At 42.4% G+C, this 277218-nt stretch overlaps 1 protein-coding gene across 26 annotated transcripts; it reads right to left on the bottom strand.

Moving 5' to 3' along the window:
* Nucleotides 1–43634: 43634 nt before the first annotated feature.
* DTNA (dystrobrevin alpha) lies at nucleotides 43635–234291 on the bottom strand. Of its 26 annotated transcripts, none has more exons than XM_014936934.1 (25): nucleotides 234079–234289; nucleotides 222977–223050; nucleotides 147077–147144; nucleotides 142415–142495; nucleotides 116723–116936; nucleotides 108908–108993; nucleotides 107191–107345; nucleotides 102314–102419; nucleotides 100210–100376; nucleotides 97625–97749; nucleotides 94455–94463; nucleotides 92308–92388; nucleotides 90351–90440; nucleotides 84722–84799; nucleotides 83994–84086; nucleotides 76406–76493; nucleotides 73251–73348; nucleotides 71771–71884; nucleotides 68421–68517; nucleotides 66944–66961; nucleotides 61586–61745; nucleotides 58805–58894; nucleotides 58090–58258; nucleotides 57004–57136; nucleotides 43635–46863 (listed from the first exon to the last, which is right to left on the bottom strand). In XM_014936934.1, the coding sequence occupies exons 3-25, from the start codon at nucleotides 147141–147143 to the stop codon at nucleotides 46708–46710; spliced, it is 2475 nt and encodes an 824-aa protein (XP_014792420.1). In that variant the 5' UTR covers nucleotide 147144; nucleotides 222977–223050; nucleotides 234079–234289; the 3' UTR covers nucleotides 43635–46707. The 26 variants fall into 26 exon arrangements, with proteins under 26 accessions (XP_014792420.1, XP_014792430.1, XP_014792418.1 ...); XM_014936944.1 differs by lacking the exon at nucleotides 222977–223050 and adding an exon at nucleotides 53580–53626 and having other exon boundaries at nucleotides 234079–234288; XM_014936932.1 differs by lacking the exon at nucleotides 222977–223050 and having other exon boundaries at nucleotides 73251–73345; nucleotides 234079–234291.
* Between the last annotated feature and the right edge of the window lie 42927 nt (nucleotides 234292–277218).

Genomic DNA, 277218 nt, shown 5'->3' with positions numbered 1-277218 from the left:
AGCTTGGAGAAGAGAAGGCTGAGGGGAGACCTCATCTATGTTTACAAGTTCCTAAAGGGTGGGTTGAAGGATGATGGAGCCGGACTCTTTTCGGTGATTTCCAGCCCCGATGAGGGGCAACGGGCACAAGCTGGAGCATAGGAAGTTCCACTCAAATATGAGGAAGAACTTCTTTATGGTGAGGGTGCCAGAGCCCTGGAACAGGCTGCCCAGGGAGGTCGTGGAGTCCCCTTCTCTGGAGATCTTCAAGACCCGCCTAGATGCAGTCCTGAGTGATGTGCTCTGGGCAACCCTGCTTTAGCAGGGGAGTTGGACTAGATGGTCTCTAGAGGTCCCTTCCAACTCTGTCAAATCCGTGACTCTCTGGTGTACCATCAAGCTCCGCGCCCGCCTTCGCCCACCCCCGGGCTCCCGAGGGAGCGCAGGCGGCCCCGGTCCCAGCCCGGTCCCCCGGCGGCCGCGCATCCCCCGCGGCTTCCCCCGAGCCGCCGGTCCCCGGGTGCCCGCGGTCGGTGGGTCGGACAGATGGACAACGCTGGGGCTGGGGGACGGCTCCAGCATCGTTCTTCTTGCCCGGCTTCCTCCCTGCATCCCGGGTTCCTCCCTGGACCCGCCCGAGGGGCGCAGCGCAGGAAGGAGATGCTGATTCCCGCGGGCTCCCAGAAATCGCCCCCGGCACCAAAATCACTCCACCTGCTCCCGGGAACCGAGCCAGCCGAGGAAGCTGTCAGGGACCTATCTTTAGTTCCCTGCTCCGCAGATGGACTGTTAGTCAAGTCCTGCCCACGGGGAGTCTAGTGGTTTATGTTTTTATCTCTGTGTCACGTAGCCAAAAATGTTACATGGGGAGGTGATCTCTGTGTAGGATGTTTTTTTTTTTTTTTCTCCCTATTTTTATAACAGTAACTGTCAACCAGGGCTTGGAGAAAAAGAGAAATGATGCAGAGCCTTCTCTTCCTTTTAATGCAACCTGATATTTCCCCCTGGGCATTATGTTAGGGCGTGTTTAAATGAAGCCAAAATTAAAAATAGGAGGGTAGAAAAGCCCCAAAGCTATGAAATAAATAAGTTGATTTTCCTGTAACCCTGCAGTTTTAGAGATGGGAAAGCATTATCCATGTTAGAGGAAATAGTGCTGTTCCCTTCTGAGCAGCTCTGTGTGAAGGAGCAAATGCTGAGACCCTGCTTCTTCTCCAATGTTTATGGGACCTCTCCTTCTGCGTAGATTCTGGGATCCCATGTTCCTAGGAATGCATGGACCCCATAATGACCCAGCACAGCAGCTCTGCTGTCCCAAGTTGACTGATGGAAAAGGTGGCCTGGAAATGGTGATGAGGGAAATCCATGGAGTCTCCAACCCTTCTCATGGCTAGGAAGAGAGACCACCCCTTGCCTTGGGAGTGGGCTAGGGCTGAAGCTGAGATGCAGAGGGGATGACCACCACTGAGTGGTTTGGGGCCATCTGCTCAGAGGGGTGCAGAGTAGGGCTCATGGCAGCTGGATGATGGTAGAAGAGCGATGGCAGTGCCATGCTGCTGGCACTGCTCTGCACCCTCGATGAGATGGTGCTGAAACTGTGAAACCAGGCTTGTAGGTAAGTATGCTTGTGAGCCCTGCTGCTTTCCACAGACATCTCTTGGAGGGGGAAAATGTCCCAAATGTGAGCATTTTCAGGTAATGCAGAGTGGCCAACCCCTCAAAAACCTGCCACTCAAAGCCAAACAAATTTCCTGGCTTTTTTGGTAGCGTCCAAAAACTGCCGGATTTCTTCCTAATCCTGTCACTTTGCACTGTAGTGACAAGAAACCTATTTTTGTGCCCACAGAACAATTCGAGGATTTTACTGCATCTGCAGGCTGCATTTAACAGAGCCTGAAGATCAAAAGATATGCTATTTTTGTATGGCTGCCTCTGGAACTCTGCACAGCAGTGTTTGAGGTCCTGGTGGATGATTTTGTCATCAGTGTGTGCCTGAGCAGTGCAGGAACTGTTATCTTCATTGTGCAGAAGGGAGGCTGTAGAGCAGAGAGACAGAGTCAAGCTAAAAAACATTCCCTCATCTTTGAGCATGTCCAGTTCTAATGCCCACGAGGAGACCTGCTGGCTCAGGAGACCTATGGTCTGAGATGTAGCCAGACGTCACAGTTGGTTGGTCCCTCTCTCCTGCTTGAAGCTCCCAGCATCAGAGGCGAGAGGTGTATTTGGCCTCAGCTATGGCCAGGTGCTTCCATGTCTGGTCACCACTGTGGTTTACCTTGTGCCCTGTACACCTGTGATTTCCTAAACCAAAACAGCCCAATCTGGTGGGTATCGTCTCCCAGAGCCTTTGGATACTGAATGCCCAGACACGAAGACTTTTTAAATTAGGGAGACTCATGCTGAGGTCCATGGAAAGTCTGGGCTGAGGATTTATCAGTAATCGACAGTAGCATGGAGGCTGTCCTCTCTGTAGATATCCTGACGTGTTTTCTTCCCTCAGATGTTTCTGGCCAATACCAGCACCAGCGTAAGGACCATTGCTGCAGAAACAGCCACGTTTTGCTATCGTCCCTCTGCAGTGGATTTTGTTTCCCCCAGCAGAGAGGAGCTGGGCTCACACACCTTTCCTAGAGTCCCAGGTGCCTGGATCAGGCCAACAATATGTTTGTGGCCAGTTTGGTTTTGTGTAACTCATTTGCCACGTTCCACCAATGGTGCTGGGGGTAGCAGCTGGCGGCAGGGTGGACTGGCAAACCGGCTTTACCTACCAAAACCATTTTAAAAATGAACATTTGTCTCATCTCTAAAACTGGACGCTTACTGGTTATTTCTTAACAAAATTTACTACTGCAGCTCACATATGGATTCCTGTTTAGCAAATGACTCCAAGTTGACAAAGGAAAGGGCAAAGCATCACTCTTGGGTCCTAGCTTTCCCTCAAACACATTAAGAGAAGGACCTAAAGATACAGCTGGGACCCGGTCAGGGCTGCTCTGGTTCAGAAGAGGCTGTTCAATAATCTGCCCTGAAGAGCCTTGAGGAAGCACATTTGTCTTCTGCCACACTTCCCTTGCAGGGAGAAACGATGACTTTTAGTTTTTGGAGAGCTCTTTGCACTTGATCTTTACTTGCTGATGGAAGAGTTGCAGTTAGGTTACAGGACATAATCTCAATATAATTTATTACCAAAGGCTTTTTCCTGAACTCCTTTGACCCTGCAACCTCTTTGATGTTAATCCAGTGCAGGGTCATGACTGAGGAGGGAATATAGCCCTTTCACTTTCATTCTTCATAGCTGTAATTAATTATCTGCATCATCTTCATCAGTGAGTGCAGTTAAAGGAGGAACAAAAGGGACATCCATCTCTCTAATGCAGAACTGATTTAGATGCTCTTCTGTCAGCATTAGGATCTTACCCATTACACAAACCCATAGTAAAAGCAAAGTGAGTGGCAGAGTCTTCTGGCAAAGACGAACACTAAAGCATCCACAGAAACACATCCATCTGAATATAAAACTTAGCATTCCTGCTTGCAGATGCTTCTCTGTTCTTTCATTTACTACTTCATTACCTACAGGGAGGGATTCCTGGCTCACGATTTCTTTTTACAGTAGCCAAAAATGTGAGATATATTTCACATTAGAACAAATGGAAGGAGTTCAAATTAACAGACCCCATTATAATATATAGCAGCAGCTTTTTTTTTTTTTTTTACAAAACTTATAAAATCCACATTTACCTCAGAGTAAGTAACAGCACTTCCTAAATGTCACAATTAGACAGGTTAAACTGCTGTTTTGTAGAACCTGTTGGAAGAAAGTGTGGGGGTTTTTTTTCCCTTGTGCAAAAGTTCCATCTTAGTTGAAATAAAGCTTTTCAGGATTGTTTCTTTTCCTTTTTTCTTTTCTTGCTTCCCTGACCAACTGTCCTCCCAAACCACAGGTTTCCACAATAAAACCTTACAATTTGCTATCCAGAAACAGCTGAGGAAATCCTCAGAAAACCATCATCTCTTACTATTATTCATTATGCTTATTTATTTTGTACCTTTTAACCCAAGTATCCGCAATGGCCTCAGAGCCCTTCCCACCCAGGAGGGACCATCCAGTCAACAGGATGAGAGTATATCCAGCACCCAGAAAAGTTACTCTGGAACCCAATAATAAGGTAAATTATCAACTCCAGCTTAACACACAGTCCACCATCCTGCCACAAATGTGTAGCCTTACATGCTGCTGTGTCCCACAAGGCACAGTCCGTTGAAGACCATGGGGTCTCATTTTTGTGCACAGTGCCTCTGCTACTTCTCTCTTACAGTGGCTGTGGTGAGCAAAGCATGGGGATGGATGGAGGTTTGAGAAAGCTGTACTTTGCATTGTGTCGACACAGTAACCTGATAGATACGTTGTAGGGTATTTTTACAGAAAGTCTTTTCCCCTCCGAAGCCTTGAGAAAACAAACCCCACATTCATTAGTGGGCTATTAAATTGTTCAGTTGGATACACCAGCCTATTTTACATGCTGTGTATGGAACAGAAGTGATATAATATATGAGCTGTCATTCTTAATATTTTATAATGAAGAATCTAAATTGTCCGGGGGCTAAGCCTGAAAAGTCTTACTCAAGGGCATCACCTTCTATGTTCTGCTGTTAAAAGGCAGGCTAGGAGAGAGCAATTCCTGGCTCATACAAGATATGACCATTTGCTTCTGTTGTTGTCCTAATACATTATTTCTAGTTGGACCAAAGCAAGACTTTTTGGCACAGTACTCCCCTTGCTCATTTTACCCAACTTGCTTTCCTCAAGGAAGGGCAGCGTTAAGTGGTAATTGCCTCAGCCCAGTCCCAGCATTAAAAATTAGTTTCTTAGCTGTATTTGCATATTTGCCCACTTTACCAGCGTCCCTGGAGAGCAATCCCTCTTACCTAACCTCGCTGTGGCCCTGGTACACCCTATCACTGGAATGAATGAATGAGTTTTAAGAGTGCATTTAATTTAAGGGGTACTTCATGAGGTTAGACCCAAGTATGGCTTTTTAAAATGGTTCTCTCCAGGGGGGAGTATTTCTAACTCTGAAATAGTCATATAGTGATGAGAAATGTATTCATTTAAAGGAAATTGGAAACATTTGAAAAATATAGATGCTACGCCCAAGTTCTTTACCAGGGGTTATGCAATGGTACCTGTTAACCAAGGCCCTTTTCAGGAAAGCTCCAAAGTATGCACTTCATATCGGGTGCACATCTAAATGCCTTCCTGACTATGATGCTTTCTTGAACATAGGCCAAATCCCTAATTTCCAAAGGGATTCCCAAGCCCATCTTGGACAATCTCTTCTGATTCCCATTCAAATGGGAAATTTGAAAATTTCAGGATTTGGGCGTACTCTCTTTCATTAGATGATGGAAGAAGTTTTCATCAGTGAGACCCTGACTAATTAAGTTGGTTTTCTGCTGAAATTGTGATGTTAAATCTTTCAGGGTCTGTGAAGTGTGAAAGCTCTTTGCGAGTTTGGTGGCTGCTTCCCCGAGGCCAGGGGGATTTGGACAAGCTGGAAGAGAAGCAAACCCCTCAAGATTAATTTAATCTTTGTCATCAACAGCAGAGAAATATGAGCTAGCAGTCCAAACGAGCTGGCAACAGACTGTTGTTTTGAAGGTAGTTATAGGAGGTTGGTCTCCTTTTTGAGTGAAAGGAGACTGTAGCCCCACTGAAGATGGGGACAATCGCCAGCAACTGGGACCTGCCAGATGATGATCATGGGAAATACACTGAGAAAGTGAGGGGAGCAGTTGAGGCTGAAGATCTCCATTCCTTGGAAACTTCACCTAGGCAGAGGTGGGATCTTAGTGATGTCTGTGGGACAGAAGCAGATGGCTGAGCAGACACTGTCTGTGGCACCTAGCAGAGGAGACAGATAGTACCTAACTGAGTGTGAAGCTTGTCCCTGTGGCACCGTGGGAAGCGTCGGTTCCTGAATAGCCTTGGGGAAAGCAGCAAAGGTCTGACAAAACCGTTGCTAATGGCAGTGTGCCATTGAACGAGATCTCCTCACCCTCTACAGGTGGCCCCCAAATCATCTAAAATTCAGGAAATCTTCTGGCTTTGAAGGGCCAGACTTATCCTGATTACGACTGGAAGAAATTCTGCTCCCTGAGGGAATAATTAGGAAGCTGAGCTGAAACTCGTGTTGAGCACACTTTCCCTTTACAGTGGTTTTCCTTTGCAACTTGGAGGGTAATTCTTCTTTGAAATCACTGTGCACATCTCACTGTAACAGATGCTGGAGGGAGCCGTGTTGTTCTTCCCGTGACTGTCAGGAGCGGAAGCAGTGAAATGAGGGGTAAAGTGAGGAACCATCTAATCTGAAAAAAACCCATTTTTTTCTTCCTCTAAAGCTGAGGTCACTCCAGGTAATCGTAGCAGTAAGAAACTTTACCATACCCTAGTGCAAAGTAATGCATTTACCTAGTATCATGAGTTAAAACGGTTCAGTTCATGGCATCTGACATTGCTGTTTTCTAAATAAGGAAGTATGAGTAATTAGAAATCTCCTGTTTTAGTATTGCCATAGAAACAAGCCGTGTAAGAAGTAAATGAACTGTGTGTACAGAGCTGGATCAGGTCTTATTGAATCTATAGGACTAAAGCGAACAATAGTGAAAGAGTCCAGGGGACTGAATATCCCAGTCAGCAGGGCATTGAAAACCCCTAACATTGTTCCCCCTGCCACCATGTGTTTCTTTGTTCTCAATAAAATTAATTCTGTGCACTATCCATGCACGCGCGTTTGGCTTTGTCTAGTAATAGTGACTAACAGTAAGAGAACAAAAAAATGAACACATTTTCCTGTCAGGCTGCAGATTTTCTATGAGTGGTTCACAAATGATTTTTCTATATAAAAGGTGAGTTTTTATTAAATATTACGTTTGAAAACATATATTCAAACCGGTAGCTGTTCATCCATTACAGTGGGTAATAAGGAAACTAATGACAAGTGACTAAACCTCTTCCCAGAGGACTGAACAATTTGCATAAGCAATGCCTACCTCCACGAGCCACTTTCTCTCCCACAAAGACAGTAAATGTTTAAGTCAAATATCATATGTGAGGAACACTCACAAAAGAAAATACGGAAGAAATACCAGACTCCTGAGCAAATACAGTCGTTGTCGAACTTAAAAAGCTCCCTGGTAGTCATTTACATAAAAAATATAAATATTCATACCATCCTAATAGCACGAGAAAGTAGTGAAATAGAGGCCTATATCATGACTACTGATCGAAGTTACAGCTTCAGAGTTTGATTGAAAAAGAGCAGCTTCCCCTATCAGCCATGATAAGAAAATCTGTCCTGTATCCTCGTCCTGCCCCCTTTCTCTTGTCCCCTTGCCCCCTTTCTCTTCTGCTCACCACCACTTCACCGTGAGCCAGTGCTGTGGGTAGCACAGGGCTTCAGTAACTCTGGCAACAACTCACTTAAATTGTCATGGGCTGTGTTTTGCAATGCGCTGAATATTAGGCAAAGGGCACTCTCCTTGGCAGGGGTTTGGCTCTGTGTACAGCAGCAGGAGGTGCTGGTGAAGCTGAGGACCACATTACCTGTGTGCCAGGGAGGGGTTACGCTGGATGAGCTTTGGGCTGCTCCTGGGGACAGAAGGGCTTTAGCACCAGGCACACTGTTAAATGCATTTGTATTTGTAAACTCATTGCATCATCTGGTTTGGCTTCTTCCAAAATGAATCCATTCTGTGGCTTCTGCACTTGCTGCGCAGCGTGAGTCAAAGCCCAGCAGGGACAACCAGGTGAGTCCCTGGAAACAAACACTCTATGGGAACTAAAACCTTCACGTCAACACATCTTTTAGTGGCTGGGGCTGGAGTTCCCAACTTCTGTCAACAGCAAAAGATGAGCAGAGATTTTCAAATGAGCAGTGGCGAATCACTATGCTCCACACCTGCAGAGTTTCAACAAGAACTAAGTCCCCAGAAGTAAGAACTTAATTCCCAAAGTCTTACTTAAGCTAACTTCAAAAATAATCAGCTGTCTAACATCCTGAAATCAAAGGGGACACCTAAATAACTCCAGAATTTTGTTAGCAATTGTCACACATAAATATATTGGCCTGTATTCTTAAACAGCCTCCAATTTCTGAAAGCCACATTAGTCTAGTCTCTTAGAACGTCATTCTGGTTTTAATTATTTATTTGCAGGCAGAGAAATGTAACTCTTTCGTGGTATTGCGTGTTGGGCTGGAAGTTTGAAAATGAGCATTGCTGTAGTAAACACAGAATATACATCACAGACTCCAAACTAGGCAGGAACAAACAAACAAAAAAATTATCATAGCAAACATCTTTAAATTATTGGGTTGTGTTGCTTTTGACTTGTAATAAAAGGACATTTTCTGCATTGAAGAGGAGAGTTGCCTGGGAGCAAAGCCAGGAGTAGCAGTGGTAGGAGGGAGAAAGAAGAGAACTAAACAGATATTTTTGTTACAAATTGTCCAGAAAGTGGCTGCTTGTGATGGTTTCGTTAAACAAATAGTACTCACAATTCTTTGCACTGCAGAGGCCCTGATGCTAACAAGGCTCTGTGGAAAGATAGACAATAAGGATAGCTATTGCTTTTTGCTGCTCCATGTGCTCTGGGGGAAGTAAATATCTAAAAAACAAAATAAACCCCTCTCAACTACTCCTTCCCATCTAACGCTATTATGTTTTAAAAATTAGCTGTCCACAAAAGTAAGCTTCTTTCAGCTTCACGAGTTGCAGAGCAAATATTGTAAGGAAGATAAGATTTGTCAAGGCCGCAGTCCCTGCGTTTGGGCTGGAGCAGGCTATCTGTGCTTTGCACACACGCAGTCATGCTCCCTTTGCCCCCACAGCTCTCTACGTGTTTCAGACAGACAACAACCCAAGAGAGAAGTACAGGTCACGCATCTGTCTGTCATCCTCTGGCTGCTCCACGCACCTTGTGATTAGGAGGTGTCGCTGACACAGCAGCAAGACACGGAAGGCAAACATGGGCTGGTATTTCACTGGGGGGGTGAGGTCCTCCCCTCTGCAGCTCAGATGGCCCCATGTCCCAAGGACAGTCACTTGCCAGCCCTGCAGCAGTCTGGCTGCCTGTCTCTGCAGTCCAACAGGGATGTACAGGAGCAACTTGAGCTTGTAGCACATCACACTCTGCAACACTGGGCTCTGGGTCTCTCTTGGTGCATGCAATGCCATTCTCCACCCATCCCAAAAATACCCAGAAGATCTGGAAACCAGCTGAAAGGAAGTAGGCACCTGTGCCAAGATGAGGTAGTGAGGAAGAAGAAGGAAACACTGTGTGCAATTTCAGGGGGTTATGTCTTGCTTTCCGTGGAGAGCACCTCTGGCATGGTGACCTGAGGACTGACTGCTACAACTGGATTGTGAAGCTTAACTCATGCAGTGTGTGTGTCCCACATCACCCATGGGTTACAAAGCAGGCTGTGGATAACACCTGCATGCATTTGACCTGTGGACACCCAATCAAAGACTTCTGCAAGGCTCTCTTCTCTGTAATTTCAATGCACTCCCCTCTGTGGTGCTAAATTAGCCCTGACTTTGCCACCACCTGTACTGAATGAACACTCCTGTGCAGTGATAGGTCTCTATGTTGGTTTAAATCAGTCACACAATCATTTCTACCAAAACACTCAAAGCCCTTTTCAGTAACTGGAGCTATTCCATGATAAATTTCAGCTTTTGGCATGGGAGAACTTCAGCTGTACAGATACGCTGAAAAGTTATTAAAAACAGATAAAAGAATCTGTGTTTTTCCATTTGTCCTAGTTCTTACATTTGAATTGAAATGATCTACACCAAGATAGAACCAGAAATATTTCATTTAGAAGCTTGAAAATATTACCAAAGTTTGAGGCATTGAAAGAAAAAATCGAGGCTCAAGTCCTAGCTGGGCGATGAGGACAGGTTCGCCTAAAATTGACACATCAGACTGGAGCTTATAGTATTTTCATCATTTCCATAACAGTTGAAATTTCTAAAGCAGGTGTAATGATTCAGTAAGAAGTGCATCTTTTTGATTCATGGAAGTGAAGTTGCAAATGTGATTAAAATGCTTGTACAGCACCGTCTAAACTAGATTTTGTGTGTTCTCTATTGCTAAAGGGTCAGTAGTGCTGCTTCCACTATCAGTGTTGCTAACTCTTGCTATTTTATGGTGTTTCACATTATTATGCTATTTATCACTATGCCATAATATATATAAATCCATGGTGCATCTGGATCTGGTTTCTCTCCCCACTTCCTGCTAAAAGAATACAATAGCAGAGGAAGAGCTACACAGAAAGGCAACCAGGCAGACCAAAGATGTGGCACCACTGCTGTTCAAGGAGTGATGGATAGACTGCCGCTCTACAGCCAGGAGAAAGGGCAATGAGGGGATATGACAGAGGCCTCTATTAAGTCAAGTCCTGAGCAGCACTTAAAGGTCATTTAGGAGTGATTTTTTTTCTCTTTCCAAGCACAAAGGGATCTGGGGTAAAACATCCAGGTTCTAGATGGCAGGTTGAGAAGAAATGCAAGAACAAATGTATTCTTCGCAGAACAGGTATCTAAGTTGGGGATCTCATTGCCACAGGATGCTATGGACCTAAAGGGCTTAAAAGGATTAAAATTGATTGAATACATTAATGGAAGAAAAATTCTCGTGGGCTGTTGAACACCAAGATGCTGTCTCTGGTGCAGTCTGAGCTGCAGACTGAGCTGCAGTCACAGGAGGCTGGTAACTATATTAAGAAAATGTCACTCCATTACTGCCTATTTTTATATTCTTCCCAAAGTAGGTAATATTTGTTACTGCCAGAGGCAGGATCCTGGGCTAGCTGGACCTTGAATCTGGTCCAACGTATCTGTTCTTCTGATCTTATATTAACTTTCAGTAAGAGAAAAAAAAAGGGAGACATTTTAGTCCTCAGGGCTTTTAAACTTTGAAGCCTTCATGTCCAGTTCCCAGAGTGGAGTAAAAAGAACTTAAATCTTATGGAAATCAAATAAAAATAATGATATTTGAGTGATCTGGGATTACAAAATACATGGGCTACATTGCATGGTAAACCAGAACTTTGATACAGAATCATAGAATGGTTAGAGTTAAAGATCATTGAGTTCCAACCCCCCTGCCATGGGCAGGGACACCTCCCACTAGACCATATGCCAAAAAAGTCCAAAATAGAGCATAGATAATAAACATATTCGCAGCTGCTTTCTGTTGATCTTGACGTACAATAGATCACACCATTGTTTTGGTGTAATCTCTGATTTTCAGATAAGATTCTGGCAGCATTATAAAACAGTAGTTCTTTCTCCACACATATTTTTCTTCTAAAATACCAAGAATCAACTGAAGTTCCTTGGCAGTTTGAAAAAGTGTTCAGGAGCTCCCTCTGCTAAGTGTCACATTTGTGTTTTTATATTATCAAGTGTAATTTCACATGACTCAAATTAAAAAATTCTAATTAAAAGATTAGTAATGTGATTTGTTCCACTGCAGTTCTGAATCCAAGAGAGCATCACTGAATGAAGTTGTTAATTTGAGCCACAGTAGGGTACTGTATGTAGTTTTATTTTTCTCCTCCTCTTTCATTTGAAGCTCTGATTTATAAGTCATATTCACAGGGGCCAGAGGGGAGAGAGAAAAAAAAAAAGAGTTTATTGCTCAAAATTATCAGACTGTATAGGAAGCAGATTTAACCATCTCTTTGATTATCTCCCCTGGCCAGGATGAGATATGGTCTACAGTTCATGGCTCATTCCTCATAACCAGTGAGGCAGAAATGCAGTGTAATGAAAATTGATCTATACAACATACTCGATCAGTGAAATATGTGCAAAGAAATTACTTCTGAAGAAGGTGAAAATTAAGAGCATATACCAACACAAGCAGACAGATAGACAGATAGACAGACAGACAGTCAGTCAGACAGATTTTTATTCCTCCAGAAAAAGAGATGGGGTAAGCAATGGATGGATTCACCAAGCAAAGAGTTCATTGCTTCACCAGCCTCTAAATCTCGCTATAGAGATTCAACTATAGAAATAGAAAAGCAAAAATTAAAATTCCTAATTTATGATTGTGGTCTTTCACTAATTATCAGAAGATAGCATTTTGGAAAAATGAAGAGTGGCTTCACTGCTAAAAGAAGACCTTGCTGGAGCAAAATATGTCTTCAGTTCTTTGTTTTTCCTTCACCTTCTGTCTGTGTAAGCCAAGGCACATCACTGATGTCCTCTTTCTTCCATGTTTTCTAGTTATAAAATGTGGGTAGTAACCACCAGAATTCTGGGAGAACTAATTTAATACAGGGGGTGCCTTGATTTCCCTGGGCAACAGGTTTGTAACAGCATAAAAGTATGTTGGGGAAATAAATGCATTCCCTCTTATCTGAAACGTGGATCTCTTACGTGGTCACTTGTATGTTCTCAGCAAAGTAATAACAAATGATCTTCCCATCTGTGCAGGCTCACTCACATCGTACGGAAGAAAAATAACTTCTGTTGTTTAGATGAGCAATGAGAGAACATGGAGCAAATCAGGATAAGCAAACGCTCAAGGCTAAAGCCACACACTATTCAAGAGCACGCATAGACTGAAATGTGTTCATATAAAGCATTTCAGACTATTTCAAGAAGGGATATCATAAACAATTGGATCTAGTTGTAGAGAAATCATGGAGATGCAGAGGGGATGACCACCACTGAGTGGTTTGGGGCCATCTGCTCAGAGGGGTGCAGAGTAGGGCTCATGGCAGCTGGATGATGGTAGAAGAGCGATGGCAGTGCCATGCTGCTGGCACTGCTCTGCACCCTCGATGAGATGGTGCTGAAACTGTGAAACCAGGCTTGTAGGTAAGTATGCTTGTGAGCCCTGCTGCTTTCCACAGACATCTCTTGGAGGGGGAAAATGTCCCAAATGTGAGCATTTTCAGGTAATGCAGAGTGGCCAACCCCTCAAAAACCTGCCACTCAAAGCCAAACAAATTTCCTGGCTTTTTTGGTAGCGTCCAAAAACTGCCGGATTTCTTCCTAATCCTGTCACTTTGCACTGTAGTGACAAGAAACCTATTTTTGTGCCCACAGAACAATTCGAGGATTTTACTGCATCTGCAGGCTGCATTTAACAGAGCCTGAAGATCAAAAGATATGCTATTTTTGTATGGCTGCCTCTGGAACTCTGCACAGCAGTGTTTGAGGTCCTGGTGGATGATTTTGTCATCAGTGTGTGCCTGAGCAGTGCAGGAACTGTTATCTTCATTGTGCAGAAGGGAGGCTGTAGAGCAGAGAGACAGAGTCAAGCTAAAAAACATTCCCTCATCTTTGAGCATGTCCAGTTCTAATGCCCACGAGGAGACCTGCTGGCTCAGGAGACCTATGGTCTGAGATGTAGCCAGACGTCACAGTTGGTTGGTCCCTCTCTCCTGCTTGAAGCTCCCAGCATCAGAGGCGAGAGGTGTATTTGGCCTCAGCTATGGCCAGGTGCTTCCATGTCTGGTCACCACTGTGGTTTACCTTGTGCCCTGTACACCTGTGATTTCCTAAACCAAAACAGCCCAATCTGGTGGGTATCGTCTCCCAGAGCCTTTGGATACTGAATGCCCAGACACGAAGACTTTTTAAATTAGGGAGACTCATGCTGAGGTCCATGGAAAGTCTGGGCTGAGGATTTATCAGTAATCGACAGTAGCATGGAGGCTGTCCTCTCTGTAGATATCCTGACGTGTTTTCTTCCCTCAGATGTTTCTGGCCAATACCAGCACCAGCGTAAGGACCATTGCTGCAGAAACAGCCACGTTTTGCTATCGTCCCTCTGCAGTGGATTTTGTTTCCCCCAGCAGAGAGGAGCTGGGCTCACACACCTTTCCTAGAGTCCCAGGTGCCTGGATCAGGCCAACAATATGTTTGTGGCCAGTTTGGTTTTGTGTAACTCATTTGCCACGTTCCACCAATGGTGCTGGGGGTAGCAGCTGGCGGCAGGGTGGACTGGCAAACCGGCTTTACCTACCAAAACCATTTTAAAAATGAACATTTGTCTCATCTCTAAAACTGGACGCTTACTGGTTATTTCTTAACAAAATTTACTACTGCAGCTCACATATGGATTCCTGTTTAGCAAATGACTCCAAGTTGACAAAGGAAAGGGCAAAGCATCACTCTTGGGTCCTAGCTTTCCCTCAAACACATTAAGAGAAGGACCTAAAGATACAGCTGGGACCCGGTCAGGGCTGCTCTGGTTCAGAAGAGGCTGTTCAATAATCTGCCCTGAAGAGCCTTGAGGAAGCACATTTGTCTTCTGCCACACTTCCCTTGCAGGGAGAAACGATGACTTTTAGTTTTTGGAGAGCTCTTTGCACTTGATCTTTACTTGCTGATGGAAGAGTTGCAGTTAGGTTACAGGACATAATCTCAATATAATTTATTACCAAAGGCTTTTTCCTGAACTCCTTTGACCCTGCAACCTCTTTGATGTTAATCCAGTGCAGGGTCATGACTGAGGAGGGAATATAGCCCTTTCACTTTCATTCTTCATAGCTGTAATTAATTATCTGCATCATCTTCATCAGTGAGTGCAGTTAAAGGAGGAACAAAAGGGACATCCATCTCTCTAATGCAGAACTGATTTAGATGCTCTTCTGTCAGCATTAGGATCTTACCCATTACACAAACCCATAGTAAAAGCAAAGTGAGTGGCAGAGTCTTCTGGCAAAGACGAACACTAAAGCATCCACAGAAACACATCCATCTGAATATAAAACTTAGCATTCCTGCTTGCAGATGCTTCTCTGTTCTTTCATTTACTACTTCATTACCTACAGGGAGGGATTCCTGGCTCACGATTTCTTTTTACAGTAGCCAAAAATGTGAGATATATTTCACATTAGAACAAATGGAAGGAGTTCAAATTAACAGACCCCATTATAATATATAGCAGCAGCTTTTTTTTTTTTTTTTACAAAACTTATAAAATCCACATTCACCTCAGAGTAAGTAACAGCACTTCCTAAATGTCACAATTAGACAGGTTAAACTGCTGTTTTGTAGAACCTGTTGGAAGAAAGTGTGGGGGTTTTTTTTCCCTTGTGCAAAAGTTCCATCTTAGTTGAAATAAAGCTTTTCAGGATTGTTTCTTTTCCTTTTTTCTTTTCTTGCTTCCCTGACCAACTGTCCTCCCAAACCACAGGTTTCCACAATAAAACCTTACAATTTGCTATCCAGAAACAGCTGAGGAAATCCTCAGAAAACCATCATCTCTTACTATTATTCATTATGCTTATTTATTTTGTACCTTTTAACCCAAGTATCCGCAATGGCCTCAGAGCCCTTCCCACCCAGGAGGGACCATCCAGTCAACAGGATGAGAGTATATCCAGCACCCAGAAAAGTTACTCTGGAACCCAATAATAAGGTAAATTATCAACTCCAGCTTAACACACAGTCCACCATCCTGCCACAAATGTGTAGCCTTACATGCTGCTGTGTCCCACAAGGCACAGTCCGTTGAAGACCATGGGGTCTCATTTTTGTGCACAGTGCCTCTGCTACTTCTCTCTTACAGTGGCTGTGGTGAGCAAAGCATGGGGATGGATGGAGGTTTGAGAAAGCTGTACTTTGCATTGTGTCGACACAGTAACCTGATAGATACGTTGTAGGGTATTTTTACAGAAAGTCTTTTCCCCTCCGAAGCCTTGAGAAAACAAACCCCACATTCATTAGTGGGCTATTAAATTGTTCAGTTGGATACACCAGCCTATTTTACATGCTGTGTATGGAACAGAAGTGATATAATATATGAGCTGTCATTCTTAATATTTTATAATGAAGAATCTAAATTGTCCGGGGGCTAAGCCTGAAAAGTCTTACTCAAGGGCATCACCTTCTATGTTCTGCTGTTAAAAGGCAGGCTAGGAGAGAGCAATTCCTGGCTCATACAAGATATGACCATTTGCTTCTGTTGTTGTCCTAATACATTATTTCTAGTTGGACCAAAGCAAGACTTTTTGGCACAGTACTCCCCTTGCTCATTTTACCCAACTTGCTTTCCTCAAGGAAGGGCAGCGTTAAGTGGTAATTGCCTCAGCCCAGTCCCAGCATTAAAAATTAGTTTCTTAGCTGTATTTGCATATTTGCCCACTTTACCAGCGTCCCTGGAGAGCAATCCCTCTTACCTAACCTCGCTGTGGCCCTGGTACACCCTATCACTGGAATGAATGAATGAGTTTTAAGAGTGCATTTAATTTAAGGGGTACTTCATGAGGTTAGACCCAAGTATGGCTTTTTAAAATGGTTCTCTCCAGGGGGGAGTATTTCTAACTCTGAAATAGTCATATAGTGATGAGAAATGTATTCATTTAAAGGAAATTGGAAACATTTGAAAAATATAGATGCTACGCCCAAGTTCTTTACCAGGGGTTATGCAATGGTACCTGTTAACCAAGGCCCTTTTCAGGAAAGCTCCAAAGTATGCACTTCATATCGGGTGCACATCTAAATGCCTTCCTGACTATGATGCTTTCTTGAACATAGGCCAAATCCCTAATTTCCAAAGGGATTCCCAAGCCCATCTTGGACAATCTCTTCTGATTCCCATTCAAATGGGAAATTTGAAAATTTCAGGATTTGGGCGTACTCTCTTTCATTAGATGATGGAAGAAGTTTTCATCAGTGAGACCCTGACTAATTAAGTTGGTTTTCTGCTGAAATTGTGATGTTAAATCTTTCAGGGTCTGTGAAGTGTGAAAGCTCTTTGCGAGTTTGGTGGCTGCTTCCCCGAGGCCAGGGGGATTTGGACAAGCTGGAAGAGAAGCAAACCCCTCAAGATTAATTTAATCTTTGTCATCAACAGCAGAGAAATATGAGCTAGCAGTCCAAACGAGCTGGCAACAGACTGTTGTTTTGAAGGTAGTTATAGGAGGTTGGTCTCCTTTTTGAGTGAAAGGAGACTGTAGCCCCACTGAAGATGGGGACAATCGCCAGCAACTGGGACCTGCCAGATGATGATCATGGGAAATACACTGAGAAAGTGAGGGGAGCAGTTGAGGCTGAAGATCTCCATTCCTTGGAAACTTCACCTAGGCAGAGGTGGGATCTTAGTGATGTCTGTGGGACAGAAGCAGATGGCTGAGCAGACACTGTCTGTGGCACCTAGCAGAGGAGACAGATAGTACCTAACTGAGTGTGAAGCTTGTCCCTGTGGCACCGTGGGAAGCGTCGGTTCCTGAATAGCCTTGGGGAAAGCAGCAAAGGTCTGACAAAACCGTTGCTAATGGCAGTGTGCCATTGAACGAGATCTCCTCACCCTCTACAGGTGGCCCCCAAATCATCTAAAATTCAGGAAATCTTCTGGCTTTGAAGGGCCAGACTTATCCTGATTACGACTGGAAGAAATTCTGCTCCCTGAGGGAATAATTAGGAAGCTGAGCTGAAACTCGTGTTGAGCACACTTTCCCTTTACAGTGGTTTTCCTTTGCAACTTGGAGGGTAATTCTTCTTTGAAATCACTGTGCACATCTCACTGTAACAGATGCTGGAGGGAGCCGTGTTGTTCTTCCCGTGACTGTCAGGAGCGGAAGCAGTGAAATGAGGGGTAAAGTGAGGAACCATCTAATCTGAAAAAAACCCATTTTTTTCTTCCTCTAAAGCTGAGGTCACTCCAGGTAATCGTAGCAGTAAGAAACTTTACCATACCCTAGTGCAAAGTAATGCATTTACCTAGTATCATGAGTTAAAACGGTTCAGTTCATGGCATCTGACATTGCTGTTTTCTAAATAAGGAAGTATGAGTAATTAGAAATCTCCTGTTTTAGTATTGCCATAGAAACAAGCCGTGTAAGAAGTAAATGAACTGTGTGTACAGAGCTGGATCAGGTCTTATTGAATCTATAGGACTAAAGCGAACAATAGTGAAAGAGTCCAGGGGACTGAATATCCCAGTCAGCAGGGCATTGAAAACCCCTAACATTGTTCCCCCTGCCACCATGTGTTTCTTTGTTCTCAATAAAATTAATTCTGTGCACTATCCATGCACGCGCGTTTGGCTTTGTCTAGTAATAGTGACTAACAGTAAGAGAACAAAAAAAATGAACACATTTTCCTGTCAGGCTGCAGATTTTCTATGAGTGGTTCACAAATGATTTTTCTATATAAAAGGTGAGTTTTTATTAAATATTACGTTTGAAAACATATATTCAAACCGGTAGCTGTTCATCCATTACAGTGGGTAATAAGGAAACTAATGACAAGTGACTAAACCTCTTCCCAGAGGACTGAACAATTTGCATAAGCAATGCCTACCTCCACGAGCCACTTTCTCTCCCACAAAGACAGTAAATGTTTAAGTCAAATATCATATGTGAGGAACACTCACAAAAGAAAATACGGAAGAAATACCAGACTCCTGAGCAAATACAGTCGTTGTCGAACTTAAAAAGCTCCCTGGTAGTCATTTACATAAAAAATATAAATATTCATACCATCCTAATAGCACGAGAAAGTAGTGAAATAGAGGCCTATATCATGACTACTGATCGAAGTTACAGCTTCAGAGTTTGATTGAAAAAGAGCAGCTTCCCCTATCAGCCATGATAAGAAAATCTGTCCTGTATCCTCGTCCTGCCCCCTTTCTCTTGTCCCCTTGCCCCCTTTCTCTTCTGCTCACCACCACTTCACCGTGAGCCAGTGCTGTGGGTAGCACAGGGCTTCAGTAACTCTGGCAACAACTCACTTAAATTGTCATGGGCTGTGTTTTGCAATGAGCTGAATATTTTGGCAGCAGTTTAGCAAAGGGCACTCTCCTTGGCAGGGGTTTGGCTCTGTGTACAGCAGCAGGAGGTGCTGGTGAAGCTGAGGACCACATTACCTGTGTTCCGGGGAGGGGTTACGCTGGACGAGCTCTGGGCTGCTCCTGGGGACAGAAGGGCTTTAGCACCAGGCACACTGTTAAATGCATTTGTATTTGTAAACTCATTGCATCATCTGGTTTGGCTTCTTCCAAAATGAATCCATTCTGTGGCTTCTGCACTTGCTGCGCAGCGTGAGTCAAAGCCCAGCAGGGACAACCAGGTGAGTCCCTGGAAACAAACACTCTATGGGAACTAAAACCTTCACGTCAACACATCTTTTAGTGGCTGGGGCTGGAGTTCCCAACTTCTGTCAACAGCAAAAGATGAGCAGAGATTTTCAAATGAGCAGTGGCGAATCACTATGCTCCACACCTGCAGAGTTTCAACAAGAACTAAGTCCCCAGAAGTAAGAACTTAATTCCCAAAGTCTTACTTAAGCTAACTTCAAAAATAATCAGCTGTCTAACATCCTGAAATCAAAGGGGACACCTAAATAACTCCAGAATTTTGTTAGCAATTGTCACACATAAATATATTGGCCTGTATTCTTAAACAGCCTCCAATTTCTGAAAGCCACATTAGTCTAGTCTCTTAGAACGTCATTCTGGTTTTAATTATTTATTTGCAGGCAGAGAAATGTAACTCTTTCGTGGTATTGCGTGTTGGGCTGGAAGTTTGAAAATGAGCATTGCTGTAGTAAACACAGAATATACATCACAGACTCCAAACTAGGCAGGAACAAACAAACAAAAAAATTATCATAGCAAACATCTTTAAATTATTGGGTTGTGTTGCTTTTGACTTGTAATAAAAGGACATTTTCTGCATTGAAGAGGAGAGTTGCCTGGGAGCAAAGCCAGGAGTAGCAGTGGTAGGAGGGAGAAAGAAGAGAACTAAACAGATATTTTTGTTACAAATTGTCCAGAAAGTGGCTGCTTGTGATGGTTTCGTTAAACAAATAGTACTCACAATTCTTTGCACTGCAGAGGCCCTGATGCTAACAAGGCTCTGTGGAAAGATAGACAATAAGGATAGCTATTGCTTTTTGCTGCTCCATGTGCTCTGGGGGAAGTAAATATCTAAAAAACAAAATAAACCCCTCTCAACTACTCCTTCCCATCTAACGCTATTATGTTTTAAAAATTAGCTGTCCACAAAAGTAAGCTTCTTTCAGCTTCACGAGTTGCAGAGCAAATATTGTAAGGAAGATAAGATTTGTCAAGGCCGCAGTCCCTGCGTTTGGGCTGGAGCAGGCTATCTGTGCTTTGCACACACGCAGTCATGCTCCCTTTGCCCCCACAGCTCTCTACGTGTTTCAGACAGACAACAACCCAAGAGAGAAGTACAGGTCACGCATCTGTCTGTCATCCTCTGGCTGCTCCACGCACCTTGTGATTAGGAGGTGTCGCTGACACAGCAGCAAGACACGGAAGGCAAACATGGGCTGGTATTTCACTGGGGGGGTGAGGTCCTCCCCTCTGCAGCTCAGATGGCCCCATGTCCCAAGGACAGTCACTTGCCAGCCCTGCAGCAGTCTGGCTGCCTGTCTCTGCAGTCCAACAGGGATGTACAGGAGCAACTTGAGCTTGTAGCACATCACACTCTGCAACACTGGGCTCTGGGTCTCTCTTGGTGCATGCAATGCCATTCTCCACCCATCCCAAAAATACCCAGAAGATCTGGAAACCAGCTGAAAGGAAGTAGGCACCTGTGCCAAGATGAGGTGGTGAGGAAGAAGAAGGAAACACTGTGTGCAATTTCAGGGGGTTATGTCTTGCTTTCCGTGGAGAGCACCTCTGGCATGGTGACCTGAGGACTGACTGCTACAACTGGATTGTGAAGCTTAACTCATGCAGTGTGTGTGTCCCACATCACCCATGGGTTACAAAGCAGGCTGTGGATAACACCTGCATGCATTTGACCTGTGGACACCCAATCAAAGACTTCTGCAAGGCTCTCTTCTCTGTAATTTCAATGCACTCCCCTCTGTGGTGCTAAATTAGCCCTGACTTTGCCACCACCTGTACTGAATGAACACTCCTGTGCAGTGATAGGTCTCTATGTTGGTTTAAATCAGTCACACAATCATTTCTACCAAAACACTCAAAGCCCTTTTCAGTAACTGGAGCTATTCCATGATAAATTTCAGCTTTTGGCATGGGAGAACTTCAGCTGTACAGATACGCTGAAAAGTTATTAAAAACAGATAAAAGAATCTGTGTTTTTCCATTTGTCCTAGTTCTTACATTTGAATTGAAATGATCTACACCAAGATAGAACCAGAAATATTTCATTTAGAAGCTTGAAAATATTACCAAAGTTTGAGGCATTGAAAGAAAAAATCGAGGCTCAAGTCCTAGCTGGGCGATGAGGACAGGTTCGCCTAAAATTGACACATCAGACTGGAGCTTATAGTATTTTCATCATTTCCATAACAGTTGAAATTTCTAAAGCAGGTGTAATGATTCAGTAAGAAGTGCATCTTTTTGATTCATGGAAGTGAAGTTGCAAATGTGATTAAAATGCTTGTACAGCACCGTCTAAACTAGATTTTGTGTGTTCTCTATTGCTAAAGGGTCAGTAGTGCTGCTTCCACTATCAGTGTTGCTAACTCTTGCTATTTTATGGTGTTTCACATTATTATGCTATTTATCACTATGCCATAATATATATAAATCCATGGTGCATCTGGATCTGGTTTCTCTCCCCACTTCCTGCTAAAAGAATACAATAGCAGAGGAAGAGCTACACAGAAAGGCAACCAGGCAGACCAAAGATGTGGCACCACTGCTGTTCAAGGAGTGATGGATAGACTGCCGCTCTACAGCCAGGAGAAAGGGCAATGAGGGGATATGACAGAGGCCTCTATTAAGTCAAGTCCTGAGCAGCACTTAAAGGTCATTTAGGAGTGATTTTTTTTCTCTTTCCAAGCACAAAGGGATCTGGGGTAAAACATCCAGGTTCTAGATGGCAGGTTGAGAAGAAATGCAAGAACAAATGTATTCTTCGCAGAACAGGTATCTAAGTTGGGGATCTCATTGCCACAGGATGCTATGGACCTAAAGGGCTTAAAAGGATTAAAATTGATTGAATACATTAATGGAAGAAAAATTCTCGTGGGCTGTTGAACACCAAGATGCTGTCTCTGGTGCAGTCTGAGCTGCAGACTGAGCTGCAGTCACAGGAGGCTGGTAACTATATTAAGAAAATGTCACTCCATTACTGCCTATTTTTATATTCTTCCCAAAGTAGGTAATATTTGTTACTGCCAGAGGCAGGATCCTGGGCTAGCTGGACCTTGAATCTGGTCCAACGTATCTGTTCTTCTGATCTTATATTAACTTTCAGTAAGAGAAAAAAAAGGGAGACATTTTAGTCCTCAGGGCTTTTAAACTTTGAAGCCTTCATGTCCAGTTCCCAGAGTGGAGTAAAAAGAACTTAAATCTTATGGAAATCAAATAAAAATAATGATATTTGAGTGATCTGGGATTACAAAATACATGGGCTACATTGCATGGTAAACCAGAACTTTGATATAGAATCATAGAATGGTTAGAGTTAAAGATCATTGAGTTCCAACCCCCCTGCCATGGGCAGGGACACCTCCCACTAGACCATATGCCAAAAAAGTCCAAAATAGAGCATAGATAATAAACATATTCGCAGCTGCTTTCTGTTGATCTTGACGTACAATAGATCACACCATTGTTTTGGTGTAATCTCTGATTTTCAGATAAGATTCTGGCAGCATTATAAAACAGTAGTTCTTTCTCCACACATATTTTTCTTCTAAAATACCAAGAATCAACTGAAGTTCCTTGGCAGTTTGAAAAAGTGTTCAGGAGCTCCCTCTGCTAAGTGTCACATTTGTGTTTTTATATTATCAAGTGTAATTTCACATGACTCAAATTAAAAAATTCTAATTAAAAGATTAGTAATGTGATTTGTTCCACTGCAGTTCTGAATCCAAGAGAGCATCACTGAATGAAGTTGTTAATTTGAGCCACAGTAGGGTACTGTATGTAGTTTTATTTTTCTCCTCCTCTTTCATTTGAAGCTCTGATTTATAAGTCATATTCACAGGGGCCAGAGGGGAGAGAGAAAAAAAAAAAGAGTTTATTGCTCAAAATTATCAGACTGTATAGGAAGCAGATTTAACCATCTCTTTGATTATCTCCCCTGGCCAGGATGAGATATGGTCTACAGTTCATGGCTCATTCCTCATAACCAGTGAGGCAGAAATGCAGTGTAATGAAAATTGATCTATACAACATACTCGATCAGTGAAATATGTGCAAAGAAATTACTTCTGAAGAAGGTGAAAATTAAGACCATATACCAACACAAGCAGACAGATAGACAGATAGACAGACAGACAGTCAGTCAGACAGATTTTTATTCCTCCAGAAAAAGAGATGGGGTAAGCAATGGATGGATTCACCAAGCAAAGAGTTCATTGCTTCACCAGCCTCTAAATCTCGCTATAGAGATTCAACTATAGAAATAGAAAAGCAAAAATTAAAATTCCTAATTTATGATTGTGGTCTTTCACTAATTATCAGAAGATAGCATTTTGGAAAAATGAAGAGTGGCTTCACTGCTAAAAGAAGACCTTGCTGGAGCAAAATATGTCTTCAGTTCTTTGTTTTTCCTTCACCTTCTGTCTGTGTAAGCCAAGGCACATCACTGATGTCCTCTTTCTTCCATGTTTTCTAGTTATAAAATGTGGGTAGTAACCACCAGAATTCTGGGAGAACTAATTTAATACAGGGGGTGCCTTGATTTCCCTGGGCAACAGGTTTGTAACAGCATAAAAGTATGTTGGGGAAATAAATGCATTCCCTCTTATCTGAAACGTGGATCTCTTACGTGGTCACTTGTATGTTCTCAGCAAAGTAATAACAAATGATCTTCCCATCTGTGCAGGCTCACTCACATCGTACGGAAGAAAAATAACTTCTGTTGTTTAGATGAGCAATGAGAGAACATGGAGCAAATCAGGATAAGCAAACGCTCAAGGCTAAAGCCACACACTATTCAAGAGCACGCATAGACTGAAATGTGTTCATATAAAGCATTTCAGACTATTTCAAGAAGGGATATCATAAACAATTGGATCTAGTTGTAGAGAAATCATGGAGAGAAAATGAGTTAAATATTTAGAATAAGTTTTTCATTGCAAATAGCTCAAGTTATTCATATGCATTATTTTTCAAGGAAAATATTTGTTGTTCCCTTTGGGCTTGCTAAGCCAGCTCCGGGGATTTCCATTTTCTATGCTCCCCCCCTATTTCAGCACCTCCGTATGCTTACAGATGTTTGCTGCGATGGGTTTCTGTGACTGCATTTTTCCGACAGGCTTCTAATTGAAAGCAGCGTGATGAACCAACTGTAGGAAGCTCTATCTCCACAGACCCGCTGTCGTGCTGTCCCTGAGCCACAACTCTGCCCTACACAACCCGCAGCAAAGGCTGCCGAGAAGCAGCCGGTGGTGTCTCTGCTGTCACCTCCTCAGCAGCACGGGAGCTCACCTGTGCCCAGGGGCCATGGAGCATTGGCACCATGGCTGCTCCTCCCTGGCACTGCCCGTGGCACAGCCCCACCAGCCCCAGCGCTGGAGGCTGCTGAGCAGGAGAGAGACATTGAATTTCACTGAATTTCACTGAATTTTAGAGTTGGAAGGGACCATAGAGATCATCTAGTCCAACTCCCCTGCTGAAGCAGGATTGCCTAGAGCTAGAGCATGTTACTCAGGAGCATCCAGGCGGGTCTTGAAAATCTCCAAGGAAGATTGCCCCAGGAGAGGCAGCGATGGGGAAGGCAATACCAGCTTGACCTCTTTCTGTGACTTGCAGGTGTGTGGTTGCTCCTTTTGCTCCATTGTACTGAAGATCAGAAGGTTTCGTGTCCCCTGTTCCCAGAAGTGATGCCAAAAAGAGCAGAAAAGCAGGACACAGCAAAATGTCTCAACAAATCTTCCAGGATGGGATGGCGCCAGACAACGAGTAGGCAGGTACAGCTCCCGAAGGGACCTGCTCCAGCTTTGTGTCAGGGTGAATTTGGTCCAAATTCACCTTGGACTGATCCTTCCCTTTGTTTTCATGTTCCTGTCCAACGAAAATCAGTTGGGAGCCAAAGGACTAAAAGGCAGCCTTAGCCCCTTCATTTTCGTATTGCGTTTTTCCCCTCTCTTTCCAAAGAACAGGAGAGCCTGCCAACAACACACAGCCAGAGGGCTTGTCCATAGCTGTGCCTGGGCTGGGGTGGCCCTGTGTGTGGTATCACAGCCACTCTGCAGCTACAAGACCACCAGACACCCCGTGATTTGAGTTTGCTGCCAGTGAAATGGCAGTTCCTCCTGGTATGCAATTTGGTGGGAGAAGGTAAAGAGCTAAAAAAGCTGCAATGGAAGAAACTCACTGAAAAGCAGGTGTAGATTTGGGTACGTTTTCAGTCCCAGGATGCTGCAGGAGCATCCAAGGGCATATTTTTTAAGCCAAAGCACAGACTTGTGTTAATGCAACACCTGCCTGTACACAGCTAATGAAATCTGGTTGACACTTCTGTCAGCTCCCTGCTTTTGAGGTGACAGATGCTTGTTGTTTTCTGTTTCATGCGCCCATAGGTCTTGAGCTAACATTTGTGGAAGCCAGTGGAGGACCCTCCTCTGTCTTCAGTCATCCATGAACCAGGCAGGCCTGGAGAGCCACTGGGGCTGAGATTGCCTCACAGCATCTTGCCTTTGGAAACACATGGACATCTGGCAGGTTGTAATTGCTTCTTGTTGAAACAGTGATAGCTGAAAGTATGCCAGTGTATTAATATACTGTATTATTTAAGACGTGCGTGCTGGGCCAAGGTAAACACTCAGCAACTGAGTCACCTTGATCTGAACTTTTCTCTCTTGCTTTGAAATTTCACTGTACATTCTCATGATATCTGCTGCCGCTGCTGTGTTTATGCAGTTTTCTGTGTGCCTCAGATTAGCCTACAGTTCTGATTTTTTGCAGTCAGTGCAGCCTTGGTGATGAATGGGAGATTCCACGCCCAGCATTACTCATTCGCAGAAGAATGACTAGAAGAGCGCTCCGAGGCCAAAGGAAGCAATGCCAGGCCAATTTTCTCATTTGCTTTTATTCAAAGCATTTCCATTGATTCTCTTTCACTTACAGAACTATTGTTGTCTAGGAATTCTGCACGAACTAAAAAAAGCAGAACCATCCCCAGTTTCTGATGGACGGATGCTCTAGGGTAGATCCTGGCACATGCCTGTATTCAAAGTGCAATGGCATGCTCTCCTTTGCTACCAAAGGGGTGTGGAAGGCAACTGGGCACACTCTGGCTTTCTCGTCAAAATCCCTCAAATCCACATTGTGATTTAACCCCAATTTTCATTCAGTCTTGGATGAACTTGTGTACCTTGCAGGTATGCATGTGGGCATCTGCTGTATTACCCATCATTTTTGATTTGAGCACCTTTCCTGATAAGCCCTGCTGGACTTGTTCAGCTGTATTTTGGTTGCACAACCCAGACCCAATTCTAAAAGTGTTCAAACAGACATTGCAGTGGTAATGTGCAAAAATCATGTAGGTTTTACATTTGTTAGTTTGAACATCATGACACAAAGATTGGAGGACTGTTGGCAAAAGGACAGGGACCAAGAGATTAAAAGAGAAAAGGAGGAAAAGAAGGTTGACGGAGATGATTTTGATACTACATTGCATTAATTATACTTGAATTACATTGTAAAAAGAGAAAACAAAGTGAAATGCTCCAGTCCAGTGGCGCACCAGGTGGTGCACATCAAGGTTTGGTGACATACCCATAGCCATCCAGGAAACTTGTAGCAAATGTAGGAGTAACCCTTGTCTGTACCTTGACTCTCCAAATGCTTTTGACTTTCTTAATACATCTTCTCAATCCTCTGGGGATATGACTGTGAGTCAGGATCGGCCTTGCCAGGGCTGTAGAGTTGTCCTGGTTTCAGCTGGGACAGAGTTAATTTTCTTTCTAGTGGCTGCTGTGTTTTGGATTTCGTATGAGGATAATGCTGATAACACCTGCTGTTTGAGTTGTTGCTAAGTGATGTTTACATTAGTCAAGGACTTTTTCAGCTTCCCATAGAAGCTGAGAGGAAGCATAGACAGGACAAGCTGGCCAAAGGAATACTCCATGCCATAGATGTCATGCTCAGTATATAAATGGGGATTGACTGGGGGACAAGAATCGGCCATTGCTGCTCTGTATGGGCTGGGCAACCAATTGTCAACTTGTGCTTGTTGTACCACTTTATTTTGTGTATTCTTTTACAATTATTATTGTTGTTTTTATTTTCTTCCATTACTGTTCCATTAAACTGTCTTTTGAACTGTCTTTTAACTCAACCTGTGAGTTTCCTCACTCTCCCACAGTGTGGTCCGGGTTGCTGTCTGGGGTTAAACCGTGACAAGGGTCCATCAATATGACTGGGATTCTGAAAACTATTAAAAAGTAAAAATATCTTTGAGGATCTTGGATAAGTTAGTAGTGGAAGGGAGAGTAAGCAAAGAGGACTAGCTATGCTTGTACTTGTGTTAGGTGTTTGAGCCTGGATGTGCTTACAGATGTTTGACAAGGCAGAGCTAAATACTTATATAGCCTCCTATGTCCTGGGCCATCACTCCTGACCAGTTAGGTCCCAGGGTACCCTGTAACCAGCAGCAGGACCAGTAGAGCAGCCTGGGGCAAGCTAGCAAACACCTCATCTTGTACAACTCAATAACAAAACTCATTCAGCAGAGCTAAGATTTTTCCCAGGATTTTTTCTCTAGGTTTTTCTTGACTGCTTTGCTTTCCCGGGTGCACATTTCTTCTGCCCTCAGTCTGGTACACAACTGGGGTAGAAAAGTAAAGTTTTGCCTTCAAAGACTTTTCTCTCCTTACCTATTTCCATCACCAGTAGCTGTCTGTCATAAAGTAGAAGGAATACTCCTTTGTACTGTGTGACCTGGGTAGATTTTTCCTCATTGCTTATATTCTAATGTAGTATTTGAAAAAAATAAGCATTCCAAAACCAGCACACTGTTTTTTTAAAAAATACAGAAAAAGAAAATGACATTAACACAGTCTTTCATAAGAAGATATATACTTGTCTGTCAACTTCATGTGCCAAAAATTCCATCTTCTTTATCAAAAACTTTACACCTCCTACGAGCTCAGAATGTTACCAGACCTAGAAATGCGCAATGAAGCTGTCCTTCCCACCACAGACAACTTTGTTCTGTGCATCATATAGAGTAATTAGGACTGTGTACTAAAGACCAGTACAGTAATCTAAACAAAAAGTAATTTAAGCTGAAATGGGTAAAAACGAAAAGTTGAGGTTCACTGAGATAGTATTTTCTCTGAAAATCAGGACTACAGTGCCCTTGGACTGAGTATCTAGAATTAGTGAAAGTTTTGCACCCCTCCTTCTTTACCTGTGGGACAGAGCTAATGCTGCTGGTTTATTCACGTCTGTAGAGCACAGGGTGCAACACAAGTGCCAGGGATTAGTTCAAATATTACGGTTCTTAAAGAGTAACCTATGCATCTATGCATTCATTTTAGGACATGCTTAGCCTTTCCAGAGGCAGCCACTGGTGCTTTTACTAGGAATCTAAACTAGTAATGAAAGCAACAAAACCAACAACAAAACACCCAGAAAAGGGAAAACCCTTCTTAGTTTATGAATTAATAGTGTTTTGTTGTATCATTTGAATGTAAAGCAGGCAGCATCCAGGGAATGAATACGACCTCAAAACCAAAAGGAAGAAATAACTCCCAGGTCTTGCCAAACCCATTTCTCAAAAAAGGTGGGCTGGGGAGACCAGAAGCAGCTCTCTTTAAAAAAATCACTATTCCCAAGCTTGATTCTCACTCATTTGCTTTTTGTTTCTCCAGGAACAGATCTGCAAAGTTAATGGCTACGTGGCAGTGAGGAAAAGCTCTGCTCTGTTTCTTTCTCCTGTTTGTCGAAAGTCCCATTTACACACGGCTCAGACCAACACTGGGGGAGGGGGTGAATGGTTTTCTTTGCTAATTTTTCTCCCTAGGGTGGGTAATGATTTCTCAGAGCTAATACGTCCTGACAGATGCAGTCATTCTAGCGCTTGCACTCTGCATCTTTGTTGGCCAACTGGGGTCATGGTTTGGAAAGCTGATCTCTTAATCATTTTATCTGATGGATGTCGCCTACTATAAATTGACAGTTGTTTGAGGTACCGATATTGACCTCTTCTCTTCTCGCTGATGCGGGAGACAGACTTTCTGTGGGGCTCAGCCAGCCAGACACCAGGGTGTATGTGGCAGCGTGGCTGTTTGACAATTGCCTTATAGATATAAGACGCATTTGAGCTTTTTTGGTGCATTGGTAATTGGCAGACACCAAGGCTCTGCATGGAACAAGTCCCATGTAATTATTGTACATCACACCTTCTGCAGGACTTTGGACCTAATGAACTGCAAACCATAGGTAATGGTTTACCATTCAATAGGCTCAGCAGACATGGAATTGTGATAGATCAGAGCTAAAAAGCAGTAAAAAGCCAACACTTTCCCAGAATCCAAGTGTTCCCTTTAAGTGAAATTATTCCCTATAGTTACGAGCTACAGTAGTCTTTATATTTATGTATTAATGTTATTAAAAACAACATAGACCATGTACTAGGTGCAAGTCAAGAGCTAGAAAAAGTATCTGCTGGCTCTCACCCTATTCTATACCATGTTTAATTTGTGAATTGACTATTCAAAACTGAGTATATTTGCTGACCAAAAGCCAGCAAACAGAAGAAGGGGAATGACTGGAATGTAAAAGCACAATTTCCTTCATGTTAGAAACCGGCAGATGTTGAAACACTGTCTGTACTCTCCATGAACCATACCTTCCCTTTTGCACTCCTTGCCCATTCGGTTTTACTACAAGAGTCTTTTCCTGAAGTAAGTTTGTACAAGGTGAGATATTTGTGGCCTTAAACTGAGTTTGCCTGGTAGTCGTGGCCGTGTGCTGTCTCAGGGAGCTGTGCCAGTCCATCCCTCCTCCAAGAGGTGTAGGGCAGGCTCTTGCTGCAGTAGGGTGCACGGGGTGGTGGCTGAGTGTCTGGGTGAAGCCTCCAGAAGCGTTTTAGCCCCAGACCCTCAGCACAGCTCCCCCTGCAGTGTTCCCTCCATCTGGGAGGTCCTTGCTGCTGCTGGGGATATGGTGGAGCTCCTTGCTTTCTGGGATGCTGGCGTGGGACAGAGCCAGGAGTTATCAAATAGCTTTGAAGGCAGAAGAAGTGTCCTGGGGGAAGACGTACAACAGGCAGTGGTTGCCGCCTTGATTATCCCACTGTAGTGCAAGTAGCCATAAACAGAAGATCCACAGAGAAGGAGGACCCAAAAAGATGTGTGGATACACAGCAATGTGCCAGCTGTGGCCACAAAGGCCAATGGCATCCTGGGGTGCATCAGGAAGAGTGTGACCAGCAGGATGAGGGAGGTCATCCTCCACCTCTACTCTGCCCCGGTGAGGCCTCATCTGGAGTACTGTGTCCAGTTCTGGGCTCTCCAGTTCAAGAATGACAGGGAACTGCTGGAAAGGGTACAGCAGAGGGCCACAAAGATGATTAGGGGCCTGGAGCATCTCCCTTACGAGGAGAGGCTGAGGAACTTGGGTCTTTTTAGTCTGGAGAAGAGAATACTGAGGGAGGGTGTCAAGAGGATGGGGCCAGTCTTTTTTCAGCAGTGCCCAGGGATAGGACAAGAGGAAACGAGCACAAACTTGAACATAAGAAGTTCCACCTAAAAATGCGGAACTTCTCCACTTTGAGGGTGGCAGAGCACTGGAAGAGGCTGCCCAGAGAGGCGGTGGAGTCTCTGTCTCTGGAGACGTTCAAAACCCAGCTGGACGTGCTCTAGGTGGACCTGCTTTGGCGGGGGGTTGGACTAGATGATCTCCAGAGGTCCCTTCCAACCCCATATCATTCTGTGATTCTGTGATACAGTAGGATTTTTATAATTTACCAGCCTCAATGGCTCCACAGTGTAGATTTTTACCTGGCATTAGTGGACTTTTACATAAAAATTAAAGTAGTATTTAGTGCAGATAGGAAAGGATAAGGGTTTAGTTCTGAGCTTGTAACAGTGAGATTAATGGTGTAGCAGGATCTCATAAGCCAAACCTGGGCTGTTTGGTGCACTGTTTGCTCCCTTTAGAAGTATGAAAATAGTGGAAAGAAAGTCTGATAAGATGAGCCAGAAATACATCATTTACATTACTGAAGCAAATTAATACCGGGAGGTATTTCCCCCTTACAAATAGGCCTCAAGAGATTGATCTAATTAATCCACTTTTGATTGTACAAAACTGACCCTTCTGGCTCCAAGTCGGCACAGCAGAGAGATGACTGAGTGCAGAGGGTGAAATAAATGGAGCTGCGTCAAGAGAGCGGAGCTGGAGCACACACCAAGCCGAGGGCATCTCCTAGGACACGTAATGATGGGGTGCAGGTGGCAACAAGGCTCCCTTGTGAGCACTCAGGGGAACAAAGCCTTAAAATACTCCCAACGGCAGCTGATACAGCAAGGTGTGGCATGGTGCTCTCACTCGAAAAAAATCACTGTTCCAAGCACACAAGTGGCTAAGGCATTGCTACTGTAATCCTGGAAGAAATACGGAAATCCACGCTTTGAACAGTTAAATAGGCTGGCTGGAAAAATGACTAACCCTTAAAACAGTCAAAAGTGAGTGACTACCCCTTGCTGCAACGTCTTCGCCTGTTGTTCCTTGTTCTGGGGAAACAGGATCTGAGGTGGTGAGAAATTATTAGTAGGTGCAGGGCAGCCACATTACCCTTGCTAAAAAGACACTGGGAGCATGTCTCAAAAGATGGTAGAGAGGACAGAAGCATCAGGATTTGGGGCTGTTTGGCTAAATTCAGTTTGATGTGAGAGCTGAAGGCTTTTTTGCTCACCGTATCCACCGAGAGCCGCAGGTCTGCGGGGGCAAAGGGAGAGGGCTCACTGCAGGGCTGGTTTGTGCCTGGCTCCAAGTGCCTTATGGCATCTGAATCTCTGAATCTTTGTGGTAAGGAGTAAGGATGAACTTACTTTGTGTATTATGAAAGATTATCATGACACCACCAGGAAAGGGCCATGCAAAATCAGGCAGAAGTCTGGTTTCATGGTACGGTGATAACACTAATTTTGGTATCACTTGATGCTCCATGCATTAGCACCAATTACTAAGCAATTTAAATATTTTCCATCACTACTTCAAAGCATGATTAACTACTGAAACCAATTATTTGTAGTAGAGCTGTCACTATCTTTGTCTCATTCTTTGGCTAAGCCTTAGTGAGAGCAATATGATCTGTGGTTCCTGGAGCTCTTAATCAACTAATGAACAAGAAATGTCTTTAATACCACCTTGCCATCCCATTAAACAAGTTTTGCTCGTTGTTATTAATCGTTGTCATTAATTGTTGTTATTAAAAAGCTCCTTAACTCCTCCTGGAGGTATTTGAGCCACAGCCCTTAATTCATCAACACATTTTATGGTGATTTCTGCTAGGACACGGCGCAGGGGAAGGGAGGAGGAATACCTGTGGCAAAGGACTCAGTGAAGGTGCAATGGGATTTAGCTGTTGGGGCTATGAAGTGTCCTGGCCTCTGACAGTACAGGCAGAGCCAGGGGGCACATGGATAATTCGGGCATGTTCTCCTCAGCAGAGAAGAGCACAGACGTTGTTGACTGAACCTGTTTCTGGGAACTGAGCTGGGATTCAAAGGAGATTTACTGGGGTTTCTTTATGAGCTAAGCAAGGAGAAATGCGACCAGAGCAGAGGTATAAAAGCAATTTTGCCAAGTAAGTAAGAGGATGGCACAGCCGGCCAGGGAGTTGCACTGTGATCTTCAGCTGAGCTTTGAAATGCTTGACAGCAGCGCATTACCTCCTTCACAGAGCAGCCGTGGCAGAAATGAAACCATTTACTTATGCATAACTTAAAGTTTTACTTGCTTACTCACCGGTCGGTATGTTATTCCAAAACAGTGGATAAAGTAACTTTGAAAGTCCTGATGGATGCCCAAACAAAATAAGCAGGTCTAGCAAGTCTACTGCAACAGCGTCACCAGTGCTAGGACAGCTACTAACAGGCTAGAATAATGCTGACAGCATGTTACCTCCCCTCTGTTAACATCTTGTCTCCTGAAACCCCCCTCTCCAGCAGCAGTGTAATCATACTGAACAGTTTGGCATTTACTTGACCCCCACAGTCCCCCAGGAATTAGGAAATCTCTGCAACAGCATTACTCCAGGTCACGGTGCAGAGCACGTATATATCTCCACACTCTGCTTTCCAAGCAATCGAGAACCAAAAGGATGGATGTAAGTGCAGAGGAAGGAGGTACCTGCTCTACCTTCTCATGCAGCTTCTTCAGTGGAGCAGCCAGAGCTGCTAGAATTAATGTATCCTGACCGTTATATTCTGCAATTTGTGTTTCAGCTTCATTTCTGTCCTGCGGTAATTATAAATAGAAACCAACAGAAAAGAACACACTTGACAGTGACTCGATTTTGTTAATTAGAGTTTTCTCTGTAAAGCTGAAATAAATCTGGCACGCAGAAGGCACATGAGTGTCCCCCTGCTGTACCCCCCCAGGCACGTGCGCATGTGCACCCTCTCCCCCTTCCCTGCCTGGGTCTGATGGCAGTGGAGTTTTGGACTTATTGCACTTATCCAAATGCAGTTTTTTAAAAAGTGTAATATATAACGTGATCATAAAGCTCTCACCTTAGAACAAGTTAATGCTACTTTCTTCAACATTGTACGGGTGCTCCTGGGGATCTTTTTTTCCTTTTAGCAATGTCAATGTCTCTCTGAAATGGACAGACATTCTCTTGCAACTGTTTGTCATCTGAATCCATTTTTAATCTATAAAATAATGACAAAAAAGGGTTTTTTCATACTAAATCTGTGTACAAAATTGGACAGAGTTAGTGTATGTGACAGTCATATGGATTTTAATGGTGACCATTCATGTCAAATATTTTCAAGTGGTGTTGTGGCTCTTTGTAATCATTCCTTCTGGTGCATTTTAAAACATAAATTGCAATTTTTTGGAAAAGAACAAAACCATCTCCACATTTTTTTCCCTGTGACCTCGGAACAATGGTGAAGCCAGTTCTGTTCTCTGCTTTTGCAGGTGCTCCCCACCCGGGAACCTCGTCTCTCACAGGCACCAGTCAGTGCTGTGGTCTATACACTTGAACAGAGGTACCATAAACTGTTAATCCGTCACTGCATTAAAGCAAGTATTTGAGAAAATAAACAAATGCACAAAGGCCTTTTCCACATTTGCCCCTGTGCTCTTTTATGTCACTTTTGCGCTGGAAGGGACTGTAAGCTTGGCCAAATTTATGCTGTCAGCCCCAAGAATTTACAGGCTGCCTGGAAGCTCCTCTCCTCCTTCATTGCTTAGTCTTGAGGCTCCTCTGAAGTTGTAATTTCTCCAGACACATGAATTTTTGAGGCTAGACAGAAGGTAAGTGTCTCATGCAGAAAACAAAGACGCTCTTGAGGGAAAAAAACTTCAAAGCCATGGAAGCCAAGGCCTTCACTGCACCATAGAAAGAGCAAAGGGCACAGGAAGAAACAATTAATCTTTTCTCCTTCAGAGGTCACAGTTAATGTCTTGTGAGTCTCTCTGAACTTCAATGTTAAGTTAAACTGTGGGATGAAGAAGGCGGTAAGCTCTGCTCTGTGTGTGGGCGAAGTTGTGACTCAGGACCAGCTTTCCTAGAGCTGAGGTGGAGAATGTTCTCCTGGAGAGCTCATCAGGGTGTGCTTCAGGTAGATGTTTAGCCTCAAGCTGAAGACAGCACACAGACATGAGCACTCCAAGTCTCCTGGTTGCTGGGAGGAAGCAGGACTGGCCACACAGGACTGGGGTTGCTGTCTCCAGGGTGTGAGGAGGCAGCTCTGACCCTACCACATCCCACTGGTGAGACGAGCCAGGCCAAAATGCAGGTTGTGTGGATTGCCTGGGCCCTGAAGGAGGACACCAGGGATGGGCCTGTGCCTGGAGGCATTGGAAAAAACTTGTTAGGTCAGGAGAACGAAGGAGGAGAGGAAATGCAGAAATGGCAGCAAGATGATAGTTTTGGCCATAAATTGAAAATGTAAGCCAACAGTGGGGTTTAGGTATGACTTTATGGTTAAGGACAATGTTTTAAATATCCCTTATATCTTAATTCACTGTTTACCCACAAAAACTCAGGGAAATGCTTCAAAGCGATGTTTACTCTTTCCTGGACTCATGCAGTATTGCTCATTAGTTCCCCTTTTTCTACCGAAGACACGAAGGGACACAGAGGAAATCACAGGACCAGGACTTCGCACCAAGCCGTAGAGTAGCTGGGGCTGCAGGGTGGAAGGAGAAGACGGCTGAAAATCGTGCTGTGTGCCAGCGACTTGGCTCACAAAGCGCCGGGATTATTGTCTCTACATGCAGGGAAAAGGGCTGTTCAAAATCCCAAACCTTATGTCATGCCAAAAATCTGTGCTTGGTTGGTTTTTTTTTTTGTTGTTGTTTGTCATGAAAAATGTGACATGCCTCTTCCATTCCTACAATTATTTTCTAAGGGAAAGTCCTTATCTGCAATAAATAAACCCTGGCCTTTGGAGTTTATTTTACTGTGTTTATTTTTCTTGAATTCCTCTCATTTTACAACTTTGCTACTTAATTTCTGCTTTACTAGGTGAAAAAGCCAGGATACAGCTGTTAGTGGAAATGCTGCAGGCTTTTTTCAAAGACATATGTGCTGACGACTGCTGTAAAGAAATACATACAGTATTGTATGTTCATGTCTTTCTGCATTTTCTATAGTTATTTGAATGAGTTTTGCATTTGCTGTCTCTAACTTCCATGGCTGCAGGTTTGAGCTTTTAAAAAAACCTATTTTTTCCCTGTTTCACATCTGTTGGATGTTACTTTTTAGATTCTTTGGAAATGTAAGGAAATTTTGAAAATCTCTCCATATAAGAGCTTTATCTTTTAGATAATGGATCAGGACAATGTTCTTCTATGATTGATTGATTGTACATGTATTGATTCATTTTCCCAAGCCATATTATTTCACATGTAAACAAGTATAAATAATGTCAGTAGAGTATAAATAATGTAAATTTTAACTAAGATAGAAAATGTAACCCCTATTGACAGATACAATAACTAATGTAAAGAAGAATCACATCTCAAATAGTCCTTGCCCAGGTTTCCAAGACACTTATCTATCTTTCTATAGTTTGAAGGTACATCAGTCCTTTTAACTGTGAAAAATAGGCGTACAAATGAAGTCTCAATTATGACAGAGATTACTTCTTGCATGATTATGTTGTATCACCCCTATTTAGCACCAGATCTTCATGGACTGTAGGTTTTATGAGATTTCAGACCTTGCCTGACTTTGACTTCAGGCAGCAAATATAGGAGGAAAGGCATTGGAGGCAGCAAGGTATGGACTAGGACTGGCCGGGGTGGGTATTTTTAATTTTCACAGTGTGACTTCATTTATGAACACTGCCAACTTTCTGCTGAAAACAAGTCCATCCAGAACAACAATTTTGTAGCTTCACAGGAGAAAGAAATCACACTTTCAATCAATGCTGGATTTTTATGAATACTTAAGACTTTATACTTTTAGGACTGCATTGTATGAAAAAGACTTCATCTTCAAAAACTTGTCTACTTTAACAGAAGTACTTCATATACCTGCAATTTATTTATGCTAATGTAACTAGAAACAGATTGTGGTTATTATAATGTGGAATCCCTTTAAAAAAATTAGAAGAATCTGTTCTACAGCATCCCTCTTGCTAATAATTTCCAAATTAAATTTGCATAACAATCTTTCTTTTCAGACTGCTGGTCCAACAAATCAAGCTGCAACATTTCTGGTTAAGCTTTGTTCTGCAAGTATTCTGGAACAGTAATTTAGTTGTCAGTTTTGGGGCTGCGGGAGCATAATTAGTTTTATGCAGCTAAAGACACGTCCACATGCCTCTGTGGGAAATTAGATGAAGGGAAGTGTTGGGTTGGGCTAAACTTGTCAGAATTAAGCCCATAAATTCTGGAGCAAGCTTGAATGTCTCTGTTAGACATACAGTATAGTGAAAAATAGATTCTCCTGCTGTTGCAGCTATGGTATTGCTAAATGGTAATGAAATGCATTTATAGGCCTTAAGGAATAAACATATTCATTACTAATGTGCCCTTCAAGAAAAGTTCTTCCTGTAGTTCTAACTGTATCAGTGCTGCTTCAATCAGATGAGGCTATTGGGCACGCACATCTTGCTGATACTCCAAACAGCCACAGCCTATTCAGAGCTTAAAAGTAGATTGTCCTGAAGCCCCCCCAGTTATATCTACTGACACTTCATGTTAGCAGGTGGGCATCCCTGTCACCTCTTCTTTTTATACCTTCTTCACGTGTTTTTCCTCTTAGTCTGGAGCATCCCACCTCCAGAGGAGGAGAGACACCCGCTCATGTTTGTCGTGACGGGGCCCTGATTTCCACCACAGCAGCTGCACACCCCACATATACAAAACCAAGGCCAGAGGGTTTGGTGGCCAATGTGCAGTAAAATCAGGGCCCTCACACCAGTGGGATCTCACAGTTGCAAAGCGCCAGAAAAACGGAGCTGGTGCCTGAGCTGTGAGCCATGGCCAGGCAATTCCTGGGGTGTGGATGGGTAGGGGTAGAGGCAGCACTGCCAGCCTTGCCTTGGGGGGGTGGTGTGAGGACACATGCAAGCACAGCTCTCACCTTTGCTTAATTCTGGTGAGTTTAGCCCAACCCATGACACTGGGAGGCTGTTCATCCTCTTGTACAGTGACGGTGAGAAGCACCCTAGCCATGCAAACTGGATAGGGTAACCTTTTACCACCTCTGACTCACCCCGTGCAGTCTGGAGTGTCACTTCTTATTTAACGTAAGGAGAACAAACTCACTGGTATATGTGTGGATCCATCTGCCCCTGCCAGGCATTGCACAGAGCCAGGCACATAAAGCCGGCTGCAGCAGGTAAGGGAAGTGCCTCTGCAGGGTATTTGCATTTCTAGGCCATCGTTACACAATGAATGTCCAAATCAGCACAACACATTAAATATAACAATCCAAATTTGAATCCTCTTCTCTTCCGCATCCTTAAAAGAGCTTGTTTATTCCTTTAGCTCATAACTCCTAGAAACAAGCCCCTGAATTTTAAATGCAGATACCAAGGCAACAGATCATGACGCAGATACTCAACAAAACACAAACCTCGCCTTTCCCAGTTTTTTTTTAATGTGTTGGCTTAAGTTGTGTTGGCCAAGTTCTATATTCAGAGGTGAGACAATAAATACTATTACTGTACAGACAGCTTATAGAGAAAGACAGAGGAAGGACCTAATAGAAGGGTTCTTGCTCTTCAAATTATCACACAGCTTGGTGTGAAAGCTTACCCCAGAATTAGGCTGGCTCGTGCTTTCTGGCCAAGGCCACTAGCTTTTCTGTCTCATCTGTTAGGGGGCCGAAGACACGAGCATTATTCCCATCTTGAAAAAGGTTTCAGCTGCCAGGGAAAACACCCCATGGTTATTCATCACGTTTTATCAAAGGCTTGAACCAGATGCAGTCCTGCCATCAACTCCGGAGAGCTATTAGGGCAAATTTCTGCCTGCTGTACCTCAGCTGTACCTAATGGCCCAGGCATGGCAGGAGCGAGCCCGCTGCTTCCTCACAGCAGGAAAACCACCTGCCCCTCGGCAGCGTCAGCCCAGCAGAGGAGATGTGTCCCTCCCAGCAGCGCAACACGTATGGGGAATAACGACTGGCTTCCCGAGGAAAGCAGTGGCTGGCCACTGAATGGCTACTGAACCAGGGATCTGGTTTTTATTTGGTTTTCATCCTCAGGGTTTGCTCCCTTCAGGCTAAGAGTGATGGATCCCCAACCAAACATAAGATGCTTTAATTTTACTGCTTCCAGGGACCATCAGCCTCAGTGATCCCAGCTCGCAGCCAAGCCCACTTAATTTTTCTGTTGATTATCACTTTGCCAGAAAAACAACCAATGCTGGAGCCGTGCAGGCTTTGTACAACCTCTATAAAACCAGTTTTTAATTGGCGAACAGGTGTCTTTCTGCATACATTTCTCACAATTGCGACCTCAGGAGCCTGTTCTGCGTTCCGCCTTCTTGGATTTATACATGAACGCAATTAATTTGTAAGAGCTGAGATCCAAAACGTAGCAGAAAATGTGTTTCTGGTGAAGTGTCCTCCAATATGTGTGTGACTCAGAGGGAGTGATGAGAGGATTCCCTGGAAGCAGCCCTCCCTCAAGCACTAATTACCATCTGCAATAGCTCCAGCATCAGCCTTTCAGCCGAAACAAACAGGGCTGGAGCCCCTGGGTCTGCTGGGGGTACTGGGGGCTCTGGGCAAACAACCTGAGAGCAAGCGCGTGGTTATAGGGAGCCGAAGTAAAACCTGCCCTGGAGAGCACGAGTGCCATTGGCAAATACAAAAATACTACTTTGCTGCTTTGTAGAGAGTACAATAGGGTGGTTTTTCAGAGCTGAGGTCTGTTGTGGGGGGTTCTAAGTTCAGTTGCAGCTACATAATACGTAAGGTGATGAGAGCTGCTTCTTACAGAGCCTGAAAGCTCTGGCTTTTTCACGTGAAGGCAGACATCTGAAAATGTGTGTGGAGACAAAAGCGTAGATCAAGGCTTGTGAAGCACCTGATTCCTACTGACAGCAGCAGTGCTATCTGCACAACAGCTCTGGGGATTTAAGGCCTCTGTCAGCGGCCTTACAAAACAACAAAGCAAAATATTTTTAAAAACGGCGTGTAATTGGACTAGGCAGCGGTGAGGGGTGCAGGAGGAAAGGCAGGTCTGCGGGGTTGGGGGTGGTGTATAAATGTTTTCAGTGAAACATTTTTGGTGAATTTTGGATGTCCAAAAGAAACTTTTTGACCTGAGCGAGGGATCCCACCCTGGAGAAACTCTGGCCTGGGTCCCATGGCAGCTCCTCTGGGAAGTGGGACAGGAAGGGGGAGAGAGATGCTCACTGAAAGTGAGAAATGGACTTTCCAGGAGAGCAGCAGCCCCTGTCCCACCACAAAATCACAGAATATGGGGTTGGAAGGGACCTCTGGAGATCATCTACTCCAACCCCCCTGCCAAAGCACCTCCACCTAGAGCAGGCTGCACAGAAACGTGTCCAGGTGAGTTTTGAATGTCTCCAGAGACTCCACCGCCTCCCTGGGCAGCCTGTTCCAGGGCTCTGCCACCCTCAAAGTGAAGAAGTTCCTCCTCATGTTTAGATGGAACTTTTTATGTGCACATTTGTGCGTATTTCCTCTTATCCTGAGGAACAGGTGATGCCCAGCAGCTTTTGGGGAGGTTTCGGGCAAATCCTGTTTGCCCCCTGGTGTGAGAGTGGAACGCCAGCAAAATTTCAAGAAACAAGGTTTTGTGCAGGTGTGGAGCAGCCTCCTGTCCTGCTGTCACGCGGAGGGAGCAGGAGAGGGAGCAGGAGCAGGAACAGGGAGGTTTTTCACCCCAGGCTGGCCTTGGGGGAGGCTCCCAGAGATCTGGGGGATGCAAAGACCAAAGGCTGAGAAATGTAGGTCCGTGCACTCACATCCCCAGACTGGAAACCACTCTGACGCATATTTTTTTAGACAGGGACATACCAAGAGGGGCCAAAACTAAAGCCAGCAGTAATAGAAAACCACCCCAAACACGCACTTGCAGGGAGCCTCTTTTCTGGAGGGGCACATGGGCTGCACCCAACACTGGGCTGTAACACGCAGAGGAGAAATGTTAACGGGGAGGCCTTTACGGCTGAACAATTAGCATAACAAGCAGCAGGCCTCACACATCTGCCGTCTGGCCGCTGCCGAGCGTGATGTAAAAAACCTAAGCCACGAGGAAATTAATTTTCTAGTGGTAAATTATGCTGTATTAAATAGCAAACAACATTCTACAACTTCGCAAACCAATGACAGAATGCGTGCTGGCCTCCTCCATTTTCTTCCAAGACATGGAAAAGCAACTGCTCTTTCAATTGCCTGGGTTTTCAGTCTCTATTATCTCCAAGCTGCATTAACCATCTTACCTCAAAGTCTGCATGATGTGGTCACATGAAGCCCCTGCCCACGTCCTCCAGCCTTGTCCTGGGAGGTCGCTTCCTCAAAACAGCTTGTTCTAGAAAGCTCCAGGCTTGTGGGCCCTCAGAAAGGCTTATTCCAGCCTGGGACCTGTGCGTCATTGGCTTGTACCTCTCTCGGGGGAAGCGTCAGGCTGGTGAGAGGTGCAGCCTCTCATCTTCTCATCTTCTGCTGCCTTGCCTTTTGCAGCCAAAGGCTTGTTGGCGCTGCGCTGGCAGTGTGGGACAGCTGTCCTCATCCACAGACAACTCAATGGTGGCAATCACTCAGGAGAAAGCAAAGGGGAATCCTTAATCTGCGGATTATCTGGGGTATTAGACGGGATGATCCTGAAGCATATGAAATTCTTCGATGTGGAACAATAGAGGAGATTTCTCTCCCCACCCCACGTAACCTATTTCTGTGGTAGACTCAGTGTCATATTCCTGCAATTTTCTCTGAAATGGTTTCACCCAGAACTAGGGGCTGCTTGCGAGGGAATGTGCAGCTGCTGAGCAACAGGCCTCCCGAGCAAACTTTGGCAGAGCAGCCATGGACCCGTGTGCTGCTGAATGGAGCTCCCTGGTGCCTTCAGAAAATTCTGGATGCTTTCAGTCACCTAGTTCAGTGCTGATGCAGCCGAGGGGCCAACTTCCCAGACCTAAAGACCATTTATTTTATTATTTTATTTTTTAAAACTTCTTGACATTTTTATTTTTGTATTTTTATTTTGTTTCCTTTTGCAAACGTAGCTACTGTATTTCTTCCCGTATGAGCCTATTCTCCTTGTGGGGAGCAGAACGTAGCTTGACTAACCAAGGGACAAAGAGGAAAACAGCCTTTGCCTATAAATTAGTTTCCACTGTCTCCTTTGTTCCCCAAAGACCACAGGCTGATTGTAGGTTAGGAAGAAATACAGCAGTTTGGGATTAGGCACGGATAAAACAGAGTTATCCTCATGAGCTGTTGATATGTCATCATATATTACAATCCTGCGGATATGAATTTGGACTGGGCTTGCGGAGGCAAAGTTCAACAGATCTGGCAAATAATTTACAGTGTAAAACGATCGTCTTTATTGAGGAACGTCCCCACATTGACAGGGGAATTAGGGCAAACAAACCCTGGTGATTTATAGGTTACCACAGCAGTCAGCAGCCAAGGGGGAGGCAGCAGGCTGGGGTTTTATCTGCTTCCCGAGACACTGAGACATGTGGTCAGTAGATGGAGGATACTTCTGATGTGCTCCTACCGCTTTCCTTCCAACTGACCCCACCCTGGTGTAATTAATTGGCCGGTTAGCAATGTCGTTAGCAACATTGTGAACAGGTGGGGTCATTTCAGCTGTGCTGAGCTGCCAGGGACATGCTCTGTGGTGGCTGGCTACAGGGCATCTGCTGGAAAGGGCTGCCACCACGGGCCAGCAGGACACCCTGTGGAGGACCACCAGCACCACGGGCACAAAAGGCACAACCAGGCATTGTCTCCCGACTGTCTTTGCCAGGCTTGGAGGTATTTCAGCAGGGCACAAACTTGTTGCTTGAAGTAAGAGCCCTTGCTTTGCAAATCCGTGCTCTTTTAGGTTAGCAACCTGTTGTAATTACCAACACCTGATATGGAAAGACACCTTAAAGGTGTAATTGGAAAACCAAAGACTTCATGTCCTTCTGCAATAGAAGACAACATGTGACTATGTCTGAAAATGCACCTCTTCCATGGTCTTGCTCCTTCCAAGGACCGAGAGAGAAACACACCAGGTAAGAAAAATTACACTCTTAGAGACAGTTTGGGGTCCTGAGGACCAGAGTCCCCTCATAGGTCTGTACCAGGTGCCTCGTCAGGCCCCTGTTGTCTCTGCTTATGGTGATTTTCATTGCTGTTAAGTGGAAGCAGGTGGAGATGTTTGTCAGCAGAACTGCATTTTCAGGTTGTGAAGCTGCTAAAGATACAGAGGATTAAGAAAGGAAGAAACTGCTTGGGCTACCGAAAGCAGGTGCTGCTTGGTACCATGCTTAGAGTGGTGGAAGAAGTTCTCTCGCACAGGGTGGAGGAGTCTGTGGGTCAATCAAGGACTTCTTGCTGTTCTATGGGGACATATGTTCCTTCCCTACGGAAGAAACCCCACTGCTTCCAAAACCCAAAAATAAGCCACAAATATGATGCTCCACAAATTACTTTTAAAAATCTTTTTAATGAAGAAATAATTCCATTCCAAAATATAGACACACAATTAAATAGTTTAATCACTTCAAAATATAACATGTCCCCAGTAGGTTCCAACACACACACACAAAACAATACTTAACAGCAATACAAAAAAACCCATACAATAGCAGTTCTGTTACAATACCAATGAATACCGTGACATCTTTAGTGTCTCTGTATCTGTCTCAAGTGGTGTCAAGTACAGTAGTTTTAAAAATGTCTTACAGTTAGTAGCCTCAAGATGTAACTCTTCATACTTTTTTTCTTTTTTTTTTTTTTTTTTTTTTTCAAAGGTAAAAATGCCCTTTTGTCTTCAGGACACAGTGGAGTGCTTGTTGTTCACAGCTCCGTCTGCTGAATTGATTTTTCTTTTTTTTTTTTTTTTTTTTGGTTCAAAGGTAAAAATGCCCTTTTGTCTTCAGGACACAGTGGAGTGCTTGTTGTTCACAGCTCCGTCTGCTGAATTGAACCAACGTGATTAGAGCAACCCGAGGTTGCAATATTTACAAGGTCTATCTACAGTAATTGCCAAGAACCAATAAGGATGGGAGAAGATGACTGAAAGTAAAGGTGGACACACTTATGATAAATTATGATGCAACAATTTGGCTCATGCATATAAGAAAATACATATTATATCACAACAAAGGCCACACACCTTTTTATGCAGTTTAGTTAACATTACTACTTACAGACAACCCATTCTCCACCTTCGCTTTGGACATTCAAGGACCCTATACATCTTCACATCCCTGTCTCCTGATTCCAAACCACTGGTTTCCCTCCAGTGACAGTAAAACCACCCGGAGTTTTGACTGCTGTGGTGGGCCATTGGTAGTTAAGAAAAGGCCCATGCCAGGGACCTCTTCTGTAACTGTTTGCTTCAATGACCGCAAACCACAACCAAAATAATATTCAACAAGCAGACAAAGACCAGCTGGGCGAAAACGCAGCCAGCTCAACAGTTGGAAAATGCTTAAAATAGATATTTGGCAAGCCAAGTAAGAGGTGCTTCATCTCAGAGCTCCAGGGCATACGGGACCCAGCGCTCTGCTTGGGATCACCTTGTTGACACCAGCCCGAGAGAAAGGCGCTTGACCCATCAACTCTTTTCCTAACTCCTAGTCCGGAAGCCCTTGCAATGGATTTATTCTATTGCATCTATTTTAAGCATAGTAATAATGAGCACACAGACATTAAAATGATGGGAGGGATCTGTTACTCTGGGTACAGTTAAACACGACATGGGTTGAATTAGTCAGCCATTGCATGTAGCTGTGTTCTAGCTTGTTTTATCTCTGTTCAGGAAATGCTTGCCTGGAATCCTGAGCTGACAGCAACATCTACAGCTTCTCTGGAGTAGCTTTAAACATGGAGTGCTAGGCACTAGTGGAGGCTCACCCATTCCTGAGAGGAGGTTGGAGGAGGGGGCATCGGGGGATGCGGTGCCCGCCTTGCCAGGACAGCACATACCCCTGGAGCAGGGACCAGCGACTGCAAGAATGGAAAGCTTACATGAAGATATCTGGATGCCTTAGTGTACATTTGGATGCCTGAGACCGAGCCCAGGTAGGCAAGGAGATGCGGACGAGAGATCTGCATAATGCAATATGGAAGTGAAAAATGGCAGCAGCTCTTTCATACAGATACTCGTTCCCTAACACACAGTGCCCAGGGAAACAGCCACGAGCCTAGAGAGTGCATGCAAACAAGTGGACTTACTGGGTCGAGCTACATTGCAACCTCACGTAAACACGGCAGCGCACACCCACGTCACCATGAAAGCCAGGACAGACAAACCACGTCAACCTGCTGTAGATGGGAACCTCACCGCTTGCTGTAGGCAAACTGTGCTGGTGGGAAACATCTGCATGAAATGCTACCGTTTTGGGGGGCTGTTAAGCAGTGTCACTTAGGTCAGCCAGAGACTGGAAGCCGTAGTAGTGTATTAGGGCAGTAAAATGACATGAGCACGGAGGTGGTCCCAAGCCACTGCTGTATGGCCAACGTGTAGCATCGTGCCCTGTTACTGCCTGGCTTCTGGTCTGGCTGTTCCTGGCCTGGCTCCTGCTTCTCTGCAGGGCAGTGCTACGTGGTCATCTTTATTTCCAAGCAAGATGCCGTGGGGAGGACGTTCCAGCTAGTTTGTGTCAGTCCCCGCTCGGGAGTATCTGCAGGTTTGGAGTCACAGCAGAGCAAGGGCTTTTCAGCCAGCAATCTTGCTGCCTCATCCAAAATGGCCAGGTTAAGTCCTGAAATGCCTTTATATTTGAAAAATACTAAACCGGACAAAACTCCAATTCTGTAACTGTATGCCTGTCCTTCCAAAAAATACCCACCGCTTTTCTTGTGCTTTTCACTGATAGCTATTCCTCCATCCAGCTCCCAAAGAGTCTCACTACACATTTCCAAGAGTGCATGCAGAACATCTGGTGGCTGGCTAAGGCAATACACATTCGGAAATCAAAAGAAAAACAGTTGCAAGCGCACTTTAAGCCTGTACATTTAAAGCTGAAGGCCTCGAAAATAACATAATGGATGGGGGGGGAGGGGGGGACAAGGGGAGGAAGAGGAAGGGCAGAGAGATGGAAAAGAGCCGGTTTGTTGAACACATGCTTACTAAAGCTAAAACATCAATGAAACAATACCATGGAGGATTATACGTAACATCAGTCAGTTCAGGGATCTTATGGCACCTGTGGTTTATAAACAGCTTTAGCAACGAGTATTTCAAAACATAGTTCACAGTTTTAAGAAGATCTGTGCTGATTTAAAAACTAGATTCTATATCATTTGAATGTCACCTTTTGTATATGATATCTATTTGGAAAAAAAATATTTACACTAACTTCTATGGCTGATTTGTTAGATTATTTTGAAAGAAACATTCCTAAGTTACACATTAGACCTAAATTAGAGAAGTTTTTTATATTATATTATTATTAATTATATTATTATTATTTTAGTACATTTTGTATAAGTCTTAATTTAAAGACTTGCAAACAAATTGCAAATATAGTCAGGTACTTTGTTTTTTGGGCTACTAGATATATACACTCAGGAGTATAATCATTCAGTGTTAAATGCATAATTGTAGCTTTTTATTTCTTCCATGGAAAAAATGTACAGTGTATAGTAAACGGATCTACTAAAATCTCAAAGTATTCAGAAATCAAATTTCTATCTATAAACAGTATTGTCATTGTAAACTGAACAGGTTCAATATCATGTGCAAAGGGTTTACGTGAGTTATTAATACCGCCATCCTTTGTAACAGCAGTACGTATGTCAGTCTGTTTTCTTCACTGGTAATGAGCCATGTTACAGAAGATGTAGCTAATATAAGTTAGCTTTAAACAAAAGTCTTGTTGTCAAAAACACACATCTACAAACTACAACTCTTAGAACAAAAGTACTGTGCTACAGTCCTCAGAACTTAGTTATGTGATTTTTTTGTCAAGAGACGCTGCACCTCTTGGTTCCACTCTTCTGTGAAGTTTGCAGCCGAGTTTTCTTCATCGTCTGTCCGAAAGCAGCTCTCCTCATCATCAGTTCTTACGTAGCTTTCGTTGTCTGTCTGACTGCAGCTTGCCTGTTGAGAAATGTTTAGGGAAGGTTTTTAAAAGCAGTGCTGGTTTAAGATGCTGCACCCACACAGGCAGGGCGAGTAAAGCCTGTGCCTGCTGCTTTACTGAGAGAATAAAACAAAAGGAAGAGCCGGTCAGTTCCTGTGGTTATCTCTGAAAAAGTTAAAAAAGTGAAAAAGCCATTCTACCTGGGTGAGCCATGGGCATTGGAGCTGTAAACAGAAACTTCCAGGGCACGTGGGAAGCTGGAAACTCTTCTTACCCTGGGTGAGAAGGCTGTTTCCTGCTCTGCTGTGGGACCCCGGGGTGACTCAGTCTGCACTGACACAGATTTGCAGATGTCCCCACTTTCCCTTCCATTTTACCCTTTCAGGTTGCTCTATTAATAGATTATTGGTATTGAAACCATTGATTATTCCCCCTGAGCACAGTGTCCAGCCACTCAGTTAAAAGTCACTCACCATCAGGAGCCTCCCCTCACATGTAAATGTCTCACCCTCGGTTTACGTGCCTGGATATGTTTTCCTGTGTCTAAAAATAAATTTAGTAACTTAAAAGGATCCTTCTGGGCGCTGTTGCTCATGAATAGCCTAACCTGCTGGTGCACCAGTTTCTCCTTGGTGCTCCTCTGTATCCTGAAGCATCAGTATCTTAAATTCCTATATCACAAGGCATAGAAGTTTTAGATGACAATGGAAAATGCTTGATAGACAGCTGCTGCTCTTTCTCAGAACTACATCGGGATCTACAGTCTGGTAATATCCCAAACTTCTGCCTTTGGCATATTTATCACAAAAGCACTGTTTACACACTTGACCTTTTCAAAGTTAAGGAGCTCATCCTTTTCCTCTTGAACTAGGTTTCTTTTCTAGACAGAAAACCAACTCACATTGCATGAGATCTGACAATAATGGCATAAAAGACCAAGTCCCACTGACATGAATTCTTTTCTACTCATTTCAAGGCATAAAGCTGGTCTAACAAGATGAAATATGAAATGCAAATTACTTCAGTAAAAAAGAGTTAAATTAAAGCTGATGAATGAAGAAAGGTCAGGTAGTTTAGCTTGCTGCTTCTCCTTCCTGACACCATTTGATTGTATTAATTATTCAAACACAAATGCTTCCATCCGATTCCTTAATACCTAAGCCTGCCAAATGGTATGATGATCTTAATTTAGTATCTCCTTGTATCAGGCAGTTAGAGAAGACCTAGCATTAATATCTTGCTGATAAATGGGAAGGAAACCTGCACTGCAAGTCTAATGAGAGGTTCACGAAAAATTCTTGAGGTACATTTTAAATATTTTTAAAAAATCAGACATGTATCTGCACTGCTTGAGTCTGCAAACTAATTTGGAAATCTTAGCAAAGGAATGCTTTGCTCTTCACAAGTCAGTCAAAAAATGCAAATGAAAGGGATGGAAGAGGTCAGTTCTCAGCTGCCTAAGACTGATTTTTATTGAATCAATTTCAGGGTTATGTAAATATAGGTACATCTCATATTTCTTGATGGTATCATTATAAACCACAAGAGCAAGATAAGAGTGGCTTGTGAAACACTGGATGCATTAAGATGCATTGATAGCACTGCCAAGTATTTGGATTTGTTTCGAACATTCTGGATAATTACCTCTCCTTGGTGGAGTGCAGAGAGGTTATTCTAAATTCTCTTGAGGCTTCTCTCTGTTCCACAGCCAGCTCTGGGATAGAGAGATTTTCATACAAGATATAATGAGTACTGATGAACCTCGGAGCTCTAAATTAATGGCAGCATTTTGGAAATGCCAGAATTAATTCCAAGTTAAGAGTTATATCATTTGTCATGTTATGAAACTGTTTCTTGACCTTTTTTGTAATTTAATCCACAGGTTCTTTTCTGTGGCTTATCATTCAGCAATTTTCAAAAAACATCTCTATCACTTGTGTAATTTTAGAATTAAATTCACAGAGCTAAAGCTGCTTCTTCCCAGATAACTTGGTCACAGTTCCTTTACTGCTTTTTTACACCTACATGCTAAGAAGAAAAACGAATGCTTCAGAAGAAAATATGAAAAGGAAAACCAAAATATAGCTGAGGGAATGTAGCAGACATTTCTGAAAATTACTGTGCTGGCAGCCTGCTGTTATTATCAAATGGAATGGTCCACATAATGATGATTTTTATGTATTTGTTCAACAAAAAACCCCCAAACCACAAACAAACCAAAAAAGAGATGCCAAATCATTTGGTTGTGCTGGTAGAGTATGACTTCTGGATGCGGGAGTTCATCTAGTGCCTGTATCCTACTTCTTCACCACTGCATTGCTGACTTGAGAGGAAGAGGCAGAAGAAACTGGGCTTGCTGAGGATGGGCAGAGGTGGCAAGACGGGATCAGTTAGTAGCTATTTGAGGGGTAGTTACAAGGACAACAACGCCAAAATGTTCTTGGTAGGGCTGGAGGACACAAAAAGGACAAAAAGACAACCTGCGTTTTGGGAGGTTCAGGTTGGACATTAAGGGAAAAAAAAAACCATGAGGGCAGCACTGCACGAGAGGGGGATGCCCAGAGAGGTGGTGAAATCTCCATCTGTGGAGGTTTTCAAGTCTTTGCTAGACAGAGCCATGGCTGACATGGTCTTGTGTTGGATCTAGACCTGCATCAGGCAGGACCAGATGACCTCCTGGGGGCCCAATCAGCCAATGCACCTGCACCACTGTGATCTCCTGAGCTTTTGGCATGAAGCCCACACCACAAATGAACCAAGGTGCATCAGCTTTAAAAGCACCCAGTCAAATCTGACTAGGAGTTTGGGGTCCTACAGTCAAAGGGAGGCCTAGGCACAGCTGGGAAAGGTGACCTCTGGCAGTGGGCACAGCAGACCTGAAACCCACACATCCATTAACTGTGGGCTAGTAACCTGGCTATGGATCCTGTGTCCCACCTTTCCCAAACAGTAAATGGCCAGGTCCATGTTGCAAAGGGCTAAAAACGTCAGTGGCCGGTGGAATGCACATTAGCTCTAAAATCTTATTTCCTTCCCAGAAAAAACAAAAAGAAAAACAGAGATGCAGGGCAGTTGTGTCTTCACAGCTCTTAAAGGCTTTGTCTGTGACCTTCAGCTTAACCAACAGCCCTTCTCACAGCGGCACGCCGGGCAGGCAGGACTGATCACATCACCTCCCTTGGCCCATGGGTTTCATCACCTGGCATTTGGCAATATTCCTTATCTCTGCTGGTAAACATGACAGACTTTGGAGAAAAAGGAAAAAGCTGAGAAAAACATGAAAGAATTACTCAACAAGACTTTGGTCCCGGAAAAACAGCCAAGTTGGATAAATAATAATTTAACAATGCATTCATATAAGAAAGTCGAAGAGATTTGGGGTTTTTGTGTTTGAAAAATTTCCACCTGTTCCAATATAAACCATTCAGTCACTTTCGCAATGGAAAATGTCAGCCCTGGCCACCCAAAGTGCCAGACCCTGCAATTTGTGTGATAAGGTTTAGAGCAAGTGAAAGGGTTTGGAGTGGGAATGGAATTCAGTCTTCAACTTAAATTATTATATATTTTTGTCAACATGGAGAAAATGTGATCACAGTTAAAAAATAGAGAACAAAATCTGTAATAAGATTCCTCTCTGCACTCCCTCTTAATGGATGCTTCGGTCTGATTTTTATTAGGTTTTCACACCTCCTTTTCTGTTATAATAATGCATATAAATGAATTGGACATGACCAACTGCAATGTTGCTCTGCCACAGCACCAAGAAAGCATTGCTTTAGAAAACCTAGGAAACTCTACAACTTGTGAGAACATGACCACTGCACGAGTTGACAGCTCTTCATTGAAAATGACAACTTTTTAATCACTTTCAGAGATAGAGGCTTTCTGCTCCCATTGGCCATCCTTGGCAAAAAAGCAACTGCTGTCAGGGGGTAAAGACAAAATAAGATGCACGTTCATCTAATTTCAAGATCTGCCTAGAGCCTGCTGAAAACAAGCTCAAATTCACCCTGTTACTCTATTAAAAATAAAGCAACTGGTATTAAAGTACATTTAATATAAAAAGTAAACTGAAAAGATGATTAAATTATGTTTTATGTATTACTGGAACCACTTTGTCTCTTGGGAGTTTGTTATACTAGATGTTATTTCCAAATCAATTCTAGAGAATGGTACATAACCCTTTTTAAAATGCAAATGCAAATAGAATGCAAAAAGCCTTAATCAAATGAGATCAACACCACTTGTCCATGACCAAGGAATGAGGAAATGAACAAAACTCTGTGCCTGGCTATCAGTGGCAGTATCACTCATAAGAAGCTACAGTAAGTTTCTATAAGAAGTTTCTATTTTTTCCCACCTTTTTTAAAATAAGCACGACTACAATACAATATGGCCAACTAGGGAATGTAATACTGACTGTATTTGTATCATCATTGATTGAATAATACTATCCTCAAAGCAAAGGTCTTGATGCAACAGCTAAGCTTCAAGTAAGTACCCAATGTAAACAGCAAAAGCTCTTTAGACCTTGTGACCGGTATGAACAATTTTTGGATTTAATTTTCCAAGGCTATGAAATATTAGTACCAAATGAAACACACAAGATACTTTAATCTTCCATATTCACAAAAGAGTGAATCTTGAGAAGACTAAGACACACCTAACATGTACAGATGTATTTATTGCAATCTACCATAATACACAGTTTGCTTTTGGCGGATACAGGTAAAGTGCCAAGTTCACTGATCTTTGTTGCTAATTTCTAGAGGGCCAGGCTTTTACCACTGGTGGGGAGTGTTTCAGTCTTTGGTACTGGCTGAAGTGCTCCCCTGGGAGCTAAAGAGAGTTTCAGTATGGAATTAACCAGAGCGTAGTGCTTAAAAAATTTTCTTTTTGACAGGGTTTCAAAAGGTTTCAAAAGCTTCTAGGAGATGAGATAGTAGCTCAGTCTCAGGTCTCTGCTAATTTGAGACAGGATATATATTTTCAAGAACGCAAGGTTTCCCCACATCACTACATTATTGCTGCTTCCTAACAAATGCAGAAACTTTAAATGGGGTTGATCGAGCTTTATGATTCCAATTAATAGGATTTTTTATAGTGCAAATGGTTTGTTTAAATGCAGCTACCCTTTAAAGTCATAGTTACTTGTAACTGTAATTAAATTCAGTTATATATAACATTTCCACTACATACATAGTTATACTCACACACACTATTGTTGAAAGATCTATTTAGCTTTTCTGATCTATAACTGATGACTGCAACAAAACAGAAGAATAAAACGAGTTTTTCTGTTGAGGAAATTCTACAAAGCTCATGTTTTTAATAAGGCTACTGAGAAAATGAATGTAACCTGAGGGGCAATGTTAGGAGAATTTTTATGAGCAGTGATTTGGTGTTTATAGTACTCTGGGTACTGCTGTTTATTTGCTTTTCACATCCATTTATTCTCCTTTAGCTGGTGGAGACACTGAGACAGATGCTTGAGAAATACCTAACAGCTCTTAACACTGAAGACTGGCAGCTGCTTTCACAAGGGCCACACTTTGACATCCAAATTCAGCTGTTATCAGGGTCAAATTTTGCCATCAAAACTGCCAGGAGGTCTAGCATAAAGCATGGCATACAAAATCTGGCAAGGTGAATTCCTGCTAAAGTTGGCACAGGCCAGTTCACTGGTTTTGCTGATGTGAAGATGACCCTGCTCCCAACCTGAAGTGCCCATCTGATAATTGACTTTTGGTTGCCTTTAGTTCTGGCTTTGAGGAAGAGGCTCAGCTTGCAGACCAGAGTCAGACCTCTATTTTGATTTCTCCTCCCCTTCTGTTACCTCATGGTTCAGTGTCACAGCAGGATGGACAGCCCTGTCTCACTGCCACCTTCACAGCAGGGCACCCTGCTCTCCTAGGAAGTCAAAAATGCAGAGTCCACAGCTTCAGATGAGGCAAGAAGGAAATGCATGGTCTCCCATTTCCTGGGCAAAAGTTCAGAATAACAGGCTACTTCATAAAAATAGCTGTTGTCTGTGTTCCTGAATAAAAACACAATTGCTGAACTTGGCGTTAAACTCAGTGCTGCAACTGTGAGGTTGGCACGTGTAAGGAACATGACCTGAATATGGGCCAGCGGGAAATTTGTAGACCTTCTTGCCTTCTCTCTGAATTGCCAGACTCCAGCTGGTGGCCGAGTACCTTGCACTTTGGATTGGGGCATTTTAAACTTCCACAGCACACCTGAGGACACCTCTATGGTTAAGCAGCTGGTGGATTGCTTTCTTTAATGTTTGCCTAACTCCTCTTTCACACACTAGAGTAGATGTTCTGATCTCACCAGAAATTATTTCAGTGATCCTAGGAAGACCAAAGCATTGTAAGGAAGAGAACTCCTGAAATGCTATCTTATTCCTTATTTTCTGGATAAGGTTTCTCTGAACTAATATATTTGTCATCATCCCCAGGGACAAAAAGCCCATGTTCTCACTCTTATGGTCAGCAAAGGAAGACGATAAAAAGGGTGGTGGCTTAGCAGGAATCTTCAGGACTAGGCCCATATTTCAAACAGATTATTGGAAATTATTTAGAGGCATTCCTAGGCATCCTAACACATGTTAAAAGAAGATAGAAATGGCATCTTCACATACACTCAGGCAGCACAAGGTGCATTGCAACTGAAACACACATTGTGAGGATTCATTCCAAACATTCTTCTAAGCTATAATGATACTTACTTGAGAGGAGAGAGAGAAGGATATTGCACTCAACTTTGCAAACTGACCTGTAGATAACAAAGGATAGAAAACAAGAAGATGACAAATTAAGCCAGTGAGCAGCCAGGCAGTGTATTATTCTGAAGAAAGCCATGCACAAGCCTAGAAATAAAGGGAGAAATTATGGACCCTGAAAATAAACCCAACGAAAAGTGTCTTACACAACACATCCAGCAAAAGACTGTAACAAGAACACAACTGGTAGCAGATGTGGGAGGATAAGCACTGTTAGCATTTACACTTGTGCACTAAATGTGTTTTTTCCTGGTACAGATACTTGTTATTTACAACATGCTTCAAAAAACAGAGCGAAAGAAGTGTCTTTTGAGGTCCCCTGTCCTAGATTTCCTTGTGTATCTTGGGTTTTCTGCTCATACTTTAATACTAATTTAGAGTTTAGCTTGAAAATCTTTCTTGGAGACAAGGTGACACGAATAACAGGAGTGGGTTTTGACCAACCATCTTCCATGCTACACCACATCTACACGTTTTTTAAAATGTGCTACTTTTACACGAAGTGAGACATTTAATAACATAAAAATGGTTACCATATTGTTACTGAGGTTATCATACTGTAACCTTAGTAGGAGTTCCTCCTCGCAGATTTTTTCAGCTGACAACTGCATTAACGATATCTACAGCCACCAGCTTTTTTTGGCTATCCAGATGAATGCAGTGTACATGTGAGTACAAATAGTAAAACAGCCTGTAATAAATTCCAATGGTTGGATGCAACATGAGAATAGTTGACCTGGCCAGTGTTCAATAGGATACCCTAAACAGAAATTTCCCCATTTTCCTTTGTTTTGGTAAGTAGAAAGTTAGTTGTGTCTTCATCTTGTGTCTTTATCTCAGTGATACTAGTAGAAAAAGGAATAAAATAGCAAAATATCACAAATTAACTGCAAAGTACAGAGAATGAGCCAAAGCCAAAGTATACATCTCAGGATCAATACATGACACTATCCAACCATCTCCTAATCATCCTAGTGGTTCCTACTAAATTAATACATATTCTCACTTGCTTTAAACATGTTCCCTAATGGAAAGAGCATCACCCATACTGGGAAGGACGTTGCATGCTTTGGGTCTGTGGTTATCTACTAAAAATAGTTTCTACTTACAAGTCCCTACTGTCAAATCATTGCCATGGAAAGAGCATCACCCATACTGGGAAGGATGTTGCATGCTCTGGGTCTGTGGTTATCTATCTACTAAAAATAATTTCTACTTACAAGTCACTACTGTCAAATCATTGCTTGATAGGACCTGACAATCTCATGGACAGTAAAGTACATCATGAAATTTCTTTTGGAAAAATGGTATTAAACAGAACTTGCCTAGAATGAGGACTTTCTGTTCCCTTAGTGAATATATTTTTGAAAGAAAAAAGCCTTTCTCTTTTTCTGTTTGTTTTTTTTTCTTTTTTTTTTCCACCCAGTGGAAACAAATGATCTAGAACAATGAGGAACAAAGTTCACCTGGGAGTAGTGTTAACTGACCTAAATTCAGAAGGAGTTTTATTCTGACATCGATGGGGAGATTTCCTCCCCTTCTTCTGGGAATGTTGTCGGAAGACAGTAGAAAAGCTCTGTTTTGACTGAAGCAAGAGTAACACCCAGTTCCATTAAGCCACGTGTAATTTCTACACAATGAATACCCTTATTTTGCAGTGCCTGTGCATATTCAACTTTGTGCATGTAAAAAAAACCTTTGCAATGTGTGACTGTTGCCATATATTGCACTTCCATACTGTAATCAAAGGACAGTCACATTGGTCTATCGTTCTTTCTGGAGAAAACGGAATTTTTACCAGCAATAATAACATTTATTATTTGATGCTTGACAGCTGTCACCATTGAGGTACTCCTCAATGATTTTTAATCTAATTGAGTACTACAATTACTTTTCATTACATCAGCATTAGCTGCTCATCCTGTTCAGAAGTTAAAAGGCTGTCATTTTTGCCATTTCCTATCATTTTGGATAAAAAACTGTGATAAAAAAACCCCATGTCATCCGCTGTTGCCTTAGTAAATAGTCTGTAATAATTTTGCTCCTGTCATCATGTCCTTAAAGACCTTTGCAATGAAATGACTTTTGGCAGGCTACCATAGGTGTGTAGCAGAACTAGGTAAACAATTAAAAAAAAAAAAAAGTTGCTCACATCAACCTCAAAACTACCTGCAGTTTTGATATGAGTCAATAAAATTTTACAAGACTAACTTATCCTAGCAGCTTTACAGAAAAGAAGACCAAAAGAGCAGCCATTATTCATTAGATGATGAGCCTGTCGGTTCCAGATTCTGGTCTCCAAGGTGACTGGCAATGGACACTAAACTACCAGAAACATGTCTAGATCTTGTTAGCGCCCACCAATCAGCAGTCTAAAGAATTCCTGCTCAGAAGGTGCTTTTGAACCTCATTTCCACACATCTGATCTCTCAGTACCTGCTGAATCCCTTTTTTTTTAGCCCACTTATACTTTTGGTCGTGGTTACATTCTGTAGTGCCAAGTTCGAAATTTTAATTGATTACCATGCAGGAAAATAGTTATTTTTGCTTGCTTCAGCTCTGCTCCCAAATAACTGAACAGAGTATGCCCTCCTACTAACGTTACTACCAACATTATAAGTAATTAATTTTATATTAGGATGATTGAAGTCAAAATAACTTAAGAACTGGCAATAGTACGCTACACTAGGTAGAAGTGGAGACCATTACACAGACAGGATGGGATATCTGCAGAATTCCGGCTCCCTCCTGCCAAATTTTCTTTACTCAAATTCTTAAACAAATGCCCTTTGAAAAGTTCCTTAGGGGGTGTTTAATGACAAACCCCCAGGCTTCTCTGTACTAGATGCTTATTGAATACTTGGTCCTCTGGGATCCAATTCATTTTGGACCCTTTCCCTCCAGACTCTGACAATAACACACAGATTGCACTTGAGCTTCAGTTCACACTGGAGAAACCATTATGAATGTTTTTCGCTGCTGGAGAAAAAAAAATAATCCAAATATAGCCAGAACTCAGCTTGACACCACCAGCCAGCCTCTGTGGTACGGGGGAATGAGGTCTAAGTGACTTGGTAGACACCGGCAGAGAACAAGCTCAGAGGCAGTTCTGTCCCACCTGGTGCCCTGGTAAGCTTAAGGACTACTGTTGTGTGCCTCAGGCAGTGTGGTCTTCCTGGAGATGCACAAAGGCCAGATGCATGCTTGCTTGTGGAAGAGACCAGCAGCAGTTTTTGGAATGTGGCTGCTCTAGTAAGGGAGAATAGAACATGCCCCAGGGCCCAGGACAGGTTAAGAAGGGCACTGGGCAGCTGTGGCACATTATTGTTTCTCACTTATGGAGATGCATGGGTAGCTCCTGTCCTCCCACCTGGTATGCCTCATCCTGCAGCTTCTGCTTCAGGTACTCCTCCATTTTCAGTTCGTTCTCCAGCTGGCGGACAGAGTCATTCTCGTAATTTTCATCATCTGCTCTGACATAGGGGTCTCCATCTTCTGTAACCCTAAAGACAATTATTAATAAATAGCCTCCTGAGATGAATGACATTCAGAGTCAATAAGATTTCCCCTCATTGTAAGCTATGAGGAGAACCTGATTTTTTAGTCAGTGGAAAACACTTCTGCTATTTCCCCTTTCCAGTGATCTGGTATTGATGAAGTAGATCAAAGGGCATATTCTGCTGAAGGCATTTTGGGGGAATGGATATTTCCCCATGGAAACGAGTAGCAAAAGTTATCAATAACTTTATACACAGAGGTTGAACTAAAAATAACTGGAAAGATGCCCATTTTCTTTGACAGGAAGATTCACATTCTAAAATTAAATCAGTTTGTTGATCAATTGAGTTGGTCAATAAAAAGCACTCTTTCCATTTAACAGCTTCTCTTTTTCCAGTGGGCTCCAGCGGGCCCCTCAGTCTGGATAAGCAGGGAATGGGACTGCAGGGCATATTTGGGAGCATAGCTGTCCCACAGCCTCCACACTGCCCGAGTGTACCAGACTGGATGTGAGACAGCCCACTCCTGAGGGCACCCTGAGTTCTGGCCTTTACTGTATACACAGCTCACTACTATCTAACCATGAAGCTGTGCTCACTTGGATTTAGGCATTTTATTTTTTGGTAATCAAATAGTTGAGAGGGAGTGAAAATATTACATGATGCATATTGTTTTCATAGAATCACAAAATCATAGAATTGTCTAGGTTGGAAGGGAACTTTAAGATCATCTAGTCCAACCATCGACCTACCTCTGATAAAAAATAAAACAAAACCATCACTAAACCATGTCACTAAGCGCTATATCAACCTGTCTTTTGAACACCTCCAGGGATGGTGCCTCAACCACTTCCCTGGGCAGCCCATTCCAATGCTTAATAGCCCTTTCAGTGTAAAAATTTTTCCTTTTTCAACAGAAAAATACTGAGATTAGGAAGGCGAATCGAGCAGGTACCCACATGTCACTGCGGATGGAGCCGGTGGCAGCAGCGCTGTGGATGTACCCTGGCTTGCGGGCATGGATCTGCGCGAGGAAAGCCTTCTCAGATGTTGGGGATGGAACGAGGTCATCAAAATGAGTCCGTCCAAATTCAGAATCCACATTGCTTTCTGTCTCGCTGCCCACTTCTGGGAAGCAAAAGGTGACACACGGTTCCATTTAACTTTCACAAGAGTAAGTAGACTTGCCTACTTCTGTAAGCCTTTCTCTGCCTTTCCAGCTTAGAGTGCCACCTCCTCATAGTGAATAACAGTATATTATTCTACATATATCTGCAGAGCTAATTGTTTTCTTCTTGTGGTGGGACAGAAGAGCGAAGCTTTTACTTATCTGGGTTACTAGGTACAGTATTTTTATGAGAATACCACAGACTGCATTTTACAACAGGTCCTATAGGTTCTATAGTGAACGAAATTTCTAAAGAGTGAAATCCTGCTCCTCGTGGAATCACAAACAAACGTCTCAAAGTTTTCACTTTATCCAGCTGCACCTCTATGTCCATAGCTTTCAGAACTGCTGTATTCCTGAAGCTGTTATTTTTTCTGAAAGCATAAAAAGCTTTGAAGATACATTACACTGCTGTTTTGTTGGTTTGTATTTTCCTACCTCCCGTTTTTTCAAAAATATATGAAATGTCACCGTAGTGATTATCTACCCTCGTTAGCCCCACTCACCAGAATTTAGTTCTTTTACCAAAGAAGACATGGTGTTGGTGATTGAATCTGCTGCCACCAGCAAATCATTTCTTAAGTTTCGTCTTGCACCTGAAGCAAGAGACAGACAAAACACAGTGTTAATATTCTTCACAAGACATATGTTTTCCAGTTGAAAGCAGTTTTAACCCTGTTGAAAGCTGCCATTGTGATAATTCAGGGTATCAAAGTGCTTATGAGGGACACGTGCAGAAGAGTTCTCTGCAGAATGGCCTCATTTACTTATGCTGTATGCAAGAGCAGAAGCCTACTCTCATGCTTCATTTAATCACAATGCCAGATATGTGGAGATTATTCATCGCCATCAAGCCTGCATTTGTGTGGTGACACCAGCAGACCAGGCCTGGAAGATTAAATCCAGCGTGAACTCATTTAAAATGTCTGTAGGGGAGGAGGGAAGAAATGAAGTGTTTTCTCTAAGTTCCCACAGCTCTGTTTAATGACACCATTATTGTCAGGTATTTGCCAGATAATTATGGCAAATGTTGAAGAAACACACTTGACCTCATCAAGACTGATACGGATTTTTCCTCTCTGCTTCTGCTCAGCCTGTCCTGCAGCTCAAGGACTTTCTTGTATATTCCATAATTTACTTTATATCTCTCTCTCTTTATTTATTTATTTATTTATTTTTAATAAAGAAAGCACTATTGCCTCTCTAAACAGCCCTAGGCTGCTTTTAAACTCTTCCTAATAATGCATCTAGAAGTGCTTCCATGCTGAACCTGGCAGTATTCCCTTAACCATCAATCATGAAAGAACCTTGTGAGCTGCATGAAATACTCCTTCCCTGGGAGCAGGCTGTAGGTAACGCATGCTTAACTCCCCCAAATCCCAAACATAGCTCCTATTGTAGCTGAATAATCAATATATTTCACAGAATCTCTAATCTTGCAGACTGGATTATTGACAGGAATTGGGAGGATTCGACTGTTGTAGATTCTTTAAAACTGGCTGAGTGTAAAACAATACATTTAAAAAAATCCCCCGTATCCTAAAGAGTTGTTTTTTGGGTTTTTTTAAATATATCCATTAGCAAATGGTTACTGGAATGTTAATTACAGTAGTTAATCTCTCTTGTACACACACACACTCAGCCATTCCCCTTCTGAAGTGTTCTCATTGTTGTATCTTTGAACTATTGCAAACGCTATGAAAGAGAAAAAAAAAAGAGAAACCATGCTTTAACCATGGCGTGTCTGCATAATGCATTTATAGGCGTATCTCTGCTTGCGCAGCACAGAATGGACTCATAAAATCTTAGCCCACCCCCCCCCAAAAGTCGTATGTCAAGACATGGCAGAACAGTTGGCAAATATAGCAGTTTTTAAATGTGATTGCTTACCTTTTTATATTGCCTTTTATTTACTTAAGCATTTGCCTGTGGCAACCTTAGTATTATTTATTTTATTGTGGCTGCTATATTATTTCTCTTGCTCTTAGTTCTGGAAAAAACTGTCCTATAACAGTCCACATTTTTGCCTGTCTTGGAAAGAAGAAAAATATGTCTTGCCTGTTTCTTTTGCCACAGAAAATGAGACATCCAGCAATCTGTTACGTTGGGACTGGGTATTATGCCTTGGTAAAACATGTTCAATACACCAACTGACTAGCACTTCAGTAGAAAGTTCTTGATTGCATTATATATTCAACCTTGTCATAAGATGCACACAGACACAAATGCCACGAAAGTCAAGGGAAAGGGTGCATGAGAGGGCTGAACTAGGCTCCTGGGCACCAACAGGCTTCCACTGTAGCAGAGGAACTCCAGAGCTCCACTTACATTTGATTTGTACTAGGGAAACGGGAAAAAATGTATTCGAATAAAATAATTGCAGTGATGTAAATATTTTAGGAGAGCAGATAAGAAAAAGAAGGAATATTTCTTCATTTAGATCACATAGACTATTTACTTTCTTTAGTACTCAGCACAATCATTTAATCTGTGGCCTTAGAAATTCAAAACAGTTTAAAATTTATCGTAACTTGATGTAAGAGTGAAAAGAGGAGTGAAATACATGGTGCAGCCTATGACAGTTTTCTGGAAATGCAAAGGGAGGGTTCACCCAGACTTCTAGACTTGATTCCTATCTAGTCTAGCTTAACCTTTCTCACTGGCACAAAGCAAAAGGACAAGGAACAACAGTCTCGAGCTGCATCAAGGGATGTTCCCATCAGATAGAAGGACAAAAAATTTACACTGAAACACCAGAACAGAGGCTGTGGAAAATGCACGTCAGGACTCGTCCAGAACTCAACTGGTAAAGGTCTGATCTCACTTTGAATCCCTCTTTCTTTGAGCAGGAGGACATGGTGACTTACAGGAGCCCTTTCTACCTGAACTAATTCTGTGATTGTATCATCTGTTCCTAGCAAAGTCCTTCTTTAAAACCAAAGACACTGACAACGCCTTGCCGAGGTCAATAGCAATTCTTCTTCTGGTTAACAGAGCACTGATAACTAACTGGTCCGACCACCTTGCATCAAAATTCCCTCTTAGCACAAAATCCACTAATTGGCATCATTGTCCAGCTTCTGCTTATCTGCTTGCTTTGACAGCAAAGTCTGATGGCTGACAAAGTTGATTTTCAGCAGTAAAACAGTCGTTGCAGATTTTTTTTGGGAGGTTTGTTTCATTGCATGCAACTCAGAAGCTCAAGTTCATTTAGTCATTAACCACAAGAAGGAAGGATTCTTCAGAGAGTCTCCGAGGACCTCAGAGAAGCTACCAATGAGACTTACTTTGTGCAAAGGCTTCCTGCACGTCTCCTCCCACCCCGGTCAGAGAGTCCTGAGGTGCGTGGGTCGGGGTGGAGCAGGCAGAGGCAGACCTGATGGGCATCGGGATGGGTCGACTGATGGTGTGGCTGGGTGAGGAACGGGGGGAGCCTGCTCCTTGGGTCTGCAAAACAAGCACAAGGGGTTAAGCAGGTCTTCGCAAGAGCCGGCGCCTGCTGTCCTTGTCACCCATCCCTCAGCTTAAAGGCATTGTGCTGTCCGTAGATCAGCTGGGTAATGTTAATTTTGCTAAAAGAAATATACTGAAGCCAGTTGTTAGCGGACAGCAATGCTTCCGTGCAGAAAAACAACGAGTAGGAAAATATGAGTCAAGTCCTGACTTCCCTCAAGCATGGGAAAATGTCAGGCAGCTAAATTATATTAAAAAAATATCCAAGTTAATAAGCAGCAAAGCACAGACCTTCTCTCTGCCCTCCTCCAGCTCTCAATCACCCAGTTCTGGTGAGTGTTTGATAAAACATAACTCATCCAGGCCGTGAGAAGGGGAAAGAAGCTGGCACCGAGGTGGGCAAGGGACTGGAACAGCCCCTTTCACCAGAGCCCTGCGTGAGAGCTGGCCACAGCCCTGCCCTCCGTGCCCCCGCAGGAGCAATTCACAGCACACACAAACCTCTCAGCCACATAAAGTCTGACACTCGCAATAAATAATACAGCCCTATGCTTTTTATTCGGAGGTAGAGAACTATTTTAAGCCACCATTAAATCATGCACTAGTAAATCGTTGGCTCGCCAGGATGTACTCTGGCACTCCCCAAACACTGTGGGAATAGGGCAATATAAATTCCTGCTGTGGGTTCAGCTGCTGGAAGTGAAAACGTTTTAACACCAGTCATATAAAATGCCATGCTGTTAGCACCTCGCAGTTTTAGTGTCACCTAGCTGAAATTCAAGCAGACTTTACAAAGTAGTCATTTTTACAAATGCAGCTGGGTGAGTGACAAAGAGAGACGGCCCCCTGTTCATCCCCTGTTTCAAACCCCCCAGGAACATGTATCCGATGTAAGAAAAACAAATACTGGAGCTCACACCGACCAGCACACAGCTTTTGACTGAAAACCTGTGTTTGGTAGATGTCAAGGACTGAGTGCTGCTAACGGGGAACTACAATTCATGTGCCTGGTTATTTACAGTGAAAAGTAACCTGAGGGCTGGTGGCTCCCTCACCCTGGGTTTATTTTGAGAATTCAGAAGGATTTCTTAACTCTTCCCATGCCTTTTCTTCTGTAGTGGCTGCCACTGAGGCCTCATAAGGATTGGCAAATATGTTTTTTAGATAGATGATAGATAGATAGATAGACAGACAGACAGACGATAGCAGCCCATTGCTGGAGGAGTGCAGCATTGCCCTTGAGATTTTTATAAATTCCTGCCCCACACCATAAATAATGTATCAGAATACTAAGCCATTTGTTCTTTTCTTCTATCACCCCTTTCTAAGAGATATTATCACCAGAGAGACTTCAAGGGCAAATTAGGTTTATGAAGAATAAGCACATTACTGATGGGAGAACGGAGGATTTAATACTGATAATTTCTTTAATGATCAGTTTTAGAGCATTTACATGATGGATGAAAGGGAAATCGAATACATAAGGGCCAGATGCTCTCCTGTTTCTGGAATTATCTGTACCCATTCCAGCAGAAATGCAGATCTCTAGTCCTCCAGAGGCAGGGCACAGAGAGCAATCTGGAGATGCTCCAAGGTCACAGAATCGAGGAATCATAGAACAGTTAGAGTTGGAAGGGACCTTAAAGATCATGAGTTCCAACCCCCTGCCATGGGCAGGGACACCTCCCACCAGAGCAGGTCCTTGGAGGTCACACCCCCAGCACACCAGGCAGGGGATCAGGGAGCTACAGCTATCTCCTCTCACATCCCTACAGGGAATGTTCCATCCTCTGAGAAACAAATTTGTGAAAGAATTTCTGGTTCCCAGCTCCCTCTTTCGCTTGCCCTTTTTCCTCAGCTCCCCTTTGCCTTTGATCTTGGTTCTAAGGAGCACCAACAACAGTGGGAACTTTCAGAGAAAATGAGAAAAAATTGGACAAAATTTGCTTCCTATAGTCAAGTCCCATTTAAGGAATGAACTTCAGAATAGGCATTTTATTTACTAAAAATAACAGATGCCTGCCAGTACTTCTTTGCTGGAATTTTCCCACAAGGGCAATGCAAAAGCTGCTGCACACCAGTGCTTACCCTTGTGTCTGTTTGCAGCTATGACTGAGATCTCGTGTTTATGATAAACAGTGCTCTCTTATCTGGAGCTTTCAGTGTTGGAACAAACTGTTTGGGAAGCACAGAGAGATGAAACATTTGGAGTTCCCTGTACAGTAAAAAAACTCTTCTCTTTTTATACTATTTGGGCAGTATCAGACAGAACTGATGAACTGCAAGTTGAAATAGGAGGATCACAGAATCACAGAGTGATATGGGGTTGGAGGGGACCTGTGGAAATCATCTAGTCCAACCCCCCCTGCCAAAGCAGGTCCACCTAGAGCAGGTTGCACAGAAACGTGTCCAGGTGGGTTTTGAACATCTCCAGAGACAGAGACTCCACCACCTCTCTGGGCAGCCTCTTCCAGGGCTCTGCCACCCTCACAGGACATAAGTTCCTTCTCGTGTTTAGATGGAACTTCTTATACTCAAGTTTTTGCCCCTTTCCTCTTGTCCTGTCACTAGGCACCACTGACAAAAGTCTGGCCCCATCCTCTTGACACCTGCCCTTTAAGTATTTATGAGCATTGATCAGATACCCCCTGGAGGACACCAGGGAATCCTTGATTTCAGAGGGGTGAGCACTTTAATTACATTTTCCTCATCTAGATCCACCTCAGCCCAAGTTTGTGGGAATGGAATGCTATTAGGTTTGGACTCCTGCTTAGTGGTTAACAGGAGAAACGTGATTGTTTTCACAGGCTAGAGCTAATGGCGTGAAACCTGCTGTGATAATCAGTAATGACTTCTTGGTAATCTCAGCTGAGAAATTGAGCACTGAATTGCTCCCAAACCTCGGCAGCCCCACCAGCTGAGGACTAAGACATGCTGGAAGGGGAGCTACCGCAGCCACCACGAACACGTGAATGGCTTTAGCTTTTATGTTGTACTTGGTTGCAGCTACCAATGTTCTCATGCTTTTTAGGAAAACTTCATGGAATCACGGAATTGTCAGAGTTGGAAGGGACCTCTAGAGGTCATCTGGTCCAACTCCCCTGCTAAAGCAGGAACACCTAGAGCACATTACTCAGGACTGCATCAAGGCGGGTCTTGAAGATCTCCAGAGAAGGGGACTCCATGACCTCCCTGGGCAGCCTGTTCCAGGGCTCCGTCACCCTCACCATAAAGAAGTTTTTTCTCATATTTGAATGGAACTTCCTATGTTCCAGCTTGTGCCCGTTGCCCCTTGTCCTATTACTGGAAACCACTGAAAAGAATCCGGCTCCAACATCCTTCAACTCTCCGTTGAGATACTTATAAACATAAATAAGGTCTCCCCTCAGTCTTCGCTTGTCCAAGCCAAAGAGTCCCAGCTCCTTGAGGAGGGAGATGCTCCAATCCCTTAATCATCTTTGTTGCCCTTCGCTGGACTCTCTCCAGTAGTTCCCTGTCCCTCTTGAACTGGGGAGCCCAGAAGTGGATGCAATATTCCAGTTGTGGCCTCCCCAGTGCAGAGTAGAGGGGGAGAATGACCTCCCTGGACCTGCTGGCCACACTCTTTCCTAGGCAGCCCAGGATTCCATTGGCCCTCTTGGCAACAAGGGCACACTGCTGGCTCATGGAAAGTGTGCTATCTACCAGGACTCCCAGATCCTTTTCCTTAGCATCCCTAGTCAACCTGCTGCGGATTTTAAGTTAGCTCTTTTTAGACAGAAGAGTTCCCACTACCAAGTGACGTGCATGTTTAGGATAAAATGCTCGACAGGAAAACTGGCTTCACAGGAGCTTTAGCCCATTGCTCCCTCTGCCGGAGCTGAGCTGGGATGACAGATGGGGAAAGCCCTCACCCAGCCACACAGATGTGGAGAACTCATTATCCTTTCTCAACGAAGGGCAGCCGAGAAATAGAAAGTTCATAAGCATTAGATGAATTGCCAGGCTGCTCCTTCCAATTGAATTCCTCCAGAAATTAATTTAATCCTGTTTCTCTCAACAGATCGTGAAATGGCACGGCGTAATGGGGATCATTTAATGGGAATGGTGAGAGCAATTCCTTAGCATCATCACCTGGTATTCAGCGAGGCTGTTACTCTCGGGAGAAAAAAATCATATCTCATAACAGCTTGAAAATGTGCTTTCATTTATACTGTCCAGTGAACATCTTATATGAGAGGGAAACTCTTGTCACATTGGGAACAGCTCTATCGCGAATGGAAGATCTTTTAATACTGCAGAATCAAAAAAGACAGCCCTTACACGAAGGTGGTGTTTGGTCAGATTTATTTTTTTGTGTGCAACAGACTGATGCTCTACAAAAATTAGCCAAAATCTTAGTTATGTGAAGGTGAGCATTACCTACAAAATCTGCATGCTCTACCATAGACAGAACACATCAACACTTGCAACTCTACTTCTGCTGATGAAAGCAAGAGGAAGTGTATTTTGTTAAAATGAAGCATTTTTGTCAGACTCATAAATCAGACTGCTGTCTGAAAAGTGCTTTTTTTAGCGTAATATGTTTCCAAGATCGAGTTCAATACTAAAAAGCTCCAAAACAACGAAATAGTCTAAAATTTACCATTAGTAATATAAACACTTGCCCCTTTTGATCTAGGTTGCAGAAGCCATTTAGAAACTAGATTATTTTCCTGAAGACTCACGGGACTGTTAGCATCAGTGCCCACTTTAAAAGATGTGCACACAATGCCCTGACTTTTTTTGGATAAAGTGGGATTTCCAACTCAATGCCCTGGTTGAATTTTAACTCAGTTATGTTTTTCTTACAGTTCCAAAATTCTCATAACATTTTCAAAATGTTATCTATGATAGAAGTGTTCTTTAATTCGTATTGTAGGTTGGTTTCACCACATTTGAGTGGTGGTTTCCACATCTTACATGTTCTTATTTAGAGGAGTGAGAAAAAGTTCCAGACTCTTTGTAGCCATGATCCCTTTCTCGGGGGCTAAAGGTGTTTAATTGTGAAACTGCCCCAAGATACTTGAAAATAATGTGTGAAAGAATTGCAGAGTATTAATTTTGGTCAAAAGAACACACACGCATTTCAAGCAAAGGAAGTAAAATAAATCACAGGAACACAATCACGTTTAGGAGTTAGTGAGGCCTCCAGCAAGGAGGTAACTTACTACCTGTTTCAATTCTTCTTCCTAAAGAAAAAGAGGATCAGTGCATGAGATTGGCCAGGATGTAAGTGAAGAACAGGAAACAAAGAGTAACAGGGCTGAAGGTACAGTCGAGACAGCTGAAGGTGTGTCACCAGGTTATGGTCCCACCTCTGCACACTTTGAAACACCAGAACAGGGCAAAGCATGCAGAAAGCTACTATCATTTCCTACCCCAAATTTTCTTTGTCCAGGCCGTGCAATGACAGCAGGCAGCCCGGACTACTAGCTGTAGCTCTGCAGCATGTCATAGGTAGAAAGAAAAGTATCCTGCCTACTGCCAGCTCCCAGCAATCTGCTGGCTGCTGGGTGGGCTCTGATGCTCAGGTGCCACCAATTCCTGCATCGTGGCTGCAGAAGCCTGAGCTTGAGGAGATGCAAACGACACAACTCATCCTTTGATGCGAATACATGTTGCTCACTGGATTTCAGTGAAATTCCTTCTGCTTTTATCAGAGCCGTATTTGACACAAGTTGCACTGAATTTCCATGCTCTCATTTTACCTGGCATGGCCAACAACAGAACAGACTCTTATGCTACTCAGAGGACTTTCTTCCAAGCTGAATTTCTGGCATCATCTGTCCTGAGGCACATCAGGTAAAATAGGGCTGGATGCTGCAAATAAATACACCTTTTCCATCCTACCCTAGTCTGTCTTAAAAAGGCACATGCATTTTGACACCTTCATTTTTAACAGAGGTCCTTCATTTAGGTGTGTTTCATCTGTTTAACAAGGGCTTGTTTCTGTGTTTATGAAAATGACCAAGTGTTGGGTAAGCATCTCTAAGATCAGAGAGTTAGATGTGGTTGCCAAATGGCATGTCTGACTGAAATGGGCAAACTTAAAGGAACTCGTAAGGGCAATTCTGTACTGTCAGCTGGAGTAGGTAGCAGTGTACAGTGCCAAGTTGTTTTTCTCACAGTTATTAGTTAACTTGTTTTATGAGCCAGTTTGTTCCTTTTTTGTTTGTTTGTTTTTTGTGTCCTCAGCAGAGAAAACTCTAAAAAAACCTTAAACTGGACCACAAAATATTTTCTGTTTGGACATTGTCCAATGGCTGATCCACAGACTGATAGCCTGAAATCCAGAGATGTGGCCAAATCCTACCAAAGAGCAAAACAGGACTGTTTTGCATCATGCTGCAGTATTATTTAAAGGACTGTATTAATTCTTCAATAGTTCAGAGCCTGTCTCTGAGGCTCTGTCCACTTAGCAGTAGGTGATGATGGTGATGCAGTGTTACTACAGGAACAACATCACCTGAGCATCATTTGAAACCCCTGAATTGAAAGAGCAAGGCAAAAAATAGAAAGAGAAGGACACAAAACCAAATTTCATGGGTGGAAATAGTAAAGTTCTGCAGAATTCTGTGGTCATGTCTCCTTCCTCTCTGATCTTCACTCTGCTTGTTCTCCTTGGCAGTACCCAGTGAAGCTCCTTACCTTCAGCAGTTTCATGAGGCCTTCTAACTGAACCATAAGCTCCCTCCGGCTTTCCTGGAGAGCAGACATCCTCTGTTCCAGCTCATCCTTCCGTTGTCTGAGGAACAAGCAGACCCGATCAGAGCTTACCCCTCGCAGTGTCAGCAGCTTTTAACTGCATCGTTTCCCCAGCCCGACTACGAGGGATATGCCCACAGACCACAGGGAAGCAAACACAGGGCAGGAATTCAGCATAGCGCTTAGAAACCGGGCTACATGAAAGCCAGGGAGTTCCCTCACACAGACCCTTCTTCCAACGAACAAAGGAGGTTCAAACAAATTTGTGTTATATTCCCTTGTGGGAATGCTTGGCAGTTTTTGCCTTTGGATCTCTCTAGTCAATAACCTCAACTAGCTGTCAGGAGAAATTAAAACCATGCCCTGAAGGACAGGAAATTACAGCAGGGGTACTGAAGAGAGCGAGATATGAGAGAAGCTACGAGAGTGCAGAAATTCATCCAGAATGCTTTTGTTTCTATTTTTTTTCTGGAAGTAAGACTATCCCATAGCGGAGATATAACTGCTTGAAAATAGCCCTTTGGACTCGGGGTCCAGTGCTGGTTCTATAGCGGTGTGAATGGTGAGCCACTCCAAGTGTGACACCCAGTTTGTGCCCACTTAAATGGGAACAGCTTTGATTCTGCCCAGCTCCACTGCGCAGGACGGGGGTCCAGCACCTGCACATGTTCAACCACTAAAATTGTGTGAGAGATCCCCACATAAACACAAAATAAAGCTCTGACCTCCTGGAAGATATGATTGTTGAACGACACTACTGTTGAAAAATATATACATTTGGTATATTTTATGCACTACTGTATATCAAATAACATAAAACCACAATGTTGTTAGCCTTGTACTACCTACAAAATACGACAATTTAATCCTAAATGGAAAAGCACCGGAGTTAACATGACTAATTAAATTTCCTATATTTAGGGAAAGAGAAAACCCTGATTTTGAGCCTTCTCTGTAAGTCAGCAGTTACTGATACAAGCAACCCTGATTTCTACGGGATTGCTCACGTGTGCTATCTCTCACCTATATAATAGGATCATATAGTAACACTGTCAGGTTGTATTTACTCTTCTGGAGGATTAATCTATTTTCTGCTACAAATTGCCTGTGGTGGCTTTTCATTTCTAGGCATGTAACGGTTGGAAATGCTATGAACTGCACAAAGGCAACCAAGTTTAAGAAACCGCTAATAGAAATACGATACCCCATCCATGTAATTCCAAGTGGCAGGTCCTCGCACAAACCTCTGCTGGGTTTTTGATTCGCTCTACGGGGAGAGAGGATCTAAGCAGCGTGCGATGTACACACCGCTCCTCCGGCTTGTTTCTCCTGCTGCACTCCGAAGCAAGTTCTTGGAAGCAAGGGGTTTTTTAACCCATCTCCAAGACAGGGTTAGGTAAAGGAATGCTGTATTCAGAACCTCATTTCAGCCAGTCTGCAATGCTACAGCAGCTGGGATTACATCCTGGGACAGGTACCCACCATGTAATTCACAGATTTCAGCGTTTCTTAATATTAAAGAAACTAAATTGCCCTACTGCCCTGATTGCTTCAAGGGCAAAAGATCTGCGGGGTAAATCAGTGCTACTGTTCTGAGTCCTGCTGTTTTACACACGATAACAACAGCCTTGTGACATCCTAAGTGTCTAGGAGTTTGAGGTGGTGTTGAAATTCCACAGCAATTCGAAAGCCAATCTTTTGCCTTTCAAATGGTGAATATTTTAGAACGTATGCAAAGCAGTACAGACCCACAGATTAAAAGTTATTTTCTGACTCTGACACTGCATATTAAATCAGAAAAAATACCATAATTAAGGAACTCAGATGTCCCTGCCCTAGGGACATCCCATGTCAGGAAATTCAAATAAGGATATTACATGTTTAGTATGTATAGCAAAATTTAAAAGAAGGAAAAATTAAGTAGTCAGTCCACTAACACTGCACAATCATTTGATTATTTTTTTTAAAGGCAATAAATTTTATTTGTCAACTACATAAAAAGTTAATCTCATAAACCTGCTTAAAACAGACCTTAGGCTTGATGCACAGGAGCTACATTTCTGGTCTATTTTATGCAGCGTACACATTTTCACCACAGTCAGTTTTATATGCCTTACAGAATGTCACAAGCCTGTAGATACCTAGGAGTAATTACATACTAAAATCACCCCTAGAAATGAAGAAGCTAATTTGTCTTCAGATTGGAAAGCAAATGTTGTTATTTGTGAAACAAAAATATTTTAGTGTGGAAGACTTAATAATAAAACTATACAGTATTTGTAAAGAAAAAATTTAGCACGATTTCTATAGTAATTTCCTTTGGTTATGAACCAAACCACTAAAATATTACTTGTAATGGCCAAAAACTTATGAACCAAACCACTAAAATATTACTTGTGTGAGGAGCAGGTAAATGGTCAAAAATGTTCTTTAGTCTTCTCATGAGAGAACTGCTCTACGGGGGAAGGGATAAAATTCAATCTAGCATTGTTTCACTAGAAAGAAAGTGTTCACACTCTATTCTCTATTCACATGAAGCGTTTTGAATAGTTCTTATTGCATTCTCTGTCTGGCTCTCACAACGCGAACTTCAGGACTACAGATCTGGGCCAGTGGCAATTGTTCTTCTTCAATGTGATATACATGGCAATTAGTAAATCCTTGTAGAGTATCCTAATTAACATGCAGACGCATCCATATCAATGTTTTTAGCTTGGTGGGATAATTGGAGAAATGATCCTCTAAATCTTCAGCTGCTGCAGAGGACATTACTCCTCCTCCCAAGGAGGATCACTCTGCAGCCTGGTTTTGCACCATGAAGAGAACTGACCTCTCCTAAGAGTTCAGCAAATGGGGGAAATTTCCAAAAACTAACGTCTAATTCTGGCTGTATTTTCATGTAGCTCTGTATTTACTTTAGCATAAATGAGAAGTCTTTGTAGAAGCATTTGTTCTGACAGAACAACATTTTTCCCCACATAATTAATGGCATTTGGACAGGGCTGTGAAGACCTATTCCAAATGACCTAAGGGCCTAACTCTGCAAACACTAATGCACATGCTTAATTTAATGTAATGAGTAGTATGTGAGATTCCTCATGCATGCTGTTTAAAGCATAAGCTTAATTACTTTTAGGACTACAGCCTGCACTGAAAATGGAGGAAAAAATACACATTTTGCTATTTACTCAAAAAAGCCCCCAAAACTGTAAGCTGGGTCTCTTATTTCTTCTCTTATTGAGAATGACCTGTGTCTCTAGTCATTGCTGGAGGTTTTACTGCTGTGGACCTACCTCAGGAGCCGGAGCTCTGCAAGGAGAGTGGGATTTTGTTGTGCCTTCTCCGGTGTGGGCTGAGATGCTTGCTCGTGTTCAAGTCGCAGCCTCTGGATCTCCTGTAGGATTTCTCTTGGGGAAGAGAATAAGCAGAAGACTACAAGTCAGTAATTTACCACAAAACCAGCTCACTGGACATCTCTAGAGGAGATAAAGTGCGACTGTATGTAGCTCTTCATCAACGTGGATACGATGACCAGGCTCCAACCAACAAAAGAAGCCCTCAGCACTGGGAAGGTCTCTGGAGAATTTTTAAATAAACTTCTAGGATTTCACCATAAAGGGAAATACTTCTTCAAGACGCCCCAAAATCAGAGGTAGACGTGAAATAGCAATATGCTTAATTAAATTGCTCCCTTCTACTTATTCCCCAGGAATATTTCAAGCATCACACGAAATTCACAAAAACTAAAATAATATCTGGCTCCTTTTGAGTATCAGAGAAAATATTTTGCGCTTAAAAAAAACACTTTTAGTGTAAGTAGAGATCTGAGAGTGGTCAACAATACATGGAGAAGCCCTGTAGCAGGACTTGTTATGACTGGCTTGCCAGCCCTGGAGCGCTGTCAAAAGGCTAATAGAAAGCTTCGCGGCAGAAGGTGGAAACCTTTGTGGAATTTTTCTCTTCTTCACAATGTGGTGGATAGCAGACGGTCAGGAGGCAGCCTCGAACTACAGAAGACAAATGGGGACTGGAGCTGGTGGCTCGTTACACGGTGACAGAAGGCAGTGCAGAGTTTGGGAGAGGAAACCATCTGGTCTGGTCTGGCCGCTATTTTACCGTCCGGCAGTAAAAACAGAACTCTGCTGCCACATGTCTCATGGCATCAGGCAGCCCGATACCCAGGGCCAGATCCTCTGCTGCTAACAAACGGGCGTCACTCCTTTCTGGGGCCAGCTGGCCTATTTCTCCTGCACACCCTTTCTCAGTCCCAGCCACATCCATACCTAGTGCCGCATTTGATCAGCAGCCTGACTCGCTGCTAAACCTTCCTGCAGCCCTGCCCTGTGTTCTGGAGAGCTTTAATCATCTTTTTCACAAATAAAAGCAGGAGAGCATTACATTACCAGTGTGACGGATCCTTTTATCCTTTTGTGTTATAGTGCCACAGAGGATCCAGCTCAAGTTAATCTGGTTTTGAAACAGGATAGATTTTTTTTTTTTTTAAACTCTTCACAAACAGCAGCTGCAAACAGTGAAGTATCAATGATTATATCATGTGATTGAACAGTTCACTCGTTAAAACACAAGGTGGCTGTGGGTTTTAAAGCCCTTGTATTCTGCAGACCTTTTTGTGCCCTGTATGTTTTGTAAGGGGAGGTGTATACGCACGTATAAGCGCACTGCACAGAAGTAGGTGGTAAAAAATGTTAGGAAACAAAGAGACATGCACAACATATGGGACTGAACAAAACCAGGTACCCCGTGGACGCTTACCGGTTTTTATTTTCAAGCTCTGCGATCAGCTGCCTTTGTTGCTTGTTTGCATCAATGGTGAAGGAGATGTCTGATGCCCCTCTCTGCTGACCCTGCTGCTGTTGTGAAAAAAGAGAAGGCTGCACTGAGGGAGGAATAGCCAGCGCACACCCAGGCCTTCAACGCAGACCCCTTCTGTCAAATCTGCTGACAGAAAATGCAGTACCAGGCTCGCCTACGCTAAGAAAAGAGCATCCATGTTGCACTCATACCAGCATGGCTCCATTGCTAGTAAAAGCAGGGTAAGTGCTAGAGTAAATAAGCCTTGGTGTTTACCATCCTGTCATTCATTGCTTCCAAGGAGCTTCCTCTGCACCAGCCGCAAAAGGTGACGGGGCTGCTGCAGGCAGGGCCTGGAATATGGCTCTTAATTTCCATACTACACTGAAGCAAAAAACAGGGTTCCCCTACGAAAAGAAAAGGATGGGTTTCCAGTACAGTGATGCTTCCTTCTTTAAGTGTTGCTAGCAGGTCCAGAGAGGTGATTCTGCCACTTTGCTCAGGTGAGACCTCACCTGGAGTATTGTGTGCAGGTCTGGAGCCCTCAGTATAGGAAAGAGAAGGACCTGATGGAGCAGGTCCAGAGGCGGGCCACTAAAATGATCAGTGGGTTGGAGGACCTCTGCTACGAGGACAGGCTGAGGGAGCTGGGGTTGTTCAGCCTGGAGAAGAGGAGGCTCCGGACAGACCTGATAGCAGCCTTCCAGTACCTGAAGGGAGCCTACAGGAAGGCCGGGGAGAGCCTGTTTACAAAGGCCTGTAGTGACAGGATGAGGGGCAATGGCTTTAAGCTGGAGGGGAGCAGATTTAGATTGGAGATTAGGAGAGGGTTCTTCACTGTGAGGGTGGTGGAGCACTGGAACAGGTTGCCCAGGGAGGTGGTTGAGGCCCCTTCCCTGAAGATATTCAAGGTGAGGCTCGACGAGGCCCTGGGCAACCTGGTCTAGTTGGGGGTGTCCCTGCTGACTGCGGGGAGGTCGGACTAGATGACCTTTGGAGGTCCCTTCCGGCCTAGACAATTCTATGATTTTGAAGGTATGGTTTTACGAAAGTAAAACCAGTCTGAAAGCTGTAATCAGTTTCCAGCCTGCCTGTGTGGCCACGTTTCCTATACACTCATGATGTATCAGGAAAGCTCTTTCCCCAGTCCTTCAGGTACAGCAGAACCCTTTTTTCCTCAATAAAATTAAATGGTCATTAATCTATTTCCTACCAAACTAGGGCAGTGCTCACTGCAGCTTCACTGGACCACGCTCTTTTTTAACGTTCATCAGCAATAACAAATATTGGTTTGTTTGTTCATACTCCTCTATTTCAGTATTGCAGAAATGACAACGCAGAGCAAGACATTTAAAGTCTCACAGCTACCAAAGACATCCATTTATTTTGAACTCCAACCTGAAAAAATCAGACATTACAAAATACTCTGCTGAGTTACTGCTGTGATCTGTTTCCCACTGTAAGAGTCCTGGGAAATGTCGTCTCTGGAGCCCAATTTTATGTGATACCAGGCATCTCCTCCTCCAGGAGGTGGCACCTTGCAGGAATGGACCCTCTGAAAGGATGAAGATACATTTCAGTGCTAACCTTTGTTACCACTGTCTGTGGGGAAAGGACGGTACGTTACACCTGTAGCCATTTACCATTTTTTCTGCTACAGGTACATTTTCCATTATTAACACTCCAACCATAGGGAGTGGCAGAATAAAGCAGGAAAACTGATACACACTGGTGGATGTCACGACTGATACAGAAGGAACCAGGATCTTTGTCCTCAATGCTCGACGTTATTAATACATTTTGTTCCTTAAAAACCAGAATGACCATTAGCAAAGCTTTAAAAATTTCCACTATGTTCCTCATGTGGTGCCACTTTTGCTTGGCAGGATTTCTGTATACAAAACCTTCTCTTTTCCTTCTGTCCCTTGTGTTCAAAGAGCACAGATGGATGGCAATGACAAAGTCAGTATTTTCCTTCAAACCAGCTCTATTTAAGAGCTAGATATTGCTTCCTAATTTTTCCCTCATATCACAGACACATTATATACAACTGATTTCTACCAGTTTCTACCCAGAGACATAATGGAAAGTCTTGTTCCCATAAGGAATTACCGTCCTTCAGAAACAGGACCATCACCTACAGGTTGCCTTCAATTAGAAAAACTGTGTGTCATGCCTCTGGAAGGGATTGACTTGGGCTGGGCTGTGCAGACCAGGAGCACCCCTCTCACCCCCCGCAGCTGCAGGTAAAGTGAAATCTCCCATGACAGAGGGCTGCACAGGTTCATCCTCACTGCCTTTCACTTGGGATGAATGTGTCACAGCGTTTTCACAGGAAGAGCAGTGCCCGATTTTGCCCTTTCAATTGACCCCGCAGCGTAAGTCTCAGTGTGAAAATATGCTTCCTGGCCCTCCGGACCGGCTGTTTTTCACTTGACCATCATTTATGGTCCCTTGTTCTAGCAGATGTACTGAAATGGAAAAAAAGTAACTAGGCTGACCTTATTTGTGCCATTTAAGATTTTATGTACTTTGATCAGGTTCCTGCTTCATTCTCTCTTATTCCTGAATATAGTTAGTGGGGTTTTAGCTTGTCATCACCTTCTATATTGGGATACACAGAGCAGAATAATCATTGCTCTGAAATGAAAATGGGAGCCAGGGCTAATGCAGGGGGTCATTACAGTCATCCTGCTGAAGATCATTCTTTAAAATCCTCAGCATTCAGGGACCCCGTGGCTGTGATATTTGAACTAAAGTGTAAAATGGATTCACCACCCCATTTTTCCACTGCAGTAAATCATTAACCTTTAACCAAAGCTAGTCCAGACAATATTTTCTATTCTTTCCTGAGTTCAAGATGTCAGATTCCCTTTGCTGTAATTGTTTAAATACCATTGCATTAGTATATAGATTATATGCATTAGTATGTGGATTCTTCAGCTTAAATGGACTGCATAGAATTGTTATTACTAAAGCATAACAGTGCCTGATGAGAAGGATTGGCAAAAATAATCCATTAATCATTAAGACGGTCAGATGTAATTTCCCAGATCTTGCCAAGCCCCTGGAACATGACAGAAGGGAAGTACCTTCCTTTTAATTAAAACACTTACTGATGAAGAAGTTTCTGCTGCCAGCCTTGCTGCGTACCTGGCGATCAGCTTATGCTCTTCATCCAGGCGACTCGCACTGTCGAGGACACTGCGCAGGATTGGAGGGGAAGGAGGGGAGGCACGTTAATACACGGTAAAAAAGACAGTTGCACTGTCACACCGTCCACTCACACACCCTCATTACAGAATTTAGAAGCAAAACGTCGCCAAACTAATAACGGCAGATGTTAATTGCGCAAAGGGGAGAAGTGGAAGAGTAATTTCCCTGGAAGGATGAGCTCTTGGGGCCCAACAGCACCTTCCCTTGCAGTAGTCCGCAATCCCAAGGCCATGCAAGATGCAACTCACAAACTATTCTGCCTAAATAGGGGTGGGAGGTGGTCAGGGCCACCAGTCAGCATTTGTTTTTACTTCGTAGCTTTGTCGTATCTCCTAGAAGAGCGATGACTTTTTGGACAATGGATTAGTGGGAACCTCAGTGTTTGCTGAGGTCAATTTTACAAGCTTTGTCAGATTTGCAGCAGAAAACACCATTTAGGACAGTTTTGCAGGGCACTTACTAAGGCCTCACGGACCACAGTTTGGAATGACTGATCTAGGAATTTATAACCAGACTCTTTCATTCTTGGTTTCTTGACAGGTAGGACTCAGATTTCAGAGACTCACATAATGGTGCACCACTGATCCCAGACTTGGACTAACTTTAACCTGGAGCCAACTCCTGGTTGGAGATGCAGGAATCTACTAGCACCGACTACGAAGAGTGTCTGCTTTTGGTCTCCATAAAAATTAACCAGAAAGTGTAAGAACTTCCTGCAAATATGCTGAATTCCTTTAAAATATTGCAACTCATTACTTTTTCTCTAACAATATCAAAGGCAAGTATTTCTCTCAGGTTAATCCCTTGCCTGTGGTCCTTATTTTGAATGGAGGCTATTAGTTAGTCAGATGAGCAGGAAAAAGGTAACATAGTGAGAACCTTTGCTATTTCTAAACATCTAGAAGTTTGCAGAGAATGACTGAAACTAATGAACTGACCAAAAATGAAATATGAAGAGGACTTAGTTGGATAATCCTGTGATTTAGAAACCTGTATCACATTACTATTAAAATATACAAGAGAAAAAAATGCAGCCCCTAAGAAGAGGTGAGCAGAATGCTTTGCTGAGTGGAACACAAGACAGCCTGCAGCCTATCCCAGGAATAAGTCTGACCTCTTTTCTTATGCCTTAGCAACTCTCTGATGTTTTGGCTGAAGGGAGACATCCACATGCCTCCCCACCCATGGGCTCTTCAGGGCACTCAACTGGTTGCTGGCAAATGAGCTTCATGTTTTAAAAGAGTGCGCAAAACAAGGGGTATTTTGGGCATGGACATCTTATTCTGATTTTTGCCAGAAATTATATCTTGAACTTGAAAAGCCTTCCAGACAAAAATGACACTTGTGCAAACAGTTCTGCTTTGGAAGAACTGGCATCTTTAAAAGGAGAAGGAAATATTTCTCAAAAAATTCTCAGTGAGTTCCTATCCCCAGGTACATTGGGGAACAATAATGTGCATCTTTTGGTTGGCTTGATTAAGTCCACTGGGATTTAGTAGTTATGTTTGAAAGATGAGTAGTGGTTGATATTCACTGATCATTAAACTAAAGCTGGGAGTCCTGTGGATTTGTTATGGCTTGCTGAGGTAAGGGAAAAAGAGACAAACACCATCTTTCTCTCATTCTGACAACAACCTATGAGCCCACAAACCTGAAGTTTAGAAAAACAGTAAAGCTTTGACAAGTCAGACCCAGAGGGGTTCATTGTAAACTAAACTTATGCAGCTTAAGACTGCTGGTGGTAGTTGAACGCTGACTTTTTGGCTTTGGTTATGTTTGATTTATTTTGTTACATATAGAGCTTAATTCTACATATACTCAGATTCTTGTGGGATAACTGTTTTGTTTTCTGAGAAGACCCAAGCTAAAGGTATTTTTCTAAATTTATACAGTTCTCTTTCTTAGAGACTCATGCCTACTGTCCTGATACGTTATCCAGAGAAAGAAAGAGGTATGCAACCCTTACAGACACATAAAAACATGCGAACCAGGTAAGAAGGGTTACTTTCATGACAGTACAAACAATTTTTAATTTTTCCATAATGACTAAAACATCACATCCTAACAGATGGCTGTGAAAACAGCAAGCATTCAGCATCAAATCTCCTGTTTACAGCAACATGCAACCACATTACCCATTCTGGAAAAATAATGGATTATGGTTCCACTTGTTGCTATAACACAATCTGCAACATAGTTCTGAGATGCGAGTTAACCCCTGAGACAATGACTTTACTGAACAAACCAAGCCACTGCAGCATTTGATTCTTACTTGCTATCTAATGTCTTTCAGATATATTTATGTGTAGGTAGATGTCATAAAACACTTGTAGGAGTGTGTCAAATTTTGTCTATGAATGCCACAAATCACTGGCCCCAAAGCTTTGTAAATTAAATTTCAGTGTCTGAGATAAATTTAATTCTGGAAGGTACCTATTCTATGTGATCATTAAGCACAGAGGTATGCACAGCAGGATTAGCCTTGCTTGCCAAGACTTTTATACCTCAGAGTTTTGATTTGCCATAATTCACTTCTGTTTTACTTCAGCAACTTTATGGACAATGATGCAGTGAAATACACACAACCTTTAAAATATTATGAATGTGTGTGCAGAATTTGGGACCCGAGAGAATGATTCAGGCATCCCTTTGAAAGAAAATGAACATTTTGCATACAAACATGCTGCTGATGATCCTTCCTTTCTAAAAAAGGTCAACAGTATTTTTAATACTGCTTTGCCATTAGTGACCCTTTCTTTAAAGACTTTATCAGGAATTAATTGGTCTGGCAGAATCATTCTGATGTAGAGTGAATAGACAGTCTTATTGCCTGTACAATAGGACTTCTTTTTTAGGCTTTAGCTGATCTGTGTAATATTCCACAGTCTAAAGGACATCCATTAAAAAGAAAAATGATCTCAAAACTCCAGGTGAAGGATGAAAAATATGATAACCTGTGAACAGAGGAGTGACACCGAAGGATCTTTGCTATTTCTCATGCTTTAGATGTGTCAAGTCAGCCTGTTCTGCAGTAGGCACCCTGCAATAGGTGACGTGGATGTCCCCTGATGGTCCTAAAATTATGTCACCAGTGGTTAGAAAAGTCTCAGAAATGCCAGTCTCTCGTGACATTTTTGCAAGAGAGGTATCAGTGTGGTCTTCATTACATGCTCTTATTCTACAAATCTTCACTTAATAAATAATTTACTATAGAAAATACTGACAAATTAAAGGGTAGGTTTCTAAGCCTCAGGGCTATAAGAACAGTGTCCTAACAACAGCCCACCAAATGTATTCTGAGGATTGTTTATCTGTGACGCTTTCAAAATTGTCCTGGTTTTAAGGCACTTTATACTGAGACACATCATCTGAGCCCTTTGCTATTGTTACTTTGCCATTTAGGTTAGAATCACCAAGATTTTACCATCAAAACGTTAATACCACTCAGGTATATGGGTATAATCATAAACACTAACTCCATGCAAGGGAAGCAAATGTCTATACGTTTCCCCTGTGATCACTGGATCCTTAACGTTTTTCCTTTTTCAAGGGAAGATTTAACCAACTAGAGTTAGTCGCCCTCCACACCCTCTTAATAAACATTTTTTTAAAATAACATAGAATAGCATGGCACTTTCATTGTACAGAAATATGCCTCACCACAGTACTACACAGCATAACACAAAAAAAAATCAGAAAGTAACTTTCTATGGAAGAAAAATAACCTCCTACTAATAATATATTTTATCTTATTTTCTTCTGCACCTAAAAAGACTGAAATTGGTAGAATTAGTATTCAAAACTAGGTAATGTGTCTAACTTACATGAACAAAAAGGAAAACTATTTGCAGTCAAAAGTTCTTCTTTAGAATCAGACACTAAAGGTGAACTAAATGAAATATCGAGTATTGGTTTTACATATTGAAAGATGCTTTGCAATTAAACTAGTCAAAACAACTGGCTAAGGGATACTTTTTCTACCCATACAGTTAATATAAGTAATGAATTAAGTCTTTCTCTTGTTTCTGAATTTGCCCTGGAGTACTGGATTCTAAAAACCCTCAAGTAGCTTATTAGCCTGTGAGGGTTGGAAAGGAAAACCTGTACTTCTAGCTGTGGTATCAAATAACTGCAGATGAAAAATAAAGATAAGCAGTGAAAACTAATTAAATTAATTAAAAAAAAAGTCAAAGTAGAAATACTAGCTACACTTAAACCAGAAAAAAGGTGTACTGGGGTACATTTGACTCATCATTAGCTACTGTAAATTAGCCTGAGTCAATATGTAAAAAAAACCCACCTGGTTTTGTTTTGAAAAGTTACTGTACAGCTCTCAAGATAATTTTATGTATTACACTCACAAAGTATTTCTGTAGGTTCTTCTTGCAGATGAAGGTCCAGCTACAATGATTCCTCTTTTAATCTTTGGCTGCCAGCAGCACTAGAAAATATGTGATGGCACGTGCAGACGGTGTTTGCAGGCAGACACACCAGCTGAGCTGGCCGTCCTGCAGCCTCCCCTCATCAGGAGCCACCTGATTGTGGTTAACTACACCCTTTACGCAATTCACCAAATCTTGTTGAGCTGCAGGGTGAAGTAACTTGAACTCAGGTGCCATCCTAACACAGCTGTGTGGGTTTTGAGCAAATTGCATCCAGCCACTTTGGGGCAGAAGGAATTCACGTTTCCCCGAGGTGCCACCCCAGGCTATAGGAGAGGCAGCAGCTGAGCCTCCTGCAGAGGCCTCGCCTCCCGCTCATGGAAACTGGCTTCACACAGGATGCTTCAGGATGGCAACCTTCTGTTTCTTCTTCTTGTCTTTACCAAAATATAACCCTCCACTTTGCTACTACCAGTTTCATTGCCACAAAGCAGAAAATGGCAATGGAGCATGATCTGATGTATGACTAAGACCGCTGTCCCTCTCGCTTACATTTCTGTCAAAATCTAATCGGTATCTTATATAAAAAACTGAGATTGTTTCTCGTTGAGGATGCTGTGACTGCACTGATTTAGTATCAGTAATCAGACCTTATGTACTACACTTTGCATTGGTTATTTAAACAATTAAGGCCATTATCAGTCACTCTCCATTCATCCCTCAAAAACATTAAATGTGAAGGATGTTATGGCAGATAATTTCTATATGCATATTTGGATACAGACGTACTATGACTTGGCAAGGTTGGCTCAAAAGCTTGAAGGAACAGGTTGGAATGTACTGGATAAAACTTAGAGGATGAAGATGGTAAACACGAGGCTAGGCACTCACAAGGGGATCTAACTGGTGGTCCTCCTGAAGCTAAATAAATCACAGACACGGCATCCAAAATGCCATGCCTGGCAAACCAGCCTATACCAAAAATTACTCTCACTCATGTCCATTCTTTGCTCGCTTCTTGAACGACTGTATCCAGTAAGTCACTCGTGGTAGGCAGGGCCACATTCCTTCTACCTGCCAAATGAGACCAAGTGGTATTGTGCTCCTGTCCTCAATCATGGATGGGCAATGACTGGCCTACACACATGCCCCCACCAGCTTGTTTTCATAGCCAAGGTGTAAATATTACTCAATAAGCCAGGTTTCTGGAAGTGCTTCTCCAGGAATGAAACTAGCCTTCAAAACATTTTTGTTTTGCACAAATGGTTTTCATTTCACTCACTAAAATCTAGTTTGCCTTTGTTTTCCCCTCGGGCACGTTCCAGTGGGCTACAGGGTAGGGAAGCAGATCCAGAACAATAGACCGGCAAACTTTTTTCCCCACTGGGCATGGCAAATTACCCCCTTTTTCAACCAGAGCTACACACAGAAGTGGATTTTGTAAGACTGCTGAGAAGCGTTGTATGCACCATCCCACATGAAGTTCCTTGTTGCCTTCTACGTGTAAGAGGAAAGGGAAAGTTTCTCTTAACCTGGGAAATATTCTGAAACCCAAGGCTTCGTTATGAGCAAAAGAAACCTCATGAGCACAGCTTTGCTGGAAACACTGTACAGCTTTTTGTTCAGCGCCACATTTTCTGGGGCCACATACTACCCTGCCCACCACCCTGCTGGTACAGGGCTGCAGAGTCTAGAGTTTTGTTGCACTGGGAGAGGTGAGCCAGCATTTTTCCTCCCTGGGATGGCTTGCTGCAATGTGCTGGGACAGCAGGTGGGTTTAGTAGACAAAGCTCCCTACTCACTCCCTCAGAAATAATGAACTATGTTCAAGACAGCCCTTAAAAAAAATTATCATACTTGAGTCCAAATGAAAGATACGGGCAAATTTATATATAAGATTCAAACAGTGCAGAAATCAGGCAGATTTAAAAACAATGCCTGATGTATGTAGAAATTGAAATGAACTTCTCCCTCCACTAGGCTAATAAGCAAATTCCTATTATTATTATTATCACTGTTTATATGCTATCACAACTTCTTGAACTATGTTCAAGACAGCCCTTAAAAAAATTATCATACTTGAGTCCGAATGAAAGATACAGGCAAATTTATATATAAGATTCAAGCAGTGCAGAAATCGGGCAGATTTAAAAACAATGCCCGACGATACACCACCTCAATAATTATTACCTTGAAAAGAGAGACTTGTTGGTCATCGCTGATTTCTCTACTACCACCAAGTCCTGTACTGACTGGTATCCCACTGGTATCCCAAAGCATGGTATCCCAAATCAATCCGTATGGCCATTCCTCACTAAGCATTTTCCATTGCAATGCTTAATAATGGGCAATAAGCTTTGGCCATATGGCCACTAATTATTTGCCATACCTCGCTTACTTTGAAGGTAAGGTGAAGCTACAAATTACACACCGCCTCAATAATTATTACCTTGAAAAGATGGACTTGTTGGTCATCGCTGATTTCTCTACTACCACCAAGTCCTGTCTTGACCGGTATCCCAATGGTATCCCAAAGCATGGTATCCCAAATCAATCCATATGGCCATTCCTCACTAAGCAATTATTTGCCATATCTCACCTATTATTATTATTATCACTGTTTATATGCTATCACAACTTCTTACTTTGAAGGTAAGGTGAAGCTACAAATGATACACCACCTCAATAATTATTACCTTGAAAAGAGAGACTTGTTGGTCATCGCTGATTTCTCTACTACCACCAAGTCCTGTACTGACTGGTATCCCACTGGTATCCCAAAGCATGGTATCCCAAATCAATCCGTATGGCCATTCCTCACTAAGCATTTTCCATTGCAATGCTTAATAATGGGCAATAAGCTTTGGCCATATGGCCACTAATTATTTGCCATACCTCGCTACTTAGCAGCGCTAGAGAGAATAACAGCAATTGCCCCAATCCACCAACTTTGGGAGGACATGCCCCGTATCCATAACACATTCCCTTAAGGTTAGTGCTCGTAGAGAGCTCCTTCAAGCTTGTAGCCAGGAAGGGAGAGGAAAAGCATTTGGGCGACCAACGTTCCCTTTCCTGGGTTCCCCAAAGGTGCCAAACCTGCACTAACCGTGCGGGGTTGCTCTGCAGCATGTTGACATACAACCCGATGAGTACATGTTCATCGGCCAGCCTGTCTGCAACATCGAGGCTGTACTGCAACCTGAAATGGGGGCGGGGGGAGAGAAGGGGCAGTCCGGACAGACAGAGGGAAATAAACAGAGAAAGCAGGAGCAAGTGAGATTGTGAAATGGGAACTTAGGAAGGAATACTTAAGCCTTCTCAGGTAAAAAAAAAAAAAAAAAAAGGAAAAAAAAAAAGGTAGTCCAGAAATTATTGTGTTATTATTACAATTTTTATGTTAAGTATTTAATGGCTTAGAATGGTAGAATCCCACTCGATTACAGAGCCAGCCTCATAAATCAGCGAGATGCCAGATCAGGCCAAGGACTGGAGCTGTACAGTACCATTTATTTTAAAATACAGCAGATTGTGAGGTCAGCACTATTTGCCTTAATATACTACGTATTGCATATATATGTTAAATATACATATGTTACACATATGATTAACATACAGAAATCATAAATTGGACTTGTTTGGAAGTGTCTGATCAAGACCTCACACATCCAGTTGTAGACAAATATATTTAAACATGCCCAACTTAGCTCACTGGGTTAATTGGTTATCACAGTTTTCTCAGGAAAGATGTTTACAGAATACACTAAAAGCAGGAGGAAAAGGTTTTGGTTTAGCTGTGTTAGTGCAAGCTATGAACATACTCTCTCTTTAACTTACCCTTTGCCTTTCAAGAAAGCTGGAGCAGCCCTAGCCAGCAGTTTGCTCTGTTCTACTTCAGTATTCTTGGAAGGAGAGCTAGTTAATAAGACAGGAAAACTAAGAAGAGGGTAAACAGTGATGTCTGAAATTCATTACAGAACAGAGTTTGGAGAAACTCATTCAAGTGCCCTGGACTGAATAAAACAGCAATAGAAGCTTTAAGGAAATTTTAGAAAACTCCAGGAAATGCAAAGTCAGGAATTACAGTTTTCCCTCCTGTTCTCCAAAAGCAAATATAAAGCTTTCACTACAGAAAAGACAAAATGTGCTTTTCTCACAAATGGGGAGCTGAAAGCTTGTGTAGTTTCCAGGTAGAGTCCAAGATAAACATCATCTTAAATGCAGCTTTCAAGTTGGGAAAGCTTCACCGTAACGGCTAAATTGCTTTTCTCTACATTTGCCGTAAGATAGTTTCAGTAATCTATGGAAATGTGCTTATTTAGAACCAGTGAAGGCATACACCAGTTTAATTTTAGAAGTACTGTTGTTCTTCTGTTGATTTAAAAAAAAATACATAGATCATCAAACCCACTTTTCCCCCCCCCTCTAATTGCAATACTTAATGGATTGAAGTAACCACATCTTTCCTAATGCTAAAATACCCATGTTAATAAGATAACGCTATCTAAAAATGCAGAGATTGAAATGTTAGTTTTTCTTTCATGGTGCAACATTTTTGATTTAAAAACCAACAAAGCAAAACAAAAGTATATTTTACTTTCTTCTCTTAAAAATTTTTCACCTTTAATTTTACTGATACTGTAAATGTCTTCCTTTGATCAAAAGACGGGTGTGTGAGCATGCACGCACCTGTGCATCCAGGGGTGTGTGTGTGTGTATAGGCAGATGATGTTGCACAAATGTAATGCATGACAAATCTGAGCAGATGGGGCTCTGATGGGCTGAAGATCAAAACCTTTAATATTGGGACACAGAAGGTATTCAGTAAGATGAGGTGTGGGCCATTCCCCTCCTTTTGGGAGGTCAAGCTTGGCAGTGGGGCTCTGAAAAGGATGGTACAGAAGGGTGTCATAAGAACCCAAGCCCTATTGATTTATGATAAATCTGGAAGAGAGCTGAATGTAATGCTGTACCGCACAGCAAGAAAAAACACGTGCTTCATGTTTCTATGCCCATCAACATGCTACTTGTGTGGGTTGCACTTCCACTGAAGGGATAGCCATGCAGATAAACATGCTCCATGCCATCTAGAATATGTTTTCCACCCATGTTTTCTTCCCAGTCACAGAGGGAAAAGGCATTCAAGGGGTACAGCGTGTGCCATTTCAGCCAAAAATGTAGCTTTTGGTTCTTAAAGATGTATTTGTTGCCACAATGGGAGACCAAAGACCCTGGGGCACATTTTGTGCTTTGCTTCCTAACAGTGCAGTGTGATGCCTCCTCTGCCAACTAAATTCTCCTCTCCCAGAAGCAACACAGTCAGGGTGGAGGGACAGGCAAGCAAACGTGACATGTTGAACATCTGACATAATGTCTATCAACGTCCATGTCCTTCTTAGTTGATTAAGCAAATTTGTATCTTGCAACCTCTCCTTATGAGATGTTTTCTAAGGCTTTCTGATGTTTGTGTGTCTCTTCTGGACTCTGTCTTGCCAGTTGGCATATCCATCCCTGGGCCTCACTGGCTGCAAACCTCCAGGCAGAGGTCTCCTCCTCCAAGGAATGAGTTTTGGTGGCTTTCCACATGAAGTCCCAGGGTCAGATGCAATCTAACAATTGTATTGCTGACTTCAATTAGTTTGTGGTTCACTGCAACTGCTAGGTCCTCTGTTGAAATACTTCTGTCCATCCAATTATGCTCCATCTTTTATTTGATTATTTGCTTCCCTGCTACAGCACTTTTCACTTACAATTACTGAGTTTCCTCTAACGGATTTCAGATCATTTGGACATCAATTACTACTGTTGCAACTGAGCTCATTTTTTAATTTAGAAACTGCTCTCCAAGCACTCCTTCCCATAACTATTTCAACCTTTGTGCCACCTACAAATTGCATACGCTCAGTCTATTGCTCCCACTAGGTCATTACAAGAAACGGAGCATAGTGTCTGACTTAGGATAGCCTTCAAGAATCCCAGCTGATGTGTCCTCCTAGAATGACAGGAATCTTTTGAAAATGTAATTACCGATTTTCAATGTTGCTCTTATACTAATTTCCCCTAGTCCATATTTCCTTTGTGTACTTCTGTGTCATCTGGGACTATGTCAGAAGTCCTTTTAAGGTCAACCTGCAGCATGTGTACTGCATCTTTTTTACCCCCTGGACCAGTTATCTAGTCAATGAAATAAATTAGTTTGGTTTGATATAATTTTTTCTTGACAAATCCATGCTGGTTATTTCTCATTGGTTTATTATCCTCCAGGTGCTTACTAATTCGTTCATAATTTCAGTATCTTCAGATACCAAAGGCAGGCTGTCTCTTGCATAAACCCTTCTATCTTTGTCTCTGTTTCTGCCTTCAAGCTTCCTTCATTGGGAAGGGCTGACATTTGTCCTTCTTGTTCTTCCACATCTTCCTACATGCTCTACATATTCCCTAAAATACAGCTAATACTTCAGAGATTGTTTTGGCCACAGTGAGTTACTCTGGAACATGCATTTTAAAGATATATTCCTCTTAAAATGGAACAGTTTGCAAGATGCCAAAGAATGCTTCCCCATCCAAATTAAGAGACAAAATCTCCAACTCTTTGTATCTACAAAGAGGTAGACCTAACAATATTGACATAAGTGTCATACCCTCTTTAGTGTCAACCTGGCTACTAAACAATTATATATATATATGATTGCTTTCCCTTAGCAGGCAAAATACTGCTGATGAAATAAGGAAGATTCTCATCTTGCTCTGAAAACAACATATGAAGGCAACATAGAGTTAAAATATACCATGCTCCTTAGAGGTAGAAACATGGACAACAGCAGCAGCAACCAGCACGTCTTGCTCCAAAGTTAGCTGTTGTCCAGAAATTAGGCCTAATCTTTCGCTATGCCCAGGTAGAATATCCAATTCTTTTCAGCTTTTATGTGAAGTTCAAAAAAGGCACCAGCTACCCTGACTCAGCATTAAATAAAACTCAATTTCTCCTTGGCTATGGGCATTTAATACCATTGTGCATTCTATCTATTTACCACAGAATTGCCAAGTAATTTCAAGTTCATCAGAATGTGCTGCATCACTCCATTTATTCCAGTTTATTACTCCCTTAGAAGAACTAAATGTATAAGATGGGGGGGCGGGGCTGAGAAAAATGCAAGAAAAAATGTTCAGTTTCATCTTACCCCACCTTAGCCCTGTAATTCAATAGCTTAAAGACAACATATATTAAGAGAGAGAAAGAGATTGTATCCATTACTGTGGTAGCTATGTACTTTAAGGCAGCTGGGGAGCTAAAGAATCCAAGTAAGGAAGAAAACATTAATTTAGGACATAGAGTTATTCCTCTTGACTGGACAGAAGTTTCTATAATGCTCAATTTACCTGTTTTGACATAACGTGTCCAATTCATTGGGTTTGCAAGGGCATTACCAACTTTGCAGCAATATTCCCTTGCTCTGCTGCCCTCTACGTAATTTGGGATCACAAAACCAAATGTGAGATTAATAACTGAATATTAGCTACATTAAAACAATTACAGGTCTTGTGGTTTTAATCACGTATTAGCTGTCATTGCAGCAAATGACTGTGATTTGGTATTTGGGAGAAGATCACAGATTTTTTTGTTTCTTTTGAAATATAAGTGCTGTAAAGTTGTTCTTGAGCTGTACAGAGCTTATTGCTGATATCAGTTTGCACCCTGGATATATTTAGAAGAAAGGTGCTTGTAATATTTATGCCAACCTCCTCATGAAAGCTCTCTTACGGACATGGTGGCTCAAACTAAGCAAAGCAAGCAGAGAAATTTTAAAAGGATTTTGATTCTGAAGTGGTTCGAAGAAACAAAGCAGCACCTCAGGGAAAGCCTGAATCCGACCTCATTTGAGCTTTGGAATAATTGCACGCCCACCCAAAATCAGTGCTTTAGACGCAATTAAACTGCAAGGAACATATAACGTTCAATCTCCTTTCGGTTGTTCCCCACAGTTTGTCACTGTATTTACTAGTTAGCAAAGACCTTTCCTCTAATAAGATTCTTCTCCTTCCCAGTTCATTTCCCTTTTTCACCCGTGAATCCAGAAATGAAGATGATACCGTGCTGAACTTAGGAGACCATACCCATTTCCAGCAGCAGAGTGACCCGCTGTGCTGAATTCAGCATCTCCTGCTACAGGGAGAAACTGGTTGCGAATGGCAGTGTTCTTATGTGAACACAGCCACCTGAAATAAGTACCATGGGAATGCTACAAATGCCAGTTTCTGCCAATCCTCCTTTGCATAAACATTCTAATTCCATAAAAACTTTCTTTAAAGCTATCTGAAACCTCTGGACTAGACTGCAACACAAATGAAAGGAACCGTAAGTTATCTGCAGTGAAAACGGAGCCAGCAGAGCTTTCAGCATTGATTACGTGCAGCTAGAAATTTACTCTGAGTTTGTACAATTTTTGCTATAATTTGAATCACGGAGCATTTAATAGAAAATCAGCACAACTGCAAACAGAGCTGTCATAGTCTGTTTCTCTGATGTATGAGAGGATGAGCTTCCACTAATGAGGCCTGATTTTCCCAGGGCAATAATAATCACAGTAAAATCTAAAAGAATGAATGAAGATACTGTTATTAGTCTAATACAGATTGAAGAACTTGGCATTTAGCAGAAAAGTACCTTGGTCTCAGTACTTTCTTACTGAATTATAGCTAATATTCATGGATTAATGAAAAAAGAAAGGTCATTACACTACACAGTAAAAGAAAATTGGGAAACTGTTCTTATCCAACTGTGTATTTCTTTTATGCAGGATGAAAAAGGCTCTTCCTTTAGGTGACTAAGATGAGAGGGAATGCTGGAAAAAGGGTGCAGCAACCAGAGGCATCAGTTCAAATCCCAGGCTCACTACGTAAATGGGAAGTCTTCTTTAGGTTCAGTAGGATTCAGATCTGCCTTTTCTGTGGCCATTTTAGAGAAGCAAAGCAAAGGGGTGTGGGAAAGGTTATTGGGAAGCGGCACTAACTGCAGAACAGTAACAGCCAGCAGCGAGAGCCATGGAAGAGGAGGCAGTGGCTGGCTGTGAGACCTGGAGTCATTTCCAGGCTCTGCTGTGAGCCTCTTTCCTTCCTCAGTCAACAACGCATCAGGCAAGTCATACAAAGACAACGAAACCATAAAGCCGTACTTTTTTTTCATTTTCAAAAACAATGTTTCCAACTTCCTCTAAGAGATACGTTAATATTAATCCTACGTGAAAGGGTAAAATGAAAGATTTGTGCTGTGCAGAAGCAAGAGAAGTTGGCAAAGCCCACAGCCAGCAGGAAGTCTATTCAGAGGGCTAATTAGAGCCACAGAAACCCTCGAGCCCACCAGAGTCCTCCTTAAAGGGTATCTTTAGTAGTTTAGCAGAGCCGCTAATGATTTAGTGCATGAGCTACAGAACTACAGCGATTAGTGGGTTAGTGCTCTCATACTGACCGTGAATTGTTGTGCAGCTGATTTACATACAGCTTTATAAGAGAATGCTCATCAGCCACAGGACTGGCTGCATTTATACCCCCAAGTAACCTGAATGATTCAAACAATGAAACCTTGTTAATACTCTAAAAAGTGCACACACAGAGATCAGTGTGTTCAGAATGTGCTCGTGACAATAAATGCAATTTGTAACCATTTAGAAAGGATGCTGACTTAAGAGTTGGTAGGGTGCTTTTTATTTTTAATAAAAAAAAAGCAAATTAAATTTATAAGAGTTGAAAAAAAAAATATCAAGAGTAAGTTGTCAAGAACTTAAAATTCCTGCTAGGTCACTGAAATGTAAGTTACAGTATCTTTTAATATACAAGCAATGTGATTGCTTTACATATCAGGGTGCTGTTAACCCTAAAAAGCCAGAACTGACTGCTGCAGCATCATGGAAACTGTTTGCCGTGTAAGGACATCATGCTATCCACTTATAAGGAAATCTGGGTACCTATGGTTGTGGGGCTTTTTTTTTTTTTGTCTCTTGCCTTCAGGGAATTTGCCATCAAGGAGTTCTTCCTCTAGGAGAAAAGAAATTCTAAATGCTCGGGGATCATATAAATTTAATCCTGATAGTTAAAGACAGTCAGTTGAATAACTGAAGAAAACAAAAGTAAAATAATCAGGATTTTTTCAAATGTAAAGAAAAAACAAGCAGCACAGTAGACAGTAGTGCCGTGATTATTACTGCAGGTACCTGGCCTTAAATGGCAAAGCATCAGCACAGGGACCTCCTGGGGATAAACAGAAGCAACAGCTCCACTCTTAAAGAGCATTGCTCTTAATGACCTGCCCTGGAGAGGCCACAAATAGATTGTCCTGCCTTGCCCTGGCACATCCAGTTCCATACATTCCAACAACACAAACAAATGAGCAGCAGATCTGGTCTTAGGGGCTGCTTTGGGACTGGCTTTCAGAAAGCCTCCCAGTCACAGCCAGCAGCTCCGTGCACTAAGACAACACCGAGAGCTTACAGTTTACAGCTCTTGGTAACGATAAATCCAAGTAGTATTAAACCATCTTTGCTGTGACATTGCAGTACGGTACACTGCGGGTTTGCTTTCGGTGTTAAAAAAGGTGGTCACACATACTCAGAGCTTGTGTTGGGTTATTCAGGAACACTGAAGCACTGACAGGTACAGCAAAAACCAAGCAATAAAACCCATTCAAGGCAGGCATATCACCCATCTTCCCCAGCTGGAAGTTATTTTTCGGCTACCTTCTCAGCTACGTGCATTGTAAGGCTTACATAGGTGGGGTAAAACAGCTAGCAAATGCTACACACATATTTTGGCTGCATGAGTCAAAATACTGAGCCAAAAGGTACACTCAGCTGCAAGCACCCTCTCTGGGGCATTCATGTTTCTGACCGCTCTTTTCTGATTTGTTTGCTGAAGGGCCACCATATGACCAAATGCCATATCACCACCTCTCTTGTAGCCTTTAATGAAAATCTGAACGCTTTAACAGGAGTAAGGATGCCCTGCTGTATCTTGCAAGCGTGAAGACATTTTTCTCTTTGTTCACATCCCATCTTGCAGCCCGATGCAGGCATTCCCAGTAGGGGAAGGCATGTCCCAGTTTCTCTGTTCCCACAGAACGGCTCCTCGCCAGCAGCCCACGTTCAGCCCCTGGGTGGTGGGAGGGTGCTACACTGCACGTTTAGAGGGACATAATGGTTCAAACGAGAAAACTAAAGTCCTGTGCTCTGTTGTGAGGAGCTTGGGGTGCCCTAACTCCACCTCTCCATCCAGATGTCTCAGCATCAGTCCAAAATAACCACAGCATTTCTCTGCTCGTGTCCGTTAATTTTATTTTGCGTTCTGTTTTTTTTTTTTCTGGGGCAAATTGAAAATTGAAACCTCCGCCTCTCTCATATAACGTTTTAACATAAATTAGGGTAAGAACTCACCTTCTGTTTGCAAAAGGACTTCCTGAGGGAACGGAGTGGGAGAAGAGTGTGTCATTCATGCTGGTTACAGGTCGGGGGGGCCTAGAAGGAGGCAAAATATCCAGTTGCATTAAATTTTGCACAGAAGAAAACTCACCAGCAATAGTATTTACAAAGAACAAAATGAGCTCCTTGTTAAAGTAACATTACCGCTAGCATCTTCTACTTTAAGTAGCAATAGCTCCAAATTAAAGACACTGTGTTTTTAACCAGAAGTCAACAAAAACACACTGGTACTTAGGTCTGGAAAGAAATAATGCTTTTGTGCGTGCTGAAGTGAGTTTTAAGCAACTTGCTTGATTTTTTATTTCCCCTGCTTGGGCAAAATAAGCACTGTGCCATTTTTTCCTTTCCAGAGCCTGTTGTCCATGGTACAGTCACTGCTTCCAGCCAGCTCGGCTGGGCACTGGTACCAGCTTCACTGTGGCATCATGAAGGTCTGCAGGGGGCAACTGCCAAGAAATTACACATTTTTGTCATGAGGTTCACCAGGTTTATCCCTGGCTCCAAGCTTCCTGATGCCATATCGACGTAGTGACCGCAGTGTACCCACAGCCCTCAGTGTCCCATGAAATACAGGTAGTACTAAACTGGTTTAACTGCAAAGCTTTTCAACTGGTATATCAAACCCCCAAATCAAAATTTAAAATAAGTATCTAGTTTAAGAGGACCCATTAATAATGGATGGTTTTATTACTACATTCTTTATTTCCTGCTCTTACTAAAAATGAAATGAGAAAGAATATTTCCTCTGGTTTCTTTTATTTTCTACTCTTAAAAAATACTTTGTGCATAATTTTTTCTTCTGTACCCATTAAGGAGCAATTTCCCCTTCTTAATGGACTTCTTATGCAACACTGGGCAAAAGACATAGATATTCTGGAAAAACTAAAACATATGTTATTAAAATCACAAGGTTTTCAATGAGCAGAACCTGAAGCGACCTATAATTCAGACTTCAAGTTGCCTGGATTTCAGGTTGGTTAATATTCCCTTTAAGCTCTGTCAAAGATCTGTCTTGCTTTCTGAATTCTGCAGATGTGCAAATGAAAATATAGTAGTCATCTACAAAATATTCACTGGGCTCCAATTGTGCAAGACAACCGGTCATTCAAACCATTTGTAAGAAATGAAGAAAGCCAGTTTTGCACAGAAGTCAACTATTACTATATGTTTTCTCTCTTATTTTGTAACAGTTAGAGATCAAGTATAAATGTAGTCTTTGACAAGTCCAAATGGATTTGTCAGCATGATAATACCACACAGATTTTAAGAAGTCTAAAACTGGGAATAAAAAGACGGCATGTTATTTATTTATATGACAATCTAGCTTTAGCCTAACCCTGCGTCTGCAGGTCCACATGAAAAACTCCAGTTCTGGTCTCATGAGTTTGAAAAGCAGCAATTTGTCCTCTGTGTAGTTACGGAGAGGTGTTTAATACTATTTTTCATGGACTCCATCAGAGTTAGGAGGAGCTTGGATACTTAGAAACTAATTTTATTTAATGGGTAAGCAACCAGTATTTTGTTGCCTGGGAATCGTAAACCGGTAATTGATGTAGGAGGAAAAAGTTCACACCAACTACATGTGACTACTGCATTTTTCCTTTTCTCAATGCAATCACTGGCCAGTAAACACATTAATAAACTAACTGGGCACAGGCTCAGGTTTCTGAAAGATGGATCCAACCCTGGGCTGTTGGAGTCCTACACAGCAGAGGAGAAGGGAAGAGAGGCTGGTTCTCAACACGTCCCAGAGAAGGTGGCAGGAGAGTGCTCCCCTGGCAGAGCCTGGGCTCTGCTTTGGCTTGTGCCCACCTCTGCTGACTGAGAGAGAAGTGGGGATGGGGCACCCATGGACTCCAGCAGACCACCACACACACACTTCAGGCTAATGTCTTCTCCCAGCTTTATCTCAAAATAGGTATGAAAGAGAAGTTTCTAACCCCCAAAAGATCTCTCCCCTTTCACTGTCTCTGTATGCAAAGACAATTATTTCTTTGGCTCTGGACTCGGATAAAAAGTTAAGAATTGGTAATAATAACATTGTCACATTTTTTTCCAATTTTTTTCCACTAATAAGTGTACTAAAGAAGAAAAATACTCACCAAGTATCTCTTTTGCAGCCAAAATGAAATGGAAAAGAGATCATTAATTAAATTGTCAGCTTAATATGCATGTGGTCTAAGTAATGCATTGGACATACTCCATTCTTATGACCCTGATTCTGCAAAAAGCACGAGAGCCTCTATGCATAAGAGGTTATTGATCTGTTTACATATGCAGAGTTATTGTTGTGCAGAAATGTCTATAAACCCCAAGGCTTTGCTAAGGTTTTGTGATTAGTTTGCCAATTCTCATATGAAGAAAACAATATTAAACTAATCTGAGCTTTCCCACGGCAAGTTTCTTAAGGGCTGATGCCCACATTCCTCAGGTTCACCTTCAATGGTTCAGCTCAAACGGATGCTGAAACATACATATACAGTTGTGTGATACCATAAGAGAATAACAGAAGACTTTACGTTAAAGCAATTGAAAACTCAGCTATTGACTAAAAATGTATGTATTTCTGAGGTTATTTCTAAACTTCTGTAAGTGAGCAATTAACCTTTCTGGTAAAAGTGAGCTGATGTTAATCAACTTTCCTCAAGGAGACAGAAAATAATAGTATTGAAATACGCTATGTAATAAATGCATGTTATGGCACAACACACACCCACAGCAATAAACCAAATGAAATAGGAAGAGTTTTCCCAAGTGCTCCATGGTGGTCTAACCTCTTCACACTGATGTCAAAAATAATTCTCCCACAGGCTTAGATGGAAATGAAGTCAGGCCAGTGCAGAATGCATTTGAAAAATCCCTCCATGATGCACTGACCACGACATTTGTCATCTCCGCAGTCTGGTGTTTCTTTTTAGTTGCCAATCTCACATATAGAAAGGAAAAATGACTCCTCCATTGGTGGGAAGAGCTCCTCCATCAGGTTAATGACTAGTTGCCAATCTCACATATAGAAAGGAAAAGTGGTGGGAGGAGTTCCTCCATCAGGTAAATGAGACCTTGATAACTACTTCTCTAGATGAGCCTTAGATGTGTTTCTTGCTTAATTGAAAGTTCTGTGTGTGGCACCAGTAAAACAAAAAACCAATGCAGTCTTTCTGTCTGGTACCACTCTAAGGTAGAATAACGATGAAAAGGCTGTGTAGTAATGCAGAGAATACTTGTCCCCGTTTAAGCGAGAAGCTAAGAAAAGGATACTGTTTTGTTGCCAAAATTCTTCCATTTAATGCACATATAAAACCCTTTGTGCCTGGATTCCTGCCCGGAGCTCCTTCTCTCAACTTCCATTATGTTTAAAAATAAAAATCACATCAGCGAGAAGATATTCTCAATGAGGTACTGTAGCATATCTCTCCCCTCAGTGAATGTACATGAATTATGCTGTAGATCATGCTACCTCCACAGCTTACAGGTTTTTTCACTCATGTGTCATTATAGCCAATATATATTGCCAAGCTGTATTGCCTTCAATCTATGAATAAAGAGAAACTCATAAAACAAAATAGATGGTGGTTTGTTCTCACATCCAATCACCCTAAATTATGTCTGTATAGTTAGGAAGAAGGAAGGGTGTTAATTTCACAGCAAAGATTTGGAACAGATCCTACTCAATTATGGTACCTTCTCCTTGCCTTGCCCAAATCCATTTAAACCATTCACAGTAGCCCAGTTTTCACTACCCGTTATCTTCTGACGTACTCCCAGGCCTCCAAGGGCCTTCAGCCAGCAGGGAACAGAGGCTTCTCTTTCAGTTTCATGCTCTCTGCCTCTTTCCATTTCTCTTCAGGATGGCCAAAATCTGCCCTGTGAAATTATCACTGACTCACCAGCAGAGCCAGGCTTTTATACCACACACAGCAGTGGGGGAGCTCAGCAGATCCACCTCCGGATGATTTCTTCCAAAGAATATAATCCTCCCATTACACCTCTATAAAGAGTTGCATGGGTTTTAACTGGCACTTAAGTGTAACAGGGATTTGGCACTATCAATCTGTCAGAGGCACCTTGCGTCTGAAAAGCAGAGCACTCTTTTATGCCTTGAAGAACTTCTGCTGTAGCCACACCATCAGCATATTGTCCTTAACATATCAGGATGGTTAAATGGGACTTTCCAGGTGTCACACAGCCCACTTTGGCCAACATGCATTTACTCTTAAAGATGCTACACACAAACAGTCAGCACTGACAAAAGTAAACCTGTATAATAATTACAGCCCAGAATAGTTCCAGCAGCCAGTAACACAGATAGGTAGCGTGCAAATACAGCTTTAATGGCTGCTGCCTGAAATGCTTCCACCAGGGTCTCTGAGAAGGTGGTTAAGAAAGATCTAAGACATACACCTGAGCAAGGGAAATACTTTAAAGACAGTATCTTTGAAATAATGTTTCCAAGTTAATTTCTTTGTAACTTTCTTCCAACCAGTGTCTTGATTTTTCCTGGAAAATTTAACTTTTTTTTTTCAAAAACAAATGGATAAATGAGAACATCTGAGCAACTGTCACTACAGACGGTGGACATGCTTTAGAAAAATAAAATCCAACGTGATGATTTCCCGATCCTGCACAAATACATTTTCTCCCCTATATAAGTTTCTTGGTTCCTACAGAGAAAGACTAGTGACACAAACTACTGTATCAAAAACTAGTTTTGCTTTCCCCAAATATAAAAACATAAAGATAATAGACCCTTTTCAAGTGACTTAGCAATGACAGATACAGCTTTTATGCAAAATCGTGTAGCTGGTCTTCAAGCCTGGATGAAGGCACAGCTCCACTAAAGTCAACAAGAATTCTGACACCGATTTCAACAAAATTGGTAAGACTTCCCTTTTCTCTGCTGCTTTGTGTCAAGACGTACCTGCAACATGCTGAAGTTGAGAGTCTCTAGATGACAAAACTAATGTGCTCAGCACAAATACATCCCAAAGTGCTAAAACTCATGAAACTGCAGTTATGTCTCGAGAATGGTAACACGCCAACACTGTATCCCAGTATATGGTTATGCATACACATCATACTAACTTTTCAAGTGAAGTCACACCAGAAAAACATTTTTATACTAAATACCCCTATCAGCAAATTTGCACCTGTGATGCATCAAGCTTGATACGCCACAGTTGCCCCCCGTTGTGTTCAGAGCTCTAGTATCTACGCTTGGAGTAAGCAACACCTACAACAAAGCTTAGTATTTCTACAGCACACAGATACTTACACAATATGAGCCAGGTTTAGAGGTTTTTCAGGCTGGTCAGGGAACATTGGGTGCAAAGGTTCACGGCTGGAAGCACAGCTTAAAGACTTGCTAAGTGCATTAGTTAGCTTCTTAGCAGGTGATTTCTGGGAGGAACAAGGAAGGTAGAGGTAATCTGGACAAGTAAGGTGCATACTGTTTCTGCTACAGGAAGCACAAAACAACAGGAAGCTCTACAGCTTAACATACGTGTTGACTGACAACAACCCCCTTGCCCCCCTCCCGCCCTGAGAGTCTGGTAAAAGCAAAGACCGCTCAGTTTGGAGGAAAGATCTCTCTTACCTTCAGGGGCCTTTGGAGTAGGCTTTCGGGGGGGTGGTGTATCTATATGGACAGACGTGGTCGCCAGGGTTGCTTTGCAATGCTGCACTTGGGTAGTATTGAATGAAGGACAGCACAAAGTTTGTGTCACCTGGCCTGGAGCTGGCTCACACCTCACCAGCTTGGAGTGCAAGCAGAACAAATCTGTGTCTGCCTGTCCGTACAGATACACCCAGTGGGACACCGTCTCCTTCCTAAGCTGTGGGCCAGGCACAAGGCTGCTATATTCTTTCTCCTGGCTAGTATTTCCCTCCTCAGCTCCAGCACCCTGTCCTCTTTTCCTGCTGTTATAAAGCTCCTCTTCCATGTCCTGTGGCCGCTGCAGCCCCTGCCACACGGGGAATTTCAGACACAAGCACGACGGGAATTGCCCCGTCATGGCAACAGCACACTGTCACCAAACGACGGGGAGGCTCTGTGCAAAAAGCACGCTGCTCACCCTGAAATCCCAACAGCAAGCCTCAAAAAAACAAGAAAATCACTGTTTTCTGCTTTCTACTTTTGTTCAGACACTCCCTTCAGTTGAATGCTTTTCTAAGGAAGGGCTTGGAGATCTAAGGTGTCTTTTAGGCTGTGAGAGAGATTCTCAGGGAATCCACCCCACCTCTCTGTGACTCAGCTTCTCTGCCAGTGAAACAGGGGTAACGATCCTTACACTGGCTACTCCCCCTGCAACACAGCTCTACACGCTGAAATTTAAAAATCTTCTGGAAGTTTGCAGGAGTGCTATCGTATTTGTGCACACACATCCTGCACCAACTTAGGACTGTAATCAAGATAATGATGAAATGATTCTATTACAGAAATCCAACCTAAATATGTAAAGTTCAGGCTTTTTGCTCTTTCATTATAAATGCTACTTCACTCTGAACTGAGAACAGTTGAGTTCCACTGCACCCATGAACACCTTTCATCTGCATGTGGAGCTCGATACAGATGCGTCATGGAGAATGCTAACCAGGTTCGAAAAAATGCTAATGAATGCTAGAGAAAGGCAATTTCAAACTTGAAGCAAAACATTTGCTTCTGACAAGGAAACATCTGAAACCACTAGGCATGTAGTCACGTCTTTGTCTTCTGCTGAGCAGAAATCTTAAGTTTTCCAATTACTTCCTGCCTATAATTACAGCTCCCTGGCTACAGCAAAAATGATTTTATAGCACAAATTGCTATTAGGAATGGAATCAGAGCTACGGCACTCTCCTATTCAGAGGCTAAACTCAAGCCATTGGTGTCTATGCAATAAGCAACAATTAGGACCCACAAAAACAATTACAGACCCAGATCTGCTGGGAGGCAGCAGAAGGGCTGTGTGACTGGCATACAGAGCAAATCTCGTCAAATTTAACCCTTGCCTGCTTCATCAACAGAAAAACGGACGTTTTAAAAGAGGTAAGTTTCAGAACTTTGTTAAAAAATACACATAAAGTGCCGTACAAATATGAATCATTGCTATATGCGCTGTTTTTTGGGGGGTTTTTTGCCCAATAATAATATGCTTTTGGAATATTTAAGATTAGGTAGGATTTTTCTTCTGGTCTCTGATTTGAGCCCTGAAGGATGGGGCTGCTCCATGACCCAAGGCTTCAGCTGGGGCTTTGCTCCAGTCCGTGGAGAGCTCAGCCCCCAGGTCCGATGCCCTTTAGAGAAGGTTAACGTAGCTGTTGATGATTCTCTTAAAGCATTGGGTTATTTTGTTTCACAACGGAAAGGCTGAAGTGTGTTTTTCTCCGAAGTAAACACTACTGTGGATCTAAGCCTGTGACCACGCTCAAATCTACAGCGCCAGGACCATCCTGAATGCTACGCATACGCTGCAGCCACTCAAAAATATTGATGAATGAGCGTTATGGATTCCTCACTCCATTTACACGTAGCCAAACAGAGCAAGCCAATGACGATTTTACCATGAGTCCTGTGGGAAGGGGGGAAGCTGCCGTGCGCGGGGTGCCCCTGCTGCCACCCCCTCCTGTGCCGCCCTCCCACCCTCACGCACCCTCACAGGCGCCCCACATCCTCACCCAGACAGGACCATCCCCACCTCCGTGCTCTCCCGACGGGCTCCCGAGGCTGCAGTGTCCCCGACGGGGTGGCCGATCCCAACCGGCAGCCCCGGCTCCTGGCCTCCCCGTGCCGGACCGTGGCCCGGAGCTGCGGCCCGGGGGGGCCTTCTCTGCCGGCGGGAGGGCAAAGCTGTCTGCAGCGAGGCGCGAGCCTTCCCTTACCCATGACGTGTACTCTTTCATTTGGTGCTGGTTGCTGTGGGAACCGCTGGCATGGCCCCTCCAGAAGCAGTCCTGACAGAGCTGGTAATTGTGACACTGCTGGCAGCGGTAGCGAAACCCCATCATGCTCTCGCTGTGGCAGTAGGAACACTCGACGGGGTGGAAGACTGCGCGAGGAGAAAGAAACGCCGAGACGTAAACCCAAGCAGAGGAACCCCCCCAGCCAAAGTTTACAGACAGACAAAGCCCCGAATCGAAGGGTGAATCCCTTCATTGTTTCTGGTGTCTGCAGCCTCAGATGCCACCTGCAGCTCTGACCCGTGAAAACCTGCCCTGAGCCACAAGCAACGCTTTTGACACCCGGCCCCAAATCCTCACTTCTGCGCTGGGAAAGATGTGTTCAGCCTCTCACAGAACCCACGACAGCGGGAATTCATACGTGGGGAAAACCCCCGCACCCTCCGGCTGCGTTACGGGGGGAAGCTGGAGGTTCTGCAGTGCTGTGAGGAGCTAAAGCCACGCTCCTCAGGGGGCAAAAGTCAAACTCGGCTGTCTGATCACTGGAAGCACAAAAATGCGTGTCGTTGTCTCTTAATTACTGCTGTCTCATCTGTACAACTGGCGTCATTTAGGTACCTTTATAAGGAGTTGAATGCTGAGCTTTGGATGTTGGTGGTCCTGTTCTCTCTTCCACTCAGAAACAGATACTAACGAGGACGCAACTCACTGATGCTAAGGCACCAGTCACGATGTTTTGAAGCCCTGTCCTGAAAATACTACTATTTCTGCTCCTTTCATCTCACGACAGCCTGTATCCAATTCGCCAGGGGGTACTGAACATCTCCTTGTTCCCAGAAACCTTCTGCTCTCCTACTGTAAGATTAAGTCTGGGAGGATCTGGATCAGCGCTGAGCGCCTCAAGGTTTTAATTCCTTGCCAGAATTCCACAGCAGGAAGGGTTAGTGCTCTAGGCTGGGAAACAGTGTGAAGCTGGTGAGGGACAGGGATGGATGACAGGAGCTTGAAGAAGGTGGGGTAGATAGGTGGCTCAGTAGCCAAGAAGGACTTGGGAACACCACCTTATCCGCCTTGGTGACTTTCAGTGGAAGAGGGATTTATTCAGTACAAGAACGCATCCAATTTCCTCCTCTTACCACCAAAAAATGGCTGCACCCCCCAGACCTCCAGCCTTTCTCCAGCCCCATTTTCTTATTGGAAATACGGTATAAATGTTCTTATTTCACAACAGAATGAGTATATATGATCTTTTCTTCCTCCTGCCCCTGCCTCCCCTGTTTCTTTTCCCTGCAGTGTCCCAAAGCTTCAGTTATGCTAGAGGTAGACCTTCAAGGGAGCAACACCACAGGAATATTCAACAAGCCCCTTACACAAGAACCTCTGAGGCAAAATACTGGGCTGGAAAATTGTTTACAAAAAAATCAATTTATCTTGCTAAATTAATGTTTCAATTTTGTACAAACTCCCTGCATTTTAATATCTTCCTTTTTCTAGATTTACAGTGTTGGAATAATGACTGTCAGCATCGTTGCCTTCTGATGATGAAGAGCAAGAAATGCCACATTAGGAACACGTGCACTCAGCTAAACTTCCTTGCTCCTTTTGTGTATTGTATATTTTGTATATTGTCTGGCAGTGTAGGCTTAGGAGGAGATCCTTCATAAGGACCTTCTGGCTGGTATTTTGGACTGCACTGGACACCTCCTGCCAAAGATATTGCATGAACGGAAACTGCCAAGCTGTTCCTTCTCTATTGCCATATGTCACAGCTAATAAAAGTTGTGGCCTTGATATTTTACCAAATGTAAGTGTGTGAATGGATCAAGTTCTATTGCTATTTCCTTATCCAGAGCACAGGAGGAGAGGATGTGATCAGGATAATCACCTGAGCATAGCAAAAATTAAGCCACCTTCCTGGCCAAATGACCAACAGGATTCTTTAAATATTTTACTAGTGACTGCAAAAATAGGAATGGGAGTCAATGAACTCAGCACAATAGCTCCTACGAAGCCATCTACAGAGTGAGAAATTCATCACACAGAAGTTTACTCTTGTAACTCTTTGTTGGCAGCAGCTCTTACTTACCATTTTCAACATTTGCCAGTCGATGCAGAAGTGGTAACCACACTAGACACTGCGGCGGGGGATCAGACATGAGAGTATCCAAGAAAGTGTTTAATGTGACTTTTTTCTGCTCAAACAAGCAAACAAACATGCACAAAGAATCAGTAATTAGACATCAAAATGATTTTTGTCTTGTCCTTACAGAAACACTTGGGAATAACTTTCAGACACTGTTTACTTGTTTACTAAAAAGAACAAGTGACACTAGCAAAGATTTTCTGGACTATTTTTAGTAGCTATCATCTACACTAGTGAAGACTAGCAGTCCTCACATGGCTGGGTTGGAGACACCTAGCTCCCATTTACTCTCTTCTAAAATCCTTGCCTGAAGATGCTCTGTGAATAAGGTTGGCACTCAACTCTTCACGTTCTCATGTGTTTTGAATACCCTATAATGAGTACAAGTGCATGTAGGGTATCCCTATGTATCACCAATTTTCACATGAAAAGCCACTGCAAAGAATCCTTGATGGTACTCCAACAAAGAAAATGAAAGAAAACAAATACAGGGTAAGGACAAACCACCACAGGCAATTGTGTTACCGTAATTTAAGAGACTTCGCTTGTCTGTAGAGTGATAGCAACTACTTTAGGGTGGGCTGTGATTGTGGGACGTTTTTTTTGCAAACACTCAGGGACTGCAACTGTTCCTAAACTCTCCACACCTATAAGCATTAGAAGGCCTATGCCCCTATAACTTTCACAGAGGTTTAAACTCTAAAATATCCCTGTTGATTTAAAAAATATAATTTAGGGCCTTAAGCTTCTCATGAATCTGGGAGAAATCAACACAAATCTTAGTTCATTTTTTTCATACCTAGAAGTGATATTTCAGCCTGAGATATCTTAACCATAAGTACTTGCTTTTTCCTACCTAGTATATTGGTTACATAAGCGTGTACTAAAGTACACAGCTACTGGGTAGTCAAGGACAGAGAATTCTTAAGAAATTCTTTCCTGTGAGGGTGGTGAGACACTGGAACAGGCTGCCCAGGGAAGTCATGGATGCCCCATCTCTAAAAGTGTTCAAGGCCAGGCTGGATGGGGCTTTGAGCAACCTGGTCTAGCAGGAGGTGTCCCTGCCCATGGCAGAAGGGTTGGAACTAGATGATCTTTAAGGTCCCTTCCAACCCAGACAGTTCTATGATTCTACGGAATCATCAACTGAGCCTTCCTTTGAAATAAAATTAAGGCGCAAAAATATTGAGCCCTGTTGAGAATGTGTGCAGATACAATTTATATACATACATATTTAAGTAGCATCCCCATATCCAAAGGGATTGCTAAATTTTCATATTTGATTGCGTAAGCTACTGCTTTAACTTGCTAAAGAACCGTAGTTACCCCATGAGGAAGCAAAACAGCAGCTATGCAGTGACATGTATCATCTCCGTGTGCTGTGCAGTGCTTTTAAGAGCAGAGATTTCCAGATGGAGTGTCTGTGCTGTATTTATATAAAATTGGCAACAGATGTAAAGAAAATCATTATTTCTCTTATGCACTGAATGATTAGTGGAAAACTCCTCACTCTGTAACATTCTCGGGGCTGAAATATTGCAAGATACTGGGAAATATATAAAGGTATTTGTCCCTAAAAGAAAACACTTCAGGCTAATTGGGAAAATGGTCTTGATTCTTTAATATACAGAAATAGCCAGAATATGAGCTCTAAATCTCACCGAAACACTGTCTTTTCCCACAATACCTGCAGTATGAAAGTCCAATCAAACAGTTACCACCTGCTTGTTGTATGAATGATCTTCCCAGCCACGTAGAGTGGATAACCACTTCTGCATAGGCATCCTATGCTATAAGCTCACAGAAAAGGATCTTTCTTTTGGAGATCTACTGTGGACGTTCAGCGTGGCTTTGCTGGCCAATGCCACCACCAAATGTCTGTGGTCTCTGCAGCAGAACTGAGAACAGGAGGAGAAAAGGCAGAACAAAGTTTGGGAAAAGAAAGAACCAACTAGACCAGGTTGCCCAGGGAGGTCGTTGAGGCCCCTTCCCTGGAGATATTCAAGGTGAGGCTTGACGAGGCCCTGGGCAACCTGGTCTAGTTGGGGGTGTCCCTGCTGACTGCGGGGAGGTCGGACTAGATGACCTTTGGAGGTCCCTTCCGGCCTGGACAACTCTATGACTCTCTATGACTCTAAGATCCTCCAGTGCCTCATACTGCAGAGCTGAGTAGCCTTAAGTCTGCTCTTGGAGGCAGATAAGTTGGGCAGCAAACACACAACTGGTCTAAACAAGCAAGTGGATGGGGAGACAAGAACAGCTCTTCTGCAATGCACTAGGCTTTCTGAATGCAGCTATAATTTAAAACCCTATTTGCACCAAATAAAGCATTTTAGCTTCACTGACAGCTTTATGGATGGGCTCCTCCGGTGGTCACTGATTTTATGGATTAGAAGGTGTCTCTTAAAAGGAGCAGAGCAATTTCCGTATATTTTAAAAAGCGTATTTTCCTCCTGCAGTTTTTTTCAGCTGCTGGGAAAGTTGAAGCTGAAAGCTGTTTTCTAAATATATGCCACATGCAGATGGAGTCTAGGTTTGTGGAATAACACTTAGCCAAGTGCTAAGAAAACGAAGTTCGTGTCTACCTTTTAAATTTGGGATTAAAAAAAAAAAAGAAAAGAAAGTGTTTTTTATAATAATAGCAACACTTTTTAAACTCAAACACACTATAACATCATATTAAACCTACCCATGGGGTAAAGTGGTGGCTATAAAATCCCTTTTTGAGCCACAGATTTGTATTCTGAAACATTAAGTCACTTGCTCTGGCATTTCTGTTCCATAAATCTGCTGACAAGGAAACGCTATTGTTTCTATTTTGAATAGCTGCTCAATCTAGCAGTGGCTCACAGACGGAGGAAAATACATGGTTTGATCAAGTAAACCAGTACAATGGGGAATAATAAAACATTGCTGCAGTAGAAAGAAAATCCTTCCAGATGCAAACAGAAATGGATTTGATGCTGTGAGCAGAAGATCATTCCCAGAATTTTTTCTTTCCTTGAAATTGAGGAATCTATGTATCAGAAGGCTGATACCAGTAAGGTTTCTGGTAAGCAAAAGTGATCCACACTGAGAAGAGAGAGAGTGCCAAACTTATCCCAAGGCATCAACTTTTGATAAACACTAAGTCCAATACGATAGAGTGAGAGAATGACCTACAACGTGACGAAGCCTGTGGTTACAATTTGTCATAGGGATATGTTGTTTTGAGTCTCATTGCAAAACTCTGGTTTATCCCTAGTGAAGACTCAATGAGAAGTACATAAAATGAATTTAAGTGAAAAATTAGACTAGATTTACAGGAACACTTGGCTACCTACAGACGTAAAACAGCAGCTTAGTAAATCTGCTGTGTACCTACATTTGTCAGACACCTAACTCTTGTTAGCTTTAAATGGAGATTGTGAACTAAACCGTATAATGCCTATTTGGAGACTTTGTTTCTCAAGGCACCTTAGTACACCTGGTCTACTCCTTTGGATGCACGGTCAATGAAAGGGCCATTTCTGATGGCTGCTTAGATAGAAAATGAGACTAATGACATTTTTTCAAAAAAAGAAATTGCTTTCTTTGATCTTTAATAATACCATGTCCAACATACAAAGCTTGAATGCCTTGTTGCCATGCAAGAGCACTCTTCTGTTACTTTAACACAAAAGTACCAAAAAGTCACTTCACTATGTAAATTCTTCAATATAATATATATATAATTCCTCAATACAAGATGAAGTGCTGTCTTAAGTCTCCCTCTGTGAAATAAGTCTAGTTTCACCTATGCAAACATTATGATTTAGAATGATTTTGGAGATGATTCAATAAATGAATTGCAACAATGCCTTTAGTTGACTGATGCGCCTATTGATTAGTGATGAAACTGGGGGAAAACAAAAAATGAGACTCCATTTTGCATGAAAATGACATTTATGCTCCAATCAGTTGCTCAACAATATTCAGTTAGTGAATGGAAGGACAAAGAGAAGGAAAATACCACTTTATTTCTAACATTTTCCTAGTTTCAGCATCTCGCCTTACTTAATATTAATGGAATTACACAGTGTGATGTGTGGCAAGAGCCAGAGGAATTCTTTCTCCATTGGAGAAGTGGACAACCAGCCCCAATTATAAGTTCTTTTGATGCACTAGGTATTAGCTACAGCCAAGGCACTGTACTCAGTGCACCTACAGAGTCTGGTGAGCTGTGGAAAAATCTTGCATTTTCTTCAGGACAAATTCATTGCTTTCCTGACCCTATCTCATTGGTGCTATCTGTAAAAGACTAGGGGTTTTCTAATACCTACTGACTCCCATTTTCAATAAAGGTTTAAGGCAATTTTCCTTTCCCTTGTAAAGTTCTCATATGTGTATGCCATCACTTGGAAAGCATGTAGCTTGATTTTCCAGTGGGAGTTGTGCTTTGTATGGAGAAGTTGAAGTCTCATACGTAGTTATAGCACTAACAATTAACTGGAGTGGAGAATGGCATGTCTCGGAGTATTTATATCATCTAAATGTAAGTACTTAACTTAAACATAAGTAAGTGCTTAAATCAGGAAGTTAGTCTCCTCAGGCTCCCCAATTCAGGAATATGTAAGTTAAGATCCTGCTCTGAACTACTTTTTGACTAAGACTCTCTCTCCTCCGAAGTGATATGGAGAATCCATAGAAACTGGCTTCCTATAGAAGGCAGCCAGCCTACCTGCCAGAAATTAGCACAGTGGACCTCCCTCCCACCCAGCTATTTGTTTGCTGGGCAAATCTGCACGTATGTGTAAGAAAGTAAGAAACTCATGGCTTTAGGATGCTCACTCTTCACTTACCTGTTGGGAGAAACAGGATTTTGCTGATTGCTCAGTATAACCAAATGAAGGCCCTTCGAAAACAGCCGTGGGCAGCTTGAGAACCTCCCGCAGAAACATGTCATACCTGCCATAAACCATCACTCCACTGGAGTCAGAAATCATTGAGAAAATATCTGAGGTGGGGGAAAGACAAGAAAAAGACACAGCAACTTCAGTGGGAGCTACATATTTGCTCTGACTTCAGTACCATCTGATTTGAACCAGAAGAGCTAAACAACATGTTCTGCTTATGGAAACCTCCACTATTACTGCATCTTTAATCATAGCCCCTCTCAATAGAAAACAAAGAGAATGTTTTACATACTAAAAAGTAGCTGATCTTGATATTAGAATATGCCTGCTTATTTTTTCATTGTGTGTGGTCATTTTTTAAACTGAAGTCTGATGCATGGCATGAGGCTGTAATTTAATCAGATAAGAAGGATCTAATTCGACAAGATACGCAACATCAGCTTTTTGCCTACTGCTGGCTTACCATGTCAAATCTAAATCTTGACAATAAATTCATTAAGTCAGTTATTATTGTTTTGGACACACAAAGTACTGAAAGTCTTTCAAATGCAATACTTTAAGACTTTTCAGTCTTCTCCATTTTTTTTTTTTTTTTTGCTCATGTATAAACATATCGCAGTTTTATTATTTCAGAGATGCATTTTTCTCAGCCTTTAGCTTTCTCTTTGTTTAAAATTATCCTAGGCTTAGCAGGGCATCACAGACTAAGGAACATTTATCATTTTTCAGGCTGTCATGTCAGCTGCAGGAACCTGGAAGAGAAATTCGGGAAACAGGACCCTGGGACTGTTGACCTGAAAAATCATCATCGTACTCCAGCCTTCCACTGGATGAACCCTGGTCCTATTCTTAAAGCAGCCTAAGGAAAAAACAGTCTTCAATTTGTAACAGTGTTCAACTTACAATTTAAGTTCAATCTGTCTTTGAGTTTCTACATAGATATAACATACTAAAAAATGGCACTAAATCTGGAAGACTCAGTTAGCACCTGGGATTTCTACTTGCCTACCCTAATCAACAACAATTTGTAAACTCAATTTTCTTTGACTGTAGTAAAAGGCTCCAGGGAAACTGAAGGTTGACATTAATCCTTTGGTCAAAAAGTCTGGAAAATGGTTCTGGACTTGAGCTACAGACATCATAGCACTAAAGAGAAAGTCTTTCATCGCAGCCACAAGTAAACTACACCTCGGCCATTGGGGAACCAGGAATAAATCCTGTGAAATGAGAATCTGTTCTCCAAAATAGATGGAATTAGTCTGTGCCCTATGGGAAGAAATACAAATAGTGCATAAATATATTTTACTTCTAAGTGTGAAATGAGAGAGATGTTATTCAGAAAAAGTCTGAAGAAATTGCTAAATGATGCTTCATCATGTTGAACATTTGAGGCACTTACCTGTACTCTGAATTCAATTATCCCAAAGGAAAAAAATAATAAATCCACCAATCAGAACCTCAATATATGCAATTTGCCTTCAAAAATGTGAAGTCCAGTGGGAAATTCAGACAAACATTTACTAGGATTAACTTGGAGATATATATAGTGCAAACCCCAAATCCAACCATCAAACTATAACTTGTCCTAATTCCCTCTTTTCCTACTTGCACCTTTATCTCTCCGAGTACAACGAGGTAAAAAATGCCCACCCAAAAGACTTACATCTTAATTTGTCCATGATCTTTCCTCCACAGAGAGTTGCCAAGGCCATTTTGACAGCAAAAACAGAAATTTTACCATGTCCTTCCCTGTTCAAAAGTAGAAAGTAGACATTTGTCATTTTATAATATGGACCTCTTTCCATTTAAAATGTATACCATTGACATGATGACATACTGTAATGCACACTGTATGTGGATTGACATACAAAGAAATAAGGCTTTTAAAATCAAAGTTTGCTTTGTGGGAACACACATCAGTACACTGTTCTGTAAAGGTTCCAGAACAGATTTATTATGTGCATGAAGCTCAGAATTAAACTGCTTATCTCATTATACACTGAGGTGATGATTATTACTGCTCTTTGTGCTACACTAGCACTGGAAGGCACTTATCACACTCAGGGTCTCCCTACTCTAAGTGAAATGTGTATCTTCTGTCCCCAGAAGATTGCAAAAAAGTGCAAAATATCAACACTGGGAACGAAAGTGAAAAAGCAGAAAGGACTCACATGATTGCACAAGCTGTGTGTTGTACCTGTTAATAAGTCCTGACAATTGGCTTTTAAATGATACACCTGACCCCCATGAAACTTTAAGAATTTTGCTGAAAAATGGGGAATATACCTGCATCCAGAATTACTTTTGTTTTGACATGTAAAAGAGTCTTGTCCCTGCTTTGTTCAAGTTGAGGCTATGCCTGGGTCTCTGTTTTGAACTTAAACTGCATAATGCTATTAAACCCCAAATGCACACAGGAGCATTCCCTGGGGCAAAAATACATATCTTTTTCTGTAAATCCAGTCCCTTTCAGGTAAAAATAACAACGTTTTTGTTCTCCCTGGAAGAATCAGACCATATATTGCACTCTCAGGACGCTGTGTTCACCTTTAGCAGGTTGCCAACTCTTCCTTCAACTGCCTGGAAGCACGCAATGGCTTAACTTTATTGCTCCTCTTGCTATCCTCATCCTCCCTCTACAGTCAGGATGGTCCCCAATGATTACCTGCCATTATAGAAACCTTGGTGTATTCGAGCTGCATGAGTAATACGTGATTTTTTTGAATGACTTCACACGCTGCAAGGCACTCTTACCTTCTAAAAGACCTACCCCCCCAGTTTAGGCAAAACTAAGTCCAGTGTTGAGAGAAATGGCAGAACAAGAATGCTGTAATGTTCTGGCCCTTTCCAAAGATGAGAATCAACACGCTCTCGCAAGTTTATCTGTTTTTAATGTTCTTTTTTGGCATCCAAACAATGAAATGTGTTTTTTCTTGGAATTCTCAGAGTCTTACTATAAGGCAGTAAGACTGCACAGTTGCACTCTAGCAACTTTTATCTGTCATCCAAACTCCTTAGCATTACCTAATAGCTTCCCATATCAGTGAGAACATGTTGTCATCCTGCTTTAAAAGACAAACCCAATGTTTGTGAGCTTTGCAAAATGGCACCCATGTCTCCTTCTAAATTCTGCTGATAGGGCTAATGACGGGACCTGATAATAAAGTTTTGTCTCATTTTTTGGAAGCGGGGTTTCTGTGACCTTCAGTCTTTACTCTGTCAGGGAACATTACGTGTGCAAGAGGTTTCCTGTTTAAATATATATAATTATGTCTCAGATAAGATAGTCCAATTGCACTGGCAATAGAAAATATGAAATACAGAAATTAAGCTTTTCATCAGTATTTCTGAAATTACTCTGTTGATTGTCACTCATAATTCTAATGAAGAAAATTGTGTCTGATCAGAACCAAAAGATAAACTGATTCTGGAGAGACAGAGGGCTTGTGACTCTCTTTCTCTCTGCAAACCCCAAACCAGACTAATGCAGTAACATATACATATAGAGTAGATGGGAAAGGTGTACTCATATCAGTACATTAAAGCATGTTACATGCTTCACTGCTATGTTCGTTACGTAACCCAGTCTTTAGAAAATGAGTCAGTTCCCTAAGCCTAGCTAGCTAATAATCTTTAAAGTTCGGCGAATTGGATTTAGTTCTACATCAGTGTAAACCATTATTCTAAATATTAATTGTAAATATTCTTTACACTCATTTAAAATTCTGCTTTTTGCCTGAAAATCAAATAGAGATTCAGAAAAAAAGAAATAAATTCACTACTTCAGTATTTAAGAAATAAATCTTTACTATGTTCTATAATGCTGGCTTTTGTGCATATTTTCTTTTTCATTACATTGTGTTCCCTTTGACTGGCTTCATGAGATTAAAATCACAGTACAGGAATTTTCAGTCTTCTGTATTTCCACCCTTCATTGACTGGATTCGGATTTGTGTAAACCAGAACCTAGCACTGTTATGGCCGAGAATTTGGTCATTTTGTATTCTTTTTGTGCATGCTACTCTATAGACCTTGGGGAATTTTTCTGTACCTGCCTTTAAAAGAGCTGTTACAGAGCTAATATATATATATCTATAAGAAAAATAAATGCTAAGGGGAAGCAATGGCGTTATTAAGAAGCAATGGAAGAATTACAGGAAAAAATAAAGCCCACGTGGAAGTGCTTCAGATTTAGATTATTTTTCCCAGTAGGTAGAGTTACATTTACTAATAGGATTATATTATTGAATGGCAGACACATATCAACTTGCCTTCAGCTTTCCACCTCAGTGCCATTGGCTTTTCCCATACTCAAATGGTTATGGAGCAGAGGAACAGAAAAAGAAAAGATTTCATTTATCTCTTCAATCTCTCTGTTTGAGCTGATTAGTTTTGACACTGTATTTTGTATCGGTCATTTGTATTCATAAAAGCATCACTAGAGCCAGTATAAATTCAATTTGCCCTTCAAATATATATCTGTGTGTGCATGTGTGCGTGCATACATATACACACATGCATATATAAATACAGATGACTGATGAACAGACAGGATAATGGGGCCTAAGAATTGCCAATATAATTTTGATCCAGAAGTGCCCTAAGCTATGTGTAAGCACTACAGATGCCCTTGACTGGCAGCACTGGAGCCTTGCAGCGTTTGCTGCGTAAAAGCAAATCCTGAAACAGTGGATCGTAGCGGCACGAAGATCTCTATTGAAGTCAGTGCTCCCTGAAAGAAGCTTTAGGCTGGCTAATGCAAAGAGATAAAAATGTTACCGGTGGAAATAGGAGAGGACAGAAAATATTTTGATTTTCTGTAGCACCTCTCTTATTAAGGTTATTCTTCAGATCCCTACAGAAAAGCACTAGAAGCATAAAGGATGGCACAGGCAAACCTTGACGCTGATGTGCACTTAGCAACAACACAGGATGGAGCACTTAGGAAAGGGAATTATGGCCAGGGCTTAAGGTTATCTCCTGCTGCTTGGGGAAAAAAAGGGCAAAAAATAACACAGGCTTTTAGACATCAGAGAAGAGCAGAAGATTTCCTCCTCAAACGCACAGCTGCAGAGAGACACAGCCTCTCCCCGGAGCAAGGAAGCCCCATGGACTGTCTGATGAATGCACAGACCCTGCGAGGCTGAGTCCAGCTCCAGGGCTGGAATTTGCCTTTTGGGTCAGCAAGGAGAGCGTTACCAAATGGACAACACTGACATTTGTCAGGATCTCTAGCGCTACTCACACTGAGACAGCCATGTGGTGGGGAAGGCTATAAAGAAATAACATCACATCTTTAGAAATATCAAACGTGTCCCATGAAAGAGACATGGAGAAAATATGATTTTTCTCATTTACTAGGCATGAAGTGGTGCTCCCCCAACACTTATCTTTTCCAAAAGTAATGAAATTTCTTCAGTTACTTTACTTCATTCTTCAGTTACTTGTGGGCCTTCTACTGCCCACCTTAATCAGGGCAGCCAATTCTGACACGTCAGAGGCTGCAATTACAAATTCCCATTTTCATAAACAGCTTTCAGAGAGGAAATTCTACTGGAATCCAGAAAAATTCTTTCAGTTAGGAGAGCAAAACACATAATGGCCAAATCTCTGAAATGCATGTTTTTGCTGGACTTCCTTCATAAAGGCTAGCTGGACTGTGTGGCTTTCAATGATGAGCGAAGGTGGAGAAGAGAGGGAATTAAACACGCGACAGCTCTGAACAGATGGATGAGCAAGAAGTTGAACTTCCAGAACAGATACCGAACACCTTTAGCTATTGAACTCTGTATGATTCAACTGTGCATTTGATTAAACAAGGGCATGAACATTTCCTCTTTTCTTTGTAGGAGTCAAGCCCCTCCAGTCAGATTGGGTTTATTTCATAGCCCAGAGCTCCCAGCCCCATCCACAGGACAGGTATGTCAAGGGACAGAGGAAAATCCGCTATGATCTTGTCAGTTAAACTTTGCAGGTATATTGCAATAGTGAGTCATTTATGAAGATGATCTAGCACAGAATATTTTACAGTCTGTTTAAAAAGAGTGTTTTTTGGGAACAGCTCGATTGAATGAGGCTGACATTCCACCTTGCCTCCTGCGCTGGCTTTGACACTGGCCTGGGATGAATTGTTCAGAAAGGTTTGAACTTGTCATTTTTTTCATATAGTACTTGTGTGCCAGCGAAGGAAGTATGCTATTATTTCATAAAGCCAGTTAATCACCTTAGACCTTGAAGCAAAAGCTATTGCTCTATTTTACCATGCAGTTAAAAACACAAGTCAGGCGTGTTTTTGTCCAGGTTCTTTGAAGTCTGACCACCTCATTCTGCTCACTGGTTTTGGTCTGTAGGGGTTCTCTACCACATGATGATGGCTTTCACACACCAATGCCAAATTAATTTTAACTGCATTTCTGTTTGTGAACTTTGATTTCTTTGTCTTGCAGTTCTCTAAAGTTGCACTTTGGTTTTGGCTTAGCATGAAGGAGCAGCGGAGTCAGTGTCACGTGAAATCTTGCACACTATAATTTTTCCTCCCTTCAGGGTTGAGCAGCAGGGAAATATAATTACCTGTAGGTCTAATGAATCCCCAAGGCTGTGAAAAAATCGTAAAAAAATTGGGATGAATGTTCAGCACAGACAGTGGGCAAGTTGGCCCATGTGCCATGGTACTGCACCATGGGTCCTCTTAAGTTTCTAGCTCCTGAGAAGACATCTGTATTGCAGGCCTAGGGAAATAGTCTAGAAAATACTCTAGGAAGAGAAAACTGTCAGGTTTTCAGCAGGCTATAAACAAAGGAAGAAGCTCTGTTTAAAGTCTGGAGGATCTTCAGCCAGCACAGTACACATGGGGCAGTATATATTAACTAGAACTAAACAAATGACAGTGGTAGGCTTATTAGATTTTAAATCACACATTAACTTGTCCCTTGTGCTCCTTTCATACACGTTAAGTCGCAGACTTCGTTTCTCCATTCTCTTTCTTTGCATTTCGAACAGGACATGAGAAACTGCACAACCTTTTCTGGACCTGCCCACAGTACAGCAGGAGCAGCCATGGTGCTGTGTAGTCACAGATACCCAACCCATACATTCTCATGTAGAACAGCCCTCTCATTTATGCTGAAGATCTATTTGGTCTTGGTCTGCTGTTTTGGTCTTAGAAAGCTATTCTGGGTTTTTTTAGGGTTTTAGGGTTCTTTTTTGTCTGCATTCATAGAATCAAATGTCATCATATTAACATTCACTAATAAATGTAAAAATTAATTCCTCAGTAGTCATCTAGAAATTTGGATAGCATTTCTGCAGGTCAACCGTTTCCTTAAAACACAAGGCAAAGAAACAGAGGAGTGAACCCAGATCAAAGGTAACAGGACTATTTTAGGGGTGACTGTTGTGATTTCAGAATGATTCATGCACCTACTAAAACTCCTCTTTTCATTGGAGAAGATTGCAAGCAATTTAGTTTAACTGTTCAGTTTTTATAAATGGGGGGAGAGTGAAAAAATGACTCTCTCACCTCACAGTTCCCCTCCTGCCTCCCTGTGAGTACAGGACCTTGAGAAAAGACCTTGCTTCTCCTTCTACCAACTTCAGCCCCTGCCTTCAGCAGAGAAGGACCCTTCTGCTGCACTGCAGAGGATGGGAGGGAAGGGAGCAATATGGGAAGCAGAGACATCAGGTCTGATTAGACCCCAGCATCTTGCACACCATTCCTGTAGGTAGAGCCACCTCCCTCCCTCTGTTTCCCAGAAGCAGGGAAATCTGGACCACCAGGTCTGTTGCTAAACCAACACCCAGCCCAAAACTTCAATAATCTGAACTGTACTAAGGGGTAGGGTGAATTTTGAGAATAAGACGCTTAACTTGTATGTCTGTAGCTGTGACAGGTGTCCAAACTCCCATTAACAGTAAAGAGAGATCTAGTTGATCCACGTCTCCATGAAGACCCACATCTCCATGGTATCTTCAGATTGTACCCGAATCTCATAGGTTTGGTGCATTTAAAAAAGGGTGATAGGCAGTAGGTCTCTGTCTCAGGTCCCAGAGCTGGGAGCCTGTTCCTGGGGCTCCTTTGGGTGTCTCCATCCTTCTGGGAAGAGCATCCTGTGCACCCTGCTTGGAGGCAGCACGACAGATTGAGCTGCTGCTCGGTGAACGGAATACGGGTCACAGCTTCCTCGTCCCTGGGAGGTCCTTATGGGAGCCCAGAAACAGGTCATGACCCACAGCACATGGGATGTTTTCAGGGAAGGCAAAACCTTGCCCCTTTTAGCACAATCTCAGTTTCACCACAGAGCAGTAAAATCCTCTCCTCTGCAAGTGGCCTTGACATCTAGCTGAGGTCTCTACCCCTCTTACAGCAAGCAGCATGCACCAGTTCATGCGTTTGGCCATTGTCAATGTCCTTTCGTGTTCTTGTCACAGCCACAACGGTACAAATTAAAACGCCTGCTCCTTCTTTTACTGCCCTTGAGGGGAGAAAAATATCCCTGAAGTCTAGGGTTTCACAACAGATTGGCTTCTTTTTTTTCCCCCCTCGGAGGGGCCGGAGGGTAGGTTGGGTGCAGCCTCATCATGTGGAACATCTACTTTTTCTCCCTGTTGCTATGGCAACTGAGCTGCTGGCTGGTCTGGCTCTGAAAGGTGCTCGATGGTACCCAGCACCGGGGCCCTCAGGAGAGGGGACAGGAAAGAGGGAGGGGGAGAGGGGCAGCATTTGGATTTTAATGTGTCATGGCCAGTGTTTTCAGCTGGTGAATTTTTGCCATAAAGAGCCAATAGGTCATCTGCATCTCTGAGACTTAACCACTGTTCTCCAGTAATTCAGTTTTGAGGATTGCAGATATGGCAGTGCAGGCTGATGACTATGTATTCAGAAACTGTAATATGTACACACAGTATATTTGTTACAGTAAGTGGTTCACTCCATCTCAAACTTCTCCTTTTTGTCATATGGGTCCCATGCAGTAATAAACAACATGAATTTCAGCATCACCTCCAGGTCTTTATCCTATTTCTGTCACGGTCTCAAAATCATGCTGCACTGGCATGAGCCAGAAAAAAAAAAAATTGCTTACAGCTGCAAGAACTTGCAGGAAAATGAGCTCTTTCAAAATAATGAGCTATTAACCCATGTCACTGCTGCAGAGGCATTGCAGTGGTGTCAGCCACTGGTGTGTCAATAAATAACAAGGCAAATTAGAAGCGGATGTAAATTTGTTTCTGTAGATAATTCTTCTTTGATATAAACTGGAACAAGTCTGAGCAACTGGATGGAAAACACAGTTGTGCTGAATTTGGCTCGACAGAGAGGAACGCAGAGGTCCTTAATTTAGGTTCCCTCCCTAGTTAGCACTATTCACATGCTCTTTATTTGGGTCAGAATTTAGCTTGTTCAATTGTTTTCCCAAGACGTTTCCGGAGCAAGCGAAATCCTTTCCCCAGTCGGGAGAGGAGGGAAGAAAGGCAGACTTACGGATCAAAGGCGGCTAGCAAGAAGTTGAGCAGTAAGCTGATGGATTGCTCCACGTTGATCTGGTGGGTTGTCGGCATCCGTTTGTTGAGCTGGTAGAAGATGGTGGAGATGACAGCCTCCAGGCGAGCCACGTTCAGTTCGATGCTGGGGTCCAGGTTGTTCAGTGCGTTTTCCCTCAAGGCTTCTATCACGTTCCAGATGTCCACCAGGTGCACTAGGGGACAGACAGGACAGAAAGAGTCAGCGGGGACGGGCGCTCCTGGAAGCAACTGAGGAAAAAAGTCACCTCATCCCACAGAGCGGGGAACCACAACAGGACGCGCTGCATGGATAATTAAATGAATGAATGCGTTTTCCTTCACTGAGGAGTGAAATGTTGAGGAAAGAACAAATAAAATTCAAATCCGTTAATAGGCAAACAATATATTGACATTATTAGTTGCTACAACTCCAGCTCGGGAAATCATTCCTTGTTGTATAAAGTATTCAGGTCAAAATCTATATTTTATGGTAATCACTGGAAGGTAAACATAGGCTAATTGTTTTTCTGAGCCACGCCTCTATGAATCCCCATTCAGAAACTACTCTTAGATATTAATTTGCATAGCAGATGGGCTTTTCAGAGGACCCTAGGAATACTAAGTGCTTAACACGTACTGACATTTTGAAAATTCTTTTCAGCGACTTGTACGGAAAGCAAAATATTTTACAGAAACAGAAAATTATAATTGAGTCAGGGTAGACAAGCTACATTTAAACAAAGAACACGCAATCAAGTGATCCCAAAATAGTATTTCGTGTCTTCTAAATATATTTGCCAAACTATTTGTTGAATGTCTTGCTCTGATAAAAGTCCCGGTCTAAGCTGAATTTCATGGGGGCTTATTTTAACCTACAATGAACAGCTTAAAGGGCAATCTCTGCTCACCCTTCATATTGTACCCAAACAGCAATCTGCCTGTGGCAGTATGATCGGCTTGTCGAGATTGGCATTTCCAGAAGCGCACGGTGCACCATGCCAAAACAAAAAAAAAACCCCTATGCTCATTCAAAATTTGGATTTAGTTCAAACCTGAGCTCAACAAATCACCCATGTTTTTAATAAGAAATAATAAGAAAGCCAATGAGAAACAAATCATGAGGTTCAGAGTGCAAATTATCTTTTTTTACCAGAGAAACTACTGTATAGTTCTCATTACTTAGTATTGAGATATGTCTTATAGCATTATCAAGAGCCATCTGTATGTAGAAGGAGATGCATTTTTTTGTGGACAGAGAAATTTAATTTTAATCCTCATCATTTCATTTTTACTTGCTTGGTTTGCAGGTGCTGTCTCAGACTGCAGTGTGACACGATGGTCTGATGGCAGGGAAATGTAAGCTGATATTAGATAGATAATGAAACCAGATATAGTCATTTTACTTAGTCTAGAATTTTTTCCTTATGATTTGGTTTCTTTCCTTCTACCTCAGGAAAAAAATAATCTCTAACACCCTGCTCAGAGAGGAAGATACACCGTACAGACGAGTGGCAACAGCAGCAGCAACTACTTCAGGCACCAGTCAAGGCACTGGGAAAAACTGAAAGATGCAGTTCCATTGTGACACCTAAGTATTTATTTGGCCTTTGTATTAAAATGAAGCTTCTATAAGTGACTTTGTATGCTGGCACGTTGTCTTCAGAGTGTCGTCCTGAATTAAGCCAGGTGGGGGGAGCATACAACCTCTCTGAACTCTTCCTTCTTGCCTTCTAGCTGGGGGGAAGAGCATCTTCTCCATAAAAAAAAAGGTCTGGCATAGGTCTCAGATCCTTTTAATGTAGCCATTCCCATTCCCATTCAACCAGTTTTCACTGTCAAGTTGCAGCAACAGGCTGGACCATGTGCATCCCATTCAACCAGTTTTCACTGTCAAGTTGCCACAGAGGTGATCTGGGAAAATGAAAGATGAACGATCTCCAGGAAAATGGCCTGCCCATAATAATCTGGGCAGCTTCACCACATGGCTCAGAGGCCAGGCTAAGCAGAGAATGGAAGAAGCCACCAACAAGCAGGCCATCATCTGGTCCAGGACGGAAGGGTTAATGAGCGTTTCCTGCTCTGGGTTACCATTGTAAGGCAGCCAAGGAAGAAATACAGAGCAACATGCCAGAAGATGCAGCAACAGGCTGGACCACCTCAGATCCTTTTAATGTAGCCATTCCCATTCCCATTCAACCAGTTTTCACTGTCAAGTTGCAGCAACAGGCTGGACCATGTGCATGTATTTTGTGACCTTGTTAAGAAGGGACGGGCAGGCAGAAAGCAGAAGGTTAAGTGTGATGTTTCCCTCAAGGTCTAGCTGTCGCCGGCCACGAGGGCTGTCTCTGGTAATTCAGACCCAGCAGATGAAGGAGAAGGTGCTTCCACCAGCACTTTCACCAGGCTGGCTTCTGGGTGCGAGGGTATGTGTGAGAGCTGTCGAACCTGAGCTGTAGCTACACTAACAAGGTAACAACGTGAGAAATTACCAAGGATAACTAATGGCAAAAAGGGAGTAAGGCGTATGCAGATGGCTAACCTTGGCTTGAGGCTACACTAACAAGATAACAACCCAAGAAACACCACAAACAGGGTTCCTAGCTTAACAGCACTGCCGACTGAGGCAGAAATTCCTAGGGCAACCCTATCACAAATACTGAATAAGGATGTAAAATCAGCAACATCAGAGCTAGTGGGAAAAGACTAAACAGGGACAGGCTGTTTATCTGGGAGTGCATGAGCGTGGTAGAGGGGAAAAAAGCATGGGAGTGGAAAAGGGGAATTTAAAGGGTAACAAATCATGTCACCAGAGCTGCTTGGGGTACCTCTTAAGCAGCCCCGCATCTGACCTGACCTGAGGAATGAACACAGCATTAAGCCCATTGCTTAGACCATATGTGTTTGCTTCTGCCGTCACAGGGAACTGCGATGGTTTCCCCAGCACTGGTAAAAGGACATCCAGAGAGGGTGAACCAGGCATCCAGACTCCCTAACAGTGAGAATTTCACGCAGCAATTTAACTTTAATTGCTACAGCCTAGTAGTGGAAAACTCTCGAATAAGAGAGCATGGAGGAAAAGAAATGGCATGAGGAATGAAGCTGAAATGGGGCTTGGTGTCTTCATTCTTCACGTGATCCAGTACTGATACTATGTGGCTGTAGGTTTTCACTTTTTTTTCCTTTTCTTTTCCCACTGATATTATATTTTTCATAACACAGCCATATCCAGAGCTGGTTTTGATGATGGTCCTGGGAAGGGAAATACCCAGAGGCTAGCTGACAGGGGACTAATAACATCAGTACACTAATAAATCTGTGAGAAAAATATTCTTTTTAGTGTTAACTCTAACCTGAAAGCCTCATAAGCTATCCTGACATTCATTGGTATGCCAGAAAGCCAGGGCACAAGAATAAGACTTATGGGAAATTACACAGCAGTAGCAGTCCCCCACCCACTATGAAATACTAGTCTTGAGGAACTGCTGTGCATTTGTACTATAAATAATTTTACTTGGGCTTTTTTTTTTTCAGAAGCACTTTGGTTCCACTTGAAGCTGAATAAACAACAATCCTACTGCACCATTTTATTTTGCATTTTATTCATGAATTTCACATCTCTCTATAGAGGCTGTAAAGTAACACTTCCTGCAGGAGGAAATGGACTATGGACAAGAGCCAGACTTTTGAACCAGATCTGGTAATTCTGAAAGTACCTGTTCTAATGTCTGGCTCAAAATCACAAGGAGAGTTTTTTAGACTGTTGTACAGAGGACTGAAGTCTCTGGCCTTAAGTCAGTTGTTATGGACAAGAATTCACCCATCTAAATTTAAATGTCAAAAATTAGGTGTCTCCTGTCAGCTTGTGATCAAGACTTCCTCCAGGGTTGGTGGAAGAAAAAGACACCTTAAAGCTGATGTCTGGAGGCAGGTGGGATGAATGGTACTTTGGAGGTGCCCATATTTCTTCATCGACTACAGACAAAGCCTAAAGCCTCAAGTTTACATGAGACATGTAACCTCAGAGCTGGTAAAGTTAACTGAGATGAATCCCATACCTTGCTCATTAAACACTACGAAAAGATGTCTTTTCTCTTCTGACTACTACATGGTCTGGAATAATTCAGGTTTTATATAAAATATGAATAATAAATACTTTAATCTGTATGAAGAGCTACCAGATCCTGTCATAGTCACAGCCTCTTACTCTGCATGGCTTGACCTTGCACAGATTACATCTGGGTGTAGTGCCCTACTAATCTCTTCAAATCTTACTTTTTTTATGTTTACTCTCATAGTAAGCAGATTCTTATGTATTACAAAATGCCGCCAAGTCAACCTATCAACACTGGGAACAGGCAGACAACACAGGCCTCTGCAAGCTCCACTCTGTTCATTTTTACTATTAGAAATTTATATCTACGCTAATACGTTATCTGTAGTATTTCCAACGTAGTAACAAAAAGTCAACCTTGTTTGCAAACTTTGCATAAGCTTACATTCCTCTTCTTTTGGTTTCCATCCTCTCTGTTATCCATTTTCTATAGCATCTGCTATGCCCATTTATTTACTTATCCCTCCCTGGGATTGTTTTAATCTCACTGAAGAAGGCACGTCTCCTTACTTTGTTTGCACAACATGCAGTGCAATGGAGCCCAAGTGTGATTTCTGCACACTACGATGATGCCAACAAAAAGTGTTTGCAGTGTCACATACAGCTCACAGATGCAGGAGAGCTTTCTCTCTCCTAAAATCTGCCTTAAATTCCTTCAAAACAGTCAAACGCTACAAGTTTGGTTTTTTTTTTACTTCTCTTTGCTGTTGCTGCTTTTGTTGCCTTACCCACGTTTCCCTCTGAAAAGGGAATCATCCCTCAAAACGAGAAAGATGCCCTTTCTGAAATGGAGCTGTGAAGCTCCAGAAATCTGCCAGTTGTTTTTTCAGTGTCAGCAGGAGATCACCAGGCAGCGGGAGTAAAAGCTGCTTGTATCCAGCACCCGGGTGGTATAAGGCAATCCAAAATCATGCTGCCCAGCCGATCTTCACAGACTCTTCAAAGGCCTCATACTCTGTAAACAGCACAGCTGTACAATCTAGAAGATCTCCCTCATTTGTCTGACGTCTGAATAAAAATGTAATGATTTCCACGAGCTGTTGCTAAAGTATACATTTCCCCTTAGATTTTCCGTTAAGTGATTCCTAAAGTCACAGGTAAGCTAAACATCTGCATGATTAGATCTTCTATGGTAAACACCGTCTGCTAATTTAACTTTCATGAGATTAAGTAATATTTAAACACTGTCATAGAGGGTTTCATATTTGAGCACTTCTCTAACAGCTAGTGACTAGTAAATGTAAATAAAGTTCAGTCTCCGGACAGAAGTGGCATTACAGGTGGCTGCCATGCACTCCACGGCAATCATGACCAACAAACGCATACTTTGAGGAGAACCTGGCTGAGCTGCAGAAAATTAAGATGATTAATGCATGAAAATATACTCCAAATAACAAATGTTATTTCCTTCAGTGGGCTTCTTCACCTGCTAAAACAACATTTGGAGAGTGCCTGTTGCCAACACATTGTAACTGAATTGACGAGTCCCTCTCGGCGGGGTGTAAGGGAGAATGAACACAGTTGGCTCAGTTTGAAAGGAGTTTTATATTTTCCTCAAACTAAAAAGTTTTCAAACACCTTTGAAGTTTCACATCCTGCCCTTCTGCCTTTACCTACGTTCAGGACATCTCTTCCTATTGCCTTTTACTACTCTGATGATGAAAAAGGTAATTAATGGTTACAGTGCAGAATTCCACCACCTACAACTCTGTCAACAGGTTAATTTGTGGAAGAGGTGTACTCTGGATACATTTGGAGAAAGCAGAATTTAGGACAAAATTATGTTTCTTACTATAAATGTTTGTCAGTTTTATTGATCTTGATCCTCCCTCTTTTCTTTAAGTGTTTTTACGTCTCTTCATTAGCAGGAAACCAATATATTTCAAATTTATTGTAACTGGTAACTTTAATTTACTTGCAACTAGTAATTTTCTGTTTGGTTGATAAAGGTATCTTATCCAAAATGTGGGAGAAGAAATGGACTACATTCTTTTTTTTTCAACTCAAAGCAAAGAAACTGAACTTTATTTATGCAGTGAAAAAATGAAGTCTTCTTTCTATCATGCACTTTATTTAGTATTATGTAAAGGCTGTGAGATATAGATAATCTTGGATATATCACTAATCTCAAAGGAGGCAGATAACTTCAAACAGTTATCAAGAACTGATGTTGCCCTAAGCAAGGATAAAAAAGAAAACTGTAGTGGAAGTTTATCTGCTAAGTAGTAAAAAAAATAATAATTACAACCAGTCTGTGTGCTGAAACTTTCTTATCATTAAACGGATCTACTTATGTAAAAATCCTCATCTGTTCTACTGCATTTTTTGTATTCCACCATGAACTCTACAATGTCATCTTTCCATTTATTACTAAATGGACATGGAACAGGAGATTACATTTAATCAAACAAGGGGAGCGACTAAATTAGGGCTTTAATAATCAATCCAAATTTGCTTAATATACAGCAGGTCTAACTAAATCTAGGTTAAACATGCCCAATTCACAGTTAGGACAGAATTCCTCCTTGATAGATTTTCCTTTGTTGGTGAATACAGGCAAAACTTTTAAAGAACTTAAATTATTTCCAAAATTTTAGTATACATTTCATTAAGATTTTAGTCCAGAATAGCTCTTCCAGACAGACTTGAGTTTAAACATACTAGTAATGTCATTTGAAATCAATGGCACTTGAATGTATGTCAAGTATTTCAGGTGCATTTCATTAAAAGGGACAGATTTATGCTTCCTTGTCTAACAACCCTAAAAATACTAAAAAATGTGTGAGGCGATTCTCCTTTTTTTTGATTAGAATCTATGAACCCATCACAAATCAGAGTATTGGAGCCATTTGTCATCGTCATTGCTATGAAGCCCTGGGAAGTCAGTCCCTCTGCCTGTTTGTCTCTCTCTCCCGCTGCCAGGAGGGCAATGGGGGACGGAGCGAGGTGTGTTTTCCCTCTCAACTACACCTGTTTGTGACCAAGCTGCCCCTCAAATCAGTCAACTGGAGAACGATCACCAAAAGCTTTATCTGCATATCCCACCACTACAGAGATTGACGTGCCAGCTAGAATGGCCTGCAATCTTCTATGCTCTCGGGTGCCAAATTACATGAAAAAGAAAATGCACCAGGGTGTTTCTTCTGCTCAGGGCTAGAAGCCATCACATCTGGTGACAGCTGTCACACATAGGCAACTCACAGCCCAAATACACCTGTTTGTGACCAAGCTGCCCCTCAAACCAGTCAACTGGAGCACGATCACCAAAAGCTTTATCTGCATGTCCCACCACTACTATGTGCCAACTAGGATGGCCTGCAATCTTCTGTCCTCTCGGGTGCCAAATTGCATGTAAAAGAAAATGCACCAGGGTGTTGCTTCTGCTCAGGGCTAGAAGCCATCACACCTGGTGACAGCTGTCACACGTAGGCAACTCACAGCCCAAACACCTGAACCTCTGCTCGCACTGTACCTGGAAATGTCCCGTATGTTCCTATTCCTGCTTCCACGTCTCGGAGCCCTGGTCTACCTCCCTTGCCAACCTCTGCTGCCAGACACAGTTCATACAGCCCGGTGATTTCTAGCATAGCCAGCACCCACCAGGCAGCTGACCCTGACTCTTCTCAGGGAATGGGCAGTGAAAAGACAGAAGGAAATGGGGCACAAATCAAAATACAGGAGAGCATTTAAACATAAGGAAAAAATTTTCCCTGTGAGGGTTGTCAAACGCCGTGACAGGGTACCCAAAGAGGCTAAAAAATTTTCCCTGTGAGGGTTGTCAAACGCTGTGACAGGGTGCCCAGAGAGGCTGTGGAGTCTCCACCCTTGAAGAGATTCAAACCTGAACCGGACACAGCCCTGAGCAACCTGTTTGACCTGATCCTGCTCTCTCCAGAGGTCCCTGCCAACATCAGTAGCACCCACCAGGCAGCTGACCCTGACTCTTCTCAGGGAATGGGCAGTGAAAAGACAGAAGGAAATGGGGCACAAATCAAAATACAGGAGAGCATTTAAACATAAGGAAAAAATTTTCCCTGTGAGGGTTGTCAAACGCCGTGACAGGGTACCCAAAGAGGCTATGGAGTCTCCACCCTTGAAGAGATTCAAACCTGAACCGGACACAGCCCTGAGCAACCTGTTTGACCTGACCCTGCTCTCTCCAGACGTCCCTGCCAACATCAGTGATTCTGTCTGATGTCCTTGTCTAGTCACTAACTTATACGGCAAAACCATAAGAAACCTTGTCGGAGAGGAATCAGTGTTGCCCCACTGATTCTTCTCCAAAGCCATAGCTCAAGTAAGCTATCCCTTTTCTGACTCACACAATAAACAAAAAACACCACACAGCCTGCCCCAAGGGCACTTGGGAGAGAGTCCTCCATATCCTCAAGAGGTTTTGTGTGAGGTGTATAGAGAGCTCTCATGGTGCTCTGCCTACTCAAACATTCTCTCAAGCTTTCCGTTGAACGCCAAGGGATCTCAGAGCGAGGTCATGGTTTCACCATTTAGTCCCCTGAGCTGCATGTATTGCTCCTCCTCCTCCTCCTCGTTATCTCTTTGTCCGTGCTGTGAGAGTGTGCACTGGCCCAGCGAGAAGCTGGAGTAAGGCCATTCACTTCTACCTTCCCACCCAACGATGGACACCTCAATAAGGACACCATCAATAATGTATGCCTTGATAAGGAATAAAACATTCAGACCAGCTGAAGGAAACATCTTTTTTCCAAACTCCTGTGCATGTGTACCAAGTCAGCTGTGTTTGGACTCACTGAATTCACGTGGATCACCTGTCCATGTGGGACAGGGGGACACCATACCACAGGGAACATGCTGGACATTGTGCAGAATGGTGTGTGAAATCGGTCTGCACAAGTGATGTCCTGCCCATCAGGAGCTGGGCTGTCTCTGTGCACGTGCTGGCCAGCTGCCCACACAGGAGACAATTCTGAGTGGCCAAACCTGGCTATTGGGCATCTGGAGATCTACAGGACGTGATGTGTACAACCGAGGCACAGAAAGTTTTGGGGAAAAGTGTTAAAGGTCCTCCTGTCCATATTCCTGGGCTTGCATCCTTGTGTCCTCACCTACTGTTCTGCCCAGAAGGAAAAATGAGTTATTCTGAAACCTTCCCAGACTCTGATCACTACAGAACATTAAACGAATGTGGCCTGCCAACTTGGTCAAGTGCTACTAATGAGGAACAACCATTAGGATAATAATACACTGAAATGTGTTCTTTTTTAACTTTTAATATGGCACCTGACAAATCCACCACGGTGTAAGAGTATGTAAAGATCTCCAGTAAAATCATTCTCTTCTGCATTGATTTAATTGACAATAAAAGTTCCTTCCCCCTCTGCTGTCATTTCCTGCCTATTTTGCCTCCCCTAGATTGAAGGGAAGCCCGAGGGGCTCTCCGTGGGTGGCAGAAGAGGCCATCGTTCTCCCCAAGGAGCAGCACTAACGAGGGTCGGTTCTGCAGAAGGGAACGGTGGGCGATGTGCCCTGCAGTGCTGGGCTGGGAAACTGCTGTCATCTACTCGTCACACAGCTGCTGGGAAAGTATTTCCTTTTTTTAAACACACTTTGCAATAATTTATTCAAAATGCTGAATGAAGTATGACATACATGAAATAAAATAATTTTAAAAATCTAATTCTAAGCTTAATATTTTGATGACAACCATGAAAGACCATTCAATTAAAACTCTGCACCACTGCTATAAGTCGCACAGCTTAAAACCATTGGTTAGACATCATTTTCCTGCTTTAAGACTTAAGCATATTTATGAATTAAAGACCAATGTGCAAATAGCAGACCTGTTGCTACCTGTATTCCATAGCCAGAAAATTTATAACACCCCCCTGCAACAGACAATTCTATCCCTAGATTATGCACCTCTATTATTCTCACTATCCCACCGTAATCCTAATTTAATGAGAAAGGCTTTACCTGAGGCATTGTGCAATCAGGCTTCAATCTGACTAAATAGTGCCTTCAAATGGGTTTTGCAAGTGGCCAAAGATTCATGGAGATACGGGGTAACAAAGCTTGGCCAGAAAACACGTATGACATACACCAGCTTTCTCATTTCTAATAAAATAAGGTCAATTTGCCTTACATCTGAGTTCATATTTAAATTAATAAAATTGCAGCATTTCATTTTTTTTTAATGAAATATAACTCTTCTGTACAATTACAGAGAACTATATTACTATATTACAGAGAACCCTATATTAGGAAAACGCTTCTGCGCACCCAAAAGGTGGCAAAAAATACCTCCATAGCTGGGTGATACTGTATCTGGAGCTGATTTTTACAGTTTTCTCTGTTATAGATCTGGTGATAGAAACTGAATTATGGAGACTTTCAAAAAATATCTGCAGAGAAAAGAAAAAGCCATGTCCCAGCCCTCCTGTTTAGGAGATTAAACTAGAAGTTCAGAAATGACCGAAAACATGAGAAGAAAACCCTAATTTTAGATCTGGCGCAAGTCAGACCGTGTGTAACAGCCCAAGACAAACCAGTTTTTAGAAAGCAGGCGGGATGGGGTGCACAAGGCTTCTGGCAGCCGCAGTCCTGACCACAGGATGGCACTACTGGGTATGTTTTAGTAAATGCAGCACACATTTGCTGTTAGTATTTTAACTCTTCACTGGCGCAACATCAAGCGAGCTGACACAAATCAAAGGCTGTGCATCCCCACGGCTGAATAAAGACTATACGTGCTTGGAGATCTGGAGGTGTGGATGTTCCTGTACAAGCAATCACATGTTGATAGGGCAGAATGTCTTCATGTTGGATGTCCTTATTACAGTGATAAAATCTCCTCCAGAAGTATGTTTCTTAAAATGCCAAGTCTGATTAATACTACATCTTTCTCTCTTAAATAACTTTCGTTTTTTTCCCTTTGATACAAACGCTGCCAGCTCCATATACCCCTCCTGAAAGCCTCCCCATGCCAGAAGAGGACTACAGCTTGCTTTGGCACTGTTACCAGCAAAAAACAAGTGTAAAGCAAATGCAAATATTAACAAATTGGGTTACTTGTATTTTTCATTAATTTTGAAGCAGTATGTCTTAGAGCAGAACGGCTTAGAGCAGAACGGCTCTGAGGATATAGGGTACTATCCCCAATCTCATTTTAAGTGCTGTTTTCTTTAAAGATAGCTCATAATGACAAGAAAATATGAGATTTAACAGTACTTTATAAGAATTTCTTCCCTCGTGGCTGTAGAAAACAAGTTGAGATTACATTTTCAACCTTAAGGTTCAGTCATATCACAAAGGTCAATGAAAATGAATGAGCACATACTATACATCTAGAACTGCTAGAAGACAAAACCCCTCCTTGGTCCATCTCCTGTTTTTCAGAGTTTGACCCACGGCTATTTTGTCTTCTGTAATTTTTCTTTTTTTATTCATTTAGGGTTGTCAAGACTGTAAACAGCAACACAAGGCACAGACTACTATGAATTGTGTGTTTTCTTTAATATAAAAGATGCAATATTTTACATACATGCATATTCTTAAGATGATCCTTATTCTATTAATTTAAATAATTTCTTATGTAATGTGGACTGAATTTGACCCATAATGTTTTCATCTATTAAAAACTAGAGAAATATTTAAGCTGAACTTAATGCTTGGTATTGATATCTGAACTGACTGATTGATACCTGAACCACATTTTTCACCCCCCAGAATAGAAGAAACACACTAAAGATTGATGTCATATGCTTCTCTTCTGAAGAGTTTGGGTGAACCCAGAGGGTTTCTGGGACAAAACTCCAGTATCAACTTTGGCTGTTGTGAGTGAGAGCATTGATATGAAGTAGGACATTCATGTGACATGCAGGACTTTGGTGAAAAAGCATCTTATGCCTGAAGTCATAAGGACAGTTCAGACTCTAATCTTACTTAACCTTTCGCTGAGATTGGTAATGGAGGTGCTAATTGCTGCCACAGGTTCAGGCTTTCCCAGGTATTTAAAGACCTATTGCTTTGAAAAGAACAGGATTTATTTCCCCCAAAATCTTTCGGGATCTGAGCTATCAACAGCTTTGAGATAAGGGGAGATGAATCCTGCTACCTGGAAGATCCATACATTTTTTAATCAAATTCATTTGAGGAGGCATTATCTGATTCAGACAAACCGTAGAGAATATTTGACTAAACTCTGGGTTTCTGTTCACACAATCTTTCCACATTTGTGATGTGGAAAAACATCAGAGTGATGTTTTCTGCGCTAAACTCTGGGTTTCTGTTCACACAATCTTCCCACATTTGCCCTCCTGCCATTACTCATATTCAGAGCGATGTTTTCCGCAAGAGCCGTGCCGTGCTCCCGTTCCCCGGATGGTTTGCTCAGAACACCAGCACCAGGAGGGCAACCACAGCATCTCCCGTTGCAGCCATTTCCAGTATCACACGCTGAAACTTCACACCTCCTCAGGAAACAGGTACGAGGAACGGGTCAAGAACAGGAGAAAAGCTCCCGTTGACACAAACACGTTGCTTGACAATTGGCAACAATGAGAAAGGCAAGGACTGCAGAATGTGAAATGACAGATAAATGGGATTTAGGTGCAGTCCCACACATCTATCCTTCCTCCTCTGTGTGACAGAAGCTCTTTAATGATGCTGTCAGGGCCCCTAGATGGAGTAAGAGTCTCGGTGTACATGGCCACTTATCTGTCATCCCTTATTTTATACGCACAAGCCTTATAGATATCCTGCAAATCCAAGACAAAATAAGAGCTTTAAGGCAAAATACAGATGAATGAAGTGCGGAAAATTAAACTTGGGGAAGATCAGCACCTTTACAAGAGATGCAGTATGATACCAGTGTCGGCTTCATTTATCAGAAATTGAGTTCAACCTCCCCAAACAATATACACCAAGAGACAGATTCATTCCTTCCTTTGTGGCGTAGTAATGTCAGTGAGTTCAACAGAGTTACTTTCCATTTACTTTCTGTCAGGAAAGGAGACATCCATCTATCCATCCACATGGGCCAACAAAAAGGCTGAGCATAGACAGAACTTCTCCTGGAATTAGCCCACACTTTGCAGAGGGGCCAAGCACTGCCTGCAAATACCCTGCTAGAAATCTGTTGCGGCCAACAACAATATCACCGATACAATTCAGTCTGAATTCAGCCTAGAAATGCCTTAATTCAGTACAAGGAAACCTGCCTCTGCAAAGCCATTGTATATCACAAACATTAACACCAGGAAGCTGAACGTTCATTGTGTAGAGTCCCAGACTTGTATTAATAATAACACACACTGAGGACATTATATTGTGAGGTCTCTTCTCACTTATAAAACCAGGAAATTATTTTTATGGCCAACATCTTCTGTTCTCACAATTTGTCCTAGCATACCGTATGAGATCTTCCACCAAGACTTACAGACAATAATCCTAGGTGCAGCTGGGGGATAAAAACATGAGATAACAGTAAAGCTAAAGATCCTCTTTGAATAGTTTGGGTGCTAGGAAGTTGATCTATATTGTTACAGATACACAGACTGACTTTCGATGTAATCTGTAAACAAATGAACATGGAAAAAAACACTCTCTGTGAATTACGAAAGAAGAGAATTTTACTAAAAATTATGTCAGGCCCTATATTCTGACTGTCTTTCTGTGGACTATTTGCTGTCTTCACTCTGAGGAAGCCCATAATTGCTGAGAACATGGAAAGCCAGCATCCTTGCTGGCTCCACAGCAGTTTTATTTGTAAAATTTTTTGGAGGCGGATGCTGAAAGGGCACAATGAAAGGCTGGAGACAGTTTGGACCACCTATGGGAGCTGCAGCAGAGGTCACTCTTCAGGCAGGAAGATGGTGCAGACTGTGTGGTTCAGGTGTAGGAAAGCCAAGCAGTGCCTACTAATTCTCTGGAGGTGAATGACAAGCATCAAAACCAGGAAAAGGCAAAAGATCCTCCACAAAAATCCCAACTCAGCAGACTCACTGGAGAAGGACACTTTGAATGCAAAGCTACAGTATCCAGGTAGGGCAAAATGCTGCAGTTTATCTTCTTAGGAAAGCAAATTTTTGCAAGGGCATCATAACAGTCCTTTACTCTCCACAGAAAGCACATATGGACTGAGCTCATGTACGACTCCTCAAGATTTACTGCTTTGAGTCCACAATGGTTCAAGATGATGGACTGAAGCTCCCTAGGATCAAAGGACCACTATCACAAAACTCACTGATATGTACTCCAAAGAAGACTTCTAACTTTTTTCCTCCCTGTTTTCACGGGACTGAAGCTCCCTAGGATCAAAGGACCACAATCACCAAACTCACTGATATCTACTCCAAAGAAGACTTCTAACTTTTTCCTCCCCGTTTTCACATAAATATGTTGTCATACAGCAAAAACCATAAAAGAATGACCAACATGTGATAGGCAGTAAGTCAGTCACGTTGCTTAATGCACTCAGGCACACTATGGAGATGCTCGTGTCACATCAGGAGAGGCCCAGCAAAATACCCAAACGGGACAGACCAGAACAGCCCAGGGAAAGGGAACAAAGGCTCAAGTGTAAGAGAGGCTTTGCCTGGAGAAAGGTGCTTGGAGCCAAGAGGACAACAAAAGAGGAGAGAGCAGCCAAGAGAATGGGGGTTGCAGAGAAGTCAGCGATAAAGCAAATGCCACAACTAATGACAGGAAGCTGAAGAAGGACAGGGAAATGATGAAGGAGACTTAAAATACACAGTTACAGTTTGAGGGGGAAAAAAAAGAGGGTGAAAGAAAAAAAAATTCCCACATGAAGAAGCAAAATCCCTCAGAAGACACACTGATCCTATTATCACCAAGGTATCAGTTTGTTCGCATGAGACTGTATGTCTGCATACATTTTGCAAATTTAAACTGCCTGAAAGCCTATTATCACCAAGGTATCAGTTTGTTCGCGTGAGACTGTATGTCTACATATATTTTGCAATTTTTAAACTGCCTGAAAAAGTACTAAGCTAATAACAATTTATTTTGTTTTGTTTGAAGTGTTCATTATGAGGACCGATGTGAAATAAGATGCACAAGCTCTCTGGTTTTGGGTAACTCATCCAAAGCCTGCCAGACAAAGGTGACTGACGCCTGTTTCCAGCAGCAGATGTCCAGAGACATCAGCGGGGAACTGAACAGACTGTCCAACCTTAAACCTGCATTGGGAAAGCCATCAGAAATAGCACAGCGAATGGCAGTTTTAGCAGAGTTCAGGAAGTCAGTAAGAAGAGATTTTCAGCTATGATCCAATTACAAAAGCTGTCTGCATCACGGCAGGGCTGAGCCACCTGAGTAGCAGAGGGCAGCATGTAGGTATACTTGGGACGTGGCCCAGTCTGTGTGCCTGTCAGCTTTGGGCTCCAAGGAAGCCAACTGGGTCATTTTCCTCTGTAAAGGGCAAAATAACATTAGCTGGCAAACTTTTGCAACTCAGTTTTAAAACAGGAGCCACTTGGAATCACGGGCATGTTTGAAAAATCCGTCTCTACGCAAATGAAAATATGAGCATTTAAGATATATATCCTTGTCTCGTTCACTCTTTTTGACATGAAAATGAATTCCAAATGCCCGCTGATAGCTCTTGTATCACTCTTGCACGAGGCAGATTTGCAGTGCAAATACTTCAAGCACAAATACTCAGGGACATCTGAGATACCACAACCCCTTTAGGTAGTAACAGTCCACTTGGTGCTAACACTGAAGAAAAGGCTGAAGACAAAGACTACTGCCCCTCAATGAAGATGCCAGATACACAGGTTATATGTCAGCTCTCTAACAGCTATTATGGTCGTTCAAGTATATTAATAAACTTTTACAGTTAAAAGGAAAAGGACAGAAAATGTGAACCCATTTTCAGGAGTGCTGTGAGTGAACATTTACAGACTAAAATCCTTATGAAGGATTCGTCTGCAGGGAATATGCTAAATCAAGCCCTTTTGAACTTTTGATTAAATAATTGATGCATAATGCAGAATGTATAATATATGCGTCCTTTCCCCATAGTTGCCTGGAAACCCATATGGAACGGTACTAGCGGTTCCAGGAGCATTTAGTCTCCAAGTCGCTGGTAAAGACAAAGGAACAAAAAAGTTTTAAAAATCATTAACTCATCTTTCTTTCCATTATTCAAGTACTGCAGGATACCCAAATTAGTAACTTACACAATGGTATCATGACTCTTGTAATATAGAGTGCTTTTTCTTTTTCTTTTTATTCTTCAAGGTTTATCACTTGGAATCATGGGAATGACTGTAAGTCTCAGCTTTTGTTAAAATAGAAAACAAGAACACAACTAACATTTTCAGCCTTTACACTGTATTAATAATAATAATAATAATGATGATGATGATGATATCATAGAATATCCAAGATGGTCAACAGAGAAGAATAAAACCAAGAACTAAAAATGTGGGTTTTTTTTTTCCCAAATTATAGGATTATAAAGCAAATTTCATTAGAATACCAACCACTGAGGGTTTAAAAGAATATGAGAATGCCCTGATCACAAATTCAAGAGGCAGATTGTTTTCCCAGGAAATAATGTTTCAAATTGCAGCCAAGCAGACCTTTTGCACTTCTCAAGTAGGCAACACTGCTTGTCATTCAGTTTGATTGCTCAGTGACCCAGCCCAAATCTTGTGCTTTATTGCTTCCAAGATGAAATGAAAAACATGATAAAAACCAACAATGAGAACAGAGCACTAACCGTGGAAACCTACAGTGATAAAGGATTAAGTTATTTAATCTAAACAATTCTGTAATCATGATAATTTGGTGGTTCTGTTTCTGATGGTCAGCCTGAGAAAAGAAGGACGAGGGGCAAGCACAAAATTGCACAGGCTATACAGTCCTTGAGAAAGAAAAGGCAAGATATTGAGAATGAATGACTCCTGCCACAGCAGGGATCTTCATGGGCTTCTTGCACAATGAGGATACCATCATCAAGCATTTTTTCTGCACTCCATTTCATTTTAGAGAAAATAAATACTCGCTGAGTCAAAGAAAGAATGGCTTTATACTACGCTGGCAAGAGGTCTCATTTAAGTGAAGAGAAGCAGTTGTCAGTCCCTGAATCAATTAAAGTAAAAAGATGAAGAGTTGGTGGTTAAGCAACAACAGGACAGACTGTAACCCTTCCGAATATCCTCTAGCTTTGTTTTTAGGGAACTTCTTTTTTTTGGATAAGTAAGATCAGCATGTATTTTTTCATGCAGAAGAGAAAGCTGAACCTGGATCTCTTGCTGACTTCCTCAGCCACCGGATAACACAAAGGTCACAGCACCATCTCCAGTGCGGAATCAAGACTTTCATATCCTTTCCTTTTACTACAAGTACCAAATACAGTGACTTTTCATTTAGTGGTGAATGGCATCTTGAATGGGACGGAATAAAACGATATTTTATGTGTCAGCCCAGTACAGAATAAAACACAACCCAGATCCAAACCCTAGTCATTTTATTTAGGTTTAATCAAATAATTTTTAAAAAGCACTTGCCATCCTGATAGGGGCCAGTAGGTCACACAGGCTTATGTCATCATCTGATACCAAATTGTCAGTTTCTAGGACAAAACCAGTTTTAGCAGCTTGCTGTAGTGTTACCAGAGGTAACGGCCGGAAAAAAGCTTTAAGAAAGGCATCTAAAAATAGTGTGTTTAGAATAACTGTCATTCATTTTCAGTGGGAAATTATTAAGTTTCAGGAGGGTGAGAAATTATTCTAACTTAAACCAAATGTAAAAAGGCAGATCAGATCAGAGAGGCACCCAAGAGCATGTATGGAAATTAAGCTGACATGCCTACATGCCTCAGCTGGGACTACTTAAGCCCAGAGGACCTAGGAGGAAGAGCAGGGTGGAGGTGGAGGAGACTGCCCTGGACGTTCACAAGGTCTCCATCACAGTCATGGCAGCTGTGCTCCCTACGTGGAAACAGGTGTACCACAACTTGGATAAGATAAAACAATGCAAAAAAAAAAAAAAATTTAAAAAAAGAATCACTCAGGCAGAAGAATATTGAAGTGGAAAAAAAAAAAAAAAAAAAAAAAAAAAAAAAAAAAAAAAAGAATCACTCAGGCAAAAGAATATTGAAGGGAGAAACAAAGACACTGAAAGCCTAAGGTGCTGGGATTAAACTGCCAGAGAAACAAGCTCCCTTTTTGTCTGCATTAATTAAGCCCCATATTATGATCGCTGGCATGGCTTTTAGAGTCAAGCTTTCAACTGCCAATGATTTATTCCGATCTAGGGAAATCAGCAAAATCTGCTTTTTGCAGCCAGAGTCACAGAATAATCACAACACATTCAGGAAAGTTCATCAAGGACAGCAGTAGTTTTCCAGCTGTACAGTTCTGTATTAGTGAGTGATGTTTAATTGTATAATGGTTTTGATTACGGTATGTTGTTATGTTCTACTGCTGCTGCCACCGTAGCCCAGAGGGAATTTGCATGTGAACACAGTATCTCATCTCAGCTTGTTTTTCAGTATAAACAATTGGGTTTTACTAAATTCATCAAATCCCAAACATTAAAATAAACCAACTGCACAACGACCACTGGGGATAACTATGCATTGTGCTTTCTGGTGGTTCCTGGGTATTGTTGAATGCCGAGAGATGTGTGCAACTGCTGTCATCGGTCCTTCCTGCCTTGTTTTAGGAAAGCCTATTGCGCTTCTGTGTCTGAATGTTATACACAAACAGCTGTAAATCTGCCTTATCAGGATGGCATTTTCCTTGTAGGAAGAGGAGCCGAGTAAATCTGCCTTATCAGGATGGCATTTTCCTTGCAGGAAGGGGAGCTGAGCAGGAGTCTGTATGGTGAGAACGTACATGGGATGACCCAAAACCTGCTCTGAAGCACTGGAGGTAGGAGTGAAGGGCAACACCCTAATGTTTGACTTTGTCAGAGCAACACCGGTTCATGGGGTTTTCAAGTTCTGCAACTGCTGCCAACCTCATGGTGCCCACCTGTAGTTTTTCCATCCCCCTTCTCAATTTTTGCAGTGTGCAATATTTAGGCAGTATGGTGAGAACGTACATGGGATGACCCAAAACCTGCTCTGAAGCACTGGAGGTAGGAGTGAAGGGCAACACCCTAATGTTTGACTTTGTCAGAGCAACACCGGTTCATGGGGTTTTCAAGTTCTGCAACTGCTGCCAACCTCATGGTGCCCACCTGTAGTTTTTCCATCCCCCTCCTCGATTTTTGCAGTGTGCAATACTTACCCCCACCTTTAAAACACACTTAGAAAATTTAGATGATGAAGAAGTTAGCTATTCACATGGTGTACCTTTTGTACAGTCCAGACTGGAATAAACATGTGGCATGTTTGATCAAGTTTCTGCACCTGCTTCCTACCTCCTTTTATTAAATTTAACCTCAAATGGTTAGGGTGCTGCTATTTCTGAGACTGTATTCCACACCCTGATCCAGTAGAGCAGTCACAGTCGGCTTGCACACTCCTGCTTTACATTCTGAGATGTGAAGATGGCGTAACCACCAGCAGCGTTTTCTTCAGGGTCCATCTGCCCAAGACTTGTGGCATTCCTTTGGAATTATTCATGCACAACTTTTAAGATCTTCTCAAGAATTCTTTAATATTTCCTTGATTTTTTTTTACTTTTAAGATCTTCTCAAGAATTCTTTAATATTTCTTCGATTATTTTTTTTTACAGAAAAGGTATCTATATCTTGTGTTAGTATTTATGACTCAGAGAATACTATTGCTATTGCAACAGGTCTATTACTACAGGAGTTCTGCAAAGTAACCAGCAAATATCCTGCAATCATCTCCTCCTATACCCACCACATCCTCAGATGTACCTACATTACCCACAGAGCTTCTCTTTTCATTACTTCCAATTTTAGAAATTGCCAGCAGAAATACAGAAGAGTAAAATGAGTTTATATTCCTGCTGCACTAACAAAGCTTCCCAGTTTTTAGGATTCCTGCATGTAGAATTTCGTGCATCTCTTCCTTTTGGAATTTTTGTCCCATATTGCATCCCATGTTTGGGCACTTGGCAGATTCAGAGGTGTGCCAACAATAATTTAAAATGTTATTGTTATTTATTTGTAGCATTAACATAGGCCAAGGGGAATGCTTAAATTTGAAGGAATTTTTCTTAGAAAGATAACATTAGAGCTTTTAAAAAAATTTCTACTCATCCTTTTTTGAGTTCTTAAGAAGAATTTCTTGCTTCTGTGAAGAATGAGGCTGGGCTGTGGATGGCTATGTGACCGTGACTGGCTATGACTGATATTGATTTTTCTCACTTTGCTGATTTTATTCAAACCACCTTTTGGTTTAAATGCTCAGAGAGATTTTATAAAAGAAATACTTTTCACATGCGTAGTAATTTTCCTGAAGTTTTACGGAGTTAGCAGAAAGACATATATTTGCACTTTTGAAGACTGTTTGCTAAATATATTTAAAGTCCTTTTCCTCCTGTGAAAATGAAATAATTCCATGGAGCAATTAATTTGATCGATAGTGTTAGTACTCGAAGTGCAACATAGGTTGTGGTATTCTGATAACATAGCAGTAAACTGTGACCTCCTCCATAATCTTTGGCCAGATAGCTTAACCACTTTAAGCAGAAATGCTGCAAGAGAGAATGGCTCTAGGATGGTGAAGGGCCCTTTGCCCACCTCACACTGCCTGCTTCACCAGTAACACCCATCCGGCTGCCCCAGGTTTCAGTAAAACACTCTTTTGTACTTTTAGAGAAGAATTCACAAAGGGAGGCCAGGAGATGAACCTGTGTCTGTGTTGAAGACAGCAGAAACAAACAGTGCATTGTTTGTGACACCCGCAGCTGCCTCTTCAATGATATCCCCTGACCGTCTATGCTAATGGACACCTTCGGGTGAAAAAGATGGTGTTAATAAAACCTCTGCTCTGCTTTCCTTGGAACAGCCACTTCTGGCACTCACAGCAGCTCCCTGCTTCCATCCTCACACACCTTCAGCCTGCAGCCAAGAGCAGCTCCCTGCAATTTATTAAATTAGCTCTTTAAAAGAACCCCTTAAACACACTCTTTCCAAGCAATTTTTCCTGGTAAGCCTGGGCCGGTGTGCCAGGGCAGGGCAGGAGAGCACAGCCAAAAGAAGACAAGGATGGCTTGAGTGACAGCAGGTGCTATGTGCTGGGAGTGGAGCAGAACTGCCTTTGAGCTTTTTCTCTTTATGTTCTCCCCTAAATGAAACAGCTCAGTTGCAGCAGAAAGGGTTTTTTTTCCTCATGTCCTTTTTTTTTTCTTCCTGAACTTACTATTAGGTGGTGCATAATTTTTTTTTTTCTGTAGAAAAAAAAAATAATAAAAAGAGTAGCTGACATGAGCGAGAGATCTGATATTAACCGTTTCAGGGTAGTGCTCTGTTCAGTGGCTCAATGTTTAGAAGCTCTGCCTTGGAAACCAATTGCTTGAAATCACATCAGCTGAATGAGTGACTTCCCGCTAATGAGAGAAAGCCATCTGGGAGAGCAGCAGTCTAACAGAAATGATCAGAAGAAAGCTGTACTTGACAGTGAAAGGACACATGCCATTCAGCCCATTCCAGAGCAACACACAGAATTCCTTAAGCTGCACAGAACCTAATTCTTAGGAAAACATTTTTCTTCAAGTCTCACCCCCCTCCTCTTCTTTTTTTTTTTCAGAAGAGGTTGATACAGTAGAGGTATTGATATAAAACCAGCAAATCACTTCTAGATTATCAACAGCAACCAGAAGGCAAGTGTTGTCCATGAGCCTCTTGGCACAAGCGGGCAAACTGAAGGGCACGTGTATCTGTTCTTTACAAAGAGAAGCAATTGTTCCACAACAGCAGATCACAGTTGACAAATAAGAGGAACAAAGTTAAGATGAACAACCAATGTTTTTAGCCAGTCACCCACTCCCAACAGTGAGGCCACTGCACACTTAGGTTTCTTCATTTGCTTTGTATACAGTTATCAAAGCAATTAGTGTTACGACTTTGCTATCACTGTCAACTTAATTGGATACTTTTGTCACCTCAGCCTATTATATTCTGTAACCATGACGATAGAGTGAAAAAGTCATCCTCTTAAACATAAAATTTAAAAAATTAAAATAAACAACCGAATACAACATAATAGTGTCTTTCAACGCATTACCTCCTGAATGGGAGAAGCCAGCTGCTGGGCAGGTACTAAACCCCTCCTGGGTTTTGAGTCTGGCAGCCTGCTTATAACGTGATACTAATCCTTCAATTCATACTTTGGCTAAACACGTATTAAAAACACGAGCAACGCGCTGCAGAAGCGACTGAACGACAAGTTCCGTAGCATTTTTCTTAGAAAGATAACATTAGAGCTTTTAAAAAAATTTCTACTCATCCTTTTTTGAGTTCTTAAGAAGAATTTCTTGCTTCTGTGAAGAATGAGGCTGGGCTGTGGATGGCTATGTGACCGTGACTGGCTATGACTGATATTGATTTTTCTCACTTTGCTGATTTTATTCAAACCACCTTTTGGTTTAAATGCTCAGAGAGATTTTATAAAAGAAATACTTTTCACATGCGTAGTAATTTTCCTGAAGTTTTACGGAGTTAGCAGAAAGACATATATTTGCACTTTTGAAGACTGTTTGCTAAATATATTTAAAGTCCTTTTCCTCCTGTGAAAATGAAATAATTCCATGGAGCAATTAATTTGATCGATAGTGTTAGTACTCGAAGTGCAACATAGGTTGTGGTATTCTGATAACATAGCAGTAAACTGTGACCTCCTCCATAATCTTTGGCCAGATAGCTTAACCACTTTAAGCAGAAATGCTGCAAGAGAGAATGGCTCTAGGATGGTGAAGGGCCCTTTGCCCACCTCACACTGCCTGCTTCACCAGTAACACCCATCCGGCTGCCCCAGGTTTCAGTAAAACACTCTTTTGTACTTTTAGAGAAGAATTCACAAAGGGAGGCCAGGAGATGAACCTGTGTCTGTGTTGAAGACAGCAGAAACAAACAGTGCATTGTTTGTGACACCCGCAGCTGCCTCTTCAATGATATCCCCTGACCGTCTATGCTAATGGACACCTTCGGGTGAAAAAGATGGTGTTAATAAAACCTCTGCTCTGCTTTCCTTGGAACAGCCACTTCTGGCACTCACAGCAGCTCCCTGCTTCCATCCTCACACACCTTCAGCCTGCAGCCAAGAGCAGCTCCCTGCAATTTATTAAATTAGCTCTTTAAAAGAACCCCTTAAACACACTCTTTCCAAGCAATTTTTCCTGGTAAGCCTGGGCCGGTGTGCCAGGGCAGGGCAGGAGAGCACAGCCAAAAGAAGACAAGGATGGCTTGAGTGACAGCAGGTGCTATGTGCTGGGAGTGGAGCAGAACTGCCTTTGAGCTTTTTCTCTTTATGTTCTCCCCTAAATGAAACAGCTCAGTTGCAGCAGAAAGGGTTTTTTTTCCTCATGTCCTTTTTTTTTTCTTCCTGAACTTACTATTAGGTGGTGCATAATTTTTTTTTTTCTGTAGAAAAAAAAAATAATAAAAAGAGTAGCTGACATGAGCGAGAGATCTGATATTAACCGTTTCAGGGTAGTGCTCTGTTCAGTGGCTCAATGTTTAGAAGCTCTGCCTTGGAAACCAATTGCTTGAAATCACATCAGCTGAATGAGTGACTTCCCGCTAATGAGAGAAAGCCATCTGGGAGAGCAGCAGTCTAACAGAAATGATCAGAAGAAAGCTGTACTTGACAGTGAAAGGACACATGCCATTCAGCCCATTCCAGAGCAACACACAGAATTCCTTAAGCTGCACAGAACCTAATTCTTAGGAAAACATTTTTCTTCAAGTCTCACCCCCCTCCTCTTCTTTTTTTTTTTCAGAAGAGGTTGATACAGTAGAGGTATTGATATAAAACCAGCAAATCACTTCTAGATTATCAACAGCAACCAGAAGGCAAGTGTTGTCCATGAGCCTCTTGGCACAAGCGGGCAAACTGAAGGGCACGTGTATCTGTTCTTTACAAAGAGAAGCAATTGTTCCACAACAGCAGATCACAGTTGACAAATAAGAGGAACAAAGTTAAGATGAACAACCAATGTTTTTAGCCAGTCACCCACTCCCAACAGTGAGGCCACTGCACACTTAGGTTTCTTCATTTGCTTTGTATACAGTTATCAAAGCAATTAGTGTTACGACTTTGCTATCACTGTCAACTTAATTGGATACTTTTGTCACCTCAGCCTATTATATTCTGTAACCATGACGATAGAGTGAAAAAGTCATCCTCTTAAACATAAAATTTAAAAAATTAAAATAAACAACCGAATACAACATAATAGTGTCTTTCAACGCATTACCTCCTGAATGGGAGAAGCCAGCTGCTGGGCAGGTACTAAACCCCTCCTGGGTTTTGAGTCTGGCAGCCTGCTTATAACGTGATACTAATCCTTCAATTCATACTTCAGCTAAACACATATTAAAAACACGAGCAACGTGCTGCAGAAGCAACCGAATGACAAGCTCCGTAGCTAATAACCCAATAAATACTCTCCAAAGTCTTTTTCTGCCACAACTTGGCCTCTCCGGTACGTCTGGTCAGCATAAGCTAAACATTTCTGTAACGCAGATAGATGTAGCCTGAGAACTGGGAACTCTTTCCTGGGCGGTTAATCTCTATCTGCAGTGAGCATTTCTTAACATACTTACCACTGTGCATAGCACAAGCGTAGCCAGGCTGTCATTCCAGTTTAGATATGAAGACTGAAAAAACTTGTTTTCTCTGCATTAGTCCTCTCCCTACTGCTACTGCCGACAAGAGTTCCCCTGGTTAGGATTTTTTCTTTTTAGTTGGTGTAGAAAGGTGTGGTAAAAGGCATAAACCAAAACGTAGCATTCTAAGTATTTGCACCCTATTTTGGATGGAGAAGAAAGGATACGCTCCAGTACAGATTTTTATACGTATTTCCCCTTCAAAGTTCACAGCACATGGCTATGCTAATAGAAACTTCAGCCATAAAGGAAGAAACACTGAATCTCGGAAGAAATCTTAAAAAAGTCACTAATCAAGTGGGAAACTTCTCAAGAACGAAGCCTGGATGGAGGAAGAAAGACACGCAGAGATTACAAGCAGGTTCACCCTCTTTGAAGAGATGTCTCTACCTGGTCTTCTGGAACAAGGGGGACTGACCGACATTGAACACACTTTGCTACACCCCAAATAGATGAGGACTGGAACCACCGTTTCTTCTCCATGGAGTTGCTATAAAAGCATTTGATTTGCAGGATCTTGCATGTTGTTTTACAAGAAAACTGGAGAACGTAGTTAACTTATTTATTAAATAACGCTGTGGCCTGCATCATGACCCACCCTTCTATGACTGAATCAACAGCATGTTTGAGTTTCTTATATAAACAGGTTAATATTTAAAATCTGCCCAGGCACTCTGATTGGTGTCCTTTGCAACGCTGAATCAAACAGTCCCCGTTTGTGGCTGATCTGAAGGACTGATCTGGGGAGGGCAGGGGAAAGCTCGTAACCGTGGGATGCCAAAGAAGTGCTGACATACTTACAGTTGCATTTCTTCTGAACAAATCTAAGCTTGCATGCTGTTCGGTAGGTGGACAAACGAATGCGATCCAGATCTTGAGCCCCTAGTGGAAGAGAACAGTGACATTTGTATGGAACATGACCTGTGTGTATCCTTGCTAGCAAGGAAGCCGGAGAACAAAGAGGACACGTGAGCTGCACTCTCTTTAATAATTTTCAAGGCTACCTCCTTTGCAGGGAGAGTAGAGAGGGGTGAGGAGAAAGAAGGGGAATGGCAGGAGCTGCAGTGTTAAAAGGCTTTTATGAAGGGAGGGAAGGAATAGTCAGCCCACTGTGTCTGTCACTTTGAGGAACGATCTGGTCAAGCTGCAGGCTAAAAGACACACAGGCCAGGCTCCAACAGCAGGGAAAACCTCCGTCTAATTTTAATATTTAACAACAAAGCTCATAACAAATATCTTTGGCTGACAGGCCAGATTAGCACAAGGTACTGCCAGCAAACCGAATCAGAAACAATACCATGCTGTAGTGAAAGACTGACAGCAGTCTGTGGAGGGGAGCAAAACTAATGCAGGGGCTGAGAGGCCTTTCTCCATCTTGTGGAGATATGTCCTCTGCAACAGAGAACTCAAAGGGTCAGCTCTCTGCTTCAGCTTCACCCATAGCTTGGCTCTGGCTGCTCCAACTTAAAAGATCCGGCAACATTTCCAAAGCAGCTGCCCAGGAGATGGGTGCAAACTGACTGGTAGCTACTTCATGTACAAGCACAGCAGAGAGGGACCAGGATGGGGACAGAAGCTGGCACGGTACCTTTAGGCCTCCTGCTGCTGTGTACCACTCCTGACATTTCCCCAAAACCTCAACAAGTAGATGAGGAGATTGTGATTTCTGTCCTTGTTCTTGGCTGGTATGTCTGCTTTTACACTTGCCCCCCGAATGCTTTCTTTAACATTCACCTTGATGTTATTGGATTGGCTGCTCACTTGTACACATGGCCATGTCAGCATCATTCACCCGCTTTCTTAAACAATCTGCCATCCTTGAGACCCAAGTTTTTAAAATGTGCTCTAACCTGCGAGATGAAAATGAGGATGATACTCTTCCCACTCCCCAAACTCTGCTCTTTTCCTACCGGATTCTCCTGCACCATCTTCTCAGGGTTCCCAGCTACTCCCTGGTGCCAGTTGGCTGTCTTAACACCATCTGCTCCTGGGAGAAGCTGCCCTTAACTACTTAACATCACGTATGGAAAGTTGGTTTTTTTTGTCATCATACACTTTATTGTTAAATTACAGAGGTTTTTCTCTTCTCCATTAGTATCTCACTGATAGGTTTTGGAAAAATCCTTTACTGGTAAAGGAGAGGATAATGCTTGTAATGCTAAGTCTTTCCTTTTTTAATAGGACCAATGAGTAAAATGAATTTAACTTTTTCCCTCTTTTCTGATATTATTTTGAGAGTAGGTGTTTTTGCTGATAAATCCCTGGAACAGACAATTTAATTTTATCATGATTCACATTCTGCTGCGGTCAGAGATCTATTTGTCAAACTACTTCTGCAGAAAGGTGTCCTGAAAAACAACACCAAAGATGTGCGGGACCGAGCATGGCAAACAAGACTGTGGATTTGTAACTTGCCCACAGGATTGCCAGTGGCCTCTCCTTCCTTGTGCCCGCTGGCAGCGTTTCGCTCTGTTTCCCTTGAAAATGCTCATCTCACGTAACACGGTGTGCAGTTTGCAAAATAATAAAGGGATACATTGCAAGCTTTGCCTGATTTTTTTCTTGCTGGATAACACGTGCTGGAAGCACAACAGCAATGTACGTTTTGAACTCTCTTCATCAGTCTGGATATACCTGAGCATATGAGATGAGACAAACGGTCTGAAGTTGCAGCAGGGAAGGTTTAGATTAGATATTAGGAAGAATTACTTTTCTGAGAGAGTGGTCAGGCACTGGAACAGCCTGCCCAGGGAGGTGGTGGAGTCACCATTTCTGGAGGTATTTAAGAAACGTGTAGCCATGGCACTTCAGTGCCCGAGATTGTTGGTTTGTGTCTGTTTGTGGTTTTTGGTGGTGGTTCCTTTTTTTTTTTTTTTTGTGGTTGGACTCAATGATCCTAAAGGTCCCTTCCAACCATGAAGATTCTGTAGCTGAGTGATTTGCCTTCAGTTGTGCATTTTGAGATATAAGACACAATTTAAGCTTTAACCCCAGGACTCCACAGAAAATGATACTCATTATGATACTAATTCACAAAGGTTTGTGATTTCGAACTAGAAAGATGCTTCTTCTGAAAGAAAGGAAACAAAAAATTCAAACTAAACTTCTTTAAATACAGGGAAAATCACATACTGGCCCATATCTAAAGGCAGGTTGTGGAGTTTCACTTTTCACCAGAAGCTTATGTTTGTTACAGTGTTAAGAACCTTCATATGGCCCACAAGACGTACAGCGTGTGGAGCAGTTTTTTTATTAAAGATGGACTGTGTGGGCTTGCACACAGCTGAGGGCACCTGAATGCAAGGACAGGAGGATAAGCTTCTGTTTCAGTGAAGCACACCCTTTATACAGGAATCCCAGGGACTGTCAAAATGCAAGATTGAGCAATTTATATCAATCTGGACATTTCTTTATCTAAAGCATTTAGTTTGTCACAAAAGTGTAGTATTTTCCCCTGTTTTTACCTAGTTGTAACCCAGCTACCTCTGTGTGCGTGTAGAAGGAGGAGGAAGGGAAGCAGGCAAATAGAAAAAAGAAGAACGTGTGAGATAAACCAGACAGAAGTAAATATATCAAAATACTAAAATGTGAAAGAAAAATAACTAGACAATAACTATTTGTGTACATTATGGGAAAATAATCCCTGCTCTGTCTCAACTGCTGACTGTAAATTTTCCCAAAACCCCCTTAACTCCTCCACAACAACCCAACAGCAAAACAGCCTTCAAAACTGTGGGAACAAACTACAAATCCTCACTGTGAAGTCTTAACGCAATTATCTTCCATTTTAGGAATATCTCACATGAAGTGAAGTTAATGGAAGCTGTGCTATTGACTTTAGCTGATATAGGCTCAAGTCCTCTCTACAATTCTAATTAAAAGTATAGTATGTTCTGATAATGGGCAAGTGCATCATGCTTTTTTCTTATTGATTTTTTTTTTTCTTCTGGCCAAAGAAGAACCGTTTTTTTTTTTTTTTTCTTCTGGCCAAAGAAGAATCCCTCCCTCCACTGGTCCAGGATGCTGTACCCAAGCAACAAGAGAAGCATCCATCTGAGTTACACAGAGCTAGTGGACACAGTGAAATGGGCCAAGACCATTCTCAGCAGGCCATCTGAATCCCTCTGAGCGAGCAGTCCTTAGTTTGGAGAGCTCAGGAGCACAGATGTAGGGCACTCAGTTGCCCCTGGTCTCACCCCTGAAGAACAGTCCCGAGCACATTTAACTCACCAGCAGAGACCTGGCCTTTCAGTGTGCACAGCTGCTCAGGTCCCAGTAATGCTCATCTTTGTTTCCCCCAGAAGATGGGGGAGATGTTCTGTCATTTTTTACCATGTTGCCGGGAACAAATAATAGGAAGCTTAGTAATTACAGACAGAACTTAGGTAAATGTAGCAACTGGCTAACAGTCTCAAACTTCACATGTAATAGAATGTCCTTGAGAAACAGTGGATTGTTTGCAAGAGAAGAGATGAGTGTCAAGAGAATAGCAGAAACATTGTTAGTATAATACATCCCCGACATACTGCAGGGAACACAAAACTTCACTAGAAACTATAAAAAATATGCTGGAGTGGGGTGGGTAGTACATGAATCCCTGTACTGTCTGGCTGGGATGGAGTTAACTTTCTTTATAGCAGCCTGCATGGTGCTGTGGTTTAGATGTGTGGCTAAAAATGTGTTGATAACACAGGGATGTTTTAGCTATTGCTGAATAGTGCCTGCACAGCATCCAGGCCTTTCTGCTTCCAGCTCTGTCCCCTCCCAGAGTCGGACGGGGTGGGCAAGAGACTGAGCGGGGACACAGCCAGGAGAGATGACCCCACCTGGCCAAAAGGACAGTCCATACCATATAACACCACGCTCAGAAATAAAACAGGGGTAGGGAAAGAAGGGGTTGGGGAGTTTTGTCTTCCAGAGGGCACATTGCTCAGGGACTGGCTGGGGATGGGTCTGCTTTAGGGAGGTGGTGAGTGACCACCTTTACATTTATTGGTTTCCTGTTGTCATTTTTTCTTTCTTTCTATCAATTAATCAACTGCCTTCTCTTAAGCCATGAGTTTTCTTGCTTTTTCTCTCCCTATGTTCTCTCCCATCCCACTGGGGACTGTTTGGGGATTAAGCAGGTGGTTGTGTGGCTGCTTAGCACCTGGCTGGGGTCAGCCCACTACACATCCCCCCTAAAAGATGTAGGCTTTGGACACCTTTATTCCTCTTCATTGCAGCATCTCTGTCTCAAGATGTAACATCTTGATTAAAATAATACAATCAAAAATCTGATGTGGAAAATCCCTCTCTCCTGCTATTTGGTCAAATCAGCCCATTTTCCTGTTTCACGTCATTAAATCATTAGTGAAATGGAGATATAGGTTACTTGAGGTGGGAAGCTTGCATAAATTTTAATGACATTGCATTGCAACTGGCTGCATCTATCACAGTGAAACATTTCTAGGAAGTACTTACGCATTTCTGCAAACAGCTGCCTTCTTTCTGCCATGGTATTTCCTCTTTTCCCACAATCTTCAATCATTCTGGAAGACAAAATCATGTGAAAACACTGAGTATTATTCGCAGACTGAACACACGTACATAAGCATCCATAATCGATCCCAGAGAACCTCTGAGGTTGACTGGTGCTCCACGTGTACCCAGCACCTTTTGCCACCCTCTCTGTGGCACGGTTTGTGGAGAAGCTGGTCCCCAAATTGTCCTCCATTCCCGAGAGTCTGCTCTCAAGCATTTGTTTTCCCCCCTCTCTCTCCCAAAGGCAATGTTCAGTTTTTCTGCTTGATGTAACTAACTGACTTACATAACACAAGCTCTGAAATTCATTTTAGGTTTTCTTAAATAAGGAATCTTCAGTTTAAATTATGTAAGAGAAAAGAAATCATAAAAGATTTGGATATTATTTTATAGTTTAGAAAATGCCTTTCTAGCCAATTCTGGGTTGAGGAGACAAAAAAAATAACACAACAGCAACTAAATCTCTACTCCACAACATAATACCCTCTATTTACTCAAGGAAACACACTCCAAGTATTCATTCAAATTCAAGACAGTATGTCTCTGATTAAATGAGTTCCAGTAAAAGGCTCAGAAGTAAGAACGTATTTTCCTTCAGTTTTCAGGTATAAAAATCTTCAGAATATTTCGAAGAGCACTGCTGCTGGATAAAGCACAGAGAAAAGAGACAGCTTCCCTCACAGCCAGCATTCAAACCATAAAAGACTAAAGCCTACAGAGTACAGATAAACATCTTTTACAGCACTCCAAAAATGAAACCCGTGTCAGCATCACTACTTCCTATTGGTAATCACTCTAGCAAACCCATATCCTTTCCTCCCTGCCAAGTTTGGTTAGGGCTTCTGACCTGCAGTGTAATCCGCATCCTTATCTCAACTAGACTGTTAAAATAACATTGGACCACCTGGGGTATAAAGGAGACGCTCTATAGAATCCTGCAATCCAAAATATTCCACTGTATCCCATAGCAAACCCACATACGTATATAACAGGAAGGATAAAAGTACTGGATGCTGAAGTCTACCATCACCAAAGAATTCAGGATAGAAAACCAGCTCCCTTTTATTTCCCGGAGAAAGAAAGGCAATCACATCAGAGGTGTTTTGTTGTGTGGGGTGTTTTTCCTTCCAAAATGCACTCTTCAAATGAAGTGGTGGTACATTATAGCTGCCTTTTCCAAACAGCCTATTCAATTCTCAGAGTACTGATAAAGGCTCTGCTAAACTGCCATCTAGGCTGGACCTTTCGTGATGAGAGCCGCAGTCCCACCAGGAAGCGGACAAAGGGTAGGGCTGCAGCCTGTTTGCAGGGATATTCAACTTCACCCTTATGCTCTAACGTGGCCGGGAGTGACACAGATGTGTGTCGCAGGGCATTAAGTCTGAGCTAATATATCCTGCCTTTCTGCAGAGGGAACACCTTTCAGTACAGCGCTTTACAGAAGTGGCCACACAGCCTCTGATCTGGAGGTAGCTGGTGTCTTCAGAGGTGTCAGGGAAGACTCACACCTACCTAAAAAATGAGATATGCCTCAGGATACGCCAGACCCAACCTGCATCCTAATTAGACAACAAGTAGTAATATCTTTTGTACCTGGATCAGCCTTAAATCTCTGCCCATAAAAGATGAAACAGGATGCAATCCCGCTAACCCCAGCCTGAGCTCCCCACACTCCTCTCTGTTTCTAATCGAACTCACAGCAGGAGACAAATCTGCCATGGGAAATGACCAGATCTTGTAGGGCAGGGGGGTTAATAAAGCCCTCTCAAAAGACAGTATCTTTTACCAGGCAGGGCAGTTGAGGGAATACCTCAGGGCAAATACAATTTTAGATTAACTTTTAGTATCTGTAGAGTGGGTCACAGGCCATCATTTTCTCTGACTTGTGTATTCAGAATTATTCTACAAACAATGTGCAACTGGTTTTGAGACTATATATTGTTGATATTAATTGACTGAGATTGGGTTATTTTGATTTTGGCACAAGGATTACATCATCGATTACATCATCTTCTTTCAGTTCCTTGATACTTAAATATTACAGATTTTTCTCCATTTGTTAATTTCTGTTTTCATTCCACCGATATTCTCTAACATTCATGAAATAATCACTAGTCTCAGTGGTTTGCAATGATTGCTGCAAACTTTATTGAAAGCAAAAGGGGTGCAACTTTATTCTGCCTTCCCTCATACAGCCTCTTGGACAAAAATATTCCTTAACTATTGCTTTTAAATATCTACAGTGCATCCATTGGAACGTAGCTCACCTGTGAGCTTATTTACCATGTGTAAGAACTTTCCCAGTCAAAATTAAGTAAAAAAAGGTATTTTTCAAATAATGCAAATTGTTCAGCAAGTTTTCCACTCATTCCTAAAGTGTCCTTTCAGTGGGGTAAGTATCATTAACTGGTTCTCCCTGTTGTGCAGTCCATCCTCCCCTTCTTTTACTGATATTTAAATCTTCTTATCTTAAACGTCCTCTGGACCTGATGATAATTTTTCAGAATGTCATAGAATCATAGAATGGTTTGGGTTGGAAGGGACCTTAAAGATCATCTAGTTCCAACCCCCCTGCCATGGGCAGGGACACCTCCCACTAGACCAGGTTGCTCAAAGCCCCATCCAGCCTGGCCTTGAACACCTCCAGGGATGGGGCATCCACAACTTCCCTGGGCAACCTGTTCCAGTGCCTCACCACCCTCACAGGAAAGAATTTCTTTCTAGTATCTAATCTAAATCTCCCCTCTTTCAATTTAAAACCGTTACCCCTTGTCCTGTCACTACACTTCCTGACAAAGAGTCCCTCTCCAGCTCTCCTGTAGGCTCCCCTCAGCTCTTGGGCTGGCCAAGAGCATAACTGACTGCAGTCATGTTTCAGTATTTCTCCTTTTGCTTATAACGTGTCAAGTCACAGAAAAAAACCCCACAATTTGTTCTGCAGGGGAAAAGAGCTAATCACAAAGTAAATTTCAATGTTCTTTACAAAACAGAGTAAACTATCACATGCGATTTTAAAAAATATTAATGTACACTCTTCCCATAGTAGGGATTAGATTCTATTTGTCTTCTATCGATGACTTCCACTATCTTTTTCCCTTCGCTTTTCTCCCCAGGAAACAGCTCCTCCACTGCAGGTAGGGAGAACACCTACTGTGCGTCTAATTAAAATTCTTGTCACGGGCTAATTAGTAAGGTACCAATTAGCAAAGTATTAAGGCTTCAATATATTACAGACATTCCAGAGCAGAAATCATTCCAAGCATAAGGTTTCCAGCCTCTGATAAAGATACCGTGAATGTTTCATTTCTGCCAGTGTTTCAAGCTGAAAACGTTCATGACCTTAGTAGTGCTTGAAGAAAAATAAGAAATAAAGAAACAATTTGGTTTGATTTGAACTCTCTTAATTACATTTTCATCTTCATGCTTATCATGTATCAGAAGCATAGTTGGTCTATTTTTTTAATATACTTTATTTGTTTATAAAATCTGGGAGGGAATATCATATAGTATACTTAAGGTGAGAATCGAATACCTCATTTTATTTTCCTTTGCTGTTGTGCTGCTTTGATTTATAAGTACCATAATAATCTCTCTCACACATAAGTGTTTTTCTTGTTTTAGTATTTGTAGGGTAAATAGCATATTTTATTAACCCCTGTTTTACATCACCCTTCTTGTAATTAGTGTATTTCCATTTCCTGAGCTATCCGTATGCACGGCAAAGGCAATGCCTGCCACAACTAAATCCTTAGCTCCCAAAAACATCAAAAGAAGTAATTGCCTGTATACCTGGAGAAGGTGTTCCCCTCCAGAGAGTTTCATACACTTCACCAGAGACCGTAAAAAATTCCTGCCCTGACACACGCGTGTGCACAGTTTGATGGCTGTGAGAAAAGCCACCCCATTAACACTTCCATAAATCCCCATCCCATTTGTCCGTGGCGGATGAAGAGTCCCGGGGAGGCGGGAATCACGCCAGTGAGGAAAAGAGTCTGCTGAAATTGATTAATTGTGGCATGAAAAATTGATCGAGTCCCACGTGATGGCTGTGACGCAGCTGCGCGCTTGACAAAAGAGACTTTGAATCCTGACCAGTGACATTCCTGATGGTCCTTCAGGATGGATAAAAGTAGTTTTTCCCATGGAGGAAAAAGAGAAACACTTGTCTCTGCCCAAGTCCTGTCCAGCCGTGCTCGCTGCGCCTCCAAAGACCTTTAGAGCATTCTGGGATGCAACTTCCAGCTGGAAGTTTTGCTCCAGAAGACTGGTAAAACCACCAGTGAGTATCTCGACGTCACATCTGGAAAGGGTACCATCAACCAGGTTTGAGCACCCTTTATTCTGAGCAATCTGTATTTCCCTCACGAGGAAATCTTCAACTCCTGATATAATCAGCTATTTTTTTTTCTTCTATGAAATGTCAAATGTTAGATACTCGCTTTGGTATGTCTGGGAATTGGAAGTGTTAGGATGCAGAGAAACGCGCTGGTTTCTCAGTGGCTATTTTTCAGGCTGTTGACAAATCGGATGCTATTTTCTATGCAGCTGACCAATATTTAAACCCAGATTTGAGCAGAAAAAGTAACATTTTTCAGCTGCACAGGCTTCTTGTCTGCCATTGCTCGGGAGAGTTTTATCAAAATGCCCTCCATTCATAACAAACGGCTATTCCTTTTCAGGATTTATCAGCATCAGAAATTGTGATTAATGAAAATGAAGGAGCCTGCTCGGGTCTAGCTGACGGTGACCTTATGAGGATCTTAAAAGCTGTAGTCAACAGCTAGATTTGGAATGCCGTTCATGCAGGATTCATAAGAATATGAGGGAGAAAATTTTCCACAGATTTCTTCCTCTTCTCCCATTTTCTCCACATTCAGCCCTGGTAGGGGGATGTTGCTCAGCTAAGTAGAGCAGAGTTATGGCTGCTTATTTCAAAGTGAATTTGGACTGGAGAACAGAGAGTTAAAAGGGACAGTGAGTGCTGGCTAAAACTGTATTTGCAAAGTCACCAACCTCAGCAATCCTTGAAGTTAATAATGAGAATCATGAAAGCCCATTTCAGAGCCCTCTTCCCCTTAATGGATTTATTGGTGCCGTATGAATGTCTTGTTCCACATCTTCTAATGAAGCAGACCCCTAATAGGTCTCTCTCAGCTTCACATTCCAGGACTAATCTTTGGCACCATAATAAAATTGTTCAATGCTCTTTCCTGAGGCTAGGTATAATTGCATTTCACTTACAGTGCTTGTTTGTTTTTTATCTAGATGAGCTTTTTACAGTGAAGGAGGAAAATAAAAGCTGTTGCTAAGCTCATCTCCAACATGAGCCTCAGCAAGTCTGCCTCTTCTTATTTTTGTCATTTTTTTGCAACTTTAATATTACCAAAAAAAATTGATATTATCTCTTGATTTATTCACTTAGCAAAATGTGCCTTTTGTTTTTAAGAAAGAATTTTCCAACAGATTTTTCATCAGTTCCCCCTTTGGGACCTTCATATCCCTAGCAGAACACTGTCAAAAAATGCCTAATAAGGCACCCACTGCAACTCATTTTCATAACACTCAGTCTTCAAGGAAGTCTGAACGCTATGCAAATCCTATCTGTGAGGCCTAAAAAACAAATTGTGAAGAGGTTCATCACTAAAGGAAAAAAGGGCAGTTTGAAGATAGAAAACATGAGAGTCAAAATAGACTAATTTCATATTTAATACTGTACAGAATCAGAACTTTATCAGAGGATGCCGCGAGTGTTTGGCTTCAGGGAATAAAGGAACCACCAGTCGTTTTCCACGTGCACCAGGCATTATCAAGTTTAGGAACTAAAAACGTTATTAACTATACCAAAATATATCCCAAAATCTTTGTTTTTCTGCTTTTTATGGATGCCTGTAGAGTGTAATTTTCAGCTTTCCTCTGCAACACAAAGGAATACTTCTCTTGTACAGCAGAGAATCTCACTCCTCCAGACATGAAAGACATTTGAGAAAACCAGTACTTGAGGCTTACAATGTGTATGTGAAACTTTACAAAACTGTCTTACAAGAGTTGCTTAGATATATTTTTCCAACCATACTTTTTCAGAGTCAGGCTTCCTGGCACATGGAAAGAAAGCTAACAGTCAGTGCTTCAAATACATTTTCACCCATTGAGAGTATCAAGCCATCCAATAAAGTAATTTTGGTCAGCTCCAAAAAACTTTTCTCCAGTGCGTCATTGCCATCACTTCTGATAAACAGTTCTGATAAACAGTAGAGATTGATTGTAGGTAACTGGCACAGATGCAAATACAGCTCTTCAAATCTCTGCTCAAACGCTATTTGAAAATTATATTTTGTCTAAGTCTTATTAAATATATTAAAACAAATAAAGCAGATATTGATTTCCTTTACACTCATGCACAGTGTTTCAGAGCCTTAGTTCAGCTGAGGGGCAGTTAGAAAAGTCATTTTTTGTTTGTTACACTCAAAACATATTCCAGAAAAAGAAGAAAACCCCAAAACTCAGACACCAAAGTTGATGATATACCATGCCAAATCTGCTTGTTTGATGTGTTTATCTGTTGACGGAGTTTTGCCGTGCCCTCACCAGGGAGCTGTATTTCACCCAAACTATACTCTTTCCTTCAACTCATGTTTGGATTTTTTAAATTATTTTTCTAAAAAAAGATCATCAATAAAGTATTGATCACCTTTAAATGCTCAAATTTGCAATTCTACTTCTTTCAGTTAGTTTGACAAAGAATAATTCATAGGGTAAACTGCAATGAAACTAAAGGGATAACAGTTATAAGGACTTCATCACGGGAAGCATGTAATTGATACTCTTGATGCTTTGGTACTCTGGTCTTCTCTCAGGTCTTTTTATTTGCCATTGCAGAGGCACAAAGGAGGTTGCAGGATTTCACGTATAATTAAACTCCTACTTAGTCAAACGGATCTTTTAGTTCTTCTTGTGCTGCCATAATTAAACCCACATTCATTTGAGTAAGCTGTCAGTGATACAATTGTGTTGGGAAGCATTTCCTGGCTTCTGCCAATTTTAATAATACAAGTTGTCAGTTTTTGTAAACAGGGATTTGATGATTGTTTGCTGCAGGGCAGTAGGTACTTTCTTCTTCTTGGAATTATAAAAACATCTAAATAAGCCAAATGTTAGCTGTGGGAGAAGACACATTCCTAAGCAGCTGAAATTATTGAGCTGCTTTACATGTAATGTGAAAATCTTCCACTAAAATTAAGTATTGTTGGGTAGTAAACAAATTAGTTAATAGAAAGGCTGTTGGATTTTGTCACCTTACCTGATCAACAGTTTCAGCATCCAAAAATTAATTGAATAGTCATTGATTTACACAAGTTGAAAAATCCTTATCAGCTAAGAAGAGTTTTACATTATTCAACTGAGAACCAAGAAGAATTTAAACTTTTTCATCCTTATGTTTGAAATAGACTCCTTTGGCCTTTTTCCACTTTCTAACTTTCTGAAATATTGTAACAGATTAATGAAAAATTAGTCTGAATTATATCTAAACAACACAGCTAAAAAAAGAACCTTTAAAAACTTTCCCATGGGAATCTAAGTCTCTCCAGATGTAATCGGGGGAAAGGTGGAAAATAAATTACAAATTAAAGAGTGATGAGGTACTGATGAAACCGTTCACGCATATTCTTTCATAGTGATAGCTGTTCATTTGTCTTAAATTTCAGTGAGAACGGGCACTAGGACAGAGGAATGGCACTAGGATGGGAATTAAGAAATGTATGAGCATACTTCAGCTAAGTATACCTTCTGAGACAAAAAAAGCTTTGATTACTGAGCCTGTGTGAATCTCATGCTGAGAGAAATCAGATCCTTAATGCAAGTAAGAGCAGCCTGCAGGCTGATCTAATTAATATCTGAAGAAGGCATTTTTAGCAATTAGCTATTGTCAGAGAATAAGAAAATGGGAGATTTTTCTCTCTTTTACCTGGCCACATCCCTTCTGTGATGGGATATGATTCTCTGATGCCTTGGGTGAAAGTGATACAACTTGATCATTTTGGTGGCTGCGTTCAATTGAAGATTCTTTCAAACCAGATGCCAACTTGTTCTTTTTAATTGTTTTCAGGTACCAGATCACATTGGAGGACACACGACTAAGTCTCTAAGTTTGCGGTGGGGAAAAAAAGTTCCATGTGCAGTGTTAAAATGATTTCACTTGGCAGCCTCAGCTATAATAGTTCAGTCCTCAAGACATTCAGTTAAGACACTAACTGTCCCAAAGTCAGAATGATTAAAATCAGTGCCTGTACATTCTCGTTCCATAACTCTCTGCCTGCACACCCATGAATAATCACCTAAGCAGTACAGCAACATGATCATTATACCCAACAGAAACAGCACAGGTAGGCTGGCAGTACCATGTGATAACAGAAGAAACAGCAGGAAAAAATCAAGCAACAAGATGCCTAAATTTGTAAAAACTTAAGTGACACGAAACTACAGGCCGATACAAACTTTCTGAGCCTTGTAATGGTGAATACCTAGGAAAGGCAAACTCCTGTGGGCTCCAGTTCAACAAAAGCTTTCTTTAATCTGTCCTTATTCTGCAAAGCCTTTACACATGGACTGGACTCAAAGCATATGCCTGAATTCCATCGTGCTGACTGTGCTGATGAGGAACGGATTGCTGAACCAGCCTCAAAGGTTTCTCTATTTAGTCTTTAATAAAAGTCTAACAAAAAGGACAGCCCACAAGCAGTGTATCTAAAAGGGAATGTACTTGGAAATGGCACTTGAAGGAGGAGGTAGAATATCTCCCAACACACAATAATCTTTAGTCGTGTGGAGAGATATATCTAATAGAGAGCATACCTCCTCCACACATGATGTGGAAGTTTACAGAGTACTGCGGTCACTTGAAAAGCAAAAGGAATTGTAGAACTAAAGAGAAGGGTGTAAGAAGCACAAGAACTTTTCCCCCTTTCACCCTTCTCCTCTTTATTATTTGGATGTATGTTGAGATGCTTTTCAGGACACTCATAAAAAAATGAACTTTGAGGAGAACTACATTTTATGTCAGGCCACACACTGCTGGTTATTCCTCAAGTATCCCACCACAGAAGGTGAGCACAAGCTTTTCTGTTACAGAACTGTCTTTGATGCAAATGTATCATGTCTTTGTCTCACAGCAAATTTCGGACTCCCGTTGCTGGCCTGCTTTCACACAACATTATTATACTCTTTCACATTAGTCTAGATAATCCATTTCAGTGATTAATAAGCTGCAGCTATTTATTAGGAGCTGGGATTTTTGCAAAACTATCCATTTAATAAATAGTAAGTCAGGCATCTTATGTCCTCGCTACAACATCCATAGGTTAGACACAAGGCTGTGAAGGGTCGTAATAACTTTAAACAATTAGAAAAAAAACCCCACTCCTATTTCAACAGGTAAAGGACAACAGGAAACAGAAGCAAATGCAAACATAAAATAATGGACAGCTTGATACACACTATCAGCTAGTTTATTTTCTCAAAAAACCTAATATACCAAATTACTTTTAACCAAATTAAAATCTGACATTATTTTATTAGGCAATACCATTATTACAATAGCGTACAGAAGAAAATGAAATACAGTATAATTATGTAGCAAATAGTCTCATACACTAAGCCAGAACAGAAGGCTAATGTTTGAAATACTGAATGTAAAGATAATGGCTGCTGATGCTTGTAAATGGACATAGCAGAACCAGGCCAGTTTGTATGATTCACTGATCCTGTTCTTTCCGCTCAGATATGCACAACACCTCTAACACTGGTTGGACCCTGCTGTTGTACATGCAAAAGATGCTTGAAGAGGAACATTTTTAATAAAACACTATTAATCATATTGTGAAAGAACATTTAGGTGATAAAAATCCCTCCAAGGCAGCATAAAGATTTCAGTTGGTATAAATTTATTTGTAAGCAGACTTTCAGACTGGAGAAATTTCCGTGTCCTGAATTAACCTTTCCAATGGTGAGGAGGGAATGTGAAGAAAGCCAAGGGGAGCACAGGAAAGCCCAAAAGAAGCACAGCTATCAAACTGGCAGCTATCGCTCCAAAGATTCCTGATATGCTTTGAAATCCCTAAATGGTTGTTAAAAGACATTTTTCTTCATGTAAAATGAAGTAAATAGATTCTTAGAAACACGTATCTTAGGGGTAGTCAATACAGAAGACACACTCCTACGCAACCATTGCTCTAGGATGCACAGAATGCATCAACTTTTGTGGGAAACTTGCTTTTGTAGCATTAAGAACAGGTTACAAGAGATGCCAAAACAGTCATGACATGGTCACATAGCACTTCACATCTCTATGTGCTTCTGTCATGATCCGCCAAAGACTAAACTTCCTGAAACCAATTTTTCAACACCCCCTTCCTCTGCAAAGGTGTCATTTTCCTTCTGTTTCTGCTGAGGTCTATTACTCTACATACATTTACTACAAAACCCACAGTTTACATTTAAATGCAGACATAAAGCCATAATGGAAGATGAGCAGAGGGCCATGAAGATGAGCAGAGGGCTGGAGGACTTCTCCTATGAAGAAAGGCTGAGACGTTTGGGGATGTTCAGTCTGGAGAAGAGAAGACTCCAGGGAGACCTTCTAGCAGCCTTCCACTACCTAGAGAGTATCAAGCCATCCAATAAAGTAATTTTGGTCAGCTCCAAAAAACTTTTCTCCAGTGCGTCATTGCCATCACTTCTGATAAACAGTTCTGATAAACAGTAGAGATTGATTGTAGGTAACTGGCACAGATGCAAATACAGCTCTTCAAATCTCTGCTCAAACGCTATTTGAAAATTATATTTTGTCTAAGTCTTATTAAATATATTAAAACAAATAAAGCAGATATTGATTTCCTTTACACTCATGCACAGTGTTTCAGAGCCTTAGTTCAGCTGAGGGGCAGTTAGAAAAGTCATTTTTTGTTTGTTACACTCAAAACATATTCCAGAAAAAGAAGAAAACCCCAAAACTCAGACACCAAAGTTGATGATATACCATGCCAAATCTGCTTGTTTGATGTGTTTATCTGTTGACGGAGTTTTGCCGTGCCCTCACCAGGGAGCTGTATTTCACCCAAACTATACTCTTTCCTTCAACTCATGTTTGGATTTTTTAAATTATTTTTCTAAAAAAAGATCATCAATAAAGTATTGATCACCTTTAAATGCTCAAATTTGCAATTCTACTTCTTTCAGTTAGTTTGACAAAGAATAATTCATAGGGTAAACTGCAATGAAACTAAAGGGATAACAGTTATAAGGACTTCATCACGGGAAGCATGTAATTGATACTCTTGATGCTTTGGTACTCTGGTCTTCTCTCAGGTCTTTTTATTTGCCATTGCAGAGGCACAAAGGAGGTTGCAGGATTTCACGTATAATTAAACTCCTACTTAGTCAAACGGATCTTTTAGTTCTTCTTGTGCTGCCATAATTAAACCCACATTCATTTGAGTAAGCTGTCAGTGATACAATTGTGTTGGGAAGCATTTCCTGGCTTCTGCCAATTTTAATAATACAAGTTGTCAGTTTTTGTAAACAGGGATTTGATGATTGTTTGCTGCAGGGCAGTAGGTACTTTCTTCTTCTTGGAATTATAAAAACATCTAAATAAGCCAAATGTTAGCTGTGGGAGAAGACACATTCCTAAGCAGCTGAAATTATTGAGCTGCTTTACATGTAATGTGAAAATCTTCCACTAAAATTAAGTATTGTTGGGTAGTAAACAAATTAGTTAATAGAAAGGCTGTTGGATTTTGTCACCTTACCTGATCAACAGTTTCAGCATCCAAAAATTAATTGAATAGTCATTGATTTACACAAGTTGAAAAATCCTTATCAGCTAAGAAGAGTTTTACATTATTCAACTGAGAACCAAGAAGAATTTAAACTTTTTCATCCTTATGTTTGAAATAGACTCCTTTGGCCTTTTTCCACTTTCTAACTTTCTGAAATATTGTAACAGATTAATGAAAAATTAGTCTGAATTATATCTAAACAACACAGCTAAAAAAAGAACCTTTAAAAACTTTCCCATGGGAATCTAAGTCTCTCCAGATGTAATCGGGGGAAAGGTGGAAAATAAATTACAAATTAAAGAGTGATGAGGTACTGATGAAACCGTTCACGCATATTCTTTCATAGTGATAGCTGTTCATTTGTCTTAAATTTCAGTGAGAACGGGCACTAGGACAGAGGAATGGCACTAGGATGGGAATTAAGAAATGTATGAGCATACTTCAGCTAAGTATACCTTCTGAGACAAAAAAAGCTTTGATTACTGAGCCTGTGTGAATCTCATGCTGAGAGAAATCAGATCCTTAATGCAAGTAAGAGCAGCCTGCAGGCTGATCTAATTAATATCTGAAGAAGGCATTTTTAGCAATTAGCTATTGTCAGAGAATAAGAAAATGGGAGATTTTTCTCTCTTTTACCTGGCCACATCCCTTCTGTGATGGGATATGATTCTCTGATGCCTTGGGTGAAAGTGATACAACTTGATCATTTTGGTGGCTGCGTTCAATTGAAGATTCTTTCAAACCAGATGCCAACTTGTTCTTTTTAATTGTTTTCAGGTACCAGATCACATTGGAGGACACACGACTAAGTCTCTAAGTTTGCGGTGGGGAAAAAAAGTTCCATGTGCAGTGTTAAAATGATTTCACTTGGCAGCCTCAGCTATAATAGTTCAGTCCTCAAGACATTCAGTTAAGACACTAACTGTCCCAAAGTCAGAATGATTAAAATCAGTGCCTGTACATTCTCGTTCCATAACTCTCTGCCTGCACACCCATGAATAATCACCTAAGCAGTACAGCAACATGATCATTATACCCAACAGAAACAGCACAGGTAGGCTGGCAGTACCATGTGATAACAGAAGAAACAGCAGGAAAAAATCAAGCAACAAGATGCCTAAATTTGTAAAAACTTAAGTGACACGAAACTACAGGCCGATACAAACTTTCTGAGCCTTGTAATGGTGAATACCTAGGAAAGGCAAACTCCTGTGGGCTCCAGTTCAACAAAAGCTTTCTTTAATCTGTCCTTATTCTGCAAAGCCTTTACACATGGACTGGACTCAAAGCATATGCCTGAATTCCATCGTGCTGACTGTGCTGATGAGGAACGGATTGCTGAACCAGCCTCAAAGGTTTCTCTATTTAGTCTTTAATAAAAGTCTAACAAAAAGGACAGCCCACAAGCAGTGTATCTAAAAGGGAATGTACTTGGAAATGGCACTTGAAGGAGGAGGTAGAATATCTCCCAACACACAATAATCTTTAGTCGTGTGGAGAGATATATCTAATAGAGAGCGTACCTCCTCCACACATGATGTGGAAGTTTACAGAGTACTGCGGTCACTTGAAAAGCAAAAGGAATTGTAGAACTAAAGAGAAGGGTGTAAGAAGCACAAGAACTTTTCCCCCTTTCACCCTTCTCCTCTTTATTATTTGGATGTATGTTGAGATGCTTTTCAGGACACTCATAAAAAAATGAACTTTGAGGAGAACTACATTTTATGTCAGGCCACACACTGCTGGTTATTCCTCAAGTATCCCACCACAGAAGGTGAGCACAAGCTTTTCTGTTACAGAACTGTCTTTGATGCAAATGTATCATGTCTTTGTCTCACAGCAAATTTCGGACTCCCGTTGCTGGCCTGCTTTCACACAACATTATTATACTCTTTCACATTAGTCTAGATAATCCATTTCAGTGATTAATAAGCTGCAGCTATTTATTAGGAGCTGGGATTTTTGCAAAACTATCCATTTAATAAATAGTAAGTCAGGCATCTTATGTCCTCGCTACAACATCCATAGGTTAGACACAAGGCTGTGAAGGGTCGTAATAACTTTAAACAATTAGAAAAAAAACCCCACTCCTATTTCAACAGGTAAAGGACAACAGGAAACAGAAGCAAATGCAAACATAAAATAATGGACAGCTTGATACACACTATCAGCTAGTTTATTTTCTCAAAAAACCTAATATACCAAATTACTTTTAACCAAATTAAAATCTGACATTATTTTATTAGGCAATACCATTATTACAATAGCGTACAGAAGAAAATGAAATACAGTATAATTATGTAGCAAATAGTCTCATACACTAAGCCAGAACAGAAGGGTAATGTTTGAAATACTGAATGTAAAGATAATGGCTGCTGATGCTTGTAAATGGACACAGCAGAACCAGGCCAGTTTGTATGATTCACTGATCCTGTTCTTTCCGCTCAGATATGCACAACACCTCTAACACTGGTTGGACCCTGCTGTTGTACATGCAAAAGATGCTTGAAGAGGAACATTTTTAATAAAACACTATTAATCATATTGTGAAAGAACATTTAGGTGATAAAAATCCCTCCAAGGCAGCATAAAGATTTCAGTTGGTATAAATTTATTTGTAAGCAGACTTTCAGACTGGAGAAATTTCCGTGTCCTGAATTAACCTTTCCAATGGTGAGGAGGGAATGTGAAGAAAGCCAAGGGGAGCACAGGAAAGCCCAAAAGAAGCACAGCTATCAAACTGGCAGCTATCGCTCCAAAGATTCCTGATATGCTTTGAAATCCCTAAATGGTTGTTAAAAGACATTTTTCTTCATGTAAAATGAAGTAAATAGATTCTTAGAAACACGTATCTTAGGGGTAGTCAATACAGAAGACACACTCCTACGCAACCATTGCTCTAGGATGCACAGAATGCATCAACTTTTGTGGGAAACTTGCTTTTGTAGCATTAAGAACAGGTTACAAGAGATGCCAAAACAGTCGTGACATGGTCACATAGCACTTCACATCTCTATGTGCTTCTGTCATGATCCGCCAAAGACTAAACTTCCTGAAACCAATTTTTCAACACCCCCTTCCTCTGCAAAGGTGTCATTTTCCTTCTGTTTCTGCTGAGGTCTATTACTCTACATACATTTACTACAAAACCCACAGTTTACATTTAAATGCAGACATAAAGCCATAATGGAAGATGAGCAGAGGGCCATGAAGATGAGCAGAGGGCTGGAGGACTTCTCCTATGAAGAAAGGCTGAGACGTTTGGGGATGTTCAGTCTGGAGAAGAGAAGACTCCAGGGAGACCTTCTAGCAGCCTTCCACTACCTAAAGGGTGCCTATAGAAGAGATGGGGAGGGACTCTTTGTCAGGAAGTGTAGTGATACGACGAGCGGTAATGGTTTTAAACTGAAAGAGGGGAGATTTAGATTGGATTTTAGGAAGAAATTCTTTCCTGTGAGTGTGGTGAGACACTGGAACAGGTTGTCCAGTGAAGTTGAGGATGCCCCATCCCTGGAAGTGTTCAAGGCCAGGCTGAACGGGGCTTTGACCAACCCGGTCTAGTTGGGTGGTGTAACCTCACTAGGCTTGAATTTTGACAAGAAAACGTATTTGAAGTGACTGTCACAGGTGAGAGGCAGATTTACCCAGGTAATTACAACCAGCAGGCAGCTGCAGACCACTTCCTCCCTCAGGGGCACTGGCGAGAACTAGCCTTCTGCTGAGCCAGCAGCCAGCTCGCTGGTGTGATGCTCCGACCACACGCCAAATGACCGCTTTCAAAGCAGCAACCAGTCTACTTCAAAGAACGACAGAAACTGAAAGTCTGCGTTAGTTAGAAGTGCCACACCACCGCCTTGACAAAACCACATCCAATTTGAACCCTGCTGGCAGGTGGAACCAGCCCTTAAGTTGGTCCAGAGGCACCCAAATTGAAGTAGTTTAAGCTGGTAATAGGCAGATTTGAATTAAGCTGCCTAATGATATTTGAACATGAGAATAAGTACATTTGCATCTCAGGTGTCACTTGCCCAGTTCTGAGACCGTGTCTAATACTCTTCTGAGTATTTTTGATCAGCCTTATCAAGTGCACCACATCAGAGAAGGAAGCAAGAGACCTTCTCCCTTCATTTGGCTCTAGTTCAGCCACACTCATCTGCTAGAGTCTGGTTTAGGCACCAAGTTGTCTGGAAGCTATTGACAGAGCAGAAGGACTGAGGAGGAGAGATGGGGAAATAGTCAGAGGGTGGAGACAGGAGGGTCTGATTTCTGGGAAGAGAATTACATCAAATCTATACACTTTTGTTAAATGCTGATGAGCCGGGAATTAAATAGCTATCTGCTTTTCATGTTGAGGACAGAATTATTAGGTGTGATACAAAGGGTTTAATTTGGAATAAAAGGAATGATACTTAAACACAGAAAATGTAAATGTCTGATCTTGACAGGATCTTTCACTTCAGAACTCTGAAGTGAAAGATGTATTGGGTTGTGGACACTCAAGAGATGTAGTGAATGCCTTACAGTCTGGTGTCCTTCTGATGTGAGGAGAAACAATGGCCAGCCTTGCTCTGCTGGCACGAGGCACTGTTATGAAGTACTGGCTTTGAAGAGCTCGGGACCAAATTAGAGCCAGGTAGCCCAGTCAAAACCATTCAGGATCAGAAACCTGAGAAGCAAGAACAAGGCCAGGTCTGGGGGCAAACGTGGTCAGAGGTGGGGCTCTGCATCAGGAAACCAAGTGCATCTTGTGTAGCAGGACGCCGAGTAAGAGCAAGACAGAGCTGCAGTGAAGTCAGCAGGAGAAGCAAAAGCATTTCAGTAGAGCAGAACCAGGTCTATGCAGAAAAGGGACAGGACTAAGAAGTGAGATGAATTAACACCACATAAGACACCGAGCAGCCAAGAAAAACCCATGAGATAATCTGCAATAACTTCTGGTTCTTGCAGATAACCAGAAGGAGCTTCTCCCAACCTATCTGGCCTGTTCCATCAAGGATACAGCCAGTTGCATGGCCGTGGGTCTTAGAGAGGCTCTGTCTCAGCTGACCAGGGCTTTTTGTTGTCCCTTGGCCAAGGTGCTTTCAGGAAGACAGTGTCCTTCCAGTTGGGTAGGCTGCCACCGTGTTTTGCTGCTGATTTCCCACAGCAGAGCTTGCCTTCCCTCTTCACCTCTCCCACTTTTGTATGGGGCAGTGGCACTTCCCCACATCCATTGCTTTCTCCCCGGGAGATCCCACTTGGGAAGGGCTGGAGCTGACCTGGAGGGTGCAGGAAGCCTGACAACACAATGGAAAGTCCTTCTCAAGCACCACCTGAAGGACCTGAAATACCCCAGTCCAGCTTGGCTTTTTAGCTCAAAAATTTCCATTTCCAAACCCTGGAGAGACAAAGGATCATTCTGTCTTTTCAATCCATTGCCTATTGATTCAGGTTATCAGTTACCTCAACTCTGTTTCAGATCTTCTAATACCTGCATTTCTCCACAGATGCCCAGAGGCAAAGGGTACTTAGGAATAAGAGGTGTGAATTCATTTCCAGAGGCACTGAAACAGATTTAACAAAATCTATTGGGTAAATATTTAGCTGCAGGCCTGGTTCTAAGCAAGCCTGTGGAAGTGTGGTTTTACAACACAAATGAGTTGAAAAGGGGACTTGAAAGAGCCAGAGAGGCTTTTTCTCCAGTTGCTTACAATTTTATGTTATTTATTTTATTTACAGTTTTGCTATTCAATCCTATTTGTACAGCAGCCAGAGGACAAATACCTTTGCTTGAAACTGACTTATGTGCTGTAAAGTATTGAAATATTTGGCAAAGGCCTTTTGGTGGTGTTCCTTGTTTTTCCACAGCTGAGGAGAAGCACTGAAAGGATATCCACTGGCAGTCTCCAACTGCTGGGAGGTTTTTTTTTGTATCAAGTGCCAGTCATTCCTCACGATACCAGCAACAGGCTATTTAAGGTTGTATCATCTGACGCACAACAGCACAGAGATTTGGGTGAGGGAGAGGAATACTACAGGGTAGCACTTCTGAAGGTAAGCAATTGGATGCCACTCATATGAGCTGGGCTTCCCAGAGCAGAAGCCCCAAAGGGTCCACAAGAAGCCAAGATGGAGCAGAGCCTACTCAGAAGTAACAGCTACCCTGGAAGGCTTTCAAATACGTAGTTTCTGATAGAGTCAAGTCTCCCTGAGAAGGTTTTATCATAGCCGTCATGGTGCTATAAATAACCTGCAGCATTAATAAGGTCAACATAATGAGGGCAAAACAACCCCTAACAGGATCCTTTCAAACTTCATCTAAGATGTTGAATTACAAAGAAAGCCAATGTGGACTTTTGAAAATCATGTTAGCTGTAAAAGGGAAATACTCCAGATTGAGACACGAATAGCTAAATTTTGTTTCTTCTGAAAGATGTGCTGAATGTGTACTGACTAAAATGGTCAGTGTCTTGAGGCGGAGACTAGAAATCATTAAAAAACTTTACACTTTCTAAGATTATCGATTTATAAAACTGTGAAACTGCATACACATAAAGATGATTAACACACTTAAAAAAGTTAAGAGAATCAACATTTTAAAGCCCCTGGAAGTTGCTGCATCTGCCAGCAACAGTTGATGGCATCAGCTGCACTCTTGAACAATCTAGGATCCGAAAACTTGGATCCTAGAACAGTTTTATGTGAGCTACTCTGAAACGGATCTGAGCACCAAATCCAATGCTTCATATGTTAATATGAAGCGTTGAATTTTTCTGTTCACTTCTCACATTTCAACAGAAAAGCTAAGTACAAACATTTTTCAAGAAGCACACCTTTTCAGACTTGAATAATATATTTGCTGGGATCAAAAAGACACGTCACATAATCTTTGTCTTGACAGCTCAGCTTTTGATATGGCGAAGGATTTGAAAAAAAACCCAAATACAGTACTGTCTTAAATGTCCAAAGAAAAGCTGTTCCCATTCTCCTCATGCACACCAAACAAACAGAGATCACATCTGCACACATTTGGTTACACCGGGATAAAAGCGAGTTTGCTTTATATTTGTTTCCCTGGTATTGCAAACACTCACTGTAAAACAGATAACACCTGAATGTATATGGGATAGAAAACCTTTTCAAGATTAAACCTTTTAAGCTTGCTGCGGGCAACAGCTACTCTGTATAATCTTTTCTGCTATAACCCTATCCATGAAAATAGATTTCTGCACAGATTTCCTGTCCTTTCAGGCAAGACACAGCATCTCTGTCCTGGTACAAAGGTGTCTTACTGGTTCTTGAAGTCATGGATCTACCTACAACAAATGCAAGCTTCAGTATATGCATCAGTTTATGCTGATATTGATGGGGAAAAGTACACATTGGGAAAGAAAGGGACTTCAGCTTACACTTCGCACACTTTTTACAGGGTGATTTTAAAAACAAAGATGTCATTTATTTATTTTTTTTTTCAGTAAACAGTTCTCTCGTATTTGAGGCAGGTAATTGTGTGGGAAAGTAAATGTTTGCTCTTTGAAGTAAAGGATTTAGACTTTTTCAGGGTCTGGGCCAAAGTTTTCCCCTGAAAGATGAAGAGCAGACACTTAAGAGATTTGCGTTTGAGGGCTCCTGGCCATAGTTACCATGAGTGCTGGAGCAAAATATTGTGGCAAATTTCTCTTGGCTGGAACAAACGCTGCAAATTTTATCTTGAAAACATGGCATCCTGGTATGAGCCCTGCTTCTTCCTTAAGGATGTCCACTGTAAGATGCAATACCACTTGCCCCGTTGCTTGCAGGGCCCCAGGCAACCTCCCTCAGGATCAACACCTGGAACAAGACAGACCTGACAGTGGTCCCTGCTCCTCAAAATTTCTGCCACACAGAGAGGGCAAAACAAACATCTGCCCGTGGAAACAAGCACTTCTAAAAGTCAGAAGTCATTTACTGTGAGTATTGCTACGGCGTAGCTTGCCGCAGACTTACTCCCTTGAGTCGATATCCAAGATATTAAGTTGCCATAACAATACACCTCCCCAAATGCAGCCTGCACACCGTCTGACGGAAAATGTCTTGCACTGAACTCGACAGCCTCAGTAAATATGTCTGAAATTTCTCCTAACAACACCGGGAGTTGAAGCCTGTTGAAATCTACCTGAAGTTTTTTGTTTATTTTTTTTCCCCTGCAGCCCTGTGAAGTGAAACACCCTCCAGTTTGGTAACTCCAGGCACTGGCTGAGGTAGCAGCTTTACTGCTTCCCCAGGGCTGCCATGCCACCTCTCCTAAAGGCTGGGAGCTTTTAACCGGCTCTTTTCCAGCAGAGTACCTTCAGAGCAGAAAAGGGAATAGGAAGGGCGCATATGTCTGCATGGGAAAGAAGCAAAAGCTCTTAATCTCCTATATTAAATAGTTTAATCCCAGTTCCACTTACACCAATGGAAAGCCTTTCATTGACTTCAGTAAGAATGATGTCAATTTTGCCAAGATTTTACCTGTGTTTAATTTTAGCCATAACAGCTTGTGTTTTCAGAAGTAACCTGTGATTTAGGATACCTCTATTTCTGGATACATTCTAAGATGTCCATTAGGTGTCTGCCTTTCACAAAGGAAGAGTTCTCATTCTACCCCCAAAAATCAAGTTGGGCAATGAAAATAAATATCACCTTTTGAAAACAAAGCCTAGTCTGTATGTTTGTCTATTCTGTAGTGTTGCAGTGTTAAAATTAGAATGCTGCAAGGTTAAATTGCAAAGTGAAGGGAATCACAATCAAGGGGGAGTCAAGACAACACAACAGCAACATCAGAAATAACAATTGATAAACGGTGAATGACGGCAATGTGTGGATCAACAGTCTTCTGTTATTTAATTACTGCAGGAGTCTCAATGAAAAAGGTGGCATTTGTTAGAATCCACACAATCGTGTTCACTCTTAAGTGGCAGATGGGAAATACTGATGAGAGATTTTATGCATCATTATATCAGCTCATTTTTCCCACATCTTTATCCACTTTAGATAATTTTGGATTTAAAATTATTATATTTAATTATATGCTGTTTTACAAAGATAGGAAATTAACCTAATGCCCTTGATGTAATAACTTCAGTCACTGATTCCAGTGAACGTAATCTATCCTTTAGCTTTCCAAAATTTTGATAGGAAAAGTGTAACTACCAAACAGTGAATACAGAAAAGAGAGGATGAAAAGGCACAGAGATTGAGCGGGACACTCCCAAAAGAGAGAGGTTTAAAATATTGCATCTGACCAGCCGTAGTGGAAGGGAAGATGGACTAGCATCTTCCCAGGTAGAACACACTTACAGCCCTGGCATTACTTCCCTAAAAGATGAGAGTTTCAGAAACTGGAATGGGACTTCAGATTTTTACTATCCCTTTCCAACAGTTACGACTGCACAATAACAATGTCCTGGGTTGACAGTTAAGATCAGAAATATCATTATGAGGACATATTCTGTCATGTGGTAGCACTCAATTTAAAATACAATGTGTAGAGCATTTTATTTCTATAAGAAATTACAATTTACACATACAACTCAGGTTTTATGGACAAGGGCAGGGCGTTTCAGATAAATAAGAAAATTTAATTCTTTTCTTTTCTTTTTCTTTTTACGAACTGTTGAGATCACTGCAACTTCGTCCTTATTCTGTTTACAACTTTATTATCCCGGGTCCTGGTCAGAATTCAAAATAGTGATGCGAGCTTAGTAAAAAAAGGGAGCAAAAGCACTTTCTGCTCCTTGTATCACTATTTTCAGATTCGTAGCTGTTCTCCACCTTGCCAAGTCACACCCCAAACTGAGGAACATTTTCTGAGCTAATACTGACTACACTGGTGGACTGCTGACTAAACTCCTTATTTCCTAGGCTTTAGAGAGCCAAATGGGAACAGGATGGCCTGGCTAAATTCTGATTTGGCTTTCTGGAAGGATTTCTTTGAACTTCACCCAAAACTTAAGGGCTTGCGCAGTTCTGCTATTCAAAATCTATTTCTGAACGGTGTGATCTATTTCAGTACCTACCTGATATATACTCTGCCTTGCAAAAAAAAAAAAAAGACTCAGTAGCTTTAAATCACTGCTCTCTCTCCATGCAGCTCAGTTAAATGTGCTGAGATGTGCCCCCTGTTTAACTGAGAGAGAGAAGAGAGCAGGCTGGAAAAAACCAGCCCTGTAAAGAGCACACTTCACTGGTGGCCACACACGGGCTGAGTGTGATGAGTCCCAACTTCTCCTGCAAGGAAGACTCCCTTCTTCAGCTTTTGACTTAGAACTCTTTATTTCTGTTGTAAAACATGGTGGTTTAGAGTATAATCATCATAAACCCAGGCATTTAAAGAAAGTGGAGGTGAATAATCTTTTTTCCCCTGACAGCTGGAAGGCTGTTACGCTTACCCAGTCCCGCAACCACCCAGCCCCACAGCAAGTCTAAGCTGGTGATGCTCCAGCTCATGGGACCCTGCCCAGCCCAGAGTGCTTGCTGCTTCAAAGGCACAAGGTTTCCTGCTGCAGCCAGCTCTGTTTGCTTTAAAATCATTAAAAGGTCCCTTGTGCCAGAATAATTATGCTTCGGCTCTTAAAAAATCAAAACCTGACCCAAAATGAATAATTATTTCATTCTGCTTTTAGTCTTTTAGGTTATTTATGTGATTTACAGATTTTTACACTGCCACCTGGGAGAACCCCCCCCCTACTAATGGCTAGCTTAAAATGTCCTCCTTCTTCAGTTTCTAATCATGGCTCAGGATTACGTCATTTCCCTGCATTTAACGTATCCCTGTAATAAAACCACTCTCAAAAGAAGACTCAGCAGTGAGGTGCGGCAGTGCCGTGAAGAAGGCACAGCAGGGTTTCATCTCCTTACCCATGGTGCAGCTGCAATGGGTTTCCTCTTCTGCAAGCACCTAGTCCCTCATCTCTGTGCTCACGACCCCAACCGTCACCATCTCTCATTCCCCCCCCCCCAAGATTTTCCTTTCCAGAGATCATTGTTCAGTGTTTGAGGCGCAGAAACCAGGCTTGTTTCTCCGTTTCACAGTTTCCAAGTCTCTAGCACATGAGCACGTTTTGAGGGTATGGCTCTAGCACCTTTTGACAGCCTTCCTGAGGCTGCCCTATAGAGAAGAGCCCAGACCTGGTGCCACAGCCCCCAGCACCTCCAGATGACACCTTTCAGCGGGGCCGACAGCTCAAAACTCATTTGGTGCCCCATGGGCTACCTGGAGAAGCCCAGCAGTGCACACATCCGCTGCAGGTGGATCAAGGCACACATTTTGCTCACAGCCTCTCCTGAGAACAGCTTCTCTTCAGGAGAAGAATGACGTGAGCTTCGTTACGGGAGAGGTCTAGCAGTGGGAAAGCTCCTCGGTTTCAGTACTTTTCCCCTAACAGACAACTGGCAAGTGCTGGTCTCTGGGAATGACTCATTTCGATCAGATACACCAAACAGGCTGTTTTATCAGGCACAAAGCAACAATATGATAGAGTGTGGGTGAAGTCCAATTAATAGCTCTGAATAACATCGGCGATTGGCCCCATAGGAAGCGTAAACACAATTGCAGCCACAATGCTGATAACAATCAATACTCATCAAAGATCACACAGGTCGCCAGTGCTTCATGACCGCAGGAAAAACTTGCCACCAAAGACGGGACAAACAGAAGACGAGACATACAGAAACAACTGAAAGGCAATGAAAAGGAGCAAGGATTATTGGCAATGAGAGCTACAAGAAGAGATTCCTTCCATAAATGTTAAAGGATGGATCTGAAGGAAGAGGATCTGGCCATTAGAAAATGCAAGTTGGCTCTTAGGAGCAGCACAACAGAGGCAAAAACGTGCACATACGCAGTGAGGATGGAGGAGGAATAGGACAGATGGGAAAGAAGGGAGTGGGAAGGCAGTAAGGATACCAGAGGAGAAGGGAAATACCATGAATGTACAGCCTGGAAGCTCAGGTGGACCTCTCAATGCCCTTCACACTAAGGTGCTGGAAGTATTTTCAAAGCCCGGTGCAGACACTGAATTGTCCCTTTGTACACAGAGTTTTCAGAGGTCGGCAGGTACGTTTCTAAAATGGAACACACTAGGTTCACAGAATAAAACCTGAACAACATGTATTTTTGGTCAAGAACAACGCAGCAGTTTGAAGAGGTGCACCAGAGAAGCATTTGGGCACCTCGCGCCTGCTGGGTGACCATCATCAAAAAAAAAGAAAAGATGATCAAAATCAAACAGTAACTCTTTTGATCGGAGGCCAAAGGACTAGGCTTTGTTTCTGAAGCCACATTTACGTTCCTCAGAACTGATGCAGTTAGTTATAGGGTGGGATAACACTCTTGGAGGAGAGCTACAGCCACACTTCCAGCGAAACAGAAGCCTCCTGACCTTTGTGTCCACCTCATTGCCCAAGACTACCTGGTGTCTCCTCTTCCACACTGCTGCTATGACACATAGACTCACAAAATCCTGTTGGGGGATAAAAATGCCCTGCCCACTTGTCACACACTGGTGTTTTTGGTACGATACTCTCCCAGCATGTCCACCTGTAGAACTGAGGGAGATGCTACAACGGGCAGAATACCTAGTAAATTCTGAAGAGAGGTTTGAATGCCATAAAGCCAATGAGGTCTAACCCGTTACTTGCTAAAGATTAAAAATTAGCATAGCTTCAAGACCTCAGTGCTTAAGTGTATTCCCTAAAGCCCGATGATGGAAATCCTGTCAGAAAACTAATACAGGGGATAAAGTAGAATTTAAAATAGGCCATCTATTAGATATTGAAAAAAAATAAATAATCCATTTGTGTTGCTATTTAGGGCCATACATTTCTTTGAATAGGAATTAAGCTTGGATGTTTTCAAACATAAACTTCTTTAAAATAATCCAACTAAAGCACATTTTTCATCTTTAAATGTATTCCAAATAACATGTGTTACTCCTTATTTCAGAACATACTGCAAGCACTTGCCCTGTCTAAAAAAACATTTGCGTTCATACAGACATAATCTGATTAGTTTAATTTTGGTATTACTATTGCTGTTGAATTTGGCCCCTAGATTGGGAATAGAGTTCTTTCAAAGGAAAAAAAAAATAATCTTCATTTGATTGCACTGTTAAATTAGGCACCCTAGAAAAGCCAAGTAACTGAAATCTGATTTCTTCCAGGAAAGCCAGAATGAACCACTGTGTCCCTTTCCTGCCACCAGCAGAGCCTGACCCCTCTCCAATTAGGGAAAAGATAAAGCAGACGGATTTCTCTAACAGCTCTTCCTCACAAGGATCTTGCTGGTCAGTCTCAAAAGTCCACAAAGAAGACAAGCCAATCATATATTTGGTCATCTTCTGTCAGGCAGAGGACCCTACCAGCATTTCCCAGCCCAAGCATTTGCACAATGGAAGCTCTTTCTCTTGACACCTTCGAAGACTTCAGTGTGCTCATAGGCCCTGAAGAATCATAAAAGAAACTGGTGACTGATAGGAAACCATAAAAAATTTGGCCTTTGCCTACAGAAAAATGGTCCATTTTTTGGAAATATACTCTTACAGACTATTGGTTACCTATTACTAGCTCTTCACCTTTTGAATACAAGTACATTTTTGTGTGTGTGGCAACACATGCACAACTTTTTTTGCCTTGGTTCTGTAAATATTCAATTAAGCTAATAAACATTTTAACCGAAACAAATTAACTGTGCCAGTGCAATATTTCAGTTTCAATTAACCTTTTAATTTAAATGTTCATCTGCCTACTTTCCATATAATTTAAAACTGGTAAAAATCCAAGAGATCTTCAATATAAGTGAAAGATAGCCTGACTGGAATGATAATAAATTCTTAGGTGAGATGTCAGCAGTGATTTCCCGAGCAAACTGACAATAAGGAAGTGTGATGCATTTATGAAGCCTAGGGGTTATGAAAAGGAAAAAAAATCCTCTTTTTTTTTCCTGCTTTGCTCTGCTAACTTCAGCAGAATTAACAATCAAGATGTTCCCAGTTTTCCAGTATTAGCATTCCTCAGTGCACCCTCAGCTTCGCTGCCGTTGTCAAAGGGTGCTTGAAAGTCTAATCTGCCACTTTCCATTCTAAGCAGCACTCCACACAAAAATACCCGTAACTGAAATCAGCTAACGGGCTTTTAGCCTTCACCTCGTGACATCAATGCGTGTGAAATAACGTTCTTAATTACAGTTAGTAGGCAGGTGGCACTGTGCCTCTCAGCCCTGCAAACCCAGCTGCTTTCAGTCCAGCCTTTGGCTGCAGCTGGGGGTGAGAGCGGGATGGTCACCCTTCAAAGGTGCCCACGGCTACTTCAGCATCGCCAAAGATCAGCACCCAATTTGGCACAATTAATGGGCTCCCTACTCAGTAAAAGGAAGGGGAGACTTGCAGCTTGTGCCTGTTTTACTCTCCTTGACCCAACGTGACAGCACTTCTTAGGTTGCTTATCTTTAATAAAAGAGCTCATGGCATTTAATCTGTTCTTCACTCATTTTTCTTTTTGGAAATCACGAAAACCAAAGTAATTCAACCCAAACTTGTGTCCAGTAAGTGTCATATATTATTATTATTGTTGTTGTTGCTGTTATTATTATTATTGCTATTTGTTTTACTGCACCTTTCAGAGGTTTCAGTTAACACTGGGTGTTAATACACCGTGCAGTCTGCAGACATGTAAGACACTGTCCCTTGTTTTGAAGGTTTTATAATTTGTAATAATCTGTGTCATACATGACTCGTTTTAAATGTGTCTGTGTGTGCATCTGTGTGTATATGCACTCACAAAAGCATGTATATGAGGGTTAAGTTACATGGGACAGGCAGGGAGGGAGCAGCCTGGTGGTAGATTAATTAATTAGTATAGCCTGAAGCTGACGGAGGAGGTAGTAGAATCACAGAGAGGAGCTTTTCCTTAGGCCAGGATCTGGATAGGAGCTTTAGTCTTTGATGTTCAGAGACAGAGACCATCTCAGCACAGGTTTACTGGGGGACAAATCCGTAGGAAGAAGCTGTGCCCCCTCTCCACTCAAAGACCTAACATCTCAAAGAGCCACAGACGCCCTGAGCTGTTGGTTAAAGAAGCTGCTTTCGCCTTCTTTCAAAGGAAGTTAATTCCCCACTGAAAGCAATTATCTGCACATATACCCAAATAAGGCTCTAAGTTTTAGGGTCCCTGCACTATATGCCCACCTTGCCCACCTCAGAGATCTTTTCTTTTGGCTGTACCTCTACTGCTCCGGTCATGAAAAGCAGATTTCTCTTCTCAGGGTGTCACAGCATTTACCATTGTCTCCTTAACAGACTGTACTACTGGAAACAGGAGGCTGAACAGACTCTTTTGCTCTGCAGTGAACTTAGAAGTTCTCCACGGTTCACAGCTGCAGAAAAGAACATGCAACGAGCCAGAAAGTAGGGTAGCCCTCACATCTCATGACTGTTCTGCAGCACAGACTCGTGATCAGGGAGCACTTGGGACTTGGCAATATTGAAGGCAAGTTCCTCAGAGGAAGACTTATAGGAAGTTTGACCACAGGCAAATGTGGCCAGGTAGCAGCTTTACATCTCTCCCTGAGGCATTCATACACAAACCTCCCTTCTTTGCTCAGTGGCCACGACAGTCCAGGAGCAAGAGGCACATTTTCCACAAACTGTTGTGTGTTTGACCTCTTTCAGCCCACTCTTAAAGCTGAAATGGTTATTGGAGCCAGCCCTACAGACATCCAAGATAAACATCCTGATGCCACAAGCTCTTGTGCTCTATGGAGAACTGAATCACCTTCTCTTGGGATGATTTCATAGGAGACTTCTTTCCAACGAGAACAGATTTCTTTAATTCTCCATGTTGAATGCTTTAAGTGACTAGGCCTTTTGGAAACAACTGGTCCCAAGAGCATAGCTCCTGCACGTGAAGAAGACACCCTGGACTGCTGTCAAAACAACCCCTCTTGATCTGAGATGTGGCCCTGGAGATGTTAGCTCTCCCTTTGGGAATGTTTTTGCCCATTTTGTTTTGAGCCAGATGAACATTCGGATGTGGAGCCTGAGTTCCTAGAGTTAGCATCTGCTACTATAATCATCGTTGTACATATTTATCCCTAGAAAAACATCTCAGCCATCTGACGGCTGAGCGAGGGACTGGCCTGCTCCTACTGCTGCACATATTCCTACATCTATTAGTCACTGCAAGTTGTTCCGTATTGGAATTTTGCCTACGTTATTATTTGCATACAAGGCATATACACATCGTATTACATGGCCTGAAAATTTTGTGTCTGTTTTGACTCCTAGTAATCAAGATCCCAGATTTCTTGATTTCTTTCTTCTCAGAGGCTGACACAAGTCATGCCAGTCAAGTGGAATAATTGTTTTCTTTCCAGTGGAGTTGGTTTGTTTCTTCTGTTGTTTTCCATGAATTCAAAACTAGCAAAAAGATACTATATTAATGAATTGTGTGATTTTAATTTGTAGGAGAGGGCAGATGAGATATCTCTTATAAATTTGCTGTCATTATCAATGAGTTATAGTTATAATGCTGGGTCAAATCTGAGTAGCAAAATTGTGCAGTGAAATTATTCTGTTGGTACAGTATAGCAATCTTCCATGACTTTCTCAGCTGGCTCATGTACAAGAGGTACCAATACGTTATAAAGAATTATTTCTTGCATGTTTTACTGCACCTTTCAGAGGTTTCAGTTAGCACTGAGTGCTGGGTGTTAACAAATTGTCCAGTCTATAGACATATAAGATACTGTCCTTTGTTTTGAAGGTTTTATGAAAGATTCAATGGGATTAATGAGACAGTAGAAAGCAGGTGAAATGAAAGTCCAAGGGGGAAGGTTCATATGTACTCAATATGATCATAAAAATGGACAAAATGTGATACTTGAAAATACAGTATTCTTCACCAAATTGTGACCAGGATTGTCATCTTTAGGAACATTTGTAGAGTCCAACATGACTCCAGAAAAAACATGCAAAGGAACACTCTGGTGAAGGAAACTACTTTTTGCTGACAGTGCTCATGTTCCCTCTGTTCACCAGGCTTCACTGAGAATATGATTTTACATACCCATATTTCCATAATTTCTTACCTTTTGGCTACTCTAGCAAAGATGACACTCTTTTCTATCTTGTTTTGTTGTTGCTTAACAACGAAGCCCCTAACTAAGACTCTCACTTCCTTTTCTCCCTTCCTTGTGATAAACTATCACAGCTAGGATTCCAAAGACAAATGAAAGAGGGAAGTACTTATTAGAGGATGTTTTGTCTCCTTTTATCTAGATTCCTTAACTTTTGAATTCCCTGGACAAATTCACCCCTAGTGCATCTCTGGGACACTCAGTCAGTGTGTTAGTGATACTGTGCTATGAATCACTTGCAACCCTGGTGCCTTACAGTTTGGGCCACAATGGATGTGCTCTACTAGTGATAAAGAGCTCTTGGGTGTTCGAATTAGATTCCTTGTTCACCCAATTGAACTAGGTCCCTAAATCTAGATAGATTAAGCTTCTTTGATTGCTCAGATAATTTGATCTGGACTTTCCTTGCTCTGTTTGAACTGGTGGAATCAGAGCTAAATCATGGTCGTACTTTGTTTGAGTGTTTCCTTGTACAGCAAATCTTCCCCTTCAAAGATTTCCACCCTTTCCAAATTTGCATTTTCAAGAATCCCAGCTCAACTCCTTGCAAATCATTCTTGTTCTGGGATCATAAACGGGCTGGTCATTTATGCTCTTCTTCATCTCACACATTCTCTCCTGGGAGCCTATGGGCAGGATGGCTGCTTATTTCTTCACCTCTGTTAAGGTCACCTCATGACAGCCGGAGGAGCCTCATTGAAATCTGAGCTCTGACCATGCAGTTCCTACAGTGTCACATAAAGCACACTTGCTCTTTGCTTGTGGCAAAGTTGCCCACCGCTCAGACTTGGGTTAGTCACACCATAACTCAGGCTGTCGCTTCTCACCACTAAAAGGAGTGGATTGGAGAAAGGCTGACCTCCATAGCAGCCCTCAGCTTCTACAGGAATGCTCCCCGTTTGCCTACAGTGGCAATGAGGGCTTTTAAACAGTGCCTCACTGGGGACATAAATATATCTGGAAAACCCCAATATATTAGATATTGTATCTGGAGAAACTTGAAATCTTTTACTTAGAGCAGTGGAGAAAGACTGCACATTTGCACACACTTGTTACACCCCATATAAAAGCAGTGGGCCAGGCCACTTTTTCTTTATATTTTCTATCTGGCTACCAGAAAACACGCTGGAGGCTTTCCCATGGACTGGCTTCGCACACACATCCACACTGTGCCTTATGCTTTGTGACAGAACCAGGGAGTGGATGAGGCTTTAGCCTCACCACCGTTCCTGAAGTGGCACCAAATGCACTTGGATTTCTGCCTCTGACTCTTGTTATCTGTGTAAGCAGAACCATCTATGGAGCAAAAGTTTGAGGCTCTTAATAACCTTTTAGACTGTCATGAGAGAAAAACAACTATTTGGTGAAACAAGCAGGAGGCCAGTGGTTAGGAAGAAATTTGTTCTAAGCTGCAGATAACAGAAAGTATTCAAAATGTTGGAAGCGCCTCATGGGAAGCAGAAAGAGTATTGAACCATCTACCCTGAATTTCAGGCATGCTCTCCATCCTCTCCACTACTGTCTTTTTCCCTCAGTTTTTCACCTTTCCAAAGTACTGCTGTCTTCCTCCAACTAATCGAAGCTACTTGAAAGCCTGTTGTATTTAACCAAATTGCGTGTCGAAGCAAAAAAAAACGGCGCATAGAGAACATAGGAGGTGCATAGAGAACATTAACAAGTTTAATACGGGTCTGAACAAACAGATCAATTCAATGCTGACAGTAATTATTTTCTGTTTACCTGCAGGTGGATGAATGGTTAACAGGGTAAAACCAGGTAATATCCTGTGGCACTGTTTCCACTTTCACGTCCTTACAGGTGCACTGAAGTTTGCCTAACAGCATTAACAAAACTGCCAGACCTAAGGAGGCAGCACAAAATCTGAAGGAGGAAATGACATGAAAATTCATTCCCAAGACGACTCAGACACCCTGATGCAGCTGATCGGGAGGGGAGAAGAAATGCTAATAAATGCTAAAGACAGCAGATCGTTAAAAAGTACCGATAATAAAAATCACTATGTAGGTAAAGCCCTGGATTCCCACTGACAAAAGAGATGTTCTGAACCACGGTGCAGATAGTAACAAAACCAAAACTTGTTCAACACTTTAAAGTAAAGCTGAAACAACAGCAAAAATCTACATACACTTTTGCATTGACTTAACACCTCCTCATCTGTGAGACAGGTCTCCCTGCAGTAAGACAGTCTCTCTAAGAGTTTAAACCGCCATCAGTGCATTCACATTGCCACGTTAGCCACATAACTCTAAAAAAGACCACTTGGAAAAACTAAGAGCAAACTCTCTGGGAAGTTCTGCTGCCACACGGAGGAGGGCAAGACCTCAGGTTAATTGATGCAGTTGTACCTTACCTGGTTCTGCAGTTTAACACCGCCACACGCCCCTACTTCTTTCCGCCGAGCACAACATGTGCTGGGAACCGGAGCGTTTGACCTTCCCCAGCTCTCCGGCAGAAACTCCAGCCTAACCTTTACCTTCAGCAAGGAGCTGGGCTCATTTTCCCCCTTGTGCTCCGCGCAGAGCAATCTAATACACCTCATCATGTGGTGTGTTGCCATAGCAGCAATGAATCCAGCTGCTGCAACACAAAAGACTGACAAAAAGTTGGTTTGTTTTTTTTTTTTTTCCTGTCCACCCACCCGGTAAAAGTCAGGGTTGTTTTCTTGTGCAGCAGATCTAATCCAGAGAGACTCACGCCACCTGTGAGAGCTAAGTTGTGGCAAAGTCTAAAAAGAAAGACACAGTTAAATTATACACATTTTGCTTTGCAGGACTTAATGTTCATTTTTAAGAAAACAAATGAGTTCATAGTGTGAAATAACCACCGATCCCTTAAACAGCTGATCATTATTTTTCTACTCATGCCATTCACGGGTTGCAAAATGTAGGTCCCTATCTCCATAGGAATTGCAATCACATAATCATGCTCTGCAGCCAGAAGTGCAATGGTATAGCTGCAGAGCCAGTACAGATGAAATCCACCAGGTTTACACCTTCAGAACACAACAACCACACACTCCCACCCTCTTGGACTGGCGAACACTTTTACAAATTGTTTGCTTGTGTCACAGGATTGTGTTTATCTGGAAAATGCTAAATAAACATTATTAACACTGTCCTACTGCATTAAACATGAGTACTCAGAGCCTTCTGAGTTAAACATTGATGCTTTACAGCTTCAAATGAATTCTTGCCCTGCTGAGACATCCTGGTAATACCATTCAAAGCCTGCCTTAGGAAGTGTATTAGACTACATGAATTACCACCTTTAGGGTCCCAGTCTTGCAACTGCATCTTTGAGAACAAATTCTTCCTGTGAAGCAGGGCCAGAGTCTTCCTCCAGCAGTTTCAGCAGAGAGAAAAGGACTGAAGGTGCAGTGGAGCCGGGCCCCTCACCTGTAGGAAGTTTCTTCAAGAGCAGGGACTGAACTGGCAGCAACCTGATAGGTACCGTAAGAACTGTGCCAGGCTTTTCTGAAGTGGTCTTAATGGGGTTTTCCCAGCAACCAGCCTTCCCCAAAACCTGCTAGGCATTTTTAGTCAAAATAACTGCTTCTCTTCTCGTTTCCAAGATAAAAAGTCTGTTCAAGGTGTGAAATATACTATCGCTCCAGGACCATCTTCAGCAAGAATGTAGTCCTGCAACTATATCATCAAAAGGCCAACTTTTCTACTGTTTTCCATTTGTCTGAATGTGATGGAAGATGCAGAAAAAACAGCTACTACCATCATGGATCTCAACTTAACCTGTTAGAGACTCCAGAATAATAAAAATAGAAATAAAGTCCTAACTACTAATTCATTCTCTCAGGCTGCTTTATGACCAGAGTCAAACTCTGTCCAAGTTAATCCATAATATTTTTACTCTATTTTCACACAGGCCCTGCCAAAGATGTTCATGGAATCTGTATCTCACTGCAACTGCCAGCAAAGGCTGGCTTTGGAGTTCACAGATCCCCGTTTTCTAGATGTTCAGAGCTGCACCTGTTCTAAGAGACCCATGAAGATGGAAAACAGCAATGCAGGGTCCTGGAAGAGTCACCTCACCTTGCCTTGAAGTAGGTATTTATTTATTTACTAAATTCTTTAGTAATTCTATTCACTTTTAAAATTACGTCTGCCATTCAGGATACAGGGACAAAACACTGAGTGCAAGAGAATTCTCCTCAGAACAATTTCTACAATTACTCAATGCACATCCTCTTAATTGTTACTACACAGTGAATTTTCTTCCCCAAATACTATGAGGAGAACAGACAGGCCATAAAGCGCATCCTGACGTTGTATAATGTGATTCAGTTGTTACACAGTCGTTTGCAAACTCTGTGATAAGTGCTTTGCACGTAAAAAATGGCAAAAAAAGACAAGCCCCAAAAGCTGGAAGAGAAGCAAAGCAAACCTTCCGTGCATGTCTATTAACATCGCTGTCTGTCTTGAACGTTCACTTTTAGTGACCTCACTCTAATTGTGTGTATGGTAAACAAGAAAAAAAGAAAACATATTGAGGGAGCCTAATGGACTATTAATGGACTATTGAAGGACGTCACCTGTTTTAAAAGAAACACAGGCTTCTGAAGAGCAATATCCCTCAGTCTGAATCAACAAATGATGCAGGTCAGGCAGCTTCAGCCCCAGCAGAAGCTTCCCAGCTCCCTGACCAGAGGGCTTTCCCACTCAACAGGACATGCAGACCTACAGCACCTGCTCGCTGTTTATAGAAGGGCTGACAACACAAAGATTAACAGAGCCATAATTTCAATAATTCATGTCCGCTCTGGTGTCCCAAGGCTAAAAGCAGCCTCCTGTGTCACTCATGATTTCACGCTTTCGGAGTCTTTATCTCTGCTGCTCTGTTCCCCCACCAAACTCAGCTCTCCCTCACTCTTATGGGTTTGTAGTGAACTTCAGGGGACCTGAAGGACCTTCTCCATGCAGGAGAAGCATGCCAGTTTTAAAAATTGTGCTTGTCAGTAACAAGGAACAGCCCCAAACTCTTCTGTAACACAGGCAAGCACCTGGAACGTGCTCCTAAGGTGGGAACCAGCTTCCAGGTGGCACTTTTGTATGGAAAGGGTCAGGCATGGCTTCAAGCATTGTTGTGTACTTATTGTTCTGGAACAGAGTCAGTTAATACACTACCTGGAAAACGCAACAGGAGATCAAGTCAATGTCAAATGTACTCAAAGGAAGGTTACTCTGCTGTTCTTTAAACACCTGTTGGCCAGGGGCTGCCTTACACAGATGGCACGAAGCCCATTGGGACTTGTAAGGTGAATGGCCACTGTTCCATTAAAATGTTTTCTCACCAGAAATGCTGCTGGGCCTTTTAAAGGGCTCTCTTCCTACTGCCAGGGGATAACTGATCCGCTCACACAATACTCAAGCCACACAAAATAAAGGCAAAGCCTGGCTCCTGTGAGAACTGACTCCCTCTGGAGGAACTCAGCCTGCAGCTGCCATCAAGACGTGACTCTCCCTTTAAAAGGTGGTGTGAGCACAGGAGACAGCGTAGCAGGGATGCTCCAGCACTGCTCTGGCACTTCCCAAGCTGAGCAGGAAGGGGCACAGGGAATCATGTCCCTATCTGCCATCCCCACTTGCCTGCTGGACGGTGTGACCTCCTCTGTGCTGCCCACACAGCATCCCTGCCCTGGCACCCGGCAGCTGCTCGGGTCAACGAGCAGGAAAGGTCTCCCCAGTGCTGCCCAAAGGGCCAGAAGTCAGGCTGCAGACCCCAGGAGACTGCAAGATATTAAAAGCAAACGCCTGTGCTTGGGTCTGTCCGCTGTCTGATTTCTGAGCCACAGATGATCAGAGTTTTAGGCTTTCCTCTATACAGAGGCCAGCGCTCACTCTTTTTTCCCCACTTAATTGCTTTCACAAGGAGCCAGAACTATTAATTAAGCCGCATCCCGGCTGAGCCAGCCTCTGTGTCCTGGCAGGGCTGGTGGGCACGGCGCAGGGACACCCAGCTGGCTCCCGAGGGGCTCGGCAAGATGCTGTGCCAGCTCTGGCTCCCGGTCTGCCGTGCCGGACCCAGGCAAGTCCTCAGACAGCCACTTGGATGTCACTGCCAGCTGCTCCTCAGAGATCTGGGTCTTGCAAGCCCCAACAGCACATGTCCAGCATGGCTTCAGAGAGCCCTGCAGGCTGAAGCACGGGACAACAGGGACAGCCAGAGCCTGGCATGGCTGCGGCTGCCCCGGCACTAACGAGCTGGTCTGGACTCAAGCTGACCCGGGTGCCCTTCTCAAATTAATAATGCTTCAGGCTGGAGGGGTGGAAGCACGATGCAGAAGTATCTCTGTGGCTCAGCCATGTCACGGCACCACAAATATTTTGTTCTGGCAGTGCTGGGGGGGCGGCGTGGAGACACAGTTTGGGATGGGAAGAGACCTTGCACTGAGGCAGGCAGAGAGCTTGGGTCAGGAAACTGCAGCCTTCCTCTCCTAAGAGCTGAAAAAGGGACATAACAACTGAAGTCTTTACAGCCCCTTTTTCCCTCCTCTCACTGAAGTCTTTACAGCCCCTTTTTCCCTCCCCTCCCTTCTCCCCAGGGATCCATGTATCCCGTAGCTGGCACAGCCAAAAGGCCAGGCAAGCCCTATGGTGCAAGAGCCCACAGCATCCCAAAAAATTATTTCGATTATTGGAACAGGATTTCTCCCTTGGTGTATGCCTCTGGTTGTGATTAAACTCTGAATGCAAAATAAAACGCTTTAACCGAAACAGGTCAGAATGAAACAAAACCTCTTCAGTCTGAAGACTGGGCTCAGCCTCGCTTTTCACATACCAGCAATGAGCCCCAGGGTGGCTGGGAGGTGCCACCCAGGTACGCCCTCACACCAAGCCAAGCGAGGAACTGCACCGTGGCAGAGAGGGAGGACAGGGACCCTAAAGACAAGCCACTGGCCACCACAAATCTTTGTCAAGTATTTGCCATCCATTGTCAAGACTTTGTCAGGTCTGGTTTCGTGTTTTCTCTCTCTCTCAGGTGCTTGACCCGTTCCGTGCCCTGTCCTGGTGGCCACCCTGGTGTCCTTCCAGGGGACAGTCACTATGGCACTGAACACGAGGCCAGCCATCGCCGTATGAAGCAGCACTACAGCGCTGGGGAGAACTAATGTTTGAAGACTGGACCACGACTATGCAGCAGAGTGACAGCTCAGGCACTTCCAAAGCACGGGAACAAACATGCAAGCACGAGGGACCAGGGAGCAGTTTGATAAAAAGACCTTTTTCTAATGGTTCTCGAAAGGACACATTTAAAAAAAAAACATCCACAAATAAATTAGCAATTAGGTTCCCTACCACTATGGTCACTTCTGCGCTCCTGCAGAGAGGGTTTTAGGCAAAACACATTTCTTCATTTATATTTTAACATGTTTTTACAAAGGCAATAGCTCAAACTGCCTCAAAAACCCATCTGGGCTAAATCAGCCCCTCGCAGCTCACCCGAAAGCAGCCTGGCTGCTGCCGGTACCCGGCCATCCTGCTCTGCCCCCTCCCAGGCAGATTAGGCACAAAGCCTGTGCCTGTGCTGGGGGCACACGGGTCGTAATGGGCAGGCAGTCACCACCCAATGTACGTGCTTTACTTTGGGTTTTGGTTTGTTGTTTTTTTTTTACACTGGGCAGGCAATTTGAAAAGAGTGCAAGGTTTCTTTCAGCGGCTCGATGATAAATCACGTTTAAGACATAAATAGATGTAAGCAACGGACTAGGTGAAGAGAGCAGACGATCTGAATTTGCATATCTTCTATTTTAAGCATCTAACATGAATGACCTGAATTGCCTGCGTAGAGACACCTGCCTCTCTACAATGAAGTTACGGGGAATTGCTGCTCCTAATGCCATCCTCTGAATTGCATCCAAGTTGGATGCTTAAAGCAGATGGTATCAGTACATCTCCTAAGGCTCTGGCTCTGCTTTGAGTAGACAAACCCTTACCTCTTTAAAACGGAAAAAAATCAATAACAGGAGTGCAGACCTAAATCCAGTTGATCTAGGGGCTAGAGAGACCCTTATGCTGGTGTGGTCAACAGCTGCTGACAGAAGAGGGATGAGTGCTTCTGCCAAAAGCTCTAGGTTACTTCATCCATTTATTTCCCCTCACCTCAGCTAACCAACATTAACTAACGAGGGTCAAGCCAGTACAGAAAAACAAACCCTGGGGGGGAAATGGAGGCCAGCTGAGGAGGAGGGTGGAAATAAGAAGGTGGCACCCTTCCCTCTGAGTTGGTGCCCGCGGCGGTGCCAGGAGTGGATGGTGAGTGCCAGTGGATGTTCTCGAAACCAGGGTTTTTTAGGCAAGAAGCCAAACGATATTTCTAATCACCTATCATTATGGATCATGCAGTTCTTCTCCATAATATTCTGGCCTGCAGCACTGGACAGATTACATTATCTGTAGGTAATTTTGGTTGCTACAGTTTCCCCAGCAGTTTCAGTCGGACACAGCAGTCTTCCTCGCTTTCTGACCCTACATCCAGGTTCCTCTGGCAGAATCGGGTATTAGGATTCCTGTAAATACAAAGCTTTATACAGTCTCCCAGAATGTTTAATCCCTGCGATTATTAGGGATATATTTATGTATCATCGTTATCAAATCTTGTGTGGTTTTGTTATCGTTTGGGGTTTTTGGGGGGGAGCTGTATCTGTCACAAAATATAAAAATTCTGCCTTGTAAGAGATCTAAGGATTTTCTGTCCTCAGCTTAGCATAAACCATACATGGTGATGTTTGCCTCTGCAGATATGTGGTAGGAATCCTGTTAGCATTTATATATGCCTCCCTACATACTTATTCCATGCTTTAATTAACCCTAGGATTTGAGTCTTTCATGAGAAAATTATCAAGTAGAGCCACTGTAGTGTGATTTAACCACTCAGCCAGAGGGAGACAAGGATATTTTATTTTCAAAATTACGAAGGATATGCCAACAACCTTTCAACTACAGTAGTTCACTGGCAGTAATGGCACCATGATAAAACCAAAGTCACTGAAAATAGTACCATGACATTAGGAGTTGAAAAGCTAAAACCTATGTGCATGTCTGTCTGTTTTGTTGCAGTTAGTTTAAGGCTATCAAGGGAAGGGTGCCATATATACCAGAGTGCTTTTATAACCATATTCACAGCTTGGCACAAACTACAAGGGAAACTGATGTGCAGAGCTCATCTCACCCCTTATCTGAGATAATCACTACGCTGCCACAGATTTTTAAAACAGTTAAGCATCTCTATTTGAGAGCAATTCTGTGGGCTGGCAGGTAGAGTGGGACTGCAGCAAAGAGACCACCAGCTGGGTCAGACCCCAGGACCACCCCTGATCGATTGCCCCCAAACCTTTCTTCCCACCGACCCGCAGGAGCTGAGAATCTCATCAGTAGGAGGAGCAGCTCCACCGCCTCTCCCCGGCCCTGGGGACAGAGGATGAAGCAGTGGCACCATCCTCCCCGGCAGCTGCCAGGAGGTAGGAAGGAGCAGCACCCATCTCTGTGGGGCTCCTGCTGCTGACCAGGGCTGCGAGCCCCAGGGGTTGGCTGACAGCCTGCTGAGGCAGGGTTTAGGCTACCTGGAGCATTGCTGACCAGATAGTGCATGCTTCACTGTCTGGAGTTTTCCTCCTCAGCCACAAATGTCAGAAACCTTATTTAAAAAAAAAATAATAAATCAATAAAATTTTGGTCCATATGCTACCGGGATCTATGTGCCTATCTGGGGCTGAACCTGGCTATAGGTCAGGGCTGCAGGTTTCCAGAAGAGAGGGAAAGAACCAGACTCGGCGGGCAGGTGAAGTAGACAGTGTCCAAACACCATGGCAACGAGAACAGACTCCTACCTATCTGCTTTATCCGTGTCCCTCTCAAGCTCGCTGCCGTGTTACCGTGCTGCCAGGCAGTGTGTGTGCTCTGCTACGGGGCTGCATCCCGAATGCCATGGGAGTTATTTTGCCCTCAAGCAACAGTAATCTGTACAGAGTTTTGTTGGAACTATGCTCCTACTATAACGAATCACGAATATTTATATGAACAGTCCTTAAAAGATACAATCAACATTTTTTTTTAAAAATCACCTCTCCGACTTTCCAATATGTTATTATGTGATACTTAAAACAACTTCAAATTAAAAAAATTCTAAAAATAAATATTTTTAAATTTCTTTTACTTGCTTTATGGTTTGAACAAAACTTCGTACTTGTGTTGGCGCAGCTTTTTAATATAATACCAGAGGAGATAGTAGTAATAGAATAAAAGTAAACTTGAAATAAAAAGGTGGACAAGAGATTAAGGGAAGCATGCTAAGTGAAACTATTTTTAACTTTTAGTTTAATATTTGATTACACTTCATGGCCCATCTACATTTTTGAAGGGAGAAAAAGAGCAAGATTTTGCTGCAATTTTACATAGAGTAAAATGCTTTTACTTGTAGTGCTTACTGTGTTTATCTTTTGTCCTTTTTAGCAACTTGCCTTAATAAGTTTGGAAGGAGCAATAAAATGTCTGAGATAGTTCCATCTCCTCACTGCTTTCACAGACCCAAGCGTTTCCCTGTAGGTTTGCCCTAACCAGGGAGAAAAGCCCCACTGACTGTGGAGCTCACAGGGCCTTGTTGCTCCCAGCATTATGGGGTGGACCCAGACCCACACTGAGGTGTGGACGTTGGAGAAACACAGACTGGACCTTGCCTTACCTGGGCCACCACCCTGCTGCATGTGCTGGCCCAAGGACTGGAGAATCTCCCTTATGAGGAGAGGATGAAAGAGCTGGGACTCTTTAGTCTGGAGAAGAGAAGGCTGAGGGGAGACCTTATTAATGCCTGCAAGTATCTCAAGGGCGGGCTGAGGGAGGAGGGAACCAGACTCTTTTCAGTAGTTGCCAGTGAGAGGACGAGGGGCAATGGGCACAAGTTGGAACATAAAGGGTTCCACTTGAATATGAGGAAGAACTTTTTCACGGTGAGGGTGACGGAGCCCTGGAACAGGCTGCCCAGGGAGGGTGTGGAGTCCCCTTCTCTGGAGATTTTCAAGACCCGTCTGGATGCAGTCCTGAGTAACATGCTCTGACAAGCTCTGGGTGGTCCTGCTTCAGCAGGGGAGTTGGACTAGATGATCTCTATGGTCCCTTCCAACTCTAAAAATTCAGTGAAATTCAGTGAAAGAGTCCACCTGCATCACGGACAAGCCGAGCACACATAAGGCCATGTGTACCAGCCTAAATCTGCTGCCGTTGAACCCATCATATTTTGCAGAACACATCTCCATCACCTGGTTGACTCCAAGCAGGCAAATCAGATGTAACATCCCTCTTCCAAAGGCCCAGCTTCACGTTGAGCAAAGCAGGTATCTCTGGACACGCTGAGGGAGGGTCACCGTGCCCCCACACAGGGGAAACCAAAGCAGGCGACGTGAACACCAGTGAGGCTCACAAGATGTGCTGAAACTTTGCCAGCTCCTGCGCCCCTGCTCCGCAGCGTGGAAGAAACCCTCTTTTTGAAGCCAATGAGTCCAATTAAGCACATTCATAAGTCTTGGGAGAACTGGAAACCAATAAATCTTGCATTGACGGAGATGCAACTATTAAATAAAAACAACTCTTGATTTTCATTTATGGGCCTATTTGCATTTTTTTTTAATTCATGCACTGGGATGTAGTGGTTTCCCTTTCCCTAAACCTCTTTGAAAGCATGTTAATGTGTCTTTTTTTTAATTTAGCGAAAGTAAAAACAGACAGACTCAGCAAATCTACTACTACTCAGAAAGAAGTGATGTTAACTAAATAGGGCACCATCAGCAACAATTACAATAATGTGTAAGTATAACTGCATATGTCTGTCTACTATTATCCTGAAAGGTACGTATGAGGAATAGCACTGTGATGAATGTAAAAGCCTTTCTACAGAAACCTTTAAGGAACATGTGATTACAAACAGTAGGTAAAGCACAGTGCTGGTTTTTACAGTATTTTAACCATAGCAAGCTTGAACTTTCCTGTGGGGAATATGGTAAAGTACATAGTTCTATAGGGAATGAAAGGAAGGACAGAAGAAGAAGGAATGACACAGGTAATTTGAAATCATTAACCACTGTAAACTAACAATCACATTTCAGTGAACTTTGTCATTGTGCAGTACAAGAAGCACTCTCCAGTGTCCAACTGGGGGCACTGCTATAGGACATCTCAGCCCCCTCATCTGCATGGAAAGACCCTCAACCCCAGCTAACAGCAGCTGGAAAACAGAGGGGCAAGAGGATGAGAGAGAGTAGGAAAGGTATCACCCCTGAAGCAGGTCACTGGGGAACCCGTCTGGGCTTGTAGGATGGAGTCAAGGCTGAGGGGAACACAAGTGCCAGCTGAAGCCAGCTGCTTGGTTTGCCTTCTCCTGACAGTTATCCAACTGATTTCCCTTAAAAACATCCCATAAGGAGTTTTGGCATAAGGGGTTCTGGCAGGAAAGTCTGTAAAGAGTTAATACATTTAGTTTTCAGCTCTGGTAGGCTGGATCCATTTTCTACTTAAATTGCAAATGAAAATAAATTCTATCTTCTCCCCGTGCTTTTCCACGAAAAAGAAGTTCCCACTCCATTTGAGTAGATAAGCAGCCTTTTGCTCTGGAGAGACTGATGTGGGAAAGCAGAGGAGTGATGTTGATTAAAGAAAGAGGCAAAACAGACCCTGCCTTCCCAAGGAGACCTGCACAAGTCTTACAGCAACCATATGGAGACCGCCTGGTGCTTCAGGTAGATTGTGCTCCTGATCACTTAAAAATACAGCATCAACCCAAACTGCATTCGTGCTAAGTGAAACAGTAGTTTTAACTAATTTTCATTGAACAAGGGTGTGGTCAAATAATTTTTAGCAATTTCACTGTTGTTAATTTAAGCTCTACTTTTAATATCAGCTGAAAAGTATTCTCTTAAAATCAGTTTATCGTCTGTGTTTTGGCAGTGATTTATTTGTTTCATATTAACCTAAATTTAACTACAGCTGTTTTTACTTCAATAGCAGTATTTTGTATTTGTAGCAGACAATCACCATAGCAAGGAGGTATCTGTTAACTGTGAACCCAGCTGAACTGAGTGTTATCAAAATAGTTCTAGAAACAATGTTTGGCAACCTATAAATTGCCACATATGGCAATACTAAGGCCCAGCTCTCCCAGCCTTCAAATTTTGCACTGAGAAGCATATACAGGACTGACATCTGTAGTAAAAAAGGTGAACTAGGACCAAAATGATAAAATGGGGTTTTGATTTGACTGCATATGAAAGACGAGCAGAGACATCTGGGAAGCCAGATCTCCCAGTTCCAGGCAACGTTTCACCTAGAGGTGTCCTAAAACATATCACCGAACTCATGGATGCTTCTATCTTCTTTCAGAGACTGTCAATCGTTTGGTAAATGAGCTATATCTAATCATGTCTCACTTCATCTGGGTCTTCAAATTTCCCACTCTAATTCCACCGAAAGATGCAGGCCACTGTGAACCCGTGGGAGAGACAAGAACTCCACAGTATTGCATGCACTGCCAAAACCCATGCAACTTCTCCTCTTCTTCTGCTCTCCTTCTTCTGCTCTGAGAAATCATCCTTCATTTCATATGTACCTTGCCTGTGGGAAGAGAAGCTGGCACCCTGGTAACTCCCTTCCTCACACTGGAGAGACACTTAAAAGTCCCAGGCTGTGGATGGGAGCTTGAGGACATGCTGACCTATTCCCTTCCAGATCCAGCCCTTTCTGAAGACAGAGGAGCTTCCAGTCCACCAGGCTCGTGCCGTGTCAGACAGCAGTTTGGCTCCTGCTTCCCTGGTACACAGGTGTAAAAGGCATGGGGGCATTTCTGCCCACGGGGCATCAATGCATTCTGAAATTCCTCCTCATGTTCATGCAAGAACCCCTAATCTCACCTTTCTTCTGCAGGTAAAACAACAAAACATGAAGCATGTCGGGAAGGATTTCTCTCTGCTACTACTCACCTGCAATGGAAGCTCTAAAGTGCCTCTAAATTACCCTCTAAACCCCACACTTATCTTGAGCTTCGTGGGATCTGTTTCTCCTTAGCCAGCCTCGTACATCTTAAAAGCAGCATCCGTCCTCATCCCACTGTGGAACTGCACAATGTTCTTTGCCCTAAAGCACCTCTTCAGCCACTCTGGACAAAAGAAAACCTGCGTCACTGGATGTGTGTGTATAAGGGGGAAAGGATGTTTATGAGGTACATGAATCCTGTGGTATTTCGACCTGCGAGCAGAAAGGACGGAGCTTTTCAGGTGACTAACAGCTGTCCATTCTCGGGGATGGTTCTCCACCTCCAGCACTGCAGTAGAAAACCCTCTATGACCTGATGAGTTAAGTGCACCGTGGCCCAGGAGACGGAGGTGACTCTGCCCTCTTGGGACTCAAGCACATGAAATGACTGATGAATTACACTGTGGGCCTCCAAATGAAGCACTTGTGTAAATATAGATAATCTTGACGTTACCCTTATCTGTCTTTACAGATATTATTAATATATCTAAGGAAAAATGCTGGGGGAAGATAGCTAGGAACTGGTATTCAAAACAACCAAGTTGAATACAGCTGCAGCTGATTAAAACAGTTTTAATTTAACTCGTACTGAGAGAGTTTAACTCATACTCCCAGCACTTGGGAGCAAGAACGCAATGAAGAGTTTGCTTGTCCTGTAAGACTGAGAGCTGGGACTTCTGGGCATCTTGCTTCTCCTGGGTTTCCCACATCTCCTGGGCATCCCACATCTCCTGGGCATCCCAGGGCTCCTGGTCCAGCCTGTGCAGGAGTCAGTAGAGAAGCATGCAGATCATAAAGCAACCACAGCTAACGCGAGCGTGACAGATCATTCAACTGTGGTAAAGATGCACAATGAAACAGATAGGGACTCCTGCATTTTAGAATGAAAGCTCTTTGGAGTGAAGGAAGCAACGCCCAAAATGTAGATCACATAGAGCAATATATTTATCTCATTGCAGTGTAGGAGATGGGACAAATATAATGGGCACCAAGATGTTCTTGCCCCATAGTGTAAGTAATGACAACCTATGTCCATCCTGACTGTCCTCAGGTAGCATCAGCCCAACAGACCTGTTTACTTTGCCTACGATGGGTTCTTACTATGACAAACTATGACAAACTTTGCAGAGATGCAATAAACTAAAATCAGTTTTCAAAGGATCTGTGTGTGAGCGGGGTACACATTTACCTTGAAAATACTATATTCACCTAAATAGTTAAAAATCAAAGCCACTGATGTTCAGGAAAAACTGTTGATTTCTCTTTTTCACTTTCTCTTTTGAACACACTCCTCCTGAATTTGCCCCACCTGACACCAAGCCTGTTGTTTGTCTTCAGTTCAGTAGCAACAAGGTGGGTCTCAGTAAGGAAATTATTTTAATAATAAAACATACCGGACCCTTTGTGTAAATACTTCAAAATGAAATGTGGCTTTTACATGAAAGCCAATTATTATTTATATTTTAATATCACTGGAAACATTTTATTTTAAAAACTGTTCCAGAGAGGAATGAGAGGCAAGCTGTAAAGTCTTAAGGAATACAATAAAAGCAACATCATTCATAACTGGGTACATTACTTTTGGTTTACAGCAGGAAATTGGTTTTAGAAAAAAAATTCAAAAGGACAGTTACATTAGAAATCACTTCTATTCAACTGTATTTGCAATAAATACTTAGAATTTATTTGTAAGAGTGGAGGGAACTTCACAGTACTAGTGCTGTTCTACAATTTTACCAGGTAAACAAGGCAATCCTGGGCTCAAATTCTCTTGAACCTGGAGGAATGAGTGGGGAGGTGCACCTAGGACTTGTTTCTTGCCTCCTGATCCTCACCACATAGACACATAATAAGGGCAAATTTCAGAGAATACGCCAGGCACCTGAACACCTTAACTATTCTGCAGAGATTAAATGCCTCACCGGTCCTCAGAAAGCCCACATAGGTCTGATTTTCCAAATGGGAAACTCTACTAGGAGTTCTTCTGTTTGGTCCATGTTTCTTGCTTAGTGTATTTGGGAGGAAATAGAATGAATCAAATGAGAGAAGGGGAATCAGCAATTTTCTTGCCATTGTGTAGTCAGCCCACTCCTGGTACTATCTGGAGCTCAGGATTGCAGCCTCTCCGTTTCCCTTGAAAGCATCTCAAAATCTTTGTTCAGTTCCTGACTTCTCCTGTGAAGTCAGAGTTCAGACCTCTGTTCTCCTCAGCAGTGATTAACTCCGCTTACTTTTGCTACAGCTAAATCCAGTACTAGTACCATAAATAAATGTGGGCTTTTTCCCCCTTTTTTAATGACACTGAGCTGAAAACAAACAGAGAGCCATCAAATGAAAGATAATTTAAATCAGCTTATCTGCTCAGACACCGCAGCAAGCATTACAAACAAAGTTCAAAACTTGCTCATGAAAGATGAGAACATTTCTTACAATACAGTGTGAAAAGCCAAGCTGGCTGGGACTTTTTCCAACAGGAATTTGTAATAAGAACATGCTGATTTATCAAACACAACACCCATCATCTGCATACCCTAGTTTTGACAACAGTTTTCTTGGAAAGGTTTCTCAGGTCTAAGGTAGAATTTTTATTCAAAGCCCAAAAGAAGCTCATGCATGTCCAGTAGTTAGGACTCCACTGATGACAGAGAAGACAGACGCTTGGGTCCTTTGCTCTGTCACCATAGCTCAGGAGCCTTGAAACTGGAATGCCACCAGGAAAAGCCACTCTCCTAACTTTTGGGCTGCTACAAATGTATGTGTGTATGAACCCATTTCTATATGGTATTTTGAAAATAGATTTAAACCAGTGGTTAATGAAAAAAAACCCAATACTATCAACACTGACAGATTTTAACATGAAGAAGACAATACTGTGTATGCTTCTGGTAACAACGTCATTTCCTAACTGCTTCCTCCCTCCTGCTATAGGCACCCTCTCCAAACCAGAACGGCCTTGCAACTATGCTGGTTCCTCCACTTTTCACATTCTTTTGCAATAGCACTTAGAAAAACTGTGCAGGCAAACTGAAACAAAGAGCATGTTCATAAAGATGGCGTTATGGTACGAATTTGTAATTCAGGAGACCCTGGCTTAATTCCCCATTTGTTCTGATCTCAGTCCCTCATCTATAAAAGCGGATTAATAGCACATCCTATCTCACCGCGTTTTTCTGGGGACACAGAAATTTATGAGCCTGACGTGATAAGAAGATCACATAGACAAGGAGCTTATAATACCCAAGATAGACCTTTGCCAGAGCACTCCTGCAAGTGCTCTCTGGACTGTAACCAAACAGGCCCCGCACCAGCCTGATGTTATGAGAAGTCCCTCTGAGTCCCGGGTCAGTGCTCATCATTTCTTTTTTTGTTTGGTTTTTGGTTTTGTTTGTTTGGTTGGTTGGTTTTTTTTAAGGTTGGACTCGATGATCTCAGTCCATGGTGAGATCATCGTGATCTCCAACCATGGTGATTCTGGGATTACGCCGGGGGGGAGAGTGAGAAAGCCAGACCCCACAGCAGCCCTCAGGAGAAAGGGGGGCTCCCGGGGAGGAGGGTGGCGTGGGAAGCCAGAAGAGGTTGGGGAGGGAAGGAGAGGGCAGAGTAATAGGTAAAGACACAATGAAAGATAGGAACAGAGCAGGAGAGAAGGGACACAGCGGAGGCAAATGATGGTGAAAACAGAGAGAAGGTGGTATAAACAGCTATAAAAGAAACTTTCTTCTCAAGGCACGTGTACCTCAGCTATGAATCATAAAAGAATTAACTATCATTAATTGATGCTCAAAAGAACCTATCAGTAGTTTCTGGAGCTGCCTAGGAAACCCAGCTGGAGTCGGCTCGGGTTTTAATGCAGGTTTTCTCAGAAGTTTCAGTTCCTATGTTCCTTGTGTCTTGTAACAACACCTGCAGCGTCAGCTCCAAGCAGCCAGAGTACGTCACATTTCTCACTCCACACAAACATGCAAAAGCACAATTAACTTATCCCACATAATACACAAAATGTATCTCCCTGAAGAGTAGCTTCATAGCGTCAAACACTTTTCCTTCTTACCCAAAGACAACACTCCCTCCACCAGGATCAACATAAAGATTAACTGTGAAGAGTCTGAGGGAGGGAAATGGATTGATCGGTTGACGGTCACCCACCACTCACGTGGTACGTATCCTGAACGCTCAGCCTTTCATATTTCACCAGTTACATCCCTGTTAGCCTCTCTCTGAACTACCACATAAATAAGGAGATAAGAAAATAGCAACCAGTATTACAACATGCCTTGGATTTCACCACTCATTGTGAAAACATAAATGACCGCACATAAAGGCTGAGCTGGAGATGAGGGCACCTTCTTTCTCTCCCTAACTCACTCAGACAGTATAAAAGCTTTTAAACACTTCTTCCCCGGACACAAAAAGAAAAAAAGCAGCTGCTAACACAGGCTGTTATTTGGGAGGCTGTTAATAGAAATCGGGCAGAAATGTATAGCTCTCCCTGCCTCTCACGCATCATTGTTAGGATGCAGTCTAATAATTGAGCAATAAATCAAGCAAGCCAAAAGTCCAAACATCCCTCTGGCTCCCTCAGGCAACCACACCAGCTTTCATCCTTCTGGTTAATAGCGCTTAACCCTCACGCAAGTGACATGAAAGGCATCATCTTCTGGTGAAGGCAAGGGTTTCCCAAGGAATTCACCCAGGTAAGCGCTACAACCACTGCTTACAGATGGAACGTGTGTGTGTGGGGGGGGGAAACCTCTTTCTTGTTTATTTTGACAGCTTGAGAAATTTATTTCCTAGAACAACGAATGCAGCGAATGTTGTATAGGACCATTAAACAGTACAGGATTTTGTAGCAATTTCCAGCATCTCATCGCAATTTCCAATCCACTCACCTCGAGAACTAAATGGTAGGACGTGAATCCACAATCCATAGCCCATTTCACCGATCAGAGCCTTTCAGATACCATTTCTAAACTGGGCAGTAAAAAGGCCCTTGGGAAAATCTTGTCATACTGTCAATAGTTTGAATTGGTTCTTCCTGGATGCTGTGTTTTTCACCAGCTACCAAATACCTCGGTACTCCAAACGTACAGCAAGCAGCACTCGCAGACATTTTTATAGACCAGGCTTCCCCTTTTCCCCAGCCCCTAGAGTTTCAAAGAAATACTGTTCAGAGACTTGTTATTATGTTCTTGTTATTTCCACCAAGGCCTTAAAATTACACTAATCTCTGGCCACAGAGTGAAACCAAAACTCTGATTCTTCTCCAAAACTCAAAGGGCACTTTGGCTGTAGGACCTACTGAGCCAATGCACACCCAGAGGCAAGTGGACCCATTCACAGGAGGGTAAACACTGCTGATTCTGCTGACTTTGCTGCTGGATGGTTCTGGACCAGCAGGACTAAGCCAACTGGCCGCTAACTTCCAAAGTGAGGTTTTTCTCAAGATAAAGTAAGTCAGATTAAAAACGCCTCTGCTTATGAGAATGGACAAATAACCTTTGGGGGGAAAGTCTCTCGTAAATGAGGGATGGAGAGAGAGAAACAAACCACTGATACGCTGTAGAACTGTGTACTGTCAGGATGGCAGGGCTGAGACACGCCGAATTATGCAGAATGTTGAAGATTAGGATTCTTACATCAGAGTAAAAAAATCTTTAAACTGAGGCCATGCATTTCTGTGCTGGTTTTAAGACCTGGGACAAGGTGAAGGAAAAGCCTTTCACTTGGTGTGGGTTTTTCTCTCCATTTGATACTCCTGTTGTATGTACACACACACACATACACAAAACCCCTAGGATGCTGTGACCATTAAAGCAACCTGTGACTGACAGGCCACTCAGCAGCACAAGCCTGACCTGCCACTGAGACTGTCACACAAGCACACTGGTGTCAAATCCATCTCAGCATACAACGTGCAGCTTATGTTGGCTTGACACCATGCACGGGAGGTCACCCCGTCAGTGCTTTTTGAGCAGCTCTGAGCCTGCAGAGGGGGATCAGTGTTTTACCACCTCCTCCCCTGGTCCTAGGCGTTACATGCCCCGAGGCTGGCTCTGGGAGCCAAGGCTGATGTGCTCTACTGTCAAACAGCAGCTGGGGAGAAGGTGGCCAACCTGCAGAAGGATGCTGTCAGTGCCGCTTGCTTTTTTACACCTCTGGCTTTTGGATTTTTACTCTTTATCCAATATGTGTTTCTGGGTGACAAAAACTGATGGAGGCTTTTCTGCTACTTGTTTCTTGACCGCTGGAAATGGCAGAGGACAAGCCTACATGATGGAGGTGCTCCCTCCCATGTCAATGTTTTTATAGCTGCAACCTGCTCTGGTGCCATCTGGCTACAGCCTGGGCAACCTTATGGGTACAGATGTACCCAATGAGCATTTTAAGGTCCAACTTTGCTCAGCCAGGCCTGGGCAGTCCTGGGTGCAGTGTGAGTATAAGGTAGATATCAAACTCCAGCACTGTCTTTGCCTTTTGCTGGGGAGAGAAAACGCAGAGCAAAAGCACCACATACAACACAGACCAGCAGGTCTGGCTCAGGGCATGAAGCCCAGGGATGTTCACACCACCATATGACCATACTTTACTGATGTTAAACATGGAGACCTCACCTCTGGGTCAGAAAGTCCTCAAGACACAGACCTCCCTGTGCTGGGAAAATATTTTGGATGATCATTGGTGTATTTTCCCTACCCTCTGGTACCCCTGATGGATACACGTGTGACATCCCAGGGCTGTTTGCAAGCTCGTATACCCATGAAGGGCGCAGCTTTATGTTACTGCTACTCCAGCAGCAGAGCTGGTGTGGGAGCATCCTGGCAGCCAGATGGATAAAGGAACTGGCACAGGGGTGAGGATGGTGACCCCGGCACGAGGAGGAGGGATGAGAAGCGTGGGGTGGAAAAGCTATCTGCCACCAGCAGTGCAGTGACACAGACCCACAGCCTCCAAAGGCTGTTCTTCTCCCTGCTTATCAAACGGAGAATATGACACCTGTCTTGGGACTCTTCCTTGACTGTTAGCAACCATCACACACACCCTGAGCAGACCTTTCGGGCTGGGCAGCCTGACAAATTTCCCCATGGACTAGAAAAACAAATCCTTTCCTTCCCCCCTGCCAAGTGACTTCTTGTTTTCTTTGTTTTAAAGAAAAGAAAAAAAAAAAAGGAATTCTTATTCTTCTGCTGAGTAAGATACCTGGTATTCAGCAGCAACTTGTTTGTTCTGGGAGAAGCGGAGAGGGCTCGGGATAAGCTTACCACATTTTAGCACAATTCAAAATACAAAGGATGCCTCTTCAGGAGCTGTGTACAACCTCTCTTAAAGAGTGGAGCCAATGCTTTTACATATTACTGCGTGTTTTCCGGGGAGGCCGTGTCTATTGTGGCTGCTAGGAGGTCCATCGGCTAAGGTATGAAATCAGGATTATTTTTAGAAAAATACAGGCTGGTGGAAGAGGCAGCATGCGATCAGAGATGCAAAAGCCTTTCTTGGCAATGGATCTTGTCTCCTCGGGGCTTAAAGGATGTGGCTGTAACAAGACCTTTTTGTGCACAAAAACAGGAAAAAATCTGGCTCAGCCTAGAGCTTTATTTTCCATGGCACTCTCCTCTTCTCCTTCTATGGTCCAGCTGGATACTCTGCTCAGTAAGCAGCTAACGGACGGCTCCCTCGGTTTCAAAAGCAAAGACTCAAGCAATACTTATTTTAAAAACTAATTTGCATTTTTTCAGCACCAGTTGGTGGACATGCCAGCAGTTCTGCCTTGGTTGGTCTCAAACAGCTTTCTCAAAAGGAACAATTTCTCATCCATCCCTTGATAGAAAAATCTTCCTTAACTATTATTTAAAAATGCATGCTGAGAGGGTCTCTGCTGTGTGATCCCACTCACACAAAAAGGAAAAAACTAGCATAACCTAATAAATCCATTAGCTAAAATTATGCACTGCCAGTAAAAGCTCACAGTCCCCTGGAAAGTCATTCTGAAAGTTCTTCTTACCATCCACCCAGAAGAAGCCAACCCTGTAAGGAGCAGGATTCTGCTGTACAGGGGGTTAACATTTAAATTGAAAATAATGCAACAAAACCTACTCTCTGCTTTTAGAATAAAGCTGAACAAATTATAAACCATGTGGCTAGTGAAACAATTTCAGGCACTAAAAGACCAAATTTTCTCACTGTCACAAAAAATGCACATTTCCGTTGCACAAACAACTGTGCTTTCAGGAGTATCTCAGAGGGCTAATTTTCACCAAATTTCTGTTATAAGCTTGGTTCAGGCAAACATTTTAGACGTGGCCCACCCAACTAGATTCTAAGCCTTCCCAAATCTGAACCTGTGCAGTGGCCACATTTAAAATGATCTGGCCATTGCCTGTCAACCATAGCTTGGAGATCATTCAGATTTCCATTCCTAGCTATGCCACTGGTTAAGGCAACAAAATCCCCCTTTTGTTTTTTCAGGTACAAATGCTCCTTTCAAAGCTAAACTCGAACATCCCATCTAGATGATACACAACAGGTCTAGCAACTTCAAGCACCCCTCCTTGCAGTTTGAGATGCTACATCATTCCAATGTCCTGAAGAGTGACAGATTCAGCCTTCCTCACTACTAAGGGCCTATAGGTTTGAAAACAGGTCCCATAGCAAGTTGTTTTCATATTGAAAATCCTGTTTGCAGCCTTTACCTGTTTCTTTTGTTTGGCCCAATGATTCAAGTGCTATCAACAGAGGGAGAAACGTGATCCGCAAAGAAAATGCATCCCAAACAGAAACTTGCAGGTTAAAATCCAGAACTGAATTGCACAAAGAAACAATCTGGGAAACAATGCAAGTCAAATATGATTTGTTTGCTGTTTCTTTCAAATATGTTTTTCTGCTGAAGTTTTGCTGGCCATAAACAAACTATACATAAAGGCAGCGTAATACATTGATACATGACAGACAAATCCCGTTTAAGCTTAAAGCTCCTCCAAGTGTCAGAAGGAGCTGAAGTCAGAGTGCTTTATCTGTCGGAGGCTTTTTAAGTAGACAAGTCAGAAAGTGGGCAAACAATACAATTTTTATCCTCAACTATGCAAAATCAAGAGTAACTTCTACATAGAGAAGTAAAAGCAGAATTTCAGGTATATAAAATATTCACCTGGCTTCAACAAATCTAAAAGATTGCACTTTAAGAAGGAACCAGGAGAAACATTTTGATATAAATTACAGTGTTCTCCTTTCTGGCAACACCTGAAAATAGATCTCTGAGGGGGAGTGAAAACTGGGGTGTCTCATGAAGATGTTGCCTCCAGACTTTTGTTAGCTACATCTTTCATTCTGTTCTTAACCTACAGAGTCCTAGGTTTAATCCAACTGCATTTTCTGATCCCATCTCTATAATTAAAATTGCTGTTACCTAACCATATGTATGGGTTTTGTGCGCTGCATGGCACTTTTTAAGGAAAGCCTGTCATGCATCCACTAGACAGTCTCTGATATCACAAAAACTTTCAACAAAATGTCATCTAGGCAGCAGTAATTGCTATATTCATTTAGTCTACTAAGGATAGGAAGGAGAAAACACATCAGTAACAGCATTTCACTACCACTGGTCCCCATGACCAAAGTGGTATGAAGTGTTGGGTGAGTTCCATGTTGGCTTTGTTCTGCTTCCTTTGCAAGCTGGGTCCTGGCAAACATACTGGACACGCAGAATCACAGAATGGTTTGGGCTGGAAGGGACCTTAAGGATCATCAAGTTCCAACCCCCCTGCCATGGGCAGGGACACCTCCCACCAGACCAGGTTGCTCAAAGCCCCATCCAGCCTGGCCTTGAACACTTCCAGGGATGGGGCAGCCACAACTTCTCTGGGCAACCTGTTCCAGTGCCTCGCCACCCTTGCAGGAAAGGGCATGTGAAGTTTGGCACACGTATGTGGGCAGTGGGAATACAAAGTACTCAGGTAATCCCGCGTGACTGGGAAAAGCCCGAACACGTGAGGTCACTCAGAAGAAAGTAGTCTAAACCTAGGGCCAAGAAGATTGGTGTACCCAGATACTGACAATGCTTTTACTGCACCTGTTAACCAAGTCTCTATCACTCCTCCGTAACAAATGTCGAGATGAAAAGTCTCAATGGGTATTTTAGATGGTGATTTTTTCCTGCCTGCATAAAGAATGACATACAACAGTATACAGCAAGCATTAAACCAAGAGGTTCCTTTGCTTGTGGCCCTTGTGTGTTCTTTGCGTTGTTTGTAGAGCTCTGCTCACTTGTCCTTGCTTTGTTGGTGACCTTGAGAAACAATTTGGTTTATGATGGAAGAGCGCAAGGAATCGCTAAGTTGCTACTTTACCATTAACTTCTGATTTCATCAAGGTTACTTTTGATTCCCATCGTTCCGTGTACACGGAGAGCCTCTCACTTTATCTGAAGAGCCACGTCCTCCCTGCCTGTTCCTTTGCTTTGCCCTTTGGCAGGCGAGACACCCTAAAATAATCTGAGGGACGGAAACACAATTGCTTTTACAAGCACAATACTTCATTATATATTTGTTTTGAAAACAGTTTCCAGAGCCTAGAGTATGTCAGCAGAAGCCAAAGAAAGAGTGTGGATGTTGTTACAAGGTCAGCTCTTCAGAGACGGTAGGCAGCGATGCTGGCACGCTGTCAAATTATCACCATGGCAAAGATGGCAGCTCGCAGGCAGTGATTCAGCTGCTTTGACAACACCAAGGCTCCAGCTAAAAGTGAAGATAAGTTACTCATACTCCCTCGCGCACGCACACACACACACACTCTACCTTGGGAGCTTCTTAATGTCTTTTTTTTTAAAAAAAAAAAAATGAAGTCACAGGGTTTGAGAATAGAAACAATGTGCTCAAGGCTGACAGACCACAGTGAAAGCTCCTTCTTCTCATAAACATATGCTGTGTGCGTATACACACACACCTATACAGACACACACACACCTCCCGTGGAGAGTCTGTTATTATAAACAAGCTTTTCCTTAAGCAGTTGAAACAGTGAAACCTGATTCTCAAAGGACCTCCTTCCTTTGTATATCATTTCCAGCTTCCTCTCTCCATGTGATGCCTGTTGTACCCTCCTTGGGCTGTGGGCAGACAGGCTGCAACAGCCTTCCCAGGCAAGAGCCAGCAGGCACGGGGGCTTTTCGGGGGCTACGCACCGTGGAGGGTTCAGCTGCCATGACCAACAGGGTGTACCTGCTCAGCCCTGCTCCCCTTTTGCTCTCCAGGCTCATATTCTGGCTTCCCCTCTCTGCTTAGTTGCCAACATTTTTATGACAGCAACAGGAGTTTAATAATTCTCTAAATTAGCAGGAGTAGGGCAGTGATGGTGCCTCTGTACTCAGCACTGGTGAGGTCTCACCTCGAGTACTGTGTTCAGTTCTGGGGCCCTCACTACAGGAAGGACATTGAGCTGCTGGAGTGTGTCCAGAGGAGAGCCACCAAGCTGGTGAGGGGTCTGGAGAACAAGTCCTATGAGGAGAGGCTGAGGGAACTGGGCATGTTTAGTTTGGAGAAGAGGAGGCTGAGGGGAGACCTCATTGCCCTCTACAACTATCTGAAAAGAGGGTGTAGAGAGGTGGGTGTTGGCCTCTTCTCCCAAGGGAATAATGACAGAACCAGAGGAAATGGTCTGAAGTTGTGGCAGGGGAGGTTTAGACTAGATCTTAGGAAGCATTACCTCACTGAGAGAGTGGTCAGGCACTGGAACAGCCTGCCCAGGGAGGTGGTGGAGTCGCCACCCCTGGAGGCATTTAAGAAACGTGTAGCCATGGCACTTCAGGGCATGCTCTGGTGTCCGAGATTGTTGGGTTGTGTCTGTTTGTGGGTGGTTTTTTTGGTTTTTTTTTTTGTGGTTGGACTTGATGATCCCGAAGGTCCCTTCCAACCATGAAGATTCTCTGATTCTGTAAATCTCTTTTACACGTATCTTGCCCTCTTGCTCGTATACAATGAACATTTGCATCTGTAACGTTAACGCCATTTACTATATCTCACATATATACCCCTGTGCTCCATACAACAAGAAACAGAACAACAACAATCAGAAAACTCTTACTGATGGAGGGGGACGCTTAGAGGCTGTGCATAAATTGCGAGTCCTGTTGAACTACAGTGCCTGGCAGGCTTTGGGGAGCTGCTCTGTAAAACTGTACGAATTTAACTTGAGCTTTTTTATTGGGATATTTCATTATGAAGTCACTTCTTTTGTTTAATTTTGAGTATCTGGCAGGACAATTTAAAATACGCAGGAATGAAAAATCAGCTTGAGATAAAACTACCTCCAGTAAACACTGCAGGGTTGTTAGGAGACGCCGCCAGCTCTATTTGCTCTGAAAAGTCTTTTTCCAGGCTGAAGCGAGCTATAAACTTCTCTTTGCTATACAAGGTGCTTTTTTCTTAGTTTTGATATTAAAAAAAAAAAAAAGCCTTTGTATCTCTGTGTGCCCTGCAGCCATGTCCTCACTCCATGTTAGGGCAAGAACAGGGTGTGCACCAGCTGCCTCCTCTCTCTGCCTTGGCCTGTGCCCAGTAGCTTGTAGCTCTTCCAGAGGAGAGGAAACCCAGCGCGGGGAGTCCCCATGCACCCTCACCAGGCTCCAGCTGGGACCAGGAGGGGAGGACTCAAGCCTCCATTTACCATCCGAGAGGTGCTTCCACAGGGAAAATAATTCAGCATTTCCGTGTGAGCAGGTTCTTCTCCAGGAAAGGTGCAGGGGTGGATGCTCACCCATGTGGTGGTGAACGTGCAAAGGCCAGGACCAGGACAGTCCTTCAACTACCGGGGTGATGGGGAAGCCCACACCAAGCCAAGCCCACAGGGTGCAGTGGAGGCTGTGATGCTGCCTCCTTGCCCAGAGGGGTCTACCCAAGGAAAGATTTTTTCTCTCTGAAGTAGAATCATGACCCCAGGGGAGTGCAGGTCTCCCCTGCTCTCTCCCCACTGTGGCCCTTACACTCTGCAGAGGGTACACCCTGTGAAGCAGGAGGGTGCAGACACCTGGCTGCTTATAAAACAGCAGCTTCAATAGGGCTTTCCTAGTAGTGCTAATTTCAGCAAATCTCCTCATTTTCCTATGAAGAGCTGTTAAGAGGGGAACATCAAAAAATACTCAAGTCTTTTGAAACATAAGGATTCCTTTCTGAAGCACTGGGGTCTTTGAATGCTTCAGAGCTCTGGGGAACTGTCTAATGATGATAAGCATCTCCATGTGCTTATCCAACTGACAGGACACGGAAAGCTGAAATGTGGCACAAAGTCCTCCCGCAGCAGAAGTTCTGCGTGGCTCACTGCAAGTCTCCATCCTTCGCACCTGGAGGTCATGCAGCATTGCTGCTTTATCCTTGGCTGGTTTGGGTGCTCGTGAACAGACCAGGCTGCAGGCAGGCACATCGTGCTGTGCAGGGCTGCCTACCTTCTCCCCTTCCTCCTCGGGATGCCTTTCCAGCCAGACCTGGGTCTCTCCAGATCAGTGCGTGCAGGTTGCGGGAAGGTCTCGGTTTGCTCAGGCAGAAGCAGCACAGGAGAAGAGGCAGAAAGCCAAGTCCGTTTCCACACTTGGCTGTTTTTCCAAGGGAGAGATTATCCCTTTTTTTTCCCCTTTCAAAAAGATACTTGTCAAGGGAATATTAGTGGAAAATGAAAGACAGAAGCTGTGTTCCTGTGCCTGTGATCAGGTATGATTACAGAGAGGAAAGATAAATGTACTTTCAGCGAGTACAAGGGCCACTGTCAGAGCTACAGGAAAGGGGGAAACATTCACCCATTAGGGGACTACATAAAAGGCAGGAGAGAAAAGAAGTAAGCCAGGCAGTGTTTTCAAAAAGAGAACGCACATATGGATGCAGGAGTCTAATTTTAATCATCCACGTATGAAATGTTTGGCCCGGCTCCCAATCTCTTCTGAGCGGGAGCAGTTGTTTAGGATTCCCTTTCTTGGCAGGTGTGTAGGCTGTTCCCTCTCCTCCGCAGCGGGGCCCAAATAAACACTCCTGCTTCTTCTCAAGGGGAAAAGAGAGGCACAAAGGAGAAGCTCGCCGTGCAGCAGAGCGGCGTTGGTTCCCCTCCGGCGATGAGAACAGACATCAATCACCACTCTGGGCTCGCCGGCGGGTGGATTTCCCTCCCACTGCCAGCGCTGCTCCTCAAGCAGGTGGCCAGGTCTGGAGGAAGCCTTATTTCCCGTCACCCACACGCACGCCGCTCGGCACAGGGATGCCAGCAATTTTCTTTTATGAGGGTGGGAAGCAATTGCTAACTCCTTAAGCTAGGGAAGAGTCTCTGAGAGGCATGACTTCTTTCTTGCTACTGTTGCCATATGCTGCCTTTTACTTCAGCAAACTGGAAATGTACAAAAAAAAGACATTCCTTTTTTTTTTTAAACCTGATACCTATTTATCTCAGCCACACTGTTCAACACGTGCTGTTCACAAGCAACATTACGCCTCTGATACTCTTCTTACAGGTCCACGGCCTTAAAATAAAAACAGCCCGTGCCACAATGAGGGGAAAAAATACTATAAATAACTAGAAATTATATTGCCCAGACACAGAGCTTCTCCTTTTGTTATCATTAAGCATCAGTCTGAAGATCAGTAGAAATGTGTTTGCTAAAAATTGATAATCACTGACTTCCTGTTTTATTTTTAATGCATGCTTTGCAGATTGTCTTACCCATTCGGGAAGAAGATAGCTCTCGTTTCATTGCTGCTGACCCTGTTCTGCTACCACACAGGAAAGAAAAGGAAGGAAAATAAAAGCAGCCTCACAAGGAGGTTAAAGATGCATCGGAGATGTTTGTTGGCCCAAGAGTGCTGGAAAAGAGGTGCAAGTATTGACCAGAAACGTCTTGCAACCCCATTCATTACCCAACTGCTGGAAAATGAAGTATCATGAATATTTCATTGATTTTCAGGAACCTGAAGAATGAGCCACGGTACTGAAGTTCAGAGACCAGGGAGGAGAGGAGAGGGAAATGCAAAAGAGGTTTTTTCAGCACTACCTATAACCGAGTAGCTCATCCCATCTCTGCTTAACGACTTAAGGCCCAGTCACAGCAATACTATTAAAATCCTGGATGAAAATATTCCTTTTGAAAAATTTAAGTAAACAAACTGTATATACTTTAACGGGAGCCAAAATTAAAGCAAACAGCAACAAAAGCAACTCCGCAATAAAAATCTGAAAATGCTTATGACTTCCTGAAAGCAAAACGCACCCGACTATACACTGCGAATCACAAATCACTGCCAGCAGCAGAAAGTATTTTAACACTCTACTGATTTTGGAGTTTGGAATCAGTTCTACTTAAAATTTTATAGGGGAAAAACAATTTCAGTAATTCCCCTTTGTAAAAATAAATTTTCACGGGCAGGCAAGTCTTGGGTTAAGTAGCTTCAAGACTGCAGATCCTGCCTCAGTGAGAACATTTTCAGAGATGAGATATAAAGGAACATTAAATAACTCTTGCCTTGCAAGCTAAAAATAAAACACGTGAATTCCTGCTTCCTTTCAAGATGCTAAAACAAGCCTTCAAACAGTTACTTGAGACAGTGTTTCGCTGGTTTGTGCTACAACTCATCCTTCCCTCCAATTTATTTTCTGTCTGTCCTTGGCAATTGTTACAGAAAAGTTCAAAAAAAGACTGGGTATTGGTCCCCTATGGAAAATGTGATCCCTCTCAACTCACCATATCACTGTTGCTGCACTTGTTGTATTACCGGACACAGAAAGGACACCCAGCTCCTGGTCTCAGGTGCACACTTGGCCGGTTCCCCCGCATCTTACACAGGCAAGGCTTCCCTCACAGAATCACATCGGGTTGGAAGGGACCTCTGGAGATCACCTAGTCCAACCCCCTTGCCAAAGCAGGTCCACCTAGAGCAGGTTGCACAGGAACTTGTCCAGGTGGGTTTTGAATGTCTCCAGAGACGGAGACTCCACCACCTCTCTGGTCAGCCTGTTACAGTGCTCTGCCACCCTCAAAGTAAAGAAGTTCCTCCTCATGTTTAGGTGGAACTTTTTATATTCAAGTTTGTGCCCGTTTCCTCTTGTCCTGTCACTGGGCACCACTGAAAAAAGCCTGGCCCCATCCTCTTGACACCCACCCTTTAAGTATTTATAAGCATTGATCAGATCCCCCCTCAGCCTTCTCTACTCTAGACAGCCTTGTCTTCCCTCCCTCCACACCATGCCCAGCCTGCTCTCCATCCACATCCAGGATGGGAATTGCTACGTGATCCAATATATCCCTCATACAGAAAGGCAGGAGGCAGGTCCCCGTGATATATTTTGCAGTGGCCAGAGTTGGATACTGCCCTGCGCCACCAGCCTTGGCAACTCAGTACCACGATCAGCCGACACCAGGCATGTATTTCCCCACCACTCAAGTCTTATTTGTGTGCAAAATGGGAGTTTTAAACCCATTTCCCACCTGGTTACATAGCTGAGGGTGGATTCTTTGTGCTGAAATACTGCAGAGGAGTCTCCCGATCGCTTGCATGGATTCAAGGAATATCTGCCTGCCTGCCTGCCTGCAGGGCCTGGGGCGGTGAGGAGAGCTGGAGACGGCTGGGGGTTTGCTCTGCTTATTGCTCTCAAACAAGCAGGATCCGGCCCAAAAGGAAATGAATAAACCAGGCCATGACCAAAGTGTTCTGAAATCTCAACTCAGAAATCTCCTCCCTTCACGGCAGGAGGGGAGGACGGCGTGAAGGCAAGACAGGAGCTGTGGCACATCTGCCCAGGAGCGTGGAGGAGGAACAGCCGTGCTATCGGACAGCCCTGCCAGCCCCATGGGGATGGATCCAGCTCCTGGGGCGCTCAGGGAGCCCACAGACTGGGCAGCAGAGTTACGAGGAGGTGGAGGTGGTGCCATGTGTGTGCTCAAAGGAGATAAACCCTGGTACCCTCCTGATTCACAGGCAAGGTAGTAAGAAGCTCTCCAGGCCTGAACGTGGGTCAGAGATGATTTTCCTTAATCGCCTACTTTGTATTTTAAAAATACTCTGTCAAGAGAAAATGCTGAATTAAAAAAAACCTCCTACCTGTGTTTTTCAAAGATGTCAGATTTCTTAAAGGACCGGTTAATTTAGTCTGAATATGCAACTAACCATGTCCATTTCATCCCTAAGACCACTTAGGCACACACAAGGCTGTGCTAGAGCCCCAAAGCCTCTGTACTAGCCTGTAAAAATCCTTCTAAGTTGATGTTAAAAATGATCAAATTAATTATTTTCATTTCCAACTAATTAAGAATTAAAAAAAATACACTTATTAGACCTTGATGCTAAGCTTTACTGCATAACAACAACAATAATAATAACCAAAACAATAAACCTTTGGTCTTGCCTGCCCTAACTTGAAAGCTAGTTGCAAATATTTGAAAAACAAAACTGTACCAAGAGTCAAAATCATGACAGGTGGTAAAGAATATTTACCTCTTCTGTCTTCTTAGTAACAGCTTACTTTGTAGCTAACCTTTTCCTTTTTTTTCTGGTGAATGAGAACAACTATGAATTTCATCACCTATAAAAGTAGTTTTCTACAGAATTTCCTCATTAACAACTTCTGTTAAATAAGAAAAACAGTTCTAACACTTTTTTTCATATTTAGTCCTCGTGCATCAATTTTTTCCATTGCGACATAGTAAAGAATGTGATCTGCAGATGATTATTTTTGATCAATTGCTTTGCTACCTTGCGAGATGTATAAAGGACTATGCTCTCAGGTACTAGTGAATGAGGGTACCTAATAAGTATCTTCTAATTCAATGAATCCGAGGAGGAAACACGCTGTTTAGGCAATGCATTTGAACACTTCTTTACCAGGCAGAGCTAATTACCTGGACAGAGTAAAGCACACACCTATGTGTTTACAAGACCAGCGGTGAGAACAAGAGAAAAATTAAATACTAACCTGCAACGCTATGGGTACCCCTGGTGTTACAGAGGAATTCAGTAATGGTTGGACAAAATGAAGCTACACTGCCATTTTCAAGGACTACACAGAAAACCACATTTCACCACTTTTTTTTTTTTTTTACACTTTTTTTCCCTCATCCTTTTTTTCCCTGCTAGTTTTCAGGAGTGTCTCACAGTCTTCACAGTAAACCAGGTTCTTCTCCAAAGTATGTACCTGCTAACAATGTAGTATCTTCAGTGGTGTCTAGTCTGGGGCTAAAGGTAAACCAGGAAAGGAATAAAATGATGGGAAAAATAGTCTAAGATTGTTAGATCTATCTAAGATCCATTAAGTTTCACAAAAATTCTAAATGCAGTGCACTCCCCCAAACAATTTAGTCTTCAAGAGTTAACAAACTACTTTCTTAAAGAAGATGATGAAGTTTCATATAAAAAACCCTACATTCCCACATCTCCAAAACAATTAACTTGGCTAATTCTGTTGGGGATAGCAGCAGGAATAACACGATTTCTGTCTCAATCATAACATTGCACACACATTTTTCCTGTCTGAGCTCTTATTCTCTGGGGGGCGAGTGGCTGTGTCATTCCCCCCTGTTTGGCCTTTCTAGCAATCAGGCAGATTGCTCAATGACCCCAAGGCCATTAAAAATGAAATGCTGAGGACACCAACAGGGCTTGGTGGTCAATAATTCCATGACACAGGACAAGAGTGGAAAGCAACTACAGTGGTTAAACACATGATTAACGATGGTCAGAGATCACCCACAGGAAGTGATGGAAGAGCTTCTTACTATCCAGGAAGGTCTGGCAGGTAACTCAGCCCTCCAGAAAAAAAGCTGCTTGAGTAATTCTCCAGTGACTCTCAGGTTCAATACGCTGGAGCAGATCAGGGGAGATCTGGTGGGCTGGTTACTAGCTCGGGTTGTCAGAGACAAAGCTTAGGGAAAGAATCCCTCCTATCGAAGGGCACCGGGTAAAACAGAGAAACCAGCCTCTTCCCTCTAGACCTTCCATTTAAAACAAACAAGGGCCAGAAATAACATTCCAGAGGGAATGCCTTTTTTTTTTTTTTCTTTTGGAACTATATTTTTATAGAAAGTAGAAAGCACTGCCAATGCTTCATTTCCTAGGACCCACAGGACTTTCCCTACAGATAGTATTACTTGTTAAAACCTCTAAAATGGGCTGTTGTATAAGGTCCAGACCTTCTACTACCAGGTAACCCATATGGCCACATGCTGTGGTCGGAGAACGCAGATCTAAGGCTTCCTACGGAGACAACTCCACCATGGACGTCTGGAGTGGCACCAAAGAGAGATTTTGATTTTTAATCAACTTTCTTGGCAACTATAAACAGCAGGAAAATGAAGTGGTCAGATTCTGGTAGTTAACATCCGTGTTCAGGTGGCTGCTCTCACTGGAACAGGAGCAGCTGCAGGGAAACTGCAGTGTGTCACAGAGTCACAGCATGGTTGGGGTTGGAAGGGACCTCTGGGGGTCATCTGCTCCAACCCCCAGCTCAAGCAGGGCCACCCGGAGCTACTAGCCCAGAACCACAGATACCCTACCCAGGAACTGCTCAGCTCTTTCTTAGCACGATAGTACTACATTTACAAAATCCTTCTTGGGGGAAACTTGAAAAGCTGGGAAATTGTAAACGCTAGCAATGTTAAAAAAAGAGTGAAATTGATCGTCAAAGTTTAGTTTTTAAGTAAAACGGTAATTTCACAGTGCCACAGTTCTGCTGTATAGCTCTGCATGGATGCAACAAAAAGCTGAAATGCGAATTCTCTGTTTTGAAAAAACCATCTTGGTATTGACATTAAGTACCAGTTGAACCCCAGCGAACCCAGGAAAGGGGGCAGTCTATTTAGAGCATTAACCACATTTTGTTTACTGCTTAGGATGAATTCATCAGGCAAACGGTCCAAAGTGAGATCCTGGCAGGCTCCGAATGTGCTCGGAGAGGCTGAGGCCAGGGACATTCTACATCCATATTAGGCTGTGGATCAAGTCCTGAGCTGGATTCAGCAGTTCTGCTTCGCCTGAGCCTTCAATTTACATGCAGAATCGCCACTGTCTTAAAATGTATGTGATCACACTATGGGAGTACCAGCTGTAGGAGCATGAAACTACAAACGCTGAACTGGAAACCAAAGCTCCTGTATTAAAAGACTCAAGGAGGATGAGTGCAAGGGCTCTTGTCCCCCAGGAAAATTAAAATATTTGAAAATTATAGAAACTTCAGCCCAATGCATGAATCTAATATATACCTGTCAAATCAAATTTTTGATTAATACTAAGGAAACTACAGAACTAGCCTGCTTACTCAGCACAGAATTTATTTCTAAGAAAAGAAATAAAGATACCTCCCTAAAAATGTCACTATGTTTATTGTTGTTATTAAACTGCAGGGTGCTCAGCAGTTTCAGCTGGCCTACAAAGAAGTGGGGTTTTTTCCTCACGCCTTTTGATATTGTGGATAACAACAGGGTAGAATCAGGTAGAAACAGAATGATGAGCAGTTCTACTACATTTAAGCTTGCTCAGGATGCCCATTATCATGGTATTTGAATGTAGCTACTTTAACAAGTAGGGCAACCAGCAAACAGATCTTCACATAATAATTAGAAATGGATACAAACTTGATGCACTTAATTTTAAGAGTTTGTGTGGAATGAATTTTCTGTTTAGTGTCGTGCACATGGACAAATGCTTCCTTTATAGCCATGACTGGGGAAAACTTGCCTCTTCAAAGGAATGAGAGCTGTGCAGTACCGGTCCTTTAGCTCATCTCCTGACCGAGATTCCTCTCGTATCCACATACAAGCACATCCTGACACAACTTGGATCAATTTGGACTTTGGCTGACGATCCCTGGAAGCTCAGTATCATTCTGAAACCAGATTTTCCCACCCGGATTGTTTAGCTATTTGCACAAATGCACCAGTAACATCTGGGATCTCCGGGACAGCAGAGCTTGTGGAATGAATTTTCTGTTTAGTGTCGTGCACATGGACAAATGCTTCCTTTATAGCCATGACTGGGGAAAACTTGCCTCTTCAAAGGAATGAGAGCTGTGCAGTACCGGTCCTTTAGCTCATCTCCTGACCGAGATTCCTCTCGTATCCACATACAAGCACATCCTGACACAACTTGGATCAATTTGGACTTTGGCTGACGATCCCTGGAAGCTCAGTATCATTCTGAAACCAGATTTTCCCACCCGGATTGTTTAGCTATTTGCACAAATGCACCAGTAACATCTGGGATCTCTGGGACAGCAGAGCTACATGCTGCTACTTAAACCCCAGTAACAGCACCATGTTGTGTGTTACTGAGGTACCAGTAAAAGGTACCAGTACAAATACTTCTTTGTAAAGAGAGGGAAACAGAATGCCTGATAAAGAGGAAATTGGAAGAAAAATAATGCCAGAAATTAGGGTATCAGTGATTTACTGCAGCACACTGACTACAGTCTTGCATCCAGGAGACAAACTTTTTTGTATCCAATGGCAAGATTTCCCCACAAATATTTTCATGGCTTTTGAAAGCAAATGTGTAATGTCTCTTGAAAGAAACCTGCTGATAGCCAGATCCAGCCCGGCAAAAGACAAGCAGTCAAGCTGGGCTCTGGCGTTTCCCAGGCCAGATTTGTTCCAGCTTAACTCGGGAGCTGTTAGGGAGGCAGCTTGCCCAGAGTTATGGAATAATCTACTACAGCACGCAACGGGGTTCAAAACCGATGTCGTGCAATGCGATGGTGAGTGATGGCAACCAAAGCCCTGCTTCTTCTGTATTTGGTTCCACCTCCCTGATAACACCACGTCTGTATTAGTAAGTAAAACTGGGCAATGGAATGCTCTGGGAGCTGGAGCTGGTGCCTACACCTCTACAGCATTACAGCAGACCCTGGCATGGTTTCCTCCTTCCTCCAAAGGGCTCCTGGGCACAGCTTGGGAATTTGCAGGGAGCAGAGACATTTCCATCAGGCTGTTTGCTTGTGTCTGCCCTACTTCAGAGACCAAGTTCAGTGGCGTGGACACGTGCTGGGCTGTGCTAGTCTGTCTGGGTGCCAGAGCCATCTCCGCGGTGTGTTTACTACAATCGACGCAGCCTCGCTGTCTCAGCCAGTGAGTTATTTAGTATGTTGAGGTCTCCACATCTTCAGCTAGATATATGAATCTGGATGCCAGAGCTCTTTCCAGAATGATTTAAGACTGACAGATTGCTTAGAAAAGCTCATGTTTCAAAAGCAGTCTTTCCTCTTTAAAATAATAATAATAACAATAATGGCAATAATAATTAATTTCAAACTAGATGATTTATCTGAAAGAATTGCCACTTTCCTTGCAATCTTGAATTGGCCCTCCACAGCCATAAGTGAAAATCTGGACAAAGGTTGCTCAGACCTAAAACTACTTTGATAAAAACTAATGTGCCTCAAACTCACTGTTTCTGTGCTACTATTTTCTTTTTAAATGAAATGCACACTAAGGGGCTCACAGCAGCCAGAATCTGCCTCTATTAGGGCAAACTGGCCTTCTGGTCTAGCAATGACCATATGCTGGGAGCAAAAAATAAAGATAAAAGCCATCCCTGTCCAAGAAATTGCCATGCTTTCGGATATGTACAAACAAAACTCTTTGGCAAGGCTAGACAATGTGTCAGCAGAACTCATAAAAAGCTGCTGTGTTTCATAAAGGGTGCTTCAGTTTTAACAGTTTCTCTAAGAATCAGTATTTTATGCTCAAGTATCCTTAATTCCAAATAGAGGTTATTAAATGAATAGAGGTGGTACTAAGGTAGGAAAAATCCTAGGAGAGTATGAAAACAAAAATGCTCTCAAAAATACTAGCTTCTGTTCCTGAGAGTAGGACTGATCTTTCCAGCTAAAAAGCAAATCCTCACACACCACAGTATTTTTCAAAGTAGTAGTTTTGGTGTATGTTGTGCTGCGTATTAACCGATGACGTTAGCAAAGGTGCTTTTTGTGAATGAGAGATATCTATTTCTTTGTGCGGTGCCTACAATGTTTTTTCTGTTCTGCTGCGCAAGATGCAAATTCCTGGGGACGAAAAGCACATCTCATGGTATCACGTACCCTTTGAACAACATATTTTATCTGAGTGCTGGAGTTTTACTTCCTTTAGCACGCAGCCAGAGGCAAAGTTTCTTCTCCAAAGCTATGCTTAATGTCAGTAAAGTGAGCCCACTTGAGCTGACATCCTAAATCCACTCCCCAGCTGATCATCCCAACGATGTCGTTGTTTACAGGCTGCTTGATTCACGTGATTGGAGAGGAACCGTCACAGATTTTACTTGCAATTATGCAGCCAAGGTTTTAAATCTTTTTGGAATATAGGAGCGTGGTGGTTTTTTTTCTTTTCTTTTTCCTTTTAAGCCTTTATTTCCAACCCCATTTGTGCACAGCAACCTGAATTTTGTTTGCAAACAAATGGCTGTGGCGGGACTCTGGTCGGAGCATCTGGCAAGTGGCAGGAGAGCAAGAGGAAAATCGCGCTTGTGCTCTGCCCTCTCATTCCCCTCTCCGGCCTCCAGCAAACACGGCGCCTTCCTCACCCGGCTGTTACTCCTCCTCACGGACACGGAGGGATTCTTATCTGTGCTGCTCCTTTCGTAAAGAAGTCGCCCATACGCTGCATTGTATTTCAGACATCAAAGTGATCACTGCCGGCCTAGGCTTATGCCAACAGCTACGTCAGGTTTGGGGTAAGCGCTGGCAACCTCAGCACCATACAAGCAGAGAAGATGACTTTGGCACCCAGCCTGGCCGGCACAGCAGTTATTTCTGTGCACACAAAACCACTTGCAACAGCAATATAAGCTCTTAGCTGCTTGTATCTGCACATCAGCTCGTTCAGCTCAGCATCTTTCCTTTCTGTAACGTGAAGTTCACAATTTTCCTGTATTATCTAAAACCTGGGAAATATGTTTGCCCATGGAACTTAACAATTATTCTCCTTTCTTAAGTAAAAGTATTTTTGTCTGAGCAGCTGGTAATCCATTTATTCAGGTAAGAAAGCCCAGAGCATATTTAACTAATGACTGAGTTCCGTATAGCTTTCTGAACCCATTAATACATTGCTATACCAAGACCTGTGGTTTAATACAACTACAGTGCATGAAATGGGCTGTTTCCCTGAAGAAGTCAGGAAGGCAACCTTTGTCTGGAGTAAATTGCTGGGATGTGGGATTTATTTTTTGTTTGTTTCCAAACATGGATTTCCCCATAGTGGGAAAATCTGCCCTGCCTTTAATAAACCACTTAACTGTGGATTTTGGCTTTAGCGGTGTTTTTTTTTTTTTTTTTTTTTTGATGAGTTATTTTATAATTTTGGAAACTGTAGAGTCACTGAGATGTATTCATACCTTCTCCATGTTCTTTATTCTCACTGAGGATTCAAGAAACATGAAGTCCAGTGAGGTGAAATGCAGAAGAAGCAAGCACAGAAAATCTTGTGAAAGAGATCAGGAAATATCCCAAAGCCTTTTTGCTGCAGGGAACTCGGGGGAGGACTTTTAATTTGTGTATCTCTTTAAGATGCCACCACTCCCATTTGTGAGAATTTTGTTCATGTTTTCAACAGGTACAAATTGGCTTTCAAAAAACCACTACTTCTTGAGAACTTTGTCTTAAACCATTACTACCAGAGAGGAAACTGGAGCAGCAGTAGTGAGTCTGAAAGCAAGAAAGGACTATATAAATAAGATCTTCTGAGGGGAAAGTGATCTCATAGCGTTATAAATTGCAAAGAATTTATTTAGGCAGATATAAGAGGATTGGGGCATCAATAGAGAAATGTATCCAAAAGTATCATGTAGCTCAGTAAAAAAAATTAACTCTTTGCTCCCCCCATCATGCAAATTTCACATCGTTTTCAAGCAAATGTATTTGTGTGGATAAAATGCAGTAAGCATGGGGCATTTAGTAACATCCACCTGACCACAATGACCAAAACAGAAATTGAATCATAAGGTTCTTCCTGAAGAAAAGGGAGATTGCTGTAAAAGAACAGCAACAACAAAAAAATGCAGAGCTGAAGAGAGGTGTAATCCTAACACCAGACACACTGAGGACAGCAGGATTATTTTCTACTCAATACTGGCCAATGATTCATAACCAAGGTTTCAAACTATTCATGCAATTATTTTCCTTCTGCTTGTTTTTTTTTTTTTTCTCTCTCTGAGATCTGTTTATCTCAAGGTTGGGCATATGGTAGAAGCCTAGAAGTTTTGAAAAGCACTTCTTCATAAACCAAAATGGAAGTGAACTTTTAACGTAAGCCACTTTCCTTCCCTTGAGCTGGCGCTGCCCAGCGTGTTGCCTGCTCCTGTCCCACCAGAGCTGCCAGAAGTCTATGTGCTCCACGCACCTCCTGTGGGCAATACGTGGAAGCCCCAAAGTACTTTGGGATCCTTGATCAAGGTTGTTTTGAATGCTAAGCAGTATAACCACCACAAAGCACTGGAGATTCTGTCACCTTGGCTGGATCTGCCAAAAATCTTCAACTGCAGCCGGTCCTCAGCCCAGGTAAACTGCTCTGGATTTGTTTTCCTTGGAGGGCTACTGTATAGGCCAAGCATGGGCAGATTGGCACAGGGATCTCATGCAAAGGTCATGTCCTCTACTCAAGTCCACATCCTTGCTCCAAACTACAAGCACACCAAAGAAAATATCTGAGGTTTTCTTTTAAGGTGAAGAAAAAAACCTTATTTTTATGCTAGCCTTGTTCTCAGTCTTACTGAATCACTTGAGCCGAAATATTCCAAAAATACTCAGGCTGAGGAAAACAGCTGGCCTGAAAATTTTCAGCTCAAACGTTAAAAGTTTCACAAACACCCTGAAAACCAGGGTACTATAACGGGAACTGCTGGGCAACTTTCCTAATTGGCGGTGCTACCAACCTATTACACAGTCAGGACTCTATGTGTTTTGTTTATCGCAGACCACACTATCAACCACCCTCCAGTGAGCTGATAATAAGCAGAAAAACAAAGAGAGGAGGGAAGCAAAAAGGAGGCAGAGCTGCCAGCTGAACTGGGGACGAGCTCAGAAAAACTGAGCAGCCTGGCAGTGACAGACACCGAAGGACAGTTTCTTGTGTCTGCCACGGCCTCACGAAGTTGTACCAGACACAAGCACACACACATCGCTCCGGTACAGACGGCTTTCCCAACAGGAATAGTCTGTCCCCCTTCCCAAGGTCATGTGCCCGAAGCCCACAGCCAGTCAGGCTGCCGCTTCAAGGCAAGTGGAGCCGTGCAGGCTGTCGAGATAAAATTATCACAGCCCTATTTCAGCAGATGAAAAAGAAACCCGAGATATGCGCTCGGATTAGACGCAAGAAAGAGGATACCTGGACAAGCGACGGGAAACGCTGTTTGTGTGCCCAAAGGAAAACTGGAGCAGGTTTCACACAAACCAACCTTCAGAGAGGGAGAAGCAAAACAATTCCTTCTTCCCAGGCAGAAAATGAGCATTTCCAGAGCCGTGTGACGGCAGCGTGGTCAGTACCCTACCTCAGATCTACCTGTGGGACGATGAGGAGCTCTCGGCACTGAAGTCTCCTTTCCTCATTCAATGGATGAATGTAAAAGGTTTCTACAATAGCACATATATAGGCCAAAAGATCAGGCTGAGAAGCCAGTCTCTGAATGTATGGTTTGCAGGTCTCGGAACAGCTCCAAGGAAGCGAAGACGGGTGGAGGTTTAACAGCTTGACTTTTTATTTTCTGCTAACTCCAAATCTAAAAACAACAAACAAGTAGCTTGCAAAATGTTCTTAGCTGCTTCAATGCGTGGGGTGTGTGTGTGAGCTATAAAGAAAAGGCAAAGTTTTAGGATTTTTAAGTGTCCATTGTGTAATAAATAGTGGGTATTACAGAAATTTTAGTATCTTCAGGCGGGGAAATACTAGATTTAGAACTGCAATAATGTATTTTATTTCCTGGGGTCATAAAGTTAAGCTATAAAGTTCCCACATCAGATCAAGAGAACTCCTGGCACACAATAAACTCTTTATTTCACAATGAATTACAGTCAGATAGAGCTATCATTTGGAAGATTATAATACCAATGTCCTACTCAATAATCATACTTGTACAGGTTGTTGCTTTTAAATTGCTAAGAGGGGTTTTGTACCTCTTACCTTTAGTAATGCATGATGCTATCTTTGGACTGCCTGTTACTCTAATATAAAGTGGCACTTCTTTACCAAGGGTTCAAATTTTAGTTGACCTTCCATTCTGCCCTGGACAGGTGAATGAATCGGACTGTCAACTTTGTAATAACTAGTTGAATTTTACTTTTAATAAGATTTCCAGTGGAGATTATTTTCCAAGCAGTTCTACCCATCAATTTTCTATAGGGTCAGAAGAACTGTTGTTCTGGGCCATGAATTGCACATGACAGCATAAAACAAGGATAAATTACAAGTACAACATTTGATAAATAGGAGACAAAAGATAAGGAGTTCACAGTTGAATTGCAAGTACTAAGGTCTGGCGTTGGAAGCAAAAGTGGAGAAACCTGGTAAAGAGAGCTATGCTTTAATAGTGTGATTACCATGTACGCTTTCCAGGGACTTCATTCAGAGCTACAGCTGCTCAGCATCTCTGAAAATAAGACACAAAGGCTGATACTGCATTTAAAGCTATGGAAAGCATGTGTGTGCAATGCACTCCCCAGCACCACCAATATTTCTTAGAGCATGAAATCGAGTTATTTTATTAATAAAAAATTCATGAATTTATGAATGAATGAATGGATATCCTTTCCCAAAAAGCCATTAAGGCAGCGGGCGGCAGGGCATCAGAAAGGTGGGGGTTTCTTTTCTTTACACTCAGAGAGTCTGATCTCCTTTGGGGTTGGACCCCATGAGGAAAGCTAAAGTACAAAGTGGTCTAGGGATATCTTCATTTAGGTCTCCGTGAAAGACCATCTCCCCTCTCTGTCCTCCAAGCACACACATCCAGTTTATTCAAGATTGCTGCTGGCCAGGTGAAAACAGAGGGAACGCCATTCCTCTCAGCACTCATCTCCATCAGAGAGGCTGTAAATGGCGCATAGATGCAGCACCTTGGTCTCAGAGGGGTCCTGGAAAAGGGGGAAATAGAAGAATCACTACAGATCCATCTGGAAGCAGAAAGCATGGGCCACCTGGGTTTTTCACCTCAACAAGGCTCAGGATGGCATCAGAGACAAAAAAGATATGGTTTACATCGTAAAGCTCTCATGGGATCATCATGCTGGTGTGATTGTTTCAGCAAGTTTCACTAGACAAACTCAGATTTAAATATGCCTGTCATTTTGAATACTGCTACAGGAATCACAGCTGCTGTATTTTCCAGTATGAAGAGTGGAAGGGATTTAGGTGGGAACCAACTATTCATTGCACAGACTTTTCTTCCTAGGAGAACTGCAATCTCTTTGCCCAAACTTTAGCGCTTAAAAAAGAAGATCATTTACAAGTTTTTGATTATTTACAAGATCATTTACAAGCTTTATAAGCTTTAATTACTGCTGCAGCAGTTCACAGAATCACATAGGGTTGGAAGGGATCTCTGGAGATCATCTAGTCCAACCCCCCTGCCAAAGCAGGTCCACCTAGAGCAGGTTGCACAGAAACTTGTCCAGGCGGGTTTTGAATGTCTCCAGAGACAGAGACTCCACCACCTCTCTGGGCAGCCTGTTCCAGGGCTCTGCCACCCTCAAAGTGAAGAAGTTCCTCCTTGTGTTTAGGTGGAACTTCTTATGTTCCAGTTTGTGCCCGTTTCCTCTTGTCCTGTCACTGGGAACCACTGAAAAAAGACTGGGAGTTGCTCATATGCTGTGTATCATCACTGGGCACAGTGTGGTGCTAAGTGAGCTCTCCAGCTCATGACTGGCATTGGAGCACATCCCACCACCCAGCAGAAGGGACAGAGGGGAGCTCGTGTTGCCAACTGCAGACTCATGGGGAGTGGGAACACTACACCTTCATGCAGGCAACCAAAACAAGATTGCTTGAAGCTTTCTTCATTCTTTGCTTTCCTTTCCTTTCTTTTTCTGTTATCGGTGACATTTACAAATATGTAAGTCTGAAGCCAACCCAGGGATAAAGCCCTGTGGAGAAATGATTGCTCAGCCAGATTTATCAGTTTCGTTCATTTGAGAAATCTGCTTACAATGACCACGATCCTGAAAGTGTCTAAGCGGGCAAACACCTTGCCCATTAGGAGTTCTGTTGAAATGGAGAAGCACCAAACACTCTGTGGACATGTCTTAAAGACAAAAGCGTGCAGAAGTGGCACCAAAATATACACTCCCATATATGTACATATACACATACATATATATGTGTAACATACACATGTATACATATATACTCACACTCTAGAAGTACCTTAACCTGGAGTCACCCAAACTAGTATATTTGAGCTTTTCCTTTTCAAATCTGTGACAAGAGTGTGATGATGGGAACATAAGAAAGTTTCAAAAGCCCACAAACATCTTCAGTGAAAAGGCTTTTGACATCATCTTTGTACTCAATGTACAGTATTAAAAAAAAAAATAATTTTAATAGCTGACTTCTTATAAATGATTAATGTATTGTATTGCACGTAAGTGCTCTCCTGTTTCTAGGAACATCTAGTTGGGTAATATTCTCATTTGTGATTCATATGCATGTTCTTTTATAATTACAGTGAAATAACAGTTTCTGGGGAAGTGGGTTTTAAAAGTATGTCGGGTGCTACAGGAGAAGATCAAAGTATAATAAAACTTACATGGAAGCAAAAATTGTGCATGAATAACGGCACCAGCTTTAACAATGGGCTGAATAAACACATGTAACTCTAAACAGGATGAACTGAATTTTTCATCCGAGCCATTAATCGCGGAAGGTTACATTCAAATGAACAGGCTGAGCAGATAAGCTTGCACATATCACCATGACCATTTGCTTTAAAAATACATCGATATACGTGCCTGGGTTCCCATCGGCAGGGGAACTCTCAGTACAAGATCTCAACACAGATCTTTACACAGTGTTTGTGATCCTATAAACAGAGTAAAGGCACACGTAAGAGCAGACTCAGCAAACAGTAACGACTAAACCAGGCAGTCCTTATTTCAGCGAGCAGAGACGTGGCCAGAGCAGCTGGAACGACCTCAAGTTCATACCCCGGCATTACCAAGAAGCAGAAAACAAGTGCAAAATATGCCAGAGATGGCACATTAGGATCGAGTCACCTGTTGTTTCACTTTAGCGATGGAAGACACTGAGGCAGTGGCTGGGAATGACACTTTGGCTGTTTGAAATAAAAGGAAATACCTTTCTGTAAGCGTGCAGTAAGCAGAGCGCTGAACAACTCTCACAGCAGCTCACCCACAACTTCAAGCAAAATTTCTCATAGTACCAGCACCACTTCTACTACTGCCTGTGCAACCCCGGTGGGGACTCTGAATCTCATCTGTCAGTGCTAAAAACTACAAAATAAATGGGTTTCCAGCTCATCCATCTGCATTCAGAACCAAATTGTTCAGCTGTGAGGCTTTGGCATTTATCTCAGTAAAAGTAAATTGCAAGTGCAGACATCAGCCGGTGAGCAGTAGTCTTCGTGGAATTACTTGGTCACCCAGACTGATCACAGAAGACACAGGTTAACTTATTGCTTCCCAAATATCAAATAAAAATAAAAACTGGAGAGGACGGCCTAAGTCTGACTTAAACAATAGAGGCAAAGAGCACAGAATAAAACATGTCAGAAGTAAATGGGTTTTCTTCCAGAAAATTATACAGCTAGAATAAAACTTACAGATTTGTTCAGCATAATAGAAATGCTGCAAATAACATTTTTACCTATAAAAAGTTTATTTTTGAGTAATTGTATTGAAATGCAATGCTTTGAAGCCAATATCCAAACATCACAATAGTCCTTTAATCCAGAGCTATATGGATCTTATTTTGCTAAACTGAACTAGAGACAAGAGAAATCTTTGCAGCTTAAATTGCTGTATAGCCTCTTTGCAGAAATACTAACCTGCAATGTAATGTGAGAAAAGAAAAGTAGCAACTGAGGATATTCAGACTGAATGCCTGCCTTTATTCCCAGGTGAACAGAAAGCTCCATGACTTGTGTCCAAATATTTCGAAAGCATCAGTGCAGGGGAGTGACAGGTATTAAAGACACCCCCTACCTTCCCCAATTACATGAACTATCTGATTGAAGGAAGAAAACTTTTTTTTCCTCCTGCTATGCTATTTATTTTCATTCCACTCAACAGAAATCTAGTCTTCTATGGGATGTAATGGCACTTTAAAAACTCAAGTGTGAAGGTCATGAACTGAATTAACTCAAAGGCTAAAAAACAATTTAAAAAATCCAGTACAAACATTAATACAGCAGTTTAAAAGGACATAATCATTACCAATTCTGTGTGATTGTTTGTGTATATGAAGGGCTTCAGGGGATGGAAAATGTGAAAGATTTTCTCAGTGTTGACTGTAGCAAAATTTGAAAAGCCTTGTAATCCTTGGATGTTCTGCAAGGCCCTGCCTGTGGGACAGGCGGCTCCCGCACTAGGAAATGCTATTCTGTCACTGGGAGGGATACACAGGCGAGGCTCTCCAGCTACATCTCAGCTGTGGATGCCAGAAGCCCTGCCAGGTCCCTATGTGTGTGCCCAGCTGCCACCTGATGGCATGGCAGGGGCAGAACCAGGTAGGACACCCTGCCCTGGGGCTGTGCTGGTGGGGAAAATCCAGAAATACTAGCAAAAAGAGAAGCAGAGTGCACTCAACGGGCTCCCTGGTCTGGACAGTGGGGGGACCAGGACTGTTGGCAGCACTGCAAAGACTACCTGCCCTGCTGCTTGCACTCTGGCTGGGAGATCACAGAATCACAGAATGGTTAGAGTTGGAAGGGACCTTAAAGATCATCAAGTTCCAACCCCAATGCCATGGGCAGGGACACCTCCCACTAGACCAGGTTGCTCAAAGCCCCATCCAGCCTGGCCTTGCACGCCTCCAGCGATGGAGCATCCACAACTTCTCTGGCATTCTCAGATGCGGGGCCTGTTCTCTCCACTCCTGTGGGATTGCAGGTAAAGAGCAATGTGTTCAGTATTTCTGCCTGCCCTCTCGAATGTCAGCTCTCCCCCACCCTGAGTGCAGTCAGCAGGGTCACTCTCACTGTGTCTGCATGCTACGTGACTCCAGTGTGGCCCAGGCTTTCATGCTCTACGGTTATCTAGTAAAAACAGTGAAGGTTTTCTGCTGAGACAACAGTCAGCACAAAGCACTACCAGAAAACCCCCAAGCAAAAGCCACCCCCAACAACAAACAAGAATTCAGGGTGCATAGAACGAGTCTACGCTGCTGACAGCATTGGGTGAATAACTTAATAGCCCTTTTCTACCTCTACCCTCTGTGTGGTAATACCAAAAGGTTTTAAGAAACGCTCCAAAAGCCTAAGCCCGACCCTAAGAGGCTAAAAACCTTAACATAAATTGCACATGGAATTCCTTTTCTTTCATAAGCTTCAGAAACACATTCTTTGAAATCCCCAGTGCTCTCCTGTCAAACAATGTGGAGGTGAATAAATGTAGGAAAGAGCAAAGGTATTATGGGGCAGATTCCTCTCTGCTTTTCATTGCACTGTGCAGCCACTTGCGTGTGTGCCATGAGTTCAAAGCTTGAACAGAAACTCTGTCACCGTCTGGCAAAGACTTTGCACTCTGTGTCAAAAAGCACCCATTCACATCTTCAACAGGATTTTTTTTCTCTCCGAGAAGAAAGTTTTCAAACATAAATCGTTATTTCTCAAAGCAGCTGCCAGTACCCAGGCGCTCCCCACGAAGACAGTTAAGCGCACCCTACCCGTAGAAATGATGCTCCTCCGATCTCTTGCTCTGTTCCCTGCTTCTTCTGCCTCAGAGTGCTCAGATCAGATCCTGCCCCAGAGAAAAAGCAGAGTCAAAGGCTTGGGATACTCAGAGCCCAGTCCTGGAGTCAGGCTGCAGGAGGATCAAGGAGTACTGGGCTGAAGCAGCATGGAAGGGAGACATATCAAAGCGCACTATCGTTCAACCATCACGCATGGGTAATTGTGAGCAACTTAATTTGAAACTGCTGGTCACAATCTGGTGATAAAATAAGGAGATACCAAGCGAGTTAAAGCAAGCTTGTGCATACTGGGATATTTTACTTACACTACATAGTGAAACCCACCGTCACCTCCGTTCACACTGTCGTGTCTTTAACACTTTAGTAGTTTAATACAATTTGTGTTAGCTTTGTTCCTCCTTCATTTCAATTCCAGGCTGATTTCATCTTTCCAACAGATTACATCGCACACACTCGTGCACATAACCTTCCAAATCAAGACACTGCTAACACGAAGTTAAGTGCAAAAGAGAGCAACTGAGACAGGCACATTGGGATGAATACGTTAAACAAGGCAGAATTAAAGGGTTAAAAAAAGACAGGACTCTGGCTCTCTCCCTGCTTCACAACTCTTAGATGCATATTTATGAGTCCTGGGACAGTGGCAAAATTAGGTCAAGCTGACCTTTATAAGAATGAATAATTTCCTAACATGGCGAGATGTTTTAAGTATATGTAACAGCTTTAAACACCTGAAGTGCTCTGCTTCTAATTATTTTTGCTACGTATGAAATACTTGAGGAAAATATATATGATATCTTTAATTCGTTAATTACCAGCTGGCTCCTACCATGCATTATTAAGCTACTATGGCAATGACTAATGATTCTGGACAATACTGAATTACTGTAGCACCTTGTGTAGGAATGTGACCTGAGCGGCCTAGAAAGGCCTAGCTGCAGGTGTTTGTTTTCAGATAAAGATGGTTTATTAACCCAGGCACAGCATAACGAAGGAGAAACACCACACGCACAGGTCCCAAGGAGGAGGGCTGCACCTGAAGCCCCCCCACGTGCTGTATATCCCATGGGAACCACCATGTCCCACGGCTGGAGTAACCGGAATATCTGTGTCCTGAGTGGTTTCAGAAGCTTTGTGTCAGCACAAGTTTGTGCGCTCAGAAAGGGCCAGGCCCTACACCATCCCTTCCATGCCAGTAACTCTGTGATGTGAAGCACAGGAGGGAACTCCTGCTGAAGGGGAAGGGGGCCACAGCCATTCCCTTCAGCAGGGCAGGGATGCTCAGCTGCAAGGGACACCAGGCAGGGGGCATGGGGCCCTCGGGAATGGCAGGGACCTTCCATGGGGGAAGATGAAGGAAACGTGACTGCCCATAAAAGGTTCCTCTGCACAGCTGAAGCCCAGGTACAGCTCTTCTCACCTCTCAATACAAGTCTTTTTGTTTCCTTTTTTTTTTTTTCAGACAAAGCACTTTCTGCCAAATTGATTAGATTAATAGCATTATAGCTTGGACAAGAACTTACACCTTCTAGTACTAAGTGTGTGAAATAACATTGCTCTCCTCTCCAAATCCTCCCGGAGAGGTTAGGAAAGCCAGTCTTCTGCGCAGCTGCATTATAAAATTGCTGAACAAACCTATTCTGCTGTAACGGGAAGGGACACATTTTCTTCCCTACTCTAAGTAGGTCAATGAAAACATTATGTTGTGAGGATGAAACTGTTTTCCTCCATCCCCTTCCCCCTAATGGCAGTTTCAAATCATTCCGATTTAATTATGTTTCTACTGTTAGCTATAATAACATTGCAAGGTTATTAACAACTGACATATTGGTAGTCCTAAAGTCTGGGGTTTGTGCTTCCTTGTGGGCTTATTCCAGCCTCAGGTACACACATGCAATTCCTACACAGCCACTGCAGAGTTAAGAAAAGCCTGCAAAGAAACCTGAATGTGGAAATGCAACAATACTTTACAAGGCACAAAATTTTAATTTTTCTCAGCTCTGAGATTCACACTGAGCTTTTACATCAATGAGATCTCTTTTTGAGGATGAAATTCTGACTATCGCCTGCCGTAAATCTAAAGTAGCTACACTGTGAACAGTGAACTTGCTCTGAATTAATATTGCCATAAACAAAGCCAGAGTATTTTCAGTGGAACTATTCTAATTCATAGCACCTGGAGACTTCTCTGCATGCATTTCATCAGGAGAGACTAACCAGTAGCTGGAGAAACATTTAACCTGTAGTTGCAACTATCTGAATACTAAATGCAAATTAGAGGCCCTTGGCAATTAAAAAAAACCCAAACATTTTGGGGGAGAATCATCTCCCCTGAAACAGACAAAGGAAAAAAAACACTACATTACACTAAAGAGAACACAGAATGCCTAAAATCTTAACAAATTAAATTTTAAAAACCAAAATAGGCGTTTCTTTTTTACTGACTGCCTCTATTCCAGAACAGATGGCCTAAATTAGTTTTGTTGACATTATCTGAAAAAAGGAAAAAAATAATTAATTTGCCTCACATAATGCCTGTTGTAAGCTTTCACTCACCCACACAAGCACTCCAAAGGCCCTCTTCTGCAACCACATGTTTGCCATAGCAAAGGTTACACGCTCTTACAACCCACTCCTTATGTCCTCGTCCTGGAAACAACAGGCCTGCCTAGGACAGTAAAGCCAAGCACATACAAGTGGACACCACTCTGTCCTCAGCGGGAAATTTCTACCCTATAAAAACCCATGACTTCAAAGGGGACTCGGATTTCATCCTAAGAATCCAATTACGTGTTTCAAATTTAGGATGGACTGTCAAGTGCCAGCTGACAGAGTGATGTCCCCAAGTATTTCAGGATAATAATATCTGAGCTGAAATGCAAAGGCAGCTGTTTATGCCTTAACCACTTACCTAAGGAACATTTCAAAATGAGGAAATTATATGATGATTAAGTGCCTCTGCACCTCAGCAAAATGCATCCCACTCTGCAGAGAGATCTTTCCAGCCCGAATTTAGAAAGCATGTCTTTCATTAAGAAAATAATTGTGTGGGCAATATTATCACCAGTATCACCAAATCCTAAGGCTGGTAGAAAAGATACGTAATCTACCTCCCACTCTTAGATAAAGTTAAATACACTTCACTCGTGTTTACTAAAGTCATTCCAAACACCTCCAGTGATGGAGACTCCACAAAATCCACTGGCAGTATATTTAAGGGATTTTCCTAGGGTTTACCTCACCTTTCTTTCTTCATTTAGACCCACTGCTCTTTGTCTATGGCACAGAAAAGACATTTCACTGAGGACACAACATTTCAGGTCTTTTCCCTGGGTCTCTGGTCATTTTTACTGCCCTCCTCTCTTGCCCTCCTCTCTACTTCCAAAGTGGCTGATGTTTTCTTGAAGAGCAATCCTCCAAACTGAACAGAGGACTCCTGCTGAGTACTCACCACACTGAGATTACTCCCTGCAGGCTGTACTCTCCTTTGCATCCCAATATTGTGCTTTTCTTTTTTTCCTTTCTAAGACATTTCAAATTTATGTTCAACCGGAGATCCACAGTAACCCCTTCCTTTCCTGGAGAGCTACTGTCTCACCAGTTGTTCCCCAGCCTGTACTGGTCTCAAGAGCTACGAGCACACAGACCAGGGAAGCCTCTGGAGCTACACGCCACCACTGCTGGCCTCTGGGTGCCTGGTGAGCCAAGCGTGCCCTCACCATGCAGCCTCATGAAAGGCATCGAGTCATGTACAGTTCTTAATTAGCACACAGTGAAAAATACCGCAAATCCAGCAAGGACCAGGCCAATATTTGCGTAACCTTTCCTTCTTTTTATTTGCCTGCCAGGGGCAGGGTGGGAAAACAATTAGGAATTTTTCTTCCGAGGCTGAGACCCTCAGTTTTATTTCGTTGCTCTATACTGAGGCCGTCAGTATACATAGTCATGCCTAATACAAACCCAAGGAGTCATCTATGATGGCGTGCAACAGAGAAAGGATAGGACTAATGACCTGTGAAATAGGCACGGCCAGACCTGCCTGGTCTGATGTTGCTTTCTGGCAAAGCTTGGTTTCTCTTGGACATAACACAGTGGATGACTTATTTAGTACTTTACATGCACAGTTACAAAATCTGAGGCTTTGTGCACAAGGAATTTATTTCCACTTCCAGGAAAAGTGTGCAGCCTGAAAAATTATCAGTTTTAATCTACTTACTTTATGCCCTTTTCATAGAGGCTTCAATGTGGGTGGATATTAAACAGTGTAACAGCAAAGATTACGCCCATTTAGTCCAAGTTACCACCAAGTTACCAGTAACTGTGCGTGACTCTCAGCAGACACCTATTCACCTCTCAGTGAAAATGCACCATCCTGCTAAGAGTTCACCTGAGGCAGGAAACTATTTAAAAAAAAAAAAAAAAGACACTACACTCTAGCACTTTTGATTCTATTTTGGAATACTTCACCAGACTTAAAGTAGAGGAAGAGCTTACATTCTCTTGGATTCCTTTCAACCAATCAGATACCTGATTTATTTATTTAGCTGTATGATTCCTGAAATTGTATTTACTATCTCCTAGACTCACATAATTGCTTCCTGCCATTATCATTTTAGCAAGTTTCCTCTGCTCACACCCACTTCCTACTACAGAACTTCTTTTCAGTTGCTTTTCCAAATTTTATGTCTGACCTGAAATTTTACATACCAGATATTACAGTCAAGCTGAATGTATTATTTATACATTTTCAGCAATTTTCAAAGCTAAAGTTATTGAAAATAAATAGTTTTACCTGTGCTAAAAAAAAAAAAAAAAATCCTTTATAAATCCTTTGCTGAGACGCATTAATTCCTCCATGCTTTCACATAAAAACTTGGAAGTCTGGCAGGTACAACTGTTATCTTTCTGCTGCTATCAGCAAACAGCCATTGAACTTATTAACAGAGAGGCATATTTCATCCCCCTCCGAGAATGGGTCACAGCGAGCTTTCGAGCTTATGAGTGCAAGCAATTGCTCTACCAGCTGAAGGTCTGAACTTTGCTGATGACTTCTGGTTTGAGCTGACATGGGGTCTACAGGATATGTGCTCAGGGGGCTTCTTGCAAGCCACACACAACCTATTCTTTTTGAAAATATGTCTCCTCCAGAAATTTCTTCCCTAACTGAGTCTCTGTAGGGAAGCGGCGGAGGTTGATCAAGGACTTCCACTGAATCACCACTTCTGGATGTGCTGCCAGCCTGTCCCGGTTGCTGTTACTACATGTTCACTGGGTCAGCCAAAAATTCATCCAACTCTAAGGCTGGAATTGGAGGGAAGACGTCTTGGAGGTTGGTATGAAGAGCATTACCAATGGCCTGGTAGATGGCAGAGAGAGGTGGGAAGCCAGGAAGATGCAGAATAGGTTGTAGGGAAAGTAAGAGCTTCAGAAGTGTTTGTTGTTTTTTTTTTTAAAGAAAAACATGGCCTGTTTACAGAATAGCGTGGAAGAGTACATGTCTTGACTCTCAGTTCCATTAAGCTTTCCTTGTATTCCTGTACCAACAGAATATAATTTGTACCTGCATTAAACCAATGTGATTTATTTTCACTAATAAGACATGCAAATTGATGAAACTTTAAAGGACAAAAATAAAACCATGAGATGCTTTGCCATTGGTTTGATCCACTTGGAAATCTGTTTGATCTGTTTGGAAACAAACATTTTGTTTGTGTATATTCAAAGAGAAGTGAAACATTTGTAATTGTAATAACAATTAAAAATACACATCAAATACCAAGATAAAAGTTGGAAAATACGATGTGCCTTTTTTCCTGGGTTCTAGTCTGCAAAAGACTGACCAGCTCTCCTAGATTAATTGCTCAGGTAGGTGAGGAAGCTTTCACTTACACAAATTAGTTAGGACTCCATGTTAAAAAAGCAACAAGGTTTCAGGAATTATCAGCTCAAAAGTTAGAAAATGTTGAAATCAATGCATTTTTTTAGATGTAAAGTTAGTCATTCTGAAGTCAATTTATAGGAAAAAAAGAATGATCTAAACCGAAGGAATGGATTATATTTCCATATCAAACGAATGATATAGTAGCTCTCTTGATCCAATATAAATGAGCTGTGTATAAAAAAAATTGGGGACAGAAACACATGACAGTCAAACTATCACTGCTTCATAAATCTGGAAAGAATCAAAAGCATTTCCTGATCTTGTTCCAAGGACAATGTCACATTAAGAATGAACACTGACTGAAAAGGTAGTAATTACTAGAAAGCATATACTCTCATTAAATGGTATATTTTAAAAAATGTAGAATGAAAGGATAAGATTACTAATTCTATCTGTAGCTGTTATTTGGTAATGAGTACTCAAGGACAGCTTCACTCAAAAGCATGTTCTTCTGGGCTTTGCCTGTGCTTACTTTCATTGCGTTTAAAAGAACTAGTCCATAGTTGTCAATAAATTGTTTTTAAAGCCCACTTGCTTTCAGACTTCTCTGTCTCTGCTTCATTTTTCTTTTTTTTTTAGGTTCCACTGAGAGCAAATGTTCTTACAAATTTACAAGGAGGTATTTTATACCAGAGTAGTCTTATCCTTACAAAAGATATAAAAGAAAATAAGAATGCTGCACTTAGGTACCACTTTTCATCCCTTGATCTCAGAGCACTTCATAGAACTGGGCAAATATGAACGTCACCGCTCTCAGGAAAGGAGACCTACAGACCTTGTCAAAGATCACAGGCACAGAAGCCGACTTATTCCCCCCATTCCCCTAGGGAAGGTTATGTTCAGCAAACAGCCAGCACCCTGCCAACAAATTAATAAATAAAGATTCATTATTTCCAGTGCTTTCCTATCTCTTCTTTATTACTTGGAGTATACTCCCCGGTTCAGGTTTTAGAGTTAAATGCGGCAAGAGGCCATAAAATTGTTTCAGACACAGGAAAGATACAGTAAAGCACAGCTTCCTGTAATACCCTCCCTGTGCCAGGGAGGATGGTCTTCTCCAGACTATTAGGTATTAGGCATTCTCTCAACTACCACAGCTGCAATTAGATGCATTTTTAAGCATCCTATTAGTGGGAAGTATCACTGTGTTTCCAGGTAAAGTCACTTCATACAGTAATAATTAGCTCAGGAAATACTTTGTTCCTTCATGCAGCAGGAGCCAGAATGACTAGTGAGCACAGGAGGTCTGACACCGCTCGGACTGGCAGCTTCCCTGGATTTCCACTCACGGACTCAGAGGCGGTAACACGGCTGCACAGGACATCATAATTTCATTAGTTTGGGTTTTGGGTGTTTTGGGGGTTCTTTTTTTTACAGAATTACAAAATTACAGAGCTGAGGCTTTCTACAGAATGTTGCATTGTATAAGGCATTGCCCGTCATACTCTGCCAAAACAAATTAGCAGCTGTCGCTGGGAGCAGATTCATTAGGACCCAAAGGAAATTACATCACTGTGAGCTGCTTCTACGTACTCATAAGCTCAGAAAAATGCCAGCATACTCTCAGGGAACCTTGGGGAAACAGTCCTGATCTTTACCACTCTTTATCAAGTGGTTCTTGATGATACCTCTATTTTCTTATTTTAGGCAGAATAATAATTGCAAAAAGCTTGAAGATGAGGCTAGAAACAAAGATTTACAAAGGAAAAAAAAGATCATGACAGAAAGAAAGAAAATGGGAACCACATACAACAACTGCAGGGAAGGATTTTTAACACCCATATGCGTATCCCTGCAGCTGCTTTATCAATGTTTACAAAGAAAGAAGCGCAGGATTTATTAAAGGAAAAAAATGTTGCAAACCCATTTTCACCTCGGAGGGCATGATTTTTCTGAACTCTTGTGATAGTCACTTGCAACTTAATGGTAAGGGAAAGGGAGGGACCGTCATCCGCCTGCTCTGAGGGCAGAGGTGTTACTAACCCTGACGAAGCAGGGCTTGTCCCGAAGAGACACCCACCAGTCAGCTCCTCAGAGCAGGAAAGCGTGGCACAGGCTAGTGGTGAACACCAAACCAGAGTCAGAATAGCACCCCAGCCACTCACACAGTCCCCAAACCCAGGACACACCAATGCTTCACCTGTAGGTCTGTGCTCCACTCATCAGTGTTCTGTCCCCTGCTTGATCTCCCTGAAGACCAGGACCTCCTTGATCTCTCCTCTCTCTGCAAGAGGCAGGGGCCGGGGGCAGGCCACCCTCTCACCCTCCCATCGCCTCTCTCCCAGCAGCACTTCTCCATCTCACCCTGCATGGGGTTAGTGGGGGTCCTGAAGTGGCTAGAAGGCTGCAGTGAGGCTAGAAGTCCAGGAGATCAAGGAAAAGAGGGCTTCAGCACCCACAGCAACACCTTGTTTAAAAAGCCTTTATGAAAAAGATGTCTCCCTCTCTCTGCTTTCTCCCTCACCGCTTCCCAGCAAATCCCAGTCACCTGAGGAGCACCAGGCTAGTGGGGAAGAAGGGGAACGGGAGAGAAGGAGAGGAGAGAAGACAGGTCCCAGCCCCTGTGTCCTGCCCTGATAAAGCTACTGCACCCGTACCCAAAAGCCTGACCGTACCATCGTCACCAAACACGTGTGGTGCCACATTCACCCTAACCATGCAAAATCCACCCCAACAGCTGGCCAAGGATTCTCCACTTCGGAAAAAATGCCCACATTATCATTATATATAAACTACATCAAAACCAGCAACATTTTCTATGGGAGAATATCGGTTTATTGAAGATTTCCCATTTATTGCTAGGACAACTGGAAGATGTTACTTCAGGTGGATCACATACACCAGAATACATTTTTTAAAAGTCAATCCAACACGGCACTGTAGCTCCTTACCCTGGGACCTCCTTGTCCTGGGTCAGATGCTTGTTCCCTTGCAGGAACGATGTTTTCCAGGCAGCTTCACTTCACAGAATACAAAGCAGGTTTCCTTCTGATGAGGCTCTCCAGTGCCTCTTGGACATTTAATTATGGGAGAAGGGTCTCAGATAATGAAATGGGAACACCATGCTCCTGAACTATAACTTCTGAAAAGCAATACACTGTGGTAGGGAAATGCAATTTAATTTTGAACTGACTCAGGAATTTCCCATGGAACATTAATTCTATTTTCTGCTCACCTCTGAATGTCACTCTATTTTTCTCTTTCAGTTTAGGAAGCTTATAAAAGGTGCAGCGAACCTCTGCTTCCAAATCCGTGGATTCCTCCTCCCTCCTGCCTTTTGCCATAGCCCTGGGGAGAGCGCGCACTGCCTGAAAACAGAAGCCTATTGTGCCAAGTCTTATCAGAGGTCGATGCCTAGCCACAGCAACTGCTATCTAGACACCCAACACTGAAAAGAAATAAAGGTATTTCCACCCCCTTCAGGTTTGCAGGGGCTCCGAGAGCTCACACAACTTGCCCGAAGCTACACAGGATCCTGTGCAAGAGCCAGAAACTAACCACAGCTTTGCTAAGCCCCACTGCAAGTTTTTACTCATCTTGACATGTTTTGTTTCAAAGTTCTTCCACTTCAATACCAAAACAAATATTGCCGTGATGCCTTAATATAAGTAACTGTTGGCCTGGAAATAGAGCATGGCAGTGAAACGTTTAGCTAGCCTGAGCTAGCTGAAAGAACACCCAACTAGTACAAACTATAAGAGAACTGACTTGAAGTTGTTATTTCTCACCCTAGCAGTAGTTTTTTTTCTAGATTTACCATACAGGTTATATATTTCCTTCTTCTCCATCCCCTGCATTTAGCCACACAGAAAACACTTCACGGCAGATTTGCTCACCCAAATATATCCAGATTTTTTTCAAAATTCGGGTAAACTGAACTGAATCAAATGAAAGAAAGATCACAAAACATACCAGGCACATCATCTTTCCTTCAAACAGAGGAAACATTTCTATTTTAGTTCACCCAGTTCCACATATTTTTCAAGGCACAGACTGACATTATGTGAGCCTCTTCGGCACTGATATCTAGAACCAAAAATGTTAGGCGTTTCAGTTATCCACAGACAGCACCTACTTCCTACAGTTATTCCGGGGCAGTACTAACATGTCAGGAATTCTGAGTATGTTTGGGTGAACTGCCACCAAATCCACAGTTAGGAGCTCCTCTACTATAAGTGTAAAAACACGCGTGCCCAGAATAAATGGAAAAAACAATGCTGGCGTTTAGGCAGTTCTCATTCAGGTGAAACTCTCAGAATAAAAGTTCTTGCTGTATCACAAATATTCCATCTAACTTCCCACTCAGTTTCTGATATTTCAAAATCCTTTTGGTCACAGGAACACCGCAACTTCACTAAAAATATTTGAGAAAGAGTCTCAAAATACCATTGGTCAATGAAGTGCTATATCTGCTAGATACTGAAATTACTTCTGGTAAGTTGTAAAAAGAACACGACAGCCTGAATCCTCTTTTACTCACAAACTCACTTTTTAAAAGTGAGGACTATCAGGGTAATGTGCACGTTTTTTAATTACTGCTAGAAGGACTTTGTTCAGAGAAAACAAAAGGGTCAAAATGTTAAAAAAATACCCAATCAAAACCAAACGCCAAGTAAAAGCATTATTTGGAAACAAACGAACAGAAAGGTTAAATGTAATTAACCCTGTGTTGTGATCAAGTTCACACATGAGGAAAGAGCAGGTAAGTGAAACCATGGCCAAACAAGCATGCAAAAACATTGATTATATCCTCTCTAATGTGGAAAACAACTCTCTTTTCAACTTTGTAATAATAAGCAGCATTTCAAACACCATCTCCCACTAATGAAGAGCAAAAGTATTATAACACGATTCAGCTGATAGGAAAACAGCGTTCAAAACAGCAATGGTAAGATTATTAAAGCTCAAGACTCCTTAGGTTCACCAAGGCAAGTAACCTTGTGAGTTAACACTTCACCGAAGAACAAAGTTCAAACCATCCGTATGGGGAAACGGGGGGGAATAAATCACACAGGGAAAGTGTTATGTGAATATCTGCCTCATCCTACAGGAACTGCCGAGTGCCCTGAAAGCAGAAGCAAAGCCCAGAGGAATCACCCCAGCAAACGTATGGAAAGGCAAGCTTCCTACTTACCCTATGGTATGCACCATGATCTCTTTTGCCACTTTAGTAATTCCAAAGAATCCAGAATGGTGTTATTTTTTAAGGGAACGGGAGCCGTTAGAGGAGGCAGAGGCAAGCCGACAAGCAGAGCTTTGCGAGGAGCCAAGCGGAGAGGGATGAATTTAAACCCTGGCTCAAGATGCTGTGTGTTCTGCGTCTATCTTTAACTCGTAAATGATTTGGTTTCACATTCCTCTGAAGTCCTGCTGGCAGATGCCTTTGCAGAGCTTTACCAATCGCAGGCAGCCGGGCCCCCTCCCCTCCTCTCTCCCTTTTCCTCCCTCCCTCCCTCTCCCCCAAACCTGCCACTCCACCCCCATCTCCCCCATCCCCACCTCTCCTCCCTGCCACACACAGACAGGCACGGAGGCTTTGGCAGGCAGGATTTCACCCACTCCCAACCCCGGCTGCCCGCAGCAGGGAGCCTGCGGCACCGCCGGAGCCGCCGCCGGGCACCGGGCACCGGCTTCCCCGGAGGGAGCCCTCTGCTCCCCCCCCACCCCCCGCCAGCAGCTCGAACCGGGTCCCTGCCTTCGGAAAACCGCTGTGGTTGGGTGCGGGGGCAGCTGAAACCATCGCTTGTGGCCCCCAAAACCCCCAGGCAAAGTCTGTGGGTTTGTGTCCCGGAGTCGCCGATTGAATGGCGGTCAGGAGGAGGAGGGGAAGAGAAAGCCTTTCCTGGAGGGGACTCCCAAAAGCAACCGGCTTGAAGGGCTGGGGGGGAGGAAAGCCCAAGGAAACACTTCACCCTCTGTCACATCCACAGATGGATGGAGGGATCCACATATTTGCATGTTTGCAGCACTTCTGGTTGTGCAGAGAGCTTTACTGAGCAATGGCGTATAGGAAAAAAAAAACAACAAACAAACCCAAAACCCACAACAACAAAAAAAGATTTTACCAGATCTTAAACACAAAGCTTCTAAACATCCACTCTAAGTCAATTTGTGGCTCCTTACAGTAACAATGCATTGCCGTGTTGTTCAGAAGTCAGACTCTATAATAATGGGACTACTGATCAATGGCAGCATTCCAGGTGATTGAAGTGGGGAAAAAAATTCCTTGCACATTAACCCAGCAAGTGGGTATCCCTACCGGAGGCTTCAGGAGTCACTCCTGTTGACAAACCCCCCTGGCCCATAATAGCAGCCTTAGAAGCAGCCCTGGTTTTAATTTGTAAATGGGCATTCAGTTGAATAGTGCCAGAATACTGCTGTCTAGAGCGCCTTACCTCAGACACGGGTGCCAGGTCATAGAATCATAGAATCATAAAATCGTCTAGGTTGGAAGAGACCCTTGGGATCATCGAGTCCAACCATCTACCCTACTCTACAAAGTCCTCCCCTACACCATGTCCCTTAGCACTGCATCTAAACGGCCCTTAAACACAGCCAGGGACGGTGACTCCACCACCTCCCTGGGCAGCCTGTTCCAATGCCCGACCACTCTTTCGGTGAAAAATTCTTTCCTAATGTTCAGTCTAAACCTACCCTGTTGGAGCTTGAAGCCATTCCCTCTCATTCTGTCACTAATTACCTGTGAGAAGAGACCAGCACCAACCTCTCTACAGTGTCCTTTCACGAAGTTGTAGAGAGTGATGAGGTCTCCCCTCAGCCTCCTCTTCCTCAAACTAAACAGTCCCAGCTCCCTCAGCCGCTCCTCATACGATTTGTTTTCCAGCCCCCTCACCAGCTTTGTTGCCCTCAATGGAACAAGCCACAAGACAGCATGTAAAACATTATGAGTTATTGAGTGCTTTCAATGGAAACTGGAAGATAGCAATGGGCAGTCACACCAATTCAAACAGAACGATGTGGTACATGTCTCTGGTTTAAAGTCTGAGCTGCTGCCGAGAGGGGTCCATACCCGGGGCTGCAGCCAAGCAAGCAGAGAGCACAGGTCGGGGGGTGGGGGGGAGCAAGATCAGGCTGTGCCCAGAAGCACCCAGCTACAAACATGGTTTATAAATGCCTTGCCAATGCCCTATCTGATGAGGCATTACACTTTTCAGAGCACTGGTGTTGAGAGGCTAGTCCCATTTAGTAGTAAAAATAATCATGTGTTTACTTCGGGCTAATGAAAGAAATGGCTCAAACAGGAAAATGCCTAAAGGAGGGTAAAACAATCGTTCAAAGGGCTGGATATTAGTGTGCATGAAGGAAGCCTGCATTTCATCGCCTGCCAGCTACTCTTCATGATGCTGTCTGATAGCATGCATACAAATATGTGCTTGGTAACATATATATAACATACAGATATAAGCTTTGATAAAAGCAGGAACTCCACAGCCATTTTCCTGGTCAGTCCCACAGGCAGGAAGGCAAGAGCTCTTCCTAACCTGGAGTCAGCTCAGATTCATGGGCCTGGAAAAGTTGCCAGCAACATACAAATATTAAAGAATAAACTAGCTGATGACTCCTGAAAAGTTGAAAGATTTCTTTTGAATCACTCACCTTTGTTACTCAGACCTCAGTATGTTTAATGCCTGCCTTTCAGACCACTTCAAACACTCCAGCAAGAGAAAAACATGCCATGGACTTCCTGCCAGACAGGGAGGAAGTCACTTCACTTCTTTGCCTCGGGTCCTAAAACTCTGGATTGCTGATAGGAGGGTTCAGGGAATGTGTCTATTACAGTGAATTGCAGTGAATTGCAGAAAGGCTGCCTGGCACCGCTTTCTGATGGAGCCACCTCAAAGACTGCCACAAATCTGTCAGAGCAGAGAAAGTCACTGAGCCACAGTGTCTCCCATTCAAATGGATGAACTTCATAAAATACAATACCTCAAATAAGGTTTTTTTCAATTGTTTTGTAAGGATGTCAGACTCGGAAGGGCAGATAATCACTAGAGGCAGAGATCAAGTGTTAACATGAGGTCTTAAAAAGCACAGGGCTTCAGATGCTCAGAGAGACAAAAGAGAAAGAACAAAGAAAAGACATGCTTTTGTGGCTGAGGGCTCCTTTTTAATTAGGGCAACAAGGAAGGAAGCAAGAAGCTCCCCATGGAAGAAAGTGTGATGGACAAATGTGGTGATTCAGAAGGGAAGTCATGAACAGGAAGGATTAAGATTGAGCTTTTTCTAGGACTCCGACCTACCTCTAGAGAGTGCTTAAGTGTGGGGAAAAACAAAGGCAGGGAAATCCACACAAGCACGTCCACGCTTTTATCTGAACTTGTGTATTTCCCTTGCTAGATACAGGGAAGAAGAGATTTGGGTATGGATCCTCTAAAAGAACACTTAAAGTGTTTGCTTCCCGTGCCTCTTAAGAGGTTATTTATAAACTTAAGAGTATGTGGGAGGTGGAGCTTTGGGAAACAGGATGCTGGAAATTACTGGGAAACCTTGGATGTCAAAATGGACAGCATGATCCCATTCCCATGAATGGGACAGTCAGAGGTCGTATGTCCAAAAGCCGTATCACATTAAGCCAAAGGAGAAGACAGGTGTCTGGTTTCCTCAGATGAAGAGATGTGCAATAATACCAGTGTCTAACGTGCAATGCCAAGTGTACAGCTGGGAGAGACTTACCACAGCCGTGAGAGGGAATACTGCTTTTTCTCTCTCAGCAGGGTCTGTTGCGTAAAACCACCCCAAGTGTAATAGATCAGAGCCCTCTGTGGCATTATATTTGAGATATGTGAGTATCTACCAATAGCAAGCTCTTGTGGAGGAGCGGGAGCTGGAGCTGGCGTGGGAGCAGAGAAGCTGAGGGAGCAGGGTGGAGCGCAGAGTAATTTGGTACCAGTGACAAGTGTAAATATGTAGCATGTTTGGAGCTGTGTGACTTCCTACCCATTCCCAATTTAGCCCAGTGCCCGAGAGGCATCGTCTGTCCCTTCACGTTTAGCTATTTTTAATGCGCACAGAATTTGCTCTTTGTCTTCCCTTGTCTGTCAGCGTCTTGAATTCATTTGTCTTGGCAGTCTTAAGATTTGGGCTTACTGGGACAGGCAGCATCTTCTACCCTACGGGCTCAGTCCTTCTAGGTCTTACTCAGAGTGCTTCATGCTCTTAGGAATAATCTCGTTAACCTCTGCAGATGATTTCAGCATGGGCTTGTTCAAGAGGAAGAGCTTTGAGCAGGGGACTCCCATTGCATTGACAGGAACCCAGTTCCTGCCTGTCACTGGGGACCCAGCACTCACTTTATTCCATATTGCTCAACCTACACACCCACCACCTCCCCCAGCCTACCTCAGTCTTCTTCCCTGTTTCCTTGTTCCTATAGTTTGCTCGAATTTTTTTGACAAACCCATAGTTTAAACCACTGTTTACCATTGCATGCAAGCACTTCACAAGAGCCAGGATATGAAGGGCTTGGCTTTACTTTTCTACATATGAACAAAGTACAAACATTAATTATGTACAATTAAACAAACTAAGAGAACTCCGTGCACTTGCCTGGTTCTCTGTATAATCAAACCGTTATTTACCAGATGTATTTTCGAGTTTACTTGAAAAATACCTAAGAGGACACCTTGAACAATTCTGCTTCCACTTATCTCTAATCCAAACACTACAGGAGAAAGACCACTCTTTTTGTTAGATGTCCAAATTGATCAGCAAAGTGAAGATCTCTGAGATATAATAAAATAAAAGTTTTTTAAAAAATTAGTTTTGTACATAAATGGTTTCATTTTACCACACTGAAAGGAAAATATTTTCCTAAAAATAATAATGATAAAATAGACAGGTAAACCTAATCCCACACAGTGCTGAGTCCTGGAAAAGTCTTTCCTGGTCTGATGGCACTCATAGATAAATAAAAAGACTGTATCATCCATTATTGGTTCCCTACCTGAAAACAGGCTGAACTTGAAAGGTTTAAAGTGACAGCTACAGTTCATTAAAGTTGGCTGGTGAGCAGTGCATCTGATGAAGATTGTTTTCCTAAGGATTTATGATCCTTTGCTATTTACTGTTCCCAACGGCAGTAATCCCCATTTCCTCTAAACTCTCGCAACCGCTCCTACCCCTCAGGACACGAGCGTTGCCCACCTGCACTTTCAGCTTCTTTTAAGGTACCATGCACCAACCTGCGCTGCCAACTCCCCGATAATCCTTTTCATTTCCCCAGCCTTCCTCAGTTGTCCTTCTCCCAGGTGTGCCCTAATCAGTACTCCCACCCTCTTCCACACACCCTTGTGTACTTTCTCCCTACCTGAGCAAAAAGCCAGCAAGCAGGTCGTGCAGCTGGTTCAGAGCTCTGTGTGCTCAGAATGACCACCCAACACAACGCAAGGGCTGCTTCCAGAGGGGAATGTTGCCTGTCCTGTCCTTACTGGGGTGCTGTCCTGAATCCCGCTCCACGAGAGCCAAGCAGGATCAGTTACAGCTGAGATTTCTTCCTCCGTGTTAAATATAGCAGAAGGTGTCGAATGAGTTCAAAACTACTGGCCGTGTCCCGCAGCGTGAGACAAACAAACATAGCATGATTGCTCCTTACAAAACCAAACTCAGAAGGGAAATAAAATAAACAAACGCCCCGCGTGCCAGCTACAAAGATTCATGACACAGCCTTTGCTCCCGCACGAGATGCTCTTTGTCTCCTCGATGGTAATAACCCTCTACTGATTTGAAGGCTTCATGTTCTCCAAGCGAGTATACAAACGGTAGCAAAGATTGCTAATTAAGAAAGTTCATCGCAGCCTGCTCCTGAAAAGAATAACTGAAATGTTTGTGAAAGTAAAGATCACAACATCAAAATTTGTCTTGTCATAACTTTCTCCTGAAATTCATGTCCTGATTCTTGAAATTATGAAATGAATTGAGTATTTTTGTTATGGCTTTGTTACCCCATCTCACTCCAGCACCTCGGCTTCATTGCAGTGCTATATTCTACACTGAAAAAAGGTTTCCAGTAAGTTATTTCATAAAAATGCCATAAACGTTATGCATTTATATTTGCCTGGACAGACAACCACAGGTCTTTCGTGGAAATTTGGCCAGTGCCTCAAGTGTGCGTGCAGGCAGACATGCATGTGGATGGAGTGACACACACACACTTTTTTCAGAACTGGAAGAGGATAATCTAGGAAACAGATTCCCTGTTCAGTTGAGCCAAAGGCAGGAACAATCCCCTTTCATTCATCCCACATACCACCGAAAACCCCTCCCGCTCTAAAATAAAACTCACTTTATTCAACCCTCCAGATTAAAACCTTGGGAAAAAGGGGAAGTGACTTTTTTTTTTTTTTTTCTTCAAGAAAAAATACATAGCAAGAACACAGGAGGAGGCCTGGAAGTCTCAGGAACAGCTAATGAGAGCTGGAGCATTAATATATAGGCCAACAACAGGAATCCCATCAGATGAGTTATGTAAAAGCAAGCAGCATCTGACTTGCTCTCTGAAACGCACCAGTGCTCTGCAGGGGCTGGGGTGGGTGTCTCTGCCACACAGCCCTCTCCATCCCCCTCCATCCTGGCCCCACGGTGCCCACAGACCCCTCGGGCCTGGGGGGGTTGTCTCAGTGCCTGCTGGAGGTATGCCGGAGGAAGGGGAGAGGTGAGATCAGCCAGAGGGTCTGGGCTTGGGAGACAGCCTGGGAGAAGCTTGTCCTACTGCTCCCTCTGCTGTACCCATCCTGTGGAGAAATCCCAAATGTCAGTGCCAGAAGCTGGGATAAGGGATGGCAGCTTCCAGCGAGCAATCTGTGGGTAGTACAGACTTGGGAACGGGATAAAGCCACAGCTGATGAGGAAGAAACCACCATCACACTCAGGAGATGGCACGACACGGATCTTCGTGCGTTTAACGTATCAAACCTTTTTTTGCTCTTAACCTGCCCGTGTCATTCTTAGGAAAATAATGCCTCTCCTTGGGCACGGTCGTTTCCCTTTATTACACATATTTAGACAATGATCTCATCTTGGGGGATGGATGGGTGTCAGGATCAGCCACAGAGAAAGGCTCACGAAGCTCCTGGAGCAGGGCTGCCAGCAGCAATGTTAGGCAACGCAGGCAGCAAACAGGGAGAAACACCCCACCTGGGAGTCACGTCAGTGCCACGCTGAATTTAAACAACATGAAGCATAGGCAGAAAAAGGGGGAAAACGGCTTGTGAAGTCAATCAATCATGTGGGAATTATCAATCTGACTGTCAGAGAGAATGGGGATTTTTTAACCCACGACCACCCGAACGCAACTCCAGTCAATACTCCCACCCTGTACACGATTTCTGAGGGCTGAGAAATTGGCAGCACTGGGTACCACCGGTAAAAGGCATTTGCAGAAGCTATGAAAGCCTTTCTTTGAACACAGTGAAAACTTGCACCCCAGGAAAAATACGTATTTTCAAACACTCAAATGTTACAATGTGCTGTTTCCGGTCTTCAGAGCAGTATTTCAGTTAATCTACACTTTCCTTTTAGCACTGATTTATGGAAATCCAAACTAGAGTAGAAAACATTTCAAAGGAAGAAATCCTTCTCAAGCACTTTTCCCTGAGAAGGTGCATACTCATCAGAATAGGGAGGAATTACAAGAAGAATCAGCAGTTTCAGGAAAAGTGGGCACTTTCCATAGTAAAAGAGTCTTAAAGGCTGGAACGCAATGTTAGGTCTTTGAAAGACCAGTCATACACTTATCTTAAACCTTCTGGAGAATTTCAGGAACTTTATGTAACTTTTGTTAGAAACCAAATAAAAAACCTTCCCAATACCGATATGAGATTAAAAAAATTACTCAGTGAATTCCAGAAAGGCAATGTTAACCGAATAACTGCATTCCCTTTTTTCTCCATGCTCCAAGTTTTATTTCCTTTTATATTATTGAACATCTACCAGCTAATGAAAATACCGAAAACCAGATTTTATGATATAACATGGTGATAAAGTGAATTACATTTAAATGTCAATGGGATCTATGGAAGAGAGTAAATGTGGAAGAAACTCATTCAGTAATTTTAAAGTTCTGAATAATTAGGATGGCATTTTCAAATGCACTTGGTCATGACCTAATTCCGCCCTAAATTCTTCAATTCTAGTTTTTGCAAAGCTATGGGAGCCGTGCAATACTACAGCAGTACCAGAACTACTGCAGCAGTATTGAGCCCTGCTCAAAAATCCCACCCCTAAATGAGTGGCTCCAGCGAATCCTTGACCTGATGATTTGGGGTAGAATCCATCCCATTCTTTTCCAAGGCACTACTCTGGATTTACATAAATGCAAACAAATGCAGTTTGGCCTCAGGACTGCCACAATGCACCTAATTCACCCAGTTTACATGAAAGAAGCTGGAATGGAGATGAAAATATAAACTAAACTGACAACTTCCACAGGAAACTGCGATATTGAAAAATATTTTATCTGTAGCAATCCAATAATAATTACAAATTACTTTGACGTTGTCCTGTGAAGTATTATGACAAACAGCCTGCAAATATACAATGTGCATGACACAGAAACAGAGCACAGGTCTGGAGACACGGTCTATTCACTGTAAGATAGAACAAAGCTGCTTTGAATAAACATGCTCTTCATTATAGCACTCCCTCCCATCTTTCCAAATTCATCACATTTATCCCCAAATAAAAGAAATATTTTTTTTGCTTTGTTCAGAAAAGCGTATGCTTTATCTGAGAGCCTCAGACATTACAGCATAAATTATTTGTAGTTCTTGCTACAAAAAGTCTTGCTCCAGGACTTTGTGACTGAACACTGACTACCTGAGGGAAATCAAATTAACAGCAGCTCAGACAGAACTATTAAAGGCATGTTTTCCCCTATGTACAGTAGTCTGTTAACGTATCCACAGGCACCAAGAGGGCGAGGATAAAGCAAGGACATTTCTCTGAACCATCACTATCTTTCACATTACTGTCTATTTTTGTGGAGGAGCCATAGACGTAGTGATATTGATAGGCACTGAGGTTCCCCAAGCCTCAACTCAAGCATGCAGATTTTACAGCCACACACACTATGAAGACACCAGCTTCCAAAATAAATCAAGCAAGCTTTTTGCTCAAGACTACAGAGGTAACTGCAAGGTTGTTTCTGGTTGTAAGCGTAAGGGTGCAAGGAAGTGGTGCACCAAAAGCCTCTCATGTTACTGTTTTTAGAGGAGGGCAAATACACATTATCAAAATGTTCAGGATGGGGAGGACCTCTTTTTAATTGGGAACACTGCTCTGAAAGGCAGGCAGTCATGGAGTACTTGTGTCACGGAGATGACCACTCTGTGCCAATGCTGTTCAGGCATTACCTGAGGGGTGACTATGGCAGGGGCGGTGTGGGCTCACAGTTAAATAAAAGGCAGGCAGTCATGGAGTACTTGTGTCAATGGAGATCACCACTCTGTGCCAGTGCTGTTCAGGCGTTACCTGAGGGGTGACTATGGCAGGGGCGGTGTGGGCTCACAGTTAAATACCACGACAGCAGTGGAAGGAGACCTGATCTGCCACAGATTTGTTTAGTGAATTCACAGTTAAATACCACGACAGCAGTGGAAGGAGACCTGATCAGGTCTCAGATCTGCCACAGATTTGTTTAGTGAATGTGTGAATTTACAAATTTACCCACTTTCTATCTGCTTTGTCTACCTAGCCTTCAGTGGCTTTATGATGGGTGTCATGTCACAAGGTGCTTAGAGCAACTAGAACCTTGAGCTGGGACCTCCTAGCACTACTGTGACTAAAATACTGAAAATTGTTTAGGGAGCATTTTTATTCCATTTAGTAAATGGAAAAAATAACTAAGTAAAAGAAGAAAAAACGTAGCTTCCTTCAAAAGCCTCTTTAATCAGCCCCAGAATCTGAATCAATGCTGAGCACAAAGATTTAAATTTGGCTTAATGAAAACTGAATAGACCAAAAAACAACAAAAGAAGTCTCTTTACAAAAGGTATGGATTCGACCTAGCCAGTAAATAATTAAAGCTCCTCTCTGTTCCCTTCCATTTTCTATTTTAAGGCTTTTCATTATATGGGATCAAAGTCAGCGCGAGTTGGAGAGAGTTAGACGAATCCATCACGGAGACAGAATGAATGTATGATCTCATTCCCTGTGACAGCAGCCCGACGGTACCACCTGTTTGAACTCCAGCTCCTACCACTTCTGATGACACCGGCAATGTCAACCCTACAGCTTGAAATTCAAGGGGCTGTGCGGAAACTCCCTCCACCTAAGCAAATAAAACGAAAAGAACTGTAAATCTGGCATCAGGAATGCTACAGGCAAAAAGAGCAGCCATTGAAAGGGTTTGGACCCCGGGAAGAAACCACCAGGAGTCTCAGGAAATCAGCTGTATGAAGAAAGACCGATATTTGTTTGGAGAGGAGGCAGATGAGGAGGGAGATGATGAATGTAGGCTAGCTGTATAAAAATTATAAATAGTAAAAAGAAGGGAAATGAAACATTCATATTTATTTTCTCAGAAGGAAAAGAATATGCTGCAGTCAAAAGACAAAATAATTAATGAGATATGGAAGAAAAGTTACGCAGGGAGTTTAAAACTGACAGGCAAATTTAAAAGAGATTAAGGAAAATTCTGTTCTACCTTTTTAAACTTAAAGCATAGTTTACCCTGTGGAGCTGTCTGCAGCATAATATAATTGGGACCAAAAAGGACTATAAAAAAATATTCATTAGATTGTTAATGAATTCTGTTTGTTCCCATTAGAAACTCATTTGTTTTAAAAAGAAACAATACAATCCTTAATGAACCTTGCTTTTTTTAAGCAATAGAAGACAAACATTTATACCTCCCAACACAAGCAATGATTAAAAATCAGGGATTAAGACATTCCCCTTAAGGGGAATCCCCAAGGATTAAGAAAATCCCCCTTTTGTCACATTATCCCCTATGGGCTGGCCAGTTCCTGAGCGCTGTCAGGAACAATGCGTTGGGTCAGATCCAACCCGCCAATGTTTGCTTAACACTACAGTTCAATCAAGAGATTTCTGTCTCAAACTTTTGTTGAAGAAAAAAGATTACAGACTTGGGAGTATACCATAAAACTTTGCTTTCTAAACAACTTTTTGCTCTGTCTGCCAGTAGCTAGCAGCACTTGAAGGCAGCAAGAACACATCAACTCCACTCGCTTTGGTGTGTAAAAACACTTTGGCCTAGATTTGGGCCAAGATACATTATTTCACTTCGTTGAGCTGCTTGAGGTGTTCAACCCAAACTTGACTTCTGGTCTGCCACTGCATTAAGAGTATTTGCAGTTCTAGGAGTCTCAGGGTCCTCTAGCTGATGAAACCTGCCGCTATACTGTGATATGAGAATCAAATTGTAAAATTATTACAGATAACAAAAAAAAAAATAATCTCACTGCTACAAAATTTATGCAATTCATTTCTCGGAGTCTAGGAAGATGAAAACAAAGAAGCAGTTTAACACATCACGAGCTGAAAGAGCTATTTAAAAACATGCTCTAGATTAAGACTGTGTAGCAGGACCTTTCCCAGCGAGAAAATACACCCTGGGGATGAGTAGAGGCCCCAAACAGCAATGTCCTCCTGGGTGACCTCATTAGCATCTGATGTGTGGGAACATCTTCTTTAAATGTGTGATTCTCTTGTTTACTTTGAGACGGTTCTTTAATCAAATTCATAAGATTAGTTTCATTTGTACCAGACAGATAAATAAACCCACATTATTCAGGCCCAACAGCTCTTCAAATGAAAGAGAAAAAAAAAGAAAAAAAAGCCTGCAATAAAAAATTAGCTCAGAAGGGTTTTGATGCTTTATGTGGGAGTTAGCTGTATGTAGAATTGAACTGTATTTTCTTGGTTTAGCTGAACTAAGCTGTACTGACAAGAGCATGCTGAATTAGATCCGGTTGTAACCTGAGGTGAACCTGCAGGATAAACCTTACGTCATTGTATTGCTGCAGTTCTCTCTTTTTTTCCATGAGCAAACGTGGCTTCCTTCCCTCAGCCTCTGAAATGCCGTATCGGGTGTGCTGGCCATGGGGTAGAAGTCTAAATAGAGCATGTTTGGATTTATTCATTTCAGGCCTCTGGGAATGGAACTGAGCTACTAGGAGAGACTGAAGAAAGACTACAAAGGCATGAGGGAGGCAAAAGTGAAGATTTTTTAAAGATAACACAGAGTATTGAAATGTACCTGTGTTGAAAGACATTCACCCCCGTTTGTGATTTGGACTTTTGGATGTTTGCCTATCCAGGGTAACACCAGCCCCATGTTTCCCCCCCACAGGCGTGTAGGGACATCGCAGGGTAACTGACACTAACTGGTGATGATGCCAAGCCCTTTGTGGCTACAATATGTTAAAAATACTTGATTTCTACTGCACCGTTCACACGACTTTGTAGGATAAGATATAAGTCTCTTCCATGAAACTGAGGATTCCTCACAGTGAAGGACAATGACGACATAGGGTACTTGGCATGGCAATCCCCTCTGCCAAATTTCCATTACTGTATCATTGCTTCAGAGACATCACTGAGCAGGTAATACCACTTCTTACATTCTACCTTCCAGCCAGACCTACAAACCATGCTCTGCCTTCCTCCTTCAGATGTTTTTCTGAGCACAAATCTACTTTTTCTTTGTCAGAGTCAGCTGGAAGCCTCAATGGCACAAGGTAAATAGGCACATAACTCTGTATCATCTCAGCACCTCAAGGCTGCTCTCTCTGTTAGGATTATCACTGACTTTCTGTGGCATGGCTCACCACACAGGAACCCTCCCTGGATTAATCTGTATACTTACAGGAAAAGCAACTCAATTTGTAGTTGCACTAGCCAGGTAATAGATAGGCCCCTGCTCCATAGCACAAGCTCTTTGCCCACAGAGCCCTGGGAAGGAGACCTCTCCCTGCTCAATTGGAATGGAAGGACAGAAGAAAATTGATTCCGTCCATAGGTCTGGAAAGGAGAGGAAGACAAACCCTTCAGTGGACACCGCTGCTGACTGCAGAACCTGGATCACAACCCACGGGCTGATACACTGCCTGCCTTCATCATAAAACAAGTTGGCTGGAGAACAGGGGAGGTGCAGCAAGGACAAGGGATGCAGCCGGGCCGGGACAAGCCTACAGTCACCAAGCACATTTACAAATAACTGTCCTGCAGAACTATGAAATGAAAATCTCAGGCATTTTCTTTACTTTAAAAATGTTTTTCTTTCCTTTCACACTGGCAGTGGATAACATACAGTCTGTTTTGAGGACTTTCCACATTGTCAGGAATTACCTTGCTACTATAGGTTTCACCCTCTGATGAGGTATAGTGTTCAACGTTATTTTCCAACCCTGTCAAACTATTTGTTAAAAAAAAAAATCAGGTACATAACCTTTATAATTATTTTTCTCATGTATATTCAAGCTCATATGCAATGGAGATGTTCTGGAGACACCATGATTTTGTTTAATAAAAATATAAATCTCTATACAATTTCATCACTTCAGGCCTTGAATAACTGGAAATCCTCCTCCTACATAATTTCTCATGATTTCCTCTGTATAAATTCAATGTAAGAAGTGCATAGCTAAATTATGCAGGAATATAAACTTACATAACTCTTCGTAAGACAGAAGAACACAAAAAACACAGCAGCTTTAATAATTAGGAATATAGAGAAGTCCAACATAGAGATGAGGAAAAGATGATTTATAATTTTTCCTTTAGGTGGACAGTTTTACTAGTATTTAATTAGTATAAATACAAATAAATGTGAGAATATACTGTCATTCCTTAAGACATATGGAAACCAAGCGCTGGCAGAACTAATTATGAAGCAGCTATATGAACAAACATAAACATAATATGTAAAAAGGTCAATTTACATTAAGAGATCATCCACAGCTTGCCTTAGTTTACCCTCTTGGAGCAGCAGTGGATGGACCCGCATGGTTTACTGGTATCACTTACACACAAACTATAGTATTAGGCATCCGGAGTGAGCGTATGCAATTTCTTTCATTGCCTATCAGGAGGTTCATCAATAATCCACTCTTTACACCTTTTGGTAGTTTGCATTCTCCTTCCTCTCTTGGAGTAGAGTCTCACATTACCCACGCTGCCTTCTCCTACTCTCAATGCAAAAATCAGAAGGGAAATAAAACCCATCAATTCTCTGCTTGGCTTATTAAATCTCCCTCACACTGCTCATCATTCCCCGTGGCCCTGCAATTTGAGCTCTTAGCTCTCTACTTGCAGGGCTCTTTAATCCTTTCGCTTCCTGGCTGGATGGCTATGGGCAGATCCCAAGCACAATTTGCCCAACCCCTGGTCTCTTTTTTCTAGTCCCTGATAAAAATCTTTGCTCTCACTTCTGGTCTCTCCTACCTCTGCTGAAAAAGCAAAAAGCCTTTACAAGGTCACACATACGCCCTTAGATGGGTGTTCTTTGACTTGCAATGGAAACTACAGGATAGCACAAATGAACCTCGGGATCACGATGTGAGGCACTGTTGTTATAAATTAGAATTAGATACAACTAGAAATGGGGATTAAAGTGGGTTCATTAGCAAACGTCAGCTTTTCAGCACACTCCACATCCATGCATTTGGAAATTCTTGTTGCTGTACCTCATGTGAATTACAGTTTGCAGCTCCCTTGCACTGTTCTCCCATTAGGTGTGTGAATGAAGCATAGAAACAATTTGTTTTATCGCCTCCACTCTCACGAAAGAATTAAATTAAAAATAGCAATAAGGCATCATATTTAACAGGGCAGTAAAACAGAACTGTAATGATCATAGGCCCACTCCTTCCCTCCTATAGCAAATCCTGCAATGAGAGAGAGGCTGCAGCTCTGCTTGGGATCCTTCTACCAGATTTTGCCCTGAGAAAAGGTTTACTGAGAGGGAAGTCACCGTGGGAGAAGTCCCAAACCCACGCCTGCCCTCAGTGCTCAAGCCATTTGGTTGAAGGAGCTGATAATGTGCTTTGCTCCTCCACCTTGCTGGCAGCCCTTTTCCATGGTGATGGTCTTCTAGAAACACCTGCCAGCCCAGAAATCACGAGGGTCAATTTCTTGAGAAGGCTCTTTAATGTATAGGAGTTTTATTATAAACCTAATACAGGCTGTTATTTTTTGATTTTGGCTCCCCCACGGGTGGACAGTAGTACCAATATCCACCATCTGCCCACTCCTTTCCTACCATACAAGACATTGCAAGTCTACTCTTCAGGACACTGAAGGACTAGCAAAATAGCAGGAGATAACTTGTACTGCTGACATCTATTTGACAAAACTCATTTTTTTTCGAAACCAATGGGCATGAATCAGGTCCCTGCAAGACTGCAAACATTAATCTGAGTTAAAAAAAAAAAAAAAGGAACTAAAGATGCCATAGGAACATCTCTGTGCAACAATTCCTTTTAAGCAAATATTGCAGTAGTACTAGCAGAAGGAAAAATTTTGTCTGTGGTATGCAAACAATACCCAGCTAATTAGATTCCTCAGTTGATGCCTAAAATGCATGAACCTGTGCTCACGGTTGGATTTCCAAAATGCACAAAAATACTTATCTACATATCTTAAATCGCTGTAATATCTAAGGTGCAGGCACCTGGGAATAAAAAAAAAGGGAGGGGGGTGGTGACAATCTGGATAGGAACATGGTGTTTTGGCTGATTTAATTTGAACACTTTATACTTATATTTGGCCCCTGGTATTTAAGGGGTTTCTCTATAGAACACTCAAATAACAACAGCAGTATATCTTACAAGAAATATATGTGTGCCATTCCCATCAATGCTACTGGATTTATTGGTGAGGTGAGATTCACAATTCTGGCACAAAGGCCCTTGGCTTCCTGGAAGACAATGAGAATGTGAAGGAAGATTGAGGACAGAGGAGCTACCCAGGGGGACTTCTCTGCAGTCCTTCACACAGCACTCAGAGGAGATGTTTGCCAGCTGCAAAGAGGAAGATTTGGGATCAGGCTAGGGGAAAGGATCACGGGAGCACAGGTTCTGAGCACACAGCACTCACAACAGTTGCCAACCCCAACCCTGAAAAGCAGCAATGGGAGAGCCAGCTCCAAGTGTTAAATCCCTTCCAGCCCTTGGTGAGTGATCTGCTCAGTCTTATGATGCACATATTGGTCACACAGGAGTGGTGACCCTCTGAAAATTTTATGCTAAGGGTAGGAAAAGCAGTTAACATACTTCCTATAGTTTTTTGCACAAATGCCTACAGCTTCTCCATCTAATGGATACATAAATTACGCTTCAGTAACAGTGAATTTCATTACTGGAAAGAAAACATGAAACAATACAAGTTTTGCTAATGCAGAGTCACACGCAGAATGAGTGCTGTTGTGAAAGCTGTGTGCTCGGGATGTGTTAATTGCCAGGTCCCAGGAGCATTCCCTTTAGCATACTCCACACCTTCCTATATGACAGCCTTTATGACAGTGTGACGAGAGTCACTGACCCGTATTTTGAAGGTAGATTATTGCAGTTTAAGTTTCTAACATAATCATCAACTATAAGGTCATTTCTTAATAAAATTCTGCTGTGGCTTACTACGATTCTGCACCAGTAATAAATAACTACTTACCTTTAAGTTAGTCTGAAAATACTTTTCATAAGATTGAACCAGGCCCTTTTCACTAGAAAACAAGTATTTTTCACTTGAAAAATAATGAAGATGGCAGTTAGAGATTTATCGGTATCCTATATCCTGAAACCTTCTTAGCTGCAATTTATAAAAAAATATTTTGAATAAGCCAAAGAACATTGCAAATCCAGCCCCTTTACTGCTCTGTTCTACATCTCTGTTGGACAAATGGCATCAGGACACAAAAGCCATTGACCTCTTTGTTGAGGGTCACTGCATTTATGACATGACAGAAGTACCAGCAGAAGGAGTCACATACACTTAATTGTATAGGCTATTTGCACATAAAATAACCAAATGGTCAAACTAAATTAGCCTGGCAAACTCTATATCCGTAGTCTATAGACTACCACACAACTATCAAGAACTTGCAGATTAACTTGCTAGTAAGAGTTCAGAATAGTTTTCAAGCTCCTAGAAGTTCAGAAAAGGCCGATGAGTAGGTAATGAAATTGGTTTTTCTATCTGAAAACATGACACTTCATTAGTATGTGACAGAATTAATTTCTCCCTTTCCTAAAAAAGGCTTGTTTTTCTGTATACACTCAGGTTGGCAATTGCTTTTATTGTTCCACTAAGCTGTTCTACAATATCTTAAGAATTTTCCTGGGGCAAACTAAGAGAGCAAATTACTTTATAAGCAATTTTCCTTGAACTATTCTGTAGATAAATATCCTGTTCTCAACTTGAGCCTTTCCCTTCCACCTCCAGTGATGTCATTGTCCTGCATCTTCATTTTTTACTGCTGTGAGATCAAAAATTTTTTATCACCTGACTTCACCACATGAGCTGAGGATCATGACATGACATCAGAACACGACAACTACGTTCCACAGTTAGAAATCTCAGCCCTGTACACTACTACAGCCCTATACACTCTTATTTAGCTGCCTTTGTTGATTTTTTTGATGTTTTCTCACAGTTATTAAATTGGAGCCCCAAAAAATATTCATCTGCCAACAGAAACATAGAGTTCGTAATATGAATCTGCAAAGTCACTGTTTTCAGAGCATACATTTAAAGACAAATTATTATAAATGCTTTATATACCCAATTAAACCTGCATAGCAAAATACACTACATACCATAAGGGCAGTAGAATATGGTAGAACTTAAGTTGAATGTAAAGGCTGGGTAGGGCAGTAGTCCAGCCTACTCTCTGCTGGGTTACTTCTTACCCTACGGTTTTCATTTTTATTTGCAAAGCCAATTGCTGCTCCTTGCTTTAGTTGATACAATCCCAAAAGTGAGGTTCATCCCAACAAATGCATCCATTACAGTGCCTTAGAAAACCTACTTGGTCTCGACTAGTCCTTGCTTTCCATGCAGAGCAGCTACTTCACATCTGGCATTTTCAAAGGCATTTAATCTGGACCTCTCTCTGGGCACAAACTTTACAGATCTGAGCAAGGCAATGTTAAGGTAGGACTAAATACCTTCAAACACCCAATGACTATTTTTACCTTTTTAGCATGGATCCTGTTAAGGCTCTTAAGTATATGGAATTTCCATATGTTCTGCTCACCCAGACTTCAATGAGAATAAAAGGGACAAAAGACACATTTGTCAGGGTTTAATTTACTACATGAATTTTATGCATGGTCAGTTATACTACATAAAATAACCCTGATGTTGTTTCATGCATTTTGTACAGTCAGCTTTATCAGATAAAGTCTGAAGATTTGATTAAAATTTTAAAAGAACAACTACCTTTTAAGAAACAGCTTGAGTTAACGAAAGGGACAGTCTGATCATTCGGTGGCAATAAGATCATATTGTAGGTAAAGACAGCCTGAGCAGCTAAGCTATGGAAAAGCCTGCTTAAATGGTGAACATTTGATTGTAGTTTTTCTAATACATTCATGGAAAACTTAGCAATGCCAATTACAGCAAATATTGGGGCAAAACCCAAAAGACTGATTCAGTTTTGACTTTCATTTTATTCCATTTTACAGAGTAAAACAGCACGCTGGGTCTTGAAAAGGAGCAAATAAGAAGATTAAGATTTGTTATCCCAGAAGACAGTTTCTCCCTTCTACCTGGCAAAGACTGAAGAAGATGGGATGCCCAGGTTTTCTTAAATGCATGATCTGTATGATCTTCTTTTGTCGTCTTGCCCTCGTATGGCTTCCCTGGATATTTAGACAGGAACACTGAACACACCAAAACAACAGGAGACGTCATTTGCAGTCTTCTCATTGACTTCAAAGGATTGATAAACTGGCCATTTAAGATTAAAATATTTCTAAGAAGTAGTGAGAGATACTGTTGAGCAAAGGGCAGAGTCATGTTTGCCATCTTATTCTCTGCATTGCAGGTATTTATTTCATCCTCCATAAAGCAGACACCGCAACTACAGAACATATTCTGTAAAATCAAGTTCTATTTATGCCCTTGCCCACATTTAGCCTCAGTTAGAAAATATTTTTGAAATCCTCGAGTTCTACTCTGTTTCCTAGGGAAAGAAATATTTTTGAAATCCTCGAGTTCTACTCTAACTGTTTCCTAGGGAAAAAGTATTATATAAAACATAGTCACTTCCTGGGAAAATAACGACAGATCCTTAACAAAACTCATGAACTCTAAAGCTTTTAGAACAAGGTCTCTATTTTAGCCTACTATACCTGGGTAAGACATCATGGCTGAATCTTTGTCCAAAGCAGAAGACGGAATGTTGTGAACTGGAATTATATAGAAAATTCAGCAGAAAGAGGGCTGGAAGTTTGGACAAAGTCAGTTCAAAAGAGACTTGTCCGATACCAGGAGAGAAGGAAACAGAGATGGATTCCAGAAGCACACAAGCCATCTGAAGGTTTTTCATGCAGTCTAAAGTTTGCAAGGAAATTCACGATGGCAAACTTCAAAGAAGGGCAGAAATGAGCCTTGCTGTGTTCTGTTAAGTAGAGCCACTTAAGTACATACATATTTACAAGACATTGTAAAATTATACAATTTAACTCAGATTTTATTCCTGCATGCAGAATGCAGCTACGGCAAATGGGTCGTGAGTTATTTCCACTTAAGAATTACTTTTTTTTACTCAACTGACACCCATTAAAAATAGGTTTAAACTGGAGTCAGGTGAATGAGCATCTGATTTATTTTGACATATTTTATGCTAAGCTTCTGACCCTTATCTGAGGTAACAAAGTTCATCTGAATGCAAAGCAGAAAGGCATCTCTTAAACCACCATCTTGCAGCATGCATTTGTGGTAAGTATCATGTGCTCTTCTTCCGTTTCAGGGCAGAAACAAGTAGCAGAAGCCAACGCTGACTTTGATTCAAAGCAAAGTTTGCAGTGAAAACGGCCTAGGGAAGCTCACATAGGAGCACATCTCCATTGGGAAACTGGAAATTCTTCAGCTGTCTGAAGTATCCTACCAATCCTCTAGATAAACTAGAAAGCTCAAATCAAAATCAATGTCTATGCAAGGTTTTACCTTAATTTAACTCTGCCTGCTTACATTCAGATAGCGCAACCACCCTTTATAAAAAGTGGCCTAAGAAATCAACTTTCTGCTCACATGAAGTTTTTAGCTGTTCTTTGTAATTACTTTTGGAGCTCTTGCAAAGATATGTTGCTCTAAAATGAACCAATTAATTTCAGTAGTTTTATTGCCTTACTCCTGCTAAACACAGGCCAAATTTATAAGCCTGTAGAGGTCAACTTTTACCCTTTCATGTTCACATACATAGTTGAAACATGAACAAGACACATTTGCAGGGTCCAAATACTAAGTTTTGAAGTGAGATCATGGGAAAATGCACAGAAAACCATAGTTGGTGCAATGAAATTAATAAAGGAAAAAGAATATCAGGAAATGAGTATATTTCTTGACAGTAGACCTATTATGCTCTGGAACATTTTCCTGAGGGAAGTGGTAAGAACTCCATTACTTCAATAATTTAAAATTAGACCAACAAAAAAGTAGTAAATGTACAGCACAATATAGAATAACTCTATATAGGAAGGACAATGAAGTAGATGACTAATAAGTCTTTCTTTCTAACAGCTATGAATCATACAAGCACAGTTGTGGCTTGACATTGGAGTTTCTGTGCATGGATGGTAATGCAGACAGACAGGATCTCACAGGGTACTACTTGGCAATGGTTGGGGGAACCAATTCTTCATATGCAATAAACTATAAATACACATATTATTAGAGTGTCTGCCTAAATGCTACAGAGGGTTCATGTAATGATGCTTTACTCAGAATCCCCTCTCCCCCAAACAATAAAAGCAATGCTGGTTTCATTTTCATATGCACATTCATTTTGCTGGGACAGAACATCCTTAGCTGAGGAGAATATATTGAATCTAATTTATGAGCTGAGTGTTTAATGCGTAACAAGAGGTAAGAATTTTTGGTCACAGGTTACACCGTGTTTTACTTGAGTTTAATTCATTCTGTGTTCAAAGGCATATTTAAGACAAACATTTGATCTTTCGGGTACAAGTTCAATATTTTCACACAGAAGTTGAGAAGAGAAAGAAACACAGACTTTTTATTTGATTCTTCTGTTTTCCAATATTTTCTCTACTACTGTAGATAGGCAGGTGTTATTTGAGCTAATCCAGCCAGGCCAAGCTGCTTGACCCAAGCACTTTGTTGCAGCTCCGTGACATTCAGCCATCAGAGCAGTTATGCCATAACAGTGACATGCTGCCCGGAGTACAGACCAGGGGTTAAACACTGGCCACTACAGCAGTAGTTTGCAAATCAAAAGAGGGCAGAAGGAACAGTTTAAACTATATACAGGATGGTGTCGCAGATAAATCTGAACGTGATGTGACTTAATTTTGTTGAAAAGCAAGACTGGCTGAAACAAAGGCTACTGTAAAGGTCAAGGACCACAGGAAGTGAAACTTACCATGGTGCGTACTTTGCTTTTTCGTAATCACTTCCAACTACAAACTTGCAAACAACATACCAAAGAACTAAGGCAGCAATTTTCCTCAAACTATCTAGGAATTAGGGAGAGTAGGACAATATGTTCAAATATTTTTAAATCTTGCATTTCACCATTTTTGGAAGAAGTATGCTGAAGGAAAAAAAAAAAATCCATGTTTCTTCGAAGATACAGTCAGGCTGACATGAAACAGACTGAGGATGGTCCATCACACATGATGTCTTGACAGAAAGTAGCTTAACACTCAGGAGAAGTGGAGCAACAGGTGCTGCTTGTTGCACTTCAGAAACAATCTGTTTCATTTGCAGGGAGGTTATTTTGTCTTTCAAAGTCTTCCTGCAGTCTGAGCTCTCTGTGGGATGTTAGTCAGTTGAAGGACCATTTTTAACATCTGTGCATGGCACAGTCAATGAAATGATACATATCACTACTGTCTGAAAACAGTTTTATTTTCAGTGAAAGCTGTATGAATTGTTCCTATTTTTTCCAGCTTTCAAAATATTTGCCTTCAAAACATACTTCATGTTTTTTAATCTTTTTAACTACTGTGACTGAAGAAGGGGCAGAGTTAAAATAAAGACAGACAGAAGGCAAAACAAAAGGGAAAAATCTGGAAAGACATTAACTGAAAAATATCAAACACATCTCTTAATGTCCTATCCCCCCAAGCAGGAACTGTTAAACTCTCAGAATAACCTTCACCACAGAAGAGAAGCTATGGCTGACTGGCACTGACTGCTGAAGAGCGTGTTTTGTTGTTTTCCTGCAGCACAGGGAGCCAGGGCCCTGGGATGCTGAGCTGGTGACCAAATCCATAGGGTAGTCCTGAAGGGAAATGAGGGGGAATGCAGGGTGGGGTAGGATGGGTGAAAAGGAGAGTGAGGATGAGGAGATGCGATCATTAGAGGCTCTCACACCAGCTGGTGGAGTCCTTAAAGGCCCACCTTCAGTTGAGGTGTGGACTTCTGCTGTACACATGAGCATATCAGGACAACTTTACCCGTGAAAGATGTTCCTTTGCCATAGCAGGACCTGAAGATGCCTCAGCATTTCCTAGTACTGTCTGATGTCTTTATCATGCTAAAGAAGAAATGTCACATGTACCAAGAATGTTGCTTAAAAAAATCAGACCCGCACAAAACAAAGAGAAAGTACAGAACCGGTGAAAATCAATGAAATCTCGGCCTGACCTAACTGGCGTAACCCACTGACTTCAGCCAGCTACATAATCTGGGCACAAAAGCGGCAAAACAATATTTAGTGATTAACACCACAAACTGTATCATTAATCTTGCATATTTTGCCATTGTGAGCTGGAAAGCACAGGGAACCTTTAGTATGATGGGCACTGGTACCTTTCTCATACTTGCTGCCTTTCTGATTTTGATTATCTGATCACAGCTTTTCCCGACATGAACAACTTCCGAGGGACTGATTCCAGGATCACTCAAACTCACGTCGTTTTATCGACGTGAGTAATCCCACGATGTTCAGTGCAGTTACTTACATTAATAAGGACACACGACTCTTAAGTGATTGTAGGATCAGGGCCTTTGGGTTGTGAATAGTCATTGGCTTCTCTGACACTAACAGGTCATTGATAAACTGCAGTTTCCTTCACATCTGACAGAGGGCTACTCAGGTACACATACATCACTGTCATTTTTCTGTTACAACTTTTTAAAATGCAGAATCAGACTTAAAAGGCAATCAATAGCAATCCAATTGCGAGCACCTCTAATGAAGCGCAGCAGAAACAATTTGGTATTAGATTTTCACCTAAAAGGTCTCGGAAAACCCATTTCTCAGCACCACTTCATCTGCCCAAAAAGAAGATCAAGTTGTTTATCCCAGGCTCTGAGCCAGGGAGGATACACATATGCACTAAACCTCACTCACAGCAAGAAACTCCACTGGTTTGCACAGCACAGCTCTTTGCATAAAGTTATTGATGCCACAGATTGCTTGTCTTACTCACATCTATTCTTCAAGTATATATTTTTACTATTCTAACAATTATAATTAATTATAGTTGAAAGGACGCTGGTAACTATCAATTCTTAGAATTATTTCCAAAAGGAATTAAAAAAACATTTTTAAAAATTGAAAGCCTCTGCTAGGATACCCTGTCAATGTATCTATTGTATTCTTCACTCATGTTTGTGAATAATGACAGATTGGTAGCAGGGATATGGGTCAAGTTTAGAGCAAATTTCTCCACACCACTCTGACCATGCGCGGCAGCTCTCCCTGTTCCCTGACTCCTAATCCATCCTCAGCAAAGTCTGGAAGCCACAGTAGATTTGTATTTTGTCAAATACAGAAGAACATCATTAATTAGCTCTTTCTCCTGCTGTGGGAGCTAAAGATAAAGGCAGAATGAAACCTAACACACCAGTTGACTGAGCCTGTTTTCAGCTTTTCTTTCTTGAATAAATTTTCCAAACACACTTGTATCATAACTCTGCAATTCAAACTGTTCCATCCACAGCACAACTCAGAAGGAAGAGTTAGCAGTGATTTTCATTTGCCTTCTAAAATATGACTATTACTTTTTGGTTTTAGACGCTCAGTGAACATCCTATGATGCTTGACAGCCAAACGTGATTCCTATTCTCAGACACACAAGCTAGAAGAAGAGGAAGGAATAAAATAACACAATTAATTTCATCAATGAAAGCATGAAAAATACCAATAAGTGTATGCTGATGTAAAGTGGCTCATATCTCCTACACCCCAACTGAAAATCCATTATCTTTGCTCATAAAGCAGATTTGTGCACTTGACTTTCACTTCCTAGAATCAGTTAATTCAGATTAAGGGATACTGGTACATATGCAACTCTAATCCACACTACTATTCCTAACTCTTAAAAATTACTTTATTAAGCCCTAGATTCAAACTGGTCTGTGGTGTAACGGTATTGAAATGCTCTGGATGAGCTACTTGTTTGGTGGCTGATCTAATTCCGGATAAAAAATGTGCTTGAGACTAATTTTATTTTCAAAACAAAACGAAGAATATCAACGCAGACCACCCTGAAATCACAGTACTGGCTCAGATATTTGTGATTTTCGATTTTTACTTTTTTCTAATATATTTTATTTCCAAAGTTTTCTGTAATACCATAAAGGGTAACATTGTTTTAGTTTAAAATCTTGTACCATCTAGTAGCTGTATGTTAAAAGACAGTCTAGTATTTTGAGGGCTGGTAGTGTTGCAACAGGGCCTGAGAACTCCATCTCTCTGTGGAGAAGCCAGCAAGAGACTAAAGCCCAAAGCTTCTGTATTCATACTCCCAATTAACCACTAAAACTTTTACAGAAACTGTTTATTTACATGCAACAAAGAGTCTTTTTATCCCAACTGGTCTTCCTTGACTCTGAAAAGCCTCACAATCACACACAATCCACATCGTTGCAGTCTGGGAACTGTTACCAGCAGTGTCATAGAGCCTCTTTCCTTGATTTTAAGGTCAAAGATGTTTTATCTGGCCACTCAACAGAACAGAGCCTTCACCAGCAACTCATACACCTCTGGTGCCAGCAACACCAAGTCAGGTGTGTGATTGCTCTCTCGTTCTGAACGTTCCTCTGAGGTGACAGTCTAGGACCAAGAGCCAGTGAATGTCCTTCAGAGCGCACAAAGTGGTGTGTTTTTCTTACTGCTTACACTGAGAATGAAAAGGGGAACTGAGCCATGCATAAAACCAGCCCATCTGCTTGGTAATGCTTGTATTGGAATCAGGATCACTGTTCTTCTTACAACTGAAGACCAGCAGCAGCACCTGGGTTCACAGAAACCATAAGATGGCAAGAATGACTGTAGGTAAGAAAAGCTTCCTAAAGCCTGCAAACACAACAGAGTTTTGAAAAAAAAAAAAAAAAAAACCACCACCAAGCACCTTTCCAAACATGCAGTAGCAAATTGAGCCACTCTGGGAAAGGTGAAGCATCCACAAGAAGAACGTTGAAGAGGCAACTCTTGGAAAGGTTCACGTACCTCCCATTCAGAGAGATGAGTAGTTTGTAGCAGTGGGAGAGTGGGAGCAATCAAAAAGCAAGCTCTTACCTTGGCTCTACTGCAAGGAAGCACAGGGCTTAAAAAGACAGTAGCACTCGTTAATAGGGTTCCAAATGAGAAATGCCAGGATTCTTATGAAAACAGCTTATTTTTTAATACATGGGCTTGCACTGGCCCAAGAAGACAGACCAGTTGCGAACCAGAAAAGCAAAATACAAAGAAGAAAAAAGAATGACAGATCTCAATTCAAAAAGAAAAATCAATTAAATCTAGATTTAATGAAAAAAAATGAGTGAATTCATATTCATATAGCAAATCTTTCAAATTTATTTTGCAGATCACAGTAGTAAACTGACAGTTAAAAGCAAAAGCCAAAATTAAATGAACTGCTCTTCTATATATTTTGCAGCCATCAAAAGCTTTCAATATATTTATCGGTCTTTTCTTCTTCAGCTGAAACTTCATTTTTCAGCTTTCTTTAATCCTAGCTTTCCAGGATTAGCCCTTTCTTGGATCTTAATTGCTCTCATCCCACTTTCAACTAACATATATTTTGTTGCCCTGGAAGAAACATTGCTTGCTTAACAAGAGGAGCCACAAAAGGATTTTTAGTTTATTTTAAAACAACACTGCACTATTTCTACCTTTTTTTTTTCATGAATTGCCTTTACAAAGGTCATTAGAAAAATATATGATGTGCTATGTCAAAGGAAAGCTAGTCCATCAAAGAAAATGCTAATAGGCATATAGCCAGGACATTAAGATTGCAGAAATTACCACATTGTCTGTGGTTTACATTTATTTGCATGCATTCACTCATTCAGCGTGATCCTCTGCTGCAGCTTCATGACTTAAAGGTAAATTCAGTGGCACGATGATTACCGGGGGGTTGGGAGATTCCGTCACACAGGAGGTGAGCCCACGGAGAGGATGTGGGTGGGTCACGTCACACACGGGGCAGGGAAGAGATTTTTCTTCTGGGACCCTCTGCATAGGCTCCTCAGCTAGAAGGTGGGGGCCAGGTTTGAAAGCCTGTCAGAGACCATCAGCTCCAGGGAGCACTGATGAGATGTTCTTGGCATCTGGGGGAGGTCTGTAGCTCATTCTGCCTTGCAGGAAGGTTCAGCAGCTGTGGTGTGGGTAGGGTCATTAGTAATGCTGCATTCATGACTCATCTGTGAGTTATTCCCTTAAATACACACACAGAGACAGGAATTTTTGTTTCTCCAGGCTCCAAGTTGGTCAGGACCTTCAACATAAATGTGTATCAGTCTGCAAGAAAATTTATCATCTGACCTTGACGTGTTCCTTTCACTTTGAGAAAAGAGTACTGGTTCCATAGTTCCCTACTTGTAACAACAGTGAATGTATCTCAGAAGATAAGCCTTCACCACAAGGATATTTCCCAGTTACAGGGCATGCAAACGAAGAATAAGAGAGTCTCAAAAGAGAGCTGGGGAGCAAACAAAACCAAACAGCGGGAGTTTTAGCACATAAGTGCTTGAACTTGAGCTGAAAACTGAAATCTTCCATCAGCAAAATCTAAATGACGTACTTCATGAAAAGCCAAGATTAAGTCATGCAGAAAAAACGTATCACTTTCCAAGATGACTGTTTTTGTTTTGGGATAAACTGCATCTCTCTGGGCTGCTGGAACACCCCACTGGACTTCTAATTTCAGTGCCTTGTAGACTAGATCATGGGGCTGCTTTTGGACAGAGCATTATCTCAGCAGTAAATACAACCTCCCCACTGGGCACAGAAGTGACACGCCATGAAAGACCTTTCCTCTGGTCTGACTTACTGGGACACGTGGAGGAATGGACAAAGTGCTGCTCAGGAAGGGAAAAAAAATAATGAAATACAGACTGTGGTGAAAGACAACAAAGAATTTGGACAAGTCAAAATGTTTCACTTAAATCAGGAGTTTTTAAATGAAATGTTACGAGATTTCTGAATGGGAAGTTTCAGCTACAGTCTTTTGTTGATCAGTTGTTTCCACAGAAAGCAAATATTTTTTGCAAAACATTGCTTAGCACTGAAAATTATTTTTTTCAGTCACGCCAATTTCCTTCTTTTTGAATCAAATTCTTGTAAAATATGCTAGAATAAAAAGAAGCACAATGAAGTCCACCTTCAGATTCAATAATACAACAGTAAAATTTGGACTGGTCAGTTCTGATGCTTCTTTGTTTATTTCAGCGTCAATATTACATGCCTAAAATTCACTCGTACTGAATATTTGCAGGGGGAACAGGGAAAAATTCCCTGGTTTATTCTCTATGAAATGGCACAAGGTAAGAAATGCAAGTCAGGACTGAATTCAAATCCATGCGTTCTTAGACTCACAAGTGTTGCTGTTAATTGTCTAAAATATGAATGGTACCTCAAAAATATAACTCTATTGCTGATCTTTTTCAAAGATAAGACCCAGCAAATTGTTGGTTTTTTCCTACCCTAACAATGTGGGTTTGGTTCTTTAAAGCTCTGTGTTTTGTATGTGTGAGTTTTTCTTCCTCTCTTTTCATAACAGCTGCTTTTTTCTTTGCCTTGCTTTTGAGAACAGGCTATGCAATTTTTAGAAAATAAGCACTGCAAATGAATCATCAAATGATAGTAGTTAAGCTCCAGCCATTGTGGATGCTCCTGCTGAGGGGGAACACACTGGTTTACTCAGGCGCTCGTGCCGTATGGGTGGGTGACCTTTGGGACAGGATGTCCACGCTCAGGAGGTGCCTCTTCCACATCTACTGCAGGTTACGCGCGCCGTGCGGAAGAGGACAAAGCGCAGGTGAGCATCCCTCACCCAGTTCATATACCTTTGGTCAACACAAGCTTCAGCAGAGTAATCAAAACCAAAATACCAGCAGGGAAAGGACACTGCCATCTGGAAGAGGCACAATGAAATCACCCCCTGGCTCCTCGGGAGCCGTGCAGGGGTGTGAACAACAAGGTCACTTTAGCTGGGATGGCACAAAAGCACTACGCAATGGATTCCTTTCAACCCTGCTAATATCTTCTCAGGGAAAGGGGATTGTAGAGACTTTCTGCAGCCACAAACCTCTCCTTGTATATTTTACAACCAAATCCTGTATCTGGATTTAGCTCAGCGTAAGCTAACATAATCTTAAAGTCCTGGTGTATGCAGCAAAGCAAAAAAATCTTATTATGGCAATAAAATCGTGGCTGAGGTAAATATATTCAGCATCTCTACTTTCAGACATTTGTAACCTACTGAAAAATACTGTCCTTTGGTCTAAAGATTTCGTGTCTTGTCAGTTCAAAAGACTACTTAAAAACAAACAAGCAAAAAATGTTTGCCAGTTATTTTTGATCATCTGAAGTGCTTGGATAGGAAAATAAAAGAGGAAATAAGTGTATGAAACACAGAAGGTTGCAACTTATTATCACTCAGCCTTGAGAAGCCTTCCCGCTGCAACCAGGGGGTAACTTGGCACTTGGATCATGCTAAACCAGCTGGGATTGCACCCAGACTGCAATGGGAAGTCATCTCTAGTAGCAGCTCCCAATGTTTTCATGATGCCATTTTTTCCTACTTCGGCTGAAAAAGTTATAAAGGAGGTGTATTGACAGAAACAGAAGCATTTGTCATTTGACAGTGTTATTAAATAGATCTAAATCTGACAAAACCTCATCATTACTTTTAGCAGTGGCCAGTATCATCAGGGATGCGGTAGTTAAATACCACAGGAGACAAACTCACGTGGCTGGTAAATAAAACAATGGATGAGTTCCCACCTGCTTGGGACTTGAAGCCTCACAGGGAGAAACGGGCTGACAATACAAGTCCAACTGCAAGTGGGAAACGATCAAAGGACTGGAGCACCTCTCTTATGAGGAAAGGCTGAGAGACCTGGGTCTGTTTAGTTTGGGGGAGAAAAGATTGAGAGGGGATCTCATAAATATCTAAAGGACGGGTGGGTATCAAGAGGATGGAGCCAGGTTCTTCTCAGTGGTGCCCAGTGACAGGACGAGGGGCAACAGGTACAAGCTGGAACACAGGAAATTCGATCTCAATATGAGGAAAATCTTTACTTTGAGGGTGGCAGAGCACTGGAACAGGCTGCCCAAAGAGGTGGTGGAGTCTCCGTCTCTGGAGACATTCAAAACCTGCCTGAATGTGTTCCTGTCCAACCTGCTCTAGGTGACCCTGTTTTGGCACGGGGGTTGGACTAGAAGATCTCTGAAGGTTGCTTCCAACCCCAACCATGCTGTGATATGTTCATCCTGTCAAGTCACTGAGAACAGTTCTTGATGTTCAAAGTATTCCCCTCCTACTGAAACAAGTCACTTTGGGATTAATGCAGGCAGGAACCCCATGCCATTTGAAAGGGCCTCTGACCAGTGCAATCCATGTTCTTAGGACTTTGACTTTGACCTTTGACTTTGACCTTCTCTTTGTTGTTGTGGGGGTTTTTTTGTGATGCACTGTACAAATAATTCAAAAAAGCCTCCTGGATGTTGATTCCTTACCTTTTTTTTTTGCATTATCATTGTCTTCTCCCCTCCTCACCCCAAATTGCTAAGAAATCCAGTCACTCCACCTTTGCAGACATGCATGTATGTATGCATATAGTCAGGCATTTATTTCCCTTCTCTGATGGATGTGTAGTTTGATCCTGCCCCAGTGTACGTGCTGGGTGCTTCACTATTAATAGCTTCCCAGGGAACACCCTCGGAGTCAGGGCAGACCCCTCAAACATGACTTCAGTGGAGCTAAGAATCTACTGCCTAGACTGTGTGTTACACACTCCTGCTGCACGAGAAGGCACAGATTAGCTGTGCTGCTTTGTATTTTGCTGTAAAGCCTCCTAGACTGGACTTCTTTACTGCATTTCTTGGTAACTGTTCCATGCATTTTCTTTTTAAAAGGGAGATTTAAAAATAGAATATTAAAAAAACCCAATGGTAACAGTACAGTTACCAGTAACAAATGCTGCAGTTTTAGAAGCACCTGCTGTAGTTGCTTCTGTTAAGAGTATTTGGCAAATAGGAAAAAGCAATAGTTAACAAGCCAGTTAATACAGACGCACAGATGACATGGACCAGAGCCTTTTATGTCAAAATCCAGCTAAACACCTTAATATCTAATGACATTGATGAGTCATGAATAGTATGGAAGTGTGTGTTACCACCTTCCAAAACAAACTCATCGAACTCAGCTCTTGCAAGGTAGAGGAGGATTGTCTTATGTAAAAAAAAAAACAAAAAACCAAACCAAACAAACCAAAGACCCTCTCCAGGTCTGAGCTTCCAGTCTAACTTCTCACATAACATACACCAACAGATATTTCAATACTCAAGGACTGTGTATGAGTGTATGCTGGAGCTTCAATTTAAACAGATTAACAACATTTAGTAACATTTCACAAATTATGTCCCGATTGCTGGTATGTTCTACCCAAACACAAGTAGAAGTATGAGGTAAAGCATAAAGAGCAAAAATATCCTTACTGAATTTTTAACCACTTGTTAACAAAAGATTCATTGGACTTAGCCAAGCAGACAGCAAGAGGCCCAGGAAGCTTCACTGCTGTGAGGCTGCCAAAGACAAGTGATAAAATAAACATATTTCCTTTTTGTTTGGGGCTCTGTGAACAGTAAATTGTTCTTAAGTACTGCATTTTAAGACTACTAGAAAAATATAGATTGGCCCAGTATCTTAGTCCTTAAATTTAAATCGATGCCTGAAGAGTTAACTACAACAACATGCAAGCTTTGCTGTCATTTTAGTGGAAAAAAGTTGATAAAAAGAAAAGCAAGGGAAAGAAAAGACGACCACAAAAAACCAAACACCCTTTTCCCCCCTCCCAAAGCCCTGTGAGAGTCACCCAAATGGATGCTGGTCATTTGGGATAACTGGATCTGATGAAATAAGTTAGTTTTTCTGTGGCTTAGCAATGACAAGCATGTTGGTTGTCAGCAAATTGGGATGTAAATTGTATGTATAATACCAAAGGGACAACCACTGCTTTTTTTCCCCTCCGTTAGGCAGGGCCATGGAGAGTCATCTGATGAAAACAGTATGAAGTTCAAGTGCCCTGGACTTGGTTGGTTTCAGAACAGCTACCTCAGAAGCAATAAAATCAGGTCCTCTGTCCCCACCCTCCTCTTCTGCATTCTGACCGAGGCAGCGTGCCACAGGACCCACTGCGCTGCTCCATACCTTCCCCTTCCAAGTACCAACACTTCAGAAAAAGTGTTTTGGGCAAAAAAAATGGGAGGAAAGTGATGGCCCACCCACTGATGTCAAAGGAACGATAATATCCTGCTCCCTGTGGTAAATCTGCGTTTCCCCACCTGGCCAAAGGGACAGCCACCCGCTCAGTGCCGATGACCTGCCCACACACCACAGCTCCCCGGTTTCAGTCCGCAGTACCACAGTGCATGAAATTAAAAAGCTTCTGGTCAGCTCCAGATAACCATGACCATCTCGCAGATTTGGCAGGGGTTTTCAGCTTTCCTTCCATTGAGTAGTTTCAAGGTCTTGCAAAACACATGTCAGTGTATGTAGGGGAAATCTGAGTTTCAAGGACAAATCTTCTCGACAGCTGAGTAGTAAGATGAGATTGACTCATAGGCATCAAGTCTGCTGTGAAAGACAACTTCGTTTTTAAATATTTTTCCTCAGTTTTGAGCAGGAAACGTCATAGTGATATGGCACTACTTGGGTTTCTGCTAGTGTTATTTTATTTCTGTTTATTTTTTTTTTCCAAACTCCCATATTTTCCTAAGCCATGTCCTTAATTGGATGTTCAGACTAATGTGAGAGATGTATTAAAAATACATAAACAGCAGGATCATCAAACAGAGTATATGCAAAATGGTAGATCTGAGAAATATTTCCTGCTAAAACTTCAACTGTTAAATGTGTTTTGGTAGGCAAGGAAGACTCTGCAGCTTTTTTAACCATGAGGAAATCCAAAGGATTACATCAAATCATGTTACAGACACTGACAGATACAGGCTTTCAAGCAAAACAGCTGTCATTAAAGCTCCTGTGACTGCTTAGAATACATTGCTGCAGTCTCCTAAAAAATGAAACTGTGGGGGGAAAAAAAAAGAGTATCTTTAATCTATACTTCAGCTTCAGAACAGAGATGCAGCTCCATGTTTCTTCCTTTTCGTAAAAATAGACAAAAGCAACATGAACCATTTCTATGCCTTTGGTCATGAGCAAGGGGCCAAAAGCTGCAATATGTCCTCCAACAAGCATCCCCCTCCTAGCAGTGACCACAATCTCACACATACTTTCCTAGGACTGCGCTTTTCCATTTTAATTTTATTTAACAACAAAAACATCCAGACACCGCATAACTTCCTACCTTCCAAATATCTGCACAATTTGAAAGGAAGATTGTGAGCACGGGGTAGGGTGCCTGAAACAGCACCCGGTATCAATACAGCTGCTAAAATGCTGTTGTGTCCTTCCTTTCCTTGGGTGCCTGTAAAAGCTGTCCCTGCACATCTCCTACGGCACCAGCAGCCTGCCCCAGCCACCCAGGTTTGTGGTATTCTGTGTGACAACTACTGCAAATTATTTACTGAGATAATCTGCATGCTCATATGCCGACCGTGGCCAAGGTGCAGCAGCGGCTGAGAGATGACAGAGCTGCTTAAATCGAAGCACCTCTGGCAGAGGGGAGAGAAGATGCTTGGACTTGAAGAGGAGAGCAGCTCCGTGCTGGGGAGGGAGAGAGAGCAGCACGGGCACGGTGGGGCTGACTGTTCCATGGCGTGTTTCTGTCTATTTCTGGCAAGACAAGAAAACAGCTGGGTCCAGGACACACATAGAGATGACTGAAGGTCACAGAGAACTACCTAGAAGGAAGTGTCACCTCTAAACAGGCCTTTTTGCTGAAGTTTTGGTTAACCTCATGGCCTGAAGGTGGTCAACTTTGATCCAAGGTTCATGCCATTATATGGCACAGGACGGAGGACATAGCTAATGAGTTTTGTAAGTCTCAGCTCTCAAAAGCATCATTCAGGCCTGGTGCAATCTCTCCCTATGTTAGAATAACAGGATTGCCAACTTGTGTACTTCCCAATTTTATTTATGGCATAATACTTGCACAGAAATACGGACAAATATGCGTTAATGCCTTTAAAAGGAGCTTCCACAGGAAAGGCAAGACAAATCTAGCTGTACACATCCTAAACCTTCCCAGTTCGTATCCTGCCCAGAGAATCGGAGTCATTTATTGGGAAGCACATGCCTTTCCTCTCTGCCTCCACCCCCCCAAGGTCAGTACGCTCAAAGCCTTTCTTCTAGTCCTTCCATCTGGCTACTTGGTGAACTCCAGAGGCATTTGCATTGATGGCGCAGGACTTAACACTAGATCTGTCATATATGGTTAAGCTGCTGCTGGGCTAAGCTCCCTTTTTTATCCTGAGTGGTATTTTCTCTTTGAACTTTAGGAATTTATACAGTGTTTTATCCTTTCAAGTATCTCCACAAATTCTTCATAGGATCTACAGCACAGGCAGGGCCTTTTTATGACAGAAAGACACAGTAGGTTTCCATGCTCTGCAGTCACTGTAATATAGCCCATTGCTCCACTAAGCCCACTAACATTACATTAATTATTGGGAACAGAGCTTATGGTAAAGAAGCCATGGTCGTTTGTTCTGATAGTCAAGCACACCATCAAAAGTCTGATTGCCTACAACTAATCAAGAGAGTTTTATGATGTCCTACTACATGATTTCATGTGTTAAAAGAAAGGAAAAAAAAAAGAGAAAAAAGGAAGCCACAAATTGCACATACAATGTGCAATAACAATACTCCTGCTAGCTTCTTTTTAAAAGTAAGATGGCAACATTTAAGTGTAAATGCAAATAGCAATGATAATATGGGGCTCCTAGCCCCATGGAGCATTCCCCGTGAAAATACAGAACGGCATTACAATGGGATAAATGAAATACACCCTCCACCAAAACATGAAGGTATTCTACCTTTTCTTCTTCCTAAGAAGGATGACTGGCCTACCCATGGTGCAAAGAAATTTACTAAGTAGCTGCACTTTAAATTACTAATCTGGTACAACAGTTATTGTTTATCTCTTCTGTGCAAACAAGTTTCATGCAGTTGTCCATAACAATGCCGGTCTTAATATGACTACATTAAACAGGAGTCAGGAAGGAAAAATTAGCAAAGGGCCTTTTAGGGTAGAGCGATGTTCATGAACACTGATTTCTTTTAAATCTTCTGTATCCGTCTAGAGAAACAGGGACTACAAAAGTTAATACCTCTCATATTACAGTATTTGATAGTACGTATCACCTTTCTTTGCAGAAGGTTATACAGTGCAGCTTCCCATGTGCCTGTCTGCAGGCTTAAAACATACAGCCACTTACTTTCCTCTTTTTCAGTGCCAGCGCTTAACTGAGGATAAAGATATTCCTACCTCAGCAGACTCAGTAATAAAAAGGAAATTGGTGTCCTGTCTGTTGGCATAAACAGATACAGCTTGACCCTGCTACTGCTACCATTGATCTTCAGCCCATAAAGGTCTTCTCAAGCAAGTTCCTCACGTAAGGAGTCCCCTAAGGTCAAATGAGACCCTTTTCCTAAAGAAGCCTTTGCAAGATCAGTCCTGCAAAAGTAAGATCAGTTATGTTAAGAGAAAAAGAACTTAGCGGGAGCATGTACTAGTTTTCATTAACACAGTACAGTCCTCATCTGACAATCTGGAGTGTTTTTTTCCTCTTTTCCTCTCCCTTTTTCTTTTCCACTGGTTTCAGTTTTTTTCCTCTCTACCCTTCCCTTTTGCCCTTGCTTTCCTTCTCCTTTCACATCTCATTTTTCTCCATTCCACTTTTAACAATCCTCCTTCCTCCATCCTGTTTTTCTTTCCCTTTGCCCTCTCCCAGTCCTTTGGAGGATGGCAGCTGTGTTTCTTCTAACAGTCCCACCAGAAGCAGCTGAATGCAGGTGATAAGAAAACCGATAAAAACCACTTGAGACTTAAGGGTTACATTCCCCCTAATCTGCACACAGGGGAACGGGCTAAGGAGACGGGGATTAAATGAGTCGAAACTTGTGGAATTCCCACACAGGGGATTTAAATTTCTGTAGTTCCCATTAACTACTGCACACTACCATTAAACTGCTTGTTCTGGTTATTATTTAGAAAGGGAAAAAATGTGCAGAATCACATGATAAACACATCTGAAAGTCTAAAAGAAGAAGAAAAAGTTAGTAAAAGTGTGCACACCAAGCATTATACTCCTATCCTTCCATCCGATACTCAGAATGCACCAGGCATACTCATCATTTCCATTAAGGGAGCAAATACTGGCCTCTGAAGCCTACAGGAGTTTTTAATCATCTTTTGAAACCTGGGCCCTAAGAAATTACCTCATTATTGCTCCCCTTTAAAAAAGTCCTTTCATCGTACTCATTTTGGATGCCTTGCCAGGTAGGTCAGTCCCCACCAAAAGCCTGGTCCCATCCTTCAAGCCAAAAGGTACTCCCTGGGCATGCTGGCCCACTCAGCCTGCTGGCTTGCAAAATTTCTCTCTGCACTGTGTGCACCCCAGATGCCAGCGACCGCAGTACTTTATTTGGGAGTCACACAGACAGCTGCCATGTCATCAGGTTAAGCGTAAAGGGATTACATTAGGTCTGGTAAATATAATTTATTTCCAGGATACAAGCAAAGATTTTTCTTATCCCAGTAATTCCTGCTAATCTAACTTAAGGGTCCTAGAAACATAAAGCTTAATCTCTGCTTTTACACTGACAGTATCCAGAGCTCATTACAGATTTTACCAAAAATCGCAGATCCTTGGTTTGCCCTATCAGCTGAAGGAAAACTGCATCCATAGATCTTCCAGAATTTTATGGGGAGCCCAAGGCAATTTTCCCACTGGGTGTGGGATGCTACTCACCCTGCAATCCACTAGTGCTCTCTCCTAGTAAGGAGAGCCAGAGTTTCAAGCAAGACACCTCTGTGCCCTGAGACAGCAAGGCCAGGCAATTCTCCAGCATCACACTAATAAAATTAGGGAAATGGGCTCAAGGGAAATGGGCTTCTGCAACGAAATCCCTCTGCAGACAAGTCATCTAGCTGTTTTATGTCTCTTCTGTAGAGATGCAACTAATGTTTAAATCTTCAAAAGACTTAAAAGCGTTTAATTATCAATTATTATATGACCCGCGTGCATGTGTTAGCTGACTACCATCCGTGGAAGGGGTTTAGCATTTACTCTCGTGCCAACCACAAACCAAGATTTTGGAAGCTACGACCTATAATGAAAGTTTTGTTACGTTCTGTACTGGTAACTGATTTCCATGCAACTCTTGCTCCTGCTCAGTGAAGTATTTCATACTTCAAAATGCAATTTAAAAAAAAAAAAAAAAAGGTGGCATGCACAGATTTCCACTGATCTCAAGCTGTACTAGTAAACACGTCGGTAGAATCTGAGCTGGGAGCAAGCTTCAAGCAGTTTGTAAGGGGATTCACTGCAGTAAAGTGTCATTTTCCACATTCCCAGCTGTAATAATCAGAGCGCCTGGGCTCAAAAGACTAAATAGCCTCCTTTGTTTATTACATAATCTGCAAAACTGCAAGCAGAGAGCAACAAGGAAAGCACAGATCCTTCCTCTGAGCACTCAGACGGACCCCCTCCCCAAAAGAGCTCTCTCTTCAGGCTCAGGGCTTTTAGTACTCAGCCCTTCGCTTCGGCAACTTTGTGCAAATTGCAAAGATCCCTATTTATTATGCCCGTACATACAATTATCTACATCTACACGTATGTATGTGCTTTGCTGGCTGCCCACATTCAGGCCCATCTGTTAGGCTGGCGCTCTGCCCACCGAGAAGTTGGTCGGTCCGTTTCACTAAAGCGGAACTGTCAAGCCGTGATGGGCTTTGGTGGGCAGCCAAGAGCCCTTCTTTCTTTCTCCAGGGAGGCAAGGCTCCCAGCGCAACTCAAGGTTGTGTTGCACGCCACATGACCACGCTTCATTGACACGTCTGCCAAAGCAAAGAAGATTTCAAAAAGGGAAGAAAAGAGGAGAGCTGACTGGTACTTCAGCCTGTGATCAAGACCTACTTTGTGGCGGTGATTACCGTGGACAATGCTGCTGTGGCTCGGCGCAGGCCAAACCATCATTTAACTTTAGCTCTGGCACCAATCAAGTACAACAGGGCAATTGTGAGGAAACTCAATAGATGTAAATAGCCACTATACGGGGCAATTCTGAGAGGCATAAGGGCATATACAAATGGCCTACAAAAGGCAGCTCCTTTCACACGTGTCCAGGCTTGGTTGGTGAGCAACTACAGTTGCCCAGGAACCAGGGGTCAAGATGACAACAACATGCATCAGATCCTCAACTCAGCTCAAATCTTTCCAGGAAGATTATAATACCGCCTTGCACACACTGCTCCTTCTTACACTTCTGATTAAGGCTGATCTTTACTTTTCTACTTGCACTATGTTTCATCTTTATCACAGAGATGGGTTGTGGTTTACTTTTGGGGTTTAATCTTTTAATGGTAATAATTACATTCCAGAAAATGTTGCATTATGTTCTACTTTTCTTTTCCTCCGGTCATCTGTGGATTTAGACATTAGGAGGCTGCTTTGGGACCACTCGACGTGGCTCCTCCTCCTGGATGGAACCAGCTCACCCATCCTGTCTGGTGCCAAGCGTGATGCCAACTCGGTTCCACCTACCTGCACAAGCCAAGATGAACAGCTCAACGTGGTCTCACTGTTCAATGGATCTATTCACCCCTAAGTATGACAAACAAATTTCTGGCACTAAACCAGCAGCTCTTCTGTTCCCCATGAAGGCCCAAGGGCAAAATTATATCAGGCTTTTACTTAAACAGCATGGTCAAACTTCGCTGTAGAGGAGTTTTACCAGTTAAACGGGCCTCAGCTCACACCCGCTGTGTGAGGAGCTGGTGATTGGGAGGAAGGTCTGGCTGAACTTTTGAAAAGCCACGGATAATGCTGAAAGATTTCCTTTCTCCTGTTAATTTTCATCATGTCAGAAAAATCTGATGTTATGACTCTTACATCACAAAACAGTTTATAGAAGTCGCTGTCACATCACATTTTAATTGCTGTTACCTCTTTAGACAACAAAGCCAAGGCAGAGCTTGTCAGCGCCAAGAGAAAAGAAAATCAAGTGTGCTTCTGAAGTTTGAATCTCATTTTAGGCAAAATAAGCAGAGGCATCCAGACCACTACATGAGGAAATTCCACATGAATCTTCTACTTCATTTTTGCAGATCTCTACCCGTGGCTCTTCTGACATCTCCTCCAGCTAAGAAGATTAAAAAAGCCCAAATCATTTGAGATATTGCATTGCTTCTTGGCATCAATCTGGTAGAGGATTTAACTGAAAAGAGCCTTTATTTTTGTACTTTGTACGTTATAGGATGGAATTCTGTTAAGTTGTAATCTCTTTTGAACAATTATAAAAATCTCTGTACTTCCCTTTACAGGCTATTCTGGGCTATACAGAGCATCCTTATACAAATGCAGCCTCTGCACAATACAAGATACAGCTCAATATTTCCCTCCGAGTCCTTGTGGCATACAGACAGGTATGTGAACTGTCAGTGGCACTTTACATATGACCAGTGGATACAGTGGATACAGGAGGAGAAGACTTCACATATGACCAGTATAAATATAGTGGATACAGGAGGAGAAGATGACGTCACACAGTTAACGGTAAAGGTTTTGAATAGCACACAGGAACAGCATATAATAATTATATTCCCTAGCAGCAGTTGCGGATATGCTGCGGGTAGGTAGCAGAGTTGCTGTCTCTTTCTCTCTCCCCTGCAAGGAAGAAAATACGCTAGGACTGGATTTACATCACCATAAATGAGAGAAGGATTGAGCCTCATGTATTTCACTCATGGCTATCTGAAATAGTGGGGCGAAACTCTGTCTCTACTGAAGAAAACAGCAAAATGCTATTGATTTCCAGGGGGCATATCACCTTGTGACGCCATGCTGTTCCAATTCTACAGTAATCAAATACAAACAAAAGGTATATGAAGGCTTTTCTTAGATCTCCATCTCTCTAGAGTTGAGATGGGTTTCTCTGGAGGTTCCCAGTTATGGTGTCACTTTCTTCATCAGTGCAATTGATCTCAGGTTTGCTGATCCACACACCAGGACACAGAGACCATTGCAATTTCCAAGTTTTTGCAAGTGGCTTTGCATTTCATCTCAGTTGCTGAGACTGCTAAACCCTCCCTGTGACACTCTAGATACCTATATACAACTAGCCAATACAATAGGTGTATCTGATAACTTAAAAACAAATAAAGCATTTATGCTCTAATTGGAATGGCTATGATTTAGACCTAAATGGGCACATCCTTCCTGCATGTTTTCCAATGTGTCTTTGTTGTAAGTTTCCCAGTTTAAGGCAAGAAGACAGAAGTTTTTATTGCAAGACCAATAACACACAAAACACCCCCCTCCCTAAAACCAGTGATAATGCCTGCAGTGATCACAAAATGGTGACTGGTTACATTCAGGAGATTTATAAATATACAGATCAATAATGTTCTGCTACGACTTTCAAATAAAAATCCTCGTGTATTTTCTTCCAAACATGCTCTCTCTAGTAGATTTTGTAATGAAGTAGAAGGAGCTGTTGCATTACTCTTCCCAGCCATTCTGATTGCCCTGCACACTACTGCCTCCCCGGTCCCCCCGTCCCTCCCTATTTTCAGCAAAAGTGTCATTCTTGTGCTGTTTGTGTAAGTAGACAGAATTGTGAGCATCTGCTCCCAAATGATTATAAATCAAGGAACTTTCATGCTCCGTTGGCTTGAGGAGATGGTGTTATTAATGATCGCTATTCAAGGAAGTTCAGAGTAAGTGCCTAAGTGGAGACATCTCTGATGTAAAGCTTTGTTTTGTTTCTGAGAACAGCTGAGTGAGCAGTCTTCCCTCTCACTGTTTAACATATTTCTGAGGCTACCACCTCTAAGAAATTCCAATAATTTTCATTAGCTTAGCAAGAACACCAGCCTTCTCTGGAATCAGAAACAATACGGTCATTCCGTAGCAATACTCATAAAAGTCATCTGGCAGAGACAAATATTGGGGCCTATGAAGATGCAACACTGCTCTTAACTCCTCTACTCTTTATCAGGTCTCAGGAGTCTGAAAAAGCTGATGCAAATTTACAATGCAGAAAGCGAAAGTGAGGTAGGAGGTCACACTACTGTTGGAATTGAAACAATGCAAGAAATTGACGCGCACGGCCTGGGAGACACCATTTGCTCGGCAAGTTAATATACCGTGGATTTCCCACACCATCCTAACCAACAGCCTTGCATTTCAACAGAAGTAGGATAGACGCAAGATAGATTCAATAGACGCAAAGAAAAGGCATCCCAGAGTCAGAGGACTGACTGAGTGAGTTTTTCACCCGCTGGTTACTTGCCTAGGTGCACAAGGAGTGCAATACACCCCGTGCGTGAATACCACATAACACCAAATGTAAAGACAAGAGGTCTGACTCATCACTCCATTGCACCAGTTTTGTGCCTACGGGGCTCCGTGCTCTTCCACGGTGACTCAGTCCCAAGACTCCCCTCTCTCCAGGAAAAACATGACAAGTCATGCAGTGCATGTCAGACTTACCCATCCACTATGATCCCCATTTGCACGGCAAAACTAATTGGAATGTAACATTCCATACCACTTACATTTTGCTGTTACGCATAGAGAGAGGAACATAGATAATTAACGTAAAGAGGAGCAGTTTGAAACACAGCCATTAGAATTAGCCCTGTGACACCTGGCAACACACCTAAGGAGCCCTGTTTAAGAAAATCACCCTTGCCAAATGCTCGTAGTGTGAGTATGTGCATGCTAAGATTAACAGCACAGAATTAAGGAGAAGGAGATTAGTCACGGGAACAAAAAGTTTCTCCAGAACAATTCTCATTCCAAGACTGCTGCCTTCACTTTGCTAACCCAAAGCTGCTGAAACAGAAGAAAGAAACTTTTTGGACAACTGTAAGATATGCATTGACTATGTCTTCTGAAAGGACATGCTGTGTTTATGACAGCTATTTTTGGCTTTCAGCTATACAAATATAAAACACCATGGGGCCGATTTTCTTCTCACAGTTTCATGTCAGTATATATTCATTGATTTTAGTGCAATTATATCTGATTGCCTGGCATGGAAGTTAGACAGATCAGTGCTGACCCTTATAGGCAATTTTGCATAGACTTATGCTGGGCAGAATGGATAGGAGGAGATAACCTATTCTACAGTCTTTGACAGAGCACAACTGTAGAAATCAAGGAAATCATTAATAACGGACTAAACCTTCAAAAGCCAAACAAAACAAAAAAATCCATCCTTCACCTTCTTCTAAACCTTAATAGATTGCTGTCCGGCAGCTTATTATAATGTACTTTATGCTTTTTCCTGGTTTCTAGTTGTGGGATCAGTAGGCTACCCTAGCATGCAGAGATCACAGCCACACGTTGATTTGCAGGACTGGGTCCTGAGGTACTTCCCAGAGAGAGCTGGATCTACCGTGGTTGAGCCTGCACAGTTCATCCGTCCTGGGCATCGGTTCACAAAAACAGTAACGCACCGAAAACTGCTTATGGAAATGACCACACACCACTGGGGAGCCACATATACTGAGTACTACATGCATGAATTATCCACTTGCCTGTGATCACAGTGTGGACACGTGTAATTTTGTATTTACTACTACCCCTGCAAGACTATAGCACCTCATTCTGATTACAGTTATAGCTCATTGAGAGGTCAAGTCAGGAGCTGATATTTTATGTGTGACTTTTTAAAGGAAGGGGAGATTTATTTTTCGGCATTCAGTTCTCCGAATTTTAACTTTGTCTTGAGACAAAGAAAAAATAAAATCCACATGAAGCCACAAAAACGTCTAGTGCATGAAATACCGACTTCGAATAAACACAGAAACTTGACTGGTGACTGCAACAGGAGGGTGAAACCCCAAAATGTTGTCAGTAGGGTCATTCTCTTTGAGGAGCAATAGAAAGACATGAACTTAAAATAGACATGGCACTGGCTTTTATCTCATGCTCACTTACCCTTTGACAACCAGCACCACTTCAAAGTCTAGCACTCACTACTGCCATCGCTTTATTAGTGAATAGGTGTCCAGTCATGTGTGGGTGTGTGTTCACAGATGTGAGAGACAACCTGGCGTTCAGGTAAAAGTTATGGAAACGGCTCCATAGCTATGGCAGGATTAAACCACTGAGCCCATGCCATTATTATCAAACCACCTCTGTGTCCCACCAAGGAGGGGAGGAGCTGAGGTGCAGCGCTTGGAAGGGAGCAGTTAAGTTACGAAAACTTCAAAGGCGACAAAAATCACACCAAAAAGTCGGGAAGCACCAAGTTTGTGACTTGCTGCTTCTTACTTGGCCAACCCCTCACTTTGACATCTTCTGGGTAACTACCACAAAGATTATCAAGGCAATACCCGCTCCCACCAGTGTTTTAAATACCACCCCATCGCCCACGCTGAGCAGCGGACCCAGGGGGATCCCACCGGGGTTGGCCAGGGGTATTTAATTTCGGGGGGTGGGTGAGGGGGTGAAGGG

The sequence above is a fragment of the Calidris pugnax genome, unplaced genomic scaffold (assembly GCF_001431845.1).
Source record: "Calidris pugnax isolate Ruff unplaced genomic scaffold, ASM143184v1 scaffold51, whole genome shotgun sequence".
Classification (NCBI taxonomy): Eukaryota; Metazoa; Chordata; class Aves; order Charadriiformes; family Scolopacidae; genus Calidris; species Calidris pugnax.
This window is presented reverse-complemented; position numbering and strand designations above follow the sequence as displayed.

What these genes read in the sequence shown, in the direction of transcription:
- DTNA (XM_014936931.1), bottom strand. An exon ending in ACTGGCAAATGTTGAAAATG is followed by an intron (nt 100,377 to 102,313) that starts GTAAGTAAGAGC and finishes CTCCTCGCGCAG; the next exon opens with TCTTCCACCCCGTCGAGTGT. An exon ending in CAGCAGAAACTTCTTCATCA is followed by an intron (nt 73,349 to 76,405) that starts GTAAGTGTTTTA and finishes TTTTCACAACAG; the next exon opens with CAGCAGGGTCAGCAGAGAGG.